Source organism: Heterodontus francisci, chromosome 2, assembly GCF_036365525.1.
Source record: "Heterodontus francisci isolate sHetFra1 chromosome 2, sHetFra1.hap1, whole genome shotgun sequence".
NCBI classification, from domain to species: Eukaryota; Metazoa; Chordata; class Chondrichthyes; order Heterodontiformes; family Heterodontidae; genus Heterodontus; species Heterodontus francisci.
The window spans coordinates 105,253,960-105,542,317 of NC_090372.1; the positions used below are offsets into that span (position 1 = coordinate 105,253,960).

The 288,358-nt window shown below is 43.6% G+C and overlaps 1 protein-coding gene across 2 annotated transcripts; it reads left to right on the forward strand.

The window, feature by feature from the left end:
- The first annotated feature begins 52,198 nt into the window (after positions 1–52,198).
- On the forward strand, positions 52,199–186,771 carry etv1 (ETS variant transcription factor 1). Of its 2 annotated transcripts, XM_068051163.1 has the most exons (12): positions 52,199–52,461; positions 52,878–53,003; positions 53,882–53,969; positions 54,624–54,671; positions 64,009–64,062; positions 113,416–113,545; positions 116,943–117,131; positions 119,380–119,627; positions 152,961–153,029; positions 164,582–164,751; positions 178,070–178,171; positions 186,344–186,771. In XM_068051163.1, the coding sequence occupies exons 2-12, from the start codon at positions 52,947–52,949 to the stop codon at positions 186,563–186,565; spliced, it is 1,377 nt and encodes a 458-aa protein (XP_067907264.1). In that variant the 5' UTR covers positions 52,199–52,461; positions 52,878–52,946; the 3' UTR covers positions 186,566–186,771. The 2 variants fall into 2 exon arrangements, with proteins under 2 accessions (XP_067907264.1, XP_067907274.1); XM_068051173.1 differs by lacking the exon at positions 116,943–117,131.
- Positions 186,772–288,358: the final 101,587 nt, after the last annotated feature.

A 288,358-nucleotide genomic window follows, 5' to 3' on the forward strand; every position in this document is an offset into this window, starting at 1 on the left:
CAGCATAATTACTGTCATTAGCACTGTAACAATGCTGGATGCCAGGGATGATGTATTTCCAACTTTTTAACACATGATACTGTTCAGTGGAATGGCTCACATTAAAAGAGGGGAGCAAAGAAATGGTGCAACAAGATACAGTTCAGGAATAAGACCAGTCATTTTATGAGTTTGTGCTTCCAATAAATGGAGCTCCATGCCAGAAGGGCAAACTTGTAATATTGCCCAGAAGAACTTACAGATAAATTGAAATTGATTGATTAAGTGAATGGGCAAAACTGTGGCAAATGGAGTTCAATGTAGGCAGATGTAAGGTCATCCATTTAGACCTAAAAAGGATAGAACAGGATACGTCCTCAATGGTGAAAAGCTAGAAACAGTGGAGTTCCAAAGAGATTTGGGGATCCATGTATGTAGATGATTAAAGCATCATAAACAGCTACAGAAAATAATCAAAAAGACTTATGGAATTCTGGCCTTTATAACTAGAGCACTAGGATGCAAGGGGTTGATGTCATGCTTCAATTATACAAAGCCCTAGTCAGACCACTTGGAGCACTGAGCAGTTCTGGGCACCACGCCATAGGAAGGATGTATTGGTGTTGCAGGGACTGCAGTATAGATTTATCAGAATAATACCTGGACTTCAAGGGTTAAACTACAAGGAGAGATTATACAAACTAAGGATGTATTCCCTGGAACTTAGAAGGGTAAGGGGTGATTTGATTAAAGTTTTCAAGATATTAAGGGGAACAAATAGGGACAATCTATTTCTGCTGGCTGGGGAGTCGAGGGGCTAGATTTTTCCGTTTGAGTTTCGAGCCTGATGTTGGGCTGATTTCTGGGTTGTGAACCCAGATGTGAACGTGGTGGGATATTGGGTGCGATTTTCCTGGAGGAGGCCAATTAAAAAGCCACTTCTGGGAGCACTGTCCAATTAGGAACAGTGGGCAGCCTGAGGATGCAGAAGGGACAATCACAGTGCCTGAGGTGAAGGGTGGCCAACAGACCCACTTTGTGCTGCTGAGGTGAATGGAGAAGGAGAGGGCAGCACATGATGGAAGCGCCATACTGTTGATGGGACCAGCAGCCAATTCCTCACACCCAGCACTATCCAGTGGATCCATCTGCAGCTGACAAGCAAACAATTGAAAGTATTTGCTTGCAGATGTCCTGAGGACTGTCAGTTTTGTCCTTTAAAGTGACCAATGCATATGAATCTTATGGCGCTGCAACCTCATGCTCTGCTGTCGCCTCCAGCGAGTAAACAAGCTGCAGACACAGTGGGGATCCCATGTGTTGCTGGCAAAATTCCATAGCCTTCCAAAAATTCCCACGAATTACCTCCATAATTACCTTAATTGACTTCCCGCCGCTGACAGGCGGGTTGCCATCTGCGCATGCATCCTGTCCCTGGGAAAAGCATCCTGAAGTGGGAACACATTGGCAAACCAGCCCTGATGTTTTTTCATGCCAATTTCCCAGCACCCACCCCTCCTTCCCCACCTCTGATCCTACCTCCAATGTCCTAGGAAAATTCCCTCCGAGGACTAGGGGGCATAGTCTAAAAATTAGAACCAGACTTTTCAGGAGTGAAATTAGGAAACACTTCTACACTATAGGGTGGTAGAAGTTTGGAACTTTCTTCTGCAAATGGCAATTTATGCCAGATCAATTGTTAATTTTATTGATTGATTTTTGTTAACCAAAGGGATATGGGGCAAAGGCATGTTTCTGGAGTTAGATCACAGATCAGCCATGATCTCATTGAATAGGGAAACAGGCACAAGGGTCTGAATGGCCTACTTGTGTTCCTATTATCCTATGTTTTCAATGAACAACCTTATAAGGAACATATTTCTTCTCAAATTTTTTTAACATTATGTCGTTAGTTTGGGGGCTTTGGACAATGATGCTGAGACGATGGGCCAGCCTGCATGTTAAACCTTTATCAATGGTATGCCAGACATTGGTAGGAAACATTCACCTGGACTGAACTTGAGAATGCTATTTCACTGGCCTACATGATCAAGTCTTTATTCCCGCTAGCTACTTCATTTAGCAGAATGGCTGAGAACCATTAGACTTTTCAAACAGAAATTGATATATCTGTGTTACAGATACAAACCTTGTCCTCTGAGGCTAGCACTCTGCTGTCTGTAATGATGGGAGTCATTTTCAGCTTTTGAGGATCTGCTGGATTTTCATTCCTTTGAAATCAACAGAATAAAACTCAAACAGGGTCTATAACGAACAGAGGATCAATTCCGCCAACTTACTGTCCAGGCAGTGAAGCTGAAAATTATAATCTGTTGAGCCAGTTCAGTTATGAACTTTCCTTAAAAATTCCTTTCGGAGGGAAGTCCAAAGTCGAGCACTTGATGTCCAGCCAGAATTCCTGGGTCCAGGTGCTGTCCCATCATTTGCTTCCCTCAGTCGACGGAATTTTGATAGTTCAGAGTCAGGCTATTGGAGAGAGCTCTCTGCAAAGTGTGACATTCACTGAGAGAAAAACTGGCATCATCAAACAAGTCCCATTCTAATCCAACTACTTTGGGGGAGAGATTTTTGACTGTTCACTATTTATTGCAAAATCATAAGCATGTGTAAAGAAAATGTTTACAATTTTGCTACAAACAGTAAACGCAAAATTCTCCCTCTGAGTCCACAAGACTCAATGAGCAGAAAGTGAGTAAACACTGCTTTATGAATAAATTAAATCAAGATGCCATGATATGATGGAGTAAACGTCACACTTTCAAACTTGTTTTACATGACAATTTAAAGGCAACACTGAAAGTGAATCATTTCAGTCCATGAAGTGCCACTTATAATCCTCGTTTCATAATTATCAATACCTGAAGACAATCAATTATTCAACAAAAATTAGAATTAGAATATTGAGAGGATGTCTAAAATTAAAGTATAAACTTTATTTCTCAAGATATGTATGTCAATTTTTTTAGTGGTAACAGAATCAGAAGGGCGATTGGGATTTTTATTTTTACGGAGTGAGTGCCTGAAGAGGTGGTGAAATCAGTTTTAATAGTAACTTTCAAAAGGAAATTGATACTGTCTCCACTTGGAAAGGCAGGATTTGTCGGGCTATGGGTTCAGAGCAGAAGAGTGGGACTAATTGGATAGCTCTTTTAAAGCCCAGCACGATGGACCAAATAGCCTTCTGTTCTGTAATATTCTAGTATTCACTATATAATCCACTAAAACAACAGCGAAGATCACTGTCTGTTTTGAGAAGGGTAAGTCCTAATCCAAGATAACAGAAAAGAATTTAAAATGTTTCCTGCAATATATTTCAATCTTGAGATTTTATATATGAATTTTGCATGCCACTATATGCAAAATGCCAGTCTAGATATGTTGTGCCTGCATTCTAATGTTTTAGCATCAAATACTGTGGTTTTAAATTGTGTTTTTTCATTGCCAGCATGGAGTGGATTTGTTTGCTAGATGCCTACTTTAAAAGTGCACGATTCACGGTCATATTTTCTGCCAATGGCATTTTTAAAAATGATTCTTCTCCTGTCCAGTTGAAATTGATATTGTCCAGACAAAATAATGTACACCATTTCACAGCACAGCAAGTTTTATCAGAATATGTCACAATTCATTTCTGTAGCGATGTGCAGATAAGGCTTTCCAGCAACACAAATGGCAGTTTATCAAACCAGCTTCAGAGCAGTGAAAGCAATGGGTTTGTTCCCTGTTGCTTTATGGCATCTGGTTCATCATCTGCTCATAGGAGCAGCCCTTACTTTCTGCAGATTTCCCTTTGAAGCTGTCACAAACAGACAACTTTATTTATATTCTCGTTTTCAATTTGCTTCAGAGGAAAATCCACAATACTCTGATGTATCTTTTCAGATCTGTGAGACCTGAGTTGTGCGTTGCTAGTATCACATCGGTGTTTTAAAAGTAGAGGCAAAACACACAGAGGTAGCTAGTACAATCACCATGCTGTGATCACAGGGCCACTGCTGCTCTACTGCTCTTGTGCTTCCATGCCTGACTGAGGTGACCTCACTCTATTGACAAAGGCAGCCTATTTAACTATGTAAATTAAATAAATAAAATTCCCAACATATTGTTCCAAACATGCTGAGAGTTCGAAGGACTACAAGAGTATTATTTAAAGCTGGGCGTCCCTGTTCTTCCAATAGGGAAGCCAAGCTAACATGTGCTGCATGTTGTTACGACCGCTCAGGACAAAGTCCCCAGTCAAAATATATGATTCTGATCGCATGGGAGCAATGCACTGTCAATTCAGCCCCGTCACTCCACAGGTCGCATCATATTTCTTTAAGCTTTCCAAATTGGAAAAAGCAGCCAAATTGAACAATCCCCCGAATGAAGCGAACCAAACCAGGTATTTTTAGATATCAACAAATTAATTATTTATTTAAAAAACTAAAATTTTAAACACTACTAAGCTAAACCAACATCTAAAGATGTTTCAAAAAATTTAACTCCTGCATTCGCATACGTATATTTGGTTTTAAATTAGCTGACCGAAAAATAGAGAGAAAAAAATTCTTTGTAGATTACGTTCCTGATGAGTGGAGTTTTCCAATACAACACAGTCAAAGTTTACTTGCAGTCTTCCAAGGCATGAGGAAACAGAAGATCCTTCCAAAGATAGGGGTTCAAAAGTTCAGCTGTTGCAGTATTGAACTCTTTTTTCCCAGCGATGAACATAGCAGATCTCAATAATTTGAAAGAAAAAAGCTTTTAAGGAATTAATTTGGCTTGAAGCCTTGTAGAATTTTGAGAGAGAAACAACACAGCTTTTCTTCCTTCAGTTTAAATTGTCTCAGAGAGCTGTCCTTCCTTCACCTGCTGGAACAGTCTCTCAACTGACTGCTGTTCAGCTAATTTTTTAAAAGTCAAAATTGCAACATTGTCCTCTCTCTCTGTGTGGCTGCTGCCTGGCAAACAGAATGCACTTTGGCTGTCTGAGCTTCCGGAGAGTTCCGGAGAGATACACTTTGAAAGGCGCACCGCAATATTTCCGAGAGGAGAGAAAAAAATAACACAGGACTGTGACAATGTGCCTAAAGAACAATTTTGGTCAGAATCTCTCTTCCTACCACACCCACCCCACTGCCCTCCACCCCCACCAATAGATCCTTTCTTCAGAAGCTGACAGGAGAACAGCCACTCTTGATTGCTATCCAGTGACTGCCCTACTGGAAGGTAGATGGATAACAAAATTAGGTTCCAGTGGGATGGTCAACAGTACCTCCCATTAAGTGGTTGCCAACATTGTCTAGATTCACACTTTGGACTGAATTTTGTCACAATGGCAGGGCTCCTAGCACTGGGCCAAAAAGGCGAGGGGACTCCCACCTCGGCCTTTCAGAACCAGCCCAGCGTGATTTAATGGCACTCAGGCACTTAAATGCCCAAGCCGTGGACCCCATCAGTTTAAAGATGGAGATCCCGCCTCCAAGAGTTGCCGACCAACCAGAAGGCTGCCAGCTCAGTAATATCAGCAGTGCCACCAGGAGCAGTGGCCTAGGCCAGCACTGGAGACCCGGACCCAAGGTAAGTGAGGTGGGGTTTCCGGGGCCAAATTGGCAGGCCCTGGCAAGGGGGAGATTGGAGGGTGGGCGTTTGGTGCACGGAGAGGGGGGTTCACATAGGTGGAGTGTTTCCCAATGGGGGCCCTCCATGGGCCACAGATTGCCCAAAAAGGAGTGTCCCCCCACCCCCACTGAAGCCCACAGGGAGGTCATCTCACTTTCCTGAGTGTCCTCCCCACATGCTGGAGGACCCTCCCCACCCCCCGGGCGCTGGTTAAATCTCAATGGCAGCAGGAAGAGACCCTTAAGTGGCTGATAATAGGCCACTTATGGCCTCAATTGGCCTCTGGGCAGGAAGGCTGTCATCGGCCTATGCCACCCCGACTAAATTCTGGTGTGATGGGGAGGCAACAGGCCCTCTTCCCCCCTGCCCTCCACCTCCCTCCACAATTCTATAGGCCACCCCCCCACCTCCAAACCCACCTTCAAGGTCCCATTAAATTCAGCCCAACGAGTGGCTATTAGGTGAAATACAGATGATAATAATGCCTGCGAAATCATACCCAGCATGAGTCACAGGGTTCACCAAAGGAGCAGAGAAATTCATGGGGAAAAGGAATGTTCTAGACATGTAGGTTTGTTGTTAAACATTGGTCCATTTATTTGTGCAGGGACGAACTGTGTTTTTGTTCGTACAGTAGATAACACGTTGAGAAGGGAGGTTGAGGGTGATGGAGATTGCCATAGAATTACTTGAATAGTTTTCTGGGGAGGTAGGAGAAGGAAGTTAATATTTGCTGAAGTCGGGAAACAACAAGTGGTGATCTATTGGTGGTGGTGGGGATGTTGGGGGGTGGTATTGGGGCAATTATAGAAAACTCATACTCTGGATATAATGCCGTTGATGGGCTAAATGGTCTTTCTATACTTCGCAGTTTCCTATGTTTAGCTCAGTCATATCTTTATATGGATCATTCAGAAGCAATTTATAGTATAAACGTTTGGCATTTTTCAATGGGTTTAAAATTTCTAGTCAACTGTCTTTATACATAACAACCTGAATAGATACTTAAAAAATATCAAACCATATTGTGATGACTCCATTCCCATAGAAATGCCACCATGAAAAAAAGAGATGAAATTGGTCTACATCAGCAGCGTGAAGCAGGCTGGTAGCAAATTGATAGCTGATTTTTCACCATGCCAGCTTTTATTTTCTATTGATTTGGAAAAGATTGTCAAAATTTTTAATTTCAAAGCAAGTAGAAGTGACAGACTAGGAAACGAGTTCGATGAATTGTTCTGTGAATCTCGATGGAAAGATCAGGCATGGTGAAAAATCAGCTGCCGATTCACTATGAGCCCATTTCACATTGTTGGTATAGACTAGTTTCATTCTCAAACTCTCTCAAGATTTACTTTACATTAAATATTGTTGAAATTCTAGATGCTTGAAGAAAATATAGACTCACACTCAATTGGATAAAAATAAATTCACAATTTTAAACCATGTTCATGTGCAAATAATCATTGAAAATTATAATCTAGTAATTTAGAAGAGAGAACATTGTTAAATACAGTAGCTTTACTGCAACCTAGAGAAGAGTGATTGAGATGAAATTACTGCAGTAATTGAAATATGAAGTAAAAACACAAATTATCTTCTGAAGTGTTCTTATGTGTTATACATTGGGGCAGACAGAAATGTTACTTACAACCAGACTGCTGTGCCCTGGGCAATAAGATATAAAAATAAATGCTGGAAATGTGCAGCAAGTCAAATAGCAACTGAAAGAGAAAAGTAGGTGATGTATTAGGTACAACTGTTCATCCAAGCTGACACTGTTCCTGCACACACTGCTGATAAATTCCTGATAACTGGAAAATTGTCATTTACAAATTACACCAGAAAGAAATAACAATGGGCATAAGAATTATCATTTTCTCAGGATGTCAAGGCTTAAAGGACAGTTTGCTACTGCAAGCAAAGCATGGTCCACTGTATTGTGTATTTTATGTCAATAGATTGCTTTTTTGTGGTGGCTATTGCAATCCAGCTTATTTCTGGTCTCATCTGATGCACATCTGCAAACATACAGGGGACGCTGAACACAGATTATTTTTCTCTTGTTAGCTGACAGTTGCAAAAGTTGACTTTTGGCACTCCCACTATTTCCCTGACTGATATTTGTGAGCACAATCCTGCATAGAAATTGAACCTGTTCCTAGTTTATAAGACTCAATATCATATCACATAGTGCATTTATCCACTGAGCCATCAGAGTGCCTTTAGTGCAGTTATATGCTAATCTCAAATAATACAATCAAACCGAACCATTAAGGGGAGGAGTGAATGTACTTGGAGTGGAAGGGAGCAACAGTTTATAATGGCTGGGAGAATATTTGCAGCACTTACAGCAGCAAGAGAACCAAATATTGGCAGCCCTCAAGGTTCAGAACACACAAGTGACTTTGATAAAAATGAGTGTCTAACCTGCTTTCAGCGGTCCCTTACTAATGCTAAGGTTCCCTTGAAATACAGCTGGAAATGGCTACCTCCTGTCTTGGACTGCCCATGGTTTGTGGTTGGGTTGAAAAACTGGTGGTAGCAAAACGGGTAGAGTTGATAATGGTGTTAAAGTATTAAAAGTGTAATTTGACCCTGATTTGTATTTTTAACGAGGCCCCTACCTGTTTTTCTGGCAGAAGCTCTGGCCACATAAATCAAGGTCTGCCTGAAAACGGGAATGGATAGATATCCAACAGTAGATGAGCAGGCAATCCTCTTGTGTGACCTTCTTCATGCAACCAGTCCATTTTTAGGCATAAGCCGGGCATAGTGAGGGAGGTGAAAATTATCCCCATGTGCACAAGTTACAGAGTGCCTTCTCATTACAGATTCTCTGATTGGACATGATCAGCACTCACATTCATTGTATGATTACTTTGTTTTAGATAATATTTTACAAAATACCAATTACTGCATTTCTGAAAATAATTAATGTATACATGCTGTAATGTTTTATAGATCGATCTTTGCATTGAGAACATGGACAGCTGTGGGACTGGATGACACAGTGGGTTGGGCACAATTTTCTTTCACTCTTGATATTTAAGTTCAAATCCAATCCAAACAGTCTATTTTTCTATTTCCTGTCCCCACCACCCCCCTCCCCTTGCTAGGCCACTTCAAAAGGAAATTAAGGGTCAAGGCCATGCTGGGTAAGGACAGCAGGTTTTCTTCCCCAAAAGAACATCAGTGAGCAAGTTGGGTTTTTGAGAACAGTTCCAACAGCTTCATGGTCACTTTTTATTTATGGAAGTTTTTATTTTCAGATGTCTTTGAACTGAGTTCAAATTCTCAATCTGCTATAGTTAGATTTAAACTCAAATTCATTAGATATTTGATCAAGGCCTAGGGATTACTATTCCAGTTGCATTACCACTACACTACCATATCCACTACCACATAAGTCCAAAGAGGAGAACAAGCAGTAAGTTTAAATTTATGTTACTGGGGCCATGTGGAGCAAGGGGGCTCCTCAGGGTTCCACAACAACAATATGCACTCCTGCAGCCCTGGCATTTTTTATTTATTTCTTGATACAGCACTGAAACAGGCCCTTCGGCCCACCGAGTCTGTGCTGACCAACAACCACCCATTTATACTAATCCTACATTAACCCCATATTCTCTACCACATCCCCACCATTCCCCTACCATCTACCTACACTAGGGGCAATTTACAATGGCCAATTTACCTAACAACCTGCAGGTCTTTGGCTGTGGGAGGAAACCGGAGCACCCGGCGGAAACCCACGCAGACACAGGGAGAACTTGCAAACTCCGCACAGGCAGTACCCAGAACTGAACCCGGTTGCTGGAGCTGTGAGGCTGCAGTGCTAACCACTGCGCCACTGTGCTGCCCTCCCCATAGACCTACCTTGCTGCTAGCCAGGCCAGCCTTCAGCTACCTGACATTGTCTCAGCCTAGGGCTGCCGAACTGCAGCAGGGGACTCTTGGCATCCATGGCCTGCCAGTGACATGGTAATGAAGCCTCAAAATGGCCTCCTGCTGATACTATTGGCCGATTGGCAGAGCGAGTTATCTGGCTGCCCAATAGTGAAGGTCTAACTCTGTCTCTTTCTCTTCTCTCTCTCTCTTTCTTTCTTTCTTTCTCTCTCTCTCTCTCACATTTGCTCTCTTTCGCTGTATTTCTTTCTCTCTGTCACCTGTAAACGCATCAAATTTGGTCAGCTTTAACCCAATGAGTGTGGGCCTATAACATTACACACCTAAGTTGGCAGTTTCCCTGCAACAGGCGACAAAAACATCTGGTAGGGGAAATTGGAAGTGTCATGGCATGCGGTGTTCTTCTTTGGTTATGGTGATAAAGATTTAAGTATGCCGTAGAACATTAAAAAAGGAAATTGGAAATAAGAGAAAACAGAAGTACACCATGATCTCTTGGTGAGAGGATATACAGGTAATAAATCAATCAGCAGTTTAGAAGAACACATGATCCCAATTTTTATCCCTGTCTCTTTCCTAGTAAGGTGTCTCTGGATGTCATCACTCACAAATTGCACTCTGTGACTTTATTTCTAACAGCTGACAGAAAGAGCAGTTTTTAAAGATTATTCCTTCATTGGGTGCTCCAAACGAGGAGCAGTGCTAGGCTGGGGAATTGCAACCTCTCAGCTCTTGATTTTTCACCACTAATTTGGATGGATGAAAAACCAGGAGCAGCGGGCTCGTGATTACTGACTAGCATTTCCTGCAAGTGCAGCTCCTTTCCTGGAGTGCCCTGATCGATGAATCAGCTCTTTTATTTCAACAGTCCAAACTGAATGCAAACCCAAGTCCCAGAGGTGAAAGGACAGCATGCTAACTAATCCATTCAATCTATCCCTCCTTCTGTTCTAAGTAGTCTTTTTCCACAAAACAATAACATTTATTAATTGTTAATTCATCTATGGAACATACGTCTAGTTTGTGTACTTTCTTGTCCCTCATATTATTTTTCAATGATACGTAGTTCTATTCTCTGCAAAGAAAAGAAATGATAGACTTACTGAATATGGAGTACAATTTCCTCTGTGCACTATAACTGCTATTGCTGTAGTGTTTGTATCACCCCGTACTGACCTGCAGACCTTGAGCAGTTACCAGTCAAACCAATGTAAGCTAAGGATCGCCAACCTTCCCAAATCTCACAAGTTTACTTGGGTTCACACCGGCCACAAGAAACTCCCCTGCATCCAGAGCCAGCAGCACTAACACAGCAGTATAAAAGCTGCTGAAGTACAGTGTACACATAGGAAATCTTCCCACCGATGTTTCAATTTAAAACATGAGACTGTATTGTACCAACTACACTCAACGTTGAACAAAATATTTTTTCTTACTCTGGAGGATCTGAACTGTATTTGAGAGGAAAAAAACTATTTATTTTCATCTTGTTTAAATATGTAAGAGCATGAAAATTCTACTGCAGTGGTGCTGTACATCTTAAATTTACGCCTTGTGACACAAACTACTCAATGTAATGTTCTATCAAGGATGTTTGTCACTAGGCTACATCTAATATGGTAGTTAATGAAAATATGCAATGCTTGGATGTATATCTGCACTAAAGAAAATACCTTTGTACTTTGGAAATAGTACCTTGGATGACAAGGATTTATGACCTGTTTGGTGACTCCTGTTTATTAGTATCAGAAACCAGGTAATTAATCAGAATTGTTTTCCCAGACATCTGCAGAACAGCTGGATCTGTGGAACATGTTTTGTGCAATTGTAATGCTATTTGAAGATTTTTTTTTCTCTCTGAAAGGCTTTTGCTGGTGCTCTCCTTTACCTTTTAAATGTAGGACCTGCATGCTTTTATTAAGGCAGGAGGAATATGATGAAATGTATAATTTTTAAATGGTTTTGATCTTTCCCAACCTTTGAATTATAACATTTTCCTCATGGGTTAACTTTGCACACAAAAATATTGCAAGATTATTTTTCTTCATTATTAGATAACTTGAGCTATTCTTAAATACCTATCATCTTGTACCCATTATTCCCATCTTAGTTTACATTTAGAATATTGCAAAGCCAAATATTTACAAAAGGTTTTACAATTTAGCAAGTACCTGTTCCTGCAACTTTTGGATTTTCTAAATTATTGATGAATGAATAGCATATATGACACCCACATGCCATTTGCCTGATGTATATATTAAAGTAATTTAATTCTGCAAGGAACACGTATAAAAAGAATCGTATTGCTCATTGGAAAGTTGCGAAGCTCCACCACCTTTTTACAAGGCTAGCGAACATGCAAAAAAGTTGCAGCAATAAGGATGACTTTTTTTTAAACAAAGCAGGGTCTTTGATATCTGTAAGTGTATAATTACCATATTTACATTGTAACAGCCACAGGAATTCATTATCAATCAACCGAAGCAAGTTGCCATAGATACAAATATCTTTGTAAACTAAGGGAAATATCGTATCATGAGTTGCACAGAAAGACAATAATTTCATCACCAGGCAGAGTACATGGCAAGATTACAGGGACTGAACCCATGATCTTGGCACCAATGTCATAAGTTCAACGGTTATTAGGTTTTTTTTCATTTGTTCTTTGAATGTTGTTGACACTACCAAGGATTTATTGCCCATTTTCAAATATCCTGAGAAGGTAGTCCTTCCAACCTGAACTGCTACAGTCCTTGTGGTGATGCCACTTCCACAATGGTGTTTGGTAGGGAATTCTGGGATTCTAACCCAGTTACAATGAAGTTAACAATGGGGATTTAAATTTTGCTTTATTTTGCACACTGTGCCATGTAACCTCACAATCACTGGTGCATTTAAGTTTAACATTGCTTCTGTTGAATGCTGGGCCTCCTGCAACAAAAAGGTGTATAGTTTAATTGTGGACATCTGGGATTTGAAGCTGTATTTTTTTTCTGTTTGCCTATAACCTATGAATGTCAGCATGCAATCTATTTCTGATGACAACTGTCTTTTGAAATAAAGGAGTTGCGTATGCTCTAATTTGTGAAATGTAATGCTTCTGCTTTGTAGCCGTTTGGTGTACTGCCATTTTAAAGAATGGCAAATGCTAACTTAATAAAACATTTCACCTATCAGGTTCATCCTTTGAAATTTATGCATAAGAGACAAAAGTTTGATTTTCCTTTGTGCTGAAATGGCTGATCTCACCTGGGGTCCAGTGGGGTGTGAGGAGGGAACAGGAGACATGTAGGGTCACTATAATTGGTCTCAGAGTCCTGGGTCAGGAAAGGGAGAAAATCAGAATTCATATATACAATTCCAAATATCCCTACAGGAATTGCCCATGTGAGGTCATCAAGATAGGACAGGACTGACCTTGACTATAATCCCCCTATAACCAAATAGCCAATCAATACTCACTGTCACAGCTCAGACACAAATAATGCCCACTGGAAAGCAACTAGCACAGTTGGAACTGTATTTCAGGAAAGAGTCAATATCCTGAGGAGAAGCCTGGTGGAAACTGGCAATGAGAAGAAAATATTTTTTAAAAAAAGAAAAATTCTCTTTTTAAAAGAAATGGAAAACTAAATTCTGTTACCAAATTGTTTATGTCCATAAATAAGTAAACTTTTTAAATACCTTGGGGGTGAATTTCCTCACCATTTTAAATGCAATAGCAGTGTATTAATGGTGCAGGAATATTTTTTGTAGGAAACTCAGGTGAAAGCTGTTCTTCCTCTTTTCTGCCATTAAAAAGCATCTCTCGAGTCCCCGAGTGCATTTTGAGCCATGATCCATGTGCAATCTTCCCTTTGACCTTACTTGCATATGCCAAAGTGAGGGCCAGTCATGCTGCAGCTCCCTGTTTCCTAGGTGTACATTCCTAATTCACTCTAGCTAAGTCATACTGAGATATGTGAGACGCAGCAACTTCCAGGATCAGCTGATCAAGCAGAGATTATGGTGACATGGAGGGTCCAAGTAGGGTCAAAAAAGATGTAGCCAGAGAAGATGATGCTCTCACTCAAGACAGCAGCACTTCTCCACTCAGCACCAATGATTATCCAAGAGCCAGAAGACAGGCTAAGCCAGGCTGTCCCCACATCTGTGGGTTATTGGAAATCCATGCTCAAGGATATCGAGGGCCACCTTGGTTGCAGTAGTGTTTTCTAGCACAGTCTGCTGTCAGTGGGACTTTCCTTAGGAGTACTAGGAGAGGTAGCCATGTATCCATAAATCCATTGTGTAAAAAACAGGTAACAGAAAAAAATCATGGTGATTAAGAGCAAATACCCACCCCCATCAACTTAAATAACTCTCTGATGGAACTTGATCACTGCAGGGAAAACATGTGGGTGTGTATACTGCAAATTTGAAAATAGGAGGGAAAAGGCTTTACTGGGGTACTTATAAGTATATATATATATATCATTCTTAATGTTGATAAGATGTCTCAGAAAACTTCACAGAGCAGAAAAGAAAAAACTGGCTACCAAGTGAGAGGGAACAACAGTTAGAGTTGGAATGGAGCTGCAGGTGAGGTAAAAAGCTCTTAAAAGCAGGGTGGGAGGAGCTACAGCACAGGGATCTCAGAAGGGAGTTTCAAAGGTTTGGGGCATAATGTCTGATGCAGCTGCTGCCAATGGTGAAGCAAAGAAGATGGAGCAAGGATCTGATCTGTGTCGGAGGAACAATAGATACAAGTTTGGATGGTGAGGTGAAGAAGGTTGTTGAGGTAAAACCATAGAGCTATTTAGAGGAAAGTGTAAGGATATCAAAATTGAATTGAAGGGTCACTGAGAGCCAGTGAAGCCTGTGAAGGACCTGGGAATCAAAATGTGTAGCTTGCACTAGATAAGGATGTAAGCAGCTATACACATAACTTGCAATTTATAAAGCGTAAAAATGAGAGGCTGGTCAAGAGAACGCAAAGAAAATTGAGCCTTGTGATAATAAAGTCATGGATTAGAATTTCAACAATTATAAGAGAGAGATATGGATGGAGGCATGTGACATTTTGAAGGCAGAAGAAGACAGTCTCAATGACAGAAATGAACTGAGGAAAGTAGCCCAGGTCCAGTACAAGCAATATCCTAACATTCCACATCATAGGGTTTAGACTGCAGTGACAGTCAACAAGGTTGATGTAATTGAGAGGACAGGCAAGTAGGAGCTGATCAGAAGCGATGTGACGTGAATGACTTTGGCTTTACCTGCACTGAGCTGGAGAAAATGCTGATTCATCCAAACCTGATGTCAGGCAAGCAATTGGAGAGTCAAGCAGTAGCTTTGGAATCAATACACATGGAACCTGATGCCAAGCTTCCAGATAATGACACCAATGGTAGTGTATAAATGGTAAAGCAGTTAATAATACAAGAGGTTTGAGTCTCCAGGCCAGCAGAAAGCAAAATGTCACTTCTTACGTTGTGGAAATATATAACATTAGGAGTTGGATTTCTCCACAAAATAGCTGCAGATATATCTGAACATTGGGAAGACAATCTGATTACTGAGTACTTCTGTGTTAGCATAAGCAAGGTTTTTAAGGAAACAAATGCACCATTGAGAAAAAGCATCCAGCTTAAAAATTTGTAGAGGAATGGTAGCCAAAGAAAATCTAAAATTTGGGATCTATTACAATTAACCAATTTAGACTTATTTGAAAATTAATCATTTGGGAACTAATTAAAGGAACTTTCTCCTTCAGAAAATGTGAGAGCTCATGTACAGGGGGACATTTTGCTGTTAGCACTTTGATGACATGTGGCGTATCTTTATGGCCAGGCCTTCTAGTGGTAATAACTGGAGAACTTTGACCTTAGACCAACTAAATTTCTAAAAATCCAAATTTAATATTACATTCCTGTACTTATTATAACCCTTCCTTCCCTTGGTTTGAATGACTGGTAGACACAATTGTCGAAAACAAAAGCACACACTCTTGGTTATCTCAAGGCAAATAGGAGGAAATCTCCTTCAGTACAAAAGGGATAAAGCAGGGACTGCCTAGCCATTCATTAACATATTATGCAAAAATATTAGGCCATAATTTGCTGTCAAAGTAATAATGAGTCTAATGCTGCTCGATAATATTTATCTGCAGATGCTACAGGAACTTCAGGCAAGGGGCAGATGTGCCGTTAAATGGGGAAATTGATAAGTCACTGTCTGAGATGCACTGCATTGCTGTTAACTTCGCAAAAACAGCATCTTGCTATCTGCCTCACTATGGAAATGCATTAAACTCCATGAAGTTGCTATACTGGCATGGTAGATACAAATGAAACCGCTCACAGAAAATTAAGTCTTGTCCATTTCAGTCTTAAGTACCCTTTTAATGTTGTGATAACTATTAATACTGCCAAAGAATCTCTCTGGTGCTGAAAAGTAATTATTACAAATGTGGACTCTTAGTCCTTCAGATTTTAATTGTTGTTGGAAATATTTACTTTATTTTTTACTTTTTCTTTGTCTCTTTTTATATCTCTCTTAATCCAAACTGTCTTTATCTCTCTTTATTTCTCTTTCTGTACTTGATTTGACGTTCAATTCACCCACTCTCATTTACACTTCCTTCTCAGTCCTTGTTCTGTTTAAGTCACAATTCTTCAATGTGATTGGTTAGGGAGATGCACAGTTGCTTGCCCTGTTCACTCACACCCAGATGCCTGTTTCTATTATCAGTTCCCACTTTCAGCAATTTGTGGTGCAAAATATCATCGCGACTATACAGGCAAGCGCAAGTCCAACTAAAGGCAGACATCGTTTGTTAGCCTGCTACGGCAAATTATGCCTCATAATTTAACTCATTCAATTTCCACATGCCATACACCATTACCTGACAGCTGCCTTTACACAAATTGCAATCCATTCTTTTTGTTCATATTAATATATATTTGAGCATTATAGTCAAATACATTGTCTGAAAAATGTATACTATAAGCCTTAAGCCGAACAGAATTCGTAGGAAACTAGATCTTCAATATTAACCACTGATGAAAATCAATATCACTGGGTTGTCTACCATCCATTAAAAAAATCATGATTGGCACAGATAAAATATGAAGAAGATTAGAGAAAAACAAGCAGAAAAAATATTTAGAACTGATTTGTTTGATGTTCTTCAGCAAATATTTCCTTTCAGTATTTAGTTGAATAAAAATGTCCTCATTTTGTCTGGTTTTTGGAGGGATTTTTATGCACTCCCCAGTGGTGGGTTTGGAGGTGGGGAGAGCATAAATTTAGGTGGGATGGTGGCAAGGGGAGGTGGTGGGGGGGGTTCCAGCCACCATCCTGCCTCTTCCAAAATTTAGTACGGAGTGCGAAAGCCTGCGAACAGCCTCCCTGACCCGCCACCAATTGAGACCCTTAACTGGGCAATTAACCCCAATTAAGGGCATCTCCCACCATAGCCACAATTAGCCGTGTGGCAGGCGGCCCTGTCGCTGCATGGGAAGCATGGCCTGGAAAACCTTGCGGGTTGCTTCCCGGCTCCGGGGGGGTGGGGGGCGGGGGAGGGCTCCTCCCTTAAAGGCACTTAGTGCCTGAACAAGGAACCCGACATTGGGAAGGGGAGGGCCCGCTGACAGCCACCTCCCTGCCCTCGCTGCCAACCCCCTGCCCTCGCTGCCAACCCCTTCCCCCTGTCCGCTGTGACCCCCACCCCGTCCTCACTTACCTGGTTCCAGCAATGCTACCCTGCCTCTGGTAGGTGCTCCTCCTGCAGCAGCCATCGCCTCTGTGGTGGCACTGCATCTGCCAGCCTCTTTTTTTTTATTTGTTCATGGGATGTGGGTGTCGCTGGCTAAGCCAGTATTTATTGCCCATCCCTAATTGCCCTTGAGAAGGTGGTGATCAGCTGCCTTCTTGAACTGCTGCAGTCCATGTGGGGTAGGTACACCCACAATGATGTTAGGAAGGGAATTCCAGGATTTTGACCCAGCGACAGTGAAGGAACGGCGATATAGTTCCAAGTCAGGATGGTGTGTGACTTGGAGGGGAACCTGCAGGTGGTGGTATTCCCATGCATCTGCTGCTCTTGCCCTTCTAGGTGGTAGAGATCGCGGGTTTGGAAGGTGCTGTCAAAGGAGCCTTGGTGCGTTGCTGCAGTGCATCTTGTAGATGGTACGCACTACTGCCACTGTGCATCGGTGGTGGAGGGAGTGAATGTTTGTAGATGGGGTGCCAATCAAGCGGACTGCTTTGCCCTGGATGGTGTCAAGCTTCTTGCATGTTGTTGGAGCTGCACCCATCCAGGCAAGTGGAGAGTATTCCATCACACTCCTGATTTGTGCATTGTGGATTGGGGACAGGCTTTGGGGAGTCAGGAAATGAGTTACTTGCAGCAGGATTCCTAGCCTCTAACCTACTCTTGTGGCCATGGTATTTATATGGTTTCTCCACTTCAGTTTGTGGTCAATGGTAGCCCCCAGGATGTTGATAGTGGGGGATTCAGCAATCATTGAATGTCAAGGGGAGATGGTTAGATTCTCTCATGTTTGAGATGGTCATTGCCTGGCACTTGTGTAGCATGAATGTTACTTGCCACTTATTATCTTAAGCCTGGATTTTGTCCAGGTCTTGCTGCATTTCTACATGGACTGCGTCAGTATCTGAGGAATCGCAAATGGTGCTGAACATTGTGCAATCATCAGCGAACATCCCCAGTTCTGGTCTTATGATTGAAGGAAGGTCATTGATGAAGCAGCTAAAGACAGTTGGCCCTAAGACACTACTCTGAGGAACTCCTGCAGTGATTTCCTGGAGCTCAGATGATTGACCTCCAACAACCACAACCATCTTCCTTTGCACTAGATATGACTCCAACCAGCAGAGTTTTTCCCCCTGATTCCCATTGACTCCAGTTTTGCTAGGGCTCCTTGATGCCATACTCGGTCAAATGCTGCCTTGATGTCAAGGGCAGTCACTCTCACCTCACCTCTTGAGTTCAGCTCTTTTGTCCATGTTTGGACCAAGGCTGTAATGAGGTCAGGAGCTCAGTGGCCCTGGAGGAACCCAAACTGAGCGTCACTAAGCAGGTTATTGCTGTGCAAGTGCAACCTTCCATCACTTACTGATGATTAAGAGTAGACTGATGGGGCAGTAATTGGCCGGGTTGGACTTGTCCTGCTTTTTGTGTACAGGACATACCTGGGCAATTTTCAGCATTGCAGGGTAGATGCCAGTGTTGTAGCTGTGCTGGAACGGCTTGGCTAGGGGCGCGGAAAGTTCTGATTGGGCGGGAGATCCCCAAGGGCAGGACTTCCAGCGACAGGGTCTTTGATCCTGTGGAAGGCCTGCCTGCTGCTATCCACTTAAGTGCCTGATTGGCACTAGATTCAGCGGGCCTTCCAGAGAAGAGGCGACACGGGGATTTCAGCGTCGCTTTTTCCGGGTGTCGAGACCCCTGCCTCCAGGATAAAATTCCCCCACGTGTCAGAAGATGTTACTAGGATGTAAAGCTGAACTCTGGGTTTCTTATTGATCTAAGTTAGGATTTCCAGAGAAAAGGCATTATTTAAAAATGCTTATTTTCCCAACTGTGCAAGCAACGTCTTTTTTTCTTTCTCATAATGTTGCAAAACAACCCCTGCCTTCCATGATTTCTTGAGGTCAGACATTGTCTGCAAGCGCTGAAAGGTGTTTGTGAATGAACACCGGAAAGTTTACCTCATTGTTTACAGCACAGAACACCGACTCCACCCTGTCTCAGTCGCATGCAAGCTATGCTTTGTGGTGAGGTTTTGTGAATGGAACTCTCCCTCTATAGCCTGCAGGAAAAAGGAGTCATAACTGAGAACTATGAATAAACACATCAATTATCTTTTCATTTCTATGACAAGCAACATGAGATGTTTTGCAAATGGTGGGGCTTGTTGATAAGAATGGTTGTGCAGTTGGATGAAAATGTTTGATGGGATTGGCTTTTTGCCCTCAAACTAGAGTTGAGATTCTCATTCTGCCACAAACTGCAGTATGTATGTGTGTGTGTTGAAGTGCGGGAAGGAGAGGCTGCAAACATTTTCCTGAACCTAAAAGCAGCAATACATTCATTTGTACCCCTTCTATTACTTACCAATTATAATCAATTTCTCAAAGAACTGCTGCTGCATCACCATATTTTTACGTGCCAGTTTTCGCCCTTTTTTCTCCAAGCAGTTTCTCTTTCTTTTTTTCTGATGCTCCTGTTCTAATGATGTTGACTTCTTCCTGGGGTAGAGTTCTGTAGGTATCCTTTGGTACCTTAGCCAATTATTGATTTTTGATGAGCCTTAACTGTGTCAGCATACTATTCAGCCACATGAAGCATCACAGAAAAAGCCAATCCTGTCCATAACCACATGCATGTACTTCCACTGAAAATAGGGGACGTGGCAAGCTTTTGGATTGCAGTCAGGTGCAGAAACCTGAATTGGTTTTCTCCTTCTTAACACAAGGAAACTAAGGCCAACTAGAGTGTCCATACAGCTGCCCTGACTGAAATCAGTTAGATCAGGGTTCAAACCTGGGCCTTCAGGAGCAAAGTTCAGTTCTTCAATTTGCTCCTCTTCTATTTAGAAGGGGCTAAATTATTCTCGGCACAATTCCACAAGTGTCAGCAACACTCTGGTACCTCATCCCAGTCACTCCTTTTTGTGTGGCAGCGTTAATAGTGTCAGCATGCTATTCCAATATATGGGGCATGCCAGTCAAGCATGATTCAATCTTCACGCAAGATCAATACACAGGCACTTTGCAGCAGGAGTCACTAGTTAGAAGCCAGAAGCGGGAACAGAAAAGTCACAGTGCAGGTTACAGTTGCGGCATCTAAGATGAGTGTCTTAACTGTTCCCCTTTATGGCTTAAAATGCCTAGGCATGCAATTGAACAATGACGCATGTGCCCATGACCAAACTGCGAGTAGATTTATAGCAAAAAGGGAAAATAGTTGCATGAAAGGGTGACTCTGACCAACACTGATCTGTCATGGAAGGAGGGAGGCAGATTCATGGTGGGCACATTTCTTTGCCAAACCCCCTCACATGAGTATCTGGATTAAACAGTTGGTGATGAGGAGCTCTGGTGTGTGGCATTGGTCTTGAACATCTAGACCAACAGGGTATCTGGCACGTCACGAGCTGTCCCATGTAGGTCTTTCCATCCCATTGAAAATGAATGCCTGTAATTTAGTTTATAAAGAAACCTGTCATTTAGTTTGACAACTATTCAGGGATATTACTGGAAGGCCGAATATAAGAGCACATGCTCATATATCCAGGGTTCAGTCCTCAACCGAGAATTCCACCCCACCATGGTTGACAGGATCCTCGCCCATGTCCATCCTATTTCACGTACTTCTGCTCTCCCCCTTTCATTTCCCTCCCAGAACCATGATAGGGTTCACCTTGTCCTCACCTTCCACGCCACCAGCCTTCATATTCAACTGATTATCCGCTGCCATTTTTGCCACCTCCAGCATAATGCCACCAAACACATTTTTCCCTCCCCCCTCCTTTCAGCATTCAAAAGGGCCCATTGCCTCCTCGACACCCATGTCCACTCCTCAGACACCCACAACAACCCCTCCCTTTCCGACAGCACTTTCCATGCATGCACAGGAGATGCAACACCTGCTCTTTTACCTCCTCCCATTTCACCATCCAAGACCCCAAACACAACTTCCAAGTGAAACAGTGATTTACTCCTACTTTTTTCAATTTAAGTATACTGCTTGTGATGTGGTCTCCACCACATTGGGTAGACCAAACGCAGACTGGGTGACCGCTTTGTAGGACACGTTCAGTCCGCAAGCATGACCCTGAGCTTCCAATAGCCTGTCATTTTAATTCTCCAGCTTGCTCCCCCTCTGACCTCTCTGTCCTTGGCCTGCTGGAGTGTTCCAATGAAGCACAATGCAAGCTTGAGGAACAGCACCGCATCTTTCGACTGGGCATTTTACAGCCTTCTGAACTCAACACTGAGTTCAACAATTTTAGAACGTAACCTCTGTCCTCATTTTGTTTTGTGGTTCTTTGCTGGGGTTTTTTTATCTATTGTTTCTCCCTTATTTCCTTTACTTTGTATTTGGACAGTTGCTATCCGGCCATTCACACCTCTTTTGGACACATCTTTTGTTTCTTTACTTGTCCCATTAACGCTCCTTCTGACCTTTTTCCATGGAAACTTTTGCCATTTAATCTCTCCTGCCCTCCAGCCTATCAAAGACCTTCCCTTTTCTTCTTCCTACCTTCCACCCTTTCACTTGCTTAAAACCTATTACATTGCTAACTTTTCCCAGTCCTGATGAAAGGTCACAGACCTGAAACATTATCTCTGTTGCTCTCTCCACAGATGCTGCCTGACCTACTGAGTATTTCCAGCACTTTCTGTTTTTATTTCAGTACCTATCACGATTGGATTGCAGAGTAACAAGAAATATTTGTTGATGTTGGACACTTCTAATACGAGGAGGCATCGGCCTTTAACGGTGTGTGCTGTGTGTTCCTGCTGTGTTAGGAGGATGGCGACAACATTAATGTGAATGGCGCTGATCAACATGCTCCTGCTGAGGGTTCCTGATAGCTGCTGTTTGCCAAGTAAGGGCTCTAACCTACATTTGTCAGCTGACTAACTAATGACTATCTTCCTTGGGTTGGGAAGTAATCGGGGTCTCTTTGGCGTTGACGTGGCTTCATGATTATCAATAGATGTTTGGAACTGAGTAAAGTCTTTATGACAGCTTCAGTAATTTGATGTTGGTCAGCTAGTCTGGTTCATTAATGGACTGTTATAGGATAGATCTGTCTCAGGGGCTTAGGATTCTCTTCACTCCACTCCAAATAATCCTGCAAATCAATGCTCTAATGGGCTGGGTGGTCCTGGCTAGACTAGCACCTGGAAGCTTAACAGTGCTTTAAAAAAAAAAATTTCTTTTTTTGTTTGATTGGACAATGTAGAGGGAGCTTTCTTACCAGTGCTCTGTAGTGTGCAATATTTGCTGGCTAGATTCCAGCCGTATCCCTGGGCAATGGGAATCACTAAACCTTGCTAACCTGTGCTTCAGTTAAGTGTAAATCAACCATATCCCTACAAGGAGGGAGTGTTATTGCAGATTGGGCACACTTCACGCATCTGGCTTTCTCAGTAACTTAGTTGGAAACAATTAAAGAATATTGAGATGGATTTCTGCACGTGAGACATCTGTTTGATAAAAAAAAAGGACTGAAAATCCACAGGGCCATTTATGATTCAGTAACACCAGTGGCTTCTGAATGCAATAAAGTTTACCATTCATAACACGGGAATTTGTGGGGTCAGTTCATGGGTGGACCGGGGCAATGTAACATGGAAGTAAACAGCTGGAGTAGGGGAAGAGAAATGTTTTGCTTCAACATTTAAAAGCCTGCAGAAGCTTTAAGTGGCAGCAGATTTCTGGTGTTTTCTCCTTCACTTTTTGACAAGAATGTTAATTGCTGTGGTTTCTTTTTTTCATTTATTGTCAGGATGTGGATGTCACTCCCTGTCCTTAGTTGCCCTTGAGAAAGTGGTAGTGGGCCTTCTTCTGTGTGGTGTGTGATGCTCCTACGATGCTGCTAGGTAGGGAGTTCCAGGAATCTGGCCCAACAACAATGAAGGAACATTGATATATGTCCCTGAACCAAAGGCTTCCTTGTGCTTTCTCAAGAATTCATGGCATCCACCAAGGCTGAGCTCAGGCAAGTGATGGAAAACAAACAGAGTTTTCAGATATGGTCTTTTTGGATGCAAGAGAGACTGCCAGTTGGGCTTGTAGGAAAGGAGAAATAAGGAGTTTTTTGTTGAAAGAAAGATTCTGCAGTATACTGTGGGTAGTTCCATTGATTGAATCCTGGGGCAGGATTTTGACCCCTCACCAGCATGCTAGTTCCCCGGCTCCATCCCACCTCCGGGCCATTTTTGTGGAGGTGAAGTGTGGGGTAGCTAAAATAGCCTATTTAGAGCCTATTGAGGCCAATTAAAGAAGGCCAACTGGAATTTTCCAGTTTGGGTCCAGGCTCCCACAGATGGTGGAGGCCAGTTTAGGTGCATGGAGTCAGCCTTCTGGCAGCAGGCGCGGGGAACCAGTGCTCTAGACAGGCCTAGAGGTCCTCCCTGCTTACCTGGGTGCAGGAGCAGCCACAGGCTGCCCTGTAGAGCTGCTCCCACCCACCCACCCCCATCACCAATGCACCAATAATGGCCTGGCTGCAAAAGCCATTTTCTAATTTATTATTTTAAAAAGTTAGAGAGAGGTCGTCTCCATCTTGAAGTGCCCTCTCCCTTAGTTCCCTTCCACCACAGCCTGCTGCTCCTTTCAAGTTGGAAGGCCTCTGATTGGCCCTCCAGCTTAGAGAGCCTGCTCAGTGTCCTTAATTGGATGGTGAGCTCGTCTCCAGACCAATTAAGGGGGCATCCCTGTGAAAATCACATTAAATGACTGTTTCTACCTGGGGTTGGTTCAAGACCCAGAAACAGTCCTGACCTCTGTTTCCCACCCCCAGAGGGAAAATCCTTGTCCCGGTCTCAGGGGTAGAAAGGCTTGGGTTTAAATGCGGGCAGTGTTCACTCAGCCTCTGACTGTTCGAATATGGGGAGAAAACAGAAGATTACAGGAACTGAGTTGTACCACGCTGCAACATCATGTCTTGGTTCTTTAGCAATGGAAATGGAATCAGTTATATCCAATGGAGACCAACCTCTGTAAGTAATCTCTCACCCCATTATCTTTATAACGTTGTGCCCACAAAATATTCCTAATCTTATCAAAGGAGCATGGCACCTGACACAGGCCATGTAGAGTGATCAGCTAGCATAATCCCATCATTTAGTGTATCTGTTTTTGTAAGATTTTAAATTAACAAAAAAAAACAGCAAAGTTTGTATAAACATACCCTGGAAGAATTTTTGTGAAAGTTGTTCTTCCTTGTATCAAAAATTCAATTGCTGAAATTCTCCAATACAGCAACATTAAAGAACAAAGAACAGTACAGCATAGGAACAGGCCATTCGGCCCTACAAGCCTGCGCCGATCTTGATGCCTGCCTAAACTAAACCTTCTGCACTTCCGGGGACCGTATCCCTCTATTCCCATCCTATTCATGTATTTGTCAAGATGCCTCTTAAACGTCGCTATCGTACCTGCTTCCACCACCTCCCCCGGCAGCAAGTTCCAGGCACTCACCACCCTCTGTGTAAAGAACTTGCCTCGCACATCCCCTCTAAACTTTGCCCCTCTCACCTTAAACCTATGTCCCCTAGTAACTGACTCTTCCACCCTGGGAAAAAGCTTCTGACTATCCACTCTGTCCATGCCGCTCATAACTTTGTAAACCTCTATCATGTCGCCCCTCCACCTCCGTCGTTCCAGTGAAAACAATCCGAGTTTATCCAACCTCTCCTCATAGCTAATGCCCTCCAGACCAGGCAACATCCTGGTAAACCTCTTCTGTACCCTCTCCAAAGCCACGTCCTTCTGGTAGTGTGGCGACCAGAATTGCATGCAATATTCTAAGTGTGGCCTAACCTTTAAATCAGTGTGTAATTCCTTGTATCTTTATAAATTTGGAATTGAAATTATGTGTTTTCAATGCTGCTACACCCTGAATCTCAGCTGTGTACCACTTCTCTATTAACGTAGCCTGTTCTATTCATGAAGCTAATTACTAATGCACAAATAACATTGACTCTTTGCTCACAATACAACTAGGCCACAGCAGCAGCTTTCAACATAAAATGTGGTTTATGCTGTCTCAAACATTAACAAATAGAATCCATTATCAATGAATCATTTCCAGATATGACTGTAAATTAAGTTGGATTTAAAAATTAAATTTAAGAGTATTTGTAAATATCTAGAAATTATTCAGTAATACAACACTGGTATATACCCGACAATGTAGAAAGTTGTCCACAAAAGTCAAACCTAAGCCAGCCAACTTCCACCCCATCAGCCTACTCGCAATCATTAACAAAGAGATGGAGGATGTCGTTTACAGTGCTGTCAAGCAGCACATACTAATAACCTGTTCACCATTGAATTCTGCCAGGACTAGTCAGCACCAGACATCATCACAGCCTTGGTCCACCATGGACAAAAGAGTTGAATTTCAGAGTTGAGCAGCATTTGACCAAGGAGCCCTAGTAAAACTGAAGTCAATGGGAATCAGAGGAAAACTGTCCACAGGCTGGAGTCATACCTAACACAAAGGAAGAAGGTGTCGTTGTTAGAGGCCAATCTTCTCGGTGCAAGGACATCACTGAGGAATTCCTCAGGATAGTGTCCTTAGCCCAACCATCTTCAGCTGCTTCATCAATTGCCTTCCCTCAATCACAAGGGCAGAAATGGGAATGTTCATTGATGATTGCACAATGCTCAATTCCATTCGTAGTTCCTCAGAAAATGAAGCAGTCCATGCCTACATTAGGCAAGACCTGGATAACATACAGGCTTAGGCTGTTAAATGGCAAATAACATTCATGCCACACAAGTGGCAGTCCAACTCTTTTTCCGGTACATTGATGACTGTATCGGTGCCGTTTCCTGCTCCCGCCCCGAACTAGAAAACTTTATCAACTTTGCTTCCAATTTCCACCCTTCTCTCACCTTTACATGGTCCATCTCTGACACTTCCCTTCCCTTCCTCGACTTCTCTGTCTCCATCTCTGGGGATAGGTTGTCTACCAATATCCATTATAAGTCCACTGACTCCCACAGCTACCTCGACTACACTTCTTCACACCCTACCTCCTGTAAGGACTCCATTCCATTCTCCCAGTTTCTCCGTCTCCGATGCATCTGCTCTGATGATGCTACTTTCCATGACGGTGCTTCTGATATGACCTCCTTTTTCCTCAACCGAGGATTTCCCCCCACTGTGGTTGACAGGGCCCTCAACCGTGTCCGACCCATTCCCCGCACCTCTACCCTCACCCCTTCCCCTCCCTCCCAGAACCGTGACAGGGTTCCCCTTGTCCTCACTTTTCATCCCACCAGCCTCCATATCCAAAGGATCATCCTCCGCCATTTTCGCCACCTCCAGCGTGATGCCACTACCAGTCGCATCTTCCCCTCCCTTCCCCTGTCAGCATTCCGAAGGGATCGTTCCCTCCGCGACACCCTGGTCCACTCCTCCATTACCCCCACCACCTCGTCCCCGTCCCAGGGCACCTTCCCCTGCAATCGCAGGAGGTGTAATACCTGCCCATTCACCTCCCCTCTCCTCACTATCCCAGGCCCCAAACACTCCTTTCAGGTGAAGCAGCGATTTACTTGTACTTCTTTCAATGTAGTATACTGTATTCGCTGCTCACAGTGTGGTCTCCTCTACATTGGGGAGACCAAGCGCAGACTGGGTGACCGCTTTGCGGAACATCTCCGCTCAGTCCGCAAGCAGGACCCTGAGCTTCCGGTTGCTTGCCATTTCAACACTCCCCCCTGCTCTCATGCTCACATCTCTGTCCTGGGATTGCTGCAGTGTTCCAGTGAACATCAACGCAAGCTCGAGGAACAGCATCTCATCTACCGATTAGGCACACTACAGCCTGCCGGACTGAACATTGAGTTCAATAATTTCAGAGCATGACATTTCATTTTTAGTTATTTTTTCTTCCTTTTTTTTTTACATTCTTTTTTACATTTTTTACTATCTTTTTTTGGATTTATTTCATTTCATCTTAGTTTGTTCAGTTTGCTTACCCACTGTTTTTTTCAGGTTTTTTTTCAGGTTTGCACTTGCTGCTGTTCAATATTCAGTGTATTCACACCTAATCTGTACTCATGCTTTGTCTTTCAACACACCATTAACATATTGTTTGCCTTTGCTCCGTGACCTTTTGGTCAGCTATGTGGCCTGGTCCAATCTGTACCTTCTCCTTTGTTATCTCTTGCCCCACCCCCACCTCACTTGTTTATAATCTATGACTTTTCTAATATTTGTCAGTTCCGAAGAAGGGTCACTGACCCGAAACGTCAACTCTGCTTCTCTTTCCACAGATGCTGCCAGACCTGCTGAGTAATACCAGCATTTCTTGTTTTTGTGGCAGTCCATGACTGGCCCAACAAGAGTCTACCCACCTCTCCTTGACATTCAATTGCATTACCATTGTCAAATTCCCCCACCGTTAACATCCTGGGGGTCACCATTGACCAGAAACTTAACTGAACCAGCCACTTAAGTAATCTCACTGCAATAGCAGATCTGAGGCTGGGTCTTCTGCAGTGAATGACTCACTGCCTGATTCCCCAAAGCTTTGTCACAACCTACATGGCATAAATCAGGAGTGTAATGAAATACTCTCCACTTGCCTGGATGAGTGCAGCTCCCACAGCACTCAAAAAAGTTTAACACCATTCAGGACAAAGCAGTCCACTTGATTGGCACCCCACCCACAACATTACACATTCACTCCCTCCACCACCGACATAATGTGGCAGCAGCGTGCACTATATATAATATACATTGCAGCAACTCAACAAGGCATCTTCGACAGCACCTTCCAAAACCCACGATCTCTGCCACCTAGAAGGTCAAAGGCAGCATGAGCATGGGAACACCACCACCTGCAAGTTCCCCTCCAAATCACACACTATCCTAACGTGGAAATATAACACTGTTCCTTCACTGTCGCGGAATCAAAATCCTGGAACTCCTTCCCTAATGGCACTGGGGTGTACCTACATCACAGACTGCAGTGATTCAAGAGGGTTGCTCATCACCACCTTCTGAAGGGCAATTAGGGATGGGCAATAAATGCTGGCCTTGCCAGTGTTGTGGGATGACCTTAAAGGCAGACCACCTTAAGAACTGCAAGTGAACATCATCAGAGGAAGTGATGTCGAGTCACACATGACCAGTTAGTTGTGGGTGAAGCCTGACATAGTAAGACGTGTTCTAGTCTATCTCCTGCAGTGACTATTGTATATATATGTTCCAGTTCTATTTTAATAAAAACCCACGTTTCTTTTGAATATTACTTGTATTCTGTGACTCTTATCAACAGATCACCCACCATGGGACAAGCAATATTACAGCCAGTGTCACTTATATCCCATGAATAAATAAAATTAAAAGTAAGATACAGTTTATTACATGCATGATCTAAATAGTTTGTTTTTGATGGGCAATTTCTGAAAATGCAACAATTATGATTTTGAAAATGCTGTGATGCCATACCTTCACAAAAAGTGATATAAACTTTTTAACTTCCTCCCTGATTGTGTCTTCTACTCATTGTCATGGGTTTCTTTGTGTTATCTTAAGCAACGCAATGAGGTATGTGGATTCCAGTTCCTTGAAGATCTCTAGAAGGTTTATTTACAGTTAAACTAATATATACAATACAAAGCAAACTATATGCAGAACCATTGTCGACAGTGTTACAGTGCAGAGAGACCATAACTTCTAGTCACATGACTACATCCTGGTATCTAGCTCATTAGCGTACTGAGTTCTTGAAGGGACATCACTCTTAAAGCGATCACACAACAATCATTAGAGTTATTTAACTTTTGCTATAACATCCATTTATGGAAAATTTCAGTCATTATAGTAAGAATAAAATGCCCTCTAGTTTCTAGCATTTTATCTTGGTGTGCATAAATCATCTCAACTCAACGTCACCTCACTAATTACCAAACAACTACGTAGAATGTGAAATCTATCATAAAGCATGCAGCTATTTTTCATGTTCATAAGTCCGCATGAAATAAGATCAAGTTGTTGTTTTAAACTACACAAAAATAGCTGATTTCAATGAAATAATTTAACAATTTTAAAACAAGAGACATTGCAGTGGGTAGTGGATGGAAAAGTAAATTTACTCTGGGAAAGGATAGCTCATTCAGATTTCAGCCTTGTGAGTTGTGACACAAAAAGTATTAATGATTAATTTTTCAATAAATCTTTGAATTCTGTTGTGTATTCTCTATAATTTTTAATGCACTTTTAGACTTTTAGCACAAAGGTGAGAAATAGCAGTGTTAGTGATCGGAAAACTTTCCTTGTTTCCACATCGAGGTCAGCATCAAATATTCCACGTATGGTGTAACATGGCTGTAAGAGAGTAAAGTTTCTCTACATCAAAAAATATCCACAATCCAGGCCCTCTCAGAAGAATGCCTTTACTGTACCAATTTGACCTTCGAACCCCTCCTTACAGCCTCTTTGAGAGTGATTACCAATTCAGAACTAATTTATCCTAAATTATGGCAATTAGAAGCTGTGTTGAGACTTTTTGAACTAATTTTGCAAAGCACCATTATCTGTCAGATTTTAACCCGATAGTTTTGCTTTGGATTTAAATTCAAATTCAAAAGGATATGGGCCGGAATTTTACGCACACTCCATCCCTCCCGCAGGAGCGGGTTGGAGGCCAGGGGTGGGTGGGTTATAAAATTGAATGGGAAGCAGAGGGGACTGTTCCCATCTCCTTCCCTCCCTCACTGCAATTTTACGAGGGGCAGCGGCAGTGATCCGCCCGCCCAGGGCTATTAAGTGGCCAATTATCCGCCACTTAACGGCCTCCTCCTGCTGCTGCTGGTCTATTACCAGCAGCCTGCAAGCGGCACAGGCGCCCCAGGAGGCTGCCCAGTAAAATCTGGTGGCCTCCTTGCGGGCTGGGGGGGACCTCCTGATCGGGCACCCTGTGCCCCACGGTGGGCTCCCCAATGGCCCAACCACCCCAGCTCAAATACATTCCCCCTCCCACCCCAACCAATCCCCCCCCTTGCCTCACCGGTGCCCGGCCCCAGTGAGGCCGCACCAACTTTCCTTTTTCTCCAGGGCCGGCATCCCTCTTGCTCCACTCCTTGGCTGCAGTCCCAGCAGTGGCCACCACTCCCGCAGAAGTCCTGCCCGAGGCCAACTAAAGGCCTGGGCCACGTAAAATTGTAGCATAGCTCCCAAGCCCAGCGGAGGTAGGCTTGCCCCCGACTTTTTGACCAATGGGTGTGACCTCCCGGCCAACGTAAAATTCAGGGCATGATGTTAGTATGGTGCACCAAGCATTTTCCGCTGTAATACAAGGCTGAAATTTATACACCCGCCGCCGAAATCAGTGGTGGGCGAGACCAATGGTGGCCCGCCCACCCAAGCCGCACGTCGCGGAGCCGCCGCAATATTCAGCAAGGCAGCACATTAGCATGCCTGGGTTGGGCCGCCCCTGCAATGAGGTTTGGTGCTGCCATGAACGGCATCGGCTGACAGGTCAGCAGGTGCTGGCGCCATATTTAAACAGCAGCCAGCCCTGCATTCATTCAAATTCTCTATTTAAACATCGATGCTGGAGCTGAACACAGAAGAATCTGTCCAGGTGCTTCGACAAACCAAGGTCCCTGCAAGGCAGACGAGATGGCAGAGGCACGAGGCAGGATGGCCCCATGGCTCAGCATTACCTCCCTGCTCAGTCTCCTCCAGGCTGTTTGGGCAGGGCAGGAGGTGCTTTTCCTCAGCGAAGGTAAGAAGAGGCCCTCCCACCTGACCAAGCAAGCCTGGTGGAGATAGCAGAGAAGGTTAGCTGCTGGGGGTCCATTCGCCGGGACTGGGTGCAGTGCCAAAGTGGCTGAATGATCTCTTGCGCTCCGCAAAGGTGAGTGGCACTTTGTTGCATAGCTCTGCTTAACCTGGTTGTCCCCACACAGACTGTCACTACTGCCAAGCCAAAGACAGAGAAGTCAGGTAGGGATGAATGATGCTACATGAATGGCTGCATGTATGAAAAACTCACCCTTGTGTGCTGCTCAGAGCATAGCACCTACATGACAGGCTGAGTCAGTCGTACAGACTGAGCTTCTCCCACCTTTGGGTCCAGCACCCCTGTTGTGCCATTTGTCATGTTGTTGCTTGGCAATACTCAATATCTGCCTCCTTGCTCCTCCAGGTTAAGAGGGCCCACAATGCCCACGAGGATTCCAGGACTGGTGGAGAGGTACCTGGCATACGTCCGCTTACACAGGCCAAGGAGGAGGCCCTGGAACTAGCAGCCATCCATGCAGAACGTGGCATTGCAGAAGTGGAGCTCGGGGTCCTGGGGTGAACAGACAGCCATTTGATATACACAATGATTACTTAGAACATTTTATTGTTTGAGACAATGCTGTCATAAGCATTACATGCACACCATAAAGACTGACATTGTGCTCTTCACATTGTATCTTGCAGGTCGACGCTCCGAATCTGACCTGCAGGCCCTGGAGTTCTCCCGCATCTCTGAGGAAGAGAGAACCTCAGAGGATGCAGCGTCCCATGACACTCCTGCATCTTCCACCAGTGCAGATACAATGACCTCAGTGGGAATCCAATCGGCGTTAGAGTCTGGGTCACAAGCTGATGAAAGCATAGCTCACGCGCCCGAGCAGTTGACTGAGGCTGAGACAGCCGAGGCCACTCACAGTCGGAGGACTGTGGGTGTCCAGGCCCATGCTTAGCTCCAGGCTACAGATGACCCTCTGTTGTTGACAGCACAGGACATACTGGAGCTGCAGCAGCAGTCTTGGCAACATCTGGTGGAGATGCCACAGACCATGTAGCAGCCTTGAGCAGACAATGGGGGAATCCATCCAGGCCATGACAGCTGCCATGTCCCAGGCATTTGAGCACATGGCTTCAACCATGGAGAGGATGGCAGCTCTCTTGGAGAGCCAGATTCCAATGCTCGTTGCTGACCTGCAGTGGCTAGGTGAGAGAGGGACCAGGGGCATGGAGACTGTCCTTGCTCCTAGTCATTTCTGGGAGAGCAGTGAGGTTCATACGAGCCTTGAGAGGAAGGAGGCAAGCCTGCACACCATATCTGGGGTCCCCCCTCCAGGTGATTCCAATGTGGACTGTGGCTCCTCAGCCCCTCCGCAGGTGAGTCAAGCTCCTGCAGCCACATCGTCTGAAGAGAGCTCTGCTTTGATGCAGGAGGCCCTCAGGCAGCCGGGGCCCTCCAGGCCTCATGTGCCCAGAGGATGACCGCTGAAGTCATCCAAAACCAAACAGCATTCTGATCAGCAGCCTTCCTCCAGTCAAACTCCTAGCGTAGAAGTCGCACCACAAAGGGGCACCTGCTAATGTCTCAAAAAGACATTGTGACACAAATGGGTCTGCATGGGTGACACTGCAATTTATAATGTGCTCTCACTAAATGTGCTTCACTAACGTGTGTCATTTTTAATGTGTGAAAGACATGTGCCAGCATGTACTGATCGTGCCTGCTCCCATTACATCATTGGCCTGACATAACTGCCAATGTATGGAATAACATCATTGCCGTGCCAGTATTACTCATTATACTCTCCACAGATGCAGTCACATGGACAATGGCTCAGTCAGCTGCTGCCAGTAATGGTGGAGATAAAGATGTTGCAGATGCGGACGGCTGCACAACAGGTGAACAAGGGTGGTGGGTGATGTGTAGAGCACATGGTGGACTTCAGGGTATGGAGAAGCGTTGATCAATAAGATGTTGTTGTGCGTCCCTTGCCCGCTGCTCGCCCTGCATGCGCTGCCTGTCCTCACATGTGCATTTCCTGCTGCAAGCCCTCTGTGTCCTCATCATCCGAGGAGTCCAGCTCACATCTTTCCTCATCCTGCAAGGCCTCCCCCCTATTCAGTGCAAAATTGTGCAGAGCACATAAAATAGCAACTATACGAGCAACCCTTTCCAGTGCGTACTGCAGGGCACCACCCGATCTATCCAGACAGTGGAAGCGCATCTTCAGCATGTCGATTGCCTGCTAAATGGTAGCTCGTGTCACGCTATGCCAGGTGTTGTATCACTCCTCTACATCACTGGTGGGGTTTTTCATCAGTGTCAGGAGCCAGATCTGCAAGGGGTAGCCCTTGTCTCCAAGAATCCACCCCTTGATCTGAGCCAGTTCAGTGAACAGCAGGATGAAGGCGTCATAGCAGCTGCCTGGAAAGCGGGCACTGACTTGCATAAAGCGCTTATGGTGATCACATACTAGCTGCACGTTGAGCGATTGGAAGCCCTTTCAGTTTATGTATGCAGCTGATTGTCCGGCAGGAGCCTTGATAGCCACGAGTGCAGTCTACGACCCCTTGCACCTGTGGAGATCATGCGATGGAGGCAAATCGGCCTGGCTCTCAGGGTCCATCCTGAAGCGAACATGGTCACCAGCTGTCTGGTACAGGGCATCAGTGACCTCCCTGATGCAGCGGTGCACTGCTGACTGTGTGACCCCACTGGTGGGTCCCTGAAATGATGCGGAGGTGTAGAAGTTAAGAGCCGCTGTCACTTTGAGGGCCACAGGCAAAGAATGTTCACCAAAGCCCATCGGCTACAGCTCATCGTTCAGCAGGGCACAGAGAACAGTCGCCATCTCTCTCGACATTCGTAGTTGCCCATGAGACTGGGGCTCTGACACCTGCAGGTATGTCATGCGGGACCTGTTGATACATGACATTCTGTAGTGCTGAGCTCCCCTTGGGGCTGCTGCTGCTCATGACCGGGAGCTTCTACGTGGGCTACACCGGCGGATATGGCTCCTCATGGAACAAGGATCAATGAACACAGGGTGAACCATCCCCATTTCAATGTTGCCAGTAAACTCGGTTCCTTCAGTACTTCAAAGGCACTTGACAGGGCAAAGAATGATGTGGTTGGTACTTTAGGTGCGTTCATACATCAACTATACGATGTAGCATGGCATTGCCTGTCTTAGACTTCACAAAGAGTGGGGCAGCATGACCACATTTATATTGTTGTATTTTCATGGATTGGCCCACCAGCAACATTACCTTTAACCGCCTATCATTTGTGGCCCCCACCTCACACAAAAGGTTCCTGAACTGCCATTGTTCCTTCACTCCCCCAAACATTCAAGAGCGCAGAGTGTCCCCCTTTATGGAGGGAGTATAGGCAGTGCCTCCATACATGACTGCAGAGTTGGGCCCCTTTAATGCCCTCCTCCACCCACCTCTGTACATGCATGCAGAGTTATGCCCCCTTTAATACCATCCCCCACCGACCTCCGTACACAACTGCAGAGTTAAGACACGTCTCGCAACACTCACCTTCATGGGCTCCAAGCACTGCAACCACTGTTCCGCCTGCTTTCATCAGTCGGGGACAGGAAGGCACGTGAGAGACGCACGTTCAGCTCAATATTCTAAACTGTTTGATAACTCGCAGCGGGATGCATAATGCAGCATAGTAAGTATCTCTTTACATCTTTAAATGATGGTCCTGTCGCCTAGCAGCAGGGAGGGCCGTCACAAGACCTCGCGTCACCGGCAATATTGGGCCAGGCCTTTCTGGCATCGGGGTGCGTGGCGGCCCTCTCCCAGAGGCATTTCCCGGCCCCCCCCGCCATGATTCCCGATGTCAGGGGGGAGTCTGTAAAATTCAGCCCACAGTTTTTATTTGTATCAGTAATGCCCATAAAGCAAAGATATAAGAAAACATTTTATGTTAGTAGGGAATAGCTAAAAAGATCTTCAAATGATTTTGAGTCATCAAAATATTCCATAGCATCTCCAAATACATTTGAGATGTTTTAAATGATAACTTAGCTAGTTATTCTTTGTTTCCAGTACTTGGTTCTGATCCCTGTCCCAATTAAAGTCAACACCACACGGGTTCAGCTTTTAGCTTTGCGGTGTTTTTACCTGAAGACTAGGATGGCCTCACCACTCGGCGAGCAACCGCACAATCTCTCACCCCAATTATGGTAAAATCCTGTTCTTGTAATTTTGGGATGGGATTTGCATCACTGGCATGTGCAGCTGGGAGTCCACCACACCTGCTTCTAAAGCTGGGACCAGAGAATTTGGGACTCCAAGAATCAGACACAGATTATCTTAATGTGTATGGCACACCAGACTGCACTTACTGAGTTGTGAGGAGACCTTCATACAGTTCTTCTTCATGAGCACAGTAAGTAATTCCAAGGAGGTCAACTTCTGGGTTAGTTCTCAGGGGGAGTGCTATGAGCCTCTTTCACACTGATCAAAACTGAACTGTGCTGAGCCTACCACTTCTCACTCCAGATGATCGGAATTAGCCTGCAGCACACATTCAGTCAAAGCAGCCACACTGTGCTAGCTTGTGCACTGCTAGAAGTTACTGTCTGCTGGGCTTCTGCTGCAGTTTCTCTTCTATTAACACAGGAGTCAAGTTGTTACAAATAAGTACATTGAAGTAAAATCTGTCACTCATCAGAATAGGGACCTTGACTGAGATCTTACTTACTCCTTCAATATGTCACCTACAGAGTCTAGGCCTGGTTATAATTAGAGTTTATGCTGTCAAATTAAACTACTATTGCATGAGGTGAAGTGCTGGCACTAGAGATTAAATACACAAAGTAAGTGAAATTATTTTTCTCTTTTTAGATAAGGAATGTGCTGCAGTTTATGTTAACACTTTCCATTTGCCGCATCTTACACTGTAAAGCAGAGTGGGGGAAGAGCAATCATACAACCCAGCTGTGTGGCTTTCAGTCACATTGCCAATGAAAGTAAATGACACTTAATAGAGAGAAGCAACAACAGATAAAGGAGCAGGTTAGAAAAAAGAACAAACATCAAATCAGAGTCTGTTCAGACTGAAGGACTTTTGCTGCAGCTGCTTTGAAAAGTCCAGCGTACATTGAAGACTAAAGTGGTGATTTATGTGGGTCACAAAATGACATGCCCCTTTAAGCTGTTTGGCGATGCACAAACCAAGCAGAATATTTTAATTTTCTCTCTCGCCATTACTAGCAGTATGAGAATTCTGTACTGCTGTATAACAGTTAGGAATGGAGAAATACACATATTTATATACTGTGGGAAATAGGGCAACAACATTTCTATAGCGCTTTTACGTATTAAAACATCCCAAGGCATTTCACAGGTGATCGCACCATCAAACAGAAATTAAAAACCAAGCCACACATGGAGATAATGGGACCAAAAGCTTGGAAAAAAAGGTTCGGTTTTAAGGAGAGAGAAGTAAATAGGTGGAGATTTTTGAGATAAGGGCCTAGGCAACTGTAGGCACAGCCGTCAATGGTGGAGCAATTAAAATCAGGGTTGCACAAGAGGCTAGAATTGGAGGAGCCAGAGATCTCGAAGGTTTGAGGGCTGGAGGAGGCTACAGAAATAGGGAGCTCCACCAATTGGGATTATAAAGATTTAATGATTGTGTACTATCCTTAAATCAGCTGATCAACTTGAGAATAGTAAAGGGTAATCCCATCAATCTACTTAAAAATACTAAAAAAAAAATTAAAACAGGATAATTTTCAAAAGCAGTTCAGGTATAAAAGCCCCTTTGCCTATTTCAGAGCCAATTTATGGAATGCATGCTCCCAGTAGGGAGTGTCATCCACCAAGAGTGAATATTGGGAACTATAGATGGGGAGGCCACCCTGCAGGAGCATAAAGATATTGTAAATTCAGCCTTTTCATCTGATCCTGCCAGAATTCCAACCTTGCTGTCATCTCTTTACATAGTCTAATGTCCAGTGTCCGAGCCTCAATTACTCTACTTGGCATTCCCTTTCCAACTGCTGATAACTTGCTGTGCAAAGAATACATTCTAGCATCTACCCTAAACCTGCTGTTCACAGCCCTGAACCTGTGCAATCTTACATTACCTAAGTGACTGCACTTCAAAAAAGTACTTCATTAGCTGTAAAGTACTCTGGGACCTTCTGAAAAATACTATATAAATGTACAGATTTATTTTTTTCTCTCCTTTCTTAACTTGCTGCCCTTTGACTTCAAATTAAATTAATAAAATATGAAGCTTTGATTGAATTTGGAGGGTGTGGTGGCAGCTTTAACCTTGATCTGTTCAGACCTATTCCTCGCTGCTTTATCAACGAACATCAGTTTCCACGGGAGCACCGTAACACTGGATTAATTGATGCTGCCTGAACCTTCACTCAATGTTATATCTGTCAGCTGAGGAACAACAGTGAAGTATAACTTAAAAGTTCCAGTTTTACTTTATTACATCATTTAAATATATTTGCGAAGCCACAAATATTTTCATGTGCATTGTACAGGGTTTAGTTTACTGGTGAACCGTCTCTGTTCGATTGACTGTTGATGTCACTCAGTAAAGATTGTTAGCCATTAACGTAAGTCAATAAATCAATAGTGGAAACAATTTTCTCACATGTTTAATAACTCTCCAATTTGTGATGTTGCAGGCAGGGTGGTAAGCAGCAAATTTAGATTTGCATACATTTATTCCAAATGTTTAAGAGGGTACAGCTACCATTTGAAGGAAAGATGATTTTCTTTCTGCAGCAACAAGGTCACAGGTAGGAAAATGACGCAGTGTCTTGCATTCAATTGTGGTGCTGGTCCTGCACAAAGTGAGTCAAAGGAGGGTTTCTCTATTTGATAATGAAGGGTAAAGTTATCACAGGAGAGCCACCTGGAGTGCCTGGGTTGAGGAGGTGAAACGATGGTCAACACGATGTTCAACATTTAGAGGGCCAGTGTGCAGATGAGGATGAAATTTGCAAATGTCAGAAACAAACCCAAGATAAGAACACACATAGTATGTTACAATGAGTTTCCTGTTAGGCTGCTACACCTTGATGAAGACCACATGTAAAATGTTCAGGTAAGCATATAGCTCTTTCATAGTTTGAGGTGTATACACATGCTGCTGCAGGGCAAACTTTTGGCTACACCATCTTCCTCAGCTGCCTCTCACTCAATCCTGCCAAAACCTTGCCTACCTCAACAGTGCTGGGCCCTATTCCCCTAATGCTACTTGACCCTTACCCACACCAACTCAAGGAGACTCTATTCCCCCCTAATACTTCTGCATCTTATGACTCCCTCCCCACTCAACTTCGGGACCCCTCCCTGATACATCGGCACTCCAGGACCTCCTCCCGAGTATTTCCAGATTCTAACATTGCACTCTCTCTTCTATCACCACCCTTCCACATAAAGTAGATCTCCTCTCGCAAGTACCAACGGCAACCCGATACACTACTCCCATAACTTACAGATCCTAGAACCCTTCTTGCACTATTTCCATATGAATGAATATTCCTTATTGATTATTCAATGATTTACCAAGAAAACTATCCAGGAGATTTGCTAGTCTTGCATAAACTGGCACTTCCTGTCAGTGCTAAGTTTACATCCTGTGGCCTAGAAAGTCAACATGGCACAAACCTGGCAGTTATGCCGGAATTGCATCTGCTGCAGTCCTCCACGACTGACTCTACTGAGGTTTAGAAGGTTAAGGGGAGCAGTACCCACTACCAGCCCTTTAGTGGTTTTTAGGGCAATGGTTGGAGCATATAATCTCAGCAAGGAACTTGGAAAAACTGCCAGAAGCTGACCAGTTGGGTGTGAGGTTCCAAGCATTACCACAAAGGAACAATCTCATTATCTCTGCACACTTGCATGTGGGACCACTTTAAAATGTAAACCTCCTGAACTGTCACTCTCCTCAAAGAACCTCCCGAACTGTCACGCTCCTCAAAGTGTTCTGCAGGCTATGGGGAAACTACCTGTAATGTATTGTAAATATAAGTCATTCCTTTAACTTATCCACTATCTGCAGCATGAGGTGAGAGTGTTTCCACTTGATTGCTGCTCAATGATCATTATTGCTTTCAAGACTGGGCCTCGAGATCTGGGCCTTTAAACTCCTCAGCTGATGGCTGTCATTTCTCCACCCTCTGTGAATTAATTGCACTCTCACCTTCTTCCACTCCCAGGTCCTCCTGCTCACTGATGCTTGGTGTTCCATCCAGTGAAAACCCTTCTGACATACTAGCTACATCCACCTGAATCGGTGTCTGGGCTGGTGCTGAAGTAGATGAGAAGTCAGAAAGCAGTTGTGATCTGGATGTGGCAGGAGTCGTGAATCTGGAAGTGCTCATCAGGGTGGTCAGTCTCTTCCTCCAAGACACCCCCATGAAATGAAAAACAGAAGAGTTTGTTTAACTGTGCACATTTCCTCTTGAAGAAGTAAGGCTGTCTGTCAGGGCATTTTCATGCTTTGAGACATCATAGGAACAGTAGCGACCTATGAAGAGTCAGCCCAGCCTTTACCAACCTACACTTGTCACATCATCTCCAACCTTACCATCTCATCTCCTGAAGCTTTTGCTGTCTGTCTGCCTATTATCTGTAGATCTTTCTCATCACGGTTTTCAGTGATCGTGTTCCTCACCCAGATTTCATTTCTCTGGTGATTGTTATATGTAGGGAGTCCTGTAGAGAGAACACAGAGTTAAAGGAATGTGAGTGGCGTGGACATTTTTTTGCTCATATGACCAATGCATTGTATAATAATGAGTCCTGCAAGCACACGATCTCTTTAAATTAACTATCATGAAGAGTAGCAGAACTCCCTTTAGCAGGAAATTATGCGATTATAGAGTTGTGTGAGTTAACATGGTGTTCCACTGTTCCTCTTTGTATATGTTAGTTTTCAGGACACCTGAGTGATCAAACAGAAAGAACCTTTTAACTTGCCTTTCCACCATCTACAAGGCACAAGTCAGGAGTGTAATGGAATAGTCCCCACATACCCAGACGACAGCAGCTCCAACAACACACAAGAAGCTCAAAACCATCCAGGAAAAAGCAGCCTGCTTGATTGTCAATGACATCCATCACCTTAAACATTCACTCCCTCCACCACCAGTGCACAGTGGCAGCAGTGTGTACCATCTATAAGATGCACTGCAGCAACTCACCAAGCCTCCTTTGACAGTACCTTCAAACCGTGACGTCTAATGCCTAGAAAAACAAGGGCAGCAGATACAGGGGAACACCACCACCTGCAACTTCCCCTCCAGGTCACACACCATCCTTACTTGGAACTATACCACGGCTCCTTCATTGTCACTGGGTCAAAATCCTGGTACTTCCTCCCTGACAACACTGTTGGTGTATCTACACCACATGGACTGCAAAGGTTCAAGAAGGTGACTCACTACCACCTACTCAAGCAATTATGGATGGGCAATTAAATACTGGCCTTGCCAGCGACACATACACCGACGTACAAATATAAAAAAAACTTCTGAGGTAAAGAGGTGAGTGAAACCTCTTTCATTTTATTGGATTTGCATTGCGAGCAGTGTTTTCACTTATCTTGACCACCCTTGTGAGGTTGTTACACCCCTTCCTGCATTATGACAGTTCGTGGGGTGATGGAGGTTGCACTCATGGGTGGAATTTAATCTGGCCCACGGGAGCGGGTAGCGAGGCAGCGGGCAGTGCTGTAGAATCAGGAGGGAAGGAGGGGAGTGGAGTACCCATCATCTTCCCAATCCCGTCCAATTCAATCAAGGGCAGGGAAGGTCGAGGATGGCCTTCCCATCCAGAGGCCAATTGATGCCCTTAAGTAGCCAATTAAGGGTCACATAAGGGCCTCGTCCCGCTGCCACTGGTATTCGGGGGTGGGGGATGGGGTGCGGTATTTGGTGAGGAGCCTCCACCACGTGTTGAAACTGCCCAGAAAAAGCTGGCAGCCTCCCTGCAGGCTTGGTGGGGCTAGTGGTGGGGGGTGGGGGTCTCCTGATTGGGCACCCTGTGGCCCATGGAGGGCCCCCCTGGTGGCAAGGGCTGTCCCTGCTGAAACACCCCCACCTCACCAATGAAACCCCTCGCCTTCACCCCAACTTGCATTTTGCTGGTCCTGGCTGGGTGTAGTCCCATCAGTGGCCACCGCTCCCAGTTGCGCTGCTGGGACTGAAGCATGCCGGCCCTCCGATCTTCAACCTTAAAGGGACGGGAGCCCTGATGATGGGCAGTTAATCGCCTGATATGCACAGAATCGTATCGGGGCTCCAGTAAATGGCCGAAGAGGGGTTGCCCCTGGCTTTCTGGCCTGCCACGGGACCATTGCCACTGGCATTAAATTCATCTCATAGATTCAGCAACTTCCATAAGAATCACAATCTAATTGGAAATTTTTGCCCTTTGTGCTAGACAGTCTTTCCCTTCTAGCCCTTACTTCAGTCAGTAAAACATCCATGGATACATCTGTGAATTTGTGGGTCCAACCTGCTGTTGAACATCCAAAGCTACTGCTTTTGTAGTCATTGTGGCTTCTGCTTTCCCAAAATATAACCCTCCCCCCTCCCCGTTTTATTTAGTTGCAGCATTTTATATGCTATGGCACCACTCTACTTTCCTCCTTCCCAATGGTGGTAACCCAATGAAGAACCATATTACTGCTCCTAACTTTCCCTGTGTATGTAATTAGGGACTCAGTAGGAAATTTTGGTGGGTTAACGTTAGCGTCATGTGAACAGGCAGAAGTTCTGCTTCAATGCTAACTCACCAATTGGAGGAAACTGCAGCCCTTTATATCCAAATAAGCATATAAGCAAAATAAAAGCACAAAAAATTACATATAAAAAGTTACACAATAACATGAATAGTTTGCCAATTGAAATTGTATTTTGTGTCTTTTAATATCTTCATTAAAGTCTTTACAGAAAGGTTTCTCCCCCAATGTCCAAAATAAGGGTTTAAATAAAATAAAATTACATATTTCAAAATGTCACAAAAATGGGCTCTGTTGAATGATGATTGTTCAATTCCCCTCGATGGAAATCTGAATCAAATTTAAAATAAAAAGAAACAGACAAAAGGTGACTCTACTAGCAGCTAAGATGACCACCCCAATTTGCATCACTATACGCCACATTTCTGCTTTGCCTGTGCTGGGACGAGGGAGCAGTATTGGCGCGATGCCAATATCATCACCCTCTATAAAAACAAAGGTGACCGCGGTGACTGCAACAACTACCGTGGAATCTCCCTGCTCAGCATAGTGGGGAAAGTCTTTGCTCGAGTCGCTTTAAACAGGCTCCAGAAGCTAGCTGAGCGCGTCTACCCTGAGGCACAGTGTGGCTTTCATGCAGAGAGATCGACCATTGACATGCTGTTCTCCCTTCGTCAGATACAGGAGAAATGCCGCGAACAACAGATGCCCCTCTACATTGCTTTCATTGATCTCACCAAAGTCTTTGACCTCGTCAGCAGACGTGGTCTCTTCAGACTACTAGAAAAGATTGGATGTCCACCAAAGCTACTAAGTATCATCACCTCATTCCATGACAATATGAAAGGCACAATTCAGCATAGCGGCACCTCATCAGACCCCTTTCCTATCCTGAGTGGCGTGAAACAGGGCTGTGTTCTCGCACCCACACTTTTTGGGATTTTCTTCTTCTTGCTGCTCTCACATGCGTTCAAGTCTTCAGAAGAAGGAATTTTCCTCCACACAAGATCAGGGGGCAGGTTGTTCAACCTTGCCCGTCTAAGAGCGAAGACCAAAGTACGGAAAGTCCTTATCCGGGAACTCCTCTTTGCTGACAATGCTGCTTTAACATCTCACACTGAAGAGTGTCTGCAGAGTCTCATTGACAGGTTTGCGGCTGCCTGCAACGAATTTGGCCTAACCATCAGCCTCAAGAAAACGAACATCATGGGACAGGACGTCAGAAATGCTCCATCCATCAATATTGGTGACCACGCTCTCGAAGTGGTTCAAGTGTTCACCTACCTAGGCTCAACTATCACCAGTAACCCGTCTCTAGATGCAGAGATCAACAAGCGCATGGGAAAGGCTTCCACTGCTATGTCCAGACTGGCCAAGAGAGTGTGGGAAAATGGCGCACTGACACGGAACACAAAAGTCCGAGTGTATCAAGCCTGTGTCCTCAGTACCTTGCTCTACGGCAGCAAGGCCTGGACAACGTATGTCAATCAAGAGCAACGTCTCAATTCATTCCATCTTCACTGCGTCCGGAGAATACTTGGCATCAGGTGGCAGGACCATATCTCCAACACAGAAGTCCTTGAGGCGGCCAACATCCCCAGCTTATACACACTACTGAGTCAGCGGCGCTTGAGATGGCTTGGCCATGTGAGCCGCATGGAAGATGGCAGGATCCCCAAAGACACATTGTACAGCGAGCTCGCCATTGGCATCAGACCCACCGGCCGTCCATGTCTGCTTTAAAGACGTCTGCAAACGCGACATGAAGTCCTGTGACATTGATCATAAGTCGTGGGAGTCAGTTGCCAGCGATCGCCAGAACTGGCGGGCAGCCATAAAAGCGGGGCTAAAGTGTGGCGAGTCGAAGAGACTTAGCAGTTGGCAGGAAAAAAAACAGAAGCGCAAGGGGAGAGCCAACTGTGTAACAGCCCCGACAAACAAATTTTTCTGCAGCACCTGTGGAAGAGCCTGTCACTCTAGAATTGGCCTTTATAGCCACTCCAGGCGCTGCTCCACACACCACTGACCACCTCCAGGCACTTACCCATTGTCTCTCGAGATAAGGAGGCCAAAGAAGAAGATGCTACATTTCAATGTATGAGGTAGAGATGAATTATCTGCACAGTCCCAGTAAGAACAATGGCCTGGGGAATCTAAAGTGAACTACCTATCCAGCTTCCATTAGTACGACATTAAGGCCATCACTTGGACATTAAACTGGTGGAAATGAACCACTCAAACCTAAACACTTGAGCAATAGGACCCTGGTTGAGAGAAGGGAATTCCTAGACATGCAAGTTGCAAGAGGGAATACACATTGATAACCATCATGTTGAATCACTGGGTGACAGTCATGTGACAAGGCCCACCATCTGTGTGTTTAAACTGGTGTTTTCTTTGCAGCAACCAGACAAGTAGCTAGACACCGACAAGAGAAGACCCAAGTGGGGTCCCTCCTCCCTCTTTCTTCTCCAATCCACCTTGCAAGTTTCGAACCCTGCATGCTGGCCTTAACCAACCAGGCCTATCATTGCTGCAGACAGAGACCTCTTGAAGGAAGTCACGTGCATTGCTGTCTCCAGGAGAACCACTGAATCAGCTGTCCACATCTTCAAAACAGAAGCCTCAGGACCACTGAATTCAGCCTGAAGCCAGCTGAGTCATCAACCTCCACAGACTGTACACCCCTTTTTCTTTCTATGGACTCTAATTCGACCAATCTATCCTACCCCACTCTGTAACCTATTTGTGTGGGTGTGAAAGTTGGAGCGTACTTTATAATTTTACTTAAATTGGTTTCAGTACAATAAAGCTAAAACCTGTCTGATTGGTTCTTTTTATGATCCTTGCACATAAATGGTTAAACACTCACTGAATTGACAAGTTTACCCACTTTAAAAACATAATAAATGTGGTCAAACAAGGAGAGGGACAAGAGGGGAGACCTTTGACCTCTGCTCGCCTAATTGTCACAAAATAACATGATTACATTTATCCACTGAATTGTAGCTTATGCATTTTAATGCCTTCATTAAAGTTTTTTTTTGTGAAGGCCTTAGTCTCTTTCAAAAACCAGGGCATGGAGTTGACATTTTCACTTTCCTGTGACTCTGTGAGCTGAAGTTGAATTGTGAAGTCTGAGTATGTGCACTTTACCCACTTTTCCAAGATGCATCCATATCATTTGGTCAACAGTACTAATGCAATATTTTCTTCAGCTTCTAGCACTTTCTGCCTGGTAGCTTTACTTCAAATAATTTTGTAAAACAGGACATATTTCAAAATCATAGTTGAGGTCAAATTTATATTTAGTACTTTTAAAGAGAAATGCATATGTGAGTCTGTTTGAGAAGTGAGTGGAAAGACGGCAATAAAATAATTACACACTGTTGTAATTTTTTGTGTTGTATAAATTTTTTAAAAATGAATTAAGCTAGAGGTGAGAGAGGTCTGTGAGAGAGTAGGTTGAGAAAGAGGCGATGGAGAGATTGGGAGTAAGAAAGAGAAGGGAGACAGGATTAGGATGAGGGGTGAAAGAAAGTACCGTTGCTTATGCTAATATTCAATTTTCAAATAAATCAGTTAAACTTTAAAGCCAACTAATTATCTCCATCTGTGTTTTGTTGACAATTAGGAAAGGTCAATGCTAATCACTTAAATCTGTGAGACAGAGATTCAAATTTCTAACGTCTATAAGACTGAGGGGGAAAAATACAGAGAGTATACAGTTTCTTTCCTCATTTAGTTTGATTTTTTTTAAAGTTAAGTGCCAGTGAATAAAAGAGTAGAGGAAAATACATGGGTTGAGCAGATAGTTCAGTGGGGAAGAGATAGGGATAGACATGGGAGTCAGGGGTGATAGGAAAAGCAAGGGATATTAGAAGGCAAAGAGAAATGGGATGCAAGAATGATGGGGAGGGAAATGGGAACAGAATTGCTAAGGCCTACATTTTCTCTGCAACCCCCTTCAGCGATTGATGATCTTTTCCCTCAAAATCGCATCATACCAAACACCACCTTACATCAAAAAGGAAAAAAAGACAAACAGATGAGAACAGAGGTACCGAATAAGCTATGCATGGCAGGTTACTAATACCAATCTTCAGTGGGTTACCACCACAGGGAGGAAAAAAAGCAGAGTGGTACCACAACATATAAAAAAATAAAGAATCACCACCTACCACCTCTTCTCAGCTGATGAATCAGTGCTTCACCATGTTGAACACCAATTGGAAGAAGCACTGAGTGTAGCAAGGGCACAAAATGTACTCTGGGTGGTGGACGTCAATGTCCATCGTCAAGAGTGGCTCGGTAGCACCACTACTGACCGAGCTGGCCGAGTCCTAAAGGACACAGCTGCTAGACTGGGTCTGTGGCAGGTGGTGAGGGAACCAACAAGAGGGAAAAACCTACTTGACCTCGTCCTCACCAACCTACCTGTCACAGATGCATCTGTCCGTGACAGTATTGGTAGGAGTGACACAGTCCTTGTTGAGATGAAGTCCCATCTTCACACTGAGGGTACCCGCCATCGTGTTGTGTGGCACTACCATCATGCTAAATGGGATAGATTTCAAACATCTAGCAACTCAGAATTGGGCATCCATGAGGTGCTGTGGGCCATCAGCAGCAGAAGAATTGTATTCAGCCACAATCTATAACATCATGGCCTGGCATATCCCCCACTCTACCATCACCATCAAGCCGGGGGACAAACACTGGTTCAATTAAGGGTGCAGGAGGGCATGCCAGGAGCAGCACCAGGCATACCTAAAAACGAGGTGTCAGCCTGATGAAGCTACCACACAGGACTACTTGCATGCCAAACAGCAAAATCAGAATGCAGTCCTGTCAAATCCAGTTGTAAATGATGCTGGACAACTAAACAATTGACAGGAGGAGAAGACTCCACAAACATCCCTATCCACAGTGATGGGGGAACCCAGCACATCAGTGCAAAAGACAAGGCTGAAGCATTTGGATCTACCTTCAGCCAGAAGTGTAGAATGGATGATCTATCTTGGCCTCCTCCTGAAGTCCCCAGCATCACAGGTGTCAGTCTTCAGCCAAACTGATTCACTCTGCGTCAGATCAAGAAATGGCTGAAGGCGCTGGATACGGCAAAGCCTATGGGCCCTGACAACATTCCGGCAATAGTACTGAAGACCTGTGCTCCAGAACTTGCTGCGCTTCTAGCCAAGCTGCTCCAGTACAGCTACAACACTGGCATCTACTCGGCAATGTGGAAAATTGCCCAGGTATGTCCTGTGCAGAAAAAGCAGAAAAAAATCCAACCCAGCCAACTACTGCCCTATCAGTCTACTCCCGATCATCAGCAAAGTGATAGAAGGGGTTGTCGACAGTGCTATCCTGCAGCATCTGGTCAGCAATAAACATTTTACTGATGCTCAGTTTGGGTTCTGCCAGGACCACTCAGCTCCTGACCTCATTACGGCCTTGGTTCAAACATGGGCAAACGAGCTGAGCTCCAGAGGTGACATCAAGGCAGCATTTGACCCAGTACGGCATCAAGGAACGCTAGCAAAACTGGAGTCAATGGGAATCAGGGGAGCAACTCACCACTGGTTGGAGTCATATCTAGCACAAAGGAAGATGGTTGTGGTTGTTGGAGATCAATCATCTCAGTCCCAGGACAGCACTGCAGGAGTTCCTCAGGGTAATGTCCTAGGCCCAACCATATTCAGCTGCTTCATCAATGTCCTTCCCTCCATCATAAGATCAGAAGGGGGGATGTTCGCTGATGATTGCACAATGTTCAGCACCATTCACGACTCCTCAGATACTGAAGCAGTCCATGTAGAAATATAACAAGACCTAGTCAATATCTAGGCTTGGGCTGATAAGTGGCAAGTAACATTCATGCCACACAAGTGCTGGGTAATGACTATCTCAAACAAGAGAGAATTTAACCATTTCCCCTTGACGTTCAATGGCATTACCATCACTGAATCCCCAACTATCAACATCCTGGGTGTCATTGACCAGAAACCGAACTGGACCAGCCACATAAATGCTGTGGCTACAGGAGCAGGCCAGAGGCTGTGAATTCTGTGGCGAGTAACTCACCTCCTGACTCCCCAATGCCTGTCCACCATCGACAAGGCACAAGTCAGGAGTATGATGGAATACTTTCCACTTGCCTGGATGAGTGCAGCTCCAACAACACTCAAGAAGCTTGACACCATCCAGGACAAAGCAGCCCGCTTGATTGGCACCCCATGCACAATATTCAACATTCACCCCTTTCACGACTGACGCACAGTGGCAGCAGTGTGTACCATCTACAAGATGCACTGCAGCAACTCATCAAGGCTATTTAGACAGCACCTTTCAAACACGAGAGCTCTACCACCGAGAACGACAAAGGCAGCAGATGCATGGGAAAACCACCACTTGCAAATTCCCCTCCAAGCCACACACCATCCTGATTCAGAACTATATTGCCATTCCTACACTGTCGCTGAGTCAAAATCCTGGAACTCCCTTCCTAACAGCACTGTGGATGTACCTATACCCCAAGGACTGCAGTAGTTCAAGAAGGCAGCTCCCCACCACCTTCTCAAGGGCAATTATGGATGGGCAATAAATGCTGATATAGCCAGCAATGCCCACATCCCCCGAACGAATAAAAAAATAATCGATTGCACCCATGTGGCCATCAAGGCACCCAGTGAGATCCATCAACAGGAAGGGCTTCCATTTCCTCAACGCCCAACTGGTTTGCGAGCACAACAAGAGTTTCCTCCATGTGTGCACTTGCTTTCCTGGCAGCTGCAATGACTCCTTCATCCTCCGCCAGTGCAAGCTGCCTCTTCACTCCACCCCTCAAAATACATGGATGGATCCAAGGAGACAAGGAATATCCCTTGAAGACATGACTACTGACCCCTCTACGGGAACCCCACTCAGAGGCACAGAGGCGAAACAACCAATGCCACTTACTCAGTGGAGCAACTATTGAACAGGCCATTAGGCTTCTAAAGATGTGATTATGGTACCTGGACCAGTTGGGTGGTCCCCTCCAATATTCTCCTGGTCATTGTGGTGGTCTGCTGCGCTCTCCATAACGTGACCCTCCAAAGAGGGCTGGACCTTGAGGTCCTGGAAGGAGGCAGCTCACTGGGGGAGCAGCAGGACATGACAGAGGAGGAGGAAGACAAGGTAGAGGGAGATGATGCTGAATAGACAGGTGCCCCTGCCACATAACGAGTTTGCCTCCTCCTGCCATCCTGCGGGAAGAGGACCTCCCTCCAGCATCAGATCCAGGTCAGCATGCATGAAGCGAGGGGCTGCCTTGCCCCGGGTGCCAGGTGACCAGCTCCCCTGCCTCACTTGCCTTTGGTGCAGCGGAAGGCTTTGGCACAAACCCCAGATCTCTTCTTCAGGACAAGCAGAAGCCTTAGTGATGGCAGCCGTGGGTGTCTAAATGAGTTCCACACTTCATCTGATCTGCCTCCATTCCCACGCTCACTGGCTGTAAGTAGACAAGAACCTGTCTCCATACCAATTACAGGCTTCCTCACATGAAAAATCTCAAAAACAACTTGTACTTCTATAGTGTCCCTCAAGTGTAGGATGACATCTCATTACAATTTAAATTAAGACACAACATATCAATTAGTCAAAAAATTATAGAATGAAACACCAAGTAAACCTATAAACATTTTCCACAGTTACTCTCCCACATCCATTTCCATCATCCCTATTCACAAAGACACTCTACTCTCAACAGACCCAATTCAGAGATACACAGCATCCCACCATCTCACCTTTCACTGCCCCTTACTTCCTCTCCTTCACCATTTATTTCCCCCCTGCTTTATAATCTTACCTCTCTCTCTCTCTCCTTGCATTCTGCCCTCCTCCCTCTGCCACAAATTGACCCTCTCACATTGGTAAATATTCTCCCTCTCACCTTGGCATCTATTTCCCGCTGCTTGCGCATATCAAAGTCCATTGGCCAATGTAACAGGCAAGTCTCACTCCTCTCTTTGTGCACTTCCTGCAGTATATATATATTGGAGGTAGGAACCTGCACCCTTATAAGTGTTTCTGCCTATAGCATACTGGGATGGTGATCTGGGCCAGTAGTGCTGGAAGCATGCAAAGAGGAGCAGTGGACCTGCCCAATGTGCTAGCAAGCTGTAAATAAGAAAAGTGGAAGGTTAGCTTGTATAATTTACTTACTTGACCAAATGACCATACACTGGTCAGGTCAAACTGAAGCACCTCCTCTAAAGTACAAAGTATGGCTACATTTAATCTGAAGGATCTCATCCATTTGTTTCCAATCTCAAGCTAAAATGAACTTGAGATATATAACTAACTAAAGAAGTTGGAAAACAGCTTGCATCTACAATAACATAGATTGAGGCACCATCGTTTTTCTGCTAAATGGAAGGTTGGTCCATATTGAACTATTGCTTCACGATCATATAGATTTTTCTTTGAAGTACTGCCATAATGAAGTATGCAATTAGGTTGCAAAGCATTGAGCCATGACAACTGATTTTGATTCCAATTGAAGATGTAAACAGATTCTGTGCACCAGTGACTGTGTAGGCGTAGACTCATAGACAGGCAATGATAATCCAGAAATACCAACCGTCTGCTTGGTGCAGAGCCTGGAAAACAGCTGATATCTGGCTCACTGAAGTCATCCCATCAGCCACTGTCTTTCACCTCGCCTATGCATATGCTGAAGCATGCGCACAAGGGGAGAGAAGCAGGGCTCTGGCGAAACTTTCGTGAGCTGGATATCAGCAAGTCCCCGGCGCACGCATGCGCCAGGCAGGGGCTGGAAACTGACAAGTCTGTACACAAACTGAACAGTCGATGGCTATGTTTGCAATCGGGGGGAGAGGCAAATGAAAAAAAACTACATTTGGGTTACACTTTAAATTATGCAACTAGTGTTTTAAAGGAGTTAATAGGATGCAGGTTTTACTGAGTAAATGGAATATGATGGTTTGGATAAGCTTGTTTTCCTTTCTTGTCGACAAACTTTCTAAGGTTTCCTTTCTGTGAATGTATGTTTTAACGTATAGAAACACAATTCCTATTCTCATTTTTAAATAGTTGACTCCCTTTCGTATATTTTATTACTTTCTTATATTTTACTCAAGTTTTTACTGTAACTTTTGCTTTGTGCTTGCTGTCTCTTTTTGTCCCTGGATAGGATTTAACTTTTTGTGAATGAACTCCTCCCTCCCCCCGTCAAAGTTTGTTTTTTTTTTGAATGAACTCCTCCTTCCCCTTGGTCTCTCGCTGATCTCTGCAAATTTGACCTTTTTGTGAATGAACTTTCCCTCCCCCTCGGCTCTTTATCTCTAGGTTGGCTGTAAATTTTAAGACATTTTTGTGAATGAATTTCCCTCCCCCACGATTTCTTGCTGTCTCGCTGTGTTGACTATTTTTTTCTCTTGTGAAATGAATTCTCCTTCTCCTTCATTTTGAATAGTCTCTTTCTTTCTTTTTCTCTCACACTCTTTATCGCCTGGAGGGAAACTGTTGCTCTATGAATAAACACATCAATCAGCGGAAAAACAGCCTGCGCCATTGGTTAGCTCACCAAAGCCATGCAAATAGAGCTGGTCATGCACAAAGCGCCACCCCCCGTTGCCGCGGTAACCATTCTTCCTGCCTGATTAGACAGCTTGAAAACTGTTGCTCAGATTATATTAAAGAAACAGTGGGAATGAGACTAGGACATTTTATGAAGTTAAAAAGCTCAACCACAAAACTTTTAACTCACTTTGCATTTCTTAAACCAACGTCCCTCTTTTGCCGTACGATTTCCACAGGCAAGTTTTCAACACACGAACTTTGCATTTGCTGAAAAAGCATAGTTATATATTTAAAAATAAAACATCTGCAGCTTTGCAGGATGCGTCACTGCTGCCCGGGGTTTTGTGACTCTTACAATCATTTAGCACGATCTGGGAAGGTCAGAAATGCTGCAATCGTTTTTTTTAATCTCCGTTTTTCGCCACATAATTAACATCATTTTCAAAAATCATGTCTGGTTCTCTTTTGGCCCTTGCATGTCAGATGTGCCGAATTTCACCGCATTGCACGGGGAAGCTTTAGGTAGACAGGGCTAATTTGAATAAAGGATTCATATTGTTTTGCAAGGATTATTTGTTCAGTGTTGTATCTGCTCTGGACCCAGAAAAACGACGTGCACGTTTCTCTTGACCATTAACACCAAGTCGTGTTTAAATAAGAATTACCTTGTTTTGGGATAAAGCTTGGGGTAGCTATAATGTGTCTCCGAAACTTGTTTTAAATGTCGTGGGTTCGTATCCTTTTCAGAAGTGTTATGTTTAGAATTGTATGCGGTATGCTAACTGATTTAACCCCTCTTCTCTCTTATTTGGATAATTGCATTCTAGCCTGCGCTAGTCCTATGGAAAGGAAGTGTGTATCTTTAATCAAGTAGAGGAGTGAGTGATTGACAGCTGGAAATTGGAGTCGATGAAACAGACAGGCGACCAATGAGAGAGATCCATTAGAAAACACTGGAGGCCCCTGGAGGAGAAGCAAAGGAAAAACGAGTGAATTGAGCACAATCATAGGTCTGGGCTGCCTTGAAAGGACTCCACATCAACTAATTCATGCTATTTACCAAATCTGACGGGAATATTTATAGGCGATCGCGCTGCACCCATTCAGGTGAGACCCGGTTCAACTTTTGCAAGCCTCTAGAGCATTGCGTGATACAGCATTACAGAAATAATGATAATAAAACGCTCTCCATCTCGTCCCGTTATCTGCATATAAGGAAAACATTTGGGAATCCCACGATGATCGCCATTATCAGTTTACTGTGTGTTTCCCAGGTTTGCAAGCTCTTTCTCTCGATGCGAATGCATACACACTGATAAGTCCCAAGTACTGGGATGGGATCAGTTTTGTGTTCTTCCCCCACCAGTTTGCCCATGTTTGCAGGCTGATCGCTATCTCTCTGGAACAGGTTGGGGCGGTAGTCTGAGATTTTTTTGTGAATGGGGCGCTGAAGGCTGATTAGATATGCAAGTTCAGGCGGTCCATTCAAGATTTTTCTTTGGCCATCTTGTCTGTCGTTGTAGGCTGATCGAGTCCATCAAGGCACAGTCTCTATCTAAATGCTGAAGAATAAGACGATTTAAGAGTTTGCGATGAGCTGCGGAATGGACGGATACTACGACCAGCAAGTGCCTTACATGATAACTCCTGTAAGTGAACTGACAAGTGGATTAATACGAATTTGGCGGACGGAAGTTTTTTTTTAATTTTTGCTGTTTTCTGAACGACATCACCATGAACTCAGCTACAACTCATTAATATTTGTAACAAAAACACGAGTGGGGCTAAAGGAAAGCTGAGATTTTTTTTAACAAGGCGTTGTTTGATTTTGCTTTGACTTAACCCACTTCATTCCCCCCCCCCCCCCACTTTCCTGCATTTGCACTTTTTTCAATAGGGTTGGGGGAAGCACATGTTAAGTACAAACCTTAGTGTACCACAACTCAACCGGGCTATAAAATGTCATCATTATGACAAACTATGAACACTGCTTAAGTGAGCAGAAGATTCTCAAAAGTCAGGGACCAACAACTAACAGTTCACGCAGGGTCCTGTTGCAAATACTAGCAGAGGAAACGTACTTTGCTTTATAAATTCAGAGATGCGACATTTCCCCTTATTCACCACTATTACTATTTCTTCGTCTTCAACATCACACATTTCCAGAAAAGCATCAGTTGTAAGACCAATCCCGTCCTTCTCTACGTGTTTACATTTTAATAATATCTTCATTTGTTTTGGAATCCCACATAATAATCGCACGCACGACCACTCAGTGTAAACTGATGACGGTTAGTCATAACTTAAAGGGGAAAACACATGATCTGGGATCAAATTTTCGCTTTTTTGAAAAATACATTACGCTCTCAAAGTACAGATGCTGACCAACTGACCCTAATGACTTGGTAGAAAGTGAGTTTTGAGAGCTTGCGTCTCAACCAAGAGCAAGTCCCTAAGAACTGCGTTATGTATTTTAATGTAGCAGGTGTGCGCCTCCACATTTTAACAAACATTTTGTTTTCTGTAGAAACCGCATGGAGGGAAATGTAGTGAAAGGACAACAAGTGAAAGGAAAAGGAAATTCATTGATACAGACTTAGCTCAAGATTCGGAAGGTAATTTTTTTCAAAATGTACTTTATTCCGGCTACTCTATCTTCCCCTCGCCCATTATTTGTTTCTTAAAATTAAAAATGCCTCAAAAACCTATTGACGTTTCCTCTGCGATTAGTATTTGTAGGTAAGAGTTTGTACATTAGTCTCATATCTTACCATCAAATAAGTGTAGGCACAGTTCATATATTCAGTAACTTTGAGAACAGATTTTAAACAGAGCCCAGGCAATTCTCTTTAATTTACAGAGATTGTGTATAATTAATAAAATAATTGGATTAGTCAAACAAACCTCTGACCGTTTAATTTATTCGTGTGGCATTTAGATACTAATATTTTATGTCTGATTTCGGATAAAAAGGATCACATGTTGCGTGAAAATATGTCTTTTTGTGTCTGGGCATGTTCTAGAAGGGGAGAAGTTGAACCCATGGCATCAGATTTAGATCTGATCAATATTGCTGTTTAAAATTCTCATCCGAGTATACAGTATTGCATTGCATGCAGATGTAGTTGTAGGTATTGAATGTTAACGCAAGGTAATTAAGTCCATTTCACGCATTTTCGGCTGTTTTTAACTGTTGATTGTAGATTTTTAAAAAAAAATCAATTCAATCTGTAACAATGTTTTAACTTTTTCTACTTCTATATTTGCAGAACTCTTTCAGGATTTGAGCCAGCTGCAGGAAACCTGGCTCGCAGAAGGTAAGGAACTCTCGCATCCCTGGGAGAGAGAATAAAAATGTAGAAAACAATTGCGACGCCTAAAAGTTGCGTTCCTAACATGAAGCCCAATTAATTGAGCTCTAAAAGAGCCACCTCATGTGTCATGCATACATTATAGACTGTGATTAGTCTGCCTTGGGGAACTCAGGGCTGATCTTCCCAGTGTCATCACAGATTACTAGGAGAAATTGCTTCCAGTTTACAATCACATCTGCTTTTGGGGGAAGATCTGCAGCCGCCCAGACAGCTAGACTTAAGTTTGAAAGCACCATTTAGTTTTGACTGGCGATGATTTTACTTGATCAATCTTCATTGCTGCAGGAGATTTTTTTAAGCGTGAATTATTAAGACACCAGGCTACATCTGAGCTCTGATGGTGCCAAAAAACGAGCTTTGATGTTCTTTAGGTGTTGTTTTCTGATGGCAAAAAGTGTTTATATTCCTCGATTCATCGCGACGGGATGCTTCAGGATTTGAGTGCAAGTGTCTTTTATCCAGCTTGCTCACAGCACAGAAGTTTAGGTTTGTAGCTGACATATTTTAAATCTGTTCTATTTATCTGAAAGATGTGACAACTTTTTAAATAATAGGGCGATTTTGAGACCTATAACTTTTAAATTGTATAATTTTAAAAGTATTTTTATTCATATAGCCAAGCTATATAATTGGTGCCAAAACGTGTTTCAAATAATTCTTAGTTTTAAGCTACATCAGTTTGTTTTATGGATAATTTTCGGTAATATTTAGAGATTGTCACATTATAAATACTTTTATTCCAGAGTTTTATTCTTTAAATTAAAAATAGTTGCATAAGAATATCCATTGGAACATAGGACATGAACACATTTCTGTTTAAACTACTCTATTTGTGATCATAATTTCTATTTACTAGTGTGTATGTGTGCATATATATATTATATTATGATACTTTGTATGCATACTTAAATGTTCGTCAGTTCTATTGATTTTTTGTAGTTCCCAATGATCTTGGTTTTATTATTTGAACTGCTAAAGTCTGATCCTAATCTGTGAAGCTGGGCACCAAGCAGAATGCACCATTGGCATTCTTGTGAATGTATTTGAATGATAACGGTTAACAAATGCAGCAGTGAATACTGGTAGAAATTTTAAAAAAACTTTTAAAAATTTGACAAATTGAAATATTTGCCTTAATCCATAGCCCAATCTTTTCAAAACCTACTTTGCTGAGTTGCAGTCCTATCTTTTTTTTCCTACTGGTTGTTGTAGCTGCTGCCTGGAGGAACCTATTAGGAGAATAATTGGTTCCTGGCTTCTTATAAGTAAGAATGTCCTTTAAAGGAAATTCATTATTTTTGCTCAGTGCTTCTGCAAACATTCCGAGCACTTTTTGAGACGTTGATAGTATTTGAATAGTCTGATTTTAAATAACTGAGCGCCAAAAGGATAGGAGGAATAGACATTTTCCTGCCTTTTCATTGGGCTGTGTGTCATGACCAGGTATTTCAAAGTGTCTGAGATACTTAAAAAGCCAACTTTATCTGAAGGAAAATGTTACATGTGGTCCCTGGACTGGAAGCTATGTTAAGTTTATTGAATGCAGGTCCTGTGTAGTAGTAAGTAGATTTTTGTGATGGTCATGCAACGTTCAATAAGTAAAGCATATACCTAGATTGGTCGTGTATGTAATCATTTTTGCTGTTACTGTTTGTGGTATGAAAGCACATTTCAATGTGCCATCGATTCAGGCTTAAACAGTTTGAATGGATTCCATCGTTGAATGAAGTTAATGAACTCCGGGCACCGTGCTGCTATTGTCCAGGAGATAGCCTTTATTCCTCCTGTTATTTCTCTACACTAGATTTAAGCGCAATGTCGGGTGAACACTAACTGCCTTCTAAATTCTGATAATATTGACCGTTTTAATTGCGAATACTCAAGAATCGGGGAGGGTGTAGTTCATGTTGCCTGCAGTAGTAGTGGGGAATATTAAATGCATGGGTTGTTGAGACAGAAATTATTTTGTTGACATAACAAAGCTGTGCTGTAACGCTGATTTTTCACTTTGGCAACTATTTTGCGAGTTACCATTTGCCTCGATAACCCGAACTAAATTGTCGCTGTTTTTGACAGAATTGGACATTTCATAATTCCGTTGTCCTTCCAACAGATTTGTAAAGTAGCCGTGGTGCTGGATATCGCCCTCCTGATCTGCAGTGATAGCCTGTGTTGCCCAATGCATTGTTTGTGCTGCAGTTGAAGTTGGTAAACATTGAAGGGATGACAGGGGACTGCGAGTACTAGGAACAGATTGAGTACACTCTGGTTACTCTCTATCGTCTAAGAATCGGGCAAGGCATTTCGAACAGTCCTAAAAATAAAATAATCAAAAAATAAACAAGTGTAACATTTTTTCCACTTTGATAGAAAAATATTATCCCAGTTGTTTCCGTTCTGCTCTACAGTGATTAGCTTGTTATTTAAAGGTATTGCTGTGTACGCATTAGAAATATGTGTATGGGGTAGGTGAATGTTAAGTTCAGGCAATCTAAAAGAAGCCACTCTTAGCGTGGTTCGATTGTGTCTGAGAATCCAGTCATGTTTTTGGTTCAGGCGTGCGTTTTGGCATTATCTGTCCCATTGTTGAGTTCCTAACAGGTAGCAAGAGTGAGAATGGAGACAGGTTCGGTTACATCTGAGCACTATTTGTATTAAGTGCGTTTTTCCTTTTTTTTTAAACGCGATATCCCAGCCCGCCCCCACCATTTGTTAACTAACCTCCACTCCGCATTATTCACTTTCATTGCATTCTTGTCTCCGACAGCTTTCCTTTAGCCAGAGATGCCGTCAAGCTTGTTGCTATATCATCAACCCTATTTTTGATCAGCTGCCCAGAATAGTTACTTCATTCCCAATCACAAGTTTTCTTTTTCTTGATTTCTTTTTTATGATTTGTGTTTTTTGATTAGAAACTTTGCTTAACATAGGAGTTGACTTACATCAGCAGGACCTAGACTTGAATCAAAGCCAGACTGGTGGAATGGCAGTGCTGGCACTAAGATATGTAGAGGAATTGAGTTTCTATTTAACTAATGCCCACAGTATTAAATTGTCTATAACTTGGCACAAACTGGTTCTAAATTGTTCATCATGTAGAAGGCCTCATCAGGTGGTGTGGGAAGTGGTAAAAAAAATTACACTGGTGCAACAGAAGCTGCCTTCTAAAGTTGCGGTTAAGGCGCGTTGTGAGGCAGCATAGAAAGAGCTTTGCTATTAATCTGACCAATGTTATTCCTGACTTGGTAGTCAGACACTGGATGTCAAAAAAAAGTTGGACAGTGTCCCAGTTGCCAGCAATCATAACAGCCACCTTGATGAACACAAACATGTGCCAAAATATGGGAACTAAAACAAAAATATTTTATTCTTCTGTCAGAGGGGAGTTGTACCCTGGGCAAGATGTGGTAAAATACACCTGTAAAAAGTAGCTAAATTCAAATGATCGTTGAGGCTTCAATTAAGAACTAGGCCATATGTTTGGATCTTGAACAGTCTACCATTAATAGGACAACCACTTCTGAGAATTATACTGTTACACAGATTAACAATAGCTCCCAACAGGTAGCTTTGCTGCATTTTTCTCCAATTAGTTTACCCTGATTCTGCTCTGCTAACAGGCAGTATTTAAATAATAAAACTACAGAACATCAGCTTATTAAGTGAGTGATGGAAAATCATTGGAAGCCCCAAGCAACAAAAGGTACTACTATGCTAATGAATTTCAGCAATTTGTTTTTGAATGTAAGTACAAATGGTGAATTAGTGTTTACAGGGAAAGTTCAAGTTTCCCTTAAACCACCTGTGCACCCCCCCCTTCCCCCCACCAACCCTGCCACAGGTTAAAGGGTGTGACATTGGTCTTTGTGGTCTGACCACACACTCCAGAACCCAGATTGTTTTTCTGAAGGAAGGTGGGACTTAGTTTTTACTGCTGTCTTCTGTAATTGTTATGATCAGTTATCTTATTCACTGTCAGCAAGAATGAGTCATAATTTTTTTTTGCATTTGACTGTTAGTTACTGTTTGTATAAATTTCCAGTTTCATAACACTGGGTGCGTTTTTCATTCAGTTACTTTTCTCATAAATGGAGAGGCCAATTTGTGACTTCCGTTAACCCTTTCCTGCTTGAGTTGGTACACGAGGAATGGATCCATTAGAAAGAGTGTTTTTGCACATTCAGTTGTGGAGGTAGTTGTTTGTTGTTTTCCAATGTCTGAAATTTTCTAAAAGCTGATCATACTGCGGCATTCGGTATCGCACAAGGACGGACGATACTGGCCTCGTACTGGGCATTCACAACTGCAGGACTTGAAATTACCCCTTTCTTCAAGCTGAGCTCCAAACTACTTCAACATGCACAGTTATTGTATTCATTAGTTTAAAGAAAAAAAAACTAATATTGTTTAGTTCAACAGGTTTTTTTTGTCCATAGCTTTAATTTCTTGATGAAGTGGTCTGTTTTCAACAAATTTGAATACAAACTGTAGAAGTCTGGTTGTAGGTCAGTTAGAATGTGCGGACTAAATATATTATGACTTTAACTTAGTACCATTGCTTACTCAAGGTCAATGAATCCTGCTCAGCCTTCAGATAATTTAAGCCAATAATTTAGAGAAAGCTTGTGCCAGGGTCCAGTTTGGGGAGGATGATTTCCGGCCTCCTCTGTGAATCAGAAGTCAGTTACCTTAGTGCTGTTGGGTATTGTTGTATAATGGGGAGACCTGGAGTATAAATGTGGGGGTTAGCTCTCCACTTTTGCATCACAGAAACCAGCTCCTTTAGTGTGACAGAACATCACGCACTTACATTTTGTGGCTGGGTGAACCCATCAGTTCCCACAACTTTGGGTCACTTACATTATGGAGTGTCGTTGATGAAGGGAGAACTGGACGCCTGCCTTCACTTCATAGCAGAAAATGCTATTATGTCTTTAGGCTTTGAAGTTCAAAACTCCTCTCCAGTGATGTCAGGGGTAATTACATTTCATTTAAAGCTAACATTAATTTTCAATGTTTTTTGTAGTGTCCTAATTTTGTTTTTGGTGTTGAGATGCTGCTGATATTTTAAAGAGGACAATGTATTCTGTGCTATTTCCTTTAAACTCCCGCTGATAGATTGTTGTGGTAGTTGTAAGAAATCACTGATCCGCCAAAGTGAGCTGGCCATTCACTTTAAAGTGCTCTGTGGTTATCATTGAGAGTCTATAATTGTACCAGAATGTAGTCAGTCTTGAGAGCCACATTAAGTTTTTTTAGGGGAAATAAAAGTTTGTTTTAGAAACCAGTCATGAAACAATAAAAACAATCCACATGTTTTTGCCTTGATATTTTTCAATTAACAGGCTAATTTGCAATTTCATTTGGCCAGTGGACAGCGTAGCTTGCCAGGAGCCCATATCAGAAATATAGGTGCATGTTAATTTAAATGGTCAGAAAATCATACATAGCCTGAGTCCAGATTCCTGATATATGCTGGCAGTGGGCTAGGCTCCCCACCTTCAGTTCAAAGCCAGAAGTCCCATTTTTAAACTGTAGAAATTAAATTGTCGGACTGGTAAAACTTCCCTGTGGTCTTCAGCTTATTTCTTTTTTATTTCCTCATCAACTTTCTCTTCACGCCTCTCTTTCAAAGCCACCGTCTCTTTGCTGGGATATGGTTCCATGCATGCAGTCCCTCACTCAATTGGCTATTATTAATTTGTGAAGCTTGACAGTGAGTATTTGTAGGCTGTTCAACTACAGGGGTCATCAAGTAAAATCTTATCTTCACCTGATGCCACAAGGCTCACAGGATAGTGATCAAGAGTGGATTTTCACTTCCCTGCTCGGTGCATTGAGATTAATTAAAGTTCCCATAATATTTTACCAGCTGATTTCAGCTAGTTCTGCAATGACTGTGGATTGATCTTGGGACTTTCTTGTTCTCTATGGCTCAGATAAACTCTCTGAGATAAACTCCTGGAGTCATCGGGGAATATTCAATTATCCTCTAATGAAAATCTGGATCTCAGCAGCATATCGAACAGCAGTCTGTGATTTCATTTTAAATGTTCTCCAACTGAATCACGCCTTCCTATAAATTAACTGTGGCCCTTTTTGTTTGTGTGTGTGTGTGTGTGTTTCATATTATGAATTATTATTTTTAAAACTTGTTTAATATAATTTTGTGTTGGACCAAACCTTTATATTGGTTAAAAGCATAATCACGATAAAATGCAATAAATCTGAATCAAATTGATATAAGCCAAGATCTATCCAGACTGTTTCTACAGTAGTTGCCTGTTGATATCAATTCAGATGGACTGACATTAGTACAGTTGTCATGCTAGGCCCCCACCTGCCAAGAATGAGGCACATTAATTTTGTCATGAACATTGATTTTAAACTGTTACTGGAATGAAGAAAGGACTTGTTAAACAGATCAGCTGTGACTGGAAAATACATTTGCATGTTAACAGACGGTGATTGGAAGGACAGAGGACCATTCCCTGACACATTCAACTCACAATGGATCTTGATCATCAGGTACTGTGTGCAAGAAGAGCATTCCAGAGACTGCTAAGGTGATTCAATCCAAGACATAGTCAGACCAGTTAGTCACATGACTAACCTGCTGGGCAACCTGGGTTTTTCTGAATTGTACAAACAGTTTGAACAGAGAAAGTCTGTTTGCTCCTGGTCTGAGAAGATCTCTCCTGTCTGCTCCTATCTCTTTCTCACAAGCCTCTGAATCCACTGAAGACACATGAACCCCAAGAGAGAAAAGTCTCCTACAGCGAACAAGGTTTAAGAAAAATACTGGGCTCCAATGAAAAGCAAGATCTACCTACGATCAAGGACTGTACAGTGAGCTCGAAGAACTGTAACAAAAACTCTTCAGATATTGCCTCAAACTTTTCCACTTTATTTTTCTTCTCTTTTCTAGTGACCTCTATTTGCATGTGTGTATTGCATATGCATGCTAGCATGGGTGCGTAGTGTATCTGTAGGTGTTAACCGAATTAGAGTTTTAAGTTTAATAAATGCAAACTTTTCTTTAAACCTAAGAAAACCTGTTTCTGCTGGGTTCTTTGCCTTATAATTGGAAAGCGGTGAACAAGGATTCGCCAAGGGTGAGCTAAAAACACGGTATGTTTAAAATTAAACCCTGTTATGGTAAGACCAGGTGAAGGCTGAAAGGGAATCCTAGACCTCTTTCTCACCTGGTTGTAACACAGTTCATGGGAGCACAACGAAGATTTACATAGATTCTTCATCACCCTGGTGACCTCTATGATAAGGCTTAACAAAGGTACCAAACTGTACCTCATTCTCACAGCAGCCCTCTGCTAATTCTTACTGAATTCATTAAACACAATACAGTGCTTCGTACAACAATAAGCATACATTACTTGGCACAATCTGTAATGTTTCCAAGATGGTGTTAAATAAATGTAAAGGGTGAAACTCTGAAAGTTTTGCATATGTCACAAACTATTGATTCCTTTGAAGATCCCAGAAGGAGAAAAAGGGACTGTGGCAGAGAAGTCCATGCTAAAATCTTGGTGGAAATTTGGCAGAAAACCTGGAGACAATGTCAATGGCCATTTTTAGCCATTTATGCCGTTTCTCTGGGGATTCACTGAAGTTGTAGTGGATGAAAGCCTGGGAAATTCCAAATATAGAAATTTAAAGATGCACCCAATTCTGCCATTTACTATTCATTCTTTATTTGCAACCCCAAGAAAATGAAGTAGTTGCTCACGTGAAATGTATCTTGACTTTCAAAGTTTTTCAATTAGCATTAATTTTAATCTTCCTTTCCTGATTAAAATGAAAACATGACGAACCTTTATACATGTAAGTAAACTATGCAATCTAGACTGGATTGTTACGCTGTATGAGGTTTGAGGAGCAAGAACTGGGATTGCAATGTTTGAGTTTCGTGGGGTTTTCTGAAACTCATCTGAGGGCTCAAAACATAGTAGCAGATAATGACCACACCTTGGGGTAGATGTTGACTTTGTAAGATAGTGTTAAACGGGTGATAATGAATCAGCAGCCCATTCTACATTTCTCCCAATTCTTAATGAAAGGATATAAAACAGGCTGTTGATTCACTCTCATTTGTTTTATGCTATCACACTAAATCAAAAGCTACCCCCTTGAAATGACTGTGCGACTTGTTATAATACTATTAAAACATTTTTGCCTTTTCACCACCTTTTTAGAGCGAATATGGTCTAAAACTAAATATTTTAATCCTTTTTACCCCTGGAGCTGCCCATTGAGAGCTCTGGTCCATTTTGTATTGCAGGTTCAAAGCCAGGGCTTTACAATTTCCACTTTACTCACCGTATTATTACCAATAATAATGTATATGGAACAATCTGTGAGGCATTAAAGCACTACAGAAAATCTACCCCACTACCATAATACCTGCCGTGTGATGCTGTCATCCTCCAAACTGAATGTTGCAAAAAGTAACGAAAGCTGGGGGTCCCTCTATGTCTGCTGTCTCAATTCTGAAATCCAAGTTGAATGTACCACCTGAAAATGGGAATGAATGAAACAATATATTTTCTGCATTACAATTACTCAGCATTGTGCAAAATTAAAAAAAAAAGGATTAAGTTTTTAAAGTTGTGGCTGGGGACTTCATATATATTCATATTTTTATTGCAATTTGAATCCTAATATTTAAAGTTGAATTACAACCTTGGAGATCATTTGCTGCTCTTATTCTGTGTTTCTGTTTTGTCATGGTCTTTGTACTTCCTCCCACCCTGTCTATAGCTTCAGTGTCCCATAGACTGACTGAGCATTTAAAATCCAGTATTGAAACAAAATCAACTTCCTCACAATCTCAACCTTTTGCAGTGGAAGATATTTTTGGCAAGTTTTTCTGTTGTAGGTTGACACCTCAGAATATGTCAGAAATTGCACCAAGCTGAATCCTTCACCATGCCTGCTCTTCACCCTCAGTGGTGTAAGGTCATCATATGTGCAGAGAGTAAACTCTGTCCAAGGTACCATAGGAAAATTAAAATCCAGTACCTTCCATGGCATACATGTTAATCACTCGATTTTTTTGCCAATGTGGCTTTTGTTTAATGGTGCATTTGCAATTTTTGGGCTGCTGATCTTTTTGTAGGAGCTACTCTCACCATATCAAACATACCGCTGATCATTGAAAAACCAAGGCTGGTTTCAGCAAATGTTGGAAGTTCTGAATAAATCAAATACTTTTGTTTTAACATTCAGTATTTTCACACATTTTCCTCTTTCTTTACAACAGCTCAGGTCCCTGACAATGATGAACAGTTTGTACCAGATTTCCAGTCTGAAAACTGTAAGTACAGTATGACTCATTTTTTTCATCATTCTGTTTTTAAATTTGTGCAATTAATGTTTTATGCTCTTGTGGGGTGGGGAAAGGGGGTGGGTGGGATGGGGTGGGTAGTGGAGTCTTCTTTCCCTGTCTGTGTGACATAAGCAAAGCAGGGACTTGGGCTCCATGTTATGAATGAGGCTGTTATGGCTGCAGGCAGCTCTAGGAAATACCAACTGGATCAAGGTGTTAAACACAGAGGGATCTGTCATTCATATGTTCTCTGGACTGAAGACAGATGGGGAACCAATTGCATGCAGCTTCAGCAGTTTGAGCCAACTCTCGTTACAGTAACATGAATTCATTGCATGCTCTATTGAAAAAGCTGGGCAGTCATTTAATGCACAGACGTTAGTGGTGATTAATGTATACAAATCCACCTATTACTATTTTTCAGTGTAGGGTTTCAAACTGGGATTTCAGATCCCAGTCATCAGATTTCAACATTTTTCTACAATGATCGATGTTTTCCTTCCAGTAGCTGACACCATAGGACAATGTCCCTGGGAACATGCCAATATTTGTAGGAGTTCCCAAACACACAGAAACATTTGAATATTACTGTCGAGGGGTAATTTTAGATGTTCATGCTCATAGGACAGAGCCTCATATGCTGTAGGTACATATCAGGAACTTGGAGGCGTGAGTGGAAAACTGTGAGGGGCCGGTACGCGAACTCCAAGCTATGTTCTTCTGGCAGACAGGATGAGCTCATAACAGTAACCCTTATCGGCCAATACACATCAAATCAATGTTAATAGCTATTGCAGTCAATACGTCACAGTTTACGCATTTTGATTAAATGAGTACAATCTTAGCCTTGCTCATAGACAATTTTTCTATTGTTCAACATTTAAAATAGCCTGCATCGAGCATGAAAGGCTTGTTAAAAAAAATATTTTTATTGCTTCTTGCTGAATACTTGTACCAAAGTGAAGGGTGAATGTGAAAACTAAGATTATATTTCCCTCGTTTTCACTCATCAACAACATTCTTTCATTATTTAACTATCTTCCTCCCTCGGTGAATTTTAATTTCAATCAATAGAGCTTTTAGTTTACCAAGCTGTCATTCATTGTAGGCTCGATGTTAATGGCCTTCTGATAATGTGAAACAAATAGGCATCAGCGCCTCTAGGAGACTGCGTACACCACCTGAAATGGTGAATTTCATAGCTACCAACACTGATAACATGGTAAACCGAATCAGACTCGCAGTTGGAGCTGACCGTGTTTTCCAGTCACTGGTGGCCTGAGTGGATTTGTCCATTTATACAGGCTGTTGAGAGGCTTTAGAGCTCCTGTACTGACCTTCACCAGCCACTGGGGAACTGCTTACTAATGTGGCTCTGTTACATAAATTCACCATGAGTGTCTTTTCCCTTGTTGACAAGGGGCTCACTAACATATTTATTTTTGCAATAAGAAGATACAATCAAGTGACTACATTGATGGCCTGTGTAAGAACATCTGCTAGAAGAACAGCTAATCAGAACTTTTTTTTTTCTGCCTTATCTAATTCCTGTGCCTCAGCTAGAGGAGAAATCAGGTCAAATATGTCAATGAACCCGATTGGAAAGTACCTGTGTCTGTGTGTGTGTGTTGGGGTCAGGGGAAATAAGGAAACAATCAAGTGTCATTGAGATGTCCTCCATCAACCAGCTAACAGTTATTGTTTAAGCCCATACATGAAGAGTAGCCACTGCGCCAAGGTATGGGAGAGTACCTGGTAACTCGGGAACTGTATTCCTGCATGAATTAACACCTTAAGGAAAGAAAGGGAGGATATTGTGATAAACAACTACGTTAGTAAACATAAGACAATCAAATCTAGAGGAACATTTAAATCTCAGAAAAATTGTTTTGTTTTGTGAGGCCATCCCTGCAGTTAATTTTTTGGGATAAAAGATTTGCATTTTTGTAGTGCCATTACTCAGAAATGTTTCAAGGTGAAGTGCAGTTACTGTTGTTATGTAGATACACATTTTGTACATAGAAAGATTCTACAAGCAGTAGTGAGATAAATAACTAATTATTCTATGTTTGGTGGTGTTGGTTGACAGAATGATGTCTAAACTTGTTGGTAGCTATTATTGATCAGAGTTTACAGACTTACGTCCAAGTTCTGTTCCATTGGGCAGTATTTTATGCTCTTCTCTGGTGAGTTTGGAGACAAAGAGGGCATTTACTCAGGCGGGATGGTGGCATGTGGGGACCCCACCACCTTCCCACCTCCACCCCGATTAAGTTCATGGCGGGAAAACCCATGGACAGCCTCCCACCTGCCACCAATTGAGGCGTTGAGGGGCAATTAATGCCTAATTAAGGGCCTCTTCCTGCCACCGCTGGTATTTACCCAGTGGCAGGCAGGCAGGCCTATTGCCACGCAGGGAACACGACATGCAAACCCATGCGGGATTGTTTGTGGTCTCCCAGTGGGGGTCCCTCATTCAAAGGCACTCAGTGCCTGATTTGAGGGACCCGACATTAGGAAGGGGGGGGGGGGGGGTCTGCCAAGAGTCACCCCCTGTCCTCGTTGCTGACCCCCCTCCAACCCCTCCCCCGTGAACCCGACCCTGCAAAACCCCTCCCGCCATCACTTACCTCTGGCCTGGGATCCTGGGCCTCCGGTGGGTGTCATTCTGGCAGCCGCAACCACCTCACTGGTGACGCTGCTTAGCAAAAGAGTTGCTGGCCTCTGAATGGCCAGCAGCTCTTGGCAGGTGGGACTTCCCACCTCTGGGGCCTTGATCCTGGGGAAGGTCCGCCAATGATCTCTCAACTGCCTAATTGGCATGTAATACCTGTGGGCCTTCCCAGAGGAGACAACGCGGCTCTCTCACAGGCTCTTCAGCTGACAGCCGAGACCCCCATCGCCTCCATAAGTTTCCCCACATTATATTGATTTAATTTAATTTCCTTTTTGTAACAACGTGGTTGCCTCCAATGATGCTATTGCTAATTGAGGCAATCCTGTAATATAAACAACCTGGCACCAATGCTGTCAAAGGCATCAAAACTTTACTAGACCAGGAGTTTAACTGTAGTTCTTCAATGAGAAAGTCTGGCCTCTTTTATAAAAAAAATTGAACAGCTCTCTCCAGTGGAACTTAGGATTGGTCTGTCATTTGGGCCTGACTGTAGTGATCTGGCCTCTCAGCTTATACTGTGAGCTATTAAAGCACATTCAACATGACTAGCATATATGGTTCTTACTCTGATATTGGCAAAGCATTGTGATGAAATCCAGAAAGTCACAAATGGACCGTTTCACTAATTGTGCATGCAGAAGATTTAAAAATGTTTTTTCATGGGACGTGGGCGTCGCTGGCAAGGTTGTTGCCCATCCCTAATTGCCCTTGAGAAGGTTGTGGTGAGCTGCCTTTTTGAACCGCACATGCACAGTTGCTTAGTGGTTATGTTTACAGTTTCTGTGCAATGGCACACAAGCAACTCTGGTGCAGGTGCAGTATCTTGTGTTTGCCTGATCTGCCCTGTATTGCAAATGGGGCAATTGAGCATCATCAGAAAATAACAACTGAACCTTTTACAGTGGAATACATTTTCGGATATAAACCCTGTTCTCAGAAGTTGCTGTTGAGTCTTATTTATTGGTCTGATTTTGGCATCTGCATGCTCATTGATGCAGTACTGCAGTGTAGTCACTTTTGTTTGAAGGTGATCAGGCTGACCTTTTGCACTAAATTGTGTTATGGAGTGTTGTAGTTCAAAAGGTGTGGCTTGTTCAAGGATTAATGTGTAAATCTCAACATAAAGTTCTATGTCTACTGATGTCTTTGTAATTTGTTCATGCAATATGTATGAATAACCTGATCTTGGCATCGTTTTGTTTTAAAGAGCTTCTGCTTTTTCTCTCACCAGCCCTTCCTTCACCATTAAAATGTGGATTTGTTATGCACAGTGACAGATGTCGAGAAACTAGTTTGGCAAACTGCTCCAACAGTAAACCTGTTAACATTTCAATAGTGTAGCTTTTTAAAGAAACCTGCAGTTGTTGAAGGAAGGGATGTAGTTTATTTGTGCCATTTGTTAATTTTCAAGCCCTCTCCCTCCACCCTCCCCCCAAATAATCTGGTGCTATTCTTCATATGAGCCAAAACAATGAGTGCCAGTCATCTATTCAAAAATGGAGAGCATCACTCCCAAGTCTGATTGAGTCTTTGCCTCACTCTGTAGACACACACATTCAAGCAGAGGTCACTGGATAGTGATCAGGAAAGGCAATTCTAGCTAATGTTTCCCTTTCTAGCTAAGGCAATCTGAGACCATTTGTAGTACCTCGTTGCAGCTCTGGCTAGGATCAGCAAAGTCAGCATAGACCTGGGTCTGTCATTTTCTCAAGGAGCAGGAATATGGGGATGAGATTACATCTACTGGCTGAGACATCTGAGCACTGTTAATAACAGGATGAGCATTTATAAGGATATTTCCTTATAGACAAGAAATTTTATTAAAATGCATTCATAGGTTTTTTAAAATCACTTTTTGATTTTTTATCAACAGTTTAGTCAATAATGCATTTATTTCAGTTACAAAACAGCAAATGCTTCATCAAGTGTAGATAAGAGACCTGATAATTCTAGCATCTGATTCTTGGCATAAACTTCCCGATTTGTTTCTTTAAATATTGTTCAGCAGTTTCTCTGTACCTTGTGATTTAACATCAAAAAATGCTCTGGAGGTTGGTGGCGAGGCAGCAAAGGAGTGGGCCACCCACCAGATGGTCACCGGTTCAGGACTCTCTGGTCCGCTATAGGGGAGTGTGGCTCCTATCGTGGGATTTGAAGCCCTTGTTGAAAGATCTCAATTCTTCCTTGCTGGGGGAGGGTGTTCTGCAGCTCCAGTGAAGAAAGATAACTTTTTTTTTGTAAAGATACAAGTGATTATTAGAGCTCATACAATACATGATTACATAATTTTTACATTTTATCAATTATGAAATCTATAGCTGTTAACATAAAGTGAATTGCGTGGACTTATCTAATGACCCTGAATACAGAGCAACAAAGTAGTCCTAATTTCTGTTATTATATAACTTCTAAAAGGGATTTCTATGTATCTGTAAACGCAGATATTTTATAAAAAGAACTTCGGAAATATGTACATATCAGAGAACCAGATCTGAATTCAGAGTATTCCAGTGGAGTACACTCAAGAGAATTGGATTTGGTGCTGACAGGATACTGCTAGCCTCCAAGGGCTGTTAGGTTGAAAATTGAAGGGAATCTGTGCATTGCAAGCAAGAGAAAGATAATCCGTGAGCAGAAAATTGTCTTTTGAGTAATGAAGACTTTTAACAAATTTAGATAGGCTGATCTCTGAACAATTGTCTGTAAAGGGAGTAAAGCCTGTAGAAAAACAATCAATTTGGAATTTGGAGGCATTAATGGGCATAGATATATAATTTAACCATTCAAAGAGTTACTGGATGGAGAAAATGAACCTATTTGACAAGGTCTTAGCAGGGTAAGCAGTCTTTATAATTAAGTTTGTCAGGGTGAAATATTCCTTCCTCTATTTGAGCGTTGCCACTATGATCATGCCGGGTTTGGGTTTGGAGCCGCTGAAGAATTAAAATGTCAGAAATATCTTCAGAATCTGAACAGACAACTTGGAACAGGGCCTAATTTCCTCTTGGACTTTCAACGTTGACACTGCATTTTCAGTAGTTGAGACTGTCTTGGCTTTGCCGTGAGCTGGGTGTACAATACTGAACCATCCTCAGAAACTTCAACTGAAGCCAGTCCATTCAGCTCCATAAATCCCTGATATAATAGATGGAGACAGTTGCTTGAGCTTCACTCAGTCCCCAATCATCCCATTTACAGACTGCCATCTCTGTGTGCCTTGTAAATCTAATTGATTAATCCTCCCATGTAATCCTCCCAAAGGCCTCAAGACCTTTCAAAATAGGGACAATGTTTGTTTTGTAACATTGTGAAAAGCGATTTTCTGTAAGTTTCAAGTATCGAATATTGTAAACTAGGATTAGATAGATGGATAGAACCAAAGAACTTTTTTTTAATTCAAAATGTTCTCGGAATAAACTTTATTTCTAAAATCCTGTTTGGTTATGATACAGGAATGAATCACAATCCTCCATTGGTAACAAGTTTAAAAATAAATAAATAACCAAAATCCAACTTTCTTTATCAACTTGAATAAAACACAGTGATAACTCCCTAATTTGACTTTTATTTGTTTTTAGAGGCTTACAGAATAAGTATATGCGTTAATATGGTTTCACACACCTATTTTATCTCTCGCCATCATGCAGAGTCTTCAATATATGGCAAGCAATAAACTGACAATTGCACATCGAACAGAAATCTAAAGAAAATTGAATAACATGCCCTTTTAAAATAAATAACATTAATATGTGGAATTCCAGTTATTGCAGGCGAACAGAAAGGAAGTAATATTTCTTTCTAGCAAACATTGATCAAGCAACTGTGAAAACTGGCACAGTTTGCTGGGTACTGTTTAAATCTGAAGTTGTCCTTTTTTTTCATTCTTCTGAATTATATTTTTACTTGTACTTGGACCATCTTTCAAAATTCAAATGGGAATAGCAGGTCCTTTTATGCCACAGTTGTCTACCCATGTAGATATTGGCACACAGCGCTGATTGTCCTTGACTTGCTGCATTGTGGTCAGATACTTTGTTGACAAGTATAATACTGCACTTTTTTTTGGCTGCCTCTTCATCTTTGGATTCCCTCCACTCACTTATCCTTTCAGAATATACAAACTGCAGCTGGCGATCATCAGGACTTCTGTTGAGTTGTGCTGCTGTGTTGCAGCCAACAGGCCTGATATTGCATCAGAAGGTGAAGCAGCTAATCAATACGTCCAAACCCTCCTCCAGTGAAAAAGCTGATTGATTGATCTCAGATGAAACGTCTGTGTTTTTCTCTCTGGAACTCTTAAGCCACAGCATTGCGATTCCAGCAGCTTTTTTGCTTCATTTTTATTTAAAGCTGCAGGATCCGATTAGAACCGGCTGCTAGCATGCTGGAAAACTGCTTTAAAAGAAATGAGGTCATATAAAAATCATCCTTGTCCTGTTGTGTAACCTTGCCACTAATTTTGACTAGGTTCAGTTTCAATTAAATAATTAATTGATGGGCTTTTTTTGTTGAATGAACAAGGGCTCAAAACACAAAATCATTTTGTACCTAGATCTGTTTTTAATGCAGATCTTTTTTTTTGATGACCCATTCTATCACGTTTAAAGCCCAAAATGTACTTAAGAGCTCTTAAAAAATGAAAATTACTTCCCAGTATTCAATCTACAATATTACTAAACTCTTAGCAGAGATGGCTCCTGCTGCTATGGCAGCTGGCTTACAGCCGAGTTGCTTCTCGTGATTAAAACCACGTGTAACGCGTACACTTATGCACTTTGTTATATTGCCGCACACAAATGTACAAGTGAGGCAGTCAAATATTTCAATGGCAAACATCTCACTTAGTCCTTCTACTACCAAAACCTCAAAACAGCTTGAGTATTCAGTGATAGCACAACTGATCAGGCGGTTGACTTGTTGAATTAATTTTTTTTTGGAATAAACATGAAAGAAAAATAACCATATCACATAGCTAATGTGACTCCCCACAAAGAGCGCCACATTTTCATACATCTATATACTTCCATTTATTGAGCCTTTCAGAAACTGGAACACAGTAAAGTTGGCCATAAAATATAACTACACTGATTGTTGCAGCATTTCACACAATTACTGTACTTATGAAATATATCGGGTAGAGTCCACATTTTAAAGTTTATAAAAGCTTTAAACAACCTGCGATTCTTTGAATAATTAAAGCCAGGTGTAATTTGCAAAATTTTGTACTTTGTAATGTTGCAACACAGAGTACAGCTGAAGCACTTAATTACTTGAATGGCCATATCAAAAGCAAAATACTGCGGATGCTGGAAATCTGAAATAAGAACAGAAAATACTGGAAATACTCAGTAGGTCTGACACCATCTATAGGGAGAGAAATAGAGTTAAAAGTTCAGGTTGCTGACCTTTCATCTAGTCTGGGCGTTCCTTTTATTTAAAAAAATGATTTAAGTTAATTTTTTATTCACCAAGTGAAAGACAGCATGAATTTGTTAATGGAAGATCTTGTCTGACCAACTTGATCTACTTTTTTGAAGAACAAGCAAGGATGATAGATGAGGGTAGTGCAGTTGATGTGGTCGACATGGATTTTTGCAAGGCTTTTGACAAGGTCCCACATGGCAGACTGGTCCAGGGAAATGAAGCAAGGTGGATACAAAATTGGCTCAGTGGCAGGAAACAAAGGGTAATTGTTGACTATTGCTTTTGCAACTGGAGGGCTGTTTCCAGTGGCGTTCCGCAGGGCTCAGTACCGGGTCCTCTGCTTTTTGTGGTATATATTAACGATTTGGACGTAAATGTCAGGGGGGGCGGGCATGCGCAAGAAGCTTGCAAACAACACAAAGATTGGCCATGTGGTAGATAGTGAGGAGGATAGCTCTAGGCTGCAGGAAGGTCTTGATGGTCTGGTCAGATGGACAGAAAAGTGGCAAATGGAATTCAACTCAGAGAAGTGTGAAGTGATGCATTTGGGGAGGCCAAACAAGGCAAAAAAATACACAATTAATGGGAAAAAACTGAGAAGAGTAGAGGAAGTAAGGGACCTTGGAGCAGATGTCCACAGATTCCTGAAGTTAGCAGAACAGGTCAATAAGGTGGTTAAGAAGGCATATGGAATCCTTTCCTTTATTAGCCGAAGTATAGAATATAAGAGCAGGGAGGTTATGCTGGAACTATATAAATCATTGGTTAGGCCACAACTTGAGTACTGTGTGCAGTTCTCATCACCTCATTACAGAATGGATGTAATTGCACTAGAGAGGGTACAGAGGAGGTCTGCAAGGATGTTGCCGGGACTGGAAAAATGCAGCTATGAGGAAAGATTGGTTAGGCTGGGGTTGTTCTCCTTGGAACAGAGAAGGCTGAGGGGAGGGAGATTTGATTGAAATGTACAAAATTTTGAGGGACCTAGATAGAGTGGAGGTGAAAGGCCAATTTACCTTAGCAGAGAGGTCAGAGAGGCATAGAATCATAGAAAGTTTAAGGCACAGAATAGATTTAAAGTGACTGGTAGAAAGATTAGAGGGGAGATGAGGAAAACATTTTTCACCCCGAGGATGATGGGGAGGGTCTGGAACTCACTGCCTGAAAGGGTGGTTGAGGCAGAAACCCTCACCTCATTCAAAAGAAGTCTGGATATGCACTTCAAGTGCTGTAATCTGCAGGGCTACGGACCAAATGTTGGAAGGTGGGATTAGAATAGTGGATCGTTTTACGGCTGGCACAGACACGATGGGCCAAGTGGCCTCTTTCTGTGCCGCAAACTTTTTATGATTCTATGACATTGGAACTGAGGAACAGAGCAGTTTTATAGTTTGGCACCCAAAATTGTCAATGTAAGGGCCCAGAATTTGCACCCCAGCCAAGTGGCTTGAGGTCTTCATACCTGCATCAATTGTATAAGCATTATAGTCTTACCCCATAATATGGTTCTATATCAATAACCTACATTTGATAACTATTATAAACCTCACTGGCAGAAATTCATCCACGTATATAGTTCCAACTTTATAGGATATTAAACAGCATCACTCAAAGGACTGGTGCTAATAAGGTGTTTACTGCCAGTTTTTAAACATTTTCACTGCAATTCCATTGACTTTATTGTCTTAGCAGCAATGTAAATTTTATTGGAATTTTGTTCAAGGCCTTTGCAGCTGGCTTTCGGTCCACTTGATTTAGAAGTGCCACCTTCTGTGTGTTAATATTGGAATTGGGTGCACTGCAAGACATTAAACTCTGACCTTGCTCTTTTTTAGTTATTAATCAGTAGACCTGTTCAGTACAATTCAAATCGATGTTAAGATCTGCAACTCAGCAGCAAGTGGCTGTTGTGTGCAACATTGTTAAGTCTTGGATTCCAAAACTAAATTTGGAATCCTATATCTAATCTGCAAGAGCCTGATGCTGGTTTCATAACAGGCAGAAGAAGAAGCTGGTGCTAAAATGATTTCCCATGGATATTAGTATGCTTTGAAAATATAACGTGATATTTCTTCTAATACGCCAACGACATCGTGTGCAGTAATAATGCTGCGTCAATCTTCAGTTTAAAAGCACAGCAAAATTGATCAATAACTGAAGGAGAAGGTTAAGTTATTGTTTAGGATATCACCCTTCCTCAGAACGCCAGTAAAAATATCAACCATTTATTGAACTCTACACATTAGACCACAATATAACAGGGGCCATGTTTGGGCTTTATTAATGATGTATATATATGCACTATAACTTGCTTTTTCCTATTTATTTAAGAAAAAGTCATACACCATAACATCTAATCCTATGGGGCTTGCTGCAGAACTTTTATTGTCCTGAAAATATCATTCCAGCTGGTAATATCTCCAACAGCCCAGGACCAACGACAGGATCTATGCTGTAGACTAGAAATGAATTTATATTGACAGGTTCTCCAATTTACTCCTTCATGTTGTTGTATGCAAGCTTCATCTCCATGATGGTTTTCTTTGACCTGACAGCAGTAAGGTTGCTAATATTGGAAACAATACTTTACCAATTTTGGTATCCATGTCAACTGCAAGCATTTCCAAGTCATCTTACACAGCAGATACAGAATGAGGCTCCCTTTTCTTTGCCATACCAACTCCCCTGAACCTCCAAGAATGGTCCACACTGCACTAGTGACTTTTTCATAGCAGCCGTTCTGATGGTGTCTGGGTGAGTTTGCCAGATAGTGCCGACATTTACAATTTTGTGTTGTAGATACCCTGGAAATTGGGTTGAGACAGTCTCATTCAACTTTAGCGAATCCTTACAATGAGAGAGAGGAGTCTTTCATCCTGGAAGATTAAGTTGGAATCAAGCCTAGGTTTCAGAAGTGAAAGGCCAGTGTGCCACCCAGTATTTCTTGATACAGTTCAGTTAGCCTGCAAATCTGTTTTAGCAGTCATCCAGACGCGAATGCTATTTAGGGTACAGTAGTTTCCTGTGCCACCTTTAACAGTTCGTGCTGACGAATGTGTAATCTGCTGAACCATTGGCCATGGTAAAAGATAATTTAATTCTTTATATATAAAACTCTAGGCAACTTGAGTTTGGCCAGTCAAAGTGCCTCTTAAACTCCTTAAATTTTGTAATGTATTATTTGACATTTTTCAAAGTTTGTATTTTTGTACTACAGGGTAACATGAATTGCCCATCTTTTTAGTGGTGTGGCAATGTATGACTCTTTCAGTGTACCCTATGTACAGAACTCAGGGTTCAGCCATTTGCACTAAAAGTGGATCATTCCCATTTGGTTAAAAAAAAATGTCAGCGTTGATAGGATTCCTAAAGTGACCTCAGTAGGTCACTGAACTCTGCCAGTTCAAATTATTGGTCAATTAGGAAACATTGATGAATTGTCAGTTTTCTGCATTCAGTTTTGAGATTCTGTCATCCTCTGTTACTTGTTACATTAATTGAGATGTGCAATTGAGTTGAACAGGCTATCAAGCTGAAGCACTAAACCCACTGAAAAGCTTAAATTTTCAGCAGAAAGATGGATAGCTGGGTTTGTCACAAAATATGAACCTCACCTGATGAAACATTTAGACTAGAGCTATGCCAGGTTTTCACACATACTGTTGTCTTAGACTCAACAGCGCAATGATTCTGATCTGGGTTTAAACTCAGAAGGCCAGGCCATGTTGACCTGAAAATCCAAAGTGAGGCTCTTATTTGTAGGACTGGAGTAATGGCACACCCTGTTGTGTTGGCACCTGTTTCACTTTGACTTGCAGATTGTTGTTGTATGCATGGCAGAAGGTTCAAGCAAATGCGAATAGAGGTGATTTATTTGTCCTTCAATCACTCCTTGTAACTGAGATTACTCAAAACAACTAGCATATGAGGAGAACATGTAAAAAGGCACAGTCCTCAAATTCATCTCAGTTATGTTCTAATTGCAGTTAAGTGATACTGCCACACTGTCACAGATATTCATTGCTATTTCAGTCACTGTAAACAAGTGAGATGCTTTAATGGCTCCATAAAAGACTGCTGAGCTGATAGCTGAGATTAGGCTGTTAGTAATGGGTTTTGGGGAGTACTTAACTGGGGTAAATGTACTGGAAAGGAGCTATTGAGAGGCTATGATGTATTTCAAGTACTTACTGCTGTACTGATCCAGGAAAATGGATTTAAAGAGGCTGTGACATGCTTTCTTTATCTAGGGGTGGGGCTGGCTTCTGCTTCTGGAATTTATTGTGGATTAGGTTTAGAGTACTACTTATTAAAGTCTAAATCTCTGATTTGTTGTTGGATATTAGATAGAAGACTTTCTTTGACCTGCCAGTATACGGACTGTAGCACTGCACTTTACATTGGCGCTCAGAATGATTCTAACACTCAGAATTTCAAGTGGTGCTGTGTGCATGACAGCACAGTATTGGCTGTTGAAAATCCAGTGGTATAATTTAACTCCAACATCCAATCAGGCCTGTGTTTACTGTCAGTCATATAGAAATTTATAATTTGGCCCTTGCAAGGTGAGTATTCATACCTATGTGTGTGTGTGGGTGGAAGGAGGGATCAGGTTGCAATGAGTTATTTGCAGACCATTCTGGTAAGTGGCTGTGCAAATAGAGAACATATACTTGTAAGGGACAAGACAGAAGTAAAATTTGATTTTTAAATACAGCATATTTGGTGTATTTATCAGTCTTTGCATGTTAGAGATTATTGTGGTTTAAATAATTTGAGGTAAAACATTTTTACATGTACCATAGTTTTTATGAAATGTGCATTTAATGGTCTTGCATTGAATTAGGCAGCAATGAAACACATTCTAATGCATCCTAAAGAATAGGACCCTAAATTGGTCACTGATGCAGGTTTGTCATTGCTGATTGATGTATTGTTTGAAACTGTTATGTCAAGCATGTGTGCAATTATGTTTTTGCATATTTATCTCATAGAAAGTTTAACTATATATTTATTAAATAAAATACTGAAAGGAAGCAGTCACTGGTATTGTGCACACTTTAGTGCGCAGAGTGAAACTGTGAATTAAAATTGTTCTTAAATATCCTATTTTTGTTGTATCTCTCTGCAGCTGTTGTAAGTGACTGGAATATAATATTCCTATTTTTATAAATCTGTATTATTGGTCTCTGGATTATAAAGGAAATGATTATACACTTCTTAGATCAATAAATGCCATCACAATGCACTTAGTGCTATCTGTGAACCTGATCCAGTGTAAATAGATCTTCAGCAGACTCCTGATTTAACAAAAATTCTACCCAGTCTCTGCTCTCAGCATTATCTGCATGATATAGTTAGTCGAATTAGCTGTAATCCTTGTTCAAGCCCACTTTAGTTTTTGTGTCTTCAGTAGAACTGGATTTTTTGAACCTATAGTTGGTGCTATTCTGCTGAGCAACTGGGCTGTTAAGTGGTTTTGAAATATGACTTTATTTAGCTCCTTTTATTCTCCTCCCCACAAACCATGCATCAGCTCCTCGCAACAACATATAGGTTGGGCCAATATCATTCTTGGGCTTGTCACTTGAAGCTGGCCATAAGTGGCTGACTCACTCTTTGAATATCCTTGTCAATTTCTTTGCTGTGCTAACTTCTTCCAAATTCAGAAATCCACCACAGACTTGTCTCCTACCAGACTACAATTATTATTTCATCTTTTTAAACTGCTATTTTTTTTATTGTGTTTTGAGTAAGAAAATCTTCAAGGAAGCCAAGCTAATTACTTATTTGGATCTAGATGCCAATAAATATGGCTCTTTGCACTGAAAGGCCTCATGGGTTGAAAAATCCTCCCCTTTGGCTAGGTTTAGAGGGGATCGTGACTGAAAACCTATATCCCTCTATTCGACTGTGCAGTGCACAGTTAGGTAGTGTTACGACCCGGTGAGCAACGTGTCTAGGGGTCTCTTGCTGTCTTCACCTGGTCTTATTGTAACAGGGTTTAATTTTAAACACACTGTGTTTTGAGCTCCCCCTTTGTGAATCTGTGTTCATGGTTTCCAATTATAAGAAATAACTGGGCACAAACAGACTTTCTTTGGTTTAAAAGCAGAAAGATGAAATTTATTAAAACTTTAAAACTTAAACTCTAATACGGTTCACACCTGCGGATATACGATGCGCTCACGCTAGCATGCATACGTGATATAAACATGCAGATAGGAATAGAAAAGAACAGAAGAAAAGATAAGCAGAACAGTTTGAGGCAATATCTTGTTACTGTTTCTCGAGCTTGCTGTAGTCCTTGATTGAAGATATGGTCTTGCGGTTTGTTGGGGCCCGGTATTAGTCTTAAACCTTGTACACGTAGGAAATCTTTCTCTCTTTTAGTTTCACGTGTTTTCACAAGATTCAGTTCCATGGGAAGAGAAGGCAGTCAGGAGAGGAGATGTTCTTAGTCCGAGGAGAAGGTCTTTACTCCATGAGCACACGGCTTTGTCTCCGTTCAAATCCCTTTGTTTGGGAGTTCAAATTCAAAAAGCTGCCAGGGTGCTCAGCAGGTTAGTCATGTGACTAGCTCCTTATATGGAACAGCCTCTTCAACATCCTTGGTTGGAAGTTCAAATCTCTCTGTAACAGCCATTCAGCCATGTGACCAAAACTGGTCCGACCACTTCTGTGTATTGGAGGAACAGGGATTGGCTCCCTTTGTTTCCACATTGTCTGGTACTATGCAAATGTCCTTCCAGTCAGACATCGCAATTTTTAAAGTTTTAATGTTCATGTGGCGAAATAATGTGTGCCTCAGTCTTGGCAGGTGGGGTTTGCTTGACAGGTAGATAATAAATTGGAAAGATAGAAAATGACATAGGGTCCTGGAGGTAGATTGACTATTGATATAGAATTGTGTGCATAGAAATTAGTGCTGACTTTAGAATCACTAAACCAGACATGACAGCAATCGCAGAAGATGTAATACCTTCCCATTTACCTCCTCTCCTCACTACCCAAGGGCCCAAAAACTACTCCTTTCAGGTGAAGCAGCGATTTAATTGTACTTCTTTCAACTTAGTATACTGTATTCGCTGCTCACAATGTGGTCTCCTCTACATCGGGGAGATCAAATGCAGACTGGGTGACTGCTTTGCGGAACACCTCCACTCAGTCCGAAAGCATGATCCCGAGCTTCTGGTTGCCGGCCACTTCAGCACACCCCTCTGCTCTCATGCCCGCATCTCTGTCCTGGGATTGCTGCAGTGTTCCAGGGAACATCAACGCAGGTTCGAGGAACGGCATCTCATTTACCGATTTAGGCACACTACAGCCTGCTGGACTGAAATTTGAATTCAGTAATTTCAGAGCATGATGTGCCCCCCTTTTTATTATTTTTCATTCTTTTTTCTTTATTATTTTTTATTTGTTTGTTCTATTTTAGTTTGTTTAGTTTGTTTCTACTGTGCCTACCCACTATTTTTTTCATGTTTGTGCTTTGGGCCAGGGCTGTTCATTTTTCTGTCAATTAACACCCTCTCTCTACTAACGTTTTGGGCTGGATTTTACCTTAGGCGGACAGGAATTTGCCAGGCGAACCTGCTTCTGCCTAGCCCAGGGATCCGTCCCGCATTTTACGGGTCTCTGGGCTTTAATTGTCCTGAGGCGGGAATTCCACCCACTTGAGGGAGGAAGTCCCATCTCATTGAGCTGCCAGTGGGCCGGCACCTCTTAGTCTCAGCAGCGCCACCGGGAGCGGTGGCCACTACTGGGACTGCAGCCCAGCTGACGACATGGAGCCAGGAGTGAAGATAAGTTCGGCATGCCTCACCAAGGAGATCGGTCATGCCCTGGTGAGGTTAGGGTGGTCTTTTGGGGGGGCATCTAGGGTCCCGGGGGTGAGTTAGGTGGTGGGGGCAGCCCTCAATCGGGCACCCTGTGCCCGACTTCCGTTGCACCCCCTCGGCGCACGGAAAGGCTGGCAGCTATCGCTGGGCGTCCTTTCACGTCCCCAGCACGCCTGCTTGCCATGGGTAAAATACCCGTGGAGGCGGGAGAGGGCCCGTAAGTGGCTGTTAAGTGGCCACTTAAGACCTTGATTGGTCTCGGGCAGGCGGACCGTTCCCCCCCCCCCCCCCGCCTGTCTGCCGTAAAGTTGACCGGAGGCGGGAACGGGGCGGGTAGGCCTCCCGCTCAATTTTAAGCCACCCTCATGCCACCATGCGACCCGCTGGGGTGGCGTAAAATTCAGCCCTTTGACTTTCACCACACCATTAACATACCATTTGCCTTTGCTCCATGACCTTCTGGTCAGTTATTCTCTGTGACCTTGTCCTATCAACACCTCTTTTGTTATCTCTTGCCCCACACCGGCTTTATTTGCTTAAAACGTGTCACATTTCTAATATTTGGCTGTTCTGGTGAAGGATCACTGACCTGACACGTTAACTCTGCTTCTCTCTCCTCAGATGCTGCCAAACCTGCTGAGTATTTCCAGCATTTCTTGTTTTTATGACAGCTATAGTGTTTTGTTTCCATTCTCCCATTCACTTTTCTTCTCTTTTCCTTCCATGTGCATTTTGTTTCTCAGTCATGGTACTGGTGTCTCCTTTTTATGATTCAATACTTGTTCACCTTGACCACAAACTGATTCATTTAAATAAATATTTTTGAAAGAGCAAATGAAAAAAATGACTCCAGCTTAGAGTCCGTTGATCCCTTCATCCTCGTGTTTGAGAAAAAGTCCCATGAATAATCAAAGGAAATCATGATTCGAAATGTAAATATTTAAGGTATACTGTGAAGTGTTGGCTTTCCTCTACTATCCTCTTTCCCACATTTCTGAAGTTAGCCCTAAACTCTTAAGATACTCTGAACTGGCAGCAGGCCCTGACAATTCACTGAATCCTTGATTCGAAAGCTAAGGAACAAGTAGGAATTTGTGATTAATTTCCCTTTTCTGCCCCCCAGCATTCTTGCCTCCCTGAATATGCTGACTCATTCTAGGTATAGTTCCACAGACCAAGGTGGCCTTCTGAAGCGGCTTTCCTCCATGTGTGAGTCCAGAGAGTGAGTGCTGAGAGCCTATGGGACTGTGGTGGATTAGTAACAGCCGAACCTTATCCTGTATCCATACACACATACTTTTCAGAAAAAGTCACTGGTTAGCAATTCAAACTAATTTTTGTTCCCTCTCTAGTTACGATGACTAAGTCATTTATAGTACCTCGACACCTTGGCTGGCTCCTTCCTGGTCTACATAGATCAGTTTCACTGACTGACTGAGTAACTAGGATTTTTTCTTCTTGATAGAGCTGTCTTTGTTTGGATGAACAATTGACCAGGAAGATCCTTACCTTGGAATATATATTCCTTTTAATTTTTCTCCTCAGATTTCTGAGAAATAATTTCTGCTAGTAGCTACTTAAAGACTGAATCCTGAACATCAGACCACTTGTATTTTATTTCCTTCCTTCTATCTATTGATCTTTCTGAGTTAACACCGTGCATATTGTCTTTGTTTGCAAGAGTAAAAGCACACACACAAATGTCAGTGAATCTTAGTCAGCAGATGGCGAGTATTGACCCTTTGCACTATTCCACAGAGAATTGTGTTTCCAAGAAGCTTAGGTTTGTCTGTGCATTATGTCATCGTCTTCAGACATTTCAGATTGGAGTTCAGTCTTTGCATCATTTCCCAATATTGGTTTTGCCAAGATGAAATATTTCAGACTTAACTGCCACACGTGTGCAGTCGATGACTCCCTGGACCTGTAGGAAGCCAGCCAGAATTCTGACTGGCCTCATCAATTGAGAAGCACACGCAAGACCGGGCCCTGGTAAACATGAGGCTGAATTTTTACACCCGCTGAGAGTGCGGACGGCAGCAAGCCCGATTTGAAGATCGCATTCTTGGAGGTCGGCGCTGGTTCCCGCTGCCTCCAGTACGCAATGCTATTTTTAAACTGCAGCTGGCAGGAGGGAATGGGTTAGGCGCCCACATTTAATTGATTGCCTGTTGAGCTCATTCAAAAACTCGTTAACAGACTTGTAAGGTACAGGGAGCTATTTTTAAAGTCTGGGAATGGGGAAAATGCCATGGGGGGTGGGGGGGGGACCCTCTTAGAAACTGGAGGATAGAGGAGCACAGTGGGGGGCTGCAAGGGGAGGAAGGCACGAAACACATTGGGTGCACAGCCCAAGAGTCAGCTACCTGCAAATGACAGAATGCCAGTGCCATAGGAGACATGTGCCTATCCTGGCAGATGGCCTTGGTCCTGTGCGCTCTGAACCACAATTCCCTGGGGGCCCACGGCCTCCATGGCAGTCCTCTCCCTACCTGTAACCGTCAAGGTCTTGGGTGCTCCTGAATTTTTATGCAACCGGGTCATTTCAAGGATCAGCTGTGGACGCAGTTGGCATCTCATTAGACCATCAAGCAGGTGATCGATGCCCTTTTCAGGAGGGCAGGACTACACCCACTATGACACAGATGGGCCTGCACTGGCACAGAGAGCATTGGGTGTTGATGCCATTGATGGATTCCTTCAGGTGCAGGGCATCATCGATTTTGCCCACGTGGCCATCAAGGTCCCCAGCGACTGGCCAGTCAGATCCATCAACAGGAAGGGTTTTCACTCACTCAGCATCCAACTGGTCCGCTACCTCAACAAGAGCTTCCTCCTTGTTTCTGCTTGCTTTTCTGGCAGCTGCCATGACTCCTTCATCCTCTGCCAGTCCAGGCTGTCTTAGTCCTTCACTCCATCCCCCCAAAGTGCATGGTTGGCTCCAAGAGGACAGGGGAAATCCCTTGAAGGGATGGCTACTGACCCTTCTACAGGAGCCCCAGACAGAAGCACGGAGACAAAACAACCAATGCCACCTGCTCAGCAGACCAACCATTGAGCAGGCCATCGGGTTTGTGAAAATGCTATTCCAATGCCTGGATCGGTTGGGTGGCACCCTGCAATGCTCTCCTGCAAGGGTCTCGGTCAGTATGATCTGCTGCGCTCTCCATAACATGGCCCTCCAGAGGTGTGTGTACCTCGAGGACAGTGAGGCCCTGGAAGGAGACAACTCATCAGTAGAGGAGCAGGAGGTAAGAGAGGAGGAGGAAACAGGGGTAGCAAGGGGATAACACTGAACAGAGAGATGCCAGTGCTGCACGATGAGGTGGCCTCCTCCTGCCACCCCCCAGGAAGAGGACCTCCCTCCTTTCTCTCACGTAGTATTAGATCCAGGTGGGCATCAATGAAGTGAGGGGTTTGCTCTGCCCCTAGTGCCAGGCCTCCAGCTGCCTTGAGACATCTTGCTTCCCTCTGGTGCTGTGGAAGGCAGATCTCTCCCTCAGGACAATCAATAGAAGTCTACCTGACAATACTTGGTCTGATCCACTGCCATTTTTAATCCCACTGGCGCTAAGAGGAAAGGAAACCCATCTCTGTACCAATTAAGGCTTTCCCACTTGAAAATTGCAATCTGAATCTTCTTCCAAGAGGTTGCAGGTTTTGGACCAATAACGAGACCAGGCTCCTGTTTCACGACACCACTTTGGAAATCCAGCCCATGGTATCGGTCATCTGAGAGATATGCTTATGTGCAACAGGTTGTGAGATTCTATAATAATCTCCTGAATATCCCTGGGAGGACCCAGTGTGAAGAAATTTAGGGTTGTGGTTACTTTGACAGCCACTGGCAGTGTGTGCCCACCTGGTTCACTTTGCAACAGGTCTTCTTCCAGGAGGCTGCAAATGTCATTGACCACCTGATGGGAAACTCTGAACCTCCTGAGGCACTGGTGCTCAGTCATGTCCAGGAAGCTTATCCTGTGCCTGTATACCCTGTGTTGGGGGTATTACATCCTGCGAGCTGGAGCTCTTTGCTCATATCCTCTGTCCTGTGGAGCGGCAGCTGGTTGAGGAGAAACCTGCTGCTGCTCCTGGTGCTGTTCCTACTGTCGCTGGTGTTCATGTTGCTGCTCATCCTGTTCCTCATCAGAGGGCCAAGGCAGAGCTGCATAAGTGGGTCTCATGCTAACCTGAAGGTTTACAGCTGGGAATTGTAGATCAATGGATGTCGACTCCAAAGTAGTAGACATGACCTTCAAAAATATTGAAAATCACCTCCAAACCATTGAAAGCACACTCTCAGGCTTTTACTCACAGGACTTGTTAATTCACCTAGACAAGGAAGCAGCTGTTATTGCTCCGTATTTAAAGAGTTTCCTGCCTGCCAATGGCTCAGCACCCTCAGCTCTCGTTGTCTTCATGCCTTGTTTTCCCTGGTGAGTTCTAGGAAGCCTGGGAACCCATGCACACAAGGTTAAAGTCAAAATTCAGGTTTAAGGAAGCAGATAATGAGCAGTTCACATATTTAAAAAGCCAACCTGCCTGTTCCGCTGGGATTTCCCATGTATTGCAGGTCTCACTCAGGTTAAAGACAGAAGTCGGGGTGTTCCCAGCATGCCAGTACTTTCAGATCTTTTAACCTGCCACCCGCTCACAAACCCACCCATGTTGTTGGGTTAAAACTTCCCCCAAGGTTTTTGTTCTGCATTGTTGCCAATGGGGATAAATCAAAAATATTAGATGGGATAAAAGCAACATACTGCAGATGCTGGAAATCTGAAATAAAAACAAGAAATGCTGGAAATACTCAGCAGGTCTCGCAGCATCTGTGGAGAGAGAAGCAGAGTTAACATTTCAGGTCAGCGACCCTTCTTCAGAACTGTTCCGATGAAGAGTCACTGACCTGAAACGTTAACTCTGCTTCTCTCTCCACAGATGCTGCCAGACCTGCTGAGTATTTCCAGCATTTTTTGTTTTTATTTAATACTAGATAGGAAGTGGCAAAGATTCACACTGGCTGAATAGGAGCGCTCTTCTAAGTTATTAGATAGCAGAGGGAGCTTTGCACTGTAGCTGGCCAAGCACTTTCTCTAACCGGAGATTTCTTGATCTTGACATTGTGCATCAAAAGTGGGGGAAAAAAGACTTGTTCTGCAACATCAATAAACCTTATTTTAAGGAAGGCAGAAACATTAAGGAAAAAATTCACAAACACAAAATCTTTTTAACAATAAATGAGGAGTACATGAAGGAAGAAATTGATTATTTTGATTACCACAGACAAAAGAGTTAACAGAGGTGTATCGTTCATATCTAATGACTTGCATTTTAAAAACTATATTTTGACACATTTCTTGCTCTGCGTTGTTTAATCTGGACGTTTTCCAACACTATACTGATCAATGAGCCAATCAAAAAACTATTGGAACTGAGCATCTTTTGGCTAGGCCATTAAACAAAAAGATGCACAATTAAGTCTGCTCCAGGTTAGCTGAATGAGAATCTAGTCAGTGAAGGCATTAATTCATATTTTAACAAACAAGCATATGGTCAGAGTGATATCTGCTCTGGACCTCCCCACATTCTGGTATTCAGCTCTCTACTGTGGCCACTGTAGCCTTTCTCTCCCTCCAAGGTGTGGTAAACTGAGGATTGGGAGGTCCAATAAAAACAGCCATGGAACTCCAAGGAAATGCTAATGTTTGAGCAAGTAACATTGAGCATGGAAACAACATCAGGGAAATTCATTTGAGCAGTGAGTTCATTGGATTAGGGAACAGGTAAGGCAAAGCTGAGTTAAAGTGTACAACATTACTAATGGACTGAAGCAAAGTTCAGTTGTGGACTGATCGGTAATACTTTAGAAAGTGAGTTATTTGTTTGATCGATGGCATCTCTGGGGGAGGTTTTACGCTCTCCCCGGCGGCAGGATTGGAGGCGGGATGGTGGGGAGGTGGGGTGGAAGAGGAACACTGCCACCTTCCAGCTTCCACTCCAATTAAGTCTGGGGCGGGAAGGCCCGTGGATAGCCTTCCTGCCCCGCCTCCAATTGAGGCCCTTAATTGGGCGGTGGTCCACGGCTACTGGTGAGTCCAGTACTGGCAGCAGCCACTGCCTCTATGGTGGCGCTGCTCAGTAAAAGAGCTTCCGGCCTTTGCCTGGCTGGCAGTTCTCAGCAGGCTGGACTTTCATCACCGGGGTCCTTGATCCCAGAGAAGCCCCGTCGCTGTCCACTTATGTGCCTAACTGGCATGTAATGCGGCGGGCCTTCCCCAGAGGAGGCGATGTGGGGCTTTTGCTGGCACTTTTGCTGGTGACTGAGACCCCCATTGCCTGGATAAAATCCCAGTCTATGTAATAGTGCATGTTTCTGCAGTGTAATGATCTCCTAGACAAAGATTGTGTTTGTATAGGATATTAACCCCCTGCTCACTTGCCAGAATGTCAGTGTATTTTACATGGTATAAAATGTCAGTAATTAGTTTCATTTCTTTTTTTTTTTAAAAACTGCTTTACTAACATTCTAATATTCTTAGGTTCTTTATTTTCAAGTTTTATTCTGAAAAGATAAATCTAAGTTGTAATCAAGGAAAGAAAATCAAACTTTCAAAATGCAAATCAATTTTTTCAGTAAATTCAGCAAGAGCATTGCCGCTTTTTTCGCTTTTGAGCCCTGGGTCTTTTCAGTGGCTTAAGCCTCCCCCCGATCAGAATGAGCAGGAAATGGTGGTTAAAATTAATCCCATTGGGCAGGATTTTCAGGTCCTGCCGAGGTCTCGTATTTTATACTGTTCCAGCATAACCTCCCTGCTCTTATATTCTATGGCTTGTCTAATAAAGGCAAGTATCCTGTATTCCTTATTGACCACCTTATCTACCTGTCCATCCACCTTCAGGAATCTGTGGACATGCATTCCAAGGTACCTCTGTTCCTCTATACTTCTCAGTATCCTACCATTTATTGTTTATTCCCTTGCCTTGTTTGCCCTCCCAAATGCATTACCTCACAATTCTCTGGATTGAACTCCACTTGCAACTGTTCCGCCCACCTGACTATTCCATTGATATCCTTCTGCAGTCTACAGCTTTCTTTTTCATTATCCACCACATGGCCAATTTTTGTAGCATCTGAAAATTTCTTAATCATACCCCCTGCATTCAAGTCCAAATCATTGATATATGTCACCAAAAGCAAGGGACCTGGTACTGAGTACTGTGGGAACCCCACGGGAAACTGCCTTCCAGTCACAAAAATGTCCATGCACCACTACTCATTGCTTCCTGCCTCTGAGCCAATTTTGGATCCAACTTGCCATTTTGTCTTGGATCCTATGGGCTTTTAATTTTGTGACCAGTTTACCATGTGGGACCTTATCAAAAGCCTTGCTAAGATCCATATGGACTGCATCAAATGCACTACCCTCATTGACTCTCCTTGTTACCTCCTCAAAAGAAATTTCTGTCATGTTAGTCAGAAATGTCCTTCCCTGAACAAATCCTGCCGACTATCTTTGCCTTTGTTTAATCCGTGTCTCTCTAAATGAACCAGTATCTTTCTAAATGAAGATTTATCCTGTCCCTCAGAAATTTTTCCAATAATTTTCTCACCACCGAGGTTAGGCTGACTGGCCTGTAATTAATCAGTCTATCTCTTTCTCCCTTTTTAAAGAATGATACAATGTTAGCTGTCCTCCAGTCTTCTGGCACCATGGCCGTAGCCAGAGAGGATTGGGAAATGATGGTCAGGTACTATTCCTTTTGCGTTGGGAAAGTGATGAAGGTGCTTAACGTGGTGAGCAAAGCATTAGTGATCTGCTTGATTTGTCTATTCAAATTGACTGACACTGTGAGATGGTGGTAAAAACATTCTGGGTGTGGGTGACCTTGATTATCGCTAACAGTGCCTTCGCTGTAATGGAGATTGCCTATGGGCTAGATTGCAGCAGATAGTCTCCTTGGTGAACCTCAGCCTTCAAGAGTAGTTCTCTTTAAATATTTCCAGGTAGGTATGCCAGAATATTCACACATGGCTACTTTTGGTAATAATGGGAGCCACTGGTGTAAGAATATACGAAAATACGAACTAGGAGCAGAAGTAGGTCATTTGGCCCCTCGAGCCTGCTCCGCCATTCAGTAATATCATGGCTGATCTGTTTATGTCTCTTTCCTGATAAACAATGCCTTCTTTCTGCAGCAAAACTTGTATTTACATAGTTTTTCTGTTAACAGGAACAATATCCCAGTGTGCTGTACAGGAGGAAATAATAAAGAAAAAGGCTGTCAAGCCCTAGTGGGAAAGTTAACTGAGCTGCCTGAAAGCATTGGTTGAAGATATGTTAAGGAAGATTTTTCAAGGTGCAAAGAGAAGTGGAGGGGTTTAAGAAAAGAGTTTGAGTGTAGGGCTGAGGCAGATGAATGCTTAACCCCAATATGGTGCAAAGTGAATGGAAATACACAGGAAGCTAGAGTCAGAGGATGGACAAGCAGAGAAGCGTACTGAAGGATGGAGGAGGCTGCAGAGATATGGTGGAGAAATGCATTTTTAAAAAATTCATTCATGGGATGTGGGTGTCACAGGCTATGCCAGCATTTATTGCCCAACCATAATTGCCCTTGAGAAGGTAGTAGTGAGCTGCCTTCTTGAACCGCTGCAGTCCATGTGGGGTAGGTATACACAGTGCTGTTAGGAAAGGAGTTCCAGGATTTTGACCCAGCGACAGTGAAGGAACAGCGATATAGTTCCAAGTCAGGATGGTGTGTGACTTGGACGGGAACTTGCAAGTGGTGATGTTCCCATGCATCTGCTGCTCTTGTCCTTCGAGGTGATAGAGGTCGCGGGTTTGGAAGGTGCTGTCTAAGGAAATGGAGATGAGGATTTGGAGATGAGGATAAAGATTTTACATTCAACACGAGATAGTCGGTCAGTTCAGGAGTGATGCAGAAGCATGACCGAGTGTAGGATGTCAGTCAGTCAGGGAGAAGTGGTGAATTCTGCATTGTGAGTATAGATGGGGGGGGGAAGGGGTTTCAACTGTGCAATCTGAGTATAGATGGGGGGAAAGTGGTCAACGTTGCATTATTTTGAACTGTTTGCAGGGCTGGCAGCCTTCAGGTGACACTGTCGTCGCCAATGCTGTCCCCGCCACGTAACTGTGGGGGTGCGGCTGCTGTCAATATGTTAAGTGGCTGCCCACCACATAATCGCAGCAGCGCGGCTCCCGTGTGGGGCGGTCACTGCTCCCAGCGGCGGGACAACAAAATCCAGTTTGTTCTAGCAATCAAAAATACCTCAATTCCCCTTTATGAAGTCACTTTCCAGAAGGCAAAGGCATTTCTGACCTTTATGCTTGTCATATATAGGCATTACAAGATTTTGTTTCAAAGAATGGTATTTTTGAGCCAACCTCATACAAATATCAATGTAATTGCCTGTTTGAATAATGGACAGAATTTTAACTGCCAAGGAGAGGTGGGTTCAGGTGTGGTGGGTGGTAGGGGTGCGTGTTAAAGCCCTAAAAAGTGCCATTGGGTTGGGAACCCGATATGATCCAGCACACTTCTGGGTTTAACTCGGGCGGGTTTGCAGGCGAGTGGGGAACCCCTGTGCAGCTGTTGGGTAAATTATTAAAATATTCAAAGAGACAATTAACTAGGACTTAAACTAGCCTTCTGGCTTTAACAACCAGCGCATGAGTTTCCTGAGTTGTGTGGAATTTGCCAGGGTCACCCAGGTGAGTACACAGCGGGGAGTGGTTCGTCAGTGAAACTTACAGGCTGGGAAGCCTTCTAACAGTGAAACTGATTAACTGCAACTCTGCCTTGATGAGAGGCTTACAGCACTTCCTCTGAGAGTGTGCTCTACTGCTTGACAGGTGATTTCCAACTTCTTGGAAGTCAGTTCACCTGTCATGGACTTCACACCATGGTCTGCACTTCCCGACTGTCAACCTTCACTGCAGCATGGGAGCAGCTTATGCAGCTTTATCTTGGACCTCTGGTGAGGAACAAGAGGAGCAGCAGGAGCAACACCAACTGCAGCAGCAGCACCATTTGCCACCTTCTCAGCCACATGCCGCTCCACAGGTCGGAGGGGATGGACACAGTGATCAGCTCGAAGGAGGCAAGACCCCGATCACAGGGTTTACCGGCAGAGGATTTGCTCTCTTGACATGTATGAGCACCACTAGGACAAGACCTCCATCCCAGTTGGCCAGGCGTGAACGCATTGCCGGTGGCCATCACTGGAGGGCCCCCTACCCCGGTTCTCTGCCTCTCCCTGGAGTTGTGTGCTCGCTTCTCTTGCAGGGAGAGAAAGCAGTGAGTTGCGAGTGTGAGAAACAGATTGTGTGGAGAGGAGGGAATGGCAGCATTTGGGGAGGCATGGGTATGAGAGCACACAAAGGTGAGAATGAGTGTGAGTGTTGGCTGTTTAGATGGGGATGTGAGATGCCTGGAGAGAGAGGAATGAGTAGAGCTGCAAGGAGTGTTTTATTTTTATTTTTATTTAGAGATACAGCACTGAAACAGGCCCTTCGGCCCACCGAGTCTGTGCTGACCATCAACCACCCATTTATACTAATCCTACACTAATTCCATATTCCTACCACATCCCCACCTGTCCCTATATTTCCCTACCACCTACCTATACTAGGGGCAATTTATAATGGCCAATTTACCTATCAACGTGCAAGTCTTTGGCATGTGGGAGTAAACCGGAGCACCCGGAGGAAACCCACGCAGACACAGGGAGAACTTGCAAACTCCACACAGGCAGTACCCAGAATTGAACCCGGGTCACTGGAGCTGTGAGGCTGCGGTGCTAACCACTGCGCCCCTGTGCTGTCACTAAAGTGCAGGAAAATGCTGGGAAAGTCAGTGTGTGGGACTTGACACCTGAACGTGTTATGCCACTCACCTTTCCTGCTCTCCTGAGGTCTTTAAACCTCATGGTGCACTGTGTGCAGATTCAAGGGACCACACTCCAACTGCTCACATCCTCGCCACTTCCATCCACACCTGCTTTGAGAGGCTGGCCTCTTCCTCCTGTCCTTGGCAAGTAGCCCCTCACTTCAGTCCCTCAGATCCTGCAAGAGAACCTACAGGGAAGAATGAGACCTGGGGAGCAGCCTTCTCCAGGTCTGCTTTGCATTCCTGTGACTTCAGCAACCATGGAAATAAACGTACAGTTCAGCCACTCTGACCCCTGCCGGGGTCCTTTTTATCTCGAAATCCTTTCTTTGACAGATTTAGCACATTATTCCACCCACCCTCTCTGGCCTGGAAGCGAGATGTGAACGCCATGGCTGAGTTAAGGAGCCACAGTAAACCCCCTTGACAGACCAAATGGGTTCCTGACCTGCTACTGGCCTCCCTTCTGCATGCGGTCTGTTTAAATAAAATTCTGCCCCGATGTTCTTTCCACTTCATTCTTGGCCTAAATGACAGACCAGAAGTTTGCGCGTTGAGTGATGATCGACAAAATGGATCCCAAGCCTAATTTCGCGTCCCTGCATCCATATTCTGTCAATTGGAAACTCTACCCCCACAATTTACAAAAACAATCCAATAACATGGTAGCATTGTTCGAGATAATTCAGACTTGCTTTCTAAAATTTCCAGTATAACATGAATTTAGCGGCAAAGTTCTATTGAGCAGTTTTTTTCATATGCTTTATACATTTTGTAAATTGAAATTATGGTTTGCTTGAAGGAAATGTACAAATGAACAAAATGTGCTGACACAGTGACGATTAAATGCGGCAGATTGATTGCACCAAATATGATGGAGGTTCTAACCATTTCAAAACCATTGCTACTACAATGTGGAGAGGCATAACAACTTCAAGAAGTCTGAGGTGGTTCGCTGACATCTATTTTAAGGCCACTTACGGAGATACAAATTTTATATAGTGATTTAACAGTTGTCATGAAAAATACACGTCTGGACTTTTGATGAGGCTGACAATGTTGCAAATAGTGGATTGTATAAATTATATAATCCCAAAGGAGTTTGAACGGTGATTGAGATCCTGACTTTTTTTCTGAATTAACTTTCATCTTGACTTTTCATCAGCCAGTCCGGACATGTATCCTTCATGACGATAGTTAATGCACTATTTTGAGCTTGCATTTCCCTTACGACCTTTAAATAAACAGCATGCCCCAATCCTTTCTGTTTATATTACCATTTCATGTTTATCCATGGCATTGTTCTGAACATATTTTATGTCCAGTTATGCTGCAAATAGATTGCTGTTTGCTTTTATTTGAGGTAATGAAAAGTTATAATGGATGTCACCACAATGCAAAGGAGCAGAGTCTACAATTTTCTTCCTTGCATGCAGACTGCACATTGCATCAGCAGTTGCACAGCTTGAAGATACAACTGCGTTATATTGAAACCTAAGCCAGAGAGTGTGAAGGAATGTTTACATAATGCCTGGTACTTCCTCACAAGAACCCATTATTAATACCAACAAAAATACAAAATAAAACTTTGGAAAATATGTAAGATGAAAGGTATTAAATGTTTCCATAAATGGGCAGATGTTTTGTGAATCTTGTTGTCATAAATGCAAGAAAAATAATTATCTTTTCTGAATTTCTGAGATCATAAATTGTTACTGACTGCTTGATGGCTCCCCTGTGTAAAAAAAATTGGCACAGTTGCAAATATACTAATAGCCACCACTTTTTGACTAATGCTTTTTTAATATATGAGCAGGTTGTGAAGTTTTTCTTCTAAATGATATGGGACAGAACGTGTAGATCAACAAAGACCACACTCAATCTGAGTTTATAATTTTTACGCAATATTTACATGCTGTCTTAGTTCTCATACAAAAGCTATAATAGCTGAGTCCTATTCATACAGCAATAACTGCAAGCCTACAGCTATTTTTTGTGAACAAAACACTGTACATTTCAGTTCTTACTAGTTTATGTGGGGAATGGACAAAATTGTCGCAGGTGGAATACTAGTCTAATATTTGACTAATGCCATGCAATTATCACAACTAATGGCCGACTTGTACATAACTTGCATTTCCCTTAGTTTAAAGAGACACTTGCCTGGATCTTGTGTGGCCCCATGAGACAGAGCAGAGGCGAGGGTGCGTGGAGTATTGCAATGGGAGCAGGGTGGCGGAGGGCCCGTCGCTTTACCGTCGCCAAGCGATCTTCCGGGGGCGGGATCGGCTGACAGTGGCCTTCCTGCTCAGAGGCAATTGAGCCCTTAAGTGGCCTATTAACGGCCAGTTAAAACGTCTTCCCGCCACCGCTGGGATCTTACCAGTGGTTGGGGGTGCCTCCGCTGCAAGGGGAGGATGCCTTGTAAAATGAGATGCCCTCCCTGCAGACTTTGTGGGGTGTTCCTTCATGAGTTATTTGTGGCCCATGGAGAACCTCCTCTGGGAGCCACTTTACCCCCCCGGAACCCCTGTCCCCTGGACACCATGCCCCCACTCCCACTCGACCCTGCCTTACCCTCTGTTCCGGGGTTCCAGCACTGGCCCTGGGTCTGAGCCCTCTGCAGTACTGGCACTAGCCACCGCTCCCTGTGGCCCCACCGATACTGCTGAGTTGCCGGCCCTCTGATTGACCAGCAGCTCTTGGAGGCGGGATCCCCGTCTTTAAAGGGCCAGTGATCCTGCCTCCTGAAACTTTGATTTTAAAAGACCGGAGGATCGCTCTGGGGGGGGGCACGTTTAGGCAGAGGTTGGGTTCCCACTGCTTTTTCGGCCTAGCACTGGGAGCCCCGCCTCCAGCACAAAATCCAGCCCACTGTCACTTGAAGTGTCAATTTTTTTTTCTTTTTATCTTCTCCTTGATATTTTCTACTGTCTTTCTCGATGTACTTAAATAATCCTTTCTACATTGAGTTGATAAATGCAGAGTGCTGGATTGATTATCTTGGTTGGTCCTAAGGGAACCTTTTGGTTGACATGTTTGATGCTTTCATGCTTTTCAGACCAGGAGGCTACTTTCAGGCATTCGGTTGTCTTCTTGATGACATTAATGGGCAAATTCTTGATGAGTTATCACACACAGGAAGACCATGTGTAGGTTGTTATCAACTTGCCCACTAAGATCTGTTGTGGGAGTCCCCTCATTTCTCCACTCCACCTCAGGAGGCCATTGAAAGAATAGTCAAAGTAGATGTCCTATTATAAGCTTTCCGCATTGTACAAAAGTAGTATACAATCCCTTCTGCTACTCCAGACTTTACTTTTTATTTCAAAATAAAATTCCCAATCTAATTGTACTCAGATTTCTTTTTTTAATGTATTTATAGATAAATATGTGTCCCTGACTATATGCAACAGAAGGCTTTGAGGCACTTGGCATTTGTGTGATCCCTGCTCCTATTTTCTAAATCAGCATTACTTTATTGGTCAACAGAGGAGGGACCAACTGACAGGGAGGAAAGAAATATCGAGAATAAAAATTCTATCATGCTGCAATCTATTGGAAGTCCAGTGGGGTGCAACTTCTGTCTGTTGCTTTGAGTTGACACCTCAATTCCCAAAGAGCTAGGGTAATTCAAATAATAGGAGTGTCCATATTTGCCTCTAGCAGCACAACAGGGGCCTCTAACCTACTACACCATTGGAATCTGGGAGTGGTATCCTGCCACTTAGAGACGAGGATCAAAAGCCAGATTGGCCTAAAGGCAAAGATGAATTCATTTTTCCAAGGACAACAGGACCAGTTTTTAAATGCTATTTGATCTGTCTCGGATTGGTATCTGTTGGATTTTTCAATGTTGAGGTCCCACTCAGTCCACAATGGAATCAAAACCTGCTCTCAGCACATGTAAATCCCACTGGGCCTAACATCTGTTGGATTCCCAGGGTAGTCTGATAGATGCTCAGCTCATGCACCCAAAGTGCTGACTGGAGTGGGGAGGCAGAAGAAGCACTTGTTTCCTCTCCCTTAGGTTGTAATTTGAAGGTTATTTTTTGAATGTTGTGGGGGATCTTGAGATCTGGATTGCCTTTGTTTTCCAACTTCCTTGCTGGAATTAGCCAGAAATTCTATTCTGAATATTGAGCAGTTTCTTGGTTTACCTCTTCTGGCATTGTTACTGATTCTGGAACTAAGGGATACAGTGTAAGATATGCTGTGTGGGGTCTTACACTATATAAATGTAGCAGCTGTGAAGATCTCTAAATAGCAGATATATAATTGATCATTTCTAATGCACAATTAAAAGCTAGACAAAAAGTTACACAGAGGATGCTTAGCATGTGGAATTAATTCCCCATAACAAACATTTGTTGAAGTAGAGTCCATAAATTACATTAAAAGATAAAGAAGAATATTAATGGTATTGATAGCAAGCACAAGATTGGAATTAAGAGTAGATGGCTCATACGGATAAAAGCACTGGTACAGATGTGGGTTGAATGTGCAGTTTTTCTTGCGATTGTGGAAGTTTACTATCTGTGATCAAGGGCAGAGGCTAGTGGGTGCGAAGATTGGTGCCGCTGGCTGGCGTGCCAGTTTGTGGGCATCATCCCACCCCTAGACAATTTTCCCGGTGGCAGGCTCCACAGCGGAAGGGCTACCTGCCTGCAAGCGGAGATAGCCAATTAAGGTCAGTAAAGGGCCACTTAAGGCCAATTAACAGAGACCGACTGCAATTTTCCAGTTGGCCTGTGGGCCCCCCCCATGGCACCAGAAACTAGGCCAGCTGCCTGGGACTGGAGTGAGGGGGTGGGGTGGGGGCAGCACTCCAGGCAGGCTTTGAGTCCCTTCCCACCTGTTTGGCTGCAGTTGTGGCTGCAGGCTGCCCTGTGGAAGAGAATGGAGGCCCAGCTGCTGTGTCCATCTTTTAATTAAAACTTTTAAAAGTTGCAGAGGGGGCACATCAGGATGGACGCGTTCTCTCTGTCTCTTACCTGAAATGGCAGGCTACAGCTCCTTCCATGCTGGATGGCCTCCTATTGGCTACTAATTGGCCAATTCGGGGGAGATCATTGCTGGTGACTGTTTCCACACATGCGGGGTCATGCCCCTCAATTTGACCCTGATGTCAAGGTCCTGACCCAAAAGCCAGAATCCTGCCCCATGGTAGACGTTTTACAGTAAGGCTGACCTTTGTGGGTAAATCAGGATTTTCACCACTTTTTGTGATACACAAGTATTACAAAGTACACAGTTGGATTACAGAAGTTTTTAACATGCTATAACTGTTAAGTAGCAATTTGGCTGCTTGAGAAGGGTGAAAGGAGCATTATTACAGATACACCATGATTGGATGTTTTCTCTATCATTCTATCTAGTGAATTGGTCTTTCACAAAAATCAGTCATGGAACTATCGCACACTATTGGCATTTTGATAACGGAGAATAAAATCTATAAGAAAAAGTTTTTCTTATAAAAGAGGAAAATACACCATCTGAGAGAGAGAGGAAAAATGGGGAGTTGACAGGTACGAAAGTAATCATCACTAGTCCCATTGCGAATAGCGGGCCTGAGTGGTTTAGTATATTCTCCAGGGTGGTACATCTTACTTTGTTGGAACAAGGTGGTCTTTTCTTTTATATTTTGAAGCCCACATTTCCTTGTGTTCTTTCATAATTTGGGTAATGTTTCCGACTTTGTGCTCCAGGCAAGGAGTCTCACCCACTGAGAACACATATCAAAAATTTAGTTGTGCGTTGCATGTGACTTTCCACTTATTTATTTAAGTAGTTAGAAAATAAAACATGCCCACTAAGTCTAAATTTCTGAAATATCCTTTTTAAAATACCTTTTTTGAATTTTTTTTCAGTGTCAGCTGTGGCTCAGTTAGTGGGACTTTAACCCCAGGACTTGAGCACAAAAATCAAGGCTGATACTCCAGTGCAGTACTGAGGGAATGCTGCATTGTCGAAGGTGCAGGCTTTTGGATGAGACATTAAAACTGTAAAAAAAGATGTAAAAAAAATCCTATGATGCTGTTTCAAAGAAGAGCAGGGGAGTTGTCCCAGCATCCTGGCCAATAACTATCCCTCAATCAACATGACAAAATCATGATAATCAGATCATTATCACATTGCTGGTTGTGGGAGCTTGCTGGATGTAAATTGGCTTCTGCATTTCCTACATTACTATAGTGACTACATTTCAAAATTACTTCATTGGCTTTAAAGGGCTTTGAGACGTCCCGTAGTCATGAAAGGTGCTATATAAAGGCAAGTCTTTTTTATATATAGTCCCGATGGTTGGATCTGCCCATGGGGAGCATAGAGTCAGGAAATTAGCCCAAACCTGTCACCCTTGACAATAAACATGAGCACAAATTCATTTTTTACACAGTGAGTTGTTAGGATCTAAAAGCAGATTCAATGGTAAATTTCAAAAGGGAATTGGATATATATTTGAGAATGAGAAACTTGCAGGACTATGATGAAAAAGCCAGGCAGTGGGGATCAATTGGATAGATCTTTCAAAGAGCTGGCACAGGTATGATGAACCAAATAGTCGCCTTCTGTGCTGTATGATTCTATCAAATTCAATGGCTTTCAAAAGTGGCTCCATGGAAAAACTCCTTCTCTGTCACATCTCTCTAACTATGGGAACTGACACTTGTAAACCTGAATAATAGTCTCTCCTCTCTGTATCTCTTTCAACTTTCATTCTGAGTCTCTCTTCACGCTGGGGATAATTTTAACTGTCAACACTGGTGTAAAACAGGCGGTATCAGATTGAATCAGCCTCCCATTATACTTCCCATCCAATTTTCCCTTCCATTGACTTGAACAGATTTTCTGGTGTTCTCGCTACTTCTGATTCCCCCTCACTCCTCTTTCTCCATTTCTTACCCCTCACTTCCCTGCTTATTTCTTCCTGGGAAGGAAATAAGTTCCTGAACTGGTAAGTGATCTGATGGAACCAAGCCAGAGAGTAGCACAAAGCCTTTTCTAGTACAGGAGTGGGAGGAATCAGGTCAAGGTTATTACTACAGCAGGAGGAGTGTGGCCAAATTAGGTTTTGCAGTGTTTAAGATAACATGGAAAGCGCAGATCAAACACCCACTGATGTGCTGAACAGAGAGGGGTGCGTGAGTGACTCAAGCTGCACCCAATCAAATGAACACAGGCAGGACCCCTTCACCCTCACCAGAATCATCAAAATTCAGTTTGCTTATTTTCAAGGATTGCTTACTGCATCACAAAGTTACATTTTAAATTTGCAAATTTACAAAAGCAAAATGAGCAATGTTTTGTGGTGCACAGAAATGGGAAGCAGAATTGAAAGTGTAGTTAGTCAAGGTGAAGTTGAATTGGAGACTGCTTTGAAAACAGTCACCAGCATTTAAAATTAGGAGGTGGACTTTAATGTTTACCGACCTGGGTGGCCTGTCTGCCTAGAAGCTAGTTCTTGTGGAAAACAGAAATGCCAGCTGATTCTGCTTTAATGTCTTTTTATTTAGAGTAGAGTCATACGGTATTTACGGCACTGAAGGAGGCTGTTCGGCCCATTGAGTCCAAGCTGGCTCTCTGTGGAGCAATTCAATCAGTCTCATTACCTGCTCTATCCTCGTATCCCTGCAAGTTTAGTTCCCTCAGTGCCCATCCAGTTTCCTTTTGAAATCATTAATTGTCTCCACTTCTACCACCTTCATAGACAGCAAGTTCCAGGTCATTACCACTTTCTGTGTTTTTTTTAAAAAAAGTTCTTCCTCACATCCCCCACTGCAACTCTTGCCCAAACTTCTTTTAAATCTGCATCCCCTAAAAAATTATCAATACAGAAAGGCTGAACAAAACTTTTTATTACTGTACAGGTACTGCAAGGTCAATCCTTGCTTGCATAATCTCAGTTTGATTATACCCAGTACATGTTGTCTCATTGCTTCTGATGAAAGGTCACTGACCTGAAACGTTAACTCTGCTTCTCGCTCCACAGATGCTGCCAGATCTGCTGAGTATTTCCAGCACTTTCTGTTTTTATTTCATATTTCCAGCATCCACAGTATTTTGCGTTTATATTATTGTCTCATTGCTTTATGGACTTAAACTGGATGAGCCGAGTTTTCCTCCAGTTAAATATTGGGAAGATCGAAGCCATTGTCTTCAGTCCCCGACACAAAATCTGCTCTCTAGCCACCAACTCCATCCCTTTCCTAGCAACTATCTGGGGTTGAACCGGACTATTGGCAACCTTGGTGTCATATTTGACCCCAGATGAACATCCAACCACATATCTGCACCTTCACTAAAACACCTACTTCTATCTCTGTAACATCAGTTGGCTCTGCATCTGCCTCAGCTTATCTGCTGCTGAAACACTCATACAAGCCTTTGTTGCCTCTAGACTTGACTACTCGAATGCACTCCTGGCTGAACTCCTATGTTCTACCATCCGTAAAGTTAAGGTCATCCAAAATTCTGCACCCCATCTCTTAAATTGCACTAAATCCTGTTCACCCATCACCTCTGTGCCCACTGACCTACCAGTTAAGAATGCCTTGATTTTAAAATTCTCATCCTTGCTTTCAAATCCCTCCATAGCTTTGCCCCGCCCTATCTGTCTACTCTCCTCTTGTCCCACAGCCCTCTGAGATATCTGTGTTCCTTCAATCTCTTGAGTGCCCCCAATTTTAACACCATTGGTGGCTGTGTATTCATCTGCCTGGGCCCTAAGCTCTGGAATTCCCTCCTTAAATCTCTCTCCCTCTCTACAATACCTTCCTTCTTTGCAACATTCCTGAAAACCTACCTCTTGGGCAAAGCTTTTGGTCTTCTTACCTAATAGTTCCTTATGTGGCTCAGTGTCATATTTTAAGAATTTAATTAATCGGGGCAGGAGTAGACCATATGGCCCCTCAAGCCTACTCGGCCATTCAATATGATCATGGCTGAACCCGCTCCCCATAACCCTTGATTCCCTGAGAGACCAGAAATCTGACTATCCCAGCCTTGAATATACTTGATGATGGAGCATCCACAACCCTCTGGGGTAGAGAATTCCAAAGATTCACGATTCCGAGTGAAGAAATTTCTCCTCATCTCAGTCCTGAATACCTGACCCCTAAGATCCCTTATTTTATAATGCCTCTGTGAAGCAGCTTGGGATGCTTTATTATGTTAAAGGCACGATATAAATTTGCTTTTATATAAATACCAGTTGTTTTTGTTGTTAAGCTGGGCCAGGATCAGTTTTCTGACAAATCGAAAAACTCGGATGGTAGATTTTTTAAAAATTTCATTCATGGGATGTGGGCATCGCTGGCTGGGCCAGCATTTATTGCCCATCCCTAATTGCCCTTGAGAAGGTGGTGATGAGCTGCCTTCTTGAACCGCTGCAGTCCATGCGAGTTAGATACACCCACAGTGCTGTTTGGAAGGGAGTACCAGGATTTTGACCCAGCAGCAGTGAAGGAACGGTGATATAGTTCCAAGTCAGGATGGTGTGTGGCTTGGAGGGGAACTTGCGGGTGGTGGTGTTCCCATGCATCTGCTGCTCTTGTTTTCTAGTTGGTAGAGGTCGTGGGTTTGGAAGGTGCTGTCGAAGGAGCCTTGGTGTGTTGCTGCATTACATCTTGTAGATGGTACACACTGCTGCCACTGTGCGTCGGTGGTGGAGGGAGTGAATGTTTGTAGATGGGGTGCCAAGCAAGTGGGCTGCTTTGTCTGGATGATGTCGAGCTTCTTAAGTGTAGTTGGAGCTGCACCCATCCAGGCAAGTGGAGAGTATTCCATCACACTCCTGATTTGTGCCTTGTAGATGGTGGACAGGCTTTAGGGAGTCAGGAGGTGAGTTACTCGCCACAGGATTCCTAGCCACTGACCTGCTCTTGTAGCCACGGTATTTATATGGCTACTCCAGTTCAGTTTCTGGTCAGTGGTAGGCCCTAGGATGTTGATAGTGGCGGATTCAGTGATGGTAATGCCATTGAATGTCAAGGGGAGATGGTTAGATTCTCTCTTGTTGGAGATGGTCATTGCCTGGCACTTGTGTGGTGCGAATGTTACTTGCCACTTGTCAGCCCAAGCCTGGATATTGTCCAGGTCATGCTGCATTTCTGCACAGACGTCTTCAGTATCTGAGGAGGCATGACTGGTGCTGAACATTGTGCAAACATCAGTGAACATCCCCACTTCTGACCTTATGAATGAAGGAAGGTCATTGATGAAGCAGCTGAAGATGGTTGGGTGACACTACCCTGAGGAACTCCTGCAGTGATGTCCTGGAGTTCAGATGATTGACCTCCAGCAACCACAACCATCTTTCTTTGCGCTAGATATGACTCCAACCAGCAGAGTTTTCCTCCTGATTCCCATTGACTCCAGTTTTGCTAGGTCTCCTTGATGCCATACTCGGTCAAATGCTGCCTTGATATCAAGGGCAGTCACTCTCACTTCACCTCTTGAGTCCATGTTTGAACCAAGGCTGTAATGAGGTCAGGAGCTGAGTGGCCCTGGTGGAACCAAAACTGAGCGTCAGAGAGCTGGTTATTGCTAAGTAAGTGCCGCTTGTTGGCACTGTTGATGACTCCTTCCATCACTTTACTGATGATTGAGAGTAGACTGATGGGGCGGTAATTGACCGGGTTGGATTTGTCCTGCTTTTTGTGTACAGGGCATACCTGGGCAATTTTCCACATTGCAGGATAGGTGCCAGCGCTGTAGCTGTACTGGAACAGCTTGGCTAGGGGCGCGGCAGGTTCTGGAGCACAGGTCTTCAGTATTATTGCTGGAATGTTGTCTGGGCCCATAGCCTTTGCAGTATCCGGCACAGTGGCGCAGTGGTTAGCGCCGCAGCCTCACAGCTCCAGCGACCCGGGTTCCGTTCTTGGTAATGCCTGTGCGGAGTTTGCAAGTTCTCCCTGTGACCGCATTGGTTTCCGCTGGGTGCTCCGGTTTCCTCCCACAGCCAAAGACTTGCAGGTTGGTAGGTAAATTGGCCATTGCAAATTGCCCCTAGTGTAGGTAGGTGGTAGGAGAATTGAGGGAAGGTGGGGATGTGGTAGGGAATATGGGATTAATGTAAGAGTATAAATGCGTGGTTGATGGTCGGCACAGACTCAGTGGGCCGAAGGGCCTGTTTCAGTGCTATATGACTCTATGACTGTATCCAGTACTCTCAGCCGTTTCTTGATGTCACATGAAGTGAATCGATTTGGCTGAAATCTGGCATCTGTGATGCTGGGAATTTCAGGAGGAGGCTGAGATGGAACATCAACTTGGCACTTCTGGCTGAAGATTGTTGCAAATGCTTCAGCCTTATCTTTTGCACTGTTGTGCTGGGCTCCCCCATCATTGAGGATGGCGATATTTGTGGAGCCACCTCCTCCAGTTAGTTGTTAAATTGTCCACCACCATTCACAGCTGGATGTGGCAGGACTGCAGAGCTTAGATCTGATTCCCGTTGGTTATGGTTTCGCTTAGCTCTGTCTCTTGCATGCTGCTTACGCAGTTTGGCACGCAAGTAGTCCTGTGTTGTAGCTTCACCAGGTTGACTCCTCATTTTGAAGTATGCCCTCCTGCACTCTTCATTGAACTAGGGTTGGTCTCCTGGCTTGATGGTAATGGTAGAGTGGGGGATATGTCGGGCCATGAGGTTACAGATTGTGGTTGAGTACAGTTCTGTTGCTGCTGATGGCCCACAGTGCCTCATGGATGCCCAGTTTTGCATTGCCAGATCTGTTTGAAATCTATCCCATTTATCACGGTGGTAGTGCCACACAGCACGATGGAGGGTATCCTCAATGTGAAGGCGGGACTTTGTCTCCACAAGGACTGTACGGTGGTCACTCCGACCAATACTGTCATGGACAGATGCATCTGCGGCAGGCAGATTGGTGAGGACGAGGTCAAGTATGTTTTTCCCTCTTGTCAGTTCCCTCACTACCTGCCGCAGACCCAGTCTAGCAGCTATGTCCTTTAGGACTCGGCCAGCTCGGTCGGTAGTGCTGCCACCAAGCCACTGTTGGTGATGGACAGTGAAGTCCCCCACCCAGAGTACATTCTGCGCCCTTGCCACCCTCCGTGCTTCCTCCAAGTGGTGAGCCAGGAATGGACAGAGAACTTAACAAAGGTATTCGGGCATTAGTGACTGGAGTGACATCAGGGAAAAATAGAAAAAAAGGTAAAGTTAAAGGCAGTCTGCCTGAAAGCTTGAAACGTTCACAAAAGATAGATGGATTAATAGCACATATAGATATTGATGAGTTTGATTCACTAAATTTCCCTTCCTGATCCCCATGTTAGCCGATATTATTAAAGTTTTTCTTTCTTCTGGTGTTGTCCCTCTCCTTTAAATCTGCCGTCATCACCCCTCTCCTCAAAAAAACAAACTTTGATCCCACCATCTTTGCAAACTGCTGTCCCATCTCCGACTTTCCTTTCCTTTCCAGTCCTTGAACATGTTGTCTCCTCCCAAATTCTTGCCTATCTTTCCCAGAACTACATGTTTGAATCTCTCCAATCAGGTTTCCACCCCTTCTACAGTACCGAAATGGCTGTTATCAAAATCACAAATGATATCCTACGTGACTCTGACAAAGGTGAGCTATCCCTCCTTGTCCTCCTCGACTTTCCTGCAGCATTTGACACAGTTGACCACACCATCCTCCTCCAACACCTCTCCACTTGCATCCAGTTGGGTGGGACTGTTCTCACCTGGTTCCATTAAGAACATAAGAAATAGGAGCAGGAGTAGGCCTCTCGAGCCTGCTCCACCATTCATAAGATTATGGCTAATCTGATTGTGGCCTCAACTCCACATTCCTGCCTGCCCTCCACTACCATTGACTCCCTTGTAGATCAAAAATCTAACTCAGCCTTGAATATATTCAATGACCCAGCCTCCACTGCTGTCTGGGCTGGAGAATTCCAATGATTAATGACACTCTGAGAGAAGAAATTCCTCATTTCCTTCTTAAATGGGAGACCTCTTACTCTGAAATTGTGCCGCCTAGTTCTAGATTCCCCCCGCCCCCACTCCCCCATGGGGGGAGCATCTTCTCAGCATCTACCCTGTCAAGTCTCCTCAGAATCTTATATGTTTCAATAAGATCATCTCTCATTTTTCTAACCTCCAATGAGTATAGGCTCAACCTGCTTAACCTTTTCTCATAAGACAACCCCTTCATCTCAGGAATCAACCTAGTGAACCTTCTCTGAACTGCCTCCAAGGCAAGTATATCCCTCCATAAATAATGAGACCAAAACTGTACACAGTACTCTTGCTGTGGTCTCACCAACACCCTGTACATTTGTAGCAAGACTTCCCTACTTTTATCCTCCATCCCCCTTACAATAAAGGCCAACATTCCATTTGCCTTCCTATTTACTTGCTTTACCTGCATGCTAATGTTTTGTGATTCATGTATGAGGACACCCTATCCCTCTATACTGTAGGATTCTATGGAACCTCTCCATTTAAATAATATTTTGCTTTTCCATTCTTCCTCCGAAATTGAGTTGCCTTACATTTTCCCACATCATACTCCATCTGCCAAATTTTTGGCCACTCACTTAACCTGTCTATATCTCTTTGCAGACCATTTTTGTCCTCCTCACAACTTGCTTTCCTTATCTTTGTATCATCAGCAAATAGTTGAGGCCCCAGCACTGATCCTTTTGGCACTCCACTAGTTACAACTGAAAATGACCGATTTATCCCACCTCTCTGTTATGTTAGCCAATCCTCTACCCGTGCTGATATATATTACCCCCAACACCATGAGCTCTTATCTTGTGTAGTAACCTTTTTTGTGACACCTTATCAAATGCCTTTTGGAAATCCAAATACACTACATCGACCAGTTACCCTTTATCTACCCTGTTTGCTACATCCTCAAAAAAAATCTATAAATTTGTCCAGCACGATTTCTCTTTCATAAAACCTTGCTGACTCTGCTTCATTTTATGATGACTTTCTGAATGTCCTGCTGCTGCCTCCTTAATGATGGATTCCAGCATTTTTCCAATGACAGCTGTTAGGCTAACTGGCCTATAGCCTCCTGCTTTCTGTCTCCCTTCTTTCTTGAATGAAAACGTCATATTTGCGATTTTCCAAACCATTGGGACCGTTCCAGAATTGAGGGAATTTTGGAAGTTTACAACCAATGCATCTGCTATCTCTGCAGCCACTTCTTTTAAGACCCTAGGATGCAGGCCATGAGTTCCAGCGGACCAGTCAGCCTTTATTCCCATTAGTTTTCCTAGTACTTTTTCTCTAGTCATTATGATTGTTTTAAGTTCCTTCCCTTTTGCCTCTTGATTTTCTGCTATTATTGGGACGCTTTTAATGTCTTCTACTGTGAAGACAGATACAAAATATTTGTTCAAAGTCTCTGCCATTTCCTTGTTTCCCATTATTAGTTCCATAGTCTTATCCTCTTAAGGGATGAATGTTTACTTTAGCTACTCTTTTCCTTTTTATATACTTGTCGAAGCTCTTACTATCTTGTTTTATATTTCTTTCTAGTTTACTCTCATATCTTAATTTCTCTCTTTTTTTTAGTCACCCTTTGCTGGTTTCTAAAATTTTCCCAATCTTCTGGCCTGCCCCTAATCTTTGCAGAATTGTATGCCTTTTCTTTCCATTTGATACCAGCCTTAACCTCCTTAGTTAGCCAGGGATGATTCATCTATCTTGTAGAGTCTTTCTCTCTCAATCAATAAAGAACAGTACAGCACAGGAACAGGCCATTCGGCCCTCCAAAGCTGCGCCGATCTTGATGCCTGCCGAAACTAACACCTTCTGCACTTCCGGGGCCCATATCCCTCTATTCCCTTCCTATTCCTATATTTGTCAAGATGTCTCTTAAACGTCGCTATCGTATCTGCTTCCACCACCTCCCCTGGCAGCAAGTTCCAGGCACTCACCACCCTCTGTGTAAAAAACTTGCCTCGCACATCCCCTCTAAACTTTGCCCCTCGCACCTTAAACCTATGTACCCTAGTAACTGACTCTTCCACCCTGGGAAAAAGCTTCTGACTATCCATTCTGTCCATGCCGCTCATAACTTTGTAAACCTCTATCATGTCGCCCCTCCACCTCCGTCGTTCCAGTGAAAACAATCCGAGTTTTTCCAACCTCTCCTCATAGCTAATGCCCTCCAGACCAGGCAACACCCTGGTAAACCTCCTCTGTACCCTCTCCAAAGCCTCCATGCCCTTCTGGTAGTGTGGCGACCAGAATTGCATGCAATATTCTAAGTGTGGCCTAACTAAGGTTCTGTACAGCTGCAACATGACTTGCCAATTTTTATGGAATATATCTTTGTTTCGAGTGATGAAATATCTCCTGAAATGTCTGCCACTGGTTATCTACCACCGTCTTACCTTTTAACTTATTTTCCCAGTCCACTTTAGCCAACTCTGTCTTCATACTTTTATATTTCCTGATTTAAGTTTAAGACACTAGTTTCAGACCCAAGTTTCTTGCCCTCAAACTGAATGTGAAATCCAACATGTTATGATCACTCTTCCCAAGAGAATCCCTTACTATGAGGTCATTAATTTTACCCTGTCTCATGGCACATTACCAAGCCTAAAATAGCCTGTTTCCTGGTTGGTTCCACAATGTATTGTTCTAAGAAACTGTGCTGAATGCACTCTATGAACTTGTCCTCAAGGCTACCTTTGCCAATTTAATTTGTCCAATCCACATGAAGATTAAAATTGCCCACGATTATTACAGTACATTTCTTACAAGCCCCCATTATTTCTTGATTTATACTCTTTTCTACTATGTAGCTACTTTTAGGGGGCCTATAAATTCCTCCCACCAGTGACTTCTTTCCCTTGCTATTTCTTATCTACACCCAAACTGATTCTATATCTTGATCTTCCGAGCCAAGATCAATTCTCACTACTGTCCTTCATTAACAGAGGTATCCCATCTCCTTTTCCTTTCTTCCTGTCCTTTAAAAATGTTAAATAACCTGAATATTCAGTTCCCAGCTTTGGTCACTCTGCAACCAAGTCTCTGTAATGGCTGACCTACCATACCCATTCATTTCTATTTGTGCCATCAATTCACCTAGCTTGTTACAAATGCTGCATGCATTCAGATGAAGAGCCTTTAATCCTGTCTTTTTACAATTTTCCCTACTCTGAGCCTATTTGCTGGTGCACTCTTATGTGTGTACACTCTGTCCTGTCCTGTCACACTCTGGTTATCATTGCACATATTGCTACCCTGCGCTATTGCCCTGTCCTTTGTCTTAAACCTTCTAAATTTCCCCTCATCTGAATCCTCCCCCCAACTATTTAGTTTAAAGCCCTCTCTGCAGCCCTAGTTATTCAATTTTCCAGGACATCTATCTGTCAATCCATCTGTGTGCCTACCTACCTAGCTGCCTGCCCATCTGTCCAGCTGTCAAATCGTAGCCAGGTATCACTTGAGTTACGTCAGATGTCTGCTGATCCTATGATCCCTGCTATTTCTCATCTGTTTGGAAACCCACCATTAGTTTTCACATATATGCTGATGACACCCAGCTCTACCTCACCACCACCTCTCTTGACTCCTTCACTGTTGCTTAATCATGAGAATGTTTATCTAACATTCAGTACTGGATGAGCAGAAATGTCCTCCATTTGAATATTGGGAAGACTGAAGCCATTGTTTTCGCTCCCCGCTCTAAACTCCGTTCCCTAGCTACTGACTCCATCCCTCTCCCTGGTGTGACGCCCGCCAAGATGAGACTTATTAATTTCGTCACATGGAACATTATATTTGAGTGTTTACTGCACATTGAAATAACTTTTTTAAAATGACCACAGAATAGTGGCTGAAAACGTAGCTGCACATTTGCATTCTAAAGGACAGTTGCATGGAGAGACAATGGGAGCATTTCCTGATCCAATTAGCCAGATGGGTTTTGTCAATAGTGATGATCAAGAGACATTGAGGGTCATTGAATGTGTAAGATCCAGCATTCCCCCTGCCCCACCCCACTGAGAGTATCTAGTAAGCTTGGAGGAATCCTCAAACCTTGCAGCAGAGGCTGGTTCAGACAAGGAGCTAGTCACATGACTAACCTGCTGGCCAACCTGGAGTTAATCGAATTGTGCTGGCAGAACAGTTTTTGGAAGAGACTGCAATCAAACTTCAAGAAGAGAGCACTCCCTCTCTTTGTCTCTCTCACATGCAAAGTTCCAGGAATCCACAGAAGACAGAAGATGAGCGAAACAAGTTTGAAAGTGTGCACTGGGCCCCAACGGGAACTGCAAGACTTAACTTCAAAGGCTTTACATCCAACCCAAAACCAGTAACTGAACTCTACCTATTACTTCAAACCCTTCCCCTTTAATTCTTTCTCCTCCTCTGTCTCTATTTGCATGTGTGTTTATCGCATATGCATGCTAGCGTGGTCGCGTCTTGTATTCTTAGTAGTTTTAATTGAGTTAGAGTTTTAAGGTTAATAAACTTACACCTTATTTAAATCTGAGAAAACCTGTCTGGTTGATTTCTTTGCAATTACAATTAGAGAGCAGTGAGTAAGGACTCACTGAGGGGAAGCTAAAAACACAGTGTTTTAAAAGTTAAGCCCTGTTACAGTCAAACCAGGAAAAGGCTGAGAGGGGAGCCCTAGACCCCTTCCTTACCTGGGCATAACACTAGCAACAATCTGAGACTAAACCAGTCTGTTCGCAACCTTGGTGTCGTATTTGACCTTAGGATGAACTTCTGATCACACACTCGCCATCACTAAGACTGCCTACTTCCACCTCCGTAATATCCCCCAACTTCGCCCGTCTCAACTCAATTCAGGTTGTTCTCTTTGGAACAGAGGAGGCTGAGAGGAGACCTGATTGAAGTTTATAAGATTATGAGGGGGCTAGATAGGATGGATAGGAAGGGCCTATTCCCTTTGATTGAGGGATCCATAACCAGGGGGCAAAGATTTAGGGAAGATGTAGGAGGTTTAGAGAGATTCGAAGGGAACTTTTTCACCCAAAGGTTGGCGAGGATTTGGAACTCACTGCCTGAAAGGATGGTGGAGGCAGAAACTCTTATTGCATTTAAAATGTACTTGGATATGCACTTGAAGTGTGGTAACCTTCAAGGCTACGGACCAATAGCTGGAAAGTGGGATTAGGCTGGATGGCTCCTTGTCGGCTGGTGTCGACACAATGGGCTGAATGGCCTCCTTCCGTGCTGTAAATTTGTATGATTCAATGATTCCATTTATATGAAATGAGCTGAGACGGGTGAAGTTGGACAATGTTACGGAGTTGGAACTAGGCAATTTAAGTGAGGGTGAATATGCAGTCAGAGGCTCATCTTGGGGTTAAATATGACACCAAATTTACTGAAACCCTCATTGTTACCTCCTAAACTTGAATATTCCAATGCGCTCCTCGCTGGTCTCCCATATTCTATCCTCCATAAACCTGAAGTCATCCAAAATTCTGCTACCCGTGTCTTAACTCGCACCACGTCCTGTTCCCCTATCACCCCTGTGCTCGCTGAGCAACACTGGCTCCCAGTCAAGCAAGGTTTTGATTTTAAAATTCTCATCCTTGTTTTCAAATCCTACCTCAGTAATCTCCTCCAGCCCCGCAACCCTCCAAGATATCTGTGCTTCTCTAATTCTTGCCTCTTGAGCATCCCTAATTTTAATCCCTCCACGATTGGTGGCTGCACCTTCAGTTGCCTAGGTCCCAAGCTCTGGAATATCCTCTCTACACCTCTCCGCTTCTTTACCTCACTTTCCTCCTTTAAGACACTCCTTTGACCAAACCTTTGGTCATCTTATGCGGCTCAGTGTCATCTTTTATTTTATAATGCTCCTGTGAAGTGCCTTGGGACATTTTATTACGTTTTATAAATATATAAATATAAGTTTTATTGCTCAGAATCCTGAAGATTTGCCTCTTTTGTTTAATTTTCCCATTAAACCCAGCACCAGTTTCCAAATATCTGTGGTAATGAATGGGAGGAGGGTCAAAATCTCAACCTGGACAGAGAGGCAAACAGCATTGCACTTAACACATGGGAAAGAATGGCTAAAATGTTTGCCAAATGTTTGAGTGATTTTTTTTGTTTTTGTTTTGCGTAACTCTGAATAAATAAAGGATACTTTCTCATGGTTACAGAAATTGACTACGAGTAATCCTCTATTTTTATGCTTGAAACTTACCAAATAATTAATAATAGTTTTATGTATGGAAGTAAACTATTTATAATCTTGACTTCTTTAGTGAGAAATAGAGTGGAATTGATAACCATTTATACAGTCCCACCAACCACTAAAGAACATTGCCATTTGCTAATGAGCCATAACTTCTTTTTGGCTCTACTGAGCTCTGAAATACAGGCCAATGTGCAAATTGTCTCATGCTGTTGGATTTGTCCAACTGAGATCAATTCAGTCTTTGCAGGTGACCATGCTGCATATAACACAAACTGACAGAACCTTGGGATGTTTTATTATGTTAAAGGCGCTAAATAAATGCAGGTTGTGGCTGTCAAATCTCAATCTGAGTGGTGCATCTAGGGGAGGGGGTGGATCTCAAATTGGCATTTATTCTGACTTTTAGTAACCAGCAACTAAGCAACAGTGCGGGCCCCATGAGAAATGGCAGAGTGAAACCTGCAAAGCAGCACAGACAGTTGTAGTCTGGAGCTGCGTTCAGCGAGTGTAATTTAATTAGTGTTGATCGTGACTCCAGATGATTGTGATTTGATCAGGAATAATTTAGTACTTAACAGCCTCTTACATGCACTCAGTATATGTGGGAAGGTAAAGTAAGTTGCATGAATTAATCTGCTGCATTCATGTGTGCTTGTGAGTGTTAGAAATGCCTGCCAGTACTGTACTACTTAATGTAACCTCCAAGCAAGCAGTTATTTTAACCCCTGAAGAATGGTGCAACAAACATGTTTGTTTTTGTATTTTTATGTACAGTATCCGGTAGCTCTTGAGTCATTAGGGATAACTGTGTCAGTGATTAGAATATTTATCTACCTGTCATACAGTTGCAGCAGTTCTAAGTCATACTACTGCTTTCATTGCTAAATGGTTTTATTTAAATACACCGCTGAGTTTTAGTCTGGGGAATTCTTGGCTTTTCGAACTGAATACACTGATATACGTGTGAGGAAAGACAGCAACAACAACATACATTTACATAGTCTCTCCTGTGTAAAAAGAAAAAAGGTTCTAAGGTACTTAACTGAGGCATAAGAGCGAAAAACTGGATGCAGAGGCAAAAATTAGATATTAGAAGGAATGACCAAGAGCTTTGTTAGAGGTGGATTTTGAGGTGGACCTTAAAAGACAAGAGGGAGGTGGGGATGCAGACAGATTTAGGAAGGGAATTCCAGAGCCTGAAGCCTTCATGGGCTGTGTGTATGGCTGCCAATGGTGGGATGAAGCATTAAAGGGGTGCTCACGATGCCTAAGCAATGGAGACCTTGGGAGGTGGGTTGCTGTCGGGCTAGAAGAGGTTTCAGAGATAGACTGGGGTGAAGCATGAAGCGATTTAAACTAAGAATGGGAATTTAAAATTTGGTAGAGGACTGGAGCCCAATGTAGGACAGTGAGGACAGAGTAATGAGTGAGTGCGACTTGGTGAGGAATAGGAAGGAGCAGTAGAGTTTTGGATGAGCTGGAGTTTATAGAGGGTGGATAATAGGAGACTGGACAGGCAATCTTTGGAGTAATTGAATCTGGAAGTAAAAATAGCATAAATTATCATTTCAGCAGCATATGTTACTGAGGTGGGGGTGAAGGCAGGCGATGTTACTGAGTTGGTAGAGATGGTTTTCATGATGAAGAGCTTATGTGGACAGAAATTCTGCTCGAGCTCAAACAGGACACTGAAGTTGCAACTAATCAGGTTCAGCCTGACTCAGTAGCAAGGGAGATGGATGGCATTACTAGTGAGAATAGAATGTGTGATATGGACTGTAGACAATGACTATGATGTCCCTAATGTTTAGCTGGAGAAAATTGTGCCTCATCCTGTATGTCAGTCCAGCAGTCTAATAGCACAGAGGCAATGGAGGGTTTGATAGACAAGTTCTCATTTCAGAGTTCCAGCATCCACGGTATTTTGCTCGTATTACCATGGAAAAAATAGTGTGCCTTTCAAAATGAGTACATTTCCTCCCCAAACTTTTTGATATGTTGCCTATTCCTAATTTTAGATAATTGTTTCTCTCCCTACACTTTACATTATATCAAGCTTTTAGGCTTTGGGGGCACCTGCTGTAAATTTTAAGACACTCCCAAGCTGACGGGGTGTCTGAGGAAGGGTATTGTCACCAATCCAGATCAATGCTCTCCAACTTGAAATCCTGAACATTATACATTTTAACTAAATGGTTTCTTTGGCTTCTGTAGTTTTTGTATATCATCCACTTCTCAATATGATTAGAGATACAGCACTGAAACAGGCCCTTCGGCCCACCGAGTCTGTGCCGACCATCAACCACCCATTTATACTAATCCTACACTAATCCCATATTCCTACCAAACATCCCCACCTGTCCCTATATTTCCCTACCACCTACCTATACTAGTGACAATTTATAATGGTCAATTTACCTACCAACCTGCAAGTCTTTTGGCTTGTGGGAGGAAACCGGAGCACCCGGAGAAAACCCACGCAGACACAGGGAGAACTTGCAAACTCCACACAGGCAGTACCCGGAATCGAACCCGGGTCCCTGGAGCTGTGAGGCTGCAGTGCACTGCGCCACTGTGCCGCCCACATGAAATATGAAAGCAATCACCTCTGATCTTTGATTATACAGAATGGCTTTGTATATACTAAATTACAGTGTAGTAATTAAGCTGTGTGCATGTGAGAAATGGCATTGGATTCTGCGACATACATTAAGTTCTTTATATTTTACATTATTGCATATGCGAGATGACATAAACTACATACACTTGTATGAGTGGTTTTGTGTTCTTAGAAAGATAAAAGGCACATTCAAGCTTGACCATCTGTTTAACTGGACTGTTATTAATTCCAAATATACATACCCTGTCTGTTGTGCAATAACAATCATAAAATCATGACTATTTAAGTAATACACTCTCAATGAAACATTTGGCATTGTGCAGAAATGTAAGTCTCAGAATAAACTATTTTGCTTTGTACAGTAACTGTTCAAAATGTTATCCTTGTGAACACTTGATTGTCTAGCTTTTCATTGGTGTGTTGTCCCAAATGAGCGAGCTACTATATTTAGCCATTACCCTTGTGTATGTCATCAATGGCTTGTCTATGTCCAGTTAAGTCGCCATTTGAAACACTGGCAGTGGGATCTAAACAACATAAACAGTGAATGGCAACAACACCTTTAAAGTGGTCAAAAATCGAACGCCTGGTAATGGTTGATGGGGAAAAGCCTCTCTTTGGATCTCTTGAAAACTTGTTAAGATCTGACAGGACACTCCTTTTCACACTCTTTTTCTCTAATTTCAGTGGCTTTTCATGGCCTCCCTCTAAAAATCAAGAAGGAACCGCAGAGTCCCTGTTCTGAGCTGAGCACTGCCTGTAGCCATGAGCAACCTTTCAAGTTCAGTTATGGGGAAAAGTGCCTGTATAATGTCAGGTAAGATAATTCATTAAGAATCTTTGGTGAGTCTACTGGTATTCCTGACTGTTAAATGTGACTTTTTTTTTTCTGAAAGCTAAAATATTTCCTTTTATACTTCTCTGTTTGCAGTAACAGAAACTGCTGCTTGTTATTGTGCATTTAAGTGTAGAAATGTTTTTAGTGTACAGTCCTGTTCTCTCCATTATTATCCTGGTGTGATCATTGCCTATATCTGTTATAGAGTAGCTTGGTAAGAGTGTTTGCTATTATAGTCTGAAATCAGAATACATTGTACAGCCAGGTTTATATTGCCATACACTGCAAATACCACTTTCATCGCGTGCTCATCTTGGCACAAAAGTGGCAGCTTAAATAGATTTAAAGTAGGTGAACTGAAGGTGGACTGTAGTCTTCCTGTTACATCCATGGATTTAGCAGAGTTTTAATGATTGTCCTGGCATAAAAATCTTCTTTGTTTGCCATCCGTCATTAAGGCCTTTTTAGCAACTTGCAAGAAGCTATTGCACACAAACTGCTAGAAAAAAAAATGCACCGTTCTGCTCGTTCAAATAATATATTCTAAGTTTGTCTTCAAGGGAAAACCAAACATATTACTTAAGATTTAATTAAGTGGGGGGGGGGGGAGGAATTCATGTGAGTGCTCCTGATGAGGACTTGTGCACCACACACTTGAACATCTTAGAAGTTTAAAAATATCCGGTGCAAATTTCCGATCATAGTGCCTGTTTTTGGGTGCTACGAGTGACCTTAGAGACCCAAAATGGTGTCTTGTGTGTGCATGCACACACTTCTGGTATGAGTTGTAACAGATGCCATATTGGGGAAGGCGTTAGCCGAGCAGCAGCAGGAGGAGAAAGAGGAAGGGAGGAGGCAACTTTGACAGTCCCTTTCTGGTCATGTTATCTGTGGACAAATCATCTGACTGTGATACCAAATTTATAAATCAAAGCATGCCATATACCAATCTTCTCAGGATTTCTTACTCAATTTTGTTAATTTGATCAGTCAATGCAAAGAGCAAACTTTTAGATGCTTCGGGAGTTGAAACTTAAGGGCCCTGAAAATCCACAGGTTTTCTGGCACACTGTGGGAGTATGATGGGAAGCTGGTATACATTGGACCGAATTCGATTGGAAGTGGAGGAGTGGGGTTGATCGGATGGAGGAAAAACGGGGGAGAGGGAGTCAGTCGAGTGGCCTGCCGATCCCGGAGGAAGGTCAGGGACATGAGAGGAGAAAATCAAAGGCCTCATGGGGGGATTGTAGGCCTGGAGAGGGGTTATTGGATGCCTCGGTGGGGGGTACTGGAGTTTGGAGGCCTCATGGTGGGATCTGAGGATGAGGAGGGCAGGTCGGTGGTAGGGTGCCCAATTGTGGAGGTTCCTCAGGCAAGCACCTGGATCCAGGGGATAGGTGATAAAGGCACTTAACTCCTGAATCAGCCAAGTTCTAGCTTCAGTGAAGCTGCCAGGTTTCCCGATGCTCAGGAAACTCAGCCACAGCAGTTATAGTTGAAAACCTGAGTACAGTGAGGTTCACAGCCTCATTATCATATATAAAGCTCCAGCCCGCCTCCTTGAAGCGGATTGACTGCCCATCTACCTTCTAGCCTCAGATAAAGCCAGAAATGGGCAGGTTTGGGCCAGATTTCTCAGACTTTAACACAACCACCCTGCCCTCCTCCACTCCCCCCACCACCCATCCAACCCACTTGTTTTTTTTCAGTTAAAATTCCACCTGATATCTCTGTCTGCCCCAACAGGAACACTGTGATTAAAAGGAGCATGGCCTGGTGCAGGGACTTGCACGTCCAGGCCTCAGATTGATCTGGCAATACAGTATTGGCTAGTAAGCCAAGAATAAAGAAGTGTGCTAATCCCAGCAAGGCAGATGTGAGGCCCACCTTGTCGGTCCATTGTACCTTATAGCTGTAGCCTGTACCCAAAAGATGTTTGCCACTCCAATGATTACAAAGGGAGCTGATGGAGTGCTGCAATTTTCTTTCTGGGGTGGCGCCTAACCTCCTCTCCAGAGCAACCTGGCTTTGGTCTTGATTTCTGGCCTAGTGGAATGGGCAGACAACCAAGACATGCACCTGGACAGGGCTATGCAAACCAAGAAGCCCTCCTTGTCCCTGGATACTCTGACAGCATTAGCAGGGATGCTCCCAGTATATTTTTGGAGTTGAGTTTTATTTGCTGGGATGGTACTAAAATATGTACATTACTAACAATGTACTGTTGGCCAGCATGTGTAGATAAAATTATTAGACAATGCATAGTTAACATTTCTAATGGATTTCTCCAATATTACAGGAAGTAAGTCTGACAGCACAGCTTTTTATTAGAACTATAATCCTTATGCAGAGTAGCAGTTGCAAGGCCTTACATTTTTTTGTTCTGTTCTGAAGAAGGGTCACTGACCTGAAACGTTAACTCTGCTTCTCTCTCCACAGATGCTGCCAGATCTGCTGAGTATTTCCAGCATTTCTTGTTTTTATTTCAGATTTCCAGCATCCGCAGTATTTTGCTTTTGCTTACATTTTTTTTCTCTGCCTACCTACCTCATGTTGCATTCGTGTCAATTGTAGATGACACAGTTCTTAGTATATTTGACTTTTGTTTGCCCTTAAAGTAATAATTGCTGTCAGAACCACTCCCTCTCCCTTAAAAATTGCCAGGCATTTTAAATCCTAGTTGCAAACAATTGCAGCTGAGCTGAGTATTGTTTGATATAGTTGCAGGTGAAGGATTTGAGCTCAGAGTTAATCTTGGGTAATGCAAGCTTGTACAGTAACTTGGTTTAATTGGTTCTAGTAGGTTTTTCACCATCCTGTGACATAATTAAAGTGAATCTTGCCATCATACTCTTTTTAAGATGTGGCAGGAGAGCTCATGAAGAAGTCAAATGGTCTTTCACATTGTGAACTCTCAACTCACAATTGATACTGCTATCATAAGTAAACACACCTCTATGTCTTCCTGATATCAGCAAGCATTCAACTTTTCCTGGGTCTCCCAAACTGACACTGGTACTCAGAACACCCTGATTGACTTTGTCAACACTCTGAATTTCAGGGCATCAAACAGAAGTCTGCTGGTGCAAGGGATGATCTTAATATCAGATTTTCAGGCAGGCATACTTGGTGTGAGTGCATTCCTTTTAAATGCTTAAAATGGACTGGCACATAAGAGGAACAGCAGATTTCATTTCAGGAGTTGTCCTGTAAGGGAATTGGTTCCACCTTATGTCTAAGTATGTCTAACCGAGAGCCCAAACAACGATAAAATTATCTTTTGGCATTACTGGTCTCCAGACAGTGGCACGGAGGAAAACACAATTTGTCCGTTTTATCTCTTGTTTTATTTGTGGGCTTGTTTGTGTTTCTCTAGTGCCTACGATCAGAAGCCACCTGCAGGATTGAAACCCTCTAACCCGCCAACCCCATCCAGTACACCAGTATCCCCCTTGCATCATGGGTCACCTAATCCTGCAGCAACTCCCAAACCGGACAGAAGTTTTCCAGCTCATCTGCCTACTACCCAGCCCATTCCAGAGAATGCCTACTCAATGGATCCTAGGTCAGCAAGTACACTTAGTCATTTCCTATATTGATTTAGATATGATGAGTTTCCTGATTCCATCCATGAGTATCTTCTAAACTCAGCCTGAGACTGGTAAAACCAGGCAAGAGTGAACCATTAGCCTGGTTTACACCTAGCCTGATCTTCCTTTTCATTGACGTTAGCCAACAGGAATTCTATCTTAATTACTTGTCTTTTTGTGCGAGCATCATCACATATTGACGTGGAGTGGTTTCTGTCTCATTAAAAGCTGCTACTAGTACAAAAGTTAATGAACCCAAAACTGGTGTGGATATATCTAGAAATAATGGGAGTGAAATTGGTCTTGGACAGCAGTACAACATGGGCGATGGTGAACTGATAGCTTGTTTTACATCCTGAGCATTTTCTTTTTCACTAACGTCAATGAAAAGGAAGATCAGGCTAGGTGTAAAACAGGCTAATGATTCACTATTGCCTGTTTGTGCTACCGCCCAAGACCAGTTTCAGCCTCAGTCTGTTCAGATCGTTGGTAAGTTCATTGCCTAGCATCCGTTTTTAAAAATATGTAGCATTCCTGTCCACTGTCATATTATATTATACTAGTTCTCACATATATGTGTGAATAATGGATGTATGAGAATGATTACAAGGCAGTAATCTAATCAAGGAGTTCAGGTTGGTGTCAAAAACTGAGAAGGCAAAGCTGGAGCTGTTTATAACTCACCTCAATCCCCGAGAATATATTACAACCTTGAATGATTCTATGGTACCTGTTATTTTTTAAATCTTCTATAAGGGTAGCTTTTTCAGACTCCCAATAAGTGCTCCTGGGTGAGAGGCTCTGTGCAGGGTGTGCAGTTTTATGAAATCTACCCTATAATGGCTTCAATGTGTTTTGGGTACTCGTTCATCCTGGCAGTAGCTCTCAATGTCAGCACTGTCAAGTCTGCTCTTGTGTCATTGATATGTGATAACACTGATGCTGAACAATTAATGACTATGATGTAATTACCAGGTCTTTATTAAGCCATAACTAGCAGTTTATTATTGAGGGCCTGTTCACCCATATACTTAAGAATGTAAGAAAATTTGGAGTGAGGAAAGGCTATTTGGCCCATCAAATCAGATGCATCCAAAATCCACATGTAATTAGTCTGTCATGGGCTAACATCAATTTCCTTTACCTACGTGGTTGAAAAATTAAGCACTGCTTTTGAAATCTCATTAATTCAGTATCCCTTCTCATACATGTGTAAATCATTTTTAAAAAAACGATCCATAGTTACTTCAGAGTTCAATAAAATGGTTGAGTCACTTGAGCTTCCACTATGTCTCCGAAGGTAGGGATCCACATGTAGTATTGCAGGAGCAAATCTATTGCCTACGAGTTTGTGGCTTTGCCGACCAATTTGTGGCATCATACATTTGGGTATTACCACACCATACTCTCTAAGAAATTAATTTCTCCATTAAAAAAGCAATTTTAGTTTTTTAAATCTTACAGGAAATGAATGCTATATCATCGAGGGTTATAGTACCTTTCTTCTGCTCTTATAGGTGTACATTTAAAGACCGACTTATTCTATCATGGAATGTGAGAATTGATCTTGAGAAGGTGGTGGTGAGCCGCCACCTTGAACCACTGCAGTGCTGTTAGAGAGGAAGTTCCAGGTTTTTGATCCAGCAACAGTGAAGGGACGACTATATATTTCCAAGTCAGGATGATGTGTGGCTTGGAGGGGAACTTGCAGGTGGAACTTCCTCCCATGCATCTGCTGCCCTTGTCCTTCTAGTTGGTTGAGGTTGCGGGTTTGGAAGGTGCTGTTGAAGGAGGCGTGGTGAGTTGCTGCAGTGCATCTTGTAGATGGTACACACTGCTGCCACTGTGCGTTGGTGAAGAAAGTGAATGTTGAAGGTGGTGGATGGGGTTCCGATTAAGCGGGCTGCTTTTTCCTTGATGGTGTCGAGCTTCTTGAGTGTTGTTGATGCACATATACAAAAGCACTATAGGTTTTTATTGTTGTTAAAAAAAGGAAGTACACCCTTCTGCTATTGTGACTCAGTTAAAATCTTGTTTTTGTTGCAGTGTCTCAAACTAAACCCCTGATTTTAGCTTTAGCTTACATCTTGTGTTCTCCAGTGTAACGGGATATTTACTGTGGTGCTCACTTTTTAGAATATGTAGCAATGCTGGGTTGCTGAGAATTATGATAAGAGTATACTTCAGTTTTCACTAAACTTTCTTGCTTTATATTACTTGCAGATTCCGGCGCCAGCTCTCCGAGCCATGCCATTCGTTCGCACCTCCTCATGGACTGCCCAGGGAAGGTCGTCCGATGTACCAGAGGCAGTTGTCTGAACCCAACATCCCCTTCCCCCCTCAGGGCTTCAAACAGGAATATCATGATCCAGTCTATGAACATGCCACCATGATTAGTGGTCCAACAAACCAGAGTTTTCCGCAGCCCATGATGATTAAGCAAGAACCACGGGATTATGCGTATGATTCAGGTTAGTGGTGTTGAAGTACAAATGCACAAAACAGGATCCAGGATAGCAGCATCAATGAGAGGAAAAGTCTTTAGCTGCAGTTTATTGAATAACTGGCTTCTACTATTACACTGAAGGGACTGCTACCGGTCATTTTCAGCCCCAGTGGAGCCTCAGCCTGAATCCATTATCTGATGTGTTAGCATTAGAAAAATGCTTTGGGCTCACATTTCCATCGTTCCCTGTATGGAAATGGCTGTAGAAATTGTGGTTATTAAAGATAAATCCATCCATCACCAGGGCTGGTCGCTTTGCCAGTGTTGTGGTGCTGCTTGGAGGAATGTCCAACCCTGAGCTGTTTTCTCCCAATCTTTTATCTTCAATAAATGTTGTCTTTGCTTAAAGGATATTACTCACAGTCAACACCTCACTAAAAGGAATAATAAGATCCCAAACAAAAGCCTTGTGTCTTTTTCATGAGTGCTTAATTTTAGTCAAAGTCTGCATATATTTATATATGTACAAATTCATTAATTCATCCATCAATCTTGGATATGGTGCACATCGTCACATAGTATCTGCAACACCTCTGTATAACACTTTTCTCTGTCATATTTATTCGTCAAACAAAAAAAGCTAGTTGTTAATTCACCTCTGCAGAAATAAGAAACTGCATTTACCTGGATTTACTTATTTGAAACAGTGACCTTAAAGACACAGACCAGTTAAATAGTGGCAAGAAAGGAAGAAAGAAATTGCATTTATATAGCCCCTTTCACAACTGTCAAGTGTCCCAAAGAGCTTCACAGCTAATGAACTACTTTGTTGAAGTGGAGTCACTGATGTAACTTAGGGAAATGCAGCAACCAATATGTGCACATCAAGATCCCACAAACAGCAATGAGTTGTGACATAATAGTCTCTTTTTGGGGTCTTAGTTGGTTAAACATTGCCACACACCTGGGAAACACCTGGGGAACTCTGCTTCTCTTTCCACAGATGCTGCCAGACCTGCTGAGTGGTTCCAGCATTTCTTGTTTTTATTTCAGATTTCCAGCATCTGCAGTATTTTGCTTTTATATACCTGGGAAACACCACTGCTCTTCTCCTAATAATGCAGGGATCTTTTATGTCCTTCTGAGAAACATTGGGCCTCGGTTAACTTATCGTCCGAAAGACAGGAGCTCTGATTGTGCAGCACTCCCTCAGTACGACAGTGAATGAAGTGTTAGCCTCGATTATGTGCTCAATTTTTTGGAGTGGGGCTTGAACCCATTCCTTCCTGATTCAGAGAGAAATTACAACCACTGAGCCAAGACTGGCACTATTAATTCAGATCATTACCTGGTTTTTTTCTCAATTTGCAAGTCATTTTTCTCTGGTGTGCAGCTGATATGTACTGTTGGTGCACAATTGGCCCGACACTTTAATTATATATATTTTTTACAATGCTGCAAAATGTTTGAGTATTGACAAAAGCGAACATTGATTTGATTCATTGGTATAATTCTTGAAAACTTGTGCCCAGATCATTATATTAAATGAGCAATTATATAAATGTGCAAGGTTTCTCATCAGATGCACAATTTAATAAAAATTTGCTCTTTTGTTGTACAATTTGATTGTTCTGTGCGATTCCCAAATCACTTCTGTCATTGATCCAGACAGCATCTTTCCATTAGTTGCTATACTCCCTGCTAATGTCTTTTCATTGGTCATTGCTAATGCAATACCTATCATCTTACGGCTATGTTTGATCCCATAATTAGCAGCAGCCACTCCTGTGCTAATTGCATGTTTAAACTGCCTGTTCTTAGCCCGAATGCCATCCCTGCAACTCCCTGTGCTATATCTTGACCTGGGGTCTCAGGTTGAGCCTCACCCCCAACATGCATTTTTCCTGTCTGAGGTGCACTGCAGCCACATGGGGCCCCTCAATAACCTGTACCTCGGCTCCAACTTGTATCTTTCCTTTGAACACAACATACTGTTACGGCCACGTGGTGAGGCGTTTGGGTGGTTCCCACTGTTCAATCCCAACTGACTGCAACAAGTGTTTTTTGTTATTAGGGTTTAACCCCTTTGTGTTTTATTTGTCAAAAAGCAGACAGCGAAAGGTTTTCTTGCAGATTTAAAACATAAAATCAATTATTTATTGATCAATATGCCTTTACCCAAAATTGTCGTAACCGCATCCACTCATGCATATTCGCTCGCATGTGCGCATGCGCGCACACGCACACACACAAAGCAGAGACATATAGAGAGGAAAGGAAGTAGCGGTTGTAAGTGGGGGTAGGTTTCAGGGGTCATGGCAAACCTGTTGAATTCTCTCAGAAGTCAAATTCTCATTGTTTGCACTCTGAGGTGTCTCTCTTGGTTGAAAGTTCAGTTGAAGACAGTGGGTCACTTCTAATTCACTGCTGTATAAGTATAGATGTAGAATTCTACAGCAGGGTGTGTCCCTTCTTGCTTGTTGGATTTTCTCCCAGCCCCTTAGCTAGAAAAGCTGTTTGTAGATACTTCTTTCTGGCTGTCTGTCTGTCTCTCTCTCTTCGAGGGCTGCCTCTTAAGGTATAAGTTTGTCACATCTTGCTTCTGCTGGGAGACGGATCTCCCTCCCTGTGATGACCAACAATGGCCTAGGATGTGGCTATTTCACACCTCCTTTGTTTCAGAAGAATCCATTCAATTCAAAAGTGCCTCTTGTTGGGTTCAGTTGATCCCTCTCAATTTAATTTGGCATCCTTTGCTCTAAACAGACAATATGACCATGTTCGAATACACATGTGGACATCTTTTGCAGCATTGCCCATTATTTGAAATGTAAAGACAATTTTTATAACTCTTCCGTTTGAATCTTTTTTTTGTTATCGTTGCACTTCTCGTAAGTGTGACAATACCCACACACCCACATCTGACTCATTCCTAATCTGTCATCTGGCTTCATCTTCACCCTCCCTATATCTTCCCCATACAGACCACACCCACATGTGACCCAATCTTATGAATCAAACACCCAAACCCATCCTGATTATTCTGGTCAACACTTACATTTAGGAAGAATTACCATCTTTCAATAAAAGGATGGGAGCCTTGCTTAAAATCTCAATCCATTCTGGTGCAACACTGCAAATGACACTGAATTTTATTATCAAATGTATTGGCTGCACTTGGTGTGCTGTACTCTGTATTAGCATAAAAAGAAAATCAATGGCCAAATTTAAAAGTGAATATATCTAAGCATTATGGCTAATAGTGATTGAACAAACTCAGGAAGAAAAAATAGATCAAATAGGGCTCAGTATATATTTGCAGCCGAGTTTTCAAGATAATTGGACTACAAAGAGAATCAAATCTGACATTAACTTTAGTGTCAGCCTCTTTGGTAACCCTTCATTTTTTCCAGGAATATATTGTTTCAGTGCCGAGAAGTGCTTTGTACATCTATTTGTACATTGGCGAATCTATTCATGTGGTGTACCTTCAGGATTGGTAGTGCAACAAAAATATATATTTGTGTGTCAGTTTAAGTGGTCAAAAGTCACTGAATTTCAGCAGCAGTCAAGAGCATTCCCAGTTCAGCACATGTCAATAATATAATCTGGATTTATTCTCCTATTACAGTGTTATGAGGTCAAATGGACTCTGGCTGTCTTCCTAAGCCAGTAATGGAAGGCTGAAGCCACATTAGACCGATCACGTCAACTTTACTCAAGAGTGATTGATTCAGTCTATCCCCCTGGGGCCTCTGCACATAAGCTGAACTCAGGCATGAATGGAACTAAGCAGCATTGAGTTTCATTCATAAAATGGAGGGAAAGGAAAGTCTAGAATTCTCAGTTAGACTGGGCAGGGTGTACAATTCCAGCAGCTGCTTCCTTTGCCAGATTACTTGATATGATCCTCACTGCAACAGGCAAGCCCAGTGTAAACTGACACCATTCTTCTGCCTTTGTGCACAATTAATGTCTAGCGAATGGGGATGTCCCATTCACATTGTGCAGAGATAACAGGAGCTGACTGGTCTGAATTCCATTTAAATACTTCTTCCAGCCACACACCATTGTGAGCAGGTTTCAAGTTTCTGACGCAAGCCACATAAAGGGACCAAGAGCAGCCCCACATGGCAATGCAGAGAATTCATTTCCAAGGTCACCATGAAGTAGTTAGCAACCTCTTTTCTGGCAACCAAATTTCTGATATTTGCTTTTGCTTTTCCCTTCTCCACATTAAACTGGCCAGCCCACTTTTCTTCCCAATCCTCTGAAAAAAAAACTTATTGTATTTTGTAGGCCAAAAAGTGATAAAAAAATGAAGCTGTTCCTCTTTCCCCTTGATTTGCATATATTTTCAAATTTTTGAATGCCAGTCCATAGCTGCTACTTATTCAGTCAGACTGTATCTGACAAATATTGTGGGGAACAACCCGGTAAATTAATTTCTTCCTAAAAGAGAGATTTTAAAATGATTTAGATGGGAGACCTAACAGGCGTGATGGGGCAAACAATTTGGATTAAAAGTACCAAGGATTTGTACCAAATATTGTTAGAATGAAGGTACTTGTGTCCCAATGCTCAGTTACAGTTTCACCATATGGAAGAGATTGGGTTCAGGTTGCCAGTTCATAGTATGTAGTGTAGAGAAACTTGACAGAAAATAAAATAGATCAGGTAGCTCATCTGAACATGGGTAAGTATGTTGGGAATAGGTACCACAGTATGAGCAGGTTTAAGATTTAACTAGAAAGGGAAACGGTGTTTTTTTTTGTAATCAGTATTAGATTGGATAGGTTAATGAAGAAAAAGGAGATGACGGGTTATGGGAACAAGGTGATTAGGACAGTTTGAGCATGTGGTTGGTAAATGCTGACACTGACTGGTTGGGCAAAATGGCCTGTTTCGTTGTTCTGACTTCTATATGTTTCTATGAAAATGAAATGGGACTAGAAAATACCTATTCAGTGGAAATTGGGCCTGAATTGAACTCAGAGATTTTAATTTTGTCTCAATTGCATATTGGAATGTTTTACATGGCAAAAGCAATACAGGCGAAGTAAAGGCCAGAGAAAACCGCAACAGTCGCAGTTGAATAGGTACAAGTAATGAGCTGATTGAGTTCGCTCAGAGATTCAATTAAAGTGGTTCTAAATCATATAAACACAGGTTATGTATAAAAACCACATTAGAAAAGCCAGAATTTTAATTCAATGGAGTACAACTTAATTTTGAAAAAGTCCTGTGGTTGTAGGACCAGGCCTGAAGTCGAAAACTATTCTGCACCATGACATTTACCAATGTGGATATTGATGCTTGCAAATGAAGTGTGAAGTGTTCAGCTGTTGTAAAAGGATAAAGTGCTAGGGAGCAACACCAACTAGATTCTTCCTCCTCATCCTGTCAGCAATTTGGATCTCTCTGTCAAAATCTATGAGACCAATCCAAAATTTCTTTGCGATTTGATAGCATATTTTTGAGATCATTTGATGGGCAACTGCAGGAATGAAGAAACCCATGGATCACTTCTTCCCCATGTTGTGCTGCAGTGGGTTGAATTCTACTGATAGACATGCCATAGATTATGAAATCCCGTCATGTCACTTGATTTTCAATGACTGATATTTTCTTGACAACATGTGATGGTCTGCAGCACAAGGAAAAAATGATAGGCATGAACATGACATTTTCATGTTACATTTGCAGCAGGTTTATTTAGGGTAGATGGTCTCTTTCTTTACCATCAAGGGGAAAGAAAGATACACAGCAGAAAATAAGGCAGGAGAATTTTTACAAGTGCTAAATCAGTGAGCTCAAATAATATATTAGATTATTGAACTGATGTGAAGCCATTTTATCGGGGCGGGGGGGGGGGGGGGGGTGGTGGGGTGGGGGGAAACTGATATGTAGGGGATAACTTTCAACTTTGGCGATGGTGGGAAAACTGCCAGAATTGATTTTAATGGGAAGGAATCTTGTGGTGACCGATTTGATACTGCTAGTTTTCTAGCCCTGCCAAAGTTGAAAGTTACTCCCATAGTCTCATAAAGTCAAAAGTGGTTAATCAGCTGCCTCTGTTGTAATTCACTGCAGAGGATTTTGGTCCAACGCCTTTTCTAAAGTTCTGGCGAATAGAATGATTCCATTTTAATTTTCCACACGGTTCTTCTGTAATCATAGAATCACAGAAATTATAGCACAGAAGGAGGTCCTTCAACATATTGGGGAAGAAAGCCAACGTTCAGCTGTAAAACTGGCAAAACAATTACAGATTTAGCACTTGATCTGTGTGTCCATTTGGGTTACTGCAAAATTTATCAGGATCTTTTTGTAGATTGCTGCAACCAGTGCAGGCCTCATTTTAATATTGAAATGAGAGCCCTACTCACAATTCAGGACCTGATTGTGAAATTAGTTAAAACTGGTTGTTGCGAGAGCAGCCTAACCAATGGCTGGAGCTTGAGGGTATGGAACTCTGTCACCCAGTTGAACGCAGACCCCATCACTAATTAGGGGCAAGGTCACCTGCTTTGACAGGGAGAGCCACAGGAAGCGACAAGGGAGGATCGGTGGCGCCTGCCTTCATAAAGGCCTAGAAAATTTGAGCAGCTTCATGCTACTCTGCTGAGGAGAGGCCCAGGAAGAGTCTGATGAACAAGTTCATTTTGCTTAGCTCCCAAAGAGGCCAAGGCTTTTTATTCAAATTAATCAGACCACTTAAAATAATTAGATTTGCCTTTTAAACATTTGGGGCCTTTGCCTCAGCAGACTTTGTTGCAGCTCTCTGCAGGTGAGGATTCCATTTGAGGCCTACCAAGGGCCTGGGAGGAATTCCTAGGATAGCCCAGGAAGTCAGACATGCCACCTTGACGTGTAACGAGCAGGGGCAGAAGACTCACCCATGACCTCCGCCCCACAGAAATTTTTTGTAAGTGCACAAATGGGGCAGAATCCCAGAGGAACTGGGACCTGTCCCATTTTCCAGTCCCTGCCAAAACAGCAAGCCAATTATGGGCGGCACAGTGGCGCAGTGGTTAGCACCGCAGCCTCATAGCTCCAGGGACCCGGGTTCGATTCCGGGTACTGCCTGTGTGGAGTTTGCAAGTTCTCCCTGTGTCTGCGTGGGTTTTCTCCGGGTGCTCCGGTTTCCTCCCACAAGCCAAAAGACTTGCAGGTTGATAGGTAAATTGGCCATTATAAATTGTCACTAGTATAGGTAGGTGGTAGGGAAATATAGGGATAGGTGGGGATATTTGGTAGGAATATGGGATTAGTGTAGGATTAGTATAAATGGGTGGTGGATGTTCGGCACAGACTCGGTGGGCCGAAGGGCCTGTTTCAGTGCTGTATCTCTAATCTAATCTAATCTAATCATGTCTTGCCCCCAAATTAGAATTTTGAGTTCTTATTGTTTAGAATAGGCTTCCTTTTGTTGTTCATTTTCCCACATTATAATATTTCACATCTCTCTGCATTGAACTCAATCTGCCACTATTCTCCCACATGGCCTTTGTCTTTGTACTATCTGTTGTATTCTTCCTCACAGTATGCCACATCCCTAATTTGGTATAATTAGCAAATTTTGGTATCAATCTTTTTGGTTCTATGATCGTGTGAATTAATTAAATGGAGGGTCCAGCACAAATCTCTGGAGCAAGCCATTATCCATATTAGGCCATCCTTTTAGCTTTAATCTCTATTCATGCAGCTACTGTGCCTTTAATGTCATGGATCTTAATTTTCAAAAGACTTGTAACTGGCATTCATTTGAGTGGTTTTTGAACGTTCTTCATATTGTCTTTATCTATGCATTCTCTGATTTACTCAAAATATTCAACCAGGTTATTTGTTTGACCTGCCCTTTACAGCACCATGCTGACTGTCCCTGATTATCCCATGCCTTTTGAGGTGTTCAATAATTTCTTCCTGTATTATGAACGCTAAAGGGGTTATTTTACAAAAATGCAATCCCAATGGGGAACTTGTCCCATTGGGACTCAATATAAGAAATGCGGGATGCATCCTCATGATTTTCTGTCTATTTAAATTCATTGGTGAAAAATCCAGCCCAACATCCCCTCAGATGACAGCAGTCTTAAGATCCATAGCACACATTGGGCAGGAGTCTCCTCCATACCCTTCACCTCAAGGAAGTGCCATCCAGTGACCCTGTTGCTCATGGCCTCCTGTCTTGCTATCTCCCACCGAATGCTTCGAGGGCACCCTGGCACTCTCCAGTACCACCACCTCCACTGCTGTCAGAGTGTGGAGCTGGGTCACTCCACCTTCCATTCTGGCCATCTCCCCTGCATTATGGGCTCTCTACTCCTGCAGGATGGGAGGAGAATGATTCATCAGTAGGCTTCCCTCCTTCATCTCTTCCAGCATGACACACACGTGGGCTGATGTTCCCCTCAGTGATGTCCCCATCTGAATGTCACCCCATATGTGAGAGTGGCTGCGTCTGTGTTGGGACCGTTCACTTACTCTGACAACATGAAGGAGAATTATGGACATTCTGCAGGGTCAACTCATCTGCATTCTGGTGTTTAGGGGTTGGTGCCCAATGAGCCAAGTCCCACTGGCCACTCAGTTTACCAGACCGCAAGAGGTCATTGAACAGTTTTCTACACTGGACCCAGGTCCTTCTTGTAGGTCCCTGGCTGCTGACCTCTGTGGCCACCTCCATCCAGGCCCTCTTAGTCAGCTGGGCGGATTTTTCCTTCCTGAGGCCAGGAAGAACAACTCTCTGCTCTCTGATACTGCATCAATGAGTGCCTGCAGGGAGGCATCAGAGGAACGTGGTGCTGCCCGGGGATACATGCCCATGCCAACACAGGCCCTCTGATCTTCCTGGTGCTACATTACTGGTGCTGCCGCTTGCCTTTTAAAATTACCGTTAATGACCTATTCCCGTCTCCAGGATGCTTCCAGCACCTCCAATTGGGCGGCGGACTCGCCTCCATGCCAACTAACAAGATTCAATTTCAAAATAGCATTGCGTCGCTGACGCTGATGCAGGCGTGGGATCGGGACCTGGAAATGTTCCGAGTGTTGGATTCCCGACCCTGTAATGAAAATTCTGGCGGAAGTGTTTAAAACAGAAATTTTCAAAATTGAACTGATCGGCAGGAACAAGTACGAATTCAAATTATGGAGAGATGATTCGCTTTAAGGACTATTTTTATATATGTCTGGCTAGTTCATTAAATGGAACAGTGACATCCTGTGCCCCTGCCATACCCCATACACCCACACACATGCCCTTCCCACTGAGGTTGCACAAATAATCTAGAAACAAGTGGCATTTAGTGTTCAGTTGTTCAAGCAGTCTGAAAGCAGATTATAGGAACATAGTTAGCTCAAGGTTCCCCTTCCAACTCAACTTAAACTCGTATCACCCTTCCTTCATTGTCACTGTGTCAAAATTTTGGAACTCATTGCCTAACAACATTGTAGGAGCACCACACGAACTGTAGCAGCACAAGAAGGTGGCTCATTACCACTTTCTCAAGGCGACTAAGGATGGGCAATAAATACTGGTCTTGCCAGTGATGCCCACATCCCAAGAATGAATTTTAAAAATCAAGAGATGGTTTAACATTGAGTGGGGGTTCTTATTGGAACTGGTCAGAATACCCCCATATTAAACTAATTCTGTCTTTCAGATGTTGATTGATCTGCGGTTTTATTTTTCAGTAAAGTCAGCAAGGCTACACACCCGGTGTAGCTTGAAACGAACACAGAAAATTGAGAATGTCACAACTTGGACACACCAACCTCTGTGCCCAATTCTCTTATCAGTATTCCTTTCACGTGAGGCCCCATGCATAGTCTTGGTTTGTGTCAGAATGGGTACTGGATGTTTGGTGTTAGTATTCAATGGAGGAGATATTGCTGGTAGCTCTGGGACTTCCAAATGACAGAACTGACTAGTATGCTAACTTGCCTGCCTTTAGCCGGGTGAGTTTTTGCTGGTTCTGAGGTATTTTGCTGGTGACTACACTGGGGGAAAATAAACCTCTGAGATGTTACTTTGGCTTTGTTCATTCTTGATGCCAAGTTACTAAAATCATAAAACAAAAATAAATTGCACAAAGCAAAATTCAACGGCAAGAAATCTTCTTCTTCTTTGGCCTTCTTGTCTCGAGAGACAATGGGTAAGTGCCGAGAGGTGGTCAGCGGTTTGTGGAGCAGCGCCTGGAGTGGCTATAAAGGCCAATTCTAAAGTGAAAGACTCTTCCACGAGCGCTGCAGAGAAAATTGGCTGTCGGGGCTGTTACACAGTTGGCTCTCCCCTTGCGCTTCTGTCTTTTTTCCTGCCGACTGCTAAGTCTCTTCGACTCGCCACCCCGGCAAGAAATACAGACCAACATATATGGTACACATAGGTGTGCAAAGATGTTTTGCGAACATGCGGTTTGAGATCGTTGTTTGCTTTTTAATTGTAGCGAGCCACTAGTTGAAGGAACAAAAGTCAGTCAATAAAGGAAACCCTTAAGAAAGCAAATCAGTTACAGGAGGGTGGAAACAATGGACAGTTTGCAGAAGGTTAAACTTGCTAGATACCATCACTCTGTCTGCCTTTAAATCCCAAGAGTAAGGTCGCATTGGCCTAGATGCTGCTTTGGATTTTGGTTATTTGAGTCTCGATTTCAGAGCAATGTGGATTCTGTTTCTACTACAAACAAATGAATGCTTATGAAGCATGGGGAAATTTCCTCTGTTTGCTATTTGTAGTGAAATCCTATGAGTTCTTCATAAATGTAGAGGTTCAATATCCACAGGGTTCTTTAATCTTCCAAAATTCCTTTTGTATAAAATCTGTGGAAACCCCAGGGAAACCGTGTAAATGCCATTTGTCTGGAGTTTCTGTGACTCTTCTTTCAAAGTCATAGCAGCTGACCGGGCGTATGCCGTGGAAATTCAACCCCACGATGTTTACAACTTTGCTACAAGCAGCAAACAGGAGAAATATTCCCAATATGATTACACTTGGCCATCCATTAACTTGTATACAATTGCAAGGGTTAACCGTACAGAAAATAATTCTTGCAAATATTTTCAGCTTTGTAAAGTAACAGGATCCTGTTAGCTCTAAAGATGTCTCTAATGGATGATCTCAGTCATACCAAATGTATTGTAGTCAGCCAAATCATAAATTCATGAGAGGATTCTGGAATATTCCTCAAACCACTTCCACTCTGTAGATGCAGTCACTTAAATTTATTGTTGATCAGCAATGGTCCAATCGCTTGCTTTATGAACTGTAAGGGTTGATTCCCTGATGTCACATTTGGGAAGTGGCCTCTTGCCAGTAGCACATGAGACCCATAGAATCAGGGGATGAAAGATGGTAGGGGGAGTAGGCCTCTGCGAACTTGGCACTGAATTACCCATTCAATGGAAGGAACCATTTTGGCAGTTTTCGAGGCCAACTTCAAGCATGTGCTAGCTTCATCAGTGGCTACAAAATTAATTTTTTTTTATATAGTTGGGTCTGTGATGAGGCCCTTCTGCAACACAGCCTCAGATTTGCTGAGTGCCAGCTTAAAATGGGTGCAGCAAGGCTTCCAGGCTATTGTTCCTGCTCTCCATTACTTAAAGCTGGTTTGACCAATTTATGACACTTGGATTTTTCCTGCTGTTTTCAATGTGTCAAAATGAACTTCATATATTATAGGGCAAAATTGCTATTTCTGTACCTGAGGCTATTGGCTTGCTTTGGTGTAATGGATATAGGTCAGGGAGGAACACATGCCTGTAAGGGAGCTACCTGGTTTTCCATCCATGTTACATAATGGATGGACCTTCCTGACTCCCCTGTATCTGATAGCCCTGAGGTGCATCGTATATGCACTAGTCCTTGTGAGGTCTGGAATGCTTGATAGGTGCTCATGTGATGGGCCTGCGTGATGCTCCTCACTGTTGCCAGCTTCCTTAACTTTGGAAACCCAGGTACCAAGAGAAAGGAACATTTATTAACACAGGGAATGTGACCAATGGCTGTGCAGGTAGTAGCAAGGCCAGCATGGTGCCTTACAGAAGAGAGACAGATTTGGCTGGTTGTTAGTTGCTGATTGAGAGTTAGCAGCTGGAAAAATTAATGTTAAAGCCAATCTTAGCTGAGGTGGGAATGAAGCACAGAGCCACCAAACTTTCTCTCGCACATTTCCTCAATGGTCTTCACCCCAATTATCTGAGGGGGTGTACTCACAGATTGTCTGGGCTACGTCATATTAGACCTTTGAACCCAGCCAGTGTAGTTCTGATAACATATGCTTTTTTATTAGCAATAAAACATATGATGAATGCAAATCAGGCTTGTAATTCAAATGACAAAGTAAAAGCTGAGTATTGGAATATGACAACATGCAATTCAGAATCTTGTTAGCAGAATGTTGTTTCTGTTTGACGCTGTAATATTTAGAGCCTTGGTCTAAAACCTGTGCTATTTCAGTTCCTTTTTGTATCCTGCCATGACATTCACAATCAATCATCATAAAACAAAATAGAGACTATCCTCTCCTTTCTCTCTGCCTCTCTCTTTCTCTTGTGCTCCAAGTCCTTAAATGCACTTTCAATCCTTTTATATACCATTCCTTGAATAATAGAGCAAGCAGTCAATCAAAGGCTGCTCTATAAGGGGCCACAAGTATATATATGAGACTAATGCTGAATTAAACCACCCGCTTATTCAACTTTTTTCGATTCCTCACCAGCAGTTTTAGTCTTTCACCAATTGCAACTGCATCCTGCATATGATCTCATTTCTTGCAGGGTCATTGGATAGCAATCAAGAGTGGGAAGCCAGATGACATTTTTCCCTTTCTAGTTCAGAAATCATGAGAGCAACTGTGGTGAGCCATCATCATGCTGGATAACATCAACTAAATCAGCACAGGCCAGGGATTGAATCTCGGACCTTTGAGATCTGTATGGGAAAAGGTTACACCAGGTGGTACATAGGGGAGCTGATGCATTCAAAAAACATTAAAACAGGTCTTTTTCCCAAGCATTATTCCCACCTCAAAAGACTATTATTTTGCAAAAGCTCATCGATAACCACTCTGTCCTCTCTGATTAGCACTCTATATCAAACACCTTTCTCTGTAAGGTTCTCAAAACATATTGTGCTCATCGAGGAGTACAATCATCAACAAAGTCAATAGAATGCATAGCTATAGTTCTGATCAAACTGCGAAGCTCAGGTCAGACCACGCCTTGAGTTATGTTTCCAGTTCTGGCCGTTGAGATAGAGGGAGACATTCAAATGCTACAGGCTGTGCACAGAAGAACTACAAGGCTGATCTTTAGTTTAGTTTAGAGATACAGCACTGAAACAGGCCCTTCGGCCCACCGAGTCTGTGCCGACCATCAACCACCCATTTATACTAATCCTACACTAATTCCATATTCCTACCACATCCCCACCTGTCCCTATATTTTCCCTACCACCTACCTATACTAGGGGCAATTTCTAATGGCCAATTTACCTATCAACCTTTAGTATTGAAGGTTTGAGTTATGAGGAAAGACTTCAGAAAATCAGGCCTTTTGGCCTCGAAAGGTGGGGAGGTATCGGAGAGGATCTTACAGAGGTATAAAAAGATACACCTGGAAAATTATTTTAAACAAATTTGTGAGAATTGTCTAGTTCAAACCGGTAAAAGGCAAGTTGAAGACTAATGTCAGGAAGTACTTCTGCATACAAAGAGTGATCATTATCTGAAATGGACTCCCAGGTAAAGCAGTAGAGGTCAATGCCCTAGAATAATTTATAAAAACAATGGGATGCTGAAAAGGAGGAATTTTAGGTCTTTCTGCTTGGATGAACTAAAATGGACCAAATGGCCTTCCTCATCTGTAATTATCTTGTGACACCCATGTCCAGCACTTCCTGTTTGACTCCCTTTATTCTGGTTTCTGCCCTGCCGAGAGCACTGAGATATTGTCAATGTCAGCACTCCTGTCCCAGCTGACTGCAACCATGGTGGACTGTTCTTTCTTGTTTTCTCATAGTTCTTTACATCTTTCAAGACGATCAAACACTCCATCCCTCTCTGTCATATCTCCACTGTGATCTGCCTCCAGGCACTGCCCAACCTGACCCAAAACAACTATTCATTTCCTCCAAAGGCCTTTCCCATGTTTATATGGTCACCTTCAAAATGCCCCAAGTCTAAGACAGTGGCGCTTCCTATTCCTCATTTACAAGCTGCCCCTTGGTGAAATTATCCAGCTTCCTTACGGATATTGATGACACTCAACTTCACGTCTCCAGCACCACCCTGGACACCAGTACTGCGGCAATTCTCTCTGACTGCCTGCCAGATCTCGATCAGCCAGAACTTTCTCCAGCTTAACACTTCCAAGACAGAAGCTTCCACAATGAACTGCATGCCTCAGGAACCCTGAAGGGATTAGTGCCTGGGGCACACAGTTTCTAGCAGGAACTAACAGGATGAACAGTTTTAATGTTCAGTTGGAGAAGGGAGCAAGAGTATAAGGTGGGTTGTGTGAAGTAGGGTTAGGGAAGGATAAGAAAATAGAGATCAGAAAAAAATTGGAAATGAGACAAGGATTTTAAAGTCTGGGTGCTGGGAGGTTGAGTAACATAAAAAGTTAACAAGGCTAGAGATGATCGGAGTATGGGACCTAGTGTGAAACACTTGACCCACAGCTGCCCTACATTCCCCTCAGCCATGTTGTGATCATCTTGCAGGGAATGCATGCTGGGAGAAGGTTGCATAGAAGGAAAGAATGTATTCATGGTGGCATCTGAAAATGAGCAGGAGATAGGTTCTGTGCCTTGAGCCACCTACACAGATTTCTGGCTTACTTCCTTCTCTCATCCTTGATGCACTTATAAGCATGAAGTTGCTGTTGAAATAGGTCTTCACTGATAAAGTATCCACAGCAGACTGGATGACTTTACTTTCCAGTGTTATCATTGATATGTTTTTAAAAATTCCCTTTCTGTCACTCCACCCTTGACCACATATGGGATGCTATACTCATGAATGATGCTGCACTCAAACTGCTAGGAGTAAACTTTCCAAAACCTTCTTCCACTGCCAGGACCCACTGATGGGTGTTCTGCTCCTAGAAATTTAGCCATTCTTATTGATGAGTGGAAAATTGAGGGCTAGTGCCTGGGTGTAAGTTTGTGCCGATGATTTGGGGACATGATAAAATCTCAGCTTCTGTGTTCAAGTTCTCTAAATGACTGTGAAAGGAAATAAGCTGCTTCGCGAGTGTTAATACCAATATCAGCAATAATTGCAGCTGTTCACCAAGGGATGCTGCACACTCTGAATTGAATTTTGTACTGTATAGTCATTCTGGAAAGGCTAGCACGGTCTTTTGTGCGTACTGAAAGGGCCCGAGTACAGCATTTAGTGTAATTTATTACTGTAGATGTTAAATCTTATTTGTTTGTTTTTTATTAGATCTGGTCAAAATGGAGAAGGCAGGCAATTTAATTAGAAATAATGTTATTAGGTCAACCATTACTTTGATGAAGTTCAGAATGACACTGATGTTCCAAATTAACCATGTTACTTATTTTATTGGATAATCATTTGTGGAGATGGTTTTTAAAATTTAATTGTACTTCCAGTCTCTGTGCTAGTCATAAATAAAGTATAAATTTTATAACAGTGCTATATTTCATTGGACTTAGTACCCTTAAGCTTCTGAAATAAGGCCATTGAGGGGGAGGCCGACTTTTTTACTGGTTTAAAATAACTAGCCCTAAAATTAAACAGTTGGATACTTGTGTACAAATACTTAAAGTCTTCGTCTGAAATTCATCTTTTCTTATTCATTCATGGGATGTGGGCATCACTGGCTAGGCCAGCATTTATTGTCCATCCCTAATTGCCATTGAAAAGGTAGTGGTGAGCTGCCTTCTTGAACCACTGCAGTCCGTTTGGGGTAGGTACACCCACAGTGCTGTTGGGAAGGGAGTTCCAGGATTTTGACACAGTGACAGTGAAGGAATGGTGATATAGTCCCAAGTCAGGATGGTGTGATGGTGTGTAGCTTGGAGGGGAACTTGCAGGTGGTGGTGTTCCCATGCATCTGCTGCCCTTGTCTTTCTAGGTGGTAGAAGCAACTCTAAGGAGCCCAATGTGTGTTGCTACAGTGCATCTTGTAGATGGTACACACTGCTGCCACTGTGCGTCGGTAGTGGAAGGAGTGAATGTTTGTGGATGCGGTGCCAATCAAGTGGGCTGCTTTGTCCTAGATGGTATCGAGCTTCTTGAGTGTTGTTGGAGCTGCACCCATCCAGGCAAGTAGAGAGTATTCCATCACACTCCTGACTTATGCCTTGTAGATGATGGACAGCATTAAATTCAAATCAGGCTCTCTGACAGCCTGATTTAAATATTACAATGACGTGTCCTGCGTCTACAACATGGGACACAGACACAGCACACATCCCCCGCCATAAAAATGGTTGCAGGCATGTAGCTGGCAGGTTGGGGACTTGTTCGTGATTTTAAATTTTTATCCCCCCCGATCCTCTCCTGCTGGTTGAGGGAAGTGGTAATATCGATCCCATTCACTTTAATGCTTTTCCATACACTTAATAATAAAAATTAGAATTAAACTTCAACTATCTCAATGTCACAATCTTTCTTTGTCTTTTTTTTTTGTCTTCTTTGTCTTTGTCTTTTCCACGGCCGCAGAAATGTCCTTGACCTTTTTAGATACAATGAGCACCAGCTCATGTGCCATCCCCAAAATATCGGCCCAACATCTCTAACTCCTTGTTGGAGCATGCAATCTGTGACTTGGCTGTTTGTACTCCACTACAATTTCTTCAATCCATCGCCGCAGGATTCCTAGCCTCTGACCTGCTCTTGTAGCCACGTTATTTATATGGCTACTCCAGTTCAGTTTTTGGTCAGTGGTAACCCCAGGATGTTGATAGTGGGGCATTCAGTAATGCCATTGAATGTCAAGGGGAGATGGTTAGATTCTCTCTTGTTGGAGATGGTCATTGCCTGGCACTTGTGTGGCACAAATGTTACTTGCCACTTATCAGCCCAAGCCTGGATATTGTCCAGGTCTTGCTGCATTTCTACATGGACTGCTTCAGTATCTGAGGAGTTGCGAATGGTGGTAAACATTGTGCAATCACCAGCGAACATCCCCATTCTGACCTTATGATGGAGGGAAAGTCATTGATGAAGCAGCTGAAGATGCTTGGGCCTAGGACACTATCCTGAGGAATTTGTGCAGTGATGTCCTGGGACTGAGATGATTGATCTCCAACAACCACAACCATCTTCCTTTGCGCTAGGTATGAGTCCAACCAGCAGAGAGTTTTCCCCCTGATTCCCATTGATTCCAGTTTTGCTAGGGCTTGATGCCATACTCAGTCAAATGCTGCCTTGGTGTCAAGGGCAGTCACTCTCACCTCACCACTGTCTTAGGGGAGGCAAAATAAATTAGTTATTAATTGAACTAAAATTGTGCAAAGAGGAATTTCAGACAAAACTTTAAGAGTTTATACGCTGGTGTCCCACACATGGCAATGCAGTAATTTGGAAGGCACTGTGCAGGTTGCTTACAAGCTGTCCCCTTTAAGATTACCACATGTGTGCAGCCGTGCAAAAAAGATTTAAAGGCACCGCTCATTGAAATGAACAAGTTATGCACAACGAGGGGACATTGGTCCCTCAGTGTCATTACAAGGCACAAGGCAAACCAACAGGGTTGTCAGAAATATAGACAGATGTCTCATAAAATCAACACTGATGGATTGAAGAAATTGTAGTGGAGTATAAACAGCCAAGTCACAGATTGCATGCTCCAATAAGGAGTTAGAGATATTGAGCCGATATTTTTGGGATGGCTCAGTGCAAGCTGGTGCTCATTGTATCTAAAAAGGTCAAGGACGTTTCTGCGGCCGTGCAGAAAAAAAAAGACAAAGAAAGATTATGACATTGAGTTAGTTGAAGTTTAATTTTAATTTTTATTATTAAGTGCATGGAAAAGCATTAAAGTGAATGGGATCGAAATTACCACTCCCCTCAACCAGCAGGAGAGGATCGGGGGGGCGATAAAAATTAAAAATCACCAATGAGTCCCCAACCTGCCAGCTACATGCCTGCAACCATTTTTATGGCGGGGGATGTGTGTTGTGTCTGTGTCCCATGTTGTAGAGGCAGGACACTTCATTGTAATATTTAAATCAGACTGTCAGAGTGCAGTCGGGAGCCTGATTTGAATTTAATGCTGGACGGCTGGGTTTCCCAGGGCTCAGGAAATCTGATTCTCCTGCACCAGCCCCACACACCCTAGCAAATCTTATGCTACTTGCAGCCTCTGCTTGCTGCTGTGATGGGTCGAACACACACAACCCCGCAATCCCAAAGCTTCCGCCCTGCAATCTGTTGACCCCCCACCTCCCCCACTACCCCCTCAACCCATGATCCCTCCTTCCTTGATTACCAGACCAAACCCTCATTTCCACCCCGCTCCCCCGAACTTTCCAACTTGGCTAGGCTGTCCCCAGCGGTCCCCAACTGCGGCCTTCTACCGTAGGCTTTCCCACCAGAGCTGACCAGGGTGTTAATCTGGCCATCAGCCAGGCGGGAGATGGAATAAAATATTCTAATGGTCTTGCCATTATACTTGACCGGACCTCTACGTTTCCAGAATTTCTGAGATTCGGCCCACAAACACATTCCCTGCTCACTCTCTACCTCCCTGTATATATTGGAGCCAATATGTTGATATCAATGTGGGGCTTTTGGAAGAGTATTTTTTGTAGATATTTATTTCAGTTTTATTTTAACTTTCTTTATCTTACAGTATCAAGCTGTCTATTAGCCCTGCCCCTGCTTAATTTAGTCGTCTTGTCTAAATCTGTAACCCTATATTACTAGTATTGTTTCCATCATGCTGTTGTCAGTGGTTTGCGTGATTGTTCTTCCTGTTCTGGTGATATTGTAAAGTATCTGCTGCAGCCAACATTCTCGTGCTCTCTTACTCCTTTTTATCAGAAGTGCCTAACTGCCTTTCCATGTATTTATTGCAAGAAGGTTTCTTGACTTACTCCAGCAGAACTGAAGTTGAGCTTTTAATTCTTCTAAATCTATTGATTTGTATCTTTTAAAGCATCATACAGTAGTTGAATACATTTTTATTGTTGGGAAGAGGTCAGTCCCACTGCTGCCCCATCTCCCCCTTCTCATTCCACAGTTGAGAGGGCAGCCTGCTGACCCACATCCCAGCTTCTGCCAATGATAGTAGGAGGTCCATGAGACCAGCCTGGAGGGATGATTCCTTCCAATTTGCCCTACCATCACATCCTAGCTGACATTACAAGCTGGCTGTGTGGGTTTATAATAGGCATTGACCCAAGTCCCACCACTGCACAGCAAAGAGTCCACCTTTGCATTGCAAAAACATCCCAATCAAATACTTCTACTTCCCACAGTTCAGCATGCAATCTGTTCCTTGGTGATGACTATTTGATGAGCTTGACAGCATTCTCCTGTAGATTGTGTATGGTGTATTGATCTAACTATGATAGATAACATTTAATTCAGTTACAAAATCATTTTCTGTTCATTTTGACTCGAGTCTGTTTCCTGGTACAAACTGCTGTACTATTTCAAATTAATTTTAACATTTCTCCTGAGGATGCTAGTCAACAGGCATATGGTAATATAGCTTGAGACATTGCTACCGGGACACTTTCACTCAGCTTCTTTCAGATCGACCCTTTCACTGCAGCATATCTTTTGACAACTTTCAAAATGCTCATTTTTAAAAAATATAATCTCTGAGATTTGCCGATTAAATTCCACATGAGTGTTACAAATTGGAAGTTGATAAATGTATGCAGTCACAAAATAGTTTTTCATCTACTTTTGGTCAGAATATGGTTTCTTTTAACAGTTCTTGGGTCTGATTTTTCCTGACCTCGGTGCTGAACTAGAGCAGCTTGCGCTCGTCTGGGGCAGGTGCTAATTGGGCTGCTAACATGATTTAGGGACACCCCTCAGTGCAGACTCAACCCCTGGCTGGGTCTAGTGTAGAAAAACAGGGCAAGAAACAGGAGTACAGTTGCAGGCCTGAGAGGCTGTTGACTGTGTTGCTGGCCAGAATACCCTAAAGTCCAAAGATCCGATGGATCAGTATTTAAAATTTTAAAACTTATCTTTGGGGTTCTCTTTGGCTTGCTATGGCCCCCCTCAGATCCCTATTTGGAGGGAGATTCCCAGCACAAGTCCTCTAAATGTTTGTTGGAACACCCGCAGATTTGGGCTGCAACTTTAGAAGGCAGAGTGGAGATTATTGAAAAAGTGGAAACCACTCCTCATCCTCTCAGCTCCACAACAGGGTAAGTAAACAAGTTAAAACTCACTTTCTGAGAGGCAGGCTCCAGCAGTCCCTTTAAGGGACGTTGGTGTGGGTATCAAGCTCCTGAGAATACTAACTGCAGTAGGCCTGGCCCATGCTGCAGTCAGTCACCAATGAAGTTTGCAAAGGGCCTGGACACTTATGCAAACTTTTATCATTGCGCCAGGTAGTGTGCCTCCGGTACAGAACGTGCATGTTCATGTCGCTTGCTGTATTGGACATTGGGCACCCACTTCAGGCCTGTAAAATGGGTCTAGAACCAACAAATTTCTAAGCCCAGTTGTTGTAAATACTATTTCTTTCATCACTCTTCAGCTGGCAAGCTAATCCATTTACACGGCAGCAAGGAAGGTGCCGCAACAATTTTGCTTTCCCCCCCACCCCCCCAAAAGTGAGGTGAGCACACCAGTAGTGCCAAAGATGGTACAGTTGCCAACAAAGAGTATGTTAATGCCCGTGACCCTGAAATGTGGGGCTGGGCCAGAGATGCATCCTTGGTGCAGACAATAGTTCCACTCTACCACAGGTCCAGAAGCTATGGGAATTTCTAGATATTTCTTTTACCTTTTGCACACAATTATTATCAATATGAATCTTATTTATATACATTCCCATAACACAAATGTAAGCACAAAATTGAATCAGGATAGCTTGGCTTATTACCTGATATGTACATATAAAATCCAGTTCTGATCAATGGAAATGGTTATAGAATATCAACAATTTTTAACAATACAAAAGCTTAGGCCTGACAATCCGTTCAATTTTTCAGTCTTCAATCAGACCTGTTCTGAAGAAGGGTCACTGACCTGAAACGTTAGCTCTGCTTCTCTCTCTACAGATGCTGCCAGACCTGCTGAGTATTTCCAGCATTTCTTGTTTTTATTTCTGTTTATTATCATATTCTGTTCCTCACCATTGATTGTGGCACTGAGCTGTTAGCCACAGTTTCAGCCCCTGGTCTGTGTGAGATGTTGATCTCAGGCAAAAGTGATGGTTGGGTGCCAGCATCCCTAAGCTAGTGAGGACAAAATAAAGCAGGTTAGCTGCTATTGATTACTGTAAAGTGACCTCTGTATGGAGGTAGGGTGTGGACATGATTGGTTTTAGTCATGGTGCCCGCCACGATTAAAAGACCTGTCAACTCTCACTATCCAAACAATGCATGTGGGCACACTATTGAAGGGTGCCGAGTACCTTTGGTACCCAGGTATTCGTCACCAATTTCAAGTAATGAGAAGAAAAAATTAGAGTGAAAAATACTTTGCAGTTATGTCTATTGCCCTAGCAGATAGCTATAGGCATTTCCTTATTTTGAAAATTTTTGATATAGGTGTTTCTAAGTAGTTGACTATGCCTGATATAAACAAATTCCCAGCACAAAGCCTTATCCACCAGGAGTGCATACTGGGGATTTCGGCATGACGTCCCACATTTTAAAATCCACTTAAAAATAATAGACTGAAAACATATGCTAGATTACAAATAAACTTTGAATTGTCATGCTGAACTGTTATTCAAGGTTTATTAGGGTAGTAGAGGTGGGAGGGAATCTGACTTTGGTAGAAAATGTTGCAAGGGTTAAAAATGAACTCAATGGCGTGTGTTTGCCACAGGGAGAATTTACAACACAGTTGCATGTTACAGGTGAACTTGTGGCATTGTATGTGTGCTTTTTTAACTGAGTACTCTAATAAATGCTTCCTCGGTAAACGAATAGGCATTTAAACAAATACATCTAAGTAGTGTTTTTAAATTGTTTAAATGTTTTTACTTCAAGTTTTCCAATGTTTTTAGTACTATGCATAACGAACAGCTAGGATTTCAAATAGTACATGGGTCGGTTGGAATAGGCACAGTGTGGCAAATGACCTTTTCTCATTCTATACTTACCTTAACTGTTTTTAAGGAGAGTTTTCAAGACTATGAAGAGGATTAGCAAGGTTCATAAAGACCATTTGCTCACCATGAGAAAGGGTTCAAATATCAGCGGGCAGAAATAAAAAATCAGTCAATTTAGAAATAAACAGGAAAGTCACAAAGAATAATATATTTGTGGAATAAGTTGCCAGTTACTTGGAAAGGCTTGAACTAATTAGCCATAGTCAGCATGAATTCACTAATTTATATTTTCTTTAATTCCAAGTGAACAGATAATAAGAATTCAGTGCTGTATATATGGATATTCAGAAGGCATTTGATAAGATGCCATAGTGGAGAATTATTACAAGTTAAGGGAAGTGGTAGCTGCACAGCTAGATGACTAGAATACAGAAAGCTGTGTAGGGTAAATAGATATCTATGGGCGGCACAGTGGCGCAGTGGTTGGCACAGTGACGCAGTGGTTAGCACCACAGCCTCATAGTTCCAGCGACCCGGGTTCAATTCTGGGTACTGCCTGTGTGGAGTTTGCAAGTTCTCCCTGTGTCTGCGTGGGTTTCCTCCGGGTGCTCCGGTTTCCTCCCACAGCCAAAAGACTTGCAGGTTGATCGGTAAATTGGCCATTATAAATTGCCCCTAGTATAGGTAGGTGGTAGGGGAATATAGGGACAGGTGAGGATGTGGTAGGAATATGGAATTAGTGTAGGATTAGTATAAATGGGTGGTTAATGGTCGGCACAGACTTGGTGGGCCGAAGGGCCTGTTTCAGTGCTGTAAATCTAAATCTAAAAAAAAAATCTAAAATCTATTGATTGGTAGGATCTTGGTAGTGGTGTGCCTGGGGCTTCTTTTCTATTTATATAATGATTTGGACATAGGCATAAGAGGAACAATATCAAAGTTTGCTGGTGATACCGAATAAGGGTAAACTAAGAAAGAATACAGGAAATGATACGGGGAGTCAGACAGTCTGGCAAAGCGGGTTTATAAGTGAAAATGAGCATGAAGTAGTATATTTTGGGGACTAGGCCAACAAAAGGAGATATACCCAGAACATTAATGCCATGAATTTCCATGGAGGTTCCTGTGATTGTTTGCCATAATTTAATCTGCCAAGTCTGCAGAGTTTCTGTAGATATTCTGCCAACCTATGGCAGAAGTTTGGGAGAAATCCCACAGAAATTCCATCTCAGCGACTCTGAAGAGAATGGAAGAGGAGAGGTCTCTTGAGGTGAACCTTTAATGCGGTCCTGAAAACCTACCTCTTTTGACCTCAAGACATCACCCTTCCCTATCTTTTTAGCCTGCTCCCTCATTACAAGCCTTTGAAATCCCTGCAATCCTCCAATTCCCGCCATTCCACATTCCCAATTTTTATTGCTCCATCATTAGTGGGTGTGCTTTCAGCTGCCTGTGCCCTACACTCTGGAGTTCCCTCCTTAAACTCCAGCTCTGACCCCAGAAGGCTTAGCCTCTGACCAAACCACCTTGGCATGGATGGCTGCAGTCTCAACTGGCTGGCTGAGAGGTAACAGCAAGGCAACTGGCAAAGTGGCAGTGGTGGGAGCGTGAATGCTGTCATTCTGAGAAAGGACAGCAGGTTTGTGCTCCACAGAATTACTGCCACTCCCCTAGGCAATCCTAGCATTGTGTTGGAGGACAGATTGCTGGACTGATGTGCAATCCTGCAAGCCACTTTGAACACTGGTACCTGGAGCTATGATGGCTGTAATCTGAGTTTAGAATAATACAACACAAAAGGAGGCCTTTCGGCTTCTTGTGCTTCTGTCAGCTGTATGAAAGAGTTATGCAGTTAGTACCATTCTCCTGCCATTTCCCCATAGCCCTTCAAATTTTTCCCCTTCAAATATTTAACCGTCCCCTTTGAAAGTTATTATTGAATCTGCTTCCACCACCTTTCCAGGCAGTGCATTCCAGGGTCTAACAACTCACTACGTAAAAGATACTTCTCCTCTTCTTGCCCCTGGTTCTTTTGCCAAAAACCTTAAATCTATGTCCTCTGTTTACTGACTATTCTGCTACTGGAAATAGTTTCTCATTATGTACTATCATAATTTTGATAATCATAATTAAATCCCCCTGTAACCTTCTCTGCTCTAAGGAAAATAATCCTAGCTCCCTCTAGTATCTTCACATAACTAAGTGGTGCATCCTTGGTACCGTTATAGGAGATCTCCTCTGCACCCTCCCTAAGGCTTTGACATCCTAAAGTATGGTGCCCAGAATTAGACACAGTACTCCAGCTGAGGCCTAACTAGTGGTTTATAAAGGTTTAACATAGTTTTGTACTCGATGCCTCTGTTTATAAGGCCATGGATACCATATGTTTTTTTCACAGCCTGCTCAACTTGTCCTGCCACCTTCAAAGACTTGTGAAAAGACAGGTCTCTCTGTTTTTGCACCCCTCTAAAATTGTATAATTTAGTTTATATTGCCTCTCCTCATTCTTCCGATTAAAATGTGTCACTTCACATTACTTTGGATTAAATTTCATCTGCCATGTGTCTGCTTATTTCATCATTTTGTCTGTGTCCTCCTGAAGTCTGTTATATTCCACCTTGCTGTTTACCATGTTTACGAGTTTCGTCTCATCTACAGCTTTGAAATTGTTACCTGTTTACCCAAGTCCAGGTCATTTATATTTGATATAAATTAAAGGCCAGTTTAAAATTTCAAAACCAAGGTTGATAGATTTTTGTTGGGTAAAGGTAATAAGGGATATGAAACCAAGGCAGATAAATGAAGTCAAGTTACAGACCAGCCATGTTCTAACTGAATGTTGGAACTGGCTTGAGGGGCTGAGTGGCCTGCACTTGTTCCTTTGTTCCCAAGTCTGGTGAAATAACTGTCTTCCTGACCTTGATAGGTTTGTTGAAACACCAATATGAAAGTAATAAAGTTATTCAAATAGCCTGAGTAAAATTGAAGTAGAGAAAAGTGAAAAGAATCCTGGAATTCAGTAATACATTTACTGCTGGGTGAATAGTCATTAACAGTGCCATGCAGTATCAATGGCTCACTAATGGCTGATTCAGGTACGAGATTAGAGGCCATCATGGAGAGTTCACTGGACTCGGCATCCATTGTCAGTGCATCATCTTGGAGCCACCTCAATTTCATAGAGACCCTGATTAACTCTCCCTTCCCAGGGAAGGACAACGACTAGTTGGCTATCAGACCACTGATAAATGCAGTTTTGAGTCCTTGCTAGGTGGACAGCAGGCATGGTCACAAGTGGCATGGTGAGCATGACAAGGTGTGTGACTGCATTACCACCATCCTTCTGATCACATCATTAATATGTCCCATTGAATGGTGATTCCACAAGATGGAAATACGGAGCTTCAGCAACATCTGCATGTACATTTACATGCATGGCAGTAAACTGAGCCTGCCTAGCTTCAGTATGAGCTTCCAAACATTGGATGGTTTCTACCTGTGCTGCAATGGAAGCTGAGACATTGGCCATCTGATGCTATAACATGGATGGGTCTGCAAGTATTCTCCTAGAGTCTGCCACTACTTGCATGGCGGAGAGAATGGGCTCCAATCTCTGTGTGAAGCCCTATGGCAAGTTGGTGCCAGACTCTTCCATGCTCCTTGGCATTGCTGCAAGCTGAGGTGAGGTGAGAGTGACTGCCCTTTACATCAAGGCAGCATTTGGCTGAGTATGGCATCAAGGAGCACTAGCAAAGCTAGAGTCAATGTGAATCAGGGGGAAACCTCTCCACTGGTTGGAGTCAGACCGAGCACAAAGGGAGATGGGTTGTGGTCGTTGGAGGTCAATCATCTCAGTTCCAGGACATCACTACAGGGGTTCCTCAGGGTACTGTCCTAGGCGCAACCATCTTCAGCTGCTTCATACTTGATAATTCATTCATGACCCTCCATCATAAGTGAGAAGTGGGGATGTTCGCTGATGATTGCACAGTGCACAATGTTCAGCACTGTTCGCGATTCCTTAGATACTGAAGCAGCCCGGGTCCAGATGCAGCAAGATCTGGACAATATCCAGGCTTGGGCTGATAAGGGACACGTAACATTTGCATCACACAACTGCCAGGCAGTGAACATCTCAAACGAGAGAATCTAACCATCTCCCCTGAATGTTCAATGGCATTGCCATCGCTGAAACCTCACTATCAACATCCTGGGGGCTTACCATTGACCAGAAACTGAACTGGATCAGCCAAGTAAATACTGTGGCCACTAGAACAGGTCAGAGGCTGGGAATTCTGTGGCGAGTAACTTACCTCCTGTCTCCTGAAAACCTGTCCACAATCTACAAGGCATAAGTCAGGAGTGTGATGGAATACTCTCCACTTGCGTGGATTGGGGCAGCTGCAACAACGTTCAGGTAGCTCGACATCATCCAGGACAAAGCAACCCACTTGATTGGCACCATTTTCAATATTCACCCCCTTCACCACTGACGCACAGTGGCAGCAGTATGTACCATCTACAAGATGCAATGCAACAACTCACAAGGCTCCTTCGACAGCACCTTCCAAACCCGCGACCTCTACCATCTAGAAGGACAAGGGCAGCAGATGCATGGGAACACCACCGCCTGCAAGTTCTCCTCCAAGACACACACCATCCTGACTTGGAACTATATTTCCAATTCCTTCACTGTCGCAGGGTCAAAATCCAGGAATTCCCTTCCTAACAGCACTGTTGGTGTACCTACACTCTAAGGACTGCAGTGGTTCAAGAAGGCAGCTCACCACCATCTTCTCAAGGGCAATTAGGGATGGGCAATAAATGCTGGTCTAGCCAGCAATGCCCATACCCCATGAACAAATGAAAAAAGGCTTTCTGGCAGATTTGTCATTGGACCAAGCATTGCACCGTGCATACCTATTAGCCTTCTTTTGTAGGCCTCATCTGCATTCTCTGCAGCAGAATTTGTGTACAACCTTGCCTTCTGGTGAGCTAGCACTGGCATTGCTCTTGTTCACTACCCTGGATGCAGGTCACATGTGCCTGGTGTGTTGCCATGGGCAGATTCTGCCTCTAAGCTACTCTCTAAAGTATGCACAGAGTTGGTATCTGAGCTGGTGGCTGTGAGTATAGGAACAAGTGATGCTGTTTTTTCTTCATCACTGTCTTCCTGTTCTTCCACCTCTTTTGCTTCCTCCACTGCCTGGTTGTAGTTCTTAGGTATCTGAAAGGAGAAAGGCACAAAGGTTGTGTTGTGGTGGCAGAAGGGGAGAAAGTAGGAGGTGCATGCTTGCACCATCTGCAGCTTGGGAATCGGAAAGGACTATGGGATGAAGGGAAAGTGGGATGTGAGAAGGAGGATTAGATATGAGCATACTGTCATCTTTGATGGTTCAGCCCCACCGCTGAACATGGCCTCAGTCATGGCTGCTCCAATAATGGCGAATACTGTCTCCTGCACTGGGGAATTGGGGCATGTAGCTGTGCCTGTTCCCCTCTGGTTAGGTGCTGCTGCCTCTGGCTATATACCACTTTGGCCTGCAAGAGAGAGGGAAGTGTTTTAGTGAGTGTGGTGCTATCTGTTCGGGTGGTGGAGCTGTCATGTTGAATAGCTAGCATTGTATGCAAGCTGTGAGATGTGAATGCAAGGTTTGCAGCAGTGCTAAGTGTGTGAGGGTGAGGTGAAACTTTGAATGTTAGGGATGAGTCTTGATTGATGGAGGTTGCTGGTACATGAGTGATGGGAGTATGATGATTTGAGCAGTGGTTCAGGCGGTAGAATATATCACATTTGAAGATACATTAATTGACCTTGACCACTCATATGAGGTCATTGAACATTTTTGGCACTACATCAGGGTCTTCAGGGCTGGACAGCTGGCATTGACTGTAATGGCTGTCTGCTCCCATTGCATTTGCAATATCTGTCTCTGGATGGTGAACCTATCTTCATCTCCTGCACCAAGACCTCCTGTGCAGCATCGGGGACCCTTGGCACATGCTGTTGCATCATTACTCTCCCTTCTTGCAGGTCAGACACTCTTTCCTCAGCCACTTGCAGCACCTACTCCAGCTGGAATGTACCACCTCTTTAAGAGATACAGGTAGGCTCTAAGTAGTGCAGGATAACTTTAAGTGGTGCTCGCTTCGCATGAATTTGGGCCCCCTACTGAGGCTTGCAGCCACTCAACAGCACATTTAGCACTGGGCTGCACACTACAATCATTTAAATGAGCAGGCGGCAAAAAATTTGCGTGCGGCCTGCATCGGAAGCAATGGACGCGGATTAATCTCGCTTCAAGATCCCCACATTCCTTTTCGGGCATTATCAAATTTTGCCCCCAATCATTGTTAAAAGTGGGGGTCCAGGTAGATAAAGCCATAAAAAAACTATGAGATTCTGGGTTTTTTATATATAGAAGCATTGAATATTTAAAAACAAGGATAAGAGGTTGAATTTATATAAGACATTGTTTAGGCCACAATTTGAATATTATATATGCATTATAAATGCAGGTCTCATTTTGCTGGTGACATTACTGTGAAATGTTTTTCCCTTATAAAACCATCAGTTCTTCATTATGGTATAATTTCCATGAAATACGTATTAAAAAATGTTCCTAGTTAGTTGTTGTCTCGTGTGGCATAATCAGTAATATTGCCTGTTTCACAATTTGTATACATATTTTCATGTCATTATGAAACAGCAAATCATGGAATAACTACTTGTCATGAAATTTAACAATATCCATTATCAACATGAATGCAGAATTACTAATGACTCATGTCCTCAAAGCTAGATTTCATAAATTTGACAACTTCACGTTACCGCCCTTCACAATTGTTTACCTCTCTCTGTTTATAACAGAACCTAGAAATCTGCTTTCAGCAAGAAAGATAGCGTCAAAACATTGTCCTTTAAAATTGATACTTCATTTGCAAGGAAATAATGGTGCACATTTTTTAAGTGAGTCAAAAAACAGATTTGTTTTTGTCTTATTCTGTTCTTTGTGTGTGTGTGTGTGTTGGTTTTGCATTTGTGTGACTGTTGTACGTGTATTTTGAATAGGGGGTTTGCAGGACCTTCCGGAATGTAAACATTGCAATAAAATAAATATTTTACAATCTCAGCATTTTTCCTACATGTCCTGTTTACATGGAGGAAGTCTTGATGTGCCCTACATGGCACTGAGCTATTTTCAATTTACTTTACCAGTGTGCTGATTAACCCCTTTGAGAAGGGTCAATGTTGCGTTAGATAAGGGCATGGGTCCCAGTAAATCACAAAGAGCATTCTCTTTCAGTAGACCTTTTAGTAAAATTCTACCTTCGAGGTCACATACAATTGTCTTCATTTTTTCACAATAGTGTTTTGTTTTGTTTTTCTTGTTGACTTGTGTTGAATTTGTTAGGTTTGTATTTTGAGAGGGGTGAGTTGGGCAGAATGGGCTCTCATTGAATGGTGATTTTCCAGCACCGGGTGCAGCCTGTGCCACTTCTGCTCATGTTGCCCACTGTTGCATCCAGGATCTAGTAATCAGTCCACAGGTTTGCCGAGTATGTTTAATTTAAATGGCCCTGAGCTATTTTCTAAGGTGTTCCTGTAGCTATGCTATAAATGTGCTGTGATTTGCCATCTGAAATCTCATCTAATCGGTTTCATCATTCTACAATCGAGAATCATGAACTGTTTTAAACTGGCAAAACACAAATAAATAAATACATTTTTAAAAATGGGCAATGTGATTTTTTTTGGCAAAGACCCAAATTGTGAGGGCACAAAGATTGGGATTTTATCTGCGCGACAGGGATCTCAACCTCCGGCTAAAGCACCAGCAAGAGCCCCACATCGCCTCCTGTGCGGAAGTCCCGCCACATTTCATGCCAATTACGCACATAAGTAAACAGTGGCGGACCTTTCCCGGGATTAAGGACCCCAGCAACAGAAGCCCCGTCTGCTGATTGACCGGCAGCTCTCTCACTGAGCAGCAGCACTGCAGAGGCTGTTGTCGGTACTGGACTCACCGGAGGCGCTGGACCCAGGCCACAGGTGAGTCAGGGTGGGGGGGTGGATTTGTGGGCTGGGGGTCGCGGGGGAGGGGGGATATAGGTGGGTCGGCAGCAAGGCGGGGGAATGGCTCTCAGTGGGGTCCCCTTTCCTGATGCCGGGTCCCTTGATCAGGCACTGTGCCTTTTAACAAGGGACCCCCACACTTCCCCACATGACCCCCGCACCTTGGCTGGAGCTGGCAAGCAACCCACACAGGTTTGCTAGGCATGTTCCCCACACGGCTGCTGCCGCTAGGCTGATACCAGCGGAGGTGGGATGAGGCCCTTAATCGGACTTAATTTGGGTGGATGCTGGAAGGTGGCAAGAATATTATTTACATGGAGAGAGATTGCAGAATGCTATGGTACAGAGGGATCTGGGTGTCCTTGTACATGAATCATAAAAAGTTAGCATGCAGGTGGAGCAGATGGAATGTTGGCATTTATTGCAAGATGGATGGTGTATAAAAGTAGGGAAGTCTTGCTACAACAGTACAGGGCATTGGTGAAACCGCACCTAGAATACTGTGTACAGTTTTGGTCTCCTTACTTGAGGAGGGATATACTTGCGTTGGAAGCAGTTCAGAGCAGGTTCACTAGGTTCATTCCTGGGATGAAGGAATTGTTTTTATGAGGAAAGGTTGAGCAGGTTGGGCCTATACTCATTGGAGTTTAGAAGAATGAGAGGTGATCTTATTGAAACATATAAGGTTCTGAGGGGGGCTTGACAGGATCGATTATGGAGGATGTTTCCCCTCATGGGAAATCTAGAACTAGGGGGCACAGTTTTAAAATAAGGGGTTGGAAAATCCAAATGGATCCCAAACTAAGGGGTCTCCCATTTCAGTCGGAGATAAGGAGAAATTTTTTTCTCTCAGGGTCATTAGTCTGTGGAACGCTCTTCCCCAGAGAGCAGTGGAGGCTGGGTCACTGAATATTTTTAAGGCTGAGTTAATTAGATTCTTGATTGAGGAAGTCAAAGGGTATAGGGGGTAGGCAGGAAAGTGGAGTTGAGGCCACAATCAGATCAGCCATGCTGTTATCAAATGGCAGAGCAGGCTTGAGTAGCCAAATGGTCTACTCTTGCTCCTAATTCATATGTATGATCGTATGTATGTTAGCTATCTGGGATGCTGTAAATAAGATTCTCATAATAAAGTAATTAAGAAAAGATCCAGAAGTAATTGCGGGTGATTCAAGTGTTTGGATGTGGATTGCATAAGGACAAGCTGTTTGCCCATGCACAGTTGGTTAACAGCTGAATTTCGAGACTGGATTCAATACTTATAGCCAAATGGTGGAGGAACCTGACTTTGTGAAGAATTATCAGGCCTAATTTTGTGAGAAGTTAATGCGAAGCATGGGACCTTGCAGGTAAATAGGTGGGGGTCAGAAAAATGGAACTTATTCTCACCATGTCTGATTTTTCTGCTGGGTGATTTGGGCAGGTGGGAGGAGTTAGAAGTTCTTTTTCGCGGGCTTTTTTTACACAGTATAGTTTACTGTGCTGCACATGCATTTACAGTGCCAAATTCCTTTCAACACAAGTAGCACCCAAGAAGATTGGGAGGATGAGAATTGCTGTTATCAAGTTCCATTGTGTTATATTATCTGAATGAGGGGACCCCCTTAATGATGGCACATCAGCTACAAGTACAAAGATACCTCACATGTTTTATGTGCTCCTGCCACTACCCGAGGGTATAGCTTGTGTTAATCAACCATATCAGTCCTAACTGGGCAGATCCAAGGAGACTTCTCTTTGCTTCCACCTTACTGCAGACAGATGTCCAAATTATACTGTTTGCTGCTGTCTGACCTACAGAGTGGGACAGCTCTTTCTGTTGCTGTGAAGATCATCATGGCAGGACATTTCTGTGCAAGGGGATATTTCCAAGCCACAGCAACAGACATCTGGAAGAGAAAAAAATTCTCCTTTCATGAAAAGAGCAAGTGCCTTTAAACAAAATGCTTGAGATGTGGGTAACTGGCAGAGCGGCATTTATTGCCCACCCAGAGGGCATTAAGAATCAACCACATAGAGTGTGACTGGAATAACTTGTCAGCCAGCCTGGGTTCCCTTCTCTGAAGGATCATAGTTGGATTTACGACAATCCGATAGCATTCATGGTCATTTTTCGAATTCAGTTTCACAACTTGCTTTGTGAAATTTGAGCTCATGACCTCTGGGTTGGTAGTTTAGTAACATAACCACCAGGCTTCTGGAGCTGTCATACTTGCTAGAGGAAACCCTTGCATTTCTTTCTCTGTGGAGTACCACCTGGAGAGGGCACAGAACTTTTACCATCCAGTTGATTTCCTAAGATTCCAGTGCATTATAGTTGGAACTCATGTGGCCAGTAAGGCTTTGCAACTCAACACCATAAGCTACATGAACCCAAAGTGTTTGCACTCTGTTACATGAAAACATGACTACACAATAGTGGCCCTGTGAAGGCTTATACTGTCATTAGGGACTTGCTGTGAGGAGCAATGCTTACAGGCCTACAGCCCTCGATATTTTGTGGATTATAACAACAAACTGATTTCCCAATCTGTGTTCCTTGTGAGTGCTGTTTCTTGCTGGGAGTGCCTGATTGTAAAATGTTTTTATTATGCAACAGGCTATAATTCCTGCATTTGTGGAAGAAGAAAAGGAAACATTTGGAGGGTCTGTACTCTCAGGTTCCAGTAACCCAGACTGGAATAATTCCACTCCAGCTTTTGCACTCCCCTGCACCTGGCCCCACCCCAACCCAACCCTGGCCCTCATAGATTGGGCCGCACTCCAAGGAACCTAGCCCAGAGGTCAGTCAAGTGACCGACATTGTCGACAGACTGCCCCAGGCTGCTCAGTTTCTGGCTGCAGCACAAGGCAACTAAGGTCTGTTCCTCATAACATACTAGGTCTTCCAGAGGTACTACTGGGGGTTGTCTGGTATGTTCCATCTGGATAGCTGCCCAGATCCCACTCCGAAGGGAAAATCTACCCTAACGTCTCTTTTAAACCTAAAATGACTTCTGACTACAGGTGAATTAGCCTGTAGTAATTCTCCCTTTTTTTTTGTTCCCACAGGTTGCATGTATGAAAAAGGTGCCAGACATTTTTATGATGACACCTGTGTAGTTCCTGAAAAGTTTGACAGTAAGTGAATCTACATTTTTGTTTTAATATTACTGTGTCATAAATGGGATTTATAGGTTGGGATGAGAACGAATTGTAGAGCAAAATGTGTCTGTTTTGGGCAAAATTCCAAAACCCAGGACAATTGGGGATTTATTCAAGTACTAAGAAAGAGAACCTGTCAAATTGCAACATGCATTGGCCCAAGATGGCCCAACTTTAATTTTAGAGCAAACGGTGGAAACTTAGATGGATGCATGATGGTCTCGCTGATTCCTGGGTTTTATTAATAGAGACATAGAGTACAAGAGCAAGGAAGTTGAACTTACATAAGACACTAGTTCGGCCTCAGCTGGAGTATTGCGTCCCATTTTTAGGAAAGATGTGAGGGCATTGGAGAGAGTACAGGAAAGATTCATGAGAATGGTTCCAGGGATGAGAAACTTCAGTTACGAAGTTAGATTGGAGAAGTTAGGACTGTTTTCCTTGGAGAAGAGAAGGCTGAGAGATGATTTGGTAGAGGTATTCAAAATCATGAGGGGTCTGGACAGAGTAGATGGGGGGAAACTGTTCCCACTCATGAAAGGATCGAGAATGAGAGGGCACAGATTTAAAGTATTTGGTAAGAGAAGCAAAAGCGACATGAGGAAAAACATTTTCACGCAGAGAGTGGTTAAGGTCTGGAATGCGCTGCCTGAGAGTATGGTGGAGCCAGGTTCAATTGAAGCATTCAAAAGGGAATTAGACTGTCGTATGAAAAGGAAGAATGTGCAGGGTTATGGGGAGAAGATGGGGGAACGGCACTCAGTGGAGAGCCGATGCGGACACGATGGGCCAAATGGCTTCCTTCAGCAGTGTAACAATTCTGTGATCTTTCGCTGAAGTTATGGCTACTAATCAGGACAGTTGCCTGAGGAAATTCCCCAAAATTGTGTCTGCTTGCTTGGTGGTCCAGTATAGACAAAGGAACTGTCTCCTTTCTGTTGGTGGGAGTGGGGGGAGTGGAAGGGTGGTTGGAAAGGATTTTGGAAGTTACAGTACTGTTGAGAGTGAATGGTTGATAGAAACCTTCACAATGAAGGCATTTTTTTTGGAGTCAAGGGAGTTTGTGGGTGGGAAGGTAGTGGGGATCCTGTCTTTAGATTCATGTGATCTGAACCTCACATGTAACTCTGAATCCAAAGTCCAAACACCATGTGATATTTTCCACAGGTACAACTATGTCAACAGTTGTGCATTTGCAAGTTTTTAATAAATGGTACTGTGACACAAAACGTTATTTCCCTTTTAAAGCGTTGAGAAATTCCAGTAATACACAGCCATTGCTTTGCTGTGTGAATACTACATTGAGCGCTGCAGCTTTCCTGGCATCACACGGGCCCCCTGCTGTTTGAGGAGCCTGGCAATGCTGTGGAGGCAGCCTCTCGCTGGGAAATCGGTAGGCCATGGGTGGCTGAATTAATTGATAGCATCAGGGGACCGCAGTGCTCACAGGGGACCAGGAGCGGCTGCAGGCACTCTTCTGGAGGGTTCAACCCTCCACCCTGAGGCCTCTCACAATACTTTGTCATCTTTTTCACCACTGAAGAGGAAGGCCTTCCTGAGCACCTCCATTTCAAGGCACCCCTTAGGTCTGCCTCTTCTCCAGCAGCATCATCTTTCCTGGTGGGACTGCCGTCTGGACATTGCTGCGGGCCCACCTATTGGGCCTCCCGCTTCCAAGTCTGCCCGCCATCCTCAGTTGGGCAGTGAATGCAGAGGCGGCCAATTAGGAAGCTGCCTCATGTTAACTTGCTCCGGTGGGTACACTGAAGCCATATGTGGGCTCGGGACCCACATTTGATCCCGACGTCAGGGACCCAACACTTGCAGGACGATTCAACCTAACAGGAGAGAGACAGAGAGAGAGAGAGATGGTGGAGTGTAAGGAGGTTCCAGAGTGTGAGACCCAGTGACCGAAGGCACAGCTGCCAGCTGTAGAACAAAAGGAGAAGAAAATTGTCAAGAGATTTTGGTTAAGGGTTTTACAGTGCTGTGGGAAGGGCGAAAAACTGATTGATTGGTGGGATTCAAATGGAGCTGCAGGAGAGTTACGCATGGATGTGGGAGATGACAACACAATGAGAGACTGAGAGAATAAAGGGAGATTGGAAATTGGTAGTAATTAGTGAGAGCAGAATCAGGATTTTTTTTTGAGGAATAGTTTTCAAAGGAAGGAGACAGTGCTGGAGGAGAGGGAATTATTTACAATACTATTCCCAAAATTACAATTTTGCTCTGCTGTCTTCCCCCTGTGGTAGTTAACTATTCCAGCAGGGAATGCTGTTGATGATCTTTGGGAATAACATTTAGTCAACAAGAGTTCTTGGCTCCTTACATGTGTCATCTACCAATGTAGATCCTATGTATTGGGTATCCATATATGATTATAAACTGTCTATGACAATATGGTCAAAATCCATCTATCTTGTACATCTATCATTTGTTAAAAGAGTCAAAGTTGAATGTCACACATGCAAAGTATATGTGACACTTGTAACTAATTGGCTCAGATGTCATCTTCATAAAACAGCAACAAATCAAAACTGAACAGCTTACTAATGACAAACAGCATCTTATGAAAAAAACCCTCAAGATTTACTTTCACACAGGGAGTAATTGAGCAGTACATGAGAACATAAGAAATAGGAGCAGGAGTAGGCCATTTGGCCCCTTGAGTCTGCTCCACCATTCAGTAAGATCATCGCTGATCTGACTGTGGCCTTAACTCCACTTTCCTGTCTTCCACCCCATAACCCTTGAGTCCCTTGTAGATCAAAAATCTGTCTAGCTCAGTCCTGAATATATTCAATGACCCAGCCTCCACTGCTTTCTGGGGTAGAGAATTCCAAAGATTAACGAACTCTGAGAGAAGAAATTCCTCCTCATCTCCGTCTTAAATGGGAGATCCCTGATTTTGAAATGGTGCCCCCTAGTTCTAGATTCCCCCATGAGGGGAAACATCCTCTCAGCATCTACCGTGCCAAGACCCTCAGAAACTTGTGTTTCAATAAGATGCAAGATAGGGGCTTAAATTTCTGCTAGGGTTTGTCCACTCTTTCTCTGGGATTTTCGTGGATGATCTGCCAAAGTTATAAAGGTAGATGACTGTGAGAAACACTGCAGAAAATAATGGTACAGATTTCTGCTCTGATCAGTTAGACTTTTAAAGGGACAAGAGCAAGATTAAACCCAGCTCCACCTTAGCAATCAAGAGCTTTCCTGAAGTTGGTCTTTTAATGCCTATAAAACAGCCTATCAAAATATGAATGCTCCACTACGTATTATATAATAGTATGTTATAGTATAGTTCACAGTATAATACTCCAGTCTTTTAAAACACCATGGAGGTCATTTACAACTTCATTGTCTGGGCAGAACGGATTGCCCACTGTTATAGAAGTCAACTGTTTCACCCCATTGAAATCAGTGGAATGGAAATTGGATGAGTTGTATAATGAAAAGGCGATTCATACCACTACAATACAATCTAGGCAGCAAAGCTGAAAATGACCCCCAAATCCTCTGACTTGCTGTGAGAGTCACCATTGAATGTTCACTTGCATATATTTAAGAAAGTAAGGACGTTCTGAACGACAAATGGCCCACCAAATTCCTGCCCTTAACCAGCTATTTATTCAGGTCCTGATCTAATATTATTGCACTCATATACCTTGTATCTTAAGTCTTCTATGTAAAGTCAATGGAAAAGAAAATCAGACAGGGTGTATAATGGCCAGCCAATTTGCTGCCGCCCATTTGTTGGCTCCACCCAAGTTCAGTGCCACTCTCAAATATTCTTATCAGACTGCTTTGGATGATTACCACTTTCCTCATTTAGGCATTTGCAGACTGTGGTGTACTGTTTAATATCTTGGTTATATAGCTTGCTTCTGTAAATAATTCTCTTTGTCAATAAACCTATTTAATAGTTTGTCCTGCAATAAAAAATGTCTAGCGTAGATGAAATTATAGGTCTTCTAAAGTGACATGACATATGGTGGAATCCTCCATAGAATTCAATAATAAGAAGGAAATAAAAACAGAAAATGTTGAAGATATACATCAGCACATCAAGTCAGTCAGCATCTCAAGAAAAAAGGGTTACTAATGTTTTGGGTATGTAACCCTTCATCAAATAAAGAGGTATTTTAGCCAATAATGGCCTCGATCTTAACCCCTTCACAATAGCCTGGAGAGGGTCAGGAGGTGGTTAAATACTTAAATATGGGGAATGCGTCCCCGTGTGCACACACCCACCGCCTTTTTATGGCAGCCGATATCAACAACAGCAAAAACTTGTATTAATATAGCCTTTAACATAGCCAGTCGTTCGAAGTTGCTTGATATCAGGGCATCCAAGTGTTATCCTGTGGAGAGGTGCAACACTTCATTAACACATTTAAATCAGGCACCCGATTGCAATTGGGAGCCCAATTTAAAATTCATGGGTGCCATGTAGGTGTCCTCGGGCTCGGGAAAGGGAGGCGGGAGATGCCGGCTCCACAGAGTAAATGCCTTTTACAGCACTCCTTGTGGGCCAGGGTGAGCAGGCCTTCAGCCTCCTGCCTGCCAACTGGCAACAGCCCCCAGTCCCATTTGCCAACCTTTCCCACCGACTCCCCAGCCCCAATCAGCAGCCTTCCCCACTTCTGATTGCCAGGGATTGTCCCCAAAGGTCCCTGGTTATGGGCTCCTGCCTCTGATCTTTTCTGCCTGCTGGCCAGTCTGTCAATTTGGCTGACTGCCAGGCAGGAAACAGTATACAAAAATGACGATAAGGTCCTGCTGTTAAGTTTGACAGGACCTCAGCATCCCTGGCCTTGCCAGGTTCTTTGTCTGTTTTTGGCCTCACTCGCACCATCCACATAAATATCTGAGCCTGAGTAAATGGATTGAACGACCTACAAGCTGCTCACTTGGAGACATTTTCATGTTTCTCTGTAACCTCACTGATGATCTTTTATAAGACCTAACAGTATTTTTTTCTTTTTATTTTGCAATAAAAAAGGAACTGTTTGACCCGTGGTACACTATATCCCAATTTGAAATGCAAAAGGTTATAGTTTGAATCATTGAAAGCATGAGTCAATCTAGGGAAGCTACCTGTTGGAGTGAGAATGAGTAGAAATTGTTTGGAGCATGCTTACATCCTAACACTTAGATTATCTTCTATTTTGCAGTATACAACTAAGTCCCATGTGATTCTGTATCCTCGTGATAAACTTAAATGAAGTATGGCAAGCCTGCTTTAAACACCTAGGCAACACAGGTAGTTACATATAAGCACTTAATGCAATCAGCTGAAATTTCTCGCTCTGTTATTTTATGTATGTGATCAACCTGCTGTTCTAGCAGAGAGGGGAATTTCAGATGAATGCATTCAGTTAAGCGTTCACACATCACAGCTTATCTTCAATGCCTCAGGTCTTGGAATAAACCCCTGTTTAGTGACAAAAGATGCCTTGTTTTTTGTGTAAAGTGTGCGGAGCTGTGGTGAAAAAGTGGGGCCTGACACAAACACATGCAGCACTAGGGCTAATCTTGCAGTCTGGGTATGTCCTGTCTGACCGGCAGAACAGACCTACCAGCGGTGGCAGCACAGTAGAATACAGTCGGGAGGGAGTGGCCCTGGGAGTCCTCAACATTGACCCTGGACTACATGAAGTTTCATGGCATCAGGTCAAACATGGGCACGGAAACCTCCTGCTGATTACCAACTACCGCCTCCCCTCGGCTGATGAATCAGTGCTTCTCCATGTTGAAGACCACTTGGAGGAAGTACTGAGGGTAGCAAGGCGTTGAATGTACTTTGGGTGGGGGACTTCTATGTCCATCACCAAGAGTGGCTTGATAGCACCACTACTGACCGAGATGTCCGAGTCCTAAAGGACATAGCTGCTAGACTGGGTCTGCGGCAGGTGGTGAGGGAACCAAAAAGAGGGAAAACCTACATGACCTTGTTCTCACCAATCTACCTGTCGCAGATGCATCTGTCCATGACAGTATTGATATGAGTGACGACCGCACAATCCTTGTGGAGACGAAGTCCTGTCTTCACATTGAGGATACTCACCATCATGTTGTGTGGCACTTTCACTGTGCTAAATGGAATAGATTTCGGACAGATCTAGCAGCTCAAAACTGGGCATCCATGAGATGCTGTGGGCCATCAGTAACAGCAGAATTGTATTCAACCACAATCTGTAACCTCATAACCCAGCATATCCCTTACTATACCATTACCATCAAGCTAGGGGACCAACCCTAGTTCAAAAAAGATTACAGGAAGGCATGCCAAGAGCAGCACCAGACATACCTCAAAATGAGGTGTCAGCCTGGTGAAGCTACAACCCAGGACTACTTGCATGCCAAACTGCATAAGCAGCATTTGATAGACAGAGCTCAGCGATCCTATAACCAACGGATCAGATCTAAGCTCTGCAGTCCTACCACATCGAATTGTGAATGGTGGTGGACAATTAAACAGCTAACAGGGAGAGGAGGCTCCACAAATATCCCAATCCTCAATGATGGGGGAGCCCAGCACATCAGTGCAAACAACAAGGTTGAAGCATTTGCACATCCATCTTCAGCCAGAAATGCCGAGTGGATGATCCATCTCGGCCTCCTCCTGAGGTTCCCAGCTTCACAGATGCCAGTCTTCAGCCAATCCGATTCCCTCCATGTGATATCAGGAAATGGCTGAAGGCACTGGATACTGCAAAGGCTACAGGCCCTGACAACATTCTGGCAATAGGACTGATGACTTGTGCTCCAGAACATACCACACCCTTAGCCAAGCTTTTCCAGTACAGCTACAACACTGGCATCTACCAGGCAATGTGAAAAATTGCCCAGGTATGTCCTGTCCACAAAAAGCAGGACAAATCCAGCCTGACCAATTATCACCCTATCAGTCTACTCGCGATCATCAGCAAAGTGATGGAAGGGGTCATCGACAGCACTATCAAGCGGCACTTGCTTAGCAATAACCTGCTCAGTGAGGCTCAGTTTGGGTTCCGCCAGGGCCATTCAGCGTCATACAGCCTTGGTCCAAATATGGACAAAAGAGCTGAACTCCAGAGGTGAGGTGAGAGTGGCTGCCCTTGACATCAAGGGAGCATTTGACCAAGTATGACATCAAGGAACCCTGGCAAAATTGAAGTCAATGGGAAACAGGGGGAAAACTCTCCACTCATTGGAGTCATACCTAGCACAAAGGAAAATGGTTTTGGATATTGGAGGTCAATCATCTCAATCCCAGGACATCACTGCAGGAGTTCCTCAGGGTAGGGTCCTATGCCGAATCATCTTCAGCTGCTTCATCAATCACCTTCCCTCCATCATAAGGTCAGAAATGGGGATGTTCATTGCTGATTGCACAATGTTCAGCACCGTTTGCAACTCCTCAGATACTGAAACAGCCCGTGTCCATATGCAGCAAGACCTGGACAACATCCAGGCTTGGGGTGATAAGTGGCAAGTAACATTTGTGCCATACAAGTGCCAGGCAATGACCATCTGCAATAAGAGAGAATGTAACCATCTCCCCTTGGGCGGCACAGTGGTGCAGTGGTTAGCACTGCAGCCTCACAGCTCCAGCAACCCAGGTTCGATTCTGGGTACTGTCTGTGCGGAGTTTGCAAGTTCTCCCTGTGACCGTGTGGGTTTCTGCCGGGTGCTCCGGTTTCCTCCCACAGCCAAAGACTTGCAGGTTGATAGGTAAATTGGCCATTGTAAATTGCCCGTAGTGTAGGTAGGTGGTAGGAGAATGGTGGGGACGTGGTAGGGAATACGGGATTAATGTAGGATTAGTATAAATGGGTGGTTGTTGGTCAGCACAGAGGGCCGAAGGGCCTGTTTCAGTGCTGTATCTCTATGACTATGTCTATGTCTATGACTATGTTCAAGGGCAATACAATCGCTGAATCTCCCTCTGTCAACATCCTGGGGGTTACCATGAACCAGAAACTGAACTGGATCAGCCACTTAACTACTGTGGCTAATAGAGCAGGACAGAGGATGGGAATTCTGCGGCGAGTAACTCACCTCCTGTCTCCTCAATGCCTGTCCATCATCTACAAGGCACAAGTCAGGAGTGGGATGGGATACTCTCCACTTGCCTGGATGGGTGCAGCTCCAACAACACTCAAGAAGCTCGTCACCATCCAGGACAAAGCAGCCCACTTGATGGCCCGTCATGCTCTGAAATTATTGAACTCAATGTTCAGTCTGGCAGACTGAAGCGTGCCTAATTGGTAAATGAGGTGCTGTTCCTTGAGCTTGCATTGATGTTTGCTGGAACACTGCAGCAATCCCAGGTCAGGGATGTTAGCATGAGAGCAGGGTTGGGTGGTGAAATGACCAGCAACCGGAAGCTTGGGGTCCTGCTTGCAGACTGAGCGGAGGTGTTCCACAAACTGGTCACCCAATCTGTGTTTGGTCTCCCCAATGTAGAGGAAACCGCATTGTGAGCAGCGAATACAGTATACTACATTGAAAGTAAATCGCTGCTTCACCTGAAAGGAGTTTTTGGGGCCTTGGATAGTGAAGAGAGAGGAGGTAAATGGGCAGGAATTACACCTCCTGTGATTGCAGGGGAAGGTGCCGTGGGAAGGGGACGAGGTGGTGGGGGTAATGGAGGAGTGGATGAGGGTGTCATGGAGGGAATGAGTCCTTTGGAATGCTGACAGGGGAAGGGAGGGGAAGATGCCTTTGAATATGGCATCACACTGGATGTGGCGGAAGTGACGGAGGACGATCCTTTGGATGTGGAGGCTGGTGGGGTGGAAAGTGAAGGCAAGGGGAACCCTGTTGCACTTCTGGGAGGGAGGGGAAGGGGTGAGGGTAGAGGTGCGGGATATGGGCCAGACACGGTTGAGGGCCCTGTCAACCACAGTGGGGGGGAATCCATGGTTGAGCAAAAAGGAAGACATATCAGAAGCACTGTCGTGGAAGGTAGCATCATCAGAGCAGATGCATCGGAGATGGAGAAACTGGGAGAATGGAATGGAGTCCTGACTGGAGGCAGGGTGTGAGGAAATGTAGTTGAGGTAGCTGTGGGAGTTGGTGGACTTAAAATGAATAGACAGCCTATCCCCAGGGATGGAGATAGAGAAGTCAAGGAAGGGAAGTGTTGCAGATGGACCATGTGAAGGTGAGAGAAGGGTGGAAATTAGAAGCAAAGTTGATAAAGTTTTCCAGTTCGGGGCGGGAACAGGAAACAGCACCGATACAGTCATCAATGTACTGGAAAAAGAGTTGGGGAGGGGGCCTGAGTAGGACTGGAACAAGGAACATTCGACATATCCCACAAAAAGACAGGCATAACTAGGACCCATGTGGGTACCCATAACAACACCTTTTACTTGAAGGAAGTGAGTGGAATTGAAGGAGAAGTTGTTTAATGTGAGAACAAGTTCAGCCAGGCGGAGGAGGGTAGGGGTGGATGGGGACTGGTTGGGCCTCTGTTCAAGAAGAAGCGGAGAGCTGTCAAACCCTCCTGGTGGGGGATGGAGGTGTAGAGAGATTGGACGTCCGTAGTGAAGAGGAGGCGGTTAGGGCCAGGAAACTGGAAATTGTCAAAATGACGTAGGGTGTCAGAAGAGTCACTGATATTCATGCAACTGGCTGGAGTCAGCAGATCTGCACAGAAAAAAGGTATAAATGATGTATTTTATCATCTAGCTAAAATCACAAATATTTAACTACTACTTACTGATAGATTTGCTCTCAACACCAAGAAAACATTCACTGAAATAATGGTGGTAGAGCATTGAGAGTTTTGCTGGTATTGTGGGCTGGATTTTATAGAGCCCTCGATGTCAGGGTCTGTGGCGGGGATGGGGGGGGGGTCATGACGATTGGCCTGAATAAGGTCCGCCACAAAACTCAATTCTGGCAGGGCTGAGCCCGATATTACCGGTGGCTGCGAGACCTCGTGGCGGCGTCCCAGCCACTTGGTGACGGGACTACCATTTAAATATTTAAATAAATTAATCACCTGAATTAATGAGTCTCCCTTCACCTCATGAAGTACCACTGCAATCGTCACCCTGGTGGAGCCCCGTCTGGGGAAATGAGGCACAACACTGGTGGGGCGCGGGGAGGAGGTACGTTTCTCGGGGCAGGGGGTGAATGGGGTCAAAGTAGCGTAACGGGTGTAGGGAATGGTGGGAAGGGTTGTAGTTTAAAGTTTGTGCAGTTGTGGGGGGAAGGTCAGATTGTGAAGTTGTCTTTTTGGGAGGAAGGGCAAATAATTAATTGTTGTTGGGGGAATGGGAGAGGGACAAAAGAGATGTATTTTATTTCATGTAATCTATACTTAAATTTACCGATAGGGCTGACAGCCCTTTAAAAATGGTGACAGCACTTGCACACAGACTGCTGACGCCATTGCCGGGGACGGACAACCCACCCCTCCATGTTACCGGGGAAGTGGGGGGTGGGGATTGGTGGCCCTCCCGGTCTATTTAAAGGAACCGCCGCGCTTGGAATCGCGGTGGCTCTTTGGCGTGCAGCCTGCATGGGCGGGCTGGCATTTATTTTGCTTATAAAATCACGCCGCCTGTGTGAGTGTGCGAGCACATGTGTGCTTCTGTGCATCGATCTCTCTGTGTTAAATGTCGGTGTAACTTTTACACGCAATCTTGGTATCAAACTTTCCCAGATTAATGGTGTGCTGCAGGAATTGGATGCGGCGTAAAGCTGTTCCTTCAGTACTCTTTAATCCTGTCCCACTGTGACATTTTCCGTTCCCCATTATCAGCCACCCGTAAGGCTTTTTTAATTCAGATTTTCAATGTACTATACAAGTATAGGCAATTTTATGGTGCAGATATGCATCCAATAAAAAGTCAGTTTAAGCCCCCAATTCATTTCAGTTAGTAGTGCTACAACTGTTAGAGAAATGCTTTCACCTCAAAAGTTTTGAAACCAGATCCAAAAGAGGAGCAATGACAGTGTACAACAACTTGCATTTACATAGCACCTTTAACATAGTAAAACATCCCAAGGCACTTCATAGGATTGTTAACAAACGAAGTTTGACAACGAGCCACAGAGGGAGATATTTGGTCAGGTGACCAAAGTTTGGTCAAAGAGGTCAGTTTTAAGCACCGTCTTAAAGAAGGAGAGGGGCAGAGAGGTTCAGAAAGGAAATTCCAGACCTTAGGGCCTAGGCAACGAAAGGCACGCCGTCAGTGGTGGAGTGATGAAAATCAGGGATGTGCAAGAGGTTAGAATTGGAGGTGCATTGAGATCTCAGAGGGAGTGTAGGTCAGCAAGCACAGGAGTGATGGATGAACAGGACTTGTTGCAAGTTAGGACACAAGCACCAGAGTTTAGAAGAGTTTAAGTGTATGGATGATAATAGGAGGCCGGCCACGAGAGCATTAGAATTGTTAATTCTAGCGGTAACAGAGGCATGGACGAATAGATCTAATGCATGAGCCAGTGCTGATTTCTGGCAAATATGAAACTTTGCCTGTTTCATATTGTTACGACATCAATGGTTGCTTCTGTTTCCACAGGCGACATCAAGCAGGAGCCAGGCATATATCGGGAAGGACCCACTTACCAGCGCAGAGGCTCTCTTCAGCTTTGGCAGTTTCTAGTGGCTCTGCTGGATGATCCAGCAAACTCGCACTTTATTGCATGGACGGGCCGCGGCATGGAGTTCAAACTCATCGAGCCAGAGGAGGTGAGTTTCCACCGTTCCTACAACTGTAGTAAAAAAGCAGCAGGGCAACTAATCAGCAAAGAAAGGGTGGGGATTGCGCAGGTGGGGGAGAGGGTAAAGAAATATGGTAATTAAGACTCATTTACAATAGCTTAAAGTCAGAAAATCAGTCCTGCACTTCTAATGCTTCCGATGCCCTGTTTACCCTCTCTTGTGGACTTAAAAGTCCTCTCTCGCAAAAAAGTCTGAGGCAATAGATGGATTTTTATTTACTGTCCTTTGAGTTTGAAGTTGAGTCTTTGGTTGCTGGTTTGTTGGGGGCCAGTGCATGCTTTAACTTGTTTCGATGTAGGAGTCTTTTCTCTCTTGAGGTTTACGTGTCTTCATTGGGTCCGGAGGCTTGTGAGAAAGCGAGAGAGAGCCAGCAAGAAGAGAGGCTGTCTTGTTCCTGGTTCAGTTACACTCTGCAGTCTGTCTTCAAACTGTCCTGTGTCTAATTCAAAAAGCCTGGACCAGCTGGTGTAACCACTTCTGCGTTTGTGGATTCTATCATCTCAGCAGACCCTGGAATGTGAGCTTCCTTACACCTTCAGTGTCTGGTGATCAAAATCCATTTGGGTTTATTGGACCAGGGAGTTGTTCTTTGTCTCTCCAAGCACTGTCTCTTAGTAGGCAAATGTCCTTCCAGCCAAGTGCCTGCTGCTCTCTTGTAAAACAAGTCATTTCTTCACTCCAGCAACAGTTTAAAAATTAATGTTCATATGACAAAATTAATATGTCTCATTCTTGGCAGGTGGGGGTCTTCATGACACCTCCACACCCAGCAGAATGAAATGCGATTTTTTTTTAAAAAGCATTTCATTAAAAGGGACTCTCTTCTTCTTCTTTGGCCTCCTTGTCTCGGGAGACAATGGGTAAGCGCCTGGAGGTGGTCATTAAAAGGGACTAGAGAGAAGATAAGTACAAGAAAGCACACATGCATCTATCTCATTCATTCAGATATCCTAACAGTTGTTACAGCCTGTCTTTTCTTGGTAGCAATGCTGCTTTAAACTGCTGTTTTTGGCATCCCAATAAACATGTGGTTTTTGGGGAAGTTTTTCAGTTTGCACGTTTCCCTGACAGCCTCGGGTGTCTTTGTTGTTGTTGAGGTCTGCAGGGGGAGCGTTAGATTTAATTAGCCCTATGTTGGACTTCTGCTCACAGGCATTGGCAGTGAGTGGTTCTACTCTGAACTCTCTTTCAGTGCTTTGATGAGTCATGCAAGGGCTTTTCTCCTGAGGGGATGGTTAGTTCCCTTTTCTCCTGACTGGGGGGGTGGATTCCTTGCTAATCTTCCCTTTTTCCTCTGGAACACTCCTGCTGGCAGGTATTTGATCAGATTCTACAGCACTCTCCTGTGGCACTTCGACTAGGTGAGGCTTCACCCTCATGGTTTCTCTGCCCCCTTGAGGACTTTCTTTGTCTCTGCAGGTTCCTGTAAATGCTGTTAGCAACTCTGGTGGGGTGCTTCTAGTGTCTGCATTTACATGGGAGGATGTGGGGTCTAACTTTCCAAATATTTCGGGGTTGGCTGACTGGACAGTAGGGGTTTCCATTTGGGATTCCTCCCGAACTTCCTTAAACCTGCCCTCTTGGTCCCTTTTTGCCCTTAACTTTCTAACCTTTTGCAAGCCTTGTGCCTGCCTGTCCCCTTTTGTTCTCAGCAGGGGTCATTTACAGTTCACCAGCCCTCTGCTGGAGGGTCCTCGTAACAGGACTTAGGGGTGCAGATTTCTCTGTAGGCTGGGGTTTCCCCTCAACCTGGCATATGTGGCAACTCCTACAGTACTCCACCACATCTTTGAGGAGTTTTCGCCAGTCAAACTGCTGTCTTATGCGGGCTTTGGTTTTTCGTATACTGACATGAACAGCCACTGTAATTTCATGGGCCATTCTTACTATTTCTCTCCTCTACCTCTGCGTTACCACTAACTGGTGAACCATTGTCCACTGATTGCTCTCAGGTCTGTGAGGAGAACTCCACTTCCTCATCAGTACCTCATTCTTTAAATACTAGTAGTCAGGGACTCCCTCTGCTTCAATTTCAGATTGGGCAGCCTGTGCTGACTTTCTCAATACTGGGTCAGCTCACTGAGCTTCAGCTAGGGAAGATCCATTTACCTGATTCCCTGGGTCCTCTAACTTTCCAAAGAAAATCTCAGACTGACAGACCTCATGATCATCTGCCTGCAGTGCCAATTCAGTCTCCTGTGGGGGAGCTGGTTTGGTCATGGCCTGATTCACTACACATTCAGGGAAACTGCAGGGGACCATCTCCTGCCACTGCCCTGTTTGTCTGACCTCCTGCCGTCTCTCTCCCTACTTGGGAAGCTACCATCTTCGTTCCCGCCAGATCATTACCTAGGAGCAGGTCAACCCTATCCGCAGGCAAACTAGGGACAATCCCTACGATCACTGTCCAGAAACTAGGTCGCATTCCAAGTGCACCCAGTGTAAAGGTACAGGCATACACTACCCTCCAATACCATTCACCACCATTCTAGAGTTTACTGCACTTTCTGGGGGAAAGGTCAGGCCTTTTCCCAGGAAAAGGGATCTGGTGGCCCCTGTGTCCCTGAGCATTACTATGGGCTTGCTTGTCCCACTTGAGGGGTATGGGGTTACTTTCCCTTCCGACACAAAACCCTGATAACCCTCAAGAATCCTATTTAATTTTCCTGCACTTGCAGCCGTAAGCTTCCTGGGTATCACTGTTACTGCAGTTACATCCACAGCTTGTTCTGCTGTGCTTTCCATCAGGGTCCCTTCTCTTTCACTGAGCAGGTGTGCCCTGATTAACCCTACAGGTTTTTCCCTTTAGTTTCCAGCAGTCAGCTCTTAAATCCCCTGCTTTATTACAATGGAAGCAAACAAGTTTCTGGGTCTCTGTCTTACTTACAGCACCTTCCTTTTTGACTGGAGGAAGGCGCCCTGTGTCTCCTGCTTTTCTTTCCCTCCCAGGACCGCTTGGACTTCCATCACCTTCCCACCCTTTGTCCTTTTCGGATTTGTGGGGGTGATTAGGAAAGGTTTTCCCCTGGGGAACCGAATTCTAAATGAGAGCAAACTCATTAGCCAGCACTGCAGCTTGCCAGGCTCCATGAACCTTCTGTTCCTCTATATGGATCTTTATGGAGAGTGGAAGAAAGTTTTTAAATTCCTCAAGCAAAATTACTTCTCTGAGATTTTCATAGCTGAACTGTACTTTAAGAGTCCTCAGCCACTGGTCAAAAGCTAGCTGCTTATTTCTCTCAAACTCCAGGTAAGTTTGATCAGCTTGTTACGATCAGGTAAGGGGTTTAGGGTTCCCTTTCAGCCTTCACCTGCTCTTATTGTAACAGCGTTTTAATTTTAAACACACTGTGTTTTAGCTCCCCCTTGGTGAATCCTTGTTCACTGCTTTTCAATTATAAGGCAAAGAAATGAGCACAAACAGGCTTTCTTAGATTTAAAGAAGAAAGGTGTAATTTTCTTAAACTTAAACTCTAATTCGGTTGATGCCTATGGGTACACGACCCGCCCACACTAGCATGCATACGCGATACACACATGCAAATAGAGACAGAAAAGAGCAGAAGAAATAAAGTGGAAAAGTTTGAGGCAATATCCGAAGAGTTTTTTGTTACGGGTCTTCAAGCTCACTTGATTGTAGGTAGTTCTTGCTTTTTGTTGGGGCCCAGTATTTTTCTTAAACCTTGTTCACTGTAGGAGACTTTTATCTCTTGGGGCTCATGTGCCTTCAGTGGATTCCGAAGCTGGTGAGAAAGAGATGGGAGCCGACAGGAGAGGGATGTTCTCAGTCCAGGAGCAAAACTGCCTTCTGCCAGTTCAAACACTGTCTGTACAACTTAAAACTTCCCAAGTTGGCCAGCAGGGTGGTCACGTGACCAATTAGTTTGACCAGGTCTGTTCTGTGTATCATATGGGAGCAGGGGATAGCTCCTTTGTTCCAACACTGTCGGCTATTATGCAAAAATGTCTTTCCAGCCAGGGACCTGGCAATTCCTCGTAACAGGCCTTCTCTTCTTCCCAGCAACAATTTGAAATTTAATGTTCATGTGGTGAAATTAATGTGCCTCATACTTGGCAGGTGGGGGCCTGCATGACAAGCTGGCTTCTTGAAGGTTCTAAACTTTTGGCGATAGGCTTCCGGTACGAATTCATATGCCCCGAGGATAGCATTTTTTGTCAGTTCATAATCTGATGAACTCTCATTTTGGTAACATGGAATAAACCTCATGGGCTTTTCCTATTAATTTGCTCTGTATCAGCAGAGTCCAAGCCTCAGCTGGCCACTTTAACTGCCTTGCCAGTTTTTCAAAAGACACAAAAAACGCTTCCATGTCTCCCTTATTGAATTTTGGGATCAGTTGGGAAGGTTTTAACAAATCTGTACCCAGCCCTGAATTATACTCCTCCATATTGGCCATGCTTTCACTGGGGTTACTCTCTCGCCCTTTAGTTAACTCAAGTCGCCTTAGCTATCTCTCTTTGCATTCTTTCTGGAAGGCTCTTTCTTTCTCTCTCTCCTTTCTTTTTCTTCATGTTCCTTCTGGAAGGCTCATTCTTTCTCTCTCTCCTGTCTCTCCCTCTCTTTCTCCTGTCTCTCCCTTTCTCTTTCTCTGTCTTATTCAAGTTTCCTCTGTTCCAATTGTATCTTTGCTACCTGTCAGGGTCTATCTCTAACCCTGTTTCTTACTTCTTCAGATTCAAGGGAGAAATGGTTGGCCACTAGCCTTAGGAGTTCAGACTTCCTAACCTTACCACATACAGTGATCCCACACTGCTCAGCTATTTTCCTCAACTCCTCCATGGACAGTGCTTTTAATTTGTTCCAAGTTACTTCACCCTGGCTTGGGGAGCTACTAGCTTCAGTTGCAGACATGTTAGTATTCAAGCACACACAACCATAAAAAAACCTGTATTGAAATCTTTTTTCTTTTTGATTGGGATCACTTTGACTTCCCACTTCTAATTTCCTCGTTTGTCTGTAGGTCAAATCCAGGATGCTAACCCTCAAATTTCTGTTACGACCAGGTGAGAAAGGGGTCTAGGGGTTCCCTCTCAGCCTTTGCCTGGTCTAACCGTAACAGGATTTAATTTTAACAACACCGTGTTTTAGCTCCCCCTCAGTGAATCCTTGTGCACTGCTCCAATTGTAAGGCAAAGAAATCAGACATGTTTTCTTAGATTTAAACAAGAAAGATGGAAGTTTATTAATTTTAAACTCCAATTCGGGTAACGGCTACGAAAACGTGACGCAACCAAGCTAGCATGCATATGCGATAAACACATGCAACGATAGAGAGAAAAAAAAGTAGAAAAGAATAAAGGGGAAAGGTTTAAGGCAATAGATGGGTTTCTATTTACTGTCCTTTGAGTTTGATGTTGAGTCCTTGGTTGCCGTAAGTCTTGCTGTTCGTTGGGGCCCAGTGCACGCTTTAACTTGTTTCGATGTAGGAGTCTTTTCTCTCTTGAGGTTTACGTGTCTTCAGTAGGTCCGGAGGCTTGTGAGAAAGCGAGAGAGAGCCAGCCAGGAAGAGAGGCTGTCTTGTTCCAGGTTCAGTTACACTCTGCAGTGTGTGTCTTCAAACTGTCCTGTGTCTAATTTAAAAAGCCTGGACCAGCCAGTTAGTCATGTGATCAGCTGGTTTAACCACTTCTGCGTTTGTGGATTCTATCATCTCAGCAGACCCTGGAATGTGAGCTTCCTTACACCTTCACTGTCTGGTGATCAAAATCCATTTGGGTTAATTGGACCAGGGAGTAGTACTTTGTCTCTCCAAACACTGTCTCTTAGTATGCAAATGTCTTTCTAGCCAAGTGCCTGGTGCTCTCTTGTAAAACAAGTCATTTCTTCACTCCAGCAACAGTTTAAAAATTAATGTTCATATGATGAAATTAATATGTCTCATTCTTGGCAGGTGGGAGTCTTCATGACAAGAGTATTTCACCATACTTGACTTGAGCATTGTAGATAGTGGAGAGACATTGAAGTGTCAGAAGTTGAGCCACTCACTGCAGGCAGTCCAACATCTGCCCTGCTTCTGTAACCACTTGTTGATATGGCTGGTCCAGTTAAACTAGAGCTATGGTGACACTTCACCCAGCAGCATCCCCCCCCGCCACCGCCACCTGCCCCTCCAACCTGCACAGACATTGATGATGGAGACCTGGTCACTGGTGGTGCTGTTGAAAGTTAGGGGGAGGTGGTTGGCCCTTTCTTGTTGAAACCATCAAGATTGCTTGTGTGGCACGAATTACACCTGTCACTTGTCAGCCCACAACTGGGTGCCTAAGTTGTGCTGTAGGATGGCACGAGCTGTTGATTATTGGAGGTATTAGAAATGGTGCTGAACTATATAGTCATCACCAAACAATCCCAATTATCGCCTTTTGATGGAGAAAAGTTGATTGATGAAGCAGCTGAAAAGATGGTTAAGCTCCAAAAGAGCTAGTAGGGTAGATTTTATAAACTTGCGCTTAAGGCTAACGATTCTTTATACCCCAAGTGCAAATTTTTAAAATCCAACATGTTCATTGTTCATTCTGAATTCTTCATAAATAACAGCTCTGCTGGAAGTTACTGTACTGCATGAAAGAAGCAGTGACTCTGAATCGATCTGGGTAGATTTTGTCTTTGTGTGATAGTGTAAAATGGGTAATAATCAATGACCAGTCTGTTTTACATCTCTTGCAAATTTTCTTTCTATTGTCTTTGTCAGATTGAATTGGTGGCGTTAAAAATATCCAAGCATATGAACATACGAATTAGGAGCAGGAGTAGGCCACTCGGCCCCTCGACCTGCTCCGCCATTCAACTAAATCATGGCTGATCTGATTGTAACCTCAACTCCACATTCCCGCCTAGCCCAATAACCTTTCAGCCCCTTTATCAAGAATTTATCTACCTCTGCCTTAAAAATATTCAATGACTCTGCTTCCACTGTCTTTTGAGGAAGAGAATTCCAAAGACTCTCGACGCTGAGAGAAATAATTTCTCAGCATCACTTATTTTTAAACAGTGATCCCTAGTTCTAGATTCTCCCACAAGCGGAAACATCCTTTTCACATCCACCCTGTTGAGATCAGGAAATTTCAGTTGCATGGATGTGGCCTTTTCCTACTGTTAGGGCCTGTCAGAGTAGGCCACAGAACAAGAAGCTTTGACTCATCTTGAATAAAGCAGCACTGATTTTGATATGTACTTGAGTGTGAACAGAACTGCTCGACAGGTGTAGCTTTGGGCCTTTTAACATTGCAAGATGTGTATTTTTTAATCATAAAGTTTTTGAATTTTAAATTGAGGTATTTTATTTTGGTAAAGGGTCAAAGCTATAGTCACTAGATTGTAGAGAACATAAGGGATGAGGTGAATCAATTAATAGTGGTTTGTTGATCCCTGAATCACCAGTTGATTGTCACTTAAAGCCTTCAATAACATTTCTATTGGCAATTGATACTTAGTTTGAAACTGCACTGTATCGTATCCGTGACTAAAAACATATAGTAAATTTATTCCTCCATAATTCTAATGAAGATATTAATTAAAATGGGGTTCACACCTTTGTTAAAATAGCAGACAGACACCTTTCATAGAGATGCAATATTGGATTCATTGCTAAAGTCTTCCAGTCTGAATTCACCCTATTTGTTCCTTGGCTACAAGAGATGCCAAAAATTGCCTTGACAAACTCCAATTATGATCATGATGCTTCAGTCTTACCACATTTATGGTGAGATCTGGGGCAGGATTTTCGCTCCGATATGGGGGCGGGAACGGAAGCACGCGGGCACGTAATTTTGCACTGCCAGATGGTGTGCTGTTTTGCTGGCACCATTCCACCCCCAAGTCATTTTCCCAGAAGCCGGATTGGGGGCGGAATGGCTACCTGTCTGCAAGCGGTGGGTAGCTTGTTAAGATAACTTAAAGACTAATTAAGTCCAATTGTGAAAGGCTGACTGAAATTTTCCAGTCGCCCTATGGGCCCCTCATGGGACACGGGAGCATGGCGGCTGCCTGGAAGTGGCAGACCGGGGGCCAGCGTTCCAGGATGCCTTTGAGCAACCCCTCCTCAAATGTACCCGGCCACAGCTGCAGCCATAGGCTATCCTTTGAAGTGGTTCCCCTCCACAATGGTGACCATTATTTTATTTCAAATTCTTTAACGTTGCTGAGAGTGCACCTCAAGATGGACCCACTCTCTCTCTCTCACCTGCAATGGCAGATTGCAGCTCCTTCAATGCTGGAGGGCCTCCTATTGGCCCTCCAGCTTCAAGAACCTGCCTGCCATCCTTAAATGGATGGCAAGTGTGTCCTCTGGCCACTAATTGGCCAATCCAGACAAAGTCCATGGCGGGTGACCTCTTCCAACATGGTGCAGGGTCGGGACCTGCATTTGACCCCAATATCATTGTCCTGACCCAAAATGGAAAATCCTGCCCCTGATATAGGAGTTCAGGCTCAGCATTTCAAATGCATGTGGTCAGATTTTTTTTGAAGCTCCCCCATTATAACTAATTGGAAAACCCATTAAATACAAAATATATGTGCACACATATATACACAATATGAGCAGTTTTACAACTTTGCATCTTTAGCAGTGAACTATGGCTACTGGGAGTACATACTGGGAGTATTAGGATGTGAGTTTCTGCTAGGGGCACGATCAGGAAAATGTGGCGAGAATACATCAGACACTGTGAGGTGGAGTTACACCCAAGTTTCCACATAAATATATTGGCGTAAACCCGAATGTAATATCACACATGAATCAGCATTATCAATCTTAATCAATAAGAGACTGAAACAGGACATTCTCCAGCTTCACAATGGGGAGTGGGAATGGGATAGTCAGAAAATGAGCCATTCTTCATCTGACTGATTTAATCCTCTTGAATTCCTCCTGCTGATTACCACCTACAATCCTCCCTTAACTGGTGAATCTGTGCTCCTCCATGTCAAGTATCCCTTGGAAGAAGCACTGTGGACAGCAAGGGCACAGAATGTACTCTGGGCGGGGGACTACAATGTCCATCAACAAAAGTGGCTCAGTAGCACCACTGCTGGTCAAGTCCTGAAAGACATATCTGCCAGACTGGACCTGCGTCAAGTGGTGAGAGAACCAACAAGTGGGAAAACCTACATGACCCTCATCCTCACCAATCTACCTGTTGCAGATGCATCTGTTCATGACAGCAGTGGTAGGAGTGACTACCACACAGTCCTTGTGGAAACAAAGTCCTGTCTTCATACTTCATCATGTTGTATGGCACTACCACCGTGCTAAATGGGAGATATTCAGAACAGACCTGGTCTTCCATGAGGCCATCAGCAGCAGCAGAATGTATTCCATCACGATCTGTAACCTCTTAGCCCAGATTATCCCTCACTCTACCATTACCATCAAGCCAGGGAGCCAATGCTGATTTAGTGACGAGTGCAGGAGAGCATGTCAGGACCAGCCCCCTACAACACTGGACTACATACATGCTAAACAGCAGAGGCAGTGCAATAGACAAAGCGAAGTGATCACACAATCAACAGATCAGCTCAAAGCTCATGACTGTGACATCCAGTCATGAATGGTGAAGAACAATTAAACAACGAACAGGAGGAGGAGGCTCCATGTTTATCCCCAACCTCAATGAGGCAGAGCCCAGCAAGTCAATGCAAAAGACAAGGTTGAAGCATTTGCAACCACCTTCAGCGAGAAAGGCAAAGTATTTGATCCATCTCAGCCTCCTCCTGAGGTCCCGAGCATCACAGAAGCCAGTCTTCAGCCAATTCATTTCATTCCATTTGATATCAAGAAACGGTTGTCAACACTGGGTGCAGCAAAAGCTTTGGGCCGTGATAACATCCCAGCTGTAGTGCTGAAGACTTGTGCTCCAAAACTAGCCACGCGTCTAGCCAAGCTGTTTCAGTACAGTTACAACACTGGCATTTACCCGGTTAAAGTGAAAAATTGACCAGGTATGTCTTGTTCACAGAAAACAGGGCAAATCAAATCCGGACAACTACCATTCCATCAGTCTACTTTCAATCAGCTAAGTGATGGAAGGTATCATCGACAGTGCTATCAAACGACACTTATTCACCAATAACCTGCACACCAATGTTCAATTTGGGTTCCGCCAGGACCACCCAGCTCGAGATTGCATTCGAGCCTTGGTGCAAACATGGACAAAAAATCTGAACTCCTCAGGTGAGGTGAGAGTGACTGCCCTTGACACCAAGGCAGCATTTGACTAAGTGCAGCATCAAGTGGGAATTGGGGAAAACTCTTCACTGGCCACTGGCCACACCTAGCACAAAGGAAGATGGTTGTGGTTGGTGGAGGCCAATCCTCTCAGCCCCAGGATATCAATGCATGAGTTCCTCTGGGTAGTATCCTAGGCCCTACGATCTTCAGCTGCTTCATCAATAACCTCCTCTCCATCATAAGGTCAGAAGTGGGGATGTTTGCTGATGATTGCACAGTGTTCAGTTCTCCTCAGATACTGAAGCAGTCCACACCCACATACAGTGAGACAGCATTAAGGCTTGGACTGATAAGTGGCAAGTAACATTCAGGCTGCACAGTGCCAGACATTGACTATCTCCAACAAGAGAGAATCTAACCCCTTGACACATTTAATGACATTACTACTGCTGAATCTTCCCATCCTCGACATTCTGGGGATCGCCATTGACGAGAAACTTAACTGAACCAGCCACATAAATACTGTGGCCTCAAGTGCAAGTCAGAGGCTGTGTATTCTGTGACAAGTAACTCGAGCGGTTCTACCATCTACAAGGCACAAGTCAGGATTGTGGTGGAATATTACCAATTTGTCGAGATGAGTGTGGCTCCAACAACGCTCAAGATGCTCGACACCATCCAGGACAAAGCACCTTGCTTGATTGGCACCCGATCCACCACCTTAAATAATCACTGCCTGCACCACCGACGCATAGTGGCAGCAGTGTGTACCATCTACAAGATGCACTGCAGCAACTCATTAAGGCTCCTTTCACAGCTTCTCCCAAACCTGTGATCTCTACCACCGAGAAGGACAAGAGCAGCAGATGCAAGGGAACACTACCACCTGCAATTTCCCCTCCAAGCCATACACCATCCTGACTTTGAACGATATCACCATTCCTTCACTGTCGCTGGGTCAACATCCTGGCATTCCTTTCCTAACAGCACTGTAGGTGTACCTTCACCACATGGACTGCAGTGGTTCAAGAAGGCGGCTCACTACTACCTTCTCGAGGCAATTAGGGCTGGGCAATAAATGCTGGCCTTGGGCTCACCTACGTCCCATGAATGAATTTAAAAAAAAGTTGCTTTTTATATTTTAGAATTTATATACAGGTTAATGTTTGATACAAATTTGGGATTAATTGCTTATCTAAGATGTGGTAGAAACAAAGTATGTAGCGACAGGGTGAGGGATATAACTTATGATCCCACTTGTGGCACTGACCACAGCTAAAACTCAACTTTACACCTTGCGAGTTCTCCATACTTGTGACATATAAATTAGAGATAGAGAAGATGTGTCCTAATCATAGAGAAGATGTTTCTAATTGTGGGGGAGACCAAAGCTAGGTGTCGTAAATATAAGATAGTCGCTAATAAATCCAATAAGGAATTCAAGAGAAACTTCTTTACCCAGAGAATGGTTAGAAGGTAGAACTTGCTACCATATGGAGTAGTTGAGATGAATAATAAAGATGCAGTTAGGGGAAGCTAGAAAGGTACACGAGGGAGAAGGAAGTAGAAGGATTTGCTGATCGGGTTAGATGAAGTAGGCTGGGAGCAGGCTCATGCAGAGTAATAACACTGATAACCATTGGGCTGATTGGCTTGTTTCTATGCGATAAATTCTATGTAATTATGTGTAATCCAATTGTCTCCTCAGCCTGTGTGTAACTGCGAAATCTACTTTCACTTAATGGTTAAGGAAAATGGATTGTAGGCTGAAATTTCCCGGTCCCGTAAAGGCGGGTTAGGATCGGGACCAGGACCAAAGTTGTAAAATAGTGCGTCAGGCTGGCCCCCGAAGTTTCCACTTCTGAGCGATCTTGCTGGAGGTAGGGTCAACGCAATCTCCTGCCTGACTCAGCAGATCGGATGACTGAGTGCATCCCTTCCCACACACGGAGCAGGTGAACGGCCTCTCCCCAGTGTGAACTCGCTGGTGTATCAGAAGGTTGAAAAATCGATTAAATCCCTTCCCACACACAGAGCAGGTGAACGGTCTCTCCCCAGTGTGACTGCGTTGATGAACTTCCAGAAGGGATGGGTATCTGAATCCCTTCCCACAGACCCCGCATTTCCATGGTTAATCTGACCCAAAGAAGAAGTCATTAGGAGTGTGATCAAAGAGTTGGATCTTAAGGAGGATCTTAAAGGTGGAGAGAGATATAGGGAGGGCCTAAAGAGCATAGAGTTAAGTACTTGAAGTCATGTCACTAATGGAGGGGCGAAGATTATCCAGAATATAATTTAGGTTTTGGTTTTCATAGTTTGTGTGAAATTTTGTTCTCTGAGTTGAGTGTGACAGTATAGACAATCATGTTATTTTCCTCTAGTGATAGCACCAACAAAGTGGTTCAATTCCTGACATGGGCATCTCTTACTGTACCAGTGATTACATTTCTCACATCATTCAGTCTGTCTCGAGATTACCAAATTAGTGCCAGGATATGATGTCATGATGAGAAGCTGAGTAAATTGGGCCTATACTCTGGAGTTTAGAAGAATGAGAAGAAGAAAGATTCTGAAGGGGCTTAATGGGGTAGACATCGAGAGGTTGTTTTCCCTGGCTGGGGGAATCTAGAACACAGGGGTACAGTCGCCGGATAAGGAGTCGATCATTTAGGACTGAGATGACAAGAAAGTACTTCACTCAGAAGGTTGTGAATCTTTGGAATTCTCTACCCCAGAGGGTTTGCGGATGCTCCATTGTTGAGTATATTTAAGGCTGAAACAGACAGATTTTTGGTTACTCAGGGAATCAAGGGAAATGGGGAGTGGGCGGGAAAGTGGAGTTGAGGCAGAAGATCAGTCATGATTTTATTGAATGGCAGAGCAGGTTCGAGGGACCGTATGGTCTACTCCTCCTATTTCTTATGTTCTTATGTGGACAGTTTTGTGCTGGGGCCATAGGTTCATTGGAAAGTAGATTTTGGACAACATGATATGAAGACTGCCTGAAATATTGATATTTTTATATTTCATGGAACTATCATTGAAATGTGTGTATCTCAATGATACATTAATGCTAATGCTTCCTGTCGCAGGTGGCGCGACGGTGGGGAATCCAGAAGAATCGTCCTGCTATGAACTATGACAAGCTGAGCCGCTCACTGCGTTACTACTATGAAAAAGGCATCATGCAAAAAGTAAGCATCGAGCATTTGTCATCTTTCTGATAATTTCTTCAAATGGCAGCTGAGTAGCTTCCAAATAACACATACAGGTACACGGTAGTACTCACTGAAATGAAAGATCCCAGTATCCTAACTTACTTTTGATGCTATAAAATGTAGTAACATTGCTTCTATAGAAAGACCATTACCTTTCTTGCAGCAAGAATTTGAGCTCTACATTTTCATTGTTTCAATCTTCAGGAACTACTACTCAGTTTAATGACAGTTCAAAGGCTCTCAAAATGCCGCATCTGAGTACTGATTGCTTCTTCATTCATTCTGGATTTATTTATTTTTTTATTTTGATTTAGATATAGCACTGAAACAGGCCCTTCGGCCCACCAAGTCTGTGCCGACCATCAACCACCCATTTATACTAATCCTACATTAATCCCATTACCCTCTCCCATCCCCACCTTCCCTCAATTCCCCTACCACCTACCTATACTAGGGGCCATTTATAATGGCCAATTTACCTATCAACCTACAAGTCTTTGGCTGTGGGAGGAAACCGGAGCACCCGGCGAAAACCCACACGGTCACAGGGAGAACTTGTAAACTCTGCACAGGCAGTACCCAGGATCGAACCCGGGTCGCTGGAGTTGTGAGGCTGCGGTGCTAACCACTGCGCCACTGTGCCGCCCCAAATTGGATTGACCAATAGTTAGCTAGTCAAGGTAGTCAGTAGCTGCGTCATACAGAACAGATAAATCTGAGGTTTGATCCGCTGGATGTTTGCTGAGATTGCTGATGTAAGAGAAGAAAATTGCTCAGATTTTTATCTCCTGATTGTTATTCGACTACCGATGCTTGAAGTGTGCTTATTGGAAATCAGATGAGGACAGAATTAGGATCAACTGTGATGCCCTCATGATTGAATAACCTGCTATCACCAGTCAACATTGGACTGTGAAGCCTCAAAATTTCTCAGTTGGATCTGGGGTAGAGTAGAGCTTCTGCTCAGCACATGGATATCCCTTTGTCCTTTCCGAAATTCCGGTTTCAGTACATTTTAGGTTAGAGACCCTGCCATTTTCAGCCCTCCTGGGGTGCCCACCTCAGTGAGAAGGAGAGATGTTGCTATAGCAGAATGAGTGGGCTGACTGTGTTAGCTGATAAAAGAAAAAGCTTCTAGGTTTCCAATTTCAAATTTGCCTCCCTCCTGCTGATGGTTGCTCCTGGCAAGTAAAGTGTCATGCCAGAAACACAGATCTGTAAAGACTTCCCTTATATGCCTTTTATATGTCTGCATGTATGACATTGCACCTACAGTTCTTCAATTTAAATTGCACATATTTTGAAAACATTGAGTGTAAAAAACAGCTTTAAAAATAATCTGTATAGAGTAGCAAAAAGGATATTTACTGTAACAATACTGTTTGTACTATCATTCCATAGAGAATAGATATTTATGGTTTGTTGGAAAACTATTTGAAGTGAAATAATTTGAAAGCAAACCTCTAGCGAAAATTAAAAGTTCTGGAAATGCTCAGCAGGTCAGGCAGCATCTGAGTTAATGTTTCAGGTCGAAAGGTCACAGACCTGAAAAGTTAACTCTGCTTCTCTCTCCACAGACTCTATTGAAAATCTCTCAAATAAGATGTAAGATGGGGCTTTTAAAGCTCTGATCTATCTCCTGTGCAATTGTGCACCAGTGCTCTCCTTAGATTTAGTAATTAATGATGAGCCAGATTTAGTTAACAAGATTTAGTTAACAGCCTAACGATGCGTGAGCGTTAATCTAATAGCGATTATAATCTGATCAAGTTTGATGTACTGTTTGAAAGGGAGAAACACAAAACAGCTACTAAGATTCTTGGATTAGGCAAGGCTGACTCCAATGCCATGAGACAGAGACTGTCCACATTAAACTGGGCAAAATGGGTAAAATGACAGAAGATCAGTGGGAGGTGTTCAAAAAAGAACTTAATGTGGTACAGAACCAGTTTATACCCTAAGGGGCAAGCACTCTACTTAAAAAAAAACAACCATGGACGGCTAACGAGGTAAGAAACAATGTAAAACTAAAAGAAAAAGCAAGCAAAAATGCAAGACATAGCATAGATCCTGGCAAATGGGAGAGATACAAAGAACAGTTTAGGGTGACGAAACAGATGGTAAGAGTTACAAAAAGGGAATTTGAAAAGAAACTTGCAAGGGATATCAAAATCAACACAAAAAATTTTACAATTATATTGGGAAAAAGAGGGTGATCTGGAACAATGTGGGCCACTTGAAAACTGATGAGATATTGTCAATGAAAATGAAGAAATGGTGGATATGTTGAATTGTTACTTTTGTGTCAGTGTTTACAATTGAGGAAGAGATCAGGATGCTGGAAATCCAAAGGAAATTAATATTTAATCAGGGACATGGAGAATAGATATTTATGGTTTCATAGAATATCGATATTGTTGGAAAACTATTTGACATGAAATAATTTGAAAGCAAACCTCTATTGGAAATCGAAAGTGCTGGAAATACTCAGCAGATCTGGCAGCATCTGTGGAGAAAGAAACAGAGTTACCGTTTCAGGTCAAAAGGTCACAGACCTGAAAAGTTAACTCTGTTTCTCTCTCCACAGATGTTGCCAGACCTGCGGAGTATTTTCAGCACTATTCTCTACCAGTAAAACAATAGTAATGAAGAAAATAATGGCACTAAAAAGTGACAAATCCTCAGGACCAGATGGTTTTCATTCAAGGGTTTAAAGGAAGTAGGTGAGAACCTTGCAGATGCCCGAACTATATTCTTCCAAGGTTCCCTCAATTCAAGAACCTTTCCTTTAGATTGGAAAATTGCACATAACACTGCTATTTAAGAAAGGTGAGAGAGGGGAACCAGGGAATTATAGAAGAGTTAGGCTAACATCTGTTGTTGGGTAATTACTTGAGTCTATAATTAAGGATAGAGTGAACACTGAAAATTTTCAACTGATCAGAGAAAGCAAGCACTGATTTGTAAAGGGTAGGACCTGACTGAAATTTTTGAAGAGATGATTAAAGTAGTGGATATTGGAATGTCTTTGGATGTTATTTGTATGGACTTCCAGAAGGCATTTGATAATGTTCCTCACAAGAGTGATGAGACCAGGTGAGAAAGGTGTCTAGGGGTGCCTCTCAGCCTTCACCTCGTCCTACCATAAAAGGGTTAATTTTAAACACATCGTGTTTTTAGCTCACACTTGGTGAATCCTGGTTCACCGCTTTCCAATTCTAAGGCAAAGAAACAAGCACAAACAGGTTTTCTTAGGTTTAAAAAAGAAAAGGTGAAATTTCTTAAACTTGAATTTAAACTGGAATTTGGTTGATGCCTACAGATACACACGCACCCACGCTAGCATGCGTATGCAATACACACATGCAAATAGAGACCGAAAAGAGCAGAAGAAAAATAAAGTGGAAAAGTTTGAGGCAATATCTGAAGAGTTTTTGTTACGGTTCTTTGAGTTCACTATAGAGTCCTTGATTGTAGGTAGATCTTGCTTTTTGTTGGGGCCCAGTATTCTTCTTAAACCTTGTTTGCTGAAGGAGAGTTTTCTCTCTTGGAGTTCATGTGTCTTCAGTGGATTCAGAAGCTTCTGAGAAAGAGATGGGAGCAGACAGGAGAGATATTCTCAGTCCAGGAGCAAACAGATTTTCTCAGTTCAAACTGTTTGTACAATTCAGAAAAACTCAGTTGCCAAGCAGGCTAGTCACAGGACCAGCTGGTCTGACCACATCTTTTTGTGGATTCAGCTATCCCAGCAGTCATCTGAAATTTGACCTCCCTCACCTTCAATATCTGGTGCTCAAAGTCCATTGTGGGTTAAATTGGATAAGGGAAGTAACCTCTCTTGTCCCTATTGGTATGCAAACGTCCTCTATCCAAGTCTGGCAGCCCTTGGAACAGGCCTTCTCTTCTTCCAGCAACAATTTGAAATTTAATGTTCATGTGGTGAAATTAATGTGCCTCATTCTTGGCAGGTGGGGGCCCAGCATGACAAGAGACTGTTAGCTAAAATTGAAACCTGTGGAATTGAAAACAAATTATTGACCTGGTTAGGAAATTTGCTGAGCGGCAGGCGAGTAGGGATAATATACAGGCACTCTAATTTGGCAGGTTGTGACTAGTGGTGTCCCGCAATGATCTGTGTTATGACCTCAACTATTCGCTGTGTTTATTAACATTTAAATGATGGGATAGAAAGCCCATGGCAAAGATATGTGACATTATAAGTAGTGTAGATGGAAGCATAAAATTATACAGAGATATGAATAGATTACGTGAATGGGCAAAATTGCAGCAAATGGATTTCAATGTCGGCAAATTTGGGGTTCCTTCACTTTGGCTCTAAAGGAGAATACAACACCGTACTTTCTAAATAATGAAAAGCTAGAAACAGTGGAGGTCTAATGAGACTTGGGAGTCCAGGTATATAGATCATTAAAATGTCATGAACAGGTACAGAAAATAATCAAAAAGACTAATGGAATGTTGTCTTTTCTATCCAGAGGACAAGAATACAAGGGGGTGGAAGTCATGCTTCAGCTATACAAAGCCCTCATTAGACCACACCTGGAGTACTATGAGCAGTTCTGGGCACCACAGCTTAGAAAAGATATACTGGCCTTTGAGGGAGTGCAAGGGAGAATTGCTGCAATGACACCTGGACTCCAAGAGTTAAATTACGAGGAGAGATTACACAAACGAGGGTTGAATTCCCTACAATTTAGAACATTAAGGGTTGATTTTTTTTACATTTTCAAGATATTAAGGGGAACAGATAGGGTAGATAGAAATATTTCACTGGTTGGGGAGTCTTGGACTAGGGAGAATAGTCTAAAAAATAGAGCCAGACCTTTCAGATATGAGTTTAGGAAACACTTCTACAAAGGGTGGTAGAAGTTTGGAATTCTCTTCCGCAAACGGCAATTGACGCTAGATCAATTGTAAATGATAAATCTGAGATTTATAAATTTTTGTTATCCAAAGGTGTAAGGGATATGTGGAAAAGATGGGTACATGGAATTAGGTTGGAGATCAGCATCAATCTCATTGAAAGGCAGGAAAAGACTCGAGGGGCTAAATGGCCTACTCCTATCCCTATTTTCCTCTGTACATTGTGACGTTGGCTGGATTTTACCGCAGGCTTTGCGACCCCGACATTGGGACCAAATGGGGTCCTGAGCCCGAACCTGTCACCAGAAACATCGACGGTGCAATCTTTTGGGAGGCGGCCTCATAATTGGCCAGCTCTGAACCCGCCATTTATTAAGGATGACAGGTGGGCTCTCTATGCTGTAGGTCCAATCACCGAGCTAGCAGCTCAGGAGGCTCAGCAGCCCCACCAGGAGAGGTGGATTCTGCTGAGGAAGGTTGGGGACCTCGAGGATGCCTCAATATGGAGGTGCCATGGAGGCATAGATCAGAATCAAAAATACTGAGTGCCGAAGTCGGTAGGCCCCTCGGAGTGAAGGGAAAATCTATCTAGAGGAATTGTTTGGGCCACAGGTGCTGGCTTTCCTGCCCGTGGCCCCATCATTGGGGCATGGAGCCTCCTGCTCCAGTGGTCCCGCAGCCTGCTGCAGGGAGGCTGCCTCCATTGAACTGGCTCCATTGTTGGTAAAATGCTGGAGAGGCTGCAAAATCGCCCTAATTGGGGCCTTAACCAGCCTAATTGGCTGCCCACCTCCAAGCCGGTCTCCACAAGGCCAGGAAAATTCCACCTATAGACTGGAATTTTACGGCACCCAAACGAGCGTGCTGGTCGCAGGGTGGGGGTTGTTCCCTGCCCCCGCTGCAATTTTACGCGGGGCGGTGGCAGCATGAAATGGCCCTCCTGCCCCACGCCAAACAAGGCACTCAAGTGGCCAATTAAGTAGCACTTAAGGGCCTCCTCCTGCTGCCACGGGTATTTTATCCTTGGCAGATGCACAGCAAAAGCCTCAAGAACCCCATCTGGTAAAAACCAAGTGGGCTTCTTGCGGGCTGGGAGGGCCCTCCTGACCGGGCACCTTGTGCTCCACCGACAGCTGCCCCCGAAGCCCCAATTGCTACTAATGCAGAACACTCCTCTCAGCCCCCCTAAACGACCCCTCCTTGCCTTGCTGGGGTCCGGCTGATTGTCCCCAGTGAGGCCTTCTGGGGCCTTCATCTTGCTTGCGATGGCTGGTTGTAGTCCCCACAGTGGCCACCACTCCCAGTGGCACTGCTGGGACTAAGAGCTGCTGGCTGGCTGATTGGCTGGCAGCTCTATTAAGCAGAATCCTGCCTCAAGGAGGTGGAAATCCCACCCAAGACCAATTGAGGGTCTGGGGAGTGAAAAATCCCAGCCTATCTCCCCAGGCCTAGCAGAGGCAGGCTCACCACCAACATTTTGGCCAGTGGGCAGGGCCTTCCGCCCAATGAATAATTCTATCCATTATGTCTGAATTGATAGACGTAGAAGCACTACAGTACATTTGAGCCAAGTGACCGGCAAATACTCCACATGTTATGTGATAATTAATTTAATTAATTTAGAAATTGCCTTTTCATATTTACCACAATAGGAAAGCTTAGGAGTACTTGCATTATCATGGTTATGCTGGTTAGACTCCAGCAGATTGTTGAGCAATAAAGTTTGGTGTTTCTAATAGTGGGAATGAGGTATTGACTGAAAAATTATGCGCTTCATTTTTCTGCACAGCAGAATAAGACCTCATAGAAATCAGTAAGTGAAATATTGATTTTAAATGAAGATTAGCTTCATTGTCAGCTTTATTTATTTTGCTGCTTGTTAAGTGAGAGATGTCAATGCTGGGCAGTAGAACAGCTTTACATTTGCAAATACTGTCAGCTGAAAACATGCATACTTCTAGTTTACCACAGATAAAATGTAGAACTAAGCTTCCTCAACTTTACTCTAAAATTATGGCTTCATAGCAACCCCTGAACAGTAATCCTTTCAACATACTTCATTTCCTTAACAAACTGTTCTGGCATTCCTGGGTAATGCTGACTGCTAATTCCCAATTTAATGTCAATCTACAGAGATTTTGTGCCCACTGTTAACTGAGACTGCTCAAACTTATTTCATTTAAGATCTTTACAGCAAAGAAGAAGATCTCTAACTTATCATTCTGAGCTTAATTCAAACTGAAGCCCCAGAGGTGAAAGGACAGTTAGCCATCTATTCCCAAAACCCCAATCCCTGGAAAAATAAATATTGATTAAGTGCACTGCAGAATCCAGTGCTGGATAGACTAGCAATCTATGGTGTTTCATTGAAATCAATCAATGTTACTTCCATAGGTTACACCCACTGGCCAGCCTCCTTGGTAAAATCGAGATCTCTCTACAGGAAAAAAATCACAATGAATCTGTTGGTATCCCTTGTGAAATAGCAATTCTTTTAATGATTCATTTCATTCTGCACAGTGGCGCAGTGGTTAGCACCGCAGCCTCACAGCTCCAGCGACCCGGGTTCAATTCTGGGTACTGCCTGTGTGGAGTTTGCAAGTTCTCCCTGTGTCTGCGTGGGTTTCCTCCGGGTGCTCCGGTTTCCTCCCACATGCCAAAGACTTGCCGGTTGATAGGTAAATTGGCCAGTAGCAATTGCCCCTAGTATAGGTAGGTGGTAGGGAAATATAGGGATAGGTGGGGATGTGGTCGGAATATGGAATTAGTGTAGGATTAGTATAAATGGGTGGTTGATGGTCGGCACAGACTCGGTGGGCCGAAGGGCCTGTTTCCGTGCTGTATCTCTAAACTAAACTAAACTAAACATGAAGGAATAATGAATATTGAAAGATCCTACCTTATTTTTCATCCTATTTAAATAAATAGGATTATATTTGTTATTTGGAGTAGATCTCCACTGTATGTTTCGATATTCTTCAGCCAAGTTATGTGGTAAAGAAAATATCTGAATTATTGACAGATCTGGTTAGAAAAACACAATTATCCTATCCTGAAGTCACTAATGAAAAGTTCTAATAACTTCATAGAAAAATTCACTCATCAGTAAAATCTCTCTCATGGTTGGAGTGTGTTTTTAAACTTCTTTTAATAAAGTTTCAAATTCTATGTTTTGATTGGCCTTAGCTATTTCAGTCTAATGGTGCTTTTGATTTGTTTTGAAGATTTAATCTTTACGGGAAAATGTTTCTTTACTTTTTGTAGGTTGCTGGAGAAAGATATGTGTATAAATTTGTCTGTGATCCAGAAGCGCTTTTCTCAATGGCTTTCCCAGACAACCAGAGGCCAGTGCTGAAAACTGATATGGAGCGTCACATCAATGAAGAGGACACTGTCCCTCTCTCCCATTTTGATGAGAACATGGCCTATATACAAGATAGTGGCTGTTGCAATCCCCATCCATACAATGAAGCCTATGTGTACTGATGCAACCATGTTGGGGCAGTCACTCCATATTTCTTTTTTCTCTGTTATTTTCCTCTGTAGAGCGTGACCCAATCTGGATTTACTTCACCTCTTCAGCATCTCTGACATCGAGCAGTGGGTCCACAGTTTCTGTCGCATTAACCCCATGGTCCACTGCCAGGGACAGTGCACTTTATGAAAAGACTCTTTAGAGTTCTACATGTTTTTTTTCAGGGTGGGATGGGAGGGGGGTGGGGGGTGGTTGGTTTTCATTTTAGCCTAAATGTTTTTTTGATGGGAAGGGAGGGATGGGTGAGTTGGGAATTGCAGACACTTAAATGGTTTGATTGATGCTATCATATGGATTTTTGTTTCATGTCAGCTAAAAACTTACTGAGTCAAACTTAACAGAAATCTGCTGATAGCAGTAATAAAAGAAGTTGCATATCTAATATTGCTGTGTTAACACAGCCAGCACTCTTTAAGAATCTATATCTGAGTAGGTACATAGTACTTTTTTTGTCAGGGTACACATTAATATACATTCAAGCATTTTACTGCTGTGTCATATTTGTTAAAAATATATGAATACTAGAATATGCTGAAGCTTCTGCTGCAGTCTCCTTTTCTGTAAATTCTTTTAAACGCAGGGTTTATTGAAGAAATTTGAAGCATTGCTCTAAGTACAGGTAGTATTTCAGGACAATGAATAGATGACTTGAAACATTTACTGCTTAGGATTTAGCTTATGCTGTAGTTATACTATAAGCAATTGTACGCTTTAGGAATTGGTAAAAGATTATCCACCTACAACTTGTTAAAGGAAATTTTTATGTGAAAGACTTCAAGATTAATGGAAACCTATCTAATGTGACCTGTCAATGGCAACATTTTATTTGCACTCACTTCAGTTTTCAAATCCAGTCACTAAAGTAGCCACGGCATGATAAGTATACAACTTGGCAAAAAGGACAAGTTACCTTTTGATAGTTCTTAGAACAAATGAGCTATACTGAGCAATATTAGCATATGGACATTCATAGCTGTTATCTCAACAAAGGCATAAGCCCGTTTATGTTAAACAGGTTAATATCTGAACAAATGATTTTGAGATGAACACATTAAACTTCCGTACTCTAATATCATTCAGCATAATTTCAATGTTGTTCTCAGTAAGTAACCATGCTAGTAGAAAGCTTCCTCAAAAACATGACCTTTTATCAAATCAAGATTATAGATCATGCATGTGGCATTTTTTCTGATTACAATTTTTCTCTAAAACAATTAGAGTACTGTATCTAAAAGTTACACCAATGTACTGGTGCTATATTTAGACAGCAGAACTTGTGCACGTGAAGGGACAACGGCACCCCAAATTTGACAAAATTTGCACTCTATGTCATTTCTGGCAGAATAACACAATAGCAAAGCGACAGATATTCCTAGGATTAATTTCTGTTCCTGTTCTAATCATTGGATGTGTAAGAAGTTTCTCTTCGCTTTCTTGAAGCTTAGTGTTTTCTTCAGTCAGTAATGCATACCCATGCAGAGTATGGTTGTGAGAAGAAACCTGTGTATGTCCCTTCTCTTAAGAAATATCACTATTCTGCATTACTTTAGAAACCTAAATACCTTTGAGAGGCATGTATATCATTTAGCATTTGTTGCATTTCCTTTTCCGATCAGAATGGTTAATAGGTTTGTGTAGAAACTGAAATTAGGAAATTTTTGTGTTTTTTAATCCTTCTCTTATCATTACCGCAATTTGAAAATGTATTCTGTGCTTTTGCAAAAATACTTAAAAATCTATGATTCATCCAGACGAATCAGCCTATGATTTGAATATTGTCAAGTTCTCTGTATTTGAGGATTACAGTGGAGGAGCAATCACCAAATACAGAGAAAGCTTAACTTCACCACAGTAATATAATACGGAAGTAACAAAAAAGGAAAGTATCAGTTATGAATAATGTATTTTTAAAGCTTCAGTTCTGTTCCTATTCTGTTCACCAGTCGACAGTGATATTTTTCTTTGTTTCGTTCATGTTTTACCTCCAGCTCCCCCAGTCCACCTCTACACCACTCTTCTGTGCTCAGAGGATAGTTGCAGGGAATGGTCGCTTGACTGGGATTTCATAATATAGTCCTGTCTGGCAATGACTGCTGGGTTTTCCCATCGTGAATCCCTATAACCCCTATCACCTAGCAAATTTCCATGAATCAACAAAACTGTGTAGTTATGAAAAATCATAAACCAAAATAGGCAGCAGGGCCATCAGCATCTAAAAAGAGAAAATACAGGTTAACATTGTGGGTGGAAACCCTTTATGAGTGCACATATGTAGAAAGCAGTCTGGAATATTAGCTTGAACTATGCAGATTTGGAATGCATACCTCAGCAGCAACACTGCTTGATTATTGTCATTTTTTGACAGTCACAGTTTAAAAGATTATAGAATCTTGCAGCACAAAAAGGGATCATTCGGCCCATCGTGTCTGTGCCCGGTTCTTCAGAAGTTACCCTCTCCTGCTCTTTCCCCATAGCCTTGCACATTTTTCCTTTTCAAGTATGTATCCAATTCCCTTTTGAAAGTTGTCATTAAGTAACTTAGCAAGAGGAAGAGTCTGTGAGCATAAATCTTGCATGAAGTGAGATCATACAGTGCTTAAGCTATACCTAAGTGTCAAAAAAGAAATACATTTCTTTAGCTATCCACCTCCTCTCTGCTGGGGAAATACTAGAATCACAGTAAATCATATTGCAATCCCATTGTGGGATTGAGCAACTATATTTTATAGCTGGAACCAACAAACATGTCCTAAAGTGAAATGGCACTAATTTGATGTTGTAATTGACAGACCACTTGCATCCACTGTTGTCAAATATGGAATATATATAAAAGGGTCAATCGTCAACTTTAATCTGAATTTCCATGATGTGACTTTGGAATATTAATATATGGGCAGAACTGCTGTCTTGCTCTTCATGATTCTCTTGTTGAATTGTATTCCTGGTAATTCGCATCAAGTGCAATCATGCCTGGTTCACATGGAACAAGTACTGAGAGAGTTCAGATTTGGACAAATAGTCCTATTTGTCCCCTTGTCTTTCAGTAGTATTTTCAGGGTCTTCTTCGTTTTCTCTACATAAAGCTAATGGCAGAGATTTCCAACAACGTGAATTCCATTTCAGATCTGTGATCTATTGTGCAATCCGGTATAATAAAGCAATCTGGTTCACAATGGTATGCACAAAAGGAGTGGTGGTCCTGAATATGGAGGTAAATTGTTGGGATTGGACCCCGAGAGCTTATTTAGCATGTTTGCACATACTATGGCTGATCTGAGAGTGTCTGATTCGGACAATGGATACCCAACATTGGAATTCCTCTTCTTGCTGAGCACAACAAAATATGAGTTCTGAAAAGAATTATAGATTCTACCCAGTTGTTCAGCACATATGGAACAGAGCCCAGCAGACCAGAAACCTTCCAGGTTTGATCCTTGTTCAGTTGTGTTTCCGGCTGTTCATCGTCAGTGTTGGAGCTGCTACAGTTGTGTGGCTACAGCTGAGGATAAGATTGGGCTTGGTTGTGATAGCTGCCAAAGTCAAATAGTTTGTTGATGTTTGGACCTCGAAATTAGTCCCTTGGAACCATGGAGATGGGTCGTCTTGTCAGATCAACATAGTAGGTGTTAAGCCCCTAATTTACATTTTAGATGGGGCTGAACACCTGTTTAAGGGTCCGTCAGGACACTTAAAGAAAAAAAGGCCTCAGGAATGTAGCAGTGAGACCAACATCTGCACAGACCGAGCATAGGCTGCCCCACTGCTAAATTGTTACGTTTTACACCCCCCAAAAAAGGGTAATGCACACCAATTTCTAACCCGTGCTGTCTAAGCTCACATATGAAGTTTACTCACTCAATGAGGTGCTCTTTCCCTCTCTCATTCAGTTTTTTATCCTAATCTGTCTATTAGATTTCTTAGATTTCATAGCTGGGTCAAATATTATAAAATACTTTTACTCCTAAATTCCCCAAACAATAGCCAAAAACTCCTACAACCAATAATGGAAATTCCAACAGCGTTTTGACAGTGAAACATTTAATTGCATTTATTTGTACAAGTATCAAATCAATTTGTGTCAAAAGTGTTTTTCTTTTGTTGTTGCAATACTCTAGGGCATGGATTCTATTTTCAATAATAACTTTAAGACATGAAAGCATTGATCTTAAAACTTTTCCCTATTGTTACTCAATATGTTGTGGTTCCATCACTTCATCTCCAGGTTTGTGCCAGGTGAACCAGGTATTGTGTTGAGGAGTCCTCAAAACAAGATGGAGGCAAAAGCAAATTCCTGCATCTGCCTGAAGATGGCCATCTGGAAATCTAATGTAGCAAAAAAAAGACAATATTGAGGGACATCTGTAAATGATGGACAGTATTTTTTCTGCTGTTTCTGAGAAATTTTCTAAATTTTTGTAATTTTGTATTTATCATGTATGTTTTGGTTTTATATGGGCCACAAAGTAGCATTTGGATTAATAATGTAAATCTCATTGTTGTTTAATTTTCCTCAGCTAAGGCTTTGAGCAGTTTGAAGGGTTCATGGATTTCTTGTATTGCTTTTTGATTTTTTTTTTGCTTTTTGAAGAAAAATGTAATAGTATAATAAACTGTTCAATTCCTAAGGAACTCTGAGATATGTAGTTTGAAAGAAAACATTCTGGCAATGTTCCCTTTGTTTTTTTTTATAGTTCATTCATTATTTTGTGTATTGAGTGCAGTCTTCATGGAGTTATCCTGAAGTGCCTTTGCTTGGTTTGATTTAAGTCTTTGTGTTTTTTTTCCCCAATCAGACATGACAATGTCACAAGCTTTTACGGTATGTGCAATCACTTGCTGTCATCCAGCATTTGTATCGTCAACATTATTTCAGTCACCAGTATGCAAAGAAATACATGACAGACTTGCGCATACTTGTGAAAGTAAAGTAATTTTTAAAAAGAGTAGTGTAAATGAACTGTTATATTGTTCGAATGCGTGATGGTAATGTAATCAGAAACTGACCTTCTCACAGTTGGTTAGCATCCTTCCATCTTCAAAAGATGATGGACACACAGCAAACAATCCATTTAGGTGGGTTGTCTTCTCTTGGTGCACCTTTGCTGATGGCTGTGAAGACCAATCCTTGAGAGGCAGGTCCTGCCATAAGTGCCGTGCATGAAGCTGCTACGTGATGCTGTGAGTTGTTTTTGACATTGGTGCATGTTGCCAAGCTGCTCTGGCAACTGGTCATCGTGGTAGTGCACACCAGTCCGCAGGATGTGTCGCCATTTCCCTCTTTCATCATCTAGTGACTACCAGGTGTGATAGTTGACATTTAGGGCCTTCATGTCATGCTTGCAAGCATCCTTGAAGCAGAGCTTTGGGCTCTGCAAAACACGCATGCGATAACACCAAGCTGACCCTTAGGACCAAACTGACAGTTTATAAGGCCTCTGTTCTCAGCACCTTGCTGTATGGCTGTGAAACATGGGCGACTTACAGCTACCAGGAAAAGAAGCTCAGTAATTTCCAGCTTCGCCCTCTGTGACGCATTATGGGTATATCCTGGCAGGACAAAGTTATAAATGCGGCATTCCTCTCAAAAGCAGAGCTCCCAAGTGTGTTGGCATTGACCTTCTAAACAATATTGATTATTTACCAAGAGTGCATTTTAACACCTCTGGAACATTGCCCATTATGCCCACCTCTGTCCCTCCACAGCAGAGCCCTAATCGACACCTTCATTAAATCAAGAATTAACTTCTCAAGTGTCCTTCTTGTCTATCTTTTAAAGACATCAATGAATCTGGAAATCTGTGATCCATGTCCCCTTTTGCACAAGTGCAACCTTATCAACCTTGTCCCTTGGTATTTTGACTTCAAAGTCCGTCATCAAGTTCAAATCCTTCATGGTTTTCCTCCAGTGCATCTGACAAACCTGCTTTAGCAGTATTTCCCAAACTTCTGCTACTTTGTGGGTTACTATTCATCATCCAGTTGAACATCAGAAACTGTTCAGTCAGATACTGTGTTTCTGCTTTTTGGAATTCTATCTAAACTACTTTGCCTACTTAGCTTTTTCCTTCCTTGAAAAGTTGCCTGAAGAAATCTCTCATCAACTATGATTTTGGCCCTCAGTCTGTAATATGCATCTGCTCAGCAGCCCCCACTAACCATTCAAAAATAGTTGTGTCTATGGGGCCCTATATAAATTCAAGTTGTTGTGGTGCCAGAATCGCTCCTGCCCCAGCTGAAGGAGATATTCGAAGTGTTACAATCAGGTGAGGAGGGGTTGAAGGGCTCCCCTCTTCTCCCTCTCCTTGTTTGACAATAGGTTTATTTTTTTTAAGTAGATATACTTGCCAATTCAGTGAGTGTTCAACTATTTATGTGCTATAATCATAAAAATAACCAGACAGATTTTCTTGAGTTTAACAAAAAAGTTAGCTTTATTGTGTTTAAACCAATATAGGTAAAACAGTAAACTACACTCCAACTTTCACATACACTTGAGGTTTACATATGCACACACTAATAGGTTCCAGAATGGGGAAGGATATATTGGTCGAATTAGAATCCAGAAAAATAAAAAAAGTGGGTATACAATCTGTGGAGGTTGGTGACTCAGCTGGATTCAAGCTGAATTTGGTGGTCCTGAGCATCCCGTCTGAAGATGTGGACAACTGCTTCGATGGTTCTCTTGGAGGCAGTGATGAGGATGATTTCCTTCACCCGTCTCTGTTTGCAGCAGTGATATGCCTAGGTGGTTATGGCTGCCTAGGTGGTTATGACCAGCAGGCAGGGTCCGAAGCTTACAAGGAGGATTGGAGAGAGAGGGAGGAGGAACCCCACTTGGGTCTTCTCTTGTCAATCTCTAGTTGCTTGTCCAATTGCTGCAGAGAAAACACCAGCTTAAGCACACAGATGGTGGTCCTGTTACATGACCAGTGATTCAACATGTTGGTTATAAGTGTGTATTCCGTCTTGAAAGTTAATCAGTCCATGTATAGGAATTCTGTTCTGCAATCAGGGTCCCACTGTTCAAGTGATTCAGTTTGAGTGGTTTGTCTCCACCAGTATAATGTCCAGATGATGGCCTTAATGCCTTGCTAATGGGAACAGGATCGGGAGTTCACTCAGATTCTCCAGGTCATTGTTTTTGCTGGGACTGTGCAGAAAATTCATCTCCACCTCAATGCATTGGAATGTGGAGTGTAGTGATGCAAATTGGTGCGGTCATCTTAGCTGCTCGTCGACTAAGTTTCCAGCTGGTGGATTTTAAAAAAAATCATTCGACATATCACGCTTTCGTGACAGAAGATTACCATTATTTATTTTAATAGAACAGATTGCACAGAGCAGGATGCAGAAGCAAAATAAAGTGATACAAATCAATCTTAACAATAAAATGTTGTAGCAAGGTGAAAAAACAGTGATCATTAGAATTTTTACCTTGCAAGGAGTCTGGTCTGGTATCTCAAAGATTGGATTTACCTAGTTTAAACTGAACTTCAATAGAAAATGCTTACTTTTTATATGAATGACTGCTGAGATTAATTATCAGGAGATTTGCCAAGTTCCTGTATAATTGGATGAATAATCCTCTCTGAGCTGCTTTCATATAGGTGCTGGTTTAGGTTAGATTCCAGGAGACCATGATTCATAAACCAACTGCTGTTTAAACTGCTAAATCCAGGCATTGGGACTCATTTTTTTTCTGGATTTGAATCCAAGCTACAGAGTTGAAAAAGTTGCAGGCCCGATCCTGCAGCCAAAGTACGGAATGCATTGTGGGTGCAGAGATTGTAATTTAATTGGGGAAAGGATCACAGACTGAATTCCCACAGTCTGCTGTCAGGAAGCATCACTACGCATTAGGAGTGTGCAAGCAGTCTTTGTGTGCTAACACATTGAGCTTCCAGTCGACATGTTGACATGTTTATACTTATTTAAACTTAGCCTGTACTGTCGTTACACAGAATATGGGTAATGTTGACTTCATGCAATAGTGTAGAGCAGGTGAAGTCAATGGAAATAAAATTTGGGAGAAATATAAGACAGCTTGGCTATATGGCACAAAGTTAAAATTACCTCGCGTGAAACTTTTTCCCGTACCGTATGAACATAATCACACAACTTGTTCTAATACTTTTTTTTGCACATAGATAAATCTGGTTCTTTGGTCTAAACCTTAGGCTGTGTTTAGATCCATTTTTTTTTACCATGACCCAAAGCATATTGTATACAAATATCAGGAGGACATGTTAATTAGAGCAGTTGGAAGCACATGCAGCTTAAAGAACTTGCTTAGAAATTTTGCATTGGTCAATAACATACTGAAATAACTGGCTCAGTAAGCTTTCCATTATACTCAAGTATCAAAAATTAATCTGTTGATAACTCATTATTGTCAATCATTTTTTAAATGGAGCATTTCTTATTTCAGGTATACACATTAACTCATGTTCACATGTATTATGACATACAGCTACAAGGAATGGTCTAATGCAGTGCGATTATAATTTGTAAAATAGATATTAGGGCTAGCTGACCAGATGAGTAGATTCAGCAAGTTGTATGATAGCATGACAGCTTCCAAATCCTTTAAATATCTGTTATCAGTCCATGTTGAGCGAAGTTCTTTCTATTTTAAGAAATGACAAAAGAAAGCACTTACAAATGTCACCACACGGAGTTTTGAAATTCAGTTATCAAAGTCCTCAGTCACAAACATTGCAATTATGGAGAACTGATAAAGCAACAGTAGATTGCATTTGTGATATCAACCCAGGTTCAATAATGCAAGGTTTGCTGCATTGGTTGCTCTTGGTTAAACTTTCCTTTCACAGTTATGACTCCACACAAGTACAGGAATAAGACATGTTAAATTACAGGCAGAAAAGTTGACTGTCTGCCGTACATAACTTAATATTATAATCAAACTGCTCACATTATTGCTCCTCAAAAGCTATCTGCCAACAATATTTTAGGTCATTCCTCTAACTTTGCTTGATGTTCACGCAGATCCCTTTGTGAAATACCTAAAACACTATAAAGAGTAAATTGGTGGCATCTCCATTCAGATATATTGGAGAAATGTGCATGTATAATGGTAATAATGTATACTGTATAAAGGTGTCAGCCGTGGCGCCATTGGTTGCACTTTTACCTCTGAGTCACAAGGTTGTGGGTTCAAGTCCCACTTCAGGATTTGAGCACAAAAATCAAGGCTTACACTCCAATGCAGTACTGAGGGAGTGCTGCACTGTCAGAGGTATTGTATTTTGGTTGAGACGTTAAACCAAAGAGCCTTCCAAACCTGTGACCTCTACCACCAAGAAAGACAAGCGCAGCAGATGCATGAGAATACCACTATGTGCAAGTTCCCCTCCAACCCACACAACATCTTGACTTGGAACTATATCACCGTTCCTTCACTGTTGCTGAGTCAAAATTCTGGAACTCCCTTCCCAACAGCACTGTGGGTGTACCTACCCCATATGGACTACAGCTGTTCAAGAAGGCAGCTCACCACCACCTTCTCAAGGCAATTAGGGATGGGCAATAAATGCTGGCCTAGCCAGCGACACTCAAACCCATGATCAAATAAAAAAAAACTGCCCTCTCAGGTGGACATAAAAGATCCCATGGCAGTATTTTGAAGAAGAGCAGAGTTCTTATTCCTGGTGTCCTGGATTTATCCCTCAATCAACATCACAAAAACAGATTATCTGGTCATTGTCACATTGCTGTTTGTAGGAGCTTGCTGTGTGCAAATTGGATGCTGTTTCCTGCATTGCAACAGTGATTACATTTCAAAAGGTACTTCATTGGCTGTAAAGCGCTTTGAGACAACCAGTGGTGGTGAAGGGTACTATATAAATGCAAGCTTTTTTAATAAAAACAAAAAATGCTGGAAATGCTCAGCTGGATTTTAAGCTCCTGACATGTTAGGAGCAGGGCTAGGGTATCTGGTAGCGTGTGGATAATGTGTTTGTCAGAGGCTTTTTAACTTATCTTTTATTTGTTCATGGGATGTGGGTATAACTGGCTGGGTCAGTATTTGTTGCCCATCCTAATTGCCCTTGAATTGAGTGGCTTGTTAGGCCATTTCAAAGGACATTTAAGAGTCAACCACATTGCAGGCCAGACCAGGTAACGGCAGCAGATTTCCTTCCCTCAAGTGGCCCAAAATGGGTTTTGACAACAATCAACCATGATTTCATAGTCACCATTAGACTAGCTTTTAAATACAGATTTTTATTAATTGAATTTAAATTTCACCATTTGCCATGTTGGGATACGAACCTATTTCCCCAGAGCATTGGCCTGGGTCTCTGGATTACTCATCCAGTGACATTACCATGACACCACTCCCACTCTGCCACTGCATTATCATATTATTTCCCAGATAATTAGCTTGAGTGGATGTGATGACGCAGCCCCCCCCCCCCCCCCCCCCCACCCCCCCATGAGTGGATTTCAACTTCAGTATTTAAAGGGACATTACAAACATGACATTTCTTCAAGATCTGGGAGCGGAATAAAACGAGTTGACAGAATGGAGTGCTCACATTCAAAAGCTGTGCCTCGTTTTAGTGATGGTTCCTTAGATGTGATGCTGGGAGCTGTAATGACCTGCCAGGAGACAATGTTTCCTCCTGATGGGAGGAAGAAGCCTGCCAGTGAACGCAAGAAGGCAGGGCTGGAGATTGCATCTGAAGTCAGCAGCAGGACTATGGTGTCACACTTCTGGATTCAATGCCAGAAGCGGTTTAATAACCTAAGCAAAGCAGGAAAGGTGAGTGCAATGACACATTCAAATACACCCTATTGTGTGTATCAACCCCTTCACTCTGCCTTCTCAAGCCGACTCCAACTCATCATTCCTCACACCAACTTCCCTTGCAAGTATACCGATCCCTCTCTGTCTATGCACATCCTCACAACTCATCTGTCCATCCACCACTGACACCCACCATTATCTTTAGGCAATGTTCAGCCTCTTCCTCATGGTCACTGTCAACTAATGCTGTCCATCAAATCATTCAACACATCCCATTATTCTCACTCATAGGTCTCTACTTTCTGTCTTTGCAGGAGACAAGAACGCAGAACAGGGAGAGGCAAAGAACCGGAAGTGGTTGGCTAGCCAACTCGAAACTCACAGATGCAGGTTACAAGGTTCTGGGCATCAGTGATGTCTCAGTGTTCTTGGCTGTCAGAGATGGAGAGATGGGGGATTCCCAGCTACCTGGTGACAGAATTAAATATCACACATCCACATGGTATACAATACTCATCATGACTTGAAGTCAGCAGCGAGTGAACTATGATGTCCACTTATCTTTACTTTGACAGTTCTAATTCTTGTCTTTAATCTCCCAAAGATCCCTGTAGCATCCCATAGGAGGGGGATCAGGAGGATGACGATAACTCCTCAGAGGGGTCACTCACTCAGAGGGTGCACTGCCACATGACTCATGCAGGCCATGCAACAGCTTAGATACCCACAGTTTAGTGAAACTGCTAAGGGAGAGAGTTGGGTTTTCACCTGGTGACTCATACATCACAAATGAGCAAGAGCAGATGGTGGAGTTGGGGACAGCAGGGAGAGTCCATGTCAGAGGCTGCAAGATGCTCCAAGCTTTGCTCAGCTGACAGCAGATGTTAAACCTTCTGGCCTGTCGATGAAGAGGATACTTCTTGAGCAGCAGCAAAGAATGTGCTATGTACTGGCAGGTGTTCCTGTACTGCTTGCAGACATACTGAAGTATGGCTCAAGAATGAGTGGCATGATGTCACAGGCCTTTGCAGTGATGATTCATCCTTGAAAAGTGTGACTACCTGCATGGAGCATCAAATGCGGAAATCAAACGAGTGCGTGCAGGCCCTCACCAATGGCTTGCACTCTCTGGCCGGGATTTTGTGTGGCCCCCGAGACAATGTTGGAGGTGGGGGGTAGGGCATGGAGTATCGCATCGGGTGGGTGCGGAGCCCCATCGCCAACTGATCTTCCCGGAGGCGGGATAGGCTGATGGCAGCCTTCCCACCCAGAGGCCAATTGAGGCCCTTAAGTGGACTATTAACAGTCAGTTAAGGGCCTCTTCCCACTGCCACTGGGAACACTTTACCCTCCCCCCCACCCCACAGGACCCCCGCCCCACCTCCCTCTGGACTGCACGACCACCCCCCAGTACCAACCCTGCTGTTGCTCGGCCTTCCAGACTGGCCACAGTGACTCTGCCTCACCTACCTCTGATCCGGGTTTCATGAGCTAGGCCTGGGTCTGAGGCCTCTGCAGTACCGGCAGTGGCCACCAGTCCCAATGGCGCTGCCAATACTGTTGAGCTGCTGATTGGCTGGCAACTCTTGGAGGTGGAATCCCTGTCATTAAAAGGAAGGGAATCTTGGCTTGTGAAAGGCCAGAGGATTGGTCTGGGGGGTGCGGGCACGGCTGCAAAAAGGCCAAGGCAAGCTTTCCTGCGTCTTTTCGGCCCGGTGCCGGGAGCCCCAGTTCCAGTACAAAATCCAGCCCTATCATTAGGACCACTGCTTTTCTTCAAATTTATTAATGCCTTGGCCTGCGTGCACAGGGCACAAATACAAAATTTGCTGATGATACAAAACTTTGAAGTATTGTGAACTTTGAGGAGGATAGAGATAGACTTTAAGAGACATAGACAGGAGGGTGGAATGGGTGGACAAGTGGCAGATGAAATTTAATGCAGAGAAGTGTGAAGTGATTCATTTTGGTAGGAAGAACAAGGAGAAGCAATGTAAAATAAAGGGTACAATTCTAAAGGGGCTGCAGGAGTAGAGGGACCTGGGGGTATATGTGCACAAATCATTGAAGGTGGCAGGACAGGTTGAGAAAGTGGTTAATATAGCAAATGGGATCCTGGGATTTATAAATAGAGACATAGAGAGCAAAGCAAGGAAGTTATGGTGAATCTTTATAAAACGTTAGTTGAGACTCAACTGGAATATTGGGCCGGATTTTACTAGCCCTCCGATGTCGGGGGTCGTGGTGGGGGCCTGGAAAATTCTTCCAGGAGAGGCCTGCCATGACCCCCGATGCTGGGAAGGCTCATTGAATATTACCGGCGGCGAAGCCTTTATTTACATATTAAAATAAATTTAATAAATGCAGAAAAACCTACTTGTCCTGACGGCCGTCCCATACGGATATTCTGGCCAGTGGCTGGAACTCCTGTGCTTTCGGATCTCCGTTTGGCCGAGGCATGACACTGGTGGGGAGGGGGGGGGGGTAGTGAAATTTTCAGGGCAGGGGTGGGGGAGCAGAGCAAACTGTTTCCATTGGCTGAGGGGGTGGTGGGAAGGGGTTGAAGGGCATAGATGACTAAATTCGGGGGAAAGGTTTGGCTTGGGAATAAAGCTTTTTTTGGTGGAAAAGGCCCATAAATAAAGTGTGTGGTCATTGTGGGGGGTGGTTTCAGGGGCCTTTCAGCTTTTATTGAATTTTTTACAATCAATGTGAAAGCAATATTTCTTTTAAAATGTAGATTCGGCTGAAGGGCTTGAAGCTCTTTAAAAATGGCACTGTTGCCTGCATGTTGGCACTGGACACCATTGCCGGAGCTGGAGCTGCTGCCCCTTATACGTCATTGGGGGCAGCCGTTCCGCCCCATCCATTTAAATGAGCCCCCGTGCGAAATATCGCAGGGGCTCAGTGACACACAGGTCACGTGTCCGCGCGCCTTCTTTCAATGGAAAATGGCGGCGAGCTTATAAAATTCAGTCCATTATGTTAAATTCTGGACTCCACATTTTATCAGAAGGCTGTGAAGGCATTGGAGAGGGTGCAGAAAAGATTTATAAGTTTCGTTCCAGAGATGAGGGACCTCTGTTATATGGATAGATCAGAGAAGCTAGGACTGTTAGAGACAAGAAAGTTGAGAGGAGATTTGATAGAGGTCTTCAAAATCATGAGGAGTCTGGAAAGAGTAGATAAAGGGAAACTGTTCCCATTGGCACAAGGATCAAGAATGAAGATGGTGCATGATTGACATGCAGTGACGGAACAACAGGACAACAACCAACACATTGACAACATGTCTGCAAACCAAAAACAGCCAAGGGATGAAATCACCATCCCCAGAAGGTTATAGCATAATAAGATCTGAAAGAGTTGTTATAAAGAGGAAGAGGAAAGATTTGTAAGGTATGCACATGGGTGTGTTACACAATGTTACATTGGTAATTTTCTATTTTACTTTTGAGCCACAGAAATAATATTTATTTCCACCATAGGCACTGCCTTAATAGGGCTTCTAAGTATCTTCCTATCTCAAACTCTCTGTCTGATGGTTCTGCAGAAGGAAGGACAGGATGGGAAGATGAAAGCTTAAATATCCAAGTTGGTTGCAAACTGATGCACCTTACATAGCTTTAACATGCAAACAATATGCAATGGCATAACAAGAGTCAGTAGTGCTGCTGCTGGCATAATGGAGGCCCCAAATTCAGAAAAAGGCCTATATGTTAGCACTTCCGGCGCTGCCCATGCAGTGCCCCATGCATGGAAGGCCACTAATGCGTGCCTGTGCTAATCATTCACAGCTAAACATGTAAGAGGGACCCCCACTAGTGCTATTTAAAGGGCCAGCCATCCAACTTGCAGGTAAGGTCCCTGGAATTACTTCTGCTATTGCGAAGTATGTGGAAATACTGTGAAGTGGTTCTGGAGGTGGTGTGGAGAGTTGCTGGATTTGTCAGGAAATATTGCAGCATCCTCACAGGGAGAGATTTGGTGAACTGTCCACACAAAGGCTGCAACAGGTATGGGGGCTGCAGTTGCAGTACCTCTGGGTCTGCAGCATGACAGACAAATGGAGCAGAGGCTGCAAAGAGGGGAGGTTCTGAACAGAAGGAGGAGGGGAACTCGCTACAGAAGGCCCTACCTACCATGGGTTTTCAAGGAGCACTTCTACCTCGACCTTACCCTGGAGCAATGCATGAAGTGTCTAAGATTCAAAGAACAAAGAACAAAAAACAGTACAGCACAGGAACAGGCCATTCGGCCCTCCAAGCCTGCGCCGATCTTGATGCCTGCCTAAACTAAAACTTTCTGCACTTCCGGGGACCGTATCCCTCTATTACCATCCTATTGCTTTGAGTGGCCTGAGAGCTCCAAAATCCCATCTATGGCATGTGTACACACTTTTGGTGTGAATAGTGCCAGATACCATATTGGTGAGTGCATTAACGTGCACACAGTGAACGGCAGCCAGAAGTATGAAGAGCCAGTAGATCATCAACGTGCAATGCTGATTTGATTTCAGCACTGTCAGTTTGGAGCTCAGCACTCCAGCTAATGCCTTCTCTTAACTTTGCACAATAAACACTTGTTAGGCAGCAGGAAGGACCCTACACAAGTGCTGTTTAAAGGGATCATCAACTATTTAGAGGTTAGCCGCTGATTGATTTCTTCTGGCTGTTTCTCAATTTGGTGTTTTCTATAGTTGTTTCAAGTTGCAAAAGTCTACAGGGAGTGGTGCGGCAGGTAATCAAGGAGTTTTGGCTGACTTCAACTTTTCTGTACAAACTAGCTGTTCCCAGACATGGGTGCATTAGTTAGCATTTCCCCTTGGAATACCACATGGGTTGGTGAATTAAAAGAGCAGGACAAGATGCTGGCAGAGGAAACAGGAGGAGGGGGGAGAAGGGCTCTCAGTGGGAGGCCATATCTGCCTGGGCATTCATGGAGCAATTCTCCGACCTGAATCTCAAACTCAACTTCAGCAAGGAATGTGTGAGATGTCTGCACTTCACTAAGGACGTTCTCACTGAAATCTGCCACCTGCTGCAGCCACTACAACCTCAGAGCTGAGTGAGGACAGCATTGTCAGTGTCTGTGAAGGTGGCCATGGCCATGATCTTTTATTCATCTTGCTCTTTCCAGACTGGAGTTGGAGATATTTCCAACATCTCCTAGCTTGCCATCCACTGTTGCCTAAGGGAAGTTACTGAAGCTCTCTATCCATTGACAGCTAACCACATTTCATTCTCTCTTGTCAGAGAGCAGCAGGGGGAATGAGGACCCAGCTCTGCTAGGATTGCAGGCTTCCCCATGGTACAGGGTGCCATTGACTGTATGTACATTGCTTTGCAGACACCACATGTCAACTCTGCCCCACACCTGAACCGAAAGGCATTCCTCACCATTCAGCTGGTGTGTGCCCATATGCAAAGAATCATACAGCAGCCATAATATCTTCAATCTGTGTCAGTTCTCTGTGCCAGCTGCACTTGAGCCACGACAGCAAACCAAAGGGTGGCTACTGGGTGGCAAAGGCTATCCACTATGCAGCATGCATACAATGAAAGCCATGCTGCCACAAGAAATGTGACAGAGCAGGCCCTTGGTGTGCTGAAACAACACTTCTGCTGTCTGGACTTCTCTGGAGAAGTCCTTCCTTACTCGACAGAGTGGGTGTCATGATTTGTGGTGGTCTGCTAAATACTGCACAACCTCACCATCATGAGGGGACAGTCCCTTGCCTCCAGCATTACGGCGAGCAGCTGAGAAGCATGAGGAAGAGGAAGGGAAAATGAGGAGGCAACCGAGACAACCCCTTTCTGGTTGCACTGTCCATGAAGAATTTTCCCCTGTGTGATAACGTGGGATATTGTGAGCCTCGTCAAAAAGAAAAAGGAAGCATTCGTAAGGGCTGGAAGGGTAGGAACAGACGAATCCCTTGAGGAATATAAAGACAGTAGGAAGGAACTTAAGCAAGGAGTCAGGTGGGCTAAAAGGGGTTATGAGAAGTCATTGGCAAACAGGATTAAGGAAAATCCCAAGGCTTTTTATACGTATATAAAGAGAAAGAGGGTAACCAGGGAAAGGGTTGGCCCACTCAAGGACAGAGAAGGGAATCTATGTGTGGAGCCAGAGGAAATGGGAGAGGTACTAAATGAGTACTTTGCATCAGTATTCACCAAGGAGAAGGACTTGATGGATGATGAGCCTAGGGAAGGGAGTGTAGACAGTCTCAGTCATCTCATTATCAAAAAGGAGGTGGTGTTGGGTGTCTTGCAAAGCATTAAGGTAGATAAGTCCCCAGGGCCTGATGGGATCTACCCCCAGAATACTGAGGGAGGCAAGGGAAGAAATTGCTGGGGCCTTGACAGAAATCTTTGCATTCTCATTGGCTACAGATGAGGTCCCAGAGGACTGGAGAATAGCCAATGTTGTTCCTTTGTTTAAGAAGGGTGGCAAGGATAATCCAGGAAATTATAGGCCGGTGAGCCTTACGTCAGTGGTAGGGAAACTAATAGAGAGGATTCTTCAGGACAGGATTTACTCCCATTTGGAAACAAATGGACTTATTAGCGAGAGGCAGCATGGTTTTGTGAAGGGGAGGTCATGTCTCACTTATTTGATTGAGTTTTTTGAGGAAGTGACAAAGATGATTGATGAAGGAAGGGCAGTGGATGTTATCTATATGGACTTTAGTAAAGCCTTTGACAAGGTCCCTCATGGCAGACTGATACAAAAGGTGAAGTCACATGGGATCAGAGGGGAGCTGGCAAGATGGATCCAGAACTGGCTCGGTCATAGAAGACAGAGGGTAGGATGCTCTTCTGAATGGAGGGATGTGACGAGTGGTGTTCCGCAGGGATCAGTGCTGGGACCTTTGCTGTTTGTAGTATATATAAATGATTTGGAGGAAAATGTAGCTGGTCTGATTAGTAAGTTTGCGGACGACACAAAGGTTGGTGGAGTTGCGGACAGTGATGAGGATTGTCAGAGGATCCAGCAGGATATAGATCGGTTGGAGACTTGGGTGGAGAAATGGCAGATGGAGTTTAATTCGGACAAATGTGAGGTAATGCATTTTGGAAGGTCTAATGCAGGTGGGTAGTATACAGTAAATGGCAGAACCCTTAGGAATATTGACAGGCAGAGAGATCTGGGCGTACAGGTCCACAGGTCACTGAAAGTGGCAACGCAGGTGGATAAGGTAGTCAAGATGCATACGGCATGCTTGCCTTCATCGGTCGGGGCATAGAGTATAAAAATAGGCAAGTCATGCTGCAGCTGAACAGAACTTTAGTTAGGCCACACTTAGAATTTTGCATGCAATTCTGGTCGCCACACTACCAGAAGGACGTGGAGGCTTTGGAGAGGGTACTGAAGAGGTTTACCAGTATGTTGCCTGGTCTGGAGGGCATTAGCTATGAGGAGAGGTTGGATAAACTCGGATTGTTTTCACTGGAACGACGGAGGTGGAGGGGTGACATGATAGAGGTTTACAAAGTTATAAGCGGCATGGACAGAGTGGATAGTCAGAAGTTTTTTCCCAGGGTGGAAGAGTCAGTTACTCGGGGACATAGGTTTAAGGTGAGAAGGGCAAAGTTTAGAGGGGATGTGCGAGGCAAGTTTTTTACACAGAGGGTGGTGAGTGCCTGGAACTTGCTGCTGGGGGAGGTGTTGGAAGCAGGTACCATGGAGATGTTTAAGAGGCATCTTGACAAATACATGAATAGGATGGGAATAGAGGGATACGGTCCCTGGAAGTGCAGAAGGTTTTAGTTTAGGCAGGCATCAAGATCGGCGCAGGCTTGGAGGGCCGAATGGCCTGTTCCTGTGCTGTACTGTTCTTTGTTCTTGTTCTATTCATTATTCACCAAGGAGGTTGTGACAGAACTGTGCCACCCCCATCAAGAGAACCTGCAGCCTCAAGCCAGGGTGAGCATAGCATTGCTAGTAGCCAGCAAGATCACCATCGCTCTAAACATCTATGCAATCAGATCTTTCCTGGTGGGTCCAGGCAACATTGCAAACTTCTCCCAGTACGCTGTCCATCGCTTCACCCATGAGGTGATGGAGGCCCTGAATGCAAGCAGCGGAGAGTTCATCGCATTCACTCGAAGCAGAGGAAAGCAGGATGAGTGAGCACGTGGTTGTGCCAGGGTTTCAGAATTCTGAATGGTGCAGGGAGCTATCAACTTCACACAAGTGGCTTTGTCAGCCACACATGTCAACAGGGAAAGGTACAGGAACCACAAGGAGTTCCATTCCATAAATGTGCAGTTGGTGTGCGACTGTGTATAATCCATCACATCAGTGAATGCCTGCTATCCTGGCAGCAGCCACAATTCTTTCAACCTGAGGCAGTCTGCCGTCCCCACCGTCTTTGGGCCACCGAGAAGAACTAGAGAGTGGCTGCTCAAAGACAAAGGATACCCCATATGCACATAGCTGATGACTCCCTCCTCACCACTCAACCATACAAGGTCAACAGGCATACAAAACAAAAGCCAGGCTGCTACCAGGGACATCATGAAGCAGATCATCAGCATTCTTAAGCAACAAGTGCCCTGCCTGGAGCTCTTGGGGGGAGCCTTACAATACTCTCCGGACTGTGTCTTCAAGTTTGTTGCAGTTTGCTGTGTCCTCCACAACATTGATATTATGCAAACACTGCATCATGGCTGGGCCCGCTAGTGCTGCCATGGTATTCCATGGTGGAAAGGATGGGCTCCAAGCTCTGCACGATGGCCTCTGCCGCGTTGGAGTGGGATTCTTCCATGCTCCTCAACAGAGATAGGAGTCTCTCTCGCAGGCCTGCCAGTGCACCAAGCAGTCAGTGTGCACATTATTATGTGTGCTGCCTGATCAAAGCCCACATCTGAGTCCCTTATAGCAGAACCCATGATCGTCCTCGCCTTCCAGTGAGCTGGCATACAAACCATTCTTTGTCCCTTACCTGGTTGCAGCCTACTTGTGCCTGTTGATTCTCCACATGCAGATCCTTGCTCTATGTGACTTTTTACACTATGTACAGTACCAGGATCTGAGCTAGCGGCTGCGAGTGTCAGATTAAGTGATGGTGCTTCTTCATCAGTGCTGTGCTGTTGCTCCCAATCTTCCCCCTTGTTGCTGTGGCAGAAAATCAGAAAGGGATAGTTGTGGTGAGGGAGTTGGGGTGGGGTGAAAAGCAAGAGGTCCATGGTCACACCATCTGCAGCTTTCACTTCATGCCAGTCAGCAGGATGAGGGTGAGATGGGTGTTGAGAAGGGCATAAGGCAGGATCATCATCATCCTCAATGTCCCAAAATGAAACAGACTCTGTAGCAGCTGATCCCATAACGCAGAGCACAATCTCCTCTGTTCATAGAGTCATACAGTCATAGAGTTATACAGCACACAGAAACAGGCCTTTCAGCCCATCGTGTCTATGCTGGCCATCAAGCACCTAACTATTCTAATCCCAAAACTGAGCTCAGGAGATCCAGGTTTGTCTGTCCCCCACTGGTTCTGCTCTGCTCCCTGTGATTGTGTGCGACCTTGTCCTATGAGAGAGGGATGAAGATCAGTGATTGTGTTGCACTGTGTTTGGGTGATGTGCCTACCATTGCTGAATAGATGGGAGGTATGTGGAGGCTGTGAGATGTGGGTGTGAGGCTGGGCATCATTGGAAGGTGTGTGAGGGTAAGGTGGAGTATCTGAATGTTAGGCCTGCGTCCTGACTACTGGGAACTTAAATTGGTAAGTATTGGGGGTGTGGTGCATTGAGCAGCATGAGATGTTGGTGGTGTGGTGGCTAGGAGATGTCATGTAAAGATGCATTTACTGATCTTGACAACCTGCACCAGGTCATTGACCTTTGTGCGTCACTGCTGCCAGGTCCTTGGGGTCAGACTCCGAGAGTTGGCCTCCTTAACCACCTGCTCCCATTCCCTTTTGAGGGTGTTCCTTGAGGGCCTCTTGGCTGCCTGTGGAAGCATGGCCTCTCTCCTTCTGTTGACCTCCATTAATAAGGCCTCCAGTTCCACGTCCCTGAACCTGGGAACTCTTCTCTGGCCTGTTGCTCAATTAGTTCAGCTTCTGCTCACAGCCCATTTCACTTCAGGCAGTTAACAGCAGCCTCCATCTCATGAGTGCAGCTCCCCTTTAAGAGGGGTAGGCTGCCTTCAAGAGGGGCAGGCTAGCTGGAACCTGTGCGAGTCATGCATGCTGATAGGCACCCTGTTGAGTGTTCAGTTAGCCAGCAGTGTTAGTCATGCTTGGCAGAATGTTACAATCATTTTAATGAGGAGGAAGCACATAGTTTGCATGCTGCCCGCCTCAACGGGACCGGGCATGGGCAGAACGCAAATCACAACCCCTGAGCCCGAAAACGGGAAGAAGCCAACTTTTAGCCCTTTATGTCTCTCTTAACAGCTTTATCAGCACCAGCTACAGGCAGCCCAGAAAATTTCAGTCGTGTACTTGAAGAAGTAGCTTTGATTAAGTCACAGTGCATAGGTGAAGAAGGACATGTAATGCTAGCAAATTGAAAAGCATGATCCTCCTGCCAAGAGGACAAGAATAGTTCCTGCCTCTGCTGTTGTACTTAGGGATTCTGACCTCACACAGCCTGCTTATGAAAGTAGATTTTGTCAGCATGGCATCATCTGCAGAAGTCATTTTCATATTTGCGAAGTACTCTGCAATGTCGAGCAAGTCATATGGACAAAGAGCTGCTGACCTATCTTCTATCATTAAATATGTGGTAATTCCACAGTAAACACGCTACGAACATGCCCAGCAACAATGGCATAGCTGGAGTTGGCACAGATGAAATTGCTCCTCTAAGGGTGATTCCACATCTGGTACATCCAAAATTGAGTGGATGTTCGAGTGGTAAATAGGCCAGAAAGCAGGCCGAGCCAGCTGACCACAGCAGCAGCAGACAGGGTTGAATCCCATTGCATGAATAAGCCTAAGGAGTTCTAGTGCCATCAGATTCCTAACTGGGTGGCACTGAAATCCTGCAGCCAGCCAGCACAATGACTCCTTTCAGAGAAGAATGATTGAAGAGGAAGTAATGGTTTAGCATTTAAATGGCACCCACACAAATCACCAGCACTAAGGAGAAGCACTGTCATATAACACACTTGCATCTGTAGCATATCACAGAAAGTAGGAAATAATCTGGTTGCATGTCATGCTGATATTTTCATTAGGACATTAGAATAAGGTACCAGCACAGAAATGGAAGGGTACTGATGGTAATTGAGCAAGTGCAGAGGACAGTCTAATCAAAGCTGTTCTGGGTCATTTTACTTTGTTCGTGTGGACAGAAGAACACTTCAAAGGGCAGCTCAGGCACTTCACTTAACTTTATCTTGGCTCACCAGGCTTTCTAGCTGCACTTATGCTTCAGAAGCTATACATCATAGTCACTGCTTCCTGCTCTGGTAGTTTCTGTACTTATACTTCATTGTATAAAAGTTACAGAGCATGCAGCAGTTGGCAATGATGTTGAAGAGCTGGACCAGAACTTTACCAGGAATAACTTGGTTTCACACCTAGAGTACTGTGTTCAGTTCTGGGTATCATACCTTACAAAGGATATATTGACCTTGCAGGGAGCGCAGCGTAGATTTACTAGAAGGATATCTGGACTCCAAGTTAAATTACAAGGAATGATTACACAAATTAGGGTTGTATTCCCTGGAATTTAGGAGGTTAAGGGGTGATTTGATTGAAGTTTCCTAGATATTAAGGGGAACAGATAGGGCAGATAGAGAGAAACTATTTCCACTGGCTGGGGAGTCTGGGACTAGGGGACAATGCCTAAAAATTAGAGCCAGACCTTTAAGCAGTGAAATGAGGAAATACTTCTACACACAAAGGGTAGTAGAAACTTAGAAATCTCTTCCACAAATGGATGTTGATAATTGGTTAATTGTTAATTTAAAATCTGAAATTATGGATTTTTTGCTCACCAAAGGTATTAAGGGATATGGGGCAAATGCAAGTATATGGAATTAGGCCACGGAGCAGCCATGACCTCTATGAATGGTGAAACAGGCTTGAAGGACAAAATAGCCTACTCCCGTTTATATCTTCCTATGTTCCTAAGTATTACCCCTTTGGGGACTGTTTTAGGGCAGTAAATGAATTAAAATGGTTTCTTGAGGCCTATGCCTCAAATCTTCTGCAAAACATTTTCCTGAATTATCCTCCCAAAAAGCACCAGTCCCCTTTACAGCTCACTAAGATTTCGATCGATTCATGGGTTATGATGTATTTGTTACAATGCAGACCTAACTTAAACATGGGCAAGAAAGGGAACTAAACATTCTTGGTTATAATGTGTTATGTTTACTCCCATAAGGCTTCGGCCTTTAGCTACATAGAAAGTGAACCTGTCTAGGGTGACATTTTTGTAGCATGCTGAACTGTGATTGTCCCCAAAATTGGAATGATAAAGTCGTCATAAGCTTGAAGAGTGTCTGTAGCAGGAGTGAGAGAGAATTGCAAAAGATACAGATGGTAGGGTTCTTCACTCAAACCAGATCCTTTTGAGCCAACATCGATTAAGAAGTGACACTGAGATGCCTGAGATCTCGACTGAGCACTCCTTAAAGTGACCTGGTGCTTTACTTTTTGTGATGGTTATATACATGTTGTACCTCACTCTCAGGAAGAGACTCTCCTCCGTATTGAACCAATGAAGTCTTTTTCTTCTTTTTCTGATGTCAGCATGGGTTTATGAAAGGGAAATCATGCTTAACAAATCTACTGGAGTTTTTTGAGGATGTAACTAGTAGAATAGATAAGGGAGAACCAGTGGATGTGGTGTATTTGGATTTTCAGAAGGCTTTTGATAAGGTCCCCCCAATTCAGAAGTTAGTGTGCAAAATTAAAGCACATGGGACTGGGGGTAATATACTGGCATGGATTGAGAATTGGTTAACAGACAGGAAACAGAGAGTAGGAATAAATGAGTCTTTTTCTGGGGTGCAGGCAGTGACTAGTGGGGTACTGCAGATATCAGTGCTTGGGCCCCAGCTATTCACAATATATATTAATGGATTGGGTGAGGGAACTAAATGTAACACTTCCAGGTTTGCAGATGACACAAAGCTGGGGGGGAAGTGAGCTATGAGGAGGATGCAAAGATGCTTCAGTGTGATTTGGACAAGTTGGGTGAGTGGGCAAATGCATGGCAAGTGCAGTATAACGTGGATAAATGTGAGGTTATCCACTTTGGTTGTAAAAACAGAAAGGCAGATTATTATCTGAATGGTGATAGATTGGGAAACGGGGAGGTGTACCGAGACCTGGGTGTCCTTGTACACCAGTTGCTGAAAGCAAGCCTTCAGGTGCAGCAAGCAATTAGGAAGGCGAATTGTATGTTGGCCTTCATTGCAAGAGGATTTGAGTACAGGAGCAAGGATGTCTTCTGCAGTTATACAGGGCCTTGGTGAGACCACATCTGGAGTATTGTGTGCAGTTTTGGTCTCCTTATCTGAGTAAGGATGTTCTTGCCATGGAGGGAGTGCAAAGAAGATTTACACGGCTGATTCCTGGGATGGCAGGATTGACATATGAGGAGAGATTGGGTCGTCTAGGCCTATATTTCCTAGAATTTAGAAGAATGAGAGGGGATCTCATAGAAACCTATAAAATTCTAACAGGACTAGACAGGCTAGATGCAGGGAGGATGTTCCCGATGGCTGTGGAGTCCAGAACCAGGGGTCAGTCTCAGGATACGGGGTATGCCATTTAGAACCGAGATGAGCAGAAATTTCTTCACTCAGAGGGTGGTGAACCTATGGAATTCTCTACTGCAGAAGGCAGCAGAGGCCAAATCATTAAATATATTCAAGAAAGAGATAGATATATTTCTTAATGCCAAAGGGATCAAGGGATATGGGGAAAAAGCGGCAGCGAGGTACTGACTTAGACGGTCAGCCATGATTGTTTTTGAATGGCGGAGCAGGCACGAAGATCCGAATGGCCTACTCCTGCTCCTATTTTCTTTGTTTCTATGTTTTGACGACCTGCATATCTTTGCAAAATGGTTCCACTTTAAACATGAGTTACACTTTTTCCCTCGAGCTGGATATGGCATTATAACTTGATGAGCATTTCCACAATTTGGGCACAGTTTTGAACGTAACTGACCATGATGGGACACATTTTGATGAGGTTGCTGAGGTATCCTTGTCTGTAAACCTTGAATTGAAGCTGTTTGGGCAAGCTGTGTCTGCAACCCTGAGTCTAAGGGTTCATGTGTGTGTAACCTATTTGAATCTAACATGCCAGATTTGATCTGGACTGCCAAGGTTATGGCTTTTCCAATGCTAAATCATCATCCTCCATGAGGAGATGTTCCCTAATTCATGGAATTGAAGTCTTTTCAATTAATTGGTCATGAATTAGTTCATTGGTTAGTGTATCAAATTTACATGTAGCTGCCAATTGGTGCAATGCTGTCCTGCCTTTGAAAGAAATGGTTCTGGAGCTGATAGCATTAAATTTTGTTGAATCATCCTCATAGCCACGTTTTTGTTATATATATGCTGGGTTGCTGGATATAGTATTTATATCTGATTTACCTCAGAGCAGTGTAAATATCACACTTGAATTAAATCACCAACTGGTTTATTTACAGTACTTTAAAATATCTCAGCCCTTACTAGATCTAAGTACATGTCATCTCAGAACAGTATGTGGTTTTCTGTAGAACATTCTCTGTCTGTCTCTTTTTAGTTGCAGTTTCAACTCTTCAGCGCCACCTTAAGCAATCAAACACAGTGAACACAGATTAGTGGACAGACTAATACCATCAAACCCAGATCAAGCTAACACTATATAATATACTCAGGAAGAAGAGAGAAGGAAAAAGAAAGGAGGGCTATGACAGTATTGATCAAGCATAATATTACAGTTCTACAGAGGGACTATATACCAGAGGGCTCAAAGACTGAATCTATTTGGTTTGAGTTAAGTAACAGAAATGGCCTGTTATATTGCTGGATGATTAGTATAGATCCCAAAATAGTACGAAGGAAATAGAGGCGAATATTTGTCAGCAAATTGCAGAGAAATGTAGAAACAGAGCAGTAATAGTAGGGGATTTCAATCCCTGTAATATTGACTGAGGAAAAAGTGAGTGTAAATTTCTGGGCCCTTTGAGGACAAGCTCGGAGGTGGTGGGGGGAGGGGAGGGGGGGGGTGGTAGCTGGAATATTAAAATAGAAGGTGTCAGAATGGAAATCTGATGTCTTTACGTCAGATTTGGATTTTCCAAGGGGCAGACAGCATGATGGGAGGACATCATGCCTTGATGCTGCAATCAGGTTATTGAGGTAACTAATTTGCCAATTGGAAGTGATTTTAAGGGTTATTTGAATTTTCCCGAAAGTGCGCAGGGTCCACGGGCAATCAGAGCCCTGACAGATACATGGAGGTGTCAGGCAAGCAAGAGGTGAGTGCTGGCTTCACTCGGTGCCCATCAAATGAGCCAGCGTGCTTTGGAAGGGAGGGTAGAGCAGCAAGGGCATCGGATATTGCTGACAGGAGTGGCGGCTAAGGTGGCAGCATTGCATGAGGGTGCCGCCAGAGTGCCATTTTTTTATTCTTTCATGGGTTGTGGGCATCGCTGGCAAGGCCAGCATTTATTGCCATTGAGAACTCGGTGGCTTTCTAGGCCATTTCAGAGGGCAGTTAAGGGTCAACCACATTGCTGTGGGTCTGAAGTTACATGTAGGCCAGGAAGCCAGATGACACTTGTGTGGATCAAACTGGGAGGAAGAGGGGTGGTGTGGGATTGGTGGAGGAGGTGCCTGGGCAATAGGCACTAGAAACTGAGAGTGCCCACGGGCCATGAGTATTGTGCTCTCAGGAGGTGGAACCTCTAGTGTGGAGAAACAGCAAAGAGGAAGAGTTGCAGCCACAGGCAGCAAGACGCTTGTAACCTTGGGGCCAACTGGAGCGACAGCCTCAGGGTGAGGATGAAGGCGAAGGGTAAAGAGGGGGCCGCGAACAGCCTCTTGAATGCAGAAAAATACCCTGCAGAGAGGGTCTACCATCAGAGGATGAGCTACCTTTAGATGTCCGAGCAGCATTGTCACCGAAGACTACGCTATGATGGCAGACTAGCTGAGTCCTAATGTTGGTGGTGGCCATCCAATACTAGTGGTGCTGAAGGTGACCATGGTGCTAAACTTCTATACCTCCAGTTCATTCCAGGGACCTACTGGAGACATCGGTGGGATCTCCCAGTCTGTGGCACATCAATGCATCAAGGTGGTGACTGATGCCCTGTCCAAGTGGGCCAGCCAATATATCCATTTTTGTGCCAACCTGGACAGTCAGGCTGAGAGAGCCATTGGGTTTGGGGCCATCACTGGATTTCCCCAGGTACAGGCACGAATGTGACCGTCAAGGCTCCCACAGCCCAGCCAGCGGAATTCATCAACAGGAAGGATTCCACTGTTCATTGTACAACTGTGACCAGCATAGATAGATCCTGCAGGTGTGTGCACAGTTCCTGGAAAGCAGCCATGATGCCTAGATACTTCGGCAGTCACAGGTGTCAGACATTTTCACATCCCACGCGTGCCTTGAAAGATGGATTCTGGGAGACAAGGGCTACCCAATAAAGAAATGGCTACTTACTCCTGTGAGGAGCCCAAGCATGGATGCAGAGGAGAGAGGGGGAGGCGGTGGCATAGTGGTAATGTCACTGGACTAGTAATCCAGAGGCCAAGGCTAATAGTCTGGGAACATGGGTTTGTATCCCACCATGGCAGATGGTGAAATTTGAATTCAATTAATAAAATTCTGGAATTAAAATCTAGTCTAATTGTAACCATGAAACCATTGTCAATTGTTGTAAAATCCCACCTGGTTCACTAATGCCCTTTAGGGAAGGAAATCTGCCGTCCTTACCTGGCCTTCATGTGATTCCAGACTCACAGCAATGTGGTTAACTCTCAACTGTCCTCTGAAATGGCCTAGTCATGTCAGTTCAAGGGTCATTAGGGATGGGCAACACCTATATCCTATGAAAAGGCTCATGGACTCGGCGATGGTTTGCAGGTCTGTGTGCACCTCCGGCATCCACTGAGTGGTCTGCTGGATCAGGCTCTCCATGAGAGTCGCCAACCTTTCGATGGAGGAAGCCGCACATGCAGACAAAATGGATTCCTCCACTGTCCAAGCCAGGGTGCACATACCCTCTGAAAGATTTGGTAGATCTTCACGCACCTCACGCTGCACCTTCAGCATCTGTCACTTTACTGTCGAGTCCAAAGGCATGTCTTCAGTCTAAGGCTCAGCTTCAGCCTGCACACCCACAGTCCTCTGAGTGTCAGTGGCCTTGGCGGTCACACCCTCCATCAGCTGCTCATGTGCGTCTGTGGTGCTCTCACCAGGTTGTGACCCCAAATCTAAATATGAGCGGATACCCACTGATGTGAGAGTATCTACTCTGATGGAGGGTGTGGGGGATTGATATGATGGTCACCCTCTAAGGATCCGCCCTCCTCCTCAGAGGCGGGTGCCTGTCCCCCAGTCTCTGCAGCACTCTGCTCTTGCTGATGACCTGCATAAAGGAGAAGATAGATTAAAGGGGTCTGTGCTGCTCACCACACCCTTCCAACTGCTACTTGTGTGAAAATCCATGTGTCCAGTGGGGGACACTGGATCACCATGCCTCAGTCCAGCCAAAGTCTCCCTTATGCCCATCCACTAGGTTACTCGCTCTCTTGTGACCGCACTCTGGTGTCACTATCTGCAATGGAGTCTCTAGTCTCACTATCTGCAATGGAGTATTCAGCATGCTGATGTGCCAATTCTAATTCCTCCTCCTCCATTGGTGTCAGGATAGCCAGGAAGGAAATGCCACCACTGTTCCTGGTCCTTTCCTTAGTGTTCTGAGCTCTCTTTTCCTCCATGCACAAAGATGAACAATGTTAGTCACCCAGCAAAGATTAGAACAATGCCTAAGCTGGTGGCAGCCTCGCTGTCCATGATGGGACATGTGTCCACTCTGGAGCAACCCAGCCACAGTTACCACTGACAGATAGATGATTGCCCATTGCCGGGGTGCAGCCACTGACAGGATATGATGCTGCCTGACACCATTGCCACTGAATGAGTGGCATTCACTTCACTTTCCACGAACCTGACCCTTAGATATTGGCACTTGTAAGCCCCTAAGGGAAGCGAGGTGTGGAGTACTCAACATAGCTGAATGAACAAGGTCATTCACATGCTTGCGGCATTGCAGCCAGGTTCTACACATGACCCCATGGCTGATGACTGCCTCCGTAATGTCCATCCAGTCTTGCTTGGTCAGCATGTCAGTCTCCCCCTGCCATCCATGGGGAAGAGGACCTCCTGTCTTTCCTGAGTCTACAGGGAGGCTTCACTGAACTTTGGGGTCACCTGGGATCTTCCTTCTGCCATGCCTTCAGATGCCTTCCTTCGTCAGGCCTTCACTGGGATTGCTACCGATTGGAGCAGGGCCCTCCAAGGCAGCAGGCTCATTTAAAGGCAGCAAGCTTACTCCAGGCACCAGTGACAACAAGGGCTGCAGGGTCTTTGCAGGCACCATTGACTATGAGAGCTGCAGCATCATTGGAAGGGTTTAATTTAAATATGGCGCCAGCACCTCTAGCAGTGTCACTTCACCAGCTCACTGCCGACCTCTATTCCCTGACTGGTTGGCCTCCCCAATCTTCTAGCAGTTAATTGGCTGGCCAGGCCAAGATTGCTTCTTCCCAGTTGCACACCTCATAGCAGCACCCACTTCTCCCAGCAGTGGGACCTCAGGCCTACCCGTAAAATCCAGCCCAGTAAACAATAAGGAGGGTGAAGAATTCCTAAAATGCATACAGAAGAACTCACTTCATCAGTATGTTTCTAGCCTAATGAGGAAGGGAGCAGTGCTGGATCTAGTTCTGAGGAATGAAATAGGGAAAATGGAGTGTGTTTCAATGGGAAAACATCTGGGTAATAGTGATCATAATATAATTAAGCTTAAAGTAGTTACAGGAAGAGATAAGAAACATCGAAGGTGAAAATACCAAACTGGAAGAGAGCCAATTTCAGTGACTTGAGAAGGAATCCAGCACAGGTGGATGAGAAACAAAGTTGGGCTAGGAAAACAGTAATTGAGAAATAGCAGACCTTCCAGGCAAAGATAGTTTGAGTACAAATCAAGAATATTCCCATAAAGAGGAAGGATGGAACATCCAAAGCTAGATCTGCCTGGACAACAAAGGAAATAGAGGTTAAAATAAAACAGGAAAAAGGAGGTCTTTGACAAATTTCAGGCACACAATACAATTGGAAACCAAGCAGAATACAAAGAGTGTAGTGAAAAGTGCAGCATAGCAGAGACCAAAACAGAAGGAGGGGAAAAATTAAAAAAGTGACATCATACGTTATTCAACACAGAACGTGGAGCAACAGAACCTGAGTATTTTAAGGCAAGTAGATAAGTTTCATATTTATATATATATATATATATATATATATATATGTGTGTGTGTTTTTTGCATCTGATCAATTACTTCAAGAATCAGAGAACCTGGAGGTAAGGGACTGTGACTGTCAGGGAGAGAGGTAAAAACACCTGAAGTGACATTAGCACAAAGGCAGGAGCTGATTAATAAGTAGCTGGTGAGTGTTTTTTTTTCTATTCTGATCAGATCAGGGGCAGTCTTAAGTTTATTTCTGGTCAGTTTAGATAGTAGTAATTTTTGTCCAGTGTTTTAGTGCAAGTTAGTGTGCAGAAAAAGGAAAACAAACTCACAACAATCCAAAAAGAAGATATAAATAATCTAGATTAGGATATGGCAGAGCAGGTTGTGTGTCTGGACTGCTGTATATAGCAGTTTGTGGATCGTGAGACTGTCCTGAGAGAACACATCTGCAGTAGATGTGTCCATTTCAAATCTCTCTGGCTCAGATCATTGAACTGGAGTGTGAGTTGGAAACACTCTGACATACAAGAGAGGGGGAGCAATACCTGAACAGTTTAATCCAGATTTTGGTCACACCTTGTAGTGCAGGATCAGAACGAGGTTTGTGTGACTGATATGTGCAGAGGATGGGGAACGCAGATGAGATAGAGAATGAGGATCTTCAGAAACCGATCCTATCCAACAGGTAAAATGTACTTGCAACCCATGCAGATAAGGAGAAAGACCATTGGGCAGACAGCCAGAATGTGGACTGTGGCACCTTGCAGCAGCAGACTGTCCAAAGCGGGGAAGGAGGAGGAGTAGCAGAAGTGTAATGTGGCAGTAGGCAGGGATCCAATGATTAGAGGAACAGATAGAATCTGTTATAAGCAGGATCAAGAGCCCCACATGGTATGTTACCTACCTGGTTCCAGGTGAGGGACATCTCGAACCGGCTTGAAAAGAATTGGAGAGGGAAGGTGTGGGAAAGAGGGGTTCCATTTCATAGGATAATGGCACCAGTACTGGGACAGGAAGGAACTGTACCACTGGGACAGGCTCCACCTGAACTGGACTGGGACCAGAGTCATACCGGAAAGAATAAATACGGTGGCCACATGGACATTAAACTAGTCAATGGGGAGCGGGCTTAGGTGGAAAAGTATAAATAATAGTGCAAAAACAAACAAAAAGGAAAAGATGAGAGTAACAGTCAGAAATTGTGAGTTAGACACTTCAGGTAAAAGGAAAATTAAACAATGTAAAGCAATTCAACCAAGAGAGAGAAATAAAAAAAATGTGAGTGAAACATTAGAGCAGAAGGACAGGTTAGAGTGTATGGCCCAAATAAGCGTTCTTTATATAACTGCACAGAGTGTAAGGAACAAATTGAGTGAATAGCAGGCACAAAAGGGCAGCCGATGCATGGGAACTCTACCACCTGCAAGTTCCCTTCCAAGCCACACACCATCCTGACTTGGAACTATATCGCCGTATCTTCACTGTCGCTGGGTCAAAATGCTCGAACTCCCTTCCCAACAGCACTGTGGGTGTACCTGCCCCACAGGGACTGCAGCTGTTCAAGAAGGCAGCTCACCACCACCTTCTCAAGGGCAATTAGGGATGGGCAATAAATGCTGGCCTAGCCAGCGATGCCCATATCCCATGAAAGAATTAAAAAAAATTCAACTCAGAGAGTATGATATGGTAGCCATTACTGAGACATGGCTGCAAGACAGTCAGGACAGGGAACTAAATATATGAAGTTATAGGGTCTATAGGGAGGAAAGGTAAAATGGTAGAGGGTAAGAAGTAGCCATGGTGATTAAGGATGAATCACTTCAAACTATAATGAAAGGCAGATAGTGGAGACTTTATGGATAGAATTGAGAAGTAGTCAAGGATTTAAGACTAGTGGGAATTGCACAATGACCTCCGGTAGCAGCCGGTAGATTATATAAATGCAGAGGTTAGACAAGCATGTAGCAAAGGTAGAGTAGTTTTAATGTGGAATTTTAACTTTCATATACATTGGGAGAAGCAGACTAGTACACGTCTGAAAGATAGTACATTGCTTGAGTGTGTCTGGAATAGTTTTCGGCAACAGTCTGTCCTAGAACCAACTAGGGGTCGGGCCATATTGGATTTATTAATAAGTAATGAGCCAGATTTATTTAAAAGCCATACAGTGCATGAACATTTATCTAACAGCTATCATAACATGATCAAGTTCAACACAGAGTTTGGAAGGGAGAAATGCAAAACAGCTACGGAGATTTTAGGTTTAGGTCAGGCTGACTTCAATGAAATGTGTTTTTCTTTTAAACAGGTGACCACATTTTCCAGGTCCACATAAATACAGATACTACAGCAAGAGATCTAGCAGCTTTAAAAATTTGAGAAGGTGTCTGCAGACATCAAGGGCTGGATTTTTAAATTCTGCTGGGGGCAGATGTGAACACAATTTGAAGATCGTGTTCTTGGGGGTCAGCACTGGGTCCCGCCACCTCTGGAACACAAAGCTACTTTCAAAGGGCCGCCAGGAGGGAGGGATCAGCAGCCCCCCATGCCTCCAATTAAGTGCCTGTTGAGCTCATTGAAGAGCTCATTAACAGGCTTCTCAGCAGCAGTGCACAATTTTTAAAGGCTGGGAACGGGGAAGATACCATATGTGGAACACAACAGGATTCTGGAGATGTGAACAATACAGAGGGCCATGAGGGCTCTGGGAAGGGCTGATTAACAGAATGCAGAGGAACAAAATAAAGCTCAGCTGCTTCAGAAGTGCCTCAGAGTAGCCATTGCTGCAGCTGTAAGACTTGCTTTTCTCAGTGGAGAATGGCAGAAATTTGGAGAAGGAAGTGAGCCTGCTGGCATAACTGCAGCTGTGGTTGACAGGGAAAGGCCTGGTGAATGCACAAAGGCCAGCTGAGGGAGTTCAGATGAGAGCAGAATACTCTGACATTGGACAGAGAAGCCAGGATGAGCTGTGGCAGATGCAACCTCCTGGACAGCAGGAGCCAGAGGAGCACAGCGGCGGTGGGGTGGGGGAGGGGGGCTGCAAGGAGAAGAAGGCACTATCTTAGGCATTGGGTCTACTGCCAAGAGTCAGCTACCTGCAAATCTCAGAGCGTCAGTGCCACAGGAGGCTGTGGCAGATGGTTGTGGACCTTTGTGCTCTGACCTACAATGACGTGAGGCCTTGTGGCCTCCATGGCAGTCCCTTACCTGCAGCTTTGAAGGTCTCTGTCACTCTGAATTTCTATGCAACTGGGTCATTCCAGGGATCAGCTCCTGACCTAGGTTGTACCTGGCAGTCAGCAACTCGTCACAACATCAGTTAGGTTACAGTTGCCATCTTTCGGATCCCTGATCTTGTTGTCATCAGATGTGGAAGATTGGTAGTCTTTCTGGGAACTCTTGTCTCTTGATTTGAACAGCCTTCATTGAGGTTTGTAGTATCCTGAATTTTCTGAATTTCTGGTTCACCATCTGATTCGTCCAAATATATGACTGATTGACTTTAGAAGTTTAGAGGAATAAGGTGCCTTCTATTTCTTCATATACTACCTTCTGAAGTTTTTAGTAAATAAGATCGCTGTTGATTCTCCTCTCCCTGGTGAATAACTCCTCTTTTTTGGTCTCATACCCATACTTTTTGCCCTTCTGACAAATTTGGTCAGTTCCTGGTGCAGTATTTCCTGTTATAATTACAGTTTGTTTCTTCCGGTAAGACTTTTCTCTGTCTTGAACTCTCTGATAATCCTGGATTTGTATCCCTGGTAGTAATTTCTTAGGTAAAATTGGAAGTTGCATCCTAAGTTTTCTTCCCATTAACATTTTGGATGGTGCTAATCTGCAAAACAACAGAGTAGTTCTGTCGTTCAGAAGCGCTGATTGGAATTCTTGATTTTTCTTTAGCAGTGCTTTAATAGTTCTGACTGCTCGCTCAGCTTCTCCATTAGATTGGGGATACCTCAGAGAATTTGTTATATGCACAAATCCACTGATATCCACAAAGTTTTTGAAGTACTCATTTGCAAATTGTGGTCCATTATCGGACCTATCTGATCAGCTATACCATGTGCTGCGAAGATTTCTTGTAACACTCGAATGACTGCTTCAGTTGTTGTTGTGTACATACGTTTAACCCCAATCCACATTGAAAATTAATCTACTACAATTAGATAAGATTTTCCATCAAAGGTGAATAGATCCATTGCCAAACCTTCCCATGGTCTGGTTGGGAACTGGATCGAGATAAGAGGTTCTCTCTGATCCTGCTTGTGAACTGCACACACGTGACAAGTTGAGACCATTTCTTCAAGATCCTATGATATTCTTGTCTGCCCCACAGATGCCTAAGGCCCTGCGCTGTAATTAGTTATGCCCATATGATCCTGGTGTATTGTCTCCAAGGTCTCTACCCAGAGTGACTCTGGAATCACCAGTCTCTTGTCATATGCCAGTAAATCGTTCACTATGGTAAAGTGTCTTCTGTGTTCGAGAAGATTTTTATCCTTTTACCACAAGGACTCTGTTGTGGCCAACCTTGCTTGCAATATTGGTGAACTTCGATGCACTCTTCATCTTGCATCTGTGCCTGACAAATTTGTTGGACCAAAATAGGAAGTAGAAATTTGCTAACGGCTCTCAACTTTTGCTGGTCTGCCATTATGCCTCTACTGCTGACAATGTGTCCTGAAAAACAAATCAATGTTTTTGAAAACTCACACTTCTCTTTGAATGTTAGGACTTGACCCTGCAGACGGTTCAAAACTGCTCGAACCTTTAGGTTATGTTCTCCAACGGACTCTCCATGCACTAAAATTTTGTCTTATGACATATTACACCTTAAAGGCCCTGTAGAATATTCGATATAGTGCTCTGGATTATTTATGGTGCTGACGTGATACCAAATGGTAGACGGTTAAAACAAAATCTTCCAAAGGGAGTAATGAACATCGTCAATAACCTTGACTACTTATTGAATGGAATTTGCCAAAAGCCACTATTCGCGTCAAGTTTGATGAACACTGAATTTTTGGATAACTTTGCCAAGCTGTCGTCCACTGAGGATATTGGATGGACTTCTCATGCCACAGCCTTATTATGTTGAGTTAAATCTACACAAATGCGAAGATCAGCGTTAGGTTTAGGAACTGGAACCATTCCCGAACACCACTCTCTAGATTTAGTAACAGGAGAAATTACTCTCATCCTGGTCATGTCTTCTAACTGATATTGGACTAGCTTCATTAGTAGGTGTGGAATCTATCTAGGCACAAAAAGACATACTGGTTTCGCATCTTTCTGCAATGTAATACTATATTCGGTCTTCATTCTGCATAGACCGGTAAAATTGTTTTGAAATTCCTCTTGGAAGTGACTCCCGGATTCTTGTCACAAAACTTCTTCTACTTTCTTTATAAGATGAAGATCAATACAAGCTCTTCTACTTAAAAGAGAGAACTTCTGATTCTTTAGGACATACAAAGTTTCTAATATTTGCTTTCCCTTGTACTGGAATGTTGCCTGTATCTTCCCCTTTACATTGAGTTCAACCCCTCCTGGGTCATGCAATTAGGTTTCTGGTGGTTGCTGAAAAAGTGTTGATAGCCATGGCTCTTTGTCTGATAAGACGATTACACTCACTCTGGTGTCACATTTAAAATTTGATATACAGTCTGGCATCCGAGTACATGTAGATGGGTCACTGGGATCTTTTCTGGAGCAGTTCTTTTCAGGCAGCATCGAGAATTAATCTGGCAGGCTTTCAAGGAGCTCCTCAGGAGAAACACAGCAATTCACAGAGACAAGAGGAAGGTGGCAAGCCGAGTGTTTCTCGCTTGGCAGGTTGATCTCCAACTGCTTTCAAAAACAATCCACATCCCAACTGAACGAAAAACAATATCACAGAAGTGAAACCAAACAGCAAGTCAGCACCTCCTGACCCTCATAAATCGTGACATGTTACTCCTCTGTAAACATTGCCCCAAGTCACCAAGGTTTCTGTTGTTTATTGAACTTAAGGCATGTGACTTCCAGTAAAGGTTGTTTTCAAACAAGACCTCAAGTGTCCTTCCGGTGACCTCTTTTAAAAAACAAGTCCAACATCTATGGAATTACTTCCATTCTCCAATGAATCCATCTCCACAATTCTAACACATGAACCCTCAAAAAATCTTTGAAAAATAGAAGCACCTTCATAACACCGCCACCCTTGGAGGAATGAAATGCGATTTTTAAAGTTACAAAGTATGGAAAAACAGAAGATGAAAATAAAAAATTAAAACACATTTACACACTCATTCTTATTCACTCTTTACCTGTAGCTTATACAATTCTGCTTTGTATCATCTTTGCACTCAGATAATGCAAAGCAGATTTAAATTCTAGACAAAGTATCCGCAATTACATCATGTTTCCCTGCAATTTGAATAATCCTTAAGTGATAAGGTTGCAATCGTAAACTCCATCAGAATAGTCTGGCATTCTGTTTTTTGAATTTTTCCACAAAGGCTAGGGGGTTATGATCAGCATATACCAGGTCTGTCTGTAGTTATTGTGGACATACACTTGGAAATGCTTAAAAGCTAGTAGTAAGCCCAAGGTTTCATTTTCCACTGTTGAATATTTCTTTTGGTTCGATTTAGCTTTTTGGAAAAGTTTCCCACTGGCCTTTCATCGTCTTGTAACAGGACAGCACCAACCCCCAGGTCACTAACATCAATTGCTACCTTGAAGAGCTTCATGAAATTTGGGGCAGCCAACACTGGTTCATTAATCAAAATTGCTTTCAGCATCTCAAAAGATGCTTGGCACTTCCCCAACTACACTACTTTGGTTTTCTTTTTTTGTAGCAAATCTGTCAGTGGAGCAGCTATAGTACTAAAATTTGATATAAACTTGTGGTAGAAACCACACATTTCCAAAAAACACATGATTTCTTGTTTAGTCTTAGGGGTAGAGAACTCCACCAATGATTGTACTTTTGCTGTTCTTTTGTCTTAGTTCCAGCATTTTAAATTCAAATTCCCTTCTTTCTCTTTCTTTTCCCTCATGTTCAAATTTCTTCATTGTCAATTCTCTTTTAAGTTCAAGTATTTTAATTTCCATCTGCAACTGAATCCTAGCTAATTCAACTGAATTACCATCTGGATCACCTTTTTCTTCTTCCAATTTCAAATGCTGCGCTATTACTTCAATTATGTCTGTTTTCTTAGCTCCTGGTTTTAACTCTAACTCCAATTTTGTTGCCAATGCTATGCGCTTAACCTTGGTTAAGCTTCTGAAATCACTCAGGGATAAGTCCTCCTTCTCCAGAAAGGTCGTTGCAACTGACAAAGGTGGTGTAAACTTCACTCCAATGCACAAGAAACCTGTTTTTTTCTCCTTTTCCCTTTTCAGTTATTATTGCCCCACTTACAATTGCACGTTGTCGGCTTTGGGTTATTCCAGACAAGCCCCAAATTATGTGTTACAACCGAGGCTGGAGGCGTGCACTGTTGTTCCTAGTTCCACTTCTCCACAGGTCATAACATATATTTAAATGTTTACACAGTTACCCATATGGTCAATCATATAGTCTACTCTTTATCCCCAAATAAAATACACCAACTGAGTTTCTTTAACAAGCAACAAATTATCAGTTTATTATAAAACAAATGTCATGCAGGCCCCCACCTGCCAAGAATGAGGTACATTAATTTTGCCACATGGACATTAAATTTCAAATTGTTGCTGGGAAGAAGAGAAGGTGTGTGATAAGGTGTTGTCAGGCCCCTGGCTGGAAAGATATTTTTGCATATTAATAGACAGTGTTGGAACAAAGGAGCTATCCCTTGCTCCAATACAATCCACAAACAGACCTGGTCAAACCAGTTAGTCACATGAATAACCTACTTGGCAGTCTGGGTTTTTTTTTTCCTGAATTGTAGAGTTTGAATTGAGAGTCTGCAGAAAGCTCTTTGCTCCTGGATTGAAAAGACCTCTCCCGGCTACCTCGTTGCAGCCTCTCTTGTCTGCTCCCATCTCTTTCTCATGGAACTCCAAAAACCCACTGAAGGCACATGAACCCCAAGAGAGAAAAGTCTCCTACAGTCAACAAGGTTTAAAAAGAATACTCGGCCCCAATGAAAAGCAAGATCCACCTATAATCAAGAACTCTACAGTTGGGAATTAATCTGGCAAGCTTTGAAGGAGCTCCTCAGGTGAAACTTGGTATTTCACAGAGTCAAGAGGAAGGAGGCAAGCTGGATGTTTCTCTCTTGGCCGGTTGATCTCCAACTGCTTTCAAACACAGTCCACACCCCAACTGAACCAGAACAATATCTCAAAAGTGAAACCAAGCAGCAAGTCAGAACCTCCTGACCCTCATAAATCGTGACATGCCACTTTTCTGTAACCATCTCCCCCAAGTCATCAAGGTTTCTGTTGTTTATTGAGCTTAAGGCTGTTTTCAAACAAGTGTCCTTCCGGTGACCTCTTCTAAAAAAACAAGTCCAACATCTATGGAATTATTTCAGTTCTCCAATGGATCCATCTCCACAATTCTAACACATGAATCCTCAAAAAAAAAATAGAAGCACCTTCATAAAATGCTCCGGACATTGAGTTCCAGATCCAATAACAAAAATTCACCACTAAATTTCACAGCATGGTAACGATTTTAATGAGAGGCTTTAAACTATTTAGGGTTATTTGTTATCTTTCAGGAAAAAGAGTTTTAGGGAAGTTACCTCCAAATTAAATCACAAGCACTTATGTCTTTAATGTAAAAATATCATGTAAGACTACTGAGCCTGGGCATCATTGTTTCTGAAATTTGCATTGATAAAATACATTGATATGAGTTGCGATTTCAAACACTCGAGAAAGGGACAATTTACTTGAAGTTTAAGGGGATAATCAAAAAGTTTCATTTTAAAAAAAAGCACTAATGAAAAGCAATCTAAATGGTTCTTGAGTATTAAGAAATAAAGTTTCTTTTGGGGAGCAGTATAACTGAACAGCAACAAAACCTGACAGTCCAACAATACTACTATTTGAATTTGGCGTAATTTTGAAATAATAAAATGTCAGGCACAATATGATGGGTAGTTTGAATAAAATAAACCATCTAAAATAAAGAATCGATGAATAAAATGTGTTAATGTTTTGAATCTAGTGGAAATGTTTAATTTTTGTTTTAAAGATATTATGAAAATATTTTATCAGACAATAAAGTTCCTCTGGGACTCATGAATGAGTTGGAATGGGAATTAATGGGAAGAACCACTTAGGACAGAAGATAGAGACAGGAAACTCACACCACCAGATGGGAATTGGAAAAATTACCTGATGCAATCCAATGAAAGGTATCAATATGATATCAATATGCATTCCAGTGAAAGTCAGGACAGAGCAGTTAAGAATCAAAAATTAATAAGTTTCTCTCGGTCATGTTTGTATCCTTGCCCATGAACTTTTTAAGAAAACTGCATTTGACAGTCTGGCCATGACCCGAGGCATTGGGACCATGCAGGAGAGATAAGCAAAGATCTCCAGACATACAAACCCCTGATCTATTGATAAGATCACCTGAAAGTCCAAGAATGACTTGTATCAGATGTCACATGTGGCATGATATTGGGATACAGGTGTGAGTGTGTAGATAATAAAAACAGGAAGTGCTGGAAATACTCAGCAGGTCAGGCAGCATCTGTGGAGAGAGAAGTCGAGTTAACGTTTCAGGTCCATGACTTTTCATCAGAACTGATTCTGAGTCATTGCACTTTACATTGCAGTCAGAATAGAATGTTTTGGCCAAACACCTCGAACTGACTGTTCAACTACCAAGTCATTTGATTCAGGTGGATTGTATGTATAACTCTTTATGTATAACTCTTCATGAGGCTGCAATCAGACAGAGTGACTTGGCCAGTCTTCTGTCCAGGAGGAGCTACAATCAACAAGGTCTGATTATCCATTGGTGATTGTATGTACAGTTATCGCTTGTAACATGTACTGCTCACATTGTAGTGTTTTTATAATTAACTTTAGATTAGGTCATGGTTTTGAATGCGTCTTGAAGATACAATAATATCTTACAGACAGAACTTGTGTATCCTGTGTAATTTGTCATAAATCCCAAGTACAAGAATCTTAAACCTGTAGACTCCAGGAGTGAGGTCGTACAGGGTTAAATTATGAAGGCTTAGACAAACTAGGGCTGCATTCCATGGAATTTGGAAGGTTAAGGGCTAATTTAATTTAAATTTTCAAGATATTAAGGGGAACAGATAGGGTAGATAGAGATAAACTATTTCCACTGGTTGGGGAGTCTAAGACTAAGGGACAAGGTCTAAAAATTAGAACCAGAACTTTCAGGAGTGAAATTAGGAAACACTTTCACACACAAAGGCTGGTAGTTATTTGAGACTCCCTTCTGCAAACTGCAATTGATGACAGATATATAATTAATTTTAAATCTTAGATGGTAGATTTTTATTGATCAAGGGTATTGAGAGATATGGGGCCAAGGCAGGTATATGGAGTTAGGATAAAGGCCTGCTCGGGTCTGCAAATGGGACCTGACCCAAGCCTTACAGTACCCCATCCGACCCCGAGCCCGACCCGGCCCGAGTCCTTCCATTTTTTCTTGCGCCCGACCCGATCCGACCATCAGTTAACTTACCTTCCGTTTTTCACTTTGTTCCTTACCTGTACAAGCTTAAAATAACTAATAAAACCACATTTAAAGTCCTAAAAGTAAATTAACATTCGAGTCACTTACCTGAGGCGGTGATAGAGCGTGTCTGATCCGGCCCGACCCAAGCCCGAATGCCGGATCCGGAAGTGCGACCCAACCCGAACCCGACACATGTCGGGACCCGTTGGGTTCGGGTCGGGTAGCAGGCCTTTAGTTACAGATCAGCCATGATTTCATTGAATGGCAGACAGGCTTGAAGGGCTAAATGGCCCACTCTGTTCCTATAATAAGGGCAATGAGATAGTATGAGAATAGATGAGTGGGTAACATAAAAGGAAACCAAAAATCTTTTCTAAGCATATAAAAAGTAAAAGGATAGCTAAAGGGATGGTAGGCCCGATTAGGGATAAAAGAGGAAATCTTCTTGAGGAGGCAGAAGGTATGGCTGAGGTACTGAATGAGTACTTTGCATCTGTCTTCACAAAAGAAGAAGATGACGTTTATGCCATAGCAGAGATTATTGGATAGGATAAATATAGATTAAAAAGTGATGCTAAGTAGCTTGGCATCACTCAAAGTTACCAAGTCACTGGGTCCAGATGGGATGCATCCTAAGTTGCTGAGAAACAAAGGTAGAGATTGCAGAAGCTCTAACCACAATCTTTCAATCCTCCTTGGACATTGAAGTCTTGCCAGAGGATTGGAGGACTATAAATATTACATCATCATCTGAAAGAAGAGAGGGATGAATAAATCTGTTAATTCCAGGCCAGTCAATCTAATAGCATTTGATAAAGAACCACATAAAAACTTATTTAGAAGATAGAAGCACATGGGACTAAAGAGACAGTAATAACTTGGGTACATAATTGACCAAGGGATAGACGGCAGAGAGTAGTGCTGACAGGATATTTTACTGACTAGGGAGAAGTATGCAGTGGGCTCCCCCTCCCCAGTGGTCAGTATTAGGATCATTGCTTTTCTTGTTAAATATAAATGACCTGAACGTGTGTGGAGGGAGTACAATTTCATTGTTTGTGGATGATACACAACATAATAGTTAGTGAGCAGGATAGTGGCAGACTTCAGGAGGGCATAGACTGCCTGGTGAAATGGGCAGACCATAGTACCATAGAAAAATTACGGCACAGAAGGAGGCTATTCAGCCCGTTATGTCCATGCCAGCTGAAAAAACTAGCCGCCCAATCTAATCCCACCTTCCAGCATCTGGTCCATAGCCTTGCTGGTTACAGCACTTCAGGTGCATATCCAGGTACCTTTTAAAAGAATTGAGGGTTTCTGCCTCCACCACCATTCCTGACAGTGAATTCCAAACACCCACCACCCTCTGGGTGAAAAAGATTTTCCTCATGTCCCCTCTAATCCTTCTATACCAATCACCTTAAATCTGTGCGCCCTGGTAATTGATCTTTCCGCTAGGGGAAACAGGTCCTTCTTGTCTACTCTTTCTAGGCCCCTCATAATTTTGTATACCTCTATTAATTGATTTTGATTTATTGATACAGCACTGAAACAGGCCCTTCGGCCCACCGAGTCTGTGCCGACCATCAACCACCCATTTATACTAATCCTATATTCCTACCCCATCCCCGCCTTTACGCAATTCCCCTACCACCTACCTTTACTAGGGGCAATGTATAATGGCCAATTTACCTATCAACCTGCAAGTCGTTGGCTGTGGGAGGAAACCAGAGCACCTGGCGAAAACCCATGCGGTCACAGGGAGAACTTGCAAACTCCACACAGGCAGTACCCAGAATTGAACCCAGGTCGCTGGAGCTGTGAGGCTGCGGTGCTAACCACTGCACCACTGTGCCACCCCTCAGCCTCCTCTGTTCTAAGGAAAACAATCCTCGCCTACCCAATCTTTCCTCGTAGCTGCAACTTTCAAGCCCTGGCAACATTCCTGTACATCTGCTCTGTACGCTCTCCAGAGCAATTATGTCCTTTCTGTAATGTGGTGACCAAAACGGTACACAATACTTCAACTGTGGCCTAACCAGCATTTTATACAGTTCCAGCATTACATCCCTGCTTTTGAATTCTGTACCTTGGCCAATAAAGGAAAGCATTTCATGTGTCTTCTTCACCACCCTATCTACCAGTCCTGCCACCTTCAGGGACCTATGGACATGAATTCCAAGGTCTCTCACTTCTTCTACCCCTCTCAATAACCTCCCGTTTATTGTGTATTCCCTCGCTTTATTTGCCCTCCCCAAATGCATTACCTCATGCATCTCTGGATTGAATTCCATTTGCCACTTTTCCACCCGCTCAACCAAACCATTGATATCATTCTGGAGTCTACGGCTATCCTCTTCACCATCGACTACACAGCCAATTTTTGTGTCATCAGCAAATTTCCCAATCATGCCTCCCACATTTAAGTCCAAATCATTAATATATAACTCAAACAGCAAGAGACCCAACACTGAGCCCTGTGGAATGCCACTGGAAACAGCTTTCCATTCACAAAAAACATCCGTCGAATACTATATTTGTTTCCTGTCCCTGAGCCAATTCTGGATCCAACCTGCCACATTCCCTTGTATCCCATGTGTTTTCATTTTACTGAACAGTCTGCCATGTGGGACCTTGTCAAATACCTTACTAAAATCCATGTAGGCCACATCCACTGCACTGCCCTTATCAATCCTCCTTGTTACTTCCTCATAAAACTCAGTTAGGTTAGTAAGACACATGGCAGATGCAATTTAATATGGATAAATGTAAATTGATGCAACATGGAGAGACAGTATAATCTAAATGATGCTATTTTGAGGGGAGAGGATGGGGGTGCAAGGGCAGAAGGACCTGGTGGGACTCACAAATCTTTGAAGGTGACAAGACAAGTTGATAAGGCAATTAAAAAAGAGCATGGCATACGAGGCTTTGTAAATATGGGACTGATTACAAAAACAAGGAAGTCATGCCAAATCTTTAAACTTAATTGGTTAGTTCTCAGCTGGAAGATTGCGTATAATTCTGGGCACCATACTTTTGGAGGATGTCAAGACCTTGGAAAGGTTGGAAAGAGGAGGTTTACCATGAGGAACTTCAGTTATGTGGAGAGATTGGGGAAGATGGGATCGTTCTCCTTAGAGCAGAGAAGGTTAAGGGGAGACATTATAGAGGTATTCAAAATTATGAGGGGTTTAGTTACATATAGCAAGCAGGGAGAAACTGTTTCCTCTGATAAGTGGGTTGGTAACCAAAGACCACAGATTTAAAATAATTGGCAAAAGAATGAAGGGGGAAATTAGGAGAACTTTTTTTTATGCAGAGAGTTGCTACAATCTGATTTGTGCTACCTGAAATAGTGTTGGATGCAGGTTCCACAGGAACTTCCAAAAGGCAATCAGTCACATAGAATCATAGAGTCGTACAGCATAGAAACAGGATCTTCGGCCCACCACTTCCATGCCGACCATAATTCCTATCGATACTAATCCCACCTGCCTGCGTTAATTCCATATCCCTCTATGTCTTGTTCATTCAAGTACCTGTCCAGATGCCTCTTAAATGTCGCTATTGTTCCTGCCTCCACCACCTCCTCAGGCAGCTCATTCCAGATACCCACTATTCTTTGTGTGAAAAATTTACCCCTTTGATCCTCTTTAAACCTCCTCCCTCTTACCTTAAATCTATGCCCTCCAGTTTTAGTCACCCCTACCATGGGAAACAGACTCTGGCTATCTACCCTATCTATGCCTCTCATAATTTTATATATCTCTATCATGTCCCCTCTCAGCCTCCGTCGCTCCGGGGAAAACAGACTCAGCCTATTCAATCTCTCGTTATAACTCAAGCCCTCCAAACCAGGCAACATCAACAAAGAACTAAGAACAAAGAAAATTACAGCACAGGAACAGGCCCTTCGGCCCTCCAAGCCTGCGCCGATCCAGATCCTCTATCTAAACATGTCGCCTATTTTCTAAGGGTCTGTATCTCTTTGCATTCATGTATCTGTCTAGATACATCTTAAAAGACGCTATCGTGCCCGCGTCTACCACCTCCGCTGGCAACGCGTTCCAGGCACCCACCACCCTCTGCGTAAAGAACTTTCCACGCATATCCCCCCTAAACTTTTCCCCTCTCACTTTGAACTCGTGACCCCTAGTAATTGAATCCCCCACTCTGGGAAAAAGATTCTTGTATCCACCCTGTCTATACCTCTCATGATTTTGTACACCTCAATCAGGTCCCCCCTCAACCTCCGTCTTTCTAATGAAAATAATCCTAATCTACTCAACCTCTCTTCATAGCTAGTGCCCTCCATACCAGGCAACATCCTGGTGAACCTCCTCTGCACCCTCTCCAAAGCATCGACATCCTTTTGGTAATGTGGCGACCAGAACTGCATGCAGTATTCCAAATGTGGCCGAACCAAAGTCCTATACAACTGTAACATGACCTGCCAACCCTTGTACTCAATACCCCGTCCGATGAAGGAAAGCATGCCGTATGCCTTCTTGACCACTCTATTGACCTGCGTTGCCACCTTCAGGGAACAATGGACCTGAACACCCAAATCTCTCTGTACATCAATTTTCCCCAGGGCTTTTCCATTTACTGTATAGTTCACTCTTGAATTGGATCTTCCAAAATGCATCACCCCGCATTTGCCCTGATTGAACTCCATCTGCCATTTCTCTGCCCAACTCTCCAATCTATCTATATTCTGCTGTATTCTCTGATAGTCCCCTTCACTATCTGCTACTCCACCAATCTTAGTGGATTGAAGATCCTTGTGAATCTTTTCTGCACCCTCTCTAGCTTAATCACATCTTTCCTGTAGTGCAGTGACCAGAACTGCACATAGTACTCCAAATGCGGCCTAACCAACGTTATGTACAACTGTAACATGACGTCCCAACTTTTGTACTCAATGCCTCGGCCGATGAAGGCAAGTATGTCATACACCTTCTTCACCAACCTGTCTACCTGTGTTGCCACTTTCAGGGAACTATGTACTTGCACCCCAAGGTCTCTCTGCTCAAGAATGCTCCCCAGGGCCCTGCCATTCACTGTATATGTCCTGCCCTGGTTTAACTTCCCAAAATGCATCACTTCACACTTGTCTGCCACTCCCTTGCCCACTTTCCCAGTTGATCTATATCCTGTTGTAACCTTAGACAACCTTCTTCACTGTCCACTATACCACCAATTTTGGTGTCATCTGCAAACTTACTAATCATGCCCCTTACATTCACATCCAAGTCATTAATATATATGACAAACAACAGAGGGCCCAGCACCGATCCCTGCGGCACACCACTGGTCACCGGCCTCCAATCTGAAAAACAACCCTCCACTGCCACCCTCTGCCTCCTATCACCAAACCAATTTTGTATCTCATTTGCTAGCTCACCCTGGATCCCATGTGTTCGAACCTTCTGGACTAGCCTACCATGCGGACCTTGTCAAAGGCCTTGCTAAAGTCCATGTAGACAACGTCCATCGCCCTGCCCTTGTCAATCCTCTTGGTCACCTCTTCGAAAAACTCAATTAAGTTAGTGAGACATGATTTCCCACGCACAAAGCCATGCTGACTATCCCTAATCAGACCATGCCTTTCCAAATGCATATAAATCCTGTCTCTCAGAATCCCTTCCAATAACTTTCCCACCACTGTTGTAAGGCTCACCGGCCTGTAGTTCCCTGGCTTATCCCTGCTGCCCTTCTTAAATAAAGGCACAACATTAGCTATCCTCCAGTCTTCTGGTACCTCACCTGTGGCTAATGATGATACAAAAATCTCTGCCAGGGCCCCAGCAATCTCCTCCCTCACTTCCCATAGCATCCTAGGATACACCTGGTCAGGCCCTGGGGATTTATCCACCTTAATGCCCTTCAAAACCTCCAACACCTCCTCCTTTGTAATGTTGATATGCTCCAGGATATTGCTGTTCCCTCCCTTGAACTCACTCGCCTCCATGACCTTCTCCACGGTAAATAGGGCCAAGAAATATTCATTTGAGACCTCACCCATTTCCCGTGGCTCCATACATAGATTACCACACTGATCCTTAAAGGGACCTACTCTCTCCCTACTCTTAATATTATTATAGAATCTTTTAGCATTCTCCTTTATCTTATCTGCCAGGGAAATTTCATGGCCTCTTTTCGCCCTCCTAATTTCCTTCTTAAGTGTACTCCTACATCCCCTATACTCCTCGAGGGACTCGCTCGATCCCAGCTGCCTATACCTGACATATGCCTTCTTCTTTGTCCTGACCAGACCCTCAATATCCCTTGTCAACCAAGGTTCCCTAAACTTGCCAGCCTTGCCCTTCCATCTAACAGGAACATGCCGGCCTTGAACTCTTCCTATCTCACTTTTAAAAGCCTCCCACTTTCCAGATGTCCCTTTACCTGTAAACAGCCTCTCCCATTCAACTGTTGAGAGTTCCTGTCTGATGCTCCTGTCTGATGCCATCGAAATTAGCCTTCCCCAAATTTAGGACTTCAACCTGAGGACCAGTCCTATCCTTTTCCATAACTATCTTGAAGCTAATAGAGTTATGGTCACTGGTCCCAAAGAGCTCCCCCACTGACACATCAACCACCTGCCCATCCTCATTTCCCAAGAAGAGGTCAAGTGTAGCCCCTTCTCTAGTAGGGCTATCCACATACTGCTTCAGAAAACGATCCTGGACACACTTAACAAATTCTTCCCCATCTGATCCCTTAGCACTAAGGCAGTCCCAGTCAATATTAGGCAAGTTAAAAAATTACAACCCTATAATTCCTAAACCTATCTGTGATTTCCCTACATATGTGCCCCTCCACTTCCCTCTGACTATTGGGGGGCCTATAGTATAATCCCATCAAAGTGATCACCCTCTCTTATTTCTAAGTTCTACCCATATGGTCTCGCTGGACATTCCCCCCCAGGATATCCTCTCTAAGTACTGCCGTGATGTCCTCCCTAATCAATAGTGCAACTCCCTCTCCTCTCTTATCTCCACCTCTGTCACGCCGGAAGGATCGGTACCCCGGAACATTGAGCTGCCAGTCCTGCCCATCCCTCAACCACGTTTCCGTAACAGCTATAATATCACAATCCCATGTACCGATCCATGCTCTGAGTTCATCTGCCTTACCTGTAAGGCTTCTTGCATTAAAGTAAATGCAGTTTAGCTTACCAGACCTTCCACACTCCCTGTCCTGCCCCTGTCGGCCTGCCTACTGGACGTGCTTGCTTTAACCTCTATATTTGCCTCAACTATCTCATCGGAGAGACTACTACTTTGGGTCCCACCCCCCTGCAAGACTAGTTTAAACCCTCCCGAGTAGTACTAGCAAACCTTCCCGCAAGGATACTCGTCCCCCTCCAATTTAGATGAAACCTGTCCTTCTTGTCCAGGTCACCTCTGCACCAGAAGAGATCCCAATGATCCAAGTAGCTAAAGCCCTCCTGCCTACACCAGCTCTTCAGCCACGCATTCATTTGCCTAATCTTCCTATTCCTACCCTCACTAGCACTTGAAAAGGACCCATTTACAGGGTAATGGAGAAAAACCTGGAGGATGAGGCTAAACTGGGCAGCTCTTTCAAAGAGTCGGCACAGATGTGACAGGCCAAATGGCCTCCTTCAACAAGTGGTTAAGGACTGGAATGCGCTGCCTGTGAGTGTGATGGAGGCAGGTTCAATTGAAGCGTTCAAAAGGGAATTAGACTGTTATGTGAAAAGGAAGAATATGCAGGGTTATGGCGAGAAGGTGGGAGAATGACACTAAGTGAATTGCTCTTTCAGAGAGCCGGTGCGGACACGATTGCCGAATGGCTTCCTTCTGCACTGCAATAATTCTGTGATTCTGTATGATTCTGTAAGATTCTATGGCTCTATAAATAGATCCACTAGGTATAAAAGACTAAGGCTGGTTATAAACATTAGGTTTTACTGTTGGCTAATGTAATCCAATCATGCAATGGAGTAGTTAAAAAATTCTACTATTGAATAAACAAGGCCTTTAATTCAAACTGGTTTTCACACATTGCCAAAACAGTCCAGCACTTCAGTGTGTCAAACAGGAAATCTGGCATTTGGTAACAGAATCCAGCTGGTTTCAGCTGGCTGTGTTGCCCAACTTGTTGGGTGAGAGATTAGAAGTTTTTGCCCACTTCACTACATCAGCTAACTTACATGGAGGCTCAGATGGAAAGACTAAGTTATAACTTCTTTGTGCAAGTTTACCCAAATAAGATCACCAATGTTTCGGTGATTTAATTTTTATTTCTCTTCCGTTTACTAAATAAAAGCAGGAGTTTAATCTTTTGGAGAACTTTCTAATTGTCATAGGATGCATAAATTACAAGATTTATAATAAATGAATGAATATTTCAGGAAATGATGTGATGCTCTGGTTTCCCAGCAACTGTCCAACCAATTCAACTACTTTTCAATCATATGCCAGTAATAAACAAACTTGCAAATGAAAATAATTTTCTCCAGAAATCTCACAGACAACAGCTGGTATTCACAGCACACCAGAAGCAGTGTTTGTTTTTATTTTTTTCAGGATTTTTACTCTCGTAGAGGTATATTACCTCAATATTTCTGTTGAAATGTAACCAATTATGCACTTGGGTGGCCCATTCTCAGGCCACCCCTAATGTTGCTCTTGATTGGCTGCTAAGAGTCAGGTGAAAATAAGCCAGTGGAGAATGGTCATCTATAATTTCCATTCCTGCCATAGGAATGTGCCTGCCCAAGATAAGAAGTGTAGTAGAGAGGAAGGTAATGACGGATAATCTAAATTAGCCCAGACTATGACTTTGATTGTCACATTGGCTTATAATTTTTTATTAATCCTCAGGTGTGGGTATTGCTGACAAGGTCAGCATTTATTGCCCATGCTTATTTGTCCTGGAGAAAGTTGTGCTGGACACTTCTTGGACCACTGCAGTCCATGAAGGTGCTTCCACAATGCTGTAGGGAAGGAAGTTCCAGGATTTTGACTGAGTGACAAATTGGGCAACACTCTCACCTCTACATCAGAAAATTGACAATTTGAGCCCCAGTCCCTGACAAAAGCAAAATCTAACCTAAGATTTCAGTGCTGCATTTTTAGGAGTGTTGCCCTTTGGAAAATATGGTAAACTGAAGTTCTGCTTTCCTGTTCAGGGGGGCTATTAAGAGCTATAATTAGAAGACAATGGATGAATTTTATGAGCTTTCCAGCGGCGGGCAGGGTGGCATGGAGGCCCATAAAATTGTGAGCGAAGGCGAGGAGTTGGTGTGCCCGTCGCCACCTGATGCCATTCAATTTAGGGGTGGGGAAAGCCGCGAATGACCTTCCCACCCAATGGCCAATTGAGACCATTAAGTGGCCATCTGCGGAGGCTGCCCAGTAAAACCAGGTGGCCTCCGTGTGGACTGGTTGTGTGGGAGGGGTGGGGGGGGTTGTGGGGTGAGGCCTCCTGCTTGGGCAAACTGCGGCCCAAGGAGGGGCTTCAGTGGCAAAGGCTGCTCCTGTGTCAACATCCACCTTACTGCCCTCAACAACCCACCCACCCCCACCCCTCGCTGGGACCTCCTCTCCAGGGCTCCAGCATTGCTCCTGGTCCTGGGCCTCCTGCAGGATCCAGCAGTGGCCCCTGCTCCCGGTGGCTCTGCTGGGATTGCTGAACTGCTGGCCCCCTGATTGGCCTGCAGCTCTTGGAGGTGGGATTCCTGTCCTTAAAGGGATGGCATTGGGCAGTTAATTGCCTGTGCGGCATAAAATGCAGTTGGGGGTCCCCCAAACGGTTGAGGCGGGGTTCCTCTCACCTTTTTGGCCTGCTGATGATTCCCCGGCTGGCTGCATAAAATTCAGCCCAATGAGGCCAGTAGGGTTGATGATATCAAGTTCTTCATCAAAGCCATTCTTGTCCTCTACATTCTACATGATAAAGTGGACACAATTGAAGGACAAGTAGAATTCTGTAATGTCTGTGTATCAGGGTACAGAATGACTTGTAATGTCTCACTGGAGAGCTCAATGTCTTCTGGTCATTGACTGCAGTTATATGTGCATCAAAAAGGATAGATCACTCACCGGACAGTACATTTCCTGCCTATTATGTGGGAGACGTGAATGCTGCCATTGATCGGCTATCTCTACCAAACCATATCTTGGCCCTTCTGCCCTTGGCTGGCAAAAGTTTATTGATCTCAGATTTAAATTAAACAAGAATAGCTTTAATCTCATTTCTGTATCTTCCCAGTCACAATGAATTGCAATCCATGTCCAACCCAGAGAGTCAGTGTAGAGTAAATTCTACCCCTTTATTAATTCCATTCCAGCCCAATTGATGACAATTCCTGCATGGTGATCTCCAGTATGGTTATTCTCTTGTCCAGCTCTGTAATTATGTCAGAGATTCAGCCATGGAGTGTGTTCAGCTTCTGAACTACTAACTTCTGGAACTGAACATATATTCTGCTGCTGTTCCAGGATATTTTCACTGACCTCTTTATCAACTGTTTTCTTGCTGTTCCACATGTGCCTAAGGTGTAATGCCTGCAATCCAATATAGGTCATTCCTATTCAACTGTTTTCTCCAGTTGAGAAATCACTGATAAGGAGTCATCAGTTTAAAGCTGTGACTAAGTTTAGTGAGGAGAGTGGTTAGAAGCAAGTTTTTGAAGCAAAGAATTGTTACACCATGGCATCTTTCACTGCAGCAAGTAATTGAGGCAGAGACTATTGCATCTTTTAAGAGAAGAGGGGATAAACATTTGAAGTATAGAAAGCTACAGGGCCATGGGGAGAGAGCAAGCCATGGGACTTGTTTTGGATTGCTCTAGCTAAAAGCTTGCAGAGACATGATGGGCTATGTAACATTGCTCGACTTCAAGCCTACCTCTGCCCATCTGCTGCTGAAATCTTCATCCATGTCTTTGTTACCTCTAGACTTGACTATTCTAATGCATTCCTGGCCGGCCTCCCATGTTCTACCCTCCATAAAATTGGGGTCATCCAAAACTCTGCTGCCCATGTCCTAACTTGCAACAGGTCCTGTTCTCCAATCACCCCTGGGATATTGGCTTCTGTTTAAGCAATGCCTCGATTTAAAAATTATCATCCTTGTTTTCAAATCCCTCCTTGGCCTTCCCACTCCCTATCTCTGTAATCTTTTTTAGCCCACAACCATCTGAGATATCTGTGCTCCTAGAATTCTGGCCTCTTGAGCATCATCAACTTCAATCGCTCCACTATAAGTGGCCATGCCTTCAGCTGCCTGAGCCCTAAGCTCTGGAATTCTCACTCTACCTCTCTTCCCCCCTTTATGACGCTCCTTAAAACATACCTCTATGACCACGCTTTTGGTCATCTGTCTTAATATCTCCTTATGTGTCTCAGTGTCATATTTTGTTTCATAATTCCCCTATAAAGTGCCCTGGCTCATTTCATTATGTTAAAGGCACTATATAAATATAAGTTCTTGTTGTTGAGTGGTATTCTTCTCCTGCTGTAAACTTCTATACTCCTTAATCAGAGAGCAGCAGAAAGGAGGCCAAGAGCAGAGTAGCTGGGAGAGGAGAAGAGCAGCATAAAGGAGGTACGGAGAGGAGAAGAGCAGCATAAAGGAGGTTCGGAGAGGAGAAGAGCAGGCTGTGAGTCTGAACTGAACGGCAGGAAAAAACAAATCACTAAGTGACGTTACAGGAGAAAGTGTCACATGGATTGAGTATACTGGTAAGCTTTTAATTTAAATTAAGTAAATCAGATATGAAATAAGATTAGTTCAATTAATTAGTATAAAATCTAAAGCCAGTTTGATAACTTATCATATAATTACAATCAGTGTCAATTAATTAATCAAATATAGAGATAATGTCTAATATAGAAGAGAAACTGAGTCAGTCTGGAAGGCAGAGCAAATATCGACTTGTTAAGGCACAAGCGAATAATGCAAGGCTGGATTGCATCTATTTTAACGCAAGGAGTCTTACTAGTAAGGCAGATGAGTTGAGAGCGCTGATTAACACATGGGAAATGATATTATTGATATCACAGAGACATGGTTGAGGGAGGGGCAGGACTGGCAGCTCAGTATTCCAGGGTATAGAATCTTCAGGCGTGAAAGGGAAGGGGGTAAAAGAGGAGGTGGCATTGCACTGTTGATCAAGGAGTCAAGTACTGCAGTAAGGAGGGATGATATCTTAGAAGGTTCCTCAAATGAAGCTATACGGGTAGAACTTAAAAACAAAAAGGGGGCAATCACTTGTCTGGGAGTGTACTACAGGCCTCCAAACAGTCAGGGAGAGATAGTGGAGCAACTATGTAGGCAAATCTCAGAGAGGTGTAAAAATAATCGGGTAATAATAGTAGGGGATTTCAACTTCCCCAATATTAACTGGGATAGTCTAAGTGCAAAAGGCTTAAAAGGGGCGGAATTCTTAAAATGCATACAGGAGAGCTTTTTGAGCCAGCATGTAGAAAATCCTGCAAGAGAAGGGGCGGTATTGGACCTAATCCTGGAGAATGAAGCCGGACAAGTGGTAGAAGTGACAGTGGGGGTGCATTTCGGGGATAGTGACCATAACTCTGTAAGCTTTAAGGTAGTTATGTAAAAGGACAAAGATGGACCAGAAATAAAGGTACTGAATTGGGAGAAGGCCGATTTCACTATGATAAAACAGGATCTGGCCAATGTAGACTGGCAGAAGCTACTTGTAGGAAAGTCTACATCAGACCAGTGGGACTCATTCAAAGAGGAAATAGTGAGAGTTCAGAGCCAACATGTTCCCATTAAGGTGAATGGTAGGACCAACAAGTCCGGGGAACCCTGGATGTTAAGGGAGATGGAGGATTGGATTAGGAAAGAAAAGGAGGCTGACGGCAGATTCAAAGTGATGAAAACAACGGAGGCACTAGAGGAGTATAGAAAGTGTAGGGGGGTACTTAAAAAAGTAATTAGGAGAGTGAAGAGGGGACATGAAAAAATACTGGCGGGCAAGATAAAGGAAAATCCCAAGGCATTTTATAAGTATAATAAGGGCAAGAGGATAACCTGGGAAAGAGTAGGGCCCATTAGGGACCAAAGTAGCAATCTGTGTGTGGAGCTGGAGGACCTAGGTGAGGTTTTAAATGTTTACTTTTCATCGGTGTTTACTATGGAGAAGGACGATGTAGGTGTAGAGATCAGGGAAGGGGATTGTAATATACTTGAACATATTAGCATTGGAAGGGAGGAAGTATTAGCTGTTTTAGCAGACTTAAAAGTGGATAAATCCCTAGGCCCAGATGAGATGTGTCCCAGGCTGTTATGTGTGGCAAGGGAAGAGATAGCAGGGGCTCCCACACAAATTTTAAATCCTCTCCAGCCACAGGAGAGGTACCAGAGGACTGGAGGGCAGCGAATGTGGTACCATTATTCAAGAAGAGTAGCAGGGATAAACCAGGTAATTACAGTTCGACGAGTCTAACATCAGTGGTAGGGAAACTATTGGAAAACATTCTGAGGGACAGGATTAATCTCCACTTGGAGAGGCATGGCTTTGTCAGGGGGACACCGTGTCTAACTAACTTGATTGAATTTTTCGAGGTGGTGACTAGATGTGTATATGAGGGTAAAGCAGTTGATGTAGTCTGCCTGGACTTCAGTAAGGCTTTTGATAAGGTCTCACATGGGAGATTGGTTCTGAAGGTAAGAGCCCATGGGATCCAGGGCAATTTGGCAAATTGGATCCAAAATTGGCTTAGTGGCAGGAGGCAGACAGTGATGGTCGAGGGTTGTTATTGCGAGTGGAAGCCTGTGACCAGTGGCGTACGGCAGGGATCAGTGCTGGGACCCTTGCTGTTTGTAGTGTACATTATGATTTAGACATGAATATAGGAGGTATGATCAGTAAGTTCGCAGATGACATGAAAATTAGTGGTGTCGTAAATAGTGAGGAGGAAAGCCTTAGATTACAGGACGATATAGATGGGCTGGCAAGATGGGCGGAGCAGTGGCAAATGGAATTTAATCCTGAGAAGTGTGAGGTGATGTATTTTGGGAGGATTAACAAGGCAAGGGAAGAAACAATGGATGGTAGGACCCTAGGAAGTACAGAGGGTGACAGGGACCTTGGTGTACTTGCCCATAGATCACTGAAGGCAGCAGCACAGGTAGATAAGGTGGTTAGGAAGGCATATAGGATACTTGCCTTTATTAGCCGAGGCATAGAATATAAGAGCAGGGAGGTTATGATGGTGCTGTATAAAATGCTAGTTAGGCCACAGCTGGAGTATTGTGTACAGTTCTGGGCACCACACTATAGGAAGGATGTGATTGCACTGGAGAGGGTGCAGAGGAGATTCACCAGGATGTTGCCTGGGCTGGACTATTTTAGCTATGAAGAGAGACTGGAAAGGCTGGGGTTGTTTTCCTTAGAGCAGAGAAGGCTGAGGGGGGGCCTGATTGAGGTATACAAAATTATGAGAGGCATTGATAGGTTAGATAGGAAGAAACTTTTTCCCTTAGCAGAGGTGTCAATAATCAGGGGCATAGATTTAAGGTAAGGGGCAGGAGGTTTAGAGGGGATTTGAGGAAAAATGTTTTCACCCAGAGGGTGTTTGGAATCTGGGACGCACTGTCTGAAGGGGTGGTAGAGGCAGGAACCCTCACAACATTTGAGAAGTATTTAGATGAGCACTTGAAATACCATAGCATACAAGGCTACGGGCCAAGTGCTGGAAAATGGGATTAAAATAGTTAGGTGCTTGATGGCTGGTACAGACATGATGGGCCGAAGAGCCTGTTTCTGTGCTGTATAGCTATATGACTCTAATGTTAAAATTAAAAAGAAAGGGGTAGCAACATTAAAGGGCTTTAAAAGTTAAGTCAAATATTTAAATAGTTTCCTATAAAATGAAGTGGCATCAGCACAAGTGAGCAGCTGATTGGTGAGTAGCTGGTGGGTCTTTATTTATGAAAGTCTTAATTCTGTTTCTGTTAAGTCAGTTAATACTCTAATAAATAGGGTATCTCAGTCCTGTGGAGTGAACATTCTGTTCTGTGTGGGAACTCCAGGATGACTCCGTTTACTGGACAATCACCTGTGCAGGAAGATTCATGAGCTGGAGCAGCTTGAACTCTGGGTTTTGAAGCCTGAGTGGCAGCTAGCGCTACTGCAGTGCATCCTTGAGGTTGAGAGTTTTGCGGATAGCACATTTCTGGAAGTGGTCACCCTGCAGCTTAAGGTTGTACAGGCAGGGAAGGAATGGGGAACTGTCAGGTATTTAAGGTAGACCAAGGAAGATAGTGCAGGAGTCCCCTGAGTGCATTGTACTCTCCAACTGGTATTCAGTTTTGAATACTGGTGAGTGTGATGGTTCCTCTGGGGAGTGAAGCCAGAGTCAAGCCCATGGCACCTTGGCTGGCTTGGCTGTGCAGGGGGCAGGAGGAGCCCATTGACGTACTGTCCTTGGATTTCCAGAAGGCATTTGACAAAGTGCCACACAAAAGGATATTGCGCAAAGTAGGAGTTCATGGTGTAGGGGGTAACCTATTAGCATGGATAGAAGATTGGCTTGCTGGCAGAATACAGAGAATATGCAAAAATGGGTCCTTTTCTGATTGGCAGGATGTGACGAGTGGAGTCCCGCAGGGGTCTGTGCTGGGGCTTCAACTTTTTACAATTTATATCAATGACTTATATGAGGGAAGCAATGGCATGGTAGCTAAATTTGCAGACGACACAAAGATAGGTAGGAAAGTATGTTGTGAAGAGGACATAAGGAGGTTGCAGACTGATGTAGATAGGTTGAGTGAATGGGCAAAAATTTGGCAGATGGAGTGTAATGTGGGAAAATGTGAAGTTGCTCACTTTGGCAGGAAGAATAAAAAAGCAGAGTATTACTTAAACAGAATAACTGCAGAATTCCGAGGAGCAAAGGGAGCTAGGTGTTCTGGTGCAGGCATCACAAAAAGTAAGTATGCAGGTACAGCAGGTAATAAAGAAGGCTAATGGAATGCAATACTTTATTATGAGAAAAATTGAAAATAAAAGTAAGGATGTTATGCTTCAATTATACAGGGCATTGGTGAGACTACATCTCGAATACTTTGTGCAGCTTTGGTCTCCTTATTTAAGAAAGGATGTAAATGCGTTGGAGGCAGTTCAGAGGAGGTTTACTAGATTGATATCTGGAATGAGCAGGTTGTCTTATGAGGAAAGGTTGGATGGACTGGGCTTGTTTTCACTGGAGTTTAGAAGTGTGAGGGGAGACTTGATTGAAGTATATAAGATCTTGAATGGTCTTGACAAGGTCGATGTGGAGAAGATGTTTCCTATTGTGGGTGAGTCCAGAACTAGGGGGCACAGTTTTAGGGCAGAAATGAAGAGAAATGTTTTTCTCTCAGAGGGTTGTGCGCCGTTGGAATTCTCTGCCTTAGAAGGTGGTGGAGATGGGGTCATTGAATATTTTTAAGGCGGAGGTAGATAGATTCTTGTTAGGCAAGGGAATCAAGGATTATTAGGGATAGATGGGAGTGTGGAATTTGAGACAAACAGGCCAGCCATGATCTTATTGAATGACGGAGCAGGCTTGAGGGGCTGAATGGCCTACTTCTACTCCTAATTCATATGTTCATATGTGTCATGCAGGCCCCCACCTGTCAAGAATGAGGCACATTGGTTTTGTCATATGAACATTGATTTTTAACTGTTGCTGGAGCGGGGAATGACTTGTTGAACAGATCAGCTGTGACTGGAACAAACATTTGCATACTAACAGATGGTGCTTGTGTAGACAAAAGACCATTCCCTGACACAATCAGCCCACAATGGATGTTGATCACCGGACAGTGAAGGGGTGGGGAAGCGCATTCCAGGGTCTGCTGGGGTAATGCAATCCACAGGGGCCAGAACTGTTCCAGGGTTTTCTTTTGAACTGGCCACAGAGAGTTTGAAAAAAAGACTGTTTGCTCCTGGACTAGGAAGATCTATCCTGTCTTCTCTCATCTCTTTCTCACAAGCCTCTGAATCCACTAAAGACACATGAACCCCAAAAGAGAAAGGTTTCCTACAGCATACAAGGTTTAAGAAGAATACTGGGCCCCGACGAAAAGCAAGATCTACCTACCATCAAGGACCCTACAATGAGCTCGAAGAACCATAACAAAAACTCTTCAGATATTGCCTCATACTTTTCCACTGTATTTTTCTTCTGCTCTTTTTGTTTCAATTTGCATGCGTGCATCAGTAGGCATGCTAGTGTGGGCATGTCATGTATCCATAGGCATCAACTGAATTAGAGTTTCAGTTCAAGTTTAATAAATTTCAACTTTTCTTCTTTAATTATCATAATATAGACTGGGATAGAAAGAGTATAAAAGGCAGAGAGGTGGAAGAATTTCTAAAGTGCCTTAAGGAGAATTTTCTACATCAGTATATTTCCAGTCCAATAAGGAAGGAGGCATTGCTAAATCTGGTTCTGGGGAGTGAGGTGGGACAAGTAGCTCAAGGGCTAAATTTTATCAGCCTTCTTGGGATGGGAAGGTTGGTGTGGGGGCCCATAAAATAGCAAGGGAAGGCAGGGGGTGGAGTGCCTGTCACTTTCCCGAAGCCGTTCAATTTAGTCAGGGGCAGGGAAGGCCAAGGACAGCCTTCCTACCCAGAGGCCAATTGAGACCCTTAAGTAGCCAATTAATAGCCACTTAAGGGTCTTATTCTGCCACCGCTGGGATTTTACCAGCTGTGGGAGGGCCCTCTAGTACGTGCACCCAGTAACACCAGGTGACCTTCCTGTGGGATGGTGGGTGGGGGCCCCTCCTGCTTGGGCAACCTATGGCTCATGGAAGGCTCCTGGTGGCAAAGGCTGCCACCCCCCTGTCCTCAACAACCCACCCAACCTCACCTGTCGACAGGGCCTGCCTGACTGGCCCGGCAAGTCCTTCCCCACTTACCTCCTCTTAGGCTCCTGTGCTTTTCCTCGTCTTGCTCCTCTTGCAGTACCAGCAATGGCCACCGCTCATGGTGGTGCAGCTGGGACTGCTGAGCTGCCAGTCCTCTGATTGGCTAGCAGCTCTTGGAGGTGGGATGCCTGTCCTGAAAGGAATGGGGACCCAGGTGCCTGGCAGTTAATTGCCCGTGTCTCGTAAAATGCAGCCAGGATCCCCGAACTGGCTGAGGTGGGGTTCCCCTTTCCTTTCTGACCCAGCATCAGGACCCCTGCCAGCTGCATAAAATTGAGCCCCAGTGTCAGTAGGGAACATTTTGGGGATGATGATCAAAATATTACAAGGTTTAGATTAACTATGGAAAAGGACAAGGAGTAATCCAGAGAAAAAATGATTAATTAGTGGAGGGCCAATTTCAATGGGGTGAGAACAGATCTGACCCAGGTAAATTGGAATCAAAGATTGGCAGGTAAAAATGTAACTGAATAATGGGCTGCCTATAAAGAGGAGTTAATTTGGAGACAGTTGAATTACTTTCCCAGAAGAGGGAAAGGTAAGAAAAACAAAGCCAGAGTTCCCTGGATGGTGAATGAGATAGAGAGTAAGATGAAGCTGAAAAAGGGTGTGTATGACAGATGTCAGGTTGATAATACAGGTGAGAACCTGGCAGAATTTAAAAAGTTCAGAGGGAAAGTGAAAAAATAAATAAGAGCAGCAAAGAGGGAGTATGAGAAGAGACTGGCAGCAAACATAAAAAGAAATCTGAAAGTCTTCTATAGGCACATAAACAGTAAAAGGGTGGTAAAAGGAGGAGTGAAGCTGATTAGGGACAAAAAAGTGGATTTACGCATGGAGGCAGAGGGCATGGCTGAGGTACTTTTTGTATCTGTCTTTACCAAGGAAGAAGATGCTGCCCAAGTCAGAGTGAAAGAAGAGATAGTTGAGACACTGGATGGACTCAAAATTGATAGGGAGGAAATATTAGATTGGCTGGCTGTACTTAAAGTTGATAAGTCTCCAGGAACAGATGGGACACATCTGCAGATGCTGAAGGAACTAGGGTGGAAATTATGGAGATACTGCCCACAATCTTCCTCTCCTCCTTTGATATAGGGATGATGCCAGAGGACTGGAGAATTGCAAACGTTACACCCTTGTAAAGCCTGGCTCGGGTATATAATTGAAACCTGACCCGGGCCCGACCCGACAACAGCCAACCTGAACCCAACCTGGGCCCGAGTCCTTTAATTTTTTTAAATGCCCGACTGGACCCAAAATAACAAATGCATTAGATTAAATGTAGATTAAAATGAAAACAACACAAAACAAAATGGTACAGTCCAACCCAACCTGACCCGAGCCCGAATGCTGGACGCAGAATACAGACCCGACCTGACCCAAACCCAACACATGTAGTTTGATTTGGTCAGGTTCGGGTAGTCAGGCTTTACACCCTTGTTCAATAAAGGATGTAAGGATAAGCCCAGCAACTACAGGCATACCTAACCTTAAAGATGTTAAACATGGGTGGAAGCAAATTGTTCTGGAAAACTCTTCATTGGTGGTCTGAATCCTGAAACAAATGAAAAGGTACTTGAAGCAGTGTTTGGCAAATATGGAAGAATAGTAGAAGTCCTACTGATGAAAAATCGTGAAACACATAAATCGAGGGGTTCGCTTTCGTCACCTTCGAAAGTCCAGGAGATGCAAGGGATGCAACCCGGGATATGAATCGGTAGCCTTTGGAAGGAAAATCAATTGAAGTACAGCAAGTTAGTAGACCAGCATCTGAAAAATTGTAGACAATGTAGACCACCTCCATCCCCAAGAAGCCGTGGTCCTCCTAGGAGGATTTGAGGGTCCCCCAAAAAGCAGGCACTATGAGTGGATTCAAGAGAAGGAGCAAAGCTACCTTAAGAGGAATGTACCACCACCTTAAAGGCCCCTTCCTTCGAGGGTAACACGAAGTGGAGAAATGGGACGGAAGAGGAAGTGGCTCAAGAGTACCTCCCCCACATGAAAGGGATGGTTATGGTACACCTCCATCTCGCAAATAGATGATACCATCCAAATGAATTGATGAAAAATCAAGAGAAATAACTACCAGAGAGAGCTGATGAACCAGTGACATAACCAACAACAGATAACCCAGATAACAGTGAAGACAGAGAACTTGAGTCATTTGATAGCTCCACTCACACACAGGAAAGTGAGAGAGAAGAACTGAAGGACCCAATACTCCAGACAAGTGAAAGAAGAACACGTTTTAGCAGAGTCGTGAGAATCCCACAGACCTGATGAATGAAGTCAGAGACTTGGGGGGAGATGTAGTATGATGTACATAAGCTGTTGCTGGGTAGATTATGTATATAGACCTTAAGCATCATCACAGGATGTGATGTCATGGTTCTGTACCTTGTGCTACTCAGTGTCGATACCCTAGTAAGAAGACCCCTGTAAATAAAATCCTGTTACTTGCACCCAGAGTCTACTTTCCTAATACAATAATAATAGCACATTGACAAGATAGTACATTTACCATACCCCAATTTGACACTAAAATTTCAATATTATTTCCTCAATTCTTCAGTCTATATCATTTATGAATATTCTAAATATGAGCAGCCCCATCACAGGACCCTGGGGAATATCACTCACCACACCTTTCCAGTCTGAGAATGTTTCTTGGGCTTTTACTCTTTTCTTTCTGTTGTTCAATTTTTATCTATATAGCCAAGTGCCCCTTAGTTGCATCTGACACCTATGTGCCCACTCTGCTAACTGATTTTGTTCTCCTACAATCTCCTTGATTGTTCGTCAGAATTTCCCTTTCCCTTTGACTTAGTATCAACAAACTAAGATCACTTCTCTTGTGCCAATGCCCAAATCATTTACTTAAATACAACTTCATGGGGCCATTTTAACCTAACCCACCTGGTAGGAAACTGAAGTGACTGCTCCATTTTAGTTTCCATTGAAATCAATAGAAAATAAAGTTAAGCAGCATGTAAAACTGATGGTCAATCTGATAGTGTCAGTATCCCACTGTAAAGGTTAGATTAAAACTACCCTACTATCCACATGCTGCCAAACTGAAACACATCCACTTAACCCCTATTCACTTGTTTCGATCTATCAGTCACGTCTTCATTCAGGAGGCTCTATCCCTTTCATGTCTGGTGCCTTGAGCTTCAGAACAAGCCTGTTATTTGGTAACTTATCAATTGTCAATGCATTCTGGAATCTTTTGTGATATACACTCAGGGACTTTTTGAAAAATCTAATTATTAAAGCATGATCTGCCCATTACAAATCCACACTGATTGGTCTTGATTAGTCCATTTCTTTCTAAATGCTTTCTAGTTTCATCCATCACCAAAGTAAGGCTAATGTTTTACAAATGATTATAATTTTCTGGTTTGTATATTTTCCCTTTCTTCAACACAAAGGTAACATTTATCACTGTTAGTCCTTTGGCACAATTTCTGTTTCCATAGAGTTTTGGAAACTTACAGCTAGTGCTGGTTTCAGTGGGGATGCTTTAGAATCAGCTCCTATCACATTCACTCTCAATATTCTCTTGAAGGAAGGGTCTGGTAACTTTTAGCATTCTTGTCAACTATTTCAGCTTTGTGGATTTCCCTACCATTATTTGTTGATTTTTGCTCAATGGCTGGCTGCTATCTTCTCCACTGTGGTTTTCTTCACCTCACTGAACCTTTTTGTGATTCCTTGCCAAATCCTCTGGAAATTATGTTCAACTGATGACTAACTCCTCAAAGAACACCTTCCTTTTTCTGCGACTGGATGGATTAACTCCTGTTCTAAAGATGGATCCACTATATCAAATTGCCTTCTCCACTGTCAACCTTATTTCCTGCTCTGTAAAGCACAACTTCTGGGATTGGTTAGTTTGGTGCATCATTTTTCAATCAGTTCTGATGTTACTGATTGCTCCATTGCTTATAGGAGTCAAGAGCTTCTTTTCTAGCTTGCTGAGCTTTTGATTATTGCTGGTCTTTGCGGAATGAATAGCTTGTTTGACTGTTGGCAGTGAGGTCAACCACACAGAACTGAAAAACATTCCGCAAACAGCTCAACAGTAGCTTTGTGCCTTAACACCCAAACATCTGAAACTTGAGTCTACTAAGCCTTGCTCGGAAAATGTTTCATAATTTTGATAAATTTTCATCCTTTATTTTTAAAAAAATGTGTGCATTAGAAAAATTTAGAAAAACATTCTTCAAAATCTTCATGCTGACAATGACTAGTTAGGCTGAATGGTCTGTATCTGTGCTGTACACTTAATGCAACTTGGTGTAACCAGAAAAATTTGCATCATCCTTTTGACTAATACTTGTGAATTAGCATGACATAACAATATAAGAATATAAGAAATAGGAGCTGGAGTAGGCCTTTTGGCTCTTCGAGCCTGCGCCACCATTCAACAAGATCATGAATGATCTTCTATCTCAACTCCCACCGTGGCAGCTGGTGAAATTTAAATTGAATTAATTACTAAAAATCTGGAATTGAAAGCTAGTCTCAGTAATGGTGACCATGAAACCATTGTCGGTTGTCATAAAAACCCACCTGGTTCACTAATAACTTTTAGGGAAGGAAATCTGCCGTACTTACCTGGTCTGGGCTACATGTGACTCCAGACCCACAGCAATGTGGTTGACCCTTAAGAGCCCTCTGAAATGGTCTAGCAAGTCATTCAGATGTACAAAACTGCTACACAAAAGTTGAAAAGGCAGCGGTTCAAGAAGGCAGCTCACCACCACCTTCTCAAGGGTAATCAGAGATGGGCAACAAATGCTGGCATTGCCAGTGATGCCCACATCCCATGAAACAAATAAAAAAAAACTCCATGCTCCCACACTATCCCCATATCCCTCAATTCCTTTAGTACCCAAAATTCTATTGACCTCTGTCTTGAATATACTCAACGACTGAGCATCCACAGTCCTCTGGGGTAGAGAATTCCAAACATTCACAACTCTTTGAGTGAAGAAACTTCTCCTTACCTCAGTCCTAAATGACTGACCTCTTATTCTGAGACTGTGACCCCGTGTTCTAGATTCCCCAGCCATGGAAAACATTTTCTCAGCATCTACCCTGTCAAACCTCTTAAGAATTTTATGTTTCAGTTAGATCCTCTCCCATTCTTGCAAACACCAGGGAATGGAGGCCTAGTGTGCACAATCTCTCCTCATAGGACAATCTTCTCATCCTGGCAACTAGTCTAGTGAACCTTTGTTACTCTTCCTCTAGGGCAAGTATGTCTTATCTTAGGTTTCTAAGGTAAGGAGACCAAAACTGCAAACAGTATTCCAGGTGTTGCCTATGGCCTCTCCAATGCCTTGCACAGCTGTAGTAAGACTGCTTTATTCTTATCCCTTAGTAACAAAAGCTAATATACTAATTATACCAATTGCCTTCCTGATTGCTTGCTGTACCTGCGTGTCAACTTTCTGTGACTCATGTATAAGGACACCCAGGTGTCTCTGAATGCAAACATTTCCCAGTCTCTCACCATTCCAAAAAGATTGTTTTTTAAAAAAAAATTCCTACCAAAGTGGATAATTTCACACTTCACCACATTGTATTCCATCTGCCATACTCTTGCCCGCTCACCCAACCTGTCTATATCCCTCAATAGGCTTTTTGCATCCTCCTCACTGGTTTCTTGCTCACCTAACTTTGCATCATCAAGAACATTACACTCAGTCCCTTCATCTGAGTCATTGGTATAGATTGTAAACAGCTGAGGTCCAAGTACTGATCCTTGCAGTAATCCATTAGTTACAGCCTGCCAACCCGAAAATGTCCCGTTTATTCCTACTGTATTTTTTCTGTCCATTAACTAATCCACAATTCATGCTATAATAAAAACAGAAAGTGCTGGAAGTACTCAGCAGGTCTGGCAACAACTGCGGAGAGAGAAACAGAGTTAACATTTCAGGTTGAAGACCTTTCCCATGCTAATGTAGTACCCCCACTCACATGACTCCTGATTTTGTGTACTAATCTCTTGTGTGGCACCTTATCAAATGCTTTTTGAAAATCCAAATACACTACTTCCACTGTCTCCCCCTTACTAGTTACATTTTGAAAAAACTCCAACAGATGTGTCAAATATGATTTCCCTTTTATAAATCCATGTTGACTCTGCTTAAACATATTATGATTTTTCCTAAATGCCCGACTTCATGTATTGAATAAAACATGGAATAATACTAAGCTAAGTAGCTGTCATTTGCAATTTGAAGTAGAATGTCTTATAACTTATGACTGATGATTTGTCTTATTTTAAGGTAAAGAAAATCATTTGAAAATAAAAGCAAAGGTGGTATGGAGGCAATAATTGTTACAAATTGTATGGAATATGTGTTAGGCAAGCTGTGAAATTAGATACGGTACAGGTCCATTGCTTCAGATTGTCAATGTTCAACTTTTATTTCCATTTTCTAATGCCAAACTCAAAATAAAAGTTACATTAGACAATGTGTAAATAACTGGCATTCTCAAAGAAATCCCAGGTGGTTTAGGTGTGAATTAGTTTATAGTAAACTCCACTCTGGCAGCACATTGAAAACACCCACAAGCTGGAAAATTAATGGAATTTCAGTAACATGTCATAAAATGAATTATTCCAGGTTCAAGCACCATCCCTGATGTGAAGGCAAGAGAAAAAGTTATCTAAATACAAGGATCAAAGACAAACAGCACAAGCAGAGCCATGTACATTTAACTATGAGTGGAAACATAATTTAACAGGATATGAGACAAAGCCTTTTCTTAAAGAGTTAAAATATTACAAGCATATTTAATATTTACAAAAATTACTAAAACTCAAGAAGAAACTATTCTTGTTAGTTGGAGTTCTTGGGGGATATTTTAACCCCCCAAAATGAGTGGGTTTAGGCCACATTGCGGGGCGGAGGGTGGTTAAAGTGTTAAAAGTTTGAATCATGAACTCCAACCCACCTCCCCAGGTTTTCACAGAAGCAGGATGGGAGCTAATGAGCAACCCGCTCCAAGGAGGTCAGTTGGCACTTTAAATATTATAATGAGGCTGTGTGCCTCATTTATATTCACCATTTGAAATTTAACTCTGGCCGGCCAGGTTTCCCAGGCCTTGGGAAACCTGCCAGCTAAACCGGGGTGGGTTGGATTAGGAGATAAGTATCTTACCACCTACCTGTTGTAACCAGTGCACCTGCCGAGTTGTTCTCCCACTATTGGACCATTCACCTGACCCTTCCAATCTCCCCCAAGTTCCCCCACAAGACCTCCGACTTCCTTTTGAAGCCTCTGACCTACCTTGACTGATTCCTCTGACCTCCTCCTGCCGAGGTTTCTAACCATAACCAACCCCCACCCCCATAGCAGGCCTCCGATCGCCTCCTGAGACTTCCAACGTCTCCCCCGCTGTGCCTCTGACTTACCCTCCAGGCCTCTGCGCCCACATCGAGGCCTCCGATCACTCCCCTTGATATCTCCCCACTGTGGTCTCCAATCTCCTCCAGGTCTCTGATCTCCCCTTGACCTCTCCCCGTCGCAGTCTCCAAGCCCCTCCAGGCCTTCGATTCCCTGCCCACCCCAAGGCCTCCAACCTCCTTCACCCCAGTCATTGACACCCCTGAACCCTGGGATCAGAGCCAGAAATGGACCCCCTCTGCACCCCAGGAAACCAAGGGGATCAGACCTCCACCCTGGAACCGCAGGATCAGATCCCTGGAACCCCAGGGCAAGAACACCTCTGCCTCCCACCCCACTGGCACCCTGGTTCAACAGGCCTGACCCCAGAATGATCCTTCATCCCCCTTGACCCCCCACCCTGGTGGAATCAACCCTCCGCCTGTGAAGGAATCGGCCATAATGAGGGGTTATAGGGTTAAAAGAGTTATTTTCCTATGAATGAAGGATTAAAAAAAGGGTTTATCTTCCGAAAAGGTTAAAAATGTTCACCTCTGTAATATTAAAAGGACATGCTTCTGTGTTATAAAAGCTTGCCTCATCTTAAAATGATAAAGGCAGCTTCTGATAAGAGGAACTCCCTCCAAAGTCACGAACTTCATTACACAGCAAAATATTGATAACATAATTTTGCAAACTATCATGAAAGTTACCACAGCGTAATACTTGATAAGATGGTTTTATGCTGATAGCCCTAAACCAGTCAACTGAATTTTTGACAAAGCTAACAAACCCAGAAACTGAATTACAATCTTGAAACACAGCTAATGATTAATGAAAAATTGACCACCACAAGGCTCACAGCTTACCTTTCTCAGGAATCAAAGAAGACAGACCTTACCTAGAAATTAACAGTTATACAGCCTTATGTGGGAAATAAAGGGGGACAAACTTACTTACAGTTGAGGTAACACCTGCCCATAAGAAATGAGTTGTGCAACTTGAAAACAGTATAAATATTGGAAGCACACTTTGGATTTTTAGATTTGTTAGACTCGCTCCAATATCTCTCATGGTAAAGGTACGGCTATTGGAGTGAGGCAATGATAATTCTCCCCTTAACTAGGACAGAAGTATCTCACTAACTGTGTAGTCCTCTACTTGGGAATTTAAGGTAAATGTTAATTTAATAATTGATGGATATCCTACTTAAATATTTTACTGTAACAATATTTAGATTTAATAATTGGATTCTCTGCTAGAAACAAGATTGTACTTTCTACCTTTTCCTAGAACTATTAAGGTTGCGATTGCCTGTCTCACCAACTGTGAATTGCACGTTTGGTTCTTTAATAAACTTTTATATAAATTAGAACTTACTTTGTCTCACATAGTCTTCGGTATCACTAACTTGTGAACCTGTCTCTGTACACTCTATTAACAGCCTGGGGGTTACCATTGACCACAAGCTGAACAGGACCAGCCATATAAATGATTTGGCTACAATAGAAGGTCAGAGGATGGGAATTATGTGGTGAGTATCTCACCTCCTGTCTCCACAAAGCCTGTCAAATATCTACAAGGCACAAGTCAGGAATGTGATGGAAGACTCTCCAATTGCCTGGAAGGGTACAACTCCAACAAAACTCAAGAAACTCTACACCATCCAGGACAAAGCAGCCCACTTGATTGTCACCCCATACACAAACATTCACTCCCTCCACCACCGACGCACAGCGGCAGCAGTGTGTACCATCTACAAGATGCACTGCAGCAACTCACCAAGGCTCCTTCAACAGCACCTTCAAAACCTGCGACCTCTACCACCAAGAAAGACAAAGGTAGCAGATGCATGGGAATACTACTACCTGCATAATCCCCTCCAAGCCACACATCATCCTGACTTGGAACTATATTGTCGTTCCTTCACTATCGCTGGATCAAAATTCTAGAACTCCCTTCCTAACAGCACTGTTTGTGTACCTACACCCTAAGGACTGCAGCGGTTCAAGAAGGCAGCTCACTACCACTTTCTCAAGGGCACTAAGGGGCAAAAAACATGAGTGGGGGTTGTAGATAGACCCCCAAACTGTAGTGGCGATGTTGGGAATGGCATTAAACCGGAAATTAGAGACGCATGTGATAAAGAAACATCTGCAAATATGGGTGACCTTAATCTGCATATAGATTGGACAAATCAAATTAGTCACAATACTGTAGAGGAGGAATTCATGGAGTGTATACAGGATGGTTTTCTGGACCAATACGTTGAGGAACCAACTGGAGAACAGGCTTGGTATTGTGTAATGAGAGAGGAATAATTGACAATATAGTTATATGAAACCTCTTGGGGATGAGTGACCATAATATGATAGAATTCTTCATCAGGATGGAGAATGACGTAGTTGATTCTGAGACTAGGGTCCTGAATCTTAATACAGGAAATTACGAAGGTATGAGGTGCGAGTTGGCTATGATGGATTTGGAAACATTACTTAAAGGGATGATGGTGGATAGGCAATGGCAAACATTCAAAGAGTGCATGGATGAACAGCAACAATTGTTTATTCCTGTCTGGCGCAAAAGTAATTCGGGAAAGGTAGCTAAACCATGGCTTACAAGAGAAATTAGAGATAGCATTAGATCCAAGGAAGAGGCATACAAATTCGCCAGAAAAAACAACAGACCTGAGGATTGGAGGCAGTTTAGAATTCAGCAAAGGAGGACCAAGGGATTGATTAACAAGGGGAAAATAGAGTACGAGGTAAGCTAGCGGGGAACATAAAAACTGACTGTAAAAGTTTCTATAGTTATGTGAAGAGAAAAAGATTGGTGAAGACAAATGTAGGTCCCTTACAGTCAGAAACAGGGGAATTTATTATGAGGGACAAAGAAATGGCTGACCAACTAAATGCATACTTTGGTTCTGTCTTCACAAAGGAGGACACAAATATCATACCAGAAATGTTGGGGAACACAGGGTTTAGTGAGAGGCAGGAACTGAAGGCCATCAGTATTAGCAGAAAAATGGTGTTGGGGAAATTGATGGGACTGAAGGCTGATAAATCCCCAGGGACTGATAATCTACATCCCAGAGTACTTAAGGAAGTGGCCTGAGAAATAGTGGATGCATTGGTGGTCATCTTCCAAGATTCTATAGACTCTGGAACAATTCCGAAAGATTGAAGGATAGCTAATGTAACCCCACTATTTAAAAAGGGAGGTAGAGAGAAAACAGGGAATTATAGGCAGTTGTGGGGAAAATTCTGGAGTCCATTATCAAAGATTTTACAACAGAGCACTTGGAGAACAGTGGGAGAATCGGACAGAGTCAGCATGGATTTACGAAAGGGAAATTATGCTTGACAAATCTACTAGAATTCTTTGAGGATGTAACTAGTAGAGTTGATGAGGGGAAGCTGGTGGATGTGGTTTATTTGGACTTTAAGAATGCTTTTGGCAAAGTCCCACATAAGAGATTAGCATGTGAAATTAAAACGCATGGGACTGGGGGTAGTGTATTGCGATGGATAGAAAATTGGTTGGCAGACAGGAAACAAAGAGTAGGAATGGCAGGCAGTGACTAGTGGGGTACCGCAGGGATTGGTGCTAGGACCCCAGCTATTCACAATATACATTCATGATTTAGATGAAGGAACTAAATGTAACATCTCCAAATTTGTAGATGACACAAAACTGGGTGGGAGGGTGAGTTGTGAGGAGGATGCAGAGAGGCTTCAGGGTGATTTGGACAAGTTGAGTGAGTGGGCAAATGCATGGCAGATGCAGTATAATGTGGATAAATGTGAAGTTGTCCACTTTGGTAGCAAAAACAGGAAGGCAGATTATTATCTGAATGGCTATAAACTGAGAGAGGGGAATATGAAACGAGACCTGGGTGTTTTCGTACACCACTCGCTGAAGGTAAGCATGCAGGTGCAACAGGTGGTAAAAAAGGCAAATGGTATGTTGGCCTTCATAGCGAGAGGATTCGAGTGCAGGAGCAGGGATGTCTTGCTGCAATTATACAGGGCCTTGGTGAGGCCACACCTGGAATATTGTGTGCAGTTTTGGTCTCCTTATCTGTGGAAGGATGCTTTTACTATAGAGGGAGTGCAGTGAACGTTTACCAGACTGATTCCTGGGATGGAGGGACTGACGTATGAGGAGAGATTGAGTCATTTAGGATTATATTCGCTGGAGTTCAGAAGAGTGAGGGGGGATCTCACAGAAACCTATAAAATTCTAACAGGACTTGACAGTATAGATGCAGGAAGGATATTCCCAATGGTGGGGGAGTCCAGAACCAGGGGTCATTGTCTCAGGACACGGGGTAAACCTTTCAGGACTGAGATGAGGAGAAATTTCATCACCCAGAGAGTGGTGAGCCTGTGGAATTCACTACCACAAAAAGCAGTTGAGGCCAAAATACTGTATGTTTTCAAGAAGGAGTTAGATATAGCTCTTGGGGTGAAAGGGATCAAAGCATATGGGGGAAAAGTGGGAACAGGTTACTGAGTTGGATGATCAGCCATGATCAGGGATGGGCAATAAATGCTGGCCTAGACAGCAATGCCCACATCCGCTGAACAAATAAAAAAAATACATTACTGAAGAGAAATTCCTGGAGCCTCATCATATCTGGGTTATTATAATCTGTCTGAAACTTGTTAAAAAGGCTATCTGGAGGACAGTAATATTCTCAGCTGGTTCCTTTCCTTTAGGGAGAGTTAGATCAGTCCTTCAGACCCATTCAAGTGTCTTTGAGATCCATCTTTCTCAACCTTAAGTTGAAAGTGATCATCTGAGAAGTACTCCTGATCTGGGATGGTCCCAAAAAAGGGTGAGGGATATAATCCACTACACACCCATTCCCCTTGGTCAGGGCGTGGCCCTACCTGATTTTCTGGCTTGTTCTGGATGACTCCCCACTCATCTGGTAGCCCAGTCTGTCCATCAGTTTCTGGCTGGGGAACGTCTTGATGATGTTACATGCATGCTACTGAGTTCCCTGCCCACTACCAGCCCCACCCCACCTCCCCCCAATACCTGGTGGGTCAGATAAGATAAAACATAGCCCCCATCCCATTTTCTAATTTCCAATGCTTCATGCCACAAGAAGCTTCCACAAAGATAGCAGCTTCTTAGTCTGGACACATCAAGAAGAGTTTAAAAATACACAAACTTCTGATTGATGTGAAAGAAAGAAAGATAAACTTCAATTTACAGAACAGCTTATCTCATCCTCACATCCTGGAATGCCTCAAAGTGCTTCACATTCAATGAATTACTTTTGATCTGCAGTCACTATTGTTATTTTGATAAATGCAGCAGCTCAGCATATACAGCGATGTCCCACCAGCATTGCTTGAGGGAATGCTGGCCAGGACACAGGGGACTCTTCTTCAAATAATGGCATCAGATTGTTTTCATCCAACGGAATTGACAAATGGGACCTTGGTTTAATATCTCATTCAAAAGGTAGCATCTCCTATGATTCAGCACTCCCTCATTATTGCACTCAGGTGGACCAAATTGACTAAAGCCAATCATTTGGAAGTCACTGTGAGTGATGCTATCACATGGATACTTAACCTATTTGAATAACATTTCTGTTATTTAAATTTAAAAAAACATGCATTTAATTTATTTTCTAATAGACAGATATTGCTTCATCTGTCTGCTAATCCATTTTCCATCAAGGAAAATTAGAATATTGAGCTGTACAAATCCAAACAAAGTTGTACAAGTCTAGACTATTGGGGGCTGAAAGCAACAGGTTGAACAATTTTCATTGGACCACTGCATGACATTGTCATATCACAACTTCTGTGGATGTTTCTGCTTTCTATTGAATTGTCCATTCAAACAAATGCACATCAGTTCATGCTCGAAATGGGAGATCTTTACCTTGATGATTCCCCTGACCAATTTTACTTTCATACCTAACCCCTGAAGAATCTGGTCACTGGTGTGACACACACAGTTTGCTTTTAACATCTTCTCAAGAGCTAACACTATTGTTATATTAAATATTTACATCTAGTTCACACTTCCTGTTACTCACACTGACTTCCTGTGACAGGAGATGCTTGCTGTCACACTTTAACTAACATATTTAGTTGATTGGTTTAATTATTTAAGATTTCCAGCGAGGCACACATAGATTGCAATGTTAGGAAGGGTGATAGTGCAGGTATCCTGTGCGTGCACTAATAGCATGCAGAGTGTGCAGATTGTGATGTCAGTCAGTGTCGACATCTGATTTGGCACCCAACCTGCCATTTTGGACCTCGCAGGTCCTGTTAACGTCCTTTTTTAAACATGCACTGGTGAACTGCGTCAGCTGCATGACGGACCCCATCCATACCACTATTTAAAGTGATCAGTATGGGATTTACAGGTGAGAGGTGCTGTTGAATTTCGTTTGCTGCTGCAGAATTAGTGAAAGTACTGTGCACTTCTTGAGTCAGAAGGATGTGGTGCTGGTCCTCTGCAAAGAGTGCAGTGAATTTTAAAACTCCCTGAGCAGAAAACTTGCTCTCAGTCATGGGGGCGACAGTTGCACATCCTTTTGGATTCCAACCATGACAGCGAGATGGAGCAGAGGAAGCAGGGAGGAGAAGGTGGGCAGATTTTAATGCAGCCATTTAAGGCAAGCATGGTGGCGTGGGAGCCAGAGAATTGCATCGGAGCCGTCTGCCTGGAAATCCGACGTTGTGATGTCGGTTCTGAATTTTGGCAGCGGTGGGAAAGCACCATGGTGGCATTGACGCCCCGATGCGAAAGGCAGCTATTTTAAATTGCTGAACTGGTCTTTTAAATGTATTTAAAAGTAATTAATTGCAATTTAGTGATAGGCTCTCGATTGTGTGACTGGCGGGTGGCATTCACATGCCTCCGGGTTCACGTCCAGGTGGCACTGACGTGACAGGCCATATTGCTGCGACGGGGAAGCAGTCCTGAGCATTGCTGCATAGGGGGCTCAGAGGCCATCGTTGGACTGTGTTGCTGTCGGCTCTGCAAGGGTGTTCGGGGTCTCAGGGGCTCTGCAAGGCTTCAGTCTACCAAATAGCTGTGTGATGTGGTTGCTCGCTTATGCTGTTGGAGCAGAGGATGGGCCATCAGCAAGACTGGGCTCTGATGTCATCAGGGACTCTGCTGAGAGAGTTGTCAAAAGCTAAATTGCCCAGGTATGGTTGTCTCTGCATCAACAGTGATCTGCAGGCCCACAGGTCACCTTGCAAAGATCTCATACACCCTGTATTCTGGGAACCCTGTGGCGTGATGCGGCACCTCCAATGGAGGGAGGGCTAGAAAGCAGCTGCGTCTGTCCATGAAGCTCCATGACGAGAGCAACAGGAGCCGGCCAGACCCATATATACCAGAGTGTGTATCGGACTCAGATCAGCTACCTCCAAATGTCCAAATGTCATTGTTACTGAAGACTACAGCTCTCCAGGGAGGCCGTCACTGACTTATGCCCCTTGCTGCAGGATAAGTTGTGACCTATGGGATTTGGGAGTTACCCTGTTCTGTTATTGGCTCTTAACACAAATGTGCCAAACACTATAGCAATGATTAGTAAACTAAATTTTTTTAAAAATTCATTCATGGGATGTGGGCGTCGCTGGCCAGGCCAGCATTTATTGCCCATCCCTAATTGCCCTTGAGAAGGTGGTGGTGAGCTGCCCTCTCCAACCGCTGCAGTCCATTTGGGGTAGGTATACCCACAGTGCTGTTAGGAAGGGAGTTCCAGGATTTTGACCCAGCGACAGTGAAAGAACGGCGATATAGTTCCAAGTCAGGATGGTGCGTGACTTGGAGGGGAACTTGCAGGTGGTGGTGTTCCCATGCATTTGCTGCCCTTGTCCTTCTTGTTGGTAGAGGTCGCGGGTTTGGAAGGTGCTGTCTAAGGAGCCTTGGTGCATTGCTGCAGTGCATCTTGTAGATGGTACACACTGCTGCCACTGTGCATCGGTGGTGGAGGGAGTGAATGTTTGTAGATGGGGTGCCAATCAAGCGGGCTGCTTTATCCTGGATGGTGTTGAGCTTCTTGAGTGTTGTTGGAGCTGCACCCATCCAGGCAAATAGAGAGTATTCCATCACACTCCTGACTTGTGCCTTGTAGATGGTGGACAGGCTTTGGGGAGTCAGGAGGTGAGTTACTCGCGTCAGGATTCCTAGCCTCTGACCTGCTCTTGTAGCCACGGTATTTATATGGCTACTCCAGTTCAGTTTCTGGTCAATGGTAGCCCCTAGGATGTTGATAGTGGCAGATTCAGTGATGGTAATGCTGTTGAATGTCAAGGGGAGATGGTTAGATTCTCTCTTGTTGGAGATGGTCATTGCCTGGCACTTGTGTGGCGCGAATGTTACTTGCCACTTATCAGCCCAAGCCTGGATATTGTCCAGGTCTTGCTGCATTTCTACACGGACTGCTTCAGTATCTGAGGAGTCACGAATGGTGCTGAATATTGTGCAATCATCAGCGAACATCCCCACTTCTGACCTTATAATTGAAGGAAGGTCATTGATGAAGCAGCTGAAGATGGTTGGGCCTAGGGTACTACCCTGAGGAACTCCTGCAGTGATGACCTGGAGCTCAGATAATTGACCTCCAACAGCCACAACCATCTTCCTTTGCGCTAGGTATGACTCCAGCCAGTGGAGGGGTTTCCCCTTGATTCCCATTGACCTCAGCTTTGCTAGGGCTCCTTGATGCCATACTTGGTCAAATGCTGCCTTGATGTCAGGGCAGTCACTCTCACCTCACCTCTTGAGTTCAGTTCATTTGTCCATGTTTGAACCAAGGCTGTGATGAGGTCAGGAGCTCAGTGGCCCTGGCGGAATCCAAACTGAGCATCACTGAGCAGGTTATTGCTAAGCAAGTGCCGCTTGATGGCACTGTTGATGACACCTTCCATCACTTTACTGATGATTGAGAGTAGGCTGATGGGGCGGTAATTGGCCGGGTTGGTCTTGTCCTGCTTTTTGTGTACAGGACATACCTGGGCAATTTTCCACATTGCAGGGTAGATGCCAGTGTTGTAGCTGTACTGGAACAGCTTGGCTAGGGGCGCGGCAAGTTGTGGAGCACAGGTCTTCAGTACTCCTACCAATACTATCATGGACAGATGCATCTGCGGCAGGCAGATTGGTGAGGACAAGGTCAAGTATGTCTTCCCCTCTTGTTGGTTCCCTCACCACCTGCTGCATACCCAGTCTAGCAGATATGTCCTTTAGGACTCGGCCAGCTCGGTCAGTAGTGGTGCTACCGAGCCACTCTTGGTGATGGACATTGAAGTTCCCCTCCCAGAGTACATTTTGTGCCCTCGCCATCCTCAGTGCTTCCTCCAAGTGCTGTTCAACATGGAAGAGTACTGACTCATCAGCTGAGGGAGGGCAGTAGGTGGTAATCAGCAGGGGGTTTCCTTGTCCATGTTTGATCGGATGCCATGAGACTTCATGGGGTCCAGAGTCGATGTTGAGGACTCCCAGGGCAACTCCCTCCCTACTGTATACCACTGTGCCACCACCTCTGCTGGATCTGTCCTGCCAGTGGGACAGGACATACCCGGGGATGGTGATGGCAGTGTCTGGGACATTGTCTGTAAGGTATGATTCCGTGAGTATGTCAGGCTGTTGCTTGACTAGTCTGTGGGACAGCTCTCCCAACTTTGGCACAAGCCCCCAGATGTTAGTAAGGAGGACTTTGCAGGGCCTCGGGGCTGGGTTTGCCATTGTCGTTTCCGGTGCCTAGGTCGATGCCGGGTGGTCCATCCAGTTTCATTCCCTTTTATTGACTTTGTAGCGGTTAGATACAACTGAGTGGCTTGCTAGGCCATTTCAGAGGACACGTAAGAGTCAACCACATTGCTGTGGGTCTGGAGTCACATGTAGGCCAGACCAGGTAAGGACAGCAGATTTCCTTCCCTAAAGGACATTAGTGAACCAGATGGGTTTTTACAACAGTCAACAATGGTTTCATGGCCATCATTAGACTAGCTTTTAATTCCAGATTTATTAACTGAATTCAAATTCCACCTTCTGCTGTGGTGGGATTTGAACCCATGTCCCCAGAGCAATACTCTGGGTCTCTGGGTTACTAGTCCAGTGACAATACCACTACGCCACCGCCTCCCTGAAGAGCTGTTTATTGAAGAATAACAGGATTCTAGGAGAGCTCTTCAATACATGTGCTACCTGCTGATTAACACTGCTCCAATTATTGTATCGCATGTAAACTTGCATCACTTCCTGTGATGATGTATACTAAACTATTTACATATTCAGTAGTATGTTAATCAGTATTAGAGCAATTAAAGCAATATCACAACACACCCCATGCCAATGGCCCTGAAGATCACCGTGGCCCTAAGCTTCTAAGCTTCTAGATCCTTTCAGGAATCCACCAGGGATATGGGTGGGGTCTCACAGGCAGCAGCCCACTCCTACATCAAAGAGGTGACCAATGCCATATTCAAGTGTGTCAGCGACTACCTGCGTTAACGGACCAACTCTGGCAGTCAGGTCGAGTGGGCCATTGGGTTTGGGGCCATTGCTGGATTCCCCCAGATGCAATGTGTGGTAGATTGCACAGATGTGGCCATCAAGACTCCCTCGGACCGGCCAGCTGCCTACATCAGGGGTCATGTTTTTGGACTGAGTGGAGGTGTTCCACAAAGCGTTTGGTCTCCATAATGTAGAGACCATTCAAGACTTGGCTTCCTATACCTGTGAGGAACCCTTGCACTACAGTGGAGGAGAGGTACAATAATTGCCACCGCTGCACTTGAGCAGCCATCGAGCAGGCCATTGGGCTACTGAAGATGAGGTTCTGGTGCCTCGATCGATCTGGTGAAGCCCTGCAGTATGTCCCAATGCGGGTCTTGCATATAACAGTGGTCTGCTGTGCTCTGCACAATCTAGCACTGCAGAAGGAGAGGCCTTACATGATGTTGAGATGTCCGAGCGGCATTTAACCACCGATGAGGAGGATGCAGAGGAGGGAGAGGGACCAGCAGCACTGGATGTTGACGACATGGCGCTGGAGGTTGAGCAACGCACAAAGGAGGCAAGAGACAACCCTATTCCAACCACCCTGATGTCCACTCACTGAGATTGCAATGAAGACTCACCTTCAGGCATGAATTCTGTCGCCTCCTTTCCATTTGTGGGCCCTGACTAGAGACTAGCTGTAATGTGCGCTAGTGCTTGTGGGAGAACATATGTTAATGAGGGCTGTGGTCAAATTGGCATTGCACTAAGGGGGAAGGAGGAAGTCAGCAGCTTATAATTAATGGAACATGGCATTCAGACAATGTTCACCAATGATTTGTTTTTTTAGTTTTAGAGATACAGCACTGAAACAGGCCCTTCGGCTCACCGAGTCTGTGCCGACCATCAAGCACCCATTTTTACTAATCCTACACTAATCCCATATTTCTCCCACATCCCCACCTGTCCCTATATTTTCCCTACCACCTACCTATACTGGGGGCAATTTATAATGGCCAATTTACCTGCCAACCTGCAAGTCTTTTGGCTTGTGGGAGGAAACCGGAGCACCCGGAGAAAACCCACGCAGACACAGGGAGAACTTGCAAACTCCACACAGGGCATTAAAGAACTTTTAATTAATCATTACATAACATTTTATCTACACCCGTGAGTCCCAAACTGTGATTAGGTGGGTTTCTTAAAACGTTTGTGAGCGCTCCTACGCAGTGTGACCCCTGCGACAGCAGCTGGGCTGGAGGCAGGCTGCTGATCAGGCTGCCCCTTGGCCTGTGATGAGTTTGGGAGCCGTCCTCTGGCTGCCTGAGGGCTGAGAGTTTCCTGCACTGGTGCTGGACTCTCCTCAGGCGTCATGGCTTCTGAAGCTGGGCTCACTGGCGGAGGGCTGGGGAGTGCCCTGAGTGGAGCCCTGAGTCGTGGAGGGCAGCCTTTCCTCCCCCCTTTGAAGGCTCACTTGAACCTCCTTGCTCACCAGAGAAGGAGGAGGAACAGGAGAAGTCTCCAGGCTCCTGTTCCTTCTCTCACCTTGCCACTGCTGCATCAAGCTAAGGGCCAAGGCGATGGTGTGCAGGCCTGCGTCCATCTGTAGGATCTGGCTCTTCATTAGAGTCGTCAACCTCTCGATGGAGGAAGCCATGCGCTCACAGGCTTAAGACAAGACAGCACTCATGGCATGGATGGACTCCTCCATTGTCCACTCATGGCTGCGCATTGCCTCTGGCATTTCTGCCAGAGGTTGCCTGACTTCTGTCTGTAACTCCAGCAATCCCCGTGCTGTCGACACCAAAGGTTCATCATCAGCCTGGGGCTCAGCATGGGTCTGACCACCCAAAGTCCTCCGATTGTCAGAGGCCTCGGCTGTCTCAGCCTCTGTCAGCTGCTCGGGTGTGTGTGTGTGTGGTGCTCTCACCAACTTGTGACCCTGATTCTAAAGCCAAGCAGTTACCCACCGAGATGAAACTATCTGTGCTGGTGGAAGGTACAGGAGAGTCATGGGACAGTGCATCCTCTGAGTTGTCCTCCTCCTCAGAGGTGGATGACTATCCCCCTGTAGCTGCAGTTTCTTGCACCCGCCGACCTGCATGTCTGATGCGGTTCACCTTAATTAATAAGTATTTCGATAGAGGTCAATCCTCACTCTCTGGTGCAGAGACTCCAGTCTCCCCATTCGAAATTGCGCGGCCACCCTGGGTTCCCGCCAGTTTCAAGGTCTCTTCCTCAGCAGTGGTAAGAGGATAGAGATCAGAGACTCCTCCGACAGTCTGGGTCGTCTCCCTCCTATACTGGCCCCTCTTGTCCTGCAAGAGGAAGGATAAAGATAGTAGAGATTGGCAGAGAGATCAACATAACAGTTCTGCTAGTGTCAGACCCTCGACCCCTCCTGCGGGGATCTGATGTCTCTCATGCTGATACACGCTGTCAGGGGAGTTAATGGTGGTGAGCTATGAAGGACAGTTTCCTGTGGCCAAGATGTAGCCATGTATCTGTCAGGATGAGGTCCTAAATTCAGCCCTTTGCCATCGCTGTAATAGTGCCACCCTCCCCATGAGATGCATCCTCCCCCATAGTCACATGCAATCCCCAAAAAGGAAAGCGTCATGGAGCACTCACATTGGCAGAATGCAGCACAGTGGCGCAGTGGTTAGCACTGCAGCCTCACAGCTCCAGCGACCCGGGTTCAATTTTGGGTACTGCCTGTGTGGAGTTTGCAAGTTCGCCCTGTGACTGTGTGGGTTTTCGCCGGGTGCTCCGGTTTCCTCCCACAGCCAAAGACTTGCAGGTTGATAGGTAAATTGGCCATTATAAATTGTCCCTAGTATAGGTAGGTGGTAGGGGAATTGTGGGGATATGAGAGGGTAATGGGATTAATGTAGGATTAGTATAAATGGGTGGTTGATGGTCAGCACATACTCGGTGGGCCGAAGGGCCTGTTTCAGTGCTGTATCTCTAAATAAATGCAAGAGGTCATTGATCCTCTTCCTGCTCTGGACCCAGTTACGCTGGTGACCTCACGGCTGCTGACCTCCTCTGCGATCTCCACCCAGGCTTGCTTGGTCAGGAGAGAGGACCTCTTCTTGCCATCACTGGGGAAGAGAACGTCCTGCCTTTCGCTGGCAGCCTCAAGGAGAATCTGCAGGGAGGCATCACTGAACCGTGGGGCCATGCTCTGTCTTGCCTGGGTCATCCTGTGCTGCCCTCCTCGTGACGGTGGTGGTGGGGGGTGCGGGTTGATGGTACAGAAACAAGCTCAGAAAAGTTTTAAGCTACACAAGCTGCAAATAACTCTAAGGCAGCAGTGAATGTAGGGCTGGCAGCCTTTTAAATATGGCAGCAGCACCTGCACTGGAGTCATCTGATGCCATAATCAGTGACTTGCATCCGACCCCTGCCACATGATTGCAGTGGGGTGGCAGCCCACGTGACAGATGAGAATGGCACCCATTTCGGGGACCGGTTCATTAAATTCAGCCTGGTGTGTGCAGAGGGAGGTGGAAGAGGGCTCTCAACTGAAGTTCATACTGACCTAGGGTCTTCAGGGAAACACTTCCACCTCTATCTCAGCCAGGAGCAGTGTCTAAGGTGACTATGCTTCACCAAGGAGCTGATCACAGAACTGTGCCACCTCCTCACAACTGGCTCTACAGCTACAGAGCAGGGTGAAGAAAGCACTGCCAGCAGCCATCAAGGTCACCGTCGCCCCCAATTTCTATGCCAGTGGATCCTTCCAGGTTGGACATAGCCAGCATTTCTCAGTTTGCTGTCCATTGCTCTATCAGGGAGGAAACCGAGACCCTGTATGCAAGAAAACAGATCTTCATATTCATCTGATAAGCATAGAGAACCGGGAGGAGCTTTGCCACGGTAGTGGGTTTCCCAATGGTGCAGGGAGCAATCAAATGCGCACACATGGTTCTGCAGGCATCACATCTCAACGGAGAGATTTACCGGAACTGCAAATTATTCCACTCCCTGAACATGCTGTTGGTGTGTGACCACGCACAGACCATTATGCTAGTGAATACTTTGTATCCTGGCAGCAGTAACAATGCTTTTATCCTGGGCCTGTCAGCCACCTTCAAGCCACCACTTTGAATTCGAGGCTGGCTGCTTGGCAACAAGGACAACCCGCTCTACATGTGGCTAAGGACTCCACTCTGCTACATGACTACACTGGACAGTGCTCCTACCACGAGAACCATGCTGCGACCAGAGCATTGTGGAGAAGACCATTGATGTCCTCAAACAATGATCCTGCTTCCAGGACTGGACAGGAGCCCTCCAATACTTGTGGGGGCCTTTGTGCAGCTGATCACACATTTAGCTGTGCATGTTTAACAGAGGGCCTTAGCAGGACCTCTGAGGTTCAAAATGGCAGGTTGGGCAGTAAATCAGCATTGGACATTGACTGATGTCACAACCTGCCAGGCACCAGCAGCGCTATGGAGCCAAATTTCACAGCCATTACATTAAATGAAATATTTAGTAGCCCACCAGAAGTGATTAGTAACCTTGAAGTGACTGAATATTTGAATTCTAGTGACCAATGTATAGCTAGATTTGAAAACATAATAAGGGCCTCCATACCCACAGCAATGTGGTTGACCCTTAACTGCCCTCTGAAATGGCTTAGCAAATCAATCAGTTGTAACAAACTGCTATGAAAAACTATAATGAGAATAAAATTAGCCAGAGAACATGGCACTGACCTAGACAAAGGTCCTTCCAGGTTGGACATAGCCCAGTCAATCCTACAAAGTCCTCCTCAGTAACATGTGAGGAATTGTGCCAAAATTGGGAGAGCTGTCCCACAGACTGGTCAAATAACACCCTGACATAATCATACTCAGAAAATCAGACGTTGGAGCCAATGTCTCAGGCTCCACCATCGCCATCCCTGGGTATGGTCTGCCCCTACGGTACGACAGACCCACTAGAGGTGGTGGCACAGTGGTATACAGTTGGGAGGGAGTTGGCCTGAGAGTCCTCAACATTGATTCCAGACCTGATAAAGTCTTATGACATCTAATCAAACATGAGCAAGGAAACCCCCTGCTGTTTACCACCCACCGCCCGCCCTCAGCTGATTAATCAGTGCTCCTCCATGTTGAACACCACTTGAAAGAAGCATTGAGGGTAGCAAGGCACAGAATGTCCTCTGGGTGGGGGGGGGGGGTGTGGGGGTGGTGGTCTTCAATGTCTATCACCAAGTGTAGCTTGGTAGCATGCCTACTGACCGAGCTGGTTGAATCCTGAAAGATATATCTGCCAGATTGGGCCTCTGGCAGGTGGTGAGAAAACCAGCACAAGAGAAAAACCTACTTGCCCTCATCAACCTACCTGGTACAGATGCATCTGTCCATGACAGTATTAGTAGGAGTGACCATCACACAGTCCTTGTGGAGACAAAGTCCTGTCATCACAGTGAGGACACCCTGCATTATTTTGTGTACCACTATGCTAAATGGGATAGATACAGAACAGATTTAACAGCTCAAAATTGGCCATTCATGAGGCATTGTGGGCCATCATCAGCAGCGGTATTGTATTCCTCCATAATCTGTAACCTCATGAGTTGGCATATCCCTCACTTTGCCATTACCATCAAGCCAGGGTACTGACCCTGGTTCTATGAGGAGTGCAGGAGAGCATGCCAGGAGCAACAGCAGGTGTACCCTAAAAATGAGGTGCCCACCAGGGTGAAGCTACAAAACAGGACTACATAGATGCTTAACAGTGGAAGTAGCACACTATGAATAGAGCTCAGTGATCTCACAACCAATGGATCAGATCAAAGCTCTGCAGTCCTGCCACATCTAATCATGAATAGCAGTGCACAATTAAACAATTAGCATGAGGAAAAGGTTTCATGAACACCCCCATCCTCAATGATGGGGGAGCCCAGCAAATGAATGCAAAAGACAAGGCTGAAGCATTTATAATTAACTTCAGAAGGCCCAAGTGGATGATCCATCTCAGCCTCCTCCTGAGGTCTCCACAATTACAGAACTCAGCCTTCAGCCAATTTAAATCACTGCATGTGATATCAAGAAATAACTGACTACACTGGATACAGCAAAGGCTATGGGCCTCGCCAACATTCCAGCAATAGTACTGAAGACTTGTGCTCCAGAACTAGCCACACTTTGAGCCAAGCTGTTCCAGTAAACAGTTACAACATTGACATCTACCCAACAAGGTGGAAAATTGCTGGATATGGCCTGTCCACAAAAAGTAGGACAAATCCAATCCAGCCAATTACTGTCCAATCAGTCTACTCTCAACCATCAACACACAGCAAAGGAAGGTATTCTCGACACTGTTCTCAAGTAGCACTTACTCACCATAACTTGCTCACTGATTCTTAGTTTGGGGTCCACCAGGACCACTTGGATCCAGACTTCTTTACAGCCTTGGTACAAACATGGACAAAGAGCTATATTCCAGAGGTGAGGTGAAAGTGACTACCCTTGACATCAAAGCAGCATTTGAACGAGTGTGGCATCAAGGAGCTCTATCAAAACTAAAGTCAATGGGAATCAGTGGGAAAACTCTCCACTGATTGGAGTTATACTTCACACAGACGAGGATGGTTGTGGTTGTTGGAGGCCAATCATCTCAGCCCCAGGATTGCTGCAGGAGTTTCTCAGCCTAGTGTCCTAGGCCCCAAACATCTTCAGCTGCTTCATCGATGACCTTCTGTCTACCATAAGGTCAGAAATGGGGATGCTCGCAAATGATTGCAGAGTTCCGTTCCATTCACAACTCCTCAGATAATGAAGCAGTCCGTGCCCGCTGGCAGCAAGACCTGGACAACATTCATGCTTGGGCTGATATGTGACAAGTAACATTTGCACCACACAGGCACCAGGTAATGACCATCTCCAACAAGAGAAAATATAACCACCTCCGCTTGACATTCAATGGCATTACCATCGCTGAATGCCCCGCCATCAACAGTCTGGGAGTCACCACTCACATAAATACTGTGGCTACAAGAGCAGGTCAGAGGCTGGGAATTCTGCCGCAAGGAACTCACCATCTGACTCTTCAAAGCCTTTGCATCATCTGCAAGACACAAGTAAGGAGCATGACGGAATACTCTTCACTTGCCTGGATGAGTGCAGTTTCAACAATATTCAAGAAACTTGACACCATTCAGAACAAAGCAGTCTACTTGATCAGTACCCCATCCAGCACCTTAAGCATTCATTATCTCCACCATCATCACAGTGGCAGCAGTGCATACGAGCTACAGATATACTGCAGCAACTCGCCGAGGTTTCTTCAACAATACATCCTAAACCCACAACCTCTACCAACTAGAAGGACAAGGACAGCAAGTGCATGGGAGGACCACCACCTGCAAGTTCCCATCCAAGTCACACACCATCCTGAATAGGAAATTACATCGTCATTCCTGTTGTTGGGTCAAAATCCTGGAAGTCCCTCCCTAACAGGACTGTGCGTGTACCTACACCACATGAACTGCAACAGTTTAAGATGGGGCTCACTATCACCCTCGCAAGGGCAATTAGGGATGGACAATAAATGCTGGCCCTTGACAGTGATATCCACAGCCCATGAACAAATAAAAAAAGCTAGAAAGAGTACACTCTGTGAGATAACGGAGAAAAATAGCAAGAAGACCAAAATGGGATACATGGAGTTCAAAAACTTAAAAGGCTGATAAGACTTATTTTAAAAGATGCGAAGAATCAGAAGCAGTGAGGACTAGGCATTATACAAAACAATTGAGGGTAACTAGGAAGGTGAGCATAAGCAAGTGTAAGAAGAAAATGAAATGTTGTAAAGTAGTAAGAGAAAGCCAAATAAATGCTTTAGCTATGAACAAAGTAGAAATATTAAAAGGCTAATTGGTTCATTAAGAGATAGTTTGGGTAGATGATATGAATGACCAACTGGATAGTACAATAAAAATATTAATTACTTTAGATAAGTGGCAATTAGGCTGAGAGCATAAAATAATGGGTCTGATGAATAATTAACCAAATGCAAATTGAATGGTTTTGAAGTGGATAAAGAACTGGACTGGTAAGATCCAAAAATGGCCATCCACTGGAATTTATAAATAGATTATTCTCAGATTGTTTAATGCTGTCCCCTGAAAGTGAGATTGAGAGATTAGCCCTGAAAATGGATCCCAAGGAACATCCTTGTACTGATATTTGGACATCTGTGCTATATTGACACGTGGAAAATGTTAGGTCTTGCCAAAGCTAACAACCCATCAATTCCAATTGCAGGGTTTCCAGATACCACAGGGATTCTTGTGTGTACAGAACAACCTCATTAAAATGGTTCTGAACATAAGCTATATTCTTCCCTCACTGCAGGTCAAGGTCTGTCCTTCCTCGGCAGAGAGTAGCACCTCAATTCTGATCCAGATGGTATTATTTTTCAGTATAAATTAATTAAACAAATAATAGCTAAGAAACGTACAGTATTTGCTTAACATTCAAGAAAATTGTAATATTTCCATTCCTATTTTAGACGGCAACTAATTTTGACAGTACACAGGATCTCATTAGTAAAAGAACAATCAAGTGCTGGGAACACTGGAATGATCAATCATTTTTCTTCAATTTATAACCAGTAACATCTAAATTAAGGATGGAGTTTAACAGCATGAAACAAAGCTTGAGAGATGGCCTTACATTTTGAACATCTGAGAATCACAGAAGTTATGATTACTTGCTACCAAAAAAATTGGTTGAGGTGAATAGTTTTGATGCATGAAGGAGCAGCTAGATAAGCACACGAGGGAGAAAGGAATAGAAGGCTACGCTGCTAGGGTTAGATGGATGGTGTGGGAGGAGGTTCATGTGGAGCATAAGTGTTAGCAGAGACCAGTTGGACCAAATGGCCTGTTTCTGTGCTGTAGACTCAGTATAATGATATGAGATCATTGAGGCCATTGTACACATACCAGCACTAGCTCTTCAACTGGAACTGTTGATTCAAATCCCATTTCCATTTTTTCCTATTATGACAGCCAAGGTGCTTTCAGAGAAAGTTAAGATGAACAGCAGGCTAATGCAATGTGCTTATCATGTACTTCAGTTAATAGGGACTGTTAATATGGTTGTGTTATCTGGAATAGATAGCTTTCCTACCACTTTCAACTCCTGCCTTCCAGTTCCTGCTCTCAGGTATATGCTAGAAGGTTACACTTAAACAATGTTCAAAGCATAGTCTAAAAGCATGGACTTCACTCCAATATTAGTCATTAGCGTAAAATCAATGTAAGATGGGTTTAAATGGCTGAATGGCAGCCTTTAAGAACATTGTTTAGTTTGTACACTTCAGCAATTGCCTGGGGACAAACAGGTAAACAAGAGACAGTGTTCAGCTCTCTAGCTTCACTCTCAGATAAATTCACTCTGCCACTTTTTTTAATCAAACTTTTCAAGAGTTAATACGACTAAAGGATACCTGGACCAAGAGACCAGCAAGGCAAAACTCCATACAGGAGAAGGACCTGTGTGTGGGTACCAAGGAACTACTCTGAAATATAACTAATGCCACCTGGAGAGAGGTGGCACTCGCACTGAGTGCCAACATCCAGGATTGCAGAACAGTGCCAAAAAGAAACAATGATCTCACAAGGGCAGGCAATCTAATGGACTTCCCTTTCTTTCTTACCCACTGTAGGCACTAGAATGCTGCATAGGGCTTTGGAGTCCTGAGACCCAAAAATGGATATTCAAGGAACATCACACTGACATTCAGGTCCTGAGGTCAATCTCAGAGAATGTGCAGCAACTGATAGCTGTGGATGTTCAATCTACAGCTGTCCATTGCAGCTTCATCACTGCAACTTTGTCTTCCTTGCAGGCACCCAATGGAGCGAGTGGCAACCTCACTGGAAATCTGCAGCAAATCCCAAACTAAGAAGCAGCCAGGGACCACTCAATACCTCCACCTTCATAAAAACACACTGCAGCTCAGGAGACAGAACAGAGCACAATATTAATTGTGACCTCTAGAATGTGACAGCTACTTTGTCTCAGGTAAGCTGATGTAAAGGCGTTCTGATTAACCTACTATTCATAAATTAACTTAAAAAGTTATTAAGCTGCATTATCCTTATTTAGTACATTCAATATTAGATACAATAGCATTATTACACACATTTTAAATTGCAAACAAGTTTTGATCACAGTGATGACAAGAAATGCATGATGATGATATGTCATGTACATAAATGCCTGACAAACAAATAATATTTTGCTGCAAACCTACTAAAGGGCAGCTGCCAGAAATCGAGGGTCAGTTTCTTCCTACAGTACCAGAGGGTAACAAAAATGGGTGCTGCTGGATGCATTGGATGTCACATACCGTTATTTTGAGTAGACGGACAGCTTCATGTGGCTTTTTCTGGACGACAGCTGTCCATCCTTCTGCCGTTCACAGCTCATCTACACATAACTATTGTGTCTTTACTTGTCCCATTAACACTGCCTTTTGCCTTGCACCATGAATCCTTGTCATTGGAACTCTCCTGCCTTCCACCCTATCACTGACCTTCCCCACTTTCACATGCTTAAAACCTATTACATCTCAGTTCTGATGAAAGGTCATCAACCTAAAACAGTAACTCTGTTTGTCTCTCTACAGATGCTGCCTGACCTGCTCAGTACTTCCAACATTTTCTGTTTTTATTTCAGATTTACAGCGTCAGCAGTAATTTGCTTTTGTCTGTGTGGCTTGTGCTTTGCTGCTTCTGTTCGAACTTTCCAGTGAATGTCACGGAAAGCCCACAGCCAATAATCTCAAATGCATTCACACTGCAGCCTGAAACTAGTAGCTGCAATTTGGGCACCAGTCAGGCAGAAACATGTTTATATTGTTTGGTTCCTGGCTGACTGGAGCCCTAACTGTCTTACCCATGGGAGCACTTTGTACATGCCTGATACTTGCATATGCAAAGCTCGCTCCCAACAAGTTAACAATTCACAGAGCCTCTAAATAGTTAAATTAAAGGCAGGTAGTTTTAAAAGTATCCTGGACCTATGCATTTAGTAAATCAGCTTTGACACCACATTGGATTTACACTTCCTGCAGCCTCAAGCACAAGCAGTGCTAGACTCCCTCCAGGGGAGTCCCACTCTGTTTTGCTCTGTTGTCAGTTCATATTCTGACTCTGGATTTACACTCCAAATGTAGTGTTGGTGTGAAGAGGCAGCAAGGTTAAACTTGCACTGCACCCTTAAAATTGCAAACTGCTGCTCCCTTGCCTAATAAATGGCAAATTTGTACCACCAGATGCCCAAGTAACTGCTCATTTGCGATTATATTGCCATTATTGGGTTTGGTGGTACCTTTTTATTTTGTATGGCATTTTGAGGCACATTTTTGCCGTAATTCTTAAGTGCCTTTTAAGTTTCGAAAGTTTATTTGTTAGCAATTATTGCCAAGGCATTTCATAACTCTGTGTTTATTGGCATTATGATTGATACTTTTAAAAATAAGTTTCTGGAACGAGAATTTTTACCTCATACTCATAACTTGAATTCAGTTCAAGCTGTTATTTTTCTCCCCATGCTAGAAAAACCATTCTGAACCAGGCTCATTTGCAAAGATTAAGCACAAAATTTCAACCTGCTTGTCAGTTATATCATTCGTGAATTAATGTGCATTTTGTCAGTATATACTATTAATGTCAAAATGTTGTAACATCTAGGGCCGGATTTTGTTCTCATGCCGATGGCAGGTTTTGTGGTGGGGGGAGCCGGAGAATCAGGGCAGAATCGCCTGCCACGGAATTCGACGCCACGAATCTCGGTTCCTATTTTCCTGGGGGCGGGATAGGCTGACGATGACCTTCCTGTTCAGAGGCCAAATAAGGATCTCATCTTGCCTCCGCTGGGATCTTATGAGTGTCGGGGGTGGAGGTGCCGGGGTGGGCCTCTGCTGCGTGGAGAGGACACCTTAGAAAATGAGCTGCCCTCACTGTGGGTTTGAGGGGGGTGTCCCTCCTTCATGGGCAATTTGTGGCCCATGCAGAACCCCCACGGGGAACAACTGTAGCCCCCATGACCTCCTCCCCCTGGACTGAACGTCCACCGCCCCCCTCACCGGGGCCTTCCAGACTGGTCCCTGCGATACCCCCTCACCCAACTCTTCTCCGGGCTTCCACCATTGGGCCTGAGTTCGAGGCCTCTGCAATACAGGCAGTGGCCACCGCTCCCAGTGGCTCTGCGGATACTGCTGAGCTGCTGCCCCTGTGATTGGCCGGCTGCTCTTGGGGACGGGATCCCTATCCCTATTAAGTCTTTAAAGGGACAGGGATCATGCGTCCTTAAACTTGATGGCAAAAGACCAGAAGATCGCTCCGAGGTAGCTGAAAACATGCAGAGACGGGTTTCCCCTCGCCTTTTTGGCATGGCACCAGGAGTCTCCTGCACGAAATCCAGCGCCTCGTGATCTAAAAATAGTTCTGTGTTTGTTCTGTTGACCATCATGATATTCATTTCATCTCTGAACAGTTTTGGAAAGGTGCAGGTGGAATTTAACTCAGAGTGGGTTTCCAGTGGGAAACCACACCGGTGAGTTCATTTGCTGTTCATCAGAGGCAGCAGAAGGTCATGGTGATTATAATTACCAGGTCTTATTTAAATGCCATTTGTCCAAGGTTGCAGAGTGACTGGCAAAGATTGGGTGTCCTTTTGCCGCTCATCAGCTTCCAGTTAAGTGGCGGGGATTGGGAAGGATGGCATGGGAAGGAAGGGAAGGAGTCCAAGGCTGGAGATGCCACTACTGCACCTATATGTCCACAAGGAATATTCCTGCTCCTCCTGACCCCATAAAGGATATTTCTTCACTTAATTGGAGGGACTCTTCCTCCTTCCTGCCTGCTAACAGCCTGCTTCAGCCTTGCAGGAGAGACATGGCAGTTTCCCAGCTCAGGTACTGATTAACATGCAATAACTCTCAGTTTGTCTAAATTCCCTATGGTGCTGCATATATTTGGCAGAGATGCCTCAGAGATGGTGGGAGGGTGGCTGGTCCCAAACTGTTAAATAACCTTGCTGTTTTTAATTGTCTGCCAGCCTGATATCCGTCGGGCGGGTAAGATTAAAATTGACCCCGTGATTAGAGCCATGGATTCAGTCTGAGAATGTGGAATGATGAGTGGACTTGCACTTATGTGTTCCGGCTCGAATCACCAATTCCCTTGCCCTTATGAAGCCAAATAATACTGGGAAAAGGCAGGTCATAACAGTTTGACATCTATTACATGGATTATGGATCAACAGAGCTAATAACACTAGGATCCAATTTCCTTTCCTGAGCTTCAGCAGTTCACATATCAAATGTCTTTATATAACCATTGGTACTAATGAACATCTGAAAAACTTGCTTACCATGTTTATAGCCATTATATATTAAATCAGTACATTGGGGGCTGGATTTTAAGAGCTCGCCGTCAAAAAGTGGTGGCCCGCCAGTATGGGCTGCATGCCAAAGAGCCGCTGCAATCTCAAGCATGGCAGCTCATTTAAATAGCTGGGGCAGCTCACCCCCACCCAATCTCGTGGAGGGGGCAGGCTGTCCGTCCCTGTCAATGGCGTCAGCTGCCTGTCCGCAGGCACAGGCACCATTTTTAAAGGACAGCTAGCTCTGCCACCCAATTTAAATTTTTAAAGTCCTACCCCACAAAGTTAAATAAATAAATTTTTAATGCCCCTTTCCCACCCCCCCCAATAACAATTACAACAACTATTTGCCCTTTCTCCACTCCTCCCCCAAAAAACACTTACCTTTTACATCTGATCTTCCCCGCCAAACTGCACAAAGTTTAAGGTTCAACCCTTCCCACCATCCCCTACACCCATTACGTATATTTGACCCCGTCCCACCCTCCCTACCACACTGACAAACTTACCTCCTCCCCCCTCCTCACTAGTGTGGTGCCATGTTTCCCTGGACAGGGATCTGAAGGCACAGGTGTGCCAACCACCCTGTCAAAGATTGCAGCGGGTCCACAAAATTGCACGTATGTCTATTTAAATTTAATAGTTTTATTCATTTGAATATTTAAATTGTGGCCCCGTCACCCACCGGCAGGTGGGGTCCACCTTGGAGTCTCGCTGCCGCCAGGAGGATTGGGCCGGGTCCACCCAGTGTCGAGGTCCATGGCGGGTCTCATCCAGAGCCATCTTCAGGCCCCGCCCACCCCCCCCCCCCCCCACCACGGAACCCAATGTCTGGGGAAGAACAAAATCCAGCTCGGGGTGTACATTTCATTAAAATCTAATTATAATTACCTGCAAAACCTGTTACTCCTGTAGGCAGTGTTGTTATAGATATTTTCATTGTTAAAAATGACTCACAAGTAAGACACACAATAACTGTTATTTTATATTAAGGATAGATCACCCTTAGATTGGGCAACATGGTAAACAGGTTCTCAAAAATTGTTTTCGACATGTTTTGCCATCTCTTTTTTTCTCAGAAACTGGAATTTCCAATGTCCAAAATAAAGGTTTAATCAAAAAAAGTACCCTTTTCATAATAGGATGATTATATTGATCCACTGAATTGCCTTTGTTTCTTTTAATACCTTAATGAAAGTTTTGATTGAAGACCTCAGAGTCTCCTAAAGCTGAGGTTGGGGCCTGGTATGTTTGTTCAGAGCTCTGACTCTCAGTTGATTTTGGGTTCTGCAGTCTGAGAATGTCCAATGTGCCTAATTTTATTATTTTTTTTATTATTCAGAGATACAGCACTGAAACAGGCCCTTTGGCCCACCGAGTCTGTGCTGACCAAGAACCACCCATTTATACTAACCGTACAGTAATCCCATATTCCCTACCACCTACCTACACTAGGGGCAATTTACAATGGCCAATTTACCTATCACCTGCAAGTCTTTGGCGGTGGGAGGAAACCGGAGCACCCGGCGAAAACCCACGCGGTCACAGGGAGAACTTGCAAACTCCGCACAGGCAGTACCCAGTATTGAACCCAGGTCCCTGGAGCTGTGAGGCTGCGGTGTTAACCACTGCACCACTGTGCCACCCATTTCCCAGTACATTCAGCCAGTTGTACTCATGGAATATTTTTCTTTAAATTCGATGACTTCCTAGTCAGTACCTTTTCTTCAAATAATTTTGAAAAAAAAGAAAAGGGCCTATAAATTGATTGACACTGCACCTGTTTTACAAGCATTGATCAGGTGCCAAAGCAATATGGCGGGTGGTGTGTGTGCACACTGCGTCAGAAGGATGCCACCTGTCATTTTGGAAAAGGTAGTGAAAGAGGTGCCCAGGGCCCATGCCTGAGAAATAGGGAGCTCACAGTTGTTTAAGGTCCCTTTACAAAATTGGTCTGTTCTGAACACAACCACTCTGGGCAGACTGCATTCAAAATAAGTGGTCCATATGTAGGCTAACCAGGCTGCCACCAAAAAGTTTTTTAAAAATGTATTTGATTGTGGAGCTGGAAGATACAGACTTGCTCTTCCCAGTTCCACTACAGTGCCAAAGAGTATCGCTGGCTCAAAATTGCCCCTCTTCATCCCACCACTTACCCCACCCACCCCCCAAGATTGCCTCCCAGCCTTTCTCAAGATCTACCTGAGGGCTGCTGCTAATGATGCAACAATTCAAAAATCCAATATCAATCAACCAGCTAACTACCTGGGACCGCCCAGCATGCCTCCTCATCTCTCAGATTTCATTTAAATAAAGCCCGAGACCCAATATCGGGTGTGCCTGGGGTCTACTCATTCTGGTGCAGGGGAGTTGTCAAGGGAGGGTCAGTTGATTTTCATGACTGGGTGTGACTAACATTTCATTGACCCATCCAAAACAGACATAAAGGCAAACCAGCTGGCTGCTACCCCATGAAGATCTGGCAGTCTCTTCACTTCCATCACCCATGCAACTGTTTGGCGTCTACACTGCACAGACTTTGACTTGCTCCTAACTAAAATGGCAATTGGGTCCTACAAAAGTCATTGAACCCATAATTTCCATTTTAGAAGGGATCTATCACCTGTAACAAGTAGATACTTTTGAAACCCAAATGCAGGCCCTTTTTAAAATGTTGCAGGTCACGTCATTGATGGTGGGCGTGTGACCCCATTTTGAAGTCATTGCCATCATGTTATCACCAGGCAGGAGCACGAGAAAACGACCCCAAAGAGAGATGCAATGAAAAACAGCTGAGGCAGGCAAAAAAGTGACCATATGCCTCACCATGGGAGATTGCACTAATTGTACAAATAGGATAGCCCTTAGCCCAGGATGAGAACTTTCAAGCTTTCTATACCAGCTTTGTGAAGTACCAAGATATTCTTATCAAGTATGAATGCCTAGGATACATAATCTCCCACAGGACAAATCAGCTTTGGATGAATGTCTAAAAATGTAACAAGGATCCTGAAGTGTTCTCATTGTAGACAAAAAATTATATGAGTATGGAATTATTTGACACTTTGGGTATGTTTGGCCATATGCCATATGTCAGTTACTAATCTTTTGATTAGAGTCATGACTGGCTCAGACCCCAGTGTTTTGTCTGTTAATTATTTCAGCTACTACCTAATTACTGGTTCTGAGATATTCAATTTTTTTCTACCAGAAGGGGCATCCCTGTGGAAATTGAGACAACTATGAGAAATACAAGAAATCCCCATATTTCCAGTGAATTGTATTTCAGAAACATAAAAAGGAAGACAGACTTCATTTATACAGTGCCTTTCACAATCACTAAACATCTCAAAGCACTTTACAGCACTTGAAGAGTAGTCACTGCTGTAATGTAAGAAATACGGCAGCCAAGATGCACACAGCAAATCCCATCAACAGCAATGTGATAATGACCAGATAATCTGTTTTTGTGATAGGAACATAGGAACATAGGAACATAGGAGCAGGAGTAGGCCATTCAGCCCATCAAGCCTGCCCTGCCATTCAATATGATCATGGCTAATCATCCACTTCAATGCCTTTTTCCCACATTAGCCTCATATCCCTTTATATCGTTCGTATTTAGAAATCTGTCAATCTCTGCTTTAAACATACTCAATGACTCAGCTTCCACAGCCCTCTGGGGTAGAGAATTCCAAAGATTCACAACCCGCTGAGTAAAGAAATTTCTCATTATCTCTGTCCTAAGTGGCTTCCCCTTATTTTGAAATACTACCTCCTGGTTCTAGACTCCCCAACCAGGGGAAACATCTGAGCTGTATCTACCCTATCTATCCCTTTAAGTATTTTGTAGGTTTCAATAAGATCACCTCTCATTCTTTGAAACTCCAGAGAATACAGGTCAGTTTCCACAATCTCTCCTTATAGGACAGTCCCGCCATTCCGGGAACAACTCTTATGAACCTTCGTTGCACTCCCTCTATTGCAATAATATCCTTCCTAAGGTAAGGGGACCAAAACTGCACATAGTACTCCAGATGTGATCTAACCAAGGCTCTATGCAATTGAAGTAAGACTTCACTACTCCTGTACTCAAATCCTCTTGCAATGAAGGCCAATATACCATTTACCTTCTTAATTGCTTGCTGCACCTGCATGCTAGCTTTCAGTGACTTATTGACAAGGACTCCTGGTCCCTTTGTACATCTACACTTTCTAATCTCTTACCATTTAAGAAATACTCTGCACATCTATTCCTCCTACCAAAGTGGATAACCTCACATTTTTCTACATTATATTCCATCTGCCACATTCTTGCCCACTCACCAAGTCTGTTCAAATCCCCTTGAAGCCGCTTTGCATCTTCCTCACAACACACGTTCCCACTTGGAACTTGGAAATATTACATTTGGTCCCCACATCCAAATCATTGATATATATTGTGAACAGCTGGGGCCCAAGCACTGATCTCTGTGGTACCCCACTAGTCACAGCCTACCAACGTGAGAATGACCCCTTTATTCCTACTCTGCTTTCTGCCTGTTAACCAATCCTTAATACATGCCAGTATGTTACCTCCTATCCCATGTGCTTTCATTTTGCTAACCAACCTCCTGTGGGGGACTTTATCAAACACCTTCTGAAAATCCAAGTATACCACGTTCTGCAGCTCCCCTTTCTCAATTCTGTTAGTAACATCCTCAAAAAACTCCAACAGGTTCGTCAAACATGATTTCCCATTCATAAATCCATGTTGATTATGCCCAATTAGATCATTATTATCCAAGTGTCCATTTATCACATCCTTTAGAATAGATTCTAACATTTTCCCAATGACTGACATAAGGCTAACAAGGCTATAATTCCCTGTTTTCTCTCTCCCTCCCTTCTTAAATACTGGGGTTACATTTGCGACCTGCTAATCTGTAGGAACCATTCCAGAATGTATAGAATTTTGGAAGATGATCACCAATGCATCCAATATCTCCATAGCTACCTCTTTCAACACTCTGGGATGTAGAATATCAGGTCCTGGGGACTTATCAACCTTCAGACCCATTAATTTCTCCAATACAACCTTCTTACTAATACTAATTTCATTCAGTTCCTCATTCTCCCTAATCCCTTGGATCTCTAATTCTGGGAGAGTGCTTGTATTTTCCTCAGTGAAGACAGACACAAAGTAATCATTTAGCTTCTCTGCCATTTCTATATTCCCCATTATAAATTCTCCTGACCTGCCTGTAATGGACCTACATTTGTCTTAGCGAAACGTTTCCTTTTTATATACCTATAGAAGCTTTTAAAATCCATTTTTATGTTTTTTGCTACCTTACATTCATATTCTATTCTCCCTTTCTTTACCAGTTTTTTCGTCATCCTTTGCTGTATTCTAAAATACTCCCAATCCTCAGGTTTACTACTATTTCCGGCAACTTTATAGGCCTTTTAATAACAGAGGGTCCTACCATCATTTTCCAGTCCTCACTAGATACAAGTGGGTGCCGGAGGATTGGAGAATTGCTAACGTTGGACCTCTGTTTAAAAAGGGAGCAAAGGATAGACCGAATTATTACAGGCCAGTCAGTCTAACCTCAGTAATGGGCAAATTATTGGAATCTATTCTGAGAGACAGGATAAACTGTCACTTAGAAAGGCACAGGTTAATCAAGGGTAGTTGGCATGGATTTGTTAAGGGAGGATCTTGTTGAATCAACTTGATCGAGTTTATTGAAGAAATAACAAGGAAGATAGATGAGGACAGTGCAGTTGATGTGGTCTACATGGATTTTAGCAAGGCTTTTCACCAGGTCATACATGGCAGACTTGTTAAAAAAAAATTCCATGGGATCCAGGGAAATGCAGCAAGTTGGATACAAAATTGGCTTGGTGTCAGGAAACAAAGGGTAATTGTTGACGGGTGTTTTAGCGGCTGGAGGGCTGTTTCCAGTGGCGTTCCACAGGGCTCAGTACTGAGTCCCCTGCTTTTTGTGGTGTATATTAACGATTTGGATGTAAATGTAGGGGGCATGATCAAGAGGTTTGCGGACGACACAAAGATTGGCCGTGTGGTAGATAGCGAGGAGGATAGCTGTAGGCTGCAGGAAGATATTGATGGTCTGGTCAGATGGGCAGAAAACTGGAAAATGGAATTCAACTTGGAGAAGTGTGAGGTGATGCATTTGGGGAGGTCAAACAAGGCTAGGAATACACGATTACTGGGAAAATACTGAAAAGTGTAGAGGAAGTAAAGGACCTTGGAGTGAATGTCCATAGATCCCTGAAGGTAGCAGGACAGGTCGAGAAGGTGATTCAGAAGGCATATGGAATCCTTTCCTTTATTAGCCGAGGTATAGAATACAAGAGCAGGGAGGTTATGCTGGCACTGTATAGATCATTGGTTAGACCACAACCTGAGAACTGTGTGCAGTTCTGAGCACTTCATTCCAGAAAGGGTAGAGAGGGTACAGAGATTTACGAGGATGTTGCCTGGACTGGAAAAATGCAGCTATGAGGAAAGATTTGGGTTGTTCTCCTTGGAACAGAGAAGGCTGAGGGGAGATCTGATTGAAATGTACAAACTTTTGAGGAGCCTGGATAGAGTGGAGGTGAAGGTCTATTCACCTTAGCAGAGAGGTCAGTGACCAGGGGGAATAGATTGAAAGTGATTGGTGGAAAAATTAGAGGGGAGATGAGGAAAAATAATTTCACTCAGAGAGTAGTGATTGTCTGGAACTCACTGCCTGAAAGGGTAGTTGAGGCAGAGACCCTCAACTCATTCAAGAGGAGTCTGGATATGCACCTCAAGTGGCGTAAGCTGCAGGACTATGGAGCAAATGCTGGAAGGTGGGATTAGAATAGGTGGATCTTTTTTCGGCCGGCACAGACACGGTGGGCCAAGTGGCCTCTTTCTGTGCCTTAAACGTTCTATGATTCTATGATTCTAACAACTCCGACCAATGTTTGCTGCCCTTTGCTGTTTCTTAGCTCCACCCAAACAGATTCCACATTTTGTTCTTCCGATCTGAAGTCCTCCCTTACTGAAGTACTGATCACATCCCTTATTCTTAGCGCAACACCACCTCCTTTTCCTTTTTGCCTGTCCTTCCTAAATGTCGAATATCCTTGAATATTCAGTTCCCAGTCTTTGTCACCCTGTAGCCACATTTCTGTAATGGCAATTAGATCATATCCATTTACCTCTATTTGGGGATTTAAATCATCTACCTTGTTGCGAACGCTGTGTGCATTTAGGTAGACTGCCCTTAACTTGTCTCCTTGATATTATTCTGCATTCTAAGCCTAGTTGATGCTCGCCTTTGTTTTGCCTGCCTTTTAATGTCACTTGCTACTTTTCTACTTCCTGTTACCAGCTTTACTTCCTTCCGATTTGAGCTACCCCTCAGGTTCCCATCCCCCTAACAAGCTAGTTTAAACCCTCCCCAACAGCACTAGCAAATCTCCCTGTGAGGATTAGTTCCTCTCCTGTTAAGGTGTAGCCCGTCCATCTTGTACAGGTCCCACATGCCCCAGAACCAGTTCCAATGCCTCAGAAATCTGATTCCCTCTCTCCTACACCAATTCTCCAGCCACATGTTCAATCGCTTAATTCTCCTAGTCCTATACTCACTAGCACGTGGCATCCTGAGATTACTGCTCTTGAGGTCCTGCTTTTTAATTTCCTTCCTAACTCCCTAATATTTGCTTTAAGGACCTCATCCCTCTTCCTACTTATGGCATTGGTACCAATGTGGACCACCTCTGGCTGTTCACCCTCCCCCAGAAGGATGTCCTGCAGCTGCTCCGTGACATCCTTGACCCTGGCAGCAGGGAGGCAATGCACCATCCTGGAGTCACGTTTACTGCTGCAGAAATGCCTCTCTGATCCCCTGACTATTGAATCCCCTATCACTAATGCTCTTCCACTCTTCTTCCTCCCATCCTGTGCAGCTGAGCCACCTGTGGTGCCACGGACTTTGCTCTGGCTGCACTCCCCTGAGGAACCATCGCTCTCACCAGTATCCAAAATGGAGAACTGATTAGCAAGCAAGACAGACTCAGAGGACTCCTGCACTGCCTACCTGGTTCTCTTAGACTGCCTGGCGGTCACCCTTTCCCTCTCTGCCTGCATGCTCCTAACCTGCGGTGTGACCAACTCCCTAAACATGCTATCCACATAGTCCTCTGCCTTGCAGATGCACAATTGTGACTCCAGCCACCACTCGAGTTCCGAAACCCAGAGCTCAAGCTCCTGCAGCCGGTGACACTTCCTGCAGATGTGTTCGTCTAGGACACGTGGTGTGTCCATGACTTCCCACATATCGCACGACATACAATCCACTTGGTCCAGCTGACCTGCCATACCTTAACTATAAAACTTTTTATGACAATGAGAAGTAAAATAACTTACCAGTTACTCACCAATCAGCTTCTTCCCCTGTCGCAAAGAGAGAGGCAGCTACTGGAAACTGAAAAAAGGTAGAAGAAAGAAAGAAAGAAAGGAGACCCTCCCTCACGCGCTAAACTCCTGCTTTACACTCTGTGCACTCAAAGCAGAGTTCAGTGCAGTTAAATTAATTTTTTCTTAATTTATTGTTCCCCTCCTTACTGAACTCCCTCACTTACCAAACTGCCTTCTTCACACTCTGTGTCCTGCAGCAGCACTCAATGCAGATGATGTTGGTTGTGTTGTTTGATCACCTTAAGAGTGATGTCCTTTTAAGAACTCAGTATGCTAATGAGCTAAGTACCAGGATGTAGTCATGTGACTAGAAGCCATAGTCACCCTGCAACTGTAACACCTTAGACAAAGGTTCTGCATATAGTTTGCTCTGTATTGTATATACTTGTTTAACTGTTGATACATCTTTTAGAGATCTCCAAGGATCTGGAATCCATTTACTTCATTGTGTAGTTTAAGATAACACTAAGAAACACATGATATGCTGGCAGCAGTGGTGATAAGACAAGATATAAGTTTGAAGACCATGGGTAAAACAGCAAACAAAATTTAAAAGCAATACAGAAAACAGAAGAGAATGTTTGAAGCAACAAGTGAAGAAACTTTAAAACAAGGACCCAAAAAGAGTGAAAGAAAGCTACAAACCTTGGAAAGCTGAGAATCATAGAACGGAAGCATAGCTGAGGGGTAAGCGATTGGGTGAGTCATTGTGCTGATGATCGAGATATCCTGGTTGAAAAAAAAGCCTTTGAAGAGTTTTAAAAAAAAATCATTTTCTAAAGGCTCCGTCTGAGCCAGAGAAAAATAAGGGGAAAACCCTGCAAAGTGCGCGAACAAAAAAGTCCTTTAGTGTAAAAAAAAGTGCGGGAAACCCGACACACTGCAGAGTCTCCATTAAAGCAGTCAAGCTGAAAAATTCATTAAACCAGTCAAACGTGAAGAACATAAATAAAATCCAGCAAGAAAAGGAAAAGGGAAAATCATAGAACTGCCTATCGAACAGCTGTGTAAACATACAAACTGAAGTGCTGAAAGAAAAATAAACAGAGAACACTGTCAAGAATCTGTCACTCTCCATCAAGCTAGACTAAATAAAGGAGCATTTCTTAAAGGGGGAACGGTGCAAAGTTTATAGAACAAGTTTTAAAACCAGTTACAAACCACAAAAATAAAAGGCACAATAAATACAGTGCTGAAGCCACACACAGAGCTGAACAAAGTTAAATATAGAGCAGAAAGCAAAAGAACAGCAGAAGGATGGATATCAAGTTTCCCAGCATGAACTGGAAGGCCATTGATATCCTATCCGAATTCAAACTTTTTAAACAAAGAATGCAGTTATGCTTCACAAACCAAGCAGACCAATTCACTGCCTGGAATTGATGTCCTGCAGACAACACCCACAGGAATCAATAGATCAGTTTGTCAGTCGATGCCGTAGTAAGGGCAGTGAATGCGATTTTTCAGAAACTGAGATGTCGGAGTGAATAATGGAGCTGGCGATTGGCTCAACACCTATTGAAGTGTTTCAAAAAGACCTCTTGGGGAGAAAGAAAGGTCACAGCATTGATGCGCTGCTAGACGATGGCAGGAAATACGAAGCCATTGTAGCTGGAAAACAGCATCTGCAAGCACCAGGTGCAGCCGACAGTATCGGCACGATAACCAGGTCGCAAAAAGCAAGCAAGCTGTGTAGCAAGTGTGATTTGTCCCATTCACCACAAAGTTGTCCTGCATTTCAAGATCTGTGCAAGGTGTGCGGTGCAAAAGGACACTGGGCCCACTGATGCAAGAAATCTGGCTCTGAATATACAGGCAGAATTCACAATAGGCCACAAACAAACAGAAGACAGGCATAGCAACAGGGCAACAGCAGCAAGGAGAGCACTAGAAACCTATGTAAATGCAAGCCGATACACAAAGTCCACAGGGAAATAGATCGAGACAAGGCTCAGAGTGAAGCGATTCTCAGCCAGAAAATGAGCAGGCATTTCACATTGTGAACCTGACACATTGTGTTGATGAAGTCAAACAATTGGAAGCTTTTGATACTATTAACATCATGTGCCCAAAGAAAGTTGGCAAACAGACACTCAGGATTAAGATTGACACCGGAGCTAGTGCAAATATCCTACCAGTCTGAATCCTGAAGGATATGTACCAAGGTTGTTGGAAATTAATAATACAACAGACAACTGCAAAGTTAACTGCATATAATGGGTCACCCATCCCTTGCAGTGACACACTAACAAAGCAATGCAGCTATGGCAAGTCAACATGGAAACCATAAATATTTTATCTGTTTGAGTAATAGACATGAGTGAACCAGCAGTGGCAGGACTACTAGCGTGTAAGGACCTCAACATTGTGACTATCCACGTGGTCACTAAGGTACTCATTACAGCAGAAGAGACCAAGGGTACCCCCATTGAATCAGTCCAGGACCTACAACAAATGTACCCGGACAGGTTTGATGAAGTAGGAGATTTCAAATGCGATGCCGTACTGCACCTCAGACAGGATGCAATTCCCAGAAAGTGCAGTGTGCTCATACAAGAAAAGCTTAAGCGCGAGTTGGATGACATGTAACGTAATTGGCATCAAACGTTGTGTGCATCATCACACAGATTGGTGCAGCTCAATTATGTGTGTACTGAAGAAGGATGGAGCAATCGGGGCATGACTAGATCCAAGGCATCTAAACCTCTCCCTAACGTGATGCCCCCACAAGATTCCGACACTAGAGGAATTGAATCCCAAGTTCACAGGAGACAATTTCTTTTCCAAGTTGGATGCTAAACATGGATATTGGTCAATACACCTAGCTAAGGAATCTCAGGAAATCACCACCTTCAGAACACCATTTGGAAGATATTGCTTCCAGAGATTACCCTTCGGTTTATCTGTCAGTCAAGATTTGTTTCAGCAACATATGGACAGAATTATAGAAAACGTGCTTGGGTGTATCTGTATTGTCGTTGATATTGCGGTAATGGGCAAAACCAAAGAAGAGCATGATCGAAATCTTCATTCACTGATGTCAGTAGCTCATCACGAAGAGCTCATTTTTAACAGCAAAAGTACCAGGTGAATGGAAGTCAGATCAATTTCTTTGGCTCCGTCTATTCAGGTTGC

Bases quoted from the DNA above. Each gene is read 5' to 3' on its own strand.
- etv1 (XM_068051163.1), top strand. From the start codon at position 52,947: ATGAGCTGCGGAATGGACGGATACTACGACCAGCAAGTGCCTTACATG. The intron at 53,970-54,623 runs GTAATTTTTTTC...CTATATTTGCAG, and splicing joins CTTAGCTCAAGATTCGGAAG to AACTCTTTCAGGATTTGAGC. The intron at 113,546-116,942 runs GTAAGATAATTC...GTGTTTCTCTAG, and splicing joins AAGTGCCTGTATAATGTCAG to TGCCTACGATCAGAAGCCAC.